This window comes from Nyctibius grandis, chromosome 6, assembly GCF_013368605.1.
Source record: "Nyctibius grandis isolate bNycGra1 chromosome 6, bNycGra1.pri, whole genome shotgun sequence".
Classification (NCBI taxonomy): Eukaryota; Metazoa; Chordata; class Aves; order Nyctibiiformes; family Nyctibiidae; genus Nyctibius; species Nyctibius grandis.
The window spans coordinates 50,195,517-50,483,874 of NC_090663.1; the positions used below are offsets into that span (position 1 = coordinate 50,195,517).

General features: G+C 38.9%; 1 protein-coding gene across 1 annotated transcript; it reads left to right on the top strand.

Moving 5' to 3' along the window:
• Positions 1-11,380: 11,380 nt before the first annotated feature.
• PDGFC (platelet derived growth factor C) lies at positions 11,381-163,050 on the top strand. The gene is made up of 6 exons (XM_068404159.1): positions 11,381-11,816; positions 96,738-96,933; positions 126,321-126,501; positions 154,760-154,967; positions 160,542-160,759; positions 161,447-163,050. Exons 1-6 carry the CDS (start codon positions 11,381-11,383, stop codon positions 161,561-161,563), a joined length of 1,356 nt encoding a protein of 451 aa, XP_068260260.1. The 3' UTR covers positions 161,564-163,050.
• Positions 163,051-288,358: the final 125,308 nt, after the last annotated feature.

Here is a 288,358-nt window from a genome sequence, read left to right on the forward strand (position 1 = left end):
ATGTTTGACTGCCCATGCTTTGCAGGAAGAAAGAGCATGATGACTGAACTATCTTCTTTCAGTGGCTAAAGTAGTCCTAATTTGATTGAATTGCCCTCACAAACAGCTCCCCCATAAATATGAGGCTCTAATAGCACTGGAAGAATAAATATGGTCCACGCCTATAAAACTAATAGAAGAAATTGAGAATGAGCTTAAAATAGTAATTAGTCTCTACTGCAAAACCAGCACTGGTTTCTCTTTCCATCAGCAGAATTCTGCTGCACTACAGCGTTTACACTGGGATAAAACCGATAGTCTACTGGAAGTCCTCTGCTGTCTTTATTAAAGTAAAATTCCTACTGCTTTCATAAGATATAAGACACTGATGGAAAATCTATTCATATAATCACTTGTTAAAACTTACCACACACAAAACTTTTCTTCTTGAAATATACAAAACATAACAAATAAGTGTCTATGACAAAATATTTTTCTGTAGATAGCAATAAGTACACAAAAATGCATTTAAGAAGAAGATGGATGAAAAAAAATAGAAATGTGTGAGGCCTGAACAGGAGATACAAACTGGACTACAAAAAAGGCAATAACTCAGCTTCTGTAGCTTTACCCATCTCTCAGAATGATCATTCTGCTTTAGTATGACTTTGTTGGTCATGACCAGGTATGGTGCTGGTCATATAAGCTTTCATTATTTTCTTCATGAAGAAGATCAAAATCCATTCATCAGGCTGTAAACAGGACAGTTAAACAGAATGCAGAGAACCCACTGTTGAACTATCTATCTGTCTCATTAATTTCCAATTACATGATGGACTGAGCACTCTTTCTTAGCTTTGTTTTTGATTTTTTAATTAATATAATGGAATTAACATTACTCAGTTCAGTGGTTCACAGGATTGAGCAGATGTGCTGAGCTACAGAGGATCAAGTCATATTTGCTTTATTTAAGCATGAACAGGCTTACTCATTCTATGTGTGTGATAGGGCTCCTTGTGCAGAAGAGTTTTTAGGCTCTCATCCAATAGTGTAGTGGGCAGGATTAGGAATCTGATCCTACAAATCCATTTAGATTAGCACCCTTTATGTAGATTAAAAACTATAATCTCAAAACTGGTTTACACTTTTGAAATATGTCCTTGTAATAACAGTCATATTTTGCATTCATTAAGGGCTTCTTCAGGTCCACTGTCCACCCCTATTCTCACAATTCATTCTGGGCCTTGCTGACATGCTTTCTGAATGGGAGCCTAATCCTGTGAGGTACTGAGTTCCACTCAAAAAGATGCTGACAACTCCAGCACCTTCAGCTCCTGGTTAAATCGCGGGCTATTGACAGTACCCAGCATGCTGAGGGAGCACTAGGGAATGACAATATCACTGTTTATATCACAAATCCACTCTAAATACTTGACATAGATTACTTTCTAAGGAGGAAACAGTATTTTTTATAAATTTGAACTGTAATGGAGTGGTATTCTTTTCAAAATAGGTTGTGACAGGGCACAACATATAACAGTATCAGAAACATAATATGAAATAAGTACTTCAAAAACCTACTGTCAACCTGAACACATTTTATGGGATGATCTGTGATCCAGATGGTAGTGAAGCTGAAGCCCTTATTTCTTGATGGTGCTGTGGGAATGAGATACTGTGATTCAATGCCAGTGTTTGATCAATAAAGAAAAATGTTGGCAATACTTTGAAATATTGTGCATTCTTAACTGGATGACGTGAACTCCAGTGATTAATAGTGGGATAGCTTTGAAGAATTACTGGAAAAAGCTTTATAATTATTTTCCTTTGTAGTGTATTTCCATTCAGTGGATTGGCAAGGAAATAACAATGACAGTTTACTGGTATGAATAATGTAACATTCGTACATTTTTTTATACTCTTGTCCAACTGGCATTCCTTGATTCCCTTAAGTTTTAAGTTTTCTGCAGCATTACCTGGATTTCCAGATATAAAAACTAATGTATGATTTAAAATATTAATAGTAAAGTAGGCTTTTGTCTATGTTTTTATGCAGTGTAGCTAGCGAATATCTAAGTAAAAATGTAACTGCTCTTCACTATCTCAGATTATTCCAATGCATTTATAATCTGCAGAAATTGTACCTATATTTACGTAGGAAGGGGTAGAAGGAATTTGAATAGAATTGAGCTCTGAAGCCCTTGGCAATAGCATTTTTTTGTCATTAAATAATCCCTGTAGAATCTATACCTGCTTTTGAAACGTATTAATGAATGAAGGGATTAAATGAGATCTGTTTAAGAATTATAAAAATATTAGAACTGTTGCCATCTCCTAAGCTGACTTGATATTTTAAAAGACTTTTCCTATTTCTGAGTTTGGAAAAACGCATGGGATGAAAGCCTCCATGTTCCATCTTGAACCTTATTTCTGCCAAAATAATTCAGATAGTTCTGTGAATGAGGCAACTGATGAGAAACTCAGTGTTTACGATTTTCTATGCCCCTCATGTTAAATCTTTTTTTCAAGTTTCTACTGAGTCTAGGTTTTAGAAAGTCATATTAACTATTTTGTTGAACATGTGTCTGCTTGGGTTTTTTACATAAATTTCTCAAATTTAAGAAACTTTGAAAAGTACGGTGTCTCTGTTTAGCCCACATCTGGGGCTAAACAACAGCCAGCTGTTCTATCACCCAGTGACCCCTCCCCAGCCGAGAAAGGGAATTGGGAAAAGGAAAGGAGACCCATGGGTTGAAATGGAAACAGATTTAATAAAATAAGAAAAACGATATCAATACTAATGCTAATATAAAATACACAGAGTTATACTCAGCCCATGTAGTGGTCAGGAGCTGTGCGCTCCCAGCAGTGAATGACAGATGTCAAACACTGCGAGCACCACAGCTCCAGCGACAGCACGACAGTCACAACGAACAGGATAGCCAGCCTCAGGAGCAGAATGGTGGGTGAGACACTCCAGCGATGGAGACCATTGAGAAGAAGAAGAGCCGTCCCCAGCAAACTTTCCAATTTATAGTGAGCGTGACGTTTATGGTACAGAATACTTCCATTGGCCAGCCTGGGTCAGCTGCCCTGGCTTTCGCTCCTCTTAGCTTAAGCACCTGGCTAACTCAAAACTGCTAATGGCCTTGATCGCCATGGAAACTCACATACCAAGGCTGGCCACAAACTAGAACAGTCTCTTATCAACTTTGTTCCCACCATATCAGATGCTGCAGTCTTCTCAAAAATGCAGATTTTCTGAACAGAAAATTGATTCTATGATTCCATGCCAGCAAAATCAGGACATACAGTTTGCATGTGATCTGTAAAGTCTTACATTTTACAGATCAGTACTTGGAAGCTCTTCATCTTTTCTCTGGGAAAGCTCCAGATGGCCTGAATAAAACTTTGATGTGCTTCTGTAGATGATGCCAAGCCTAGACTGGGCTGAATTGTTAGCATACGTTCTCTCCAGTTGACTCCATGAAATGTGGAAAAGGGAAGCTGCCTCATTCAGAGGTATACAGATGTTGTCAATAAGATGTACGTGCTGTAGATTAAAATAAGAAAGATCTGGGGAAAATGTCATAATTGATGGGGCAGGCAAGAAAGTGGGTATGTTTACATTACGGTTTTAGTTTGGATAAGAAAGATGCTTTTGAAGCACATATGTTACCATTGATTATCACCTCATAGTTGTCTTGGAGAATATGGACTTTCTTATGGAAGTATACTGAAAGATCTGTAACACATCCATAGTGTGGATGCTGGGTCTGTAGCATCAATTGTTTCACTCCACTGATTCACTCTAGTCTATGTCAAACTAATCAGTGCAATGAAAGCCTGAGTAAAGTTGTGGGAAGGTTTAATTCTGTGAGATGCTAATAGGAAAAAAAAGGTTTGCCGTGGTAAACAAATCTGGACTGGAGACTGGTGGGAAATAAAGCAGGGCAAAGTACAAAAAAGAGAAAAATCTGAGTGCTAGGGAGTATCAGAGGACCGGTTACAAAGGCAAGGAGGTGGATTAGGAAAGTTAGTACTTAAATCAAGTGTGGAGAGATAAGATTAGAAGGCCAAGATTTTAATTAAATAATTAGTGCAATAGAAGTGTTAACTAAATAATTGTGAAGCATGAAAGGGAAGAGGTAAAAGAGAGGAAGACTAGGGAAGAGACAGGACAAGCACAAATGAGAGGAAATGTAATGTGGTAAGTGACGTTTAGGGAGGGTAGATACTCCGTACACAGTAGAAGCACATTTGCTCCAGTGCATCATCATTCCTGGTGTTCCTCTAACCTTTGGACTTGCTTGCGATATCTTCTTAGATGGATTTCATTAACCAATTAAACTGTAATCTCAGTTTATCCTGAAGACAATGCTCTTTGGAGGCTGGAGCTGTCAATATGATTCCTGTTCTCTTTTGCTGAATTTGAACTTAAACAAAGGCTCATTGCTATGTAATTGTCTCAGCATTACTCCTGCTCTGTGTGGACTGGGATACCAGAAGGCTACAGCTGAAGTGCCACAGGTATATAAAGAAACCTAGTTCAATAAAACATACACATGAGCCAAAGTTCTTAGTATCAATAATACCCTTTTGTAAACGTAATATACCTATGACATCAAAGTGAAACAATAAATGTTATTTTTCTACTCCAAACTCAATAAATGTAAATATTCCACTTGAATAGCTAATGTCACTGATCTTAGTGTCACTATTTGATAGACAGTCCGCATTCAGACTGCTAACTGCTAGGTACACTGCACATATTGGTAGTAAAATTATCCTGCCATCCCACAAATACCTTCAGCTGAGCTTCATTTCTCTGAAGAGCTGTTTCAAATCTATTACAATATTCATATACAAATAGCTTAGAAATATTTCAGTTCAAAAACAAAAAAAAAACTTGTAATGCTGTAAGTGTTTTTTACTAGTGTATGAAATAATCTGTTTATATCTATATGTTTTGAATCATACAGTTTACCCTTAATTTTACTGAATCTGGATACAACTATCCAACTTTATCACTATGTGATACATAATGTTTTTTGGAATAGCAGTAGTTAGTAATGCTTGGAAATACTGACCAAAATTTGTATTGTAATTGCAAACTGTATCTTTCACTGCTCAGTGAAAGGGAGACAGGCAGGAAGACCAAATTCAATAGTTATTCCAAATTCAATAGTTACTCAGAGCCAACACAGAGACATCTTATGCTGTCTTCAGTTGTGATCATGACAGGATTTCATGCATACTGATAGAACCTAAGTCGTTATAGATCAATAATTGCTGTCATGTGATTAAAAAGCAGTCAGAAAGCTTATCTAGCTTCTGACATAAGCAAAGTCAGTGCACACATAGTTAAATAAGCAATCATTCATGTGTACCTGAGCAAGCCTGTCACCTGGGCACAGTCCTTCATGCACATACTCAAGTATGTTCTCAAGAGCATACAGCATTTGAATACAGAGGGGCATCTGAATCGGGGTGTAAGTCCTAGAGATCATAGGGGCATTCCACTCTGAAAGCATACAGAAGAAGAAAGTGAATGTCTTGAGAGAGTACCCTCATACCCAGGACACTCCTACGTACCCCACGGGAAAAGGCTGACTTCAAGACTGGTTACTGCCACCCTTTCAGGCCTCAGTGTAGTCCACACTTAAGTTCAGCGAACATGTTACAAGGCCTAAGTGACTTAACTACGTTCCACTTTTTGCGTGTTGACTTTGGAAGCCCATCAAGACCCAAATGAACTAGCAGGTGCCAGAAGTGGGTAGCATTCTTTTAGTTTGGGAGACCTCTAATAGGCCTCCTTCCTTGTCTCCTGTTGCAGCTCCCACATCCTACCTAAAGCAAAGTTACGTTTGCATGTAGCTTGGACTATGTACGTGTATGTAGTTGATAAAATAATTGGAATTATTAAATGCAACTGCTCTAAAGCAATGCGTATAAGTGGAAATCACGCAAAAGTACAAGAAGGACTTTAGTTGTGAAATGTTTGAGTCAGTTTAAAAAATTATTAAGCTATGCAATGCTGAGCAGAACAACATTGATATCCTTAGAAGTCTGTGTTCAAATGCCTATCTTTAAGTGTATTTATAAGTCCCAAGTCTCATTTTAGGATTTTCAAAATAGAAATGGCACTTCATTTAGAGTTGTGATCCAAGTGACCAAAGTATGTTTGGAGTTCCTTCTTGTCTGGCTGTGTCTGAGCAGTCCACACTGTATAAGCATCAACATAATTGAAGCCTCTTTGGAATTCACTCTTTTTCTTCATTATATTTTTGAATATAACATAGAAACGGGACCACAAATCTTCAACTTGTTTACAAATTCAGTAGGAATGGACAATAAGGCTGGAATACTAAAAGTTAGCACTACCTCGTTTACAGGAGTACTTTCTAACGCAAGAATGATTTTCTGTGCAATTCCATATGCAGCCTCTTCACCTCACATTAGTAAGATTGCAAGAGTCATGTTTATTTGTATAAATGTCTCTTTTTCTATTGCTTGGTGATCATGAGAGCAGAATACCGTATTGTTATTCTTCTAAAAGACAATTAGTGTTTCTACTGCAATTTCTGTTTTCATATTTATCACTCATACATAAAAGATTTTGTACAAACATAACATTCAGTAACTGTTTAAGACTTCTTTGCACAATTAAAAATAACTCCATGATATGAACATAAGCATTTAAACCTCAATCCTGTTATACCAGCAACCAATTCATACGTAAATACACTGAAATCAAGAGCACCTTGCACAAAAGCAGACATTTGCCTGTGCGTCTGGATGAGCAGATATTTATTAGTTTTAAATTACATGCTAAGCTTTGGAAAATATTTTTTTTTCTCTAGTATGATCTTACAGGGATTATACAGGTACATTCAGAATATACGGGAATATACAAGTATGTATGTATTAATTCTTTTTTTTTTCCCCATTCATAACAGGAAGTGAAACAAGCCGTGGGGAAACAAGGGAATGAATCTTCTTTTCCTAACAGTGGGTCCTAATCTCGCAAAGTTACGTAAGTGCCCAGCTCTGCCTTGTGTGAGACATGAATTTGACAGAAGTAACTGCGTTTGTGGAGCTACAAGTCTCCAGAAGCATTTCCCTTTGGTTGTACATCATGCCAAAAAGTGGGTTTATATCTCAGCCTTTTCCTATTTTCTCCCAAAATACTGTATTCCTCACCCTATTCCTCCTCAGGAGAGAAATGCTTATCTCGTAGCATATCTTATGGGGCAGGGGAGAAGTCTTTATGAGGACAGCATACAGGAAAAGGAAATAGTATGCTTCCTTGCAGAACTTGCTTGGGCTATCTACAGTTCCCTGAAGTCAGCCAAGATCTCTTGGTACCAGTTCAAATCATAACGGGCAGTCTATGAACACCTATGCATCTTGACAATTCCAGCCCATGTCCACAAGTAACTGTGGGGGATCTTTGTTGTTGTAAAGTGGTGAAGGGAAAAGGGGCGTGTAAACCGTCCACCTCTGTCGGTGCTGTGATGATGTTGTTTTGACTTTGGTGTGGAGAATTCTTTTTGTCGATGTAAGTGAAGTTTGTGACAATTGTGTGATGAATGTGCATTTTAATGATAACTCTTTAAGCTAATAATAATCACAGAGAAAGCCTCTTCATTTCAAGGATATTTATCGTTTAGGAGTACAAATGCTATATACCATCACAGTAAGTTTTTGGAGTCCTAACAGGCCAAATTTCCATTGCCTTCTCTGGTGGCTATGTCTCAATAACTTTATTTCTGGAACTGGGGCAAGATAAATTCCTGTGGGATAATCCAGATAATTCAAATTTTATTCAAGTATGAGAAAAACTTCTTCAAAAAGTTCTAAATGAGGATTATGAAAAAAACAGTCATAAAACAATCTGAAAATGTGTCAAATCAGCGTGACTATTCTACAGAGCAAAGTCTGCATCTCAAACTATTTGAAGATGGCAATTAATGGAAAAATGTCTGTTGCAATATTTAAATTAAAAATACTTGATACACAATTTTATAGACCATATTACAAAACCTTTAGGAAAAAAGTCTGATACACCATCAAAAAGACTAGATAGTGTAAATTAAGTAGTTGTGAAATGAGATATAGCACGGTGACTGATGCAAAAGACAAAGACTGAAGTGCAATTCTCAGCATGGAGAAAAGTTAGGAATACAAAGCTTTGTGTAGTTTAAAATAATTATTGTGGATGTAGAAAAGAATGTGAATAATGTGGTAGCAAAATACAAACGAATCTTAATGATATCCAGATAAATCTGTACTGGGCACTGGAATCACCAGAATCTTAGATGCATCAGCATTGTGCTCCCAAGTGAAATTCAGTATTGGCAATGCGATGTGCACTGGCAGGAATGATCTGAACTACACATATATTAGTTTGTCTTAATTATCTAACCATTCAAATATTTTTTTAATGTCAATACTTCTGAGGATTATTGCATGAATAGATCCAATAGAAAGATACAGTCATGCATAAGAAATACTATATACAATAAAATGTTCTATATCTTCACTATATATGTTAAGATTAGGCCTTCACTTGGAATGTCATGTTCTGGTTGTTCCACCCCAAATAAAACATAACAAAAATAGATGGGACTCTGAAAAGCTGAGAGGTACAGACATTCAGATGAAAAAAGTAGTAAAAATGCCTAGCTGGGAAAGGATATGATAGGGCTGTAGCACAGAAGATGAACAGGGTAGAGAAGTTAAATAATTTGTATTTATCTGTTTTCATAATTCAAACACATACATATATCTGATGAAACTGTATTAAAAATAAACATAGATAGCTGGTGACAAATGCTTAGCATGAATTTCAGAGAAGGTTGGACATTTATAAGGATAGGGATTACCACACACAATATTTTGGATGTGATTAACAAAAAAAGCATTTTTGAAAAGAAGTAGAGCCTTAATCATGGAAAGTGTACCCTGATTTTTTGTTACAGGAGGTTTAGAATGAAAACTTCCTCCCTGGGCAGTGTTATTCCATATTCAACCACTATGCGGGTTCTTGCATTTACCTTTGAAAAGTCAGAGCCAGGATGCCAGAAATGAAACACTGGTCTGATGCAGCCTAGATTTTCCAAGCTGTGGGACACGTTGGATGCTTTACTTTTCATGTACACAGCGTGAGACATTAGGTCCATGTTTTTCAGTATAAACTTGTCATCAGTTCCCCAAAATACAAAGAATCCCACAAAATCCTTAGGCAGGAAAGGTTAAGTGCAATATTTCATTTATTTTATTAAAAAACCCTCTGCTTGTAATCATCAAGGTAGAAGACCTGCAAAGCAGTACATGCTATTTTTATTTCCATTTTAAAATAACAACAGTGAAAACTGAAAGATAATAATTAATAATGGTAACAATAATAAAAGTAACTACGTAGTCTGCTTCGTGCAGTGCATTTCTTTCTTCACCTTCTGTAAGGGAAGGGTTGCTATTTATGGTATGCTCCTAGTCTGCCTTTCAGAAGACAGCCCAGCTTAGCTGGACAGCTTTCAGTTGCTACAAGAAATATGTCACTTATTAGGAACAGAGGGGATCTTTATCACTGTCTCAAGGGTTACTTTGGCTGAGGCGAAGAAACAGCTCAGTTATATAATGGAAAGAGCTGGGTCAAAGGATAAGAAATGTATATAGCGTGTGCTCAGGACTCCAGTCGTGCAGAATCAGTTTCTCTCCTGTGTATCTTGCACAGGCAGCAAGTGAGACCACATCTGTACAGGTCTTCCCGTCCATCCCCAAAACCACCTCAGAGCTATGGGGGCTGAAGTCACCATTAAAAAACTCTCCTAAAACTTCTCAGTCGAGAGAAAAAGATTTGTCTTTCCTACTGCTTCTCTTGCCCTCCCGGTATCTAGTTAGGGTTCAGTCTGGTTATCCAGACCCATCATGTACTCACAGTTCGAACCCTCTTCCAAGCAAACTAGAAATACCAGCTCTATCAGAGAAGCTTGAACGCAGCATCATCTTAATGGGTGCTGAGTATCATCAGTCCTTTTAGTCCTCACCAGTGTTAACAGGGGGGTACTCCTCGCCATAATCATAGAATGATTTGGGTTGGAAGGAACCTTAAAGATCATCTAGTTCCAACCCCCCTGCCATGGATAAATTTAGTTTTGATTTCTGGTGAAACAGCAAAAAGAAACCCAGCACTGTCTGCTTTACGGACACCACCTCACTGGGTACCGCACAGCATTTCAGCAAGAGAGGGACAAATGTAAAAAGTTGAACCTGTGTTTCCATCTGCTATGTATACACTAGAGACTTCAGGGTAGCCGAAACAGCAAGTTCGGTCAAAAGAAAAACAATCTGCATCCAGCGCCTTTTAAAAACCTCCTCTCCGTGTTTTACTTCCCAGTATCAAGGATGTGCTTCAGGTGAAACGTTTAACGAAGCATCAAATTTTCAAGCACGAACCCAATTACCATCATAACACAACCCAGTAAACAAATACTGGTAGAGTCAGCACAACCTCTCACCCTCATTACCAAACCCAGAAACTGGCTCCCGGACTACCGTGGGGGGAAACCCCCTTCGTGAGGTAGCCGGGGGCTGGGGCGGCGGTACGAGGGCTGCCTCGCCCCCCCCCACCCCGTACCGCCGCCCCAGCACCTGTTGCGCCGCCATTTGGCCATGAGAGAGGGGGGCAGCGGCGGAGGCCGTTCCGTTCACCTCCTTCTTCCCAACCCACAACTTCCCGGGGCGTAAACGGCCGCGCCAGGTGCCGCCCTCGCCCGTAAGGGGACGGTGGCGGCGGCGGTGGGGAAGAGGGAAGCTGAGGAGAAGCGGCCCGAGCTGGCAGGGCGGCCGCTTGAGTGGAGGGCGAGGAAGGTCTTTCCGTGGGAGCGCGGCCGGGCTGCCCGCCCGCCTCCTGCCCGCCCCGCCGGCCCGCCCCGCCGCTGGTTGCCGGCTGACAGGTGCGCGCTCCTCCGCAGCAGCAGCGGCGCCGCTCGCCCCCGCCTCTCCCGGCCCCTCTGCCTGCCCCGCGCCCTCACCAGCCCCGGCTCCTACGGCCCCCGCCCGGCACGGCCCCGGATTGTTTAGTCCTTGGGAAGCTGGTCTGGGTCCAGATTTTGCTTTGATCTTTTTTTTTTTTTTTTTTTTTTTAAAGAGAGGAGAGAGAGGAAAAAAAAAGCCAAAGAAAAACAAAACCTGGAGACACAGAAAAGGGCTCTAGGAAAAAGTTTTGGATGGGATTATGTGGAAACTACCCTGCAATTCTCTGCTGCCAGAGCAGGCTCAGTGCTGCCTTCTCCCCAGCGGCGCAGCGCGCGCCGGGCGCTGCTGAGAGACGCCCGGGCCTCGGTGCCGCGCCGCCAGTGCCTGCTGTGCCGGAACCCCTCGCCCCGCCGGCCCAATGCTCCTCCTCGGGCTGCTCCTGCTGACATCTGCCCTGTCCGGCCGGAGGCAGGGAGCCGCCGCCGAGTCCGACCTCAGCAGCAAGTTTGCCTTCTCCGGCGCCAAGGAGCAGAACGGTAAGGAGCAGCAGCTCCGCCGCCGCAGCCCGGGGCAGGGGCAGGGCGGGGGCGGGCGCCCGGCCGGCGCGCAGCGGAGCTCTCCTGCCTACAGGGCTGCCCGGCGCCGCGGAGGGAGCGCGGCCCCGCGCGGGGTGGTGGCCGGGGGTGTCTCGGGTGGCGGGGGGAAGCTCCGTGGCCGGGCCGGGCTGAGCGGGGCTCGGCAGCTGCGTGTTTGCGCGCTGCGTTCAGGGGAGCGCTGTGGCTACGAGGGCAGCGGTCAGGCGGCCGGGAGGGAGCCGGGCTCCGGCTCGGAGGCTGCCTGCTCTGCGGGCGGAGGTGCAAAATGTGTCGTGTGTGCCCCCAATCCCCTCCCCCCCCCCCCAAAAAAAAAAAAAAAGTAGCACCGACCCTCGCACCTTCGTACCCTCAGCTCTCGGGGGTGGGGGGTTGTGTCTGTGCGTGAATGAGTGGTATTTTGTACGGGCTGGAAACGAACTAATCCTGCATAGGAAATGAGAATTACTTTCAACTTTCAAGTGTACCTGAAATGTTTAGAAAACTCTCAAATGCAAGTTCCCTTGGGCTGGGGCTGTGCAGGGCTGGAGAAAGGCTCCTTTCATACAGCAAGGGCAGCTTCGGGGTGTGTAATTTGCTTAGCCTCTGAACTCCATATGATTTACATTATTCAGATTTTTAAGCGCCTTTCCTCTTGATCCGTTATTATGAAGTAATTTTAAAAGAATATTTTACAAACTGAAATGTTATATACTGCATGAAACCACACAGTGTAGAATATATACAATTAAGGCCGTTCGCATACATTCATGGAAACCCTGGTGCTTAATGTATGGGGGATGTGTGAAAAATTTAGTACTTTGCATGGCAGCTAGAACAAACTTTTTCTGGGCACAAACCAACACAAAAGGCTGAGCTGGGAGCTCTCAAAACTCTTTGAACTGTAATGAAATAAAGCAGAAATGCAGATTTGAGGCTAATTCAATTCTCTCAACTTTGAACTTGGGACTCCCCAGATAAAAGTATTCTACGTCATATCTTTTAATATAAAGCAAAGTTTCAGAGACCTCCACAAACGCTCCATGAGTGGGTAGAATATGCAGTGCACTAGTAAGTTTAGCAGGAGGACATTAATACTGTTGTGGCCTGCTAATGTGATGATATATGGCACCTGCAGACTGCCGGAGCTGCTGATCAAAGAGCAGCACAGGGATCAATCTCTAATCAGAGCAACTGTGAAGGGCCAGAGGAAAGTGATCAAAAGACTCAGAGACCTGGCTATTCTGACAGGAAACCAATCAGACTTCGTGCACAGGACAGGAAATTATCTTCTCTGTGTGAGAAAAGAAATCAATTACTTTCTACCCCTTCCCAGCTTACCTGGCATTTAGAAGCTTTAGGGCACCAGTTTGTGACAAAATGGACTGGACACTAATATACGAAAGTCTTGTGCTGTTATGCTGCCTTCTGTTAAGTTTGCATGGTTTGCTTATGAAGCGTATCAATACACAGAGAATTACCATTACTTTGCTTTAACCTTGTCAGGACTGGAAAGAAACCTGCTATGCTGTCGGTCTGCCCTAAGAGGTTTGTTACAGGATAAGGCAGCTGGGCCCTGAAAGGCCACCAGGGTCCAGCAATGGGAGCACAACGATAAAGTGTAAAAGGTAGATCATACGGCATAGAAGCAAAACTGATGTCAATAGGTATAAGTATATGTGACAACACAAACTAGATTCTGTTGATGTGTATCAGCAATGCAGCTGCCTTAGGTCAGGCTTCAACTGGTTTGCAACGCAATTTGGCGTGCTCTAAGATACAGTCACTACATCTTAGAACAAATGCAAAGCCAGGATAATTTCTTTTTTTAAAATGTGCCCTGAAACTGTATTCTGTGGTAGTTTATACTTAAAACAGTCCAGGTTCTTCTTGTAGCTTGACACTTGCTTTCCAGTTGTTCAATTGCAAAACTTACTTCAAAAATTAGCACAAGTTTAGGTGCAGCTAAGTGCCAACCTCTGACTTTTCTTAACTGATTTTAATTATTTGGGGGATCAGTAACACTGGTCAAACCAGTTCTTACTCAATTTAATTAGAGTGATTTTTACACTCTGCTGCAATCTAAAGATTGTATAGCTTTTAGCTAGAGGCAGGTTAAAACTCCCTGGAGTATGAGAATGAGATATTGCTGTTTGCATGCCAAATAATCTTTGGTCAAGAGAGAGAGATATTTTTCACTCACACAGCCTACAAATAAAAATTCTGTCCTCTACTTGTAAAACTGCTAAACGGCCAAACAGTTTTGTGGTAGAATGGATTACAGTGTTACTCAGCAGCACATGTGGGTGCTGTAGCTAGTGCTTCAAGGTGATACTGAAGATGTCTATGGCCAGTTATTAAATCGGTGGGACTACTTGTGTTACAAAGGGTAAGTATGTGCTTAAGGATTTATTTTTTCATAATTGGTTTTATTTATTGATTAGCTAAATGATGATGAACTTTAAAATTACAGTTTGACTTGATTTATTTACTAAATGCAGACATAAGGAGTTCTCTTGTTTCTGCTGAGTGTCATTTTAGGTGATGATTTCCTAGCGTAAATATTTCTTTGTAACTGTAAATTAGCTATTCTTAGAACACAGTATTTTGCTGCTACCTCCTAGGAATTCAGTGTGGTAGTTGTTGCATGGCCAGTGTAGCTCCATTTGAAACCACTTAAAACTACCTCCTTGTTTTCATTGGCCCTCTGTTATAGTCAAATTTTCTTTAAGAACAGGTTTTATTTGTAAACTCTGCTTGACAGTAAGGGGTTTTATGTGATTTCCTTGAAAAATTCATATTTAACTTTAATGTTTTTATTTGTAATTCAACTGAGTAAATATTCATCTAGAGGATCAAAGTAGTTTGTGCAACAATTTTCTAGAATTTACTGAAGTAGCAGTAAATAGTGCATCTGGTGATGGCTCCCATTTATCTGGATGGATTTAATTTCCACGATTCTTTGTCCTGTTGAAAAACAGATAATCATTTGAAGGGTTTTTCATACTTGGGTGGCTTTATCAGTTCTCTTGGGGCTGTCTGATGTATTTATTACCATTTTTCCATATTGAAGTAAAGAGTCAAGAAAACTTGATCACTCAGTTTCTTTTGAGGAACAAAACTCAATCTCTTGCACATTGAATTTGATTACTTGGATGTTTTACTTATTTCTTCTTTCTGTTATAGTTCTTGCTACTTTTCCGTCTACTTTTGAATGCTATTTTTATGCAGTATCTTCATCTTATTTCTGTAGTTTCAACAATGTCTGAGGGAGCTATTGATGGTTTGAGTAATGTGAGTTACTTAGACCACCAGAGTTGTCATTGGAATTGAGTGCACCTGCTTATGTGATATTATTAGTTTAGTCTAGATTTGATTACAAAATGAGATCACAGGAGAATCTAAGTTCTGTTTTCTTGGCTCTCTTAGGACAAGATGTGATAAATGTTTTAAGTAATTTTGCTAAGCTATCAGCTGTTATGATTTCTATGAGAAATATGAGGATGTCTTTATAGAAAATAATGTAAAAACTACTGTCGAGTGCCATAAGCAATGAAGTGTATAGCATATGTGGCATGTACATTTAAAAAGCAGTAATAAATGACTTCAGAAGACCAAGAAACTGAGGTCAGTTAGAAACTCATCAGGCCCAACTAGTTAGAAATATTAATTTTCCTGCAGTCAGTTTCAAGTGTGAATGAACAGCAGTAAATAGAGTTGCTGAAGTAAACCTTATAAAACCAAAGCACTTACTTGATTTCTGTCAATACTGCAGCACAGGTAGTATACCAGTGATGATCTATCTTTTGATAGATCTTAAATTCTTTTAAGTTTTTTTTTTTTTTCTTCCCTCACGTGAATAGAAACTCTTAATAATAAGTTTCACTAATTGATCACTTCATAACGTATTTCTTAAATTCTCTGAAATGGGCAAGATTTACATAGCTTAAAAGAAAAAAGACAAACAGGAGCCCTTGAGCTGGAGTTTGAGACTTGGGTATCTCAGGTGATCCTTGGGAAAAGTGGATGGATGCGACTGGAACTGAGAGAGCAGCTGAAGTGCCAGAAGGAACTTCTCTTGTCACCTCGGCATGTGCATGGCCTTACACACCTCCTCACAACCACCTAGAGGATTCTCCTGTTCATGTACCTTCAAAGGGAGCTTGCAGCTTATTGAGGGACGGAGACAGCATCACAACGTGGAGTTTCTGATTAAGTTCATTTAACTCAGGCTGAACACCTGAAAGAAGATGTGGATGTCCAAGTGACGCAGTGAGTCCAAGTGAGTGCAGTCATTTGACTGCAAAATTATCACTTATAAACCAACATACTTCAAAGCAGTGGGAGTCGTCACCATCTTTGCTGACTCTTGTTGAGTTGACGAGTTTCAGTATGGTCTGTTCACTACTGCTGGATAGCATAAGTTTTCTTCGTTTTGAGAAGATAAGGAAGTATAAAATATGAGCACGTGTCGTCTAAAGGGAAACTTGATAGTGATGCAATTTTTCGTAAGTTTAATCTATTTCTGTTTAGTCCAAGACTTATTTTGAAATGTTTTAAAACCCTTTTCCTGGAGAGTGAAGAATTGCACCACATCCTCTTTTGACTTTAAGCAAAAGATTGTGGCAAATTAGAGAAGTTCTTCAACACAGCAATAGGTTGCAGTGAAAGAAAGTTTAAAAACTGTTTTTTTGCCTTTGTAGTTGACTTCTGGCATATTGTCTGCTGTTCAGCAGAGTGCTGCTTGGGACTTCTACTTAGTCCTGCTGCTTCTCTCAGTTTCTTCTGTTAGGTAGAAGTAAAGGTTTTAAAAGCACAGACCATTTGCTATTTGTCCCAAATAGGTAGGCATTCCAGTCTTCTCATACCTTTGTTAAATATCTTGAATGGAATTTAAGGGAGAAACATGTAAAATCTTATTTTTTGCAGTAACTAGTTCTTATTAGGTTTGCAGATCAGACTTTAGAGCTTTATGTCGTGTTGTTTGGGGGTTTTTAGTTTGTTTTTCAGTTAGATACAGAGTTTTATAACGGAGAAGAAACACGGGGAATACCTTGAGACACTGACAGCTATACTACCAAAGGGCTTATGTTGAACTTTGTCTTCACATAAACTTAATGTCTTTTATATCTTATAACTTTATCCAAACCCTTTGAATCTAATTATTACATAGTCAACATGTAATAGCAAAGTACTGTTTTGCATCCTACAGCAGTGGTTATGCATTATAGCAGAGTGGTTTTGGGGGTTTTTGTTGCTGTTGGGTAGTTGCTGCTTCTGGTTTTTGCTGTGTCTGGCAGTTCCTGATTACTAGAAAGCGGACGCGCTGTGCAAGCCCACTTCCCTTAGCTGGAAATGAGCCTCTTCAGTTGCTTTATAGATAGCTCTTGGCTTTGCCAGAGTGCCATGCCTTTGCTTTTTAGTCACAAAGTGCGTGCCATGGAAAATACACTTCCCAGTGTGTAAGCATCTTAGGAACTGTCCTGTACCTAAGTAGTCTTTAGCAGAAACCTGTAGGACTTAGAAAAGGTTATGCAACGGAAAATGAGTAGAGCTAACATGTAGAAATGCAGTTATTTTAGTAGCACTTGGATATCTGTATGAGTGCTTATTTGTTTCAGAGTTTCTGAGAAATTAATTGTAAATTAAAACTTACTCAGCCCTGTCATTCCCTTTTGGGGAAAACTTTTGCAGCTTGTGTTTGAATGTGAAATGCTTTTATTCAAGTAAGTGAGCAAAAATTCATAATGTGCTACTGTGAGCTAAAATATAAATTTGTGTTTTCTAGAGACTTCATTAAATTGTAGGATGTTATTTTAAGGTGGCAATGCCAGGAAAATTTATACATGGCTCCATCCATAGACATCCTAGCCTTAGGGTTCATCTGTCTTCTGATATTCTCTTCTCAACATCCTTCTGCTGAGATTTTATAAACATATCCCCAGTGTTACATTGGATTATTTGTGCTTAATTTCATGATCTTACAGCATGCTATTACAAAGCATGTGTACAATAGCACCTCTATGTGTTTTCATAACCTAATCAGTTTCTACAGAAGTTGGTCAGCTGGGTGAGACAAGGCAGGGCTCTAGACCTTCATGGAGAAAGTCTTATACACAGAGAGTATAAACTATTAAAAAATGAATGTAAACAAAAGGAGAGCACCCAACTAATTCCTTGGTGTCCTGCAGGCCTTCTGCATTAGGGTTAGCAAAAACTCTCTTTCTTGAGTTCAATTAATTCTATTCCAAATACTCCGTCTTTGTTAAGCATGCTGACAGTTTTAGACTTTGACATTCACCTTGCACAGGCATGACTGTACATTTGCACTGGGCTTGTAGGCTGCTTGGCTTCTTGTCGCTGTGGGTCCCTCTGAAGTCCTGTGAGTGTGTGCCACCTCTCCACTCGTGTCAATGTGCTTTTACCTTCGCCGACTAGACCGTCAGGTGAGCTGGCTGCAACTCATGTTAATAAAACTCATCAACTGTTTAGTTAAGTCTCTTTGAGCTGCTGGATTATTATTTCCCTGTGTGGCAGTTCTCATTCAAGCTGGGCTAATTTGAGACTGTGCAGGTTCACTCCGCAGTGAGATGTTCACAGTGCCAGTTGCTCTTTCCCCCCCACTGCCATTTTCATATGCAGGTGTTGGGGGCTAGAGAAAGAGAATATGAATTAACCTTCCATGTACTGCAATTCAGCACGATACAGGCAGAAACAGCATTTGCACATGAAATAAGAAAATGTTCAAAGGTTATTTACCCTGTAGTGGCATCTTTTTATAGCAGTGAGAATGGGAGAGTTGCAAGGGAGTAACCAGTAACACCTTATCTGTGTTGTTTTTTTTTTTTTCAGGGGCAATGTGCCTTTTTGTGAATTAATTCTTATAAATTATTCATTAATCTTGTGGTTTATGGTAAATTCATTCAAGGTATCATCATAAACACAGATGTTTTAAGGAGATGCTTCTAGGGTGAAGAGCAACTCTATTCCACTACTCCCTGAAAGCCCAAAACACCGAAATTTCTTCAAGAGTTTGTTAAAACTGATTATTAACTGTATTGAAATAGTATGCAGGCATAGCTCAGTTTGAACACCGTTGTACTGATTGCTTCACATGAAGTGCAAGGTATGCAGTGGTTCTGAATAAAGCCAGGTGAAGGACCAGGTGGGGGCAGGGAGGCAGATGCTTTCCTGTGGTCACACACCTTGCCAGCACTGTGGCTGGAAGTAGAAATCTTTGCTTTGAAATTTTTAGTAGTCTGTTTTCTAGGTGAACAGTGGCATTAGTTGGATAGCTATCTTTTTACATTCCCTATGATACTACAGTTCTGAAGGAAAGCGAGGGAGGTCTTCCAAGCTTTCAGCAAATGTCTGGCATAGCTGGTGATAACTTTGAGTGCTGGGTTTAAACTCCCTTATTGCCCTTACATAGCTTTTCTTGAAATATTAAGTCTATCTCAGAAAAAGCAAAGAACGTCTTGGGAAAAGGAAACAATGCTGCTTGTGTTTCCTGTACATTTAATTCCTTTTTGCATTGCTTTTGCTGTAATATTCTTATTATGAATTGGCAATAAATCATGTAAGAAGGTGGGGAGGTGGGAGGTTAGATGCTGCAGTTAATTAGGGGATTGGTCCTGTAATCTGATAAATGGGCTTCAAACTAGGTTCAGGCAGTAAAAGGTAAAGGAGTGGTGGCCTTTTTGTAGTTTCAATATTCTACATCTTTAAACCATTGCTCAGTTTGGCACATATCAGCAAAGCTGTAATTTTCTGTGAAGGAAAAGTCCAGGTGTACAATGCCAGAGAGTATTGTATTTGAAGAGTATCTTACACTGGAAAAATGATCTTGGAGACACTTTTACCACACCTTCCATGTCAATCTATAGCTGTTAATCTCTCTATGCCACTTTTAAAGCATCATTTGTTTAAAACCACATGAAGTGGGGAAATTACTTTGCTGGAAGAAATTTGTGAAATAATGGATAATATTGCTTGTTTCAATTATCTTTAGCTGTAGTCTTTTCCAGAAAATTCAGTTGTCCAGTCTTTTATTCAACTTTTATTTGGGGAGCTTTGTTGGATGAGCCATTTCATTATAGCAACTAAAGTATCTGAAAAGTTGGGGGGGGGTTATTTTTAAACTACTGTTTTTTTCCCTTGTTGTACCTCACTGTGTAACCATCTGACTGCCTTCCCGCTTGTTCAAAATAATCAGAGTCACGAGTCCTAGGGATTCCAGGTTCCTCCTCTGATTGACAGGAAACCAGCACTCATTTTATACAATAGTTAAGCATTAAAAAAGACGTATAGCACAGGAAATTCTTTTGCTGTGTGTAAAGGTATGGCATTTCCAAACTGAAAGCGTTGTTCTGACTATTTCACCGGTAGTGGTGAGTTATGTGAGGCCACTTACATCTGCAGAGAGTCTGTTTCACTTGCTTGTGGTTCTGGGGCTCATTCAAATGCTCTAAAACAAAATAAAAGGAATGGATGTAATAACTTCTTGATGGAAAAGTCATAAAAAGCTACAGGGCCATGTAAACAAATTGGGTCATTTACAAGACTTTCAGTGTTCGATATTCAGTCCAAATTCAAAGGTGTGGATTAGGTTTTACAGTCATCTTGAGTGAATTTTGCCCTCAACAAGACTTTCTTTTTCTGCCAGGATGCCTTTGACACTGTAGATGACAAATTCTCAAAAACGGTGTTTTCAAACATTTCACTGCATTCAGAGTAAGGTGAGAAACAGGACAACAATTCAGTACTATAATTTGATCTTTTTCTAGGTGAATGAGGGGCCTTTCTTGATCCGCATGGTTACACTGTAAAGCTGTAGTAGAACTTTGTAGCATTCCTGGGGAAAATAAACTGAGAGTTTCCCTTCTGGATTCAAACATGCCTGAACTAATTGCGAAGCAACCGTTTTGGCTCTGCTCTGTTCGTATAAATAGGTTTGCACAGAACAGCAGCAACTGTGATCCAAGTTAAACGGCGCTAGTCACAGAAACTTCTGTCGGACCAAACTGAAGCATCGAACATTATATCCATGGTGTGTCAACTCACAAGACCCTTGTGACTCATTTCATCACTTGTTGGAGAGTACTGAAAAAGTGGAATTGAAAAGAGGATAACTAATACTTTTGAATGTTAAAATGCATTCTGCAGGGTTATTTATATGCTTCAATGTAAATGTAAGCTTATATATGGACAAATTTCTCAAGTTTGGGGAAGGGTCATTGGCGTTAGGTAGTATGGGGTGCTTTCCTTCTCATGAGATGCGGTTGCTCAGCTCTGCTATTACCAATGCAACTTCAACTACCTTTCATAACTCTTCATGCACTAAAATCTGCAGATCATTTCAGAATGAAAAGAACTTTATTTAGCTCAAGTTTGGAGTTAGTTGTCATTAACTGTACACAGGTGAAGCTACATATTTGTATATACAGTGCTAAATAATGAGCTGTTGATTCACCTTTTAGATGCTTGATACTGTGCATGTGAAAATAGTAGCTGTTACACTCGGGAAGTGTATATGTGTGATTACATAATATTTGAAGAAGTCCAGCAAGTGATTCAAATGAACATTGCATTGTACAGTGTCGATTGTAAAATATTTGTATTTACATTATAGGCAATTTGTGTTTTAAAAATACAGTTTTGGGAGGTGGACTATCTTAATATCTCAAGGCTTCGGTGTCTTACTACTTAGTGTGTCTGTTGTTACACAGGGAGACCCATACCTGCAAACATTTCTGTGCTTGAGTAACTATAGTGGACCTGAAAGTGAAGTAAAGCCTCGCAACTGAGAGCTAACAAGTAATGGCTCCAAAACAAACATGATTTCTAGACAAGGAGATGAAACTTGTACATGATCTTACCTAAATGATACTTTTAAAAATATGGCTAAAGGTTCTTATTGGGCCTGCTTTCTTTGTGCCATTCAAAAATACCCAGCCCCCAGGAGCACTGCATATCTATAGTCAGACGAGAGTCTCAAACTTGAAATACTCTAAAAATTTCTGCTAAGCACTCACTATATTTCTCATAGTACTTGCTGGCATAGGAATTCACAAAGTACTTACCTCTAGTGCTCATGCAGCCTTGTAGTTATTTCTTCTGAAGTGGAGATTGAATTTGTGATGAACAGTATCATTACCGCTAAGGGTCTTTGCCAGTAGAATCTTTCATCAGTCTTTACCTGTTCTCATAAGATCCTTTATAAAGATTGTCAGAAGATGTTGAGATCAGCCATCTTTTTGGTTTCTTCATTGGGGATCTTTATTTTATATCTGTTCTCAGTACCTGCAAGTAGTATGTGTGTGGGGAAACAGGTGTCCTAGGCTGAGTCCAAACAGGGCTGACAGAAAGTTTTTGAGCTCATTAACTTTCACCTTGAGAGACCTTTGAGATCATCTTCAATCTTACCTAACACCTCAAGAGTGTCACACCTTGGTAAAGTGAGTGTAGCAGCAAAGAGAGCTCTGTTACTTAAGTATCTACCTGATTTGTAAACTTATCTTTCTTCCTGTGAGGGAAAAGATGGTTTTGTATAGTTGTAATGTAGAAATATAGACATGTTTCTAAAGCAGGTGCTTGCCTTATCAGTGAGAATCTTGCAGAACTCTGGCCTCATTAGTCAAAATGCATGTGAAGGTACCATGTAGTAATAATACCTAATGTAATAGTTGTGATATGTTTCCGTATTGTTACTGCTTTTAATGTAATTACATTACCAAAATCTGGACCTGATTAATTCTTTGCATTAGGGAAAGAAACCAATGATGGGCCTATAGTGTATCTAACACTGTCCGTTAGTTTTACAGGATCTGCAGTTTCTCTTTGAGATTAAGGTTGAGAAACTACAACGTTATTGTTAAGAATACTGTTTCAGGGTTGGATCAATGCCCTTGCATAAAGCTGATTTCTCTTGCTCATTACTGACAAAAAGCCCCACATCTTGTTAATGGTTCTGATGTATCTGAAACAGTTTAAAATATTTCACCATAGAATGGAGGCTTAGTTTTCTTACGGACAATTTTAACAGCACAACATTTATTTCTAGCAGCAGTTGCTTAGTAGATGGTCTTTAATCACTCAAATTTATAGTTATGTGCACTAGTATGTGGTTTATTCTGGCATTTTTATGTATGTGGATGCTTAATGTGTGTTTGTTCTAATTCTATTTGTTGAGGTATATACTTGGACTAGATTGAGTTAGTTCTTTTCACTTTCAGGAAGTACTTGGTAAACTTTTTTGTTCAGTATTTGCATTTCAGATGAGAATATGTTCTCTGTAATTTTTAAAAAAGCAAGATCTCTTGTTTTGAGTTGTCTTGGGCAAGCAGTGGTGAATATTGGAGCTAATTATTTCAAATGTATTAGAAGTGGGTTAGCAGTATGTTAAACAGGTCCCCAAATATTCAATAAATGAAATAATGTATAGTTTAAATAATAATCTTGTACATATATATGAAGATCAACTAATGCTAGGTAACGTGGCAAATAATATTTACATTTCACTTTCATTTTCTCGGGTTTGGGAAGAAAGGAGTCTTGCCTTCTCTTCTACATGTCAGCTGTTCTTACATTCATTTAATTCCAGGCAATAGGGGCTGTTGAACATGTGGATCATAGCCCAACATGCTGCTTGGATGTGGCTGATACGCTCCGCAGAGGGATAATGTCTCATCTGTGTGGCTGCAGCTGGTTCACACCATCTGGTTTTGGAATGTGCATGTGCACCCAGATGTTGCTACTGAATACAAAATAGAGTAGCTATTGATTTCTGAGTCCTGTCACCTCAGCCCTTCTTCAGGAGTTGTCTTAGAAGACAACTCTGGAATATGTTTTTTGTTTTGTTTTTTTTTTTTTTAGGTGAATGGTTTTTATAAATGAGTTGCAACACTTTTTTTTTAATTTATTGTTATTGCCTGTTCTGCATTCCCTTGGCTGGCTTAAGACTTCAGGGACAGCTACAATATAATGATGTTAGTTTTTAGTCACAAGTAGCTGTTTTTTCAGTTCTGTTTGCTCCTTTCCATCATCATTTTGCAGGATATTCATTGCTTTGAAGCTTGAAGTCTACCCCAAAAGACATTTTGTAAAGTACTTATATTTGTGGTAATAGATATCATTTAATTAACTCCTGCCCCTGCTTTAGTCAAATGCTTAATATAAAGGCATATAAAGTTGCTGCTTACTCTAATGCATACTATTCTATGTACTAGGAATCTATTATATCTACTGTTCCTTTAAGTATGAATAGTTCCTTATAAATGGTGATACTAGCTGATCAGCTCTAATCCCTAAACTTCCCCACTGACAGTACTTTGGATAGGTGTAAAAGATGCAAAGATATATTGACGAGTTGTTCACTAAGGTACCCAAAGAGTTTTCACCATGTATGAGGAATTCCACTGAAGTTGAGAAGTAATTGGATGTAGTTACTAGGAAAAAAATGCACGACACACATTTGCAAGATCAAGCCATTGTCATTAATTCAAAGCTTGGAAAAAGGAAACAGTTGGCAAGATGACTTTTTCAGACTTTTGATTATGTCCATAAAATGTGAAATTAAGTTCAGCAATTGTATTCATGTTTGCTATGGTGGTTGTGCCTGTGTAGCTATAAAAATAATTTACTGCATGTGAATTGCTTTCTTATCTGAAAAAAAAATGAAATTAATAATGGTTGAAGTGTAACAAAGTTTATCTATGGAAAGTAGTATTTGAAAGTTAAAAGCTAATCATACTTTCATATTTTAAGCGTTATTTTCTTTCATAGTTCTCTTTCATTCAGTACCTTTCCTAAGCTAAGGAATCCAAGTGGTATGTAGAACAACAGGACTTCTACCCCATTTACAGTAAAATATTGATGGACAGATATGGAAATCTATGCTGTTGATAAGAACTTAAAAATAATTTGATAAGAACTGTAACCAAAAAAATGCTTCTGCCTTTATGCTAAGGGAGAAATGGTCTTTTCCATAGTTCGCAGAATAGTTGAACAACATTGGATGAATTATAACATAGAGAAGTGGTATATGTTGAGAGGTAAGGACAGAAATATGAAAAGGAAATCAATGCTGGAGGAAAAAAGTGGTTAGCAGTGAACCACACTGAACAGAAACTGTCTTTTTGTGTATGTTTTTTCTTTCTGTAGTAGAAGGCTGAATAAAAGGGCTCCAGCACAGTAACTCTTCTTTGATGATTACCAAATGCGGTTACATTTTTTTTTCATACTGTTGTACACGAATATCTTATAAGTCTGCTAGATAGATATCACCTGATTTTTACATCATGTAAAGGTATTGAAAAGGGGTTTGGAAGATTTTTTCATTGTAACAATCAAGACATGAAGCTGTAAACAGCCAAGACCACAATCTAATTTTCATAAACGCTGCAATACACTGCCTTGGTTAGTCCTTCTACAGCATGACTGACTGAGAGCTCTTTTTCAGGTGCTGTTCCTCAAAATATAGGATGTGCATGTTGGTGGTGGTTGTTGTTTGAACAGGTAGGTCTTTATTGTCATTCAGCTAAACTTCTGGTAGGTAAGCTTCTAATGCTTCATTAACTATGTCCTGAGGCTGGCTTGTTACAAAGCAATATTGGTAAGTCATTGGCTTCGTATTTTTTGTTATTAGCCCATAATGACCAATGTGAGTGGAGGTTTACTTTTTCAGAGAAAGACGTGAATACTGTACCATTTTCTCTCTCACTTCGTGTTAATCAGAGTTCATATCCAGGGAGCAAAGAGAGAAACCAATACTTTCAGCTGTGGTAGTTTCTCATGCTAAAACATTCTTCAGTGTCATGTAAGTATTTATATGTCTGATGAAGTACAGACAAAAGCAGCAGATTCTTAGGCTTTTTGTCAGTATTGGATTCTCAACATAAGTGATCTCTGTTTTTCTCTGTTTTCTCCTTGTGCACCAAAATCAAAATGTCAGACATGGCCTTTCAAATTACTTGTCTTTTGTGTGGCTAGTAAGTGTGGTTCTAAAAGACAGCTTTGTACCAATAATTTTCATTACTTTAAAACAGAGCAAATGATAATACTTTTAAAAATCAAGATCAAAATATTAAAAAAGTGAAACTTAATGACAATAGAAAAATCCTATGTCTCTCAAAATTCTCAATATATTTTCTTTTCTGGCACATGCTTATGTTGCCACTAAGAACTTGATCCTTAAAGCAAGAGGAGAGAACATAACAAACTGCGCAATAGCACCTTGGTGCCAAGTTAGATTCAGTGCAACCATATTTTGTTTTTGTTATTCCTGGCGCTGTTGGAAAGAATGATTTCATAATGCCTGAAATGTTTCTGACGAGAAACAAGATTGCCACCAAGACGTCTTTCTTTCTTTTCCTTAACTTTTCATTATTGGTATGAGTTGAGGATCTCTGCTTAGATCTTGTGTTGTACATCATATTGGTAAGCAGTAAATTTTTTTTCACTGTGTACTTAAAAAAAAAAAAACCAAAAACCCTCCAAATAGGAGGAACATAATGTTATGCCCTTTTTCAAGAGCTGTGTTCACAGTTAAGAGTGCCTATGTTATAAACCATGGGGAGGCACTCTTCATGGAACTAAATAATTGCTATTTGTAGGGCACAGAGAAGTTCATGAGAAGGTAAACCAACCTAATTACTTACTCAAAATTTTAACAGTAGTTGTTTTGTCAATGTGAGCATTGAGTGTTCATTGCATTGGTATCCTGATAGGCACAGTACACTAGAGTTTCTAGATACATAGGTAGCCACTTGGTCTAACTCCCTGTATTATATCTTAAAAATGACTTTTTTTGAAACTAACACGAATATCTAATAGAAAGTTCTCATTCTTTTTTCCTTTTTTTTTTTTAATTATGATCTCTCAAAAGAAGGGCCAATTTGAGCCTGACTTCATTTGTGATTGAAAGCTGTCTCCTGGTTGTGATGTACCAAATGATTATAAAAGTCAATGGGTGGTTTAGTTAAAGAGGGAGTAGGGGAAAACAAGTGCATTCCTGTGGTAACATGATGGGAGAAGGAAAATGAAGTAAAAGAAATGCAAGGGGAACCATTTTGAGGCTGTTGGAAAAACAGTGGCTTTTGCCTTAATGAATCTTACATTTTTGGTTTTATTTTTTTTTACATGTGGGGGTTTTGTGTTTTTTTCTAAATTGAGCCCTAAGGGAAAAGAGTGTGATCCAGACAGTGGTAACAGTACAGATTTTTGAGTAGAAAGGTCAGCAGCTTGCACCTGCCAAAAAGACTTTGGTCAGAAATAGTTGGATGTGTATTGGATGTGTATGTATGGGTGGGAAAAGCAGGAGGAAGAGGAGCTTTGGTAATTTCTCTGTAAGTGAACAGCCCTGGAGCCCCTGGAATCATCTTTTGCAGAAATAAGTGTTATAATGTTCAACATGAGGCTTTCAGTGCTTGGCTAGCATCTGCTTTCTGTCACGGTTAGAGAAGGGCTAGAGGGCATGATCTTGCATGTAGCTGGAGTGGTCTGTGATTCAGCTCCTCAAAAATGAACAAAAACCAAAAACCCCAACCAAAACCAAATCAGTCCTTCTCTTTGAGATCACTTCATTACAAAGAACACACCATAAACATAATGGGATCATTTGCGCAAAGGACCAAGGTGTTTATGTTACTGCTACCTTTTGTAGCAAACAGTAGAGAAACTCCATAGGAAAGCTTGTTAAAAAAGAATTACAATGATCAGATCAAAACTAGAACATGGTCTTAAAAAAAAAGATGTCCAATAAAATGTTTGGCATGTTTGGCAAATAATTTTTCTCTGGATCTTTTCCATGAAATATATTGATGATTTTTCACCTAGGCAATGTTAATAGGTACTTTCTCTGCAGTGTAGGAAGAGATGCTACTAAGATGCTGTCTTCTACAGTTCCATAAATACTGTCTTGAAATAGAAGTGACAGAAGCAAGGCAAAAGTAATAATATACAAAATTTAAGAATGTCTTTAAGTAAACACGGTCTGACTCAAAGAATCTGCTTTCGTTCTCTGACAATTATGTTTATGTTTTGCTTTTAAGATGGGTGCCCTTGTCTTAAAATTCTTGCTGCTCTGGAATTTCCTTCCCTTCCAGAACTGAAGTCTTCTGTATGTAATTCAGCTTTCGTGAATTTTCTTGCTTTATAAAAAGAGTACCCTGTTCATTGGTTCTGGGTACATTTTTTTTCCTTACTTTTTCAAAAGTCTGTTTACAAATACCGGTTCAAATAAATAGTATTACATTCAAAGAGACTGTGTCCAGAAAATAACTCTCTAAATAGCTTCAGATACCTCATCATATTTCTTACAGTGAAAAAATATTTCTATGTTGTTAATTTCTCAGGCTTGGTATGATTCTGTTTTATTTCCATAGCTTTCTCATAAACACATGAATTATTTAAAGATGTCACTTCAAAATTTTAACATCTTAATCTAACTGCAGAGGGTTACGTAATGATGATAATGCCATCTCCAATAACTGCTTTATAACTCTTCAAGCTGTAGCTTTATATTAGGCTTAACAGTTAACAGCGTTAACAACTTTCTTGAAGTGCTTGCAGAAATCTCCCAGGATCATGAAGACCTTTTTATTGCTTCCTTGATGGCAAGAATATTGCCAGGGACTTCACTTAATGACAGCCTATCAGTGTAACACTTCAGTTATATATCTTAACATCATGGCATCATTCAGGTAGTAATGAAGCATGAGCAATTGAAAGCACAAGGTCTAGCTATTTATCCTGTTCTGTTCTTATAATTTACTTGAAATTAGGTTTAGCCAATACTTGAGTAGGCTTCCAAAGAAATAAAGTGTTAGATGAAGAGAGTTTGGAGGCAGTATGGTAGTCTTCCATCTGTATGAGTACTGAATGTGACATGATGGTGCTCCTGTAATTGTTTGTGGGTGTTTTGCTATTTGTTTTGTTTGTTTGTTTGTTTTTTTTTTCTTTCTCTCCCCCTACTTATGCTGGAGGGTTGAGATGGTGACTGAGATCATCTATCACTTGCTGAAGGAATAACACACTGCTTTGACCAAATTCAAATCAGAGAATTGCTCTTGGCCCCCGTAAATTCCTTCCTAAACACTTGATTTTCTTGCTCTACAATAATGCCTTCAGTTTAGAGCAGCCACTAATTAACTACTTTTTAAATTGTTTGTCTCCCATTTGGATCTGTAAGAATGTAATTGCCATTCTATTGCCCAGTCTTACACAACTTTGGGTTCTTTACATGGAAGATGTGACTAAATGTCTGTTTATTATGTTTCGTTTTTAAGTCATGGAAACCGTAGGAAGAGAAGCTGTAGCAGTTGTGGCACTGGGGCTTGAAAGCATGGCTGAAATCTTCAAGAAAGAGAAGAAAAACAGAACAGAGTTATGGACAGAACAACTACAAAGCTCACTCAGGCATGACTGCAGTTTACCAAGAAAAAATCCATTAAGAACTACCAAATTACCTTCTAAATCTGGAAATTTTTAAAGATTTAAAACTTAGGGTTAATTAGTTTATTAAATATTAGGCTGATGAGAATTCAAGAAAAATATTCTTGATTGTACTCAAAAAAAAGTGCTTTGTATTTGAGATGAAACAATTTTACTAAAGGTAGGCAAGGAGAGGTGATTAAAGATATGGAATAATATGTGCATTTTTAATATCATTAATGGTAATGAGGCCAAAAGGAAGAGATAAAGTTGAGTATAATGCTGTGATCTACAATGCTGTAGATTAAAAGAAAGCACTAGTAACGTAGCCTGTGTGCCAAGGCAACTCCCTGAGAAATATCTAGAAGGTAATAGCGGCCATTCCAGGCCAGATGAAAGGTCTAGTTAGATAAGCGTGTTGTGTCTGACAGTACCCATTAAGGAAGGCAATGATGATTCCCTGAACTATTCTCTTGCCTTCTAGCATTTTAGCAGTCAGATTTTTTTTTTTTTTTAAGGTGCAGGGGTTCGGTAGCCCAATAGCTTTTTCAAAACTTGTAAACTTTTGCTATCTACAGTTTCTAGCGGTGAGAAAGTTTAACTGCGTTAACAGATAAATATCTTCTTTTGGTTGCTTCATATGCACTATTGGATTATTTTATTCAAAATCATCTAGTTCTTTGGTTTTGCCTATGATTTTTACATTTGACCTGCTATTGTGGAGCCTCAGCTGAGAGCTGCTCCAGGCTTTGGATCTGCCATGTTGTTCTCCTGTATAGTGTTTGTGTGTGTGTCTATAGTAAATATGCACATAAGTATGTGTGTGGGTATAGGAGATATGAATAAAATGCATATAAAGTATGTATCTTCTGGTGTTCCAAATATCAAAAAGTATTGGTAAGCAGTATTCAAGATATGAGTACACCATGGATTTATACAGCGATAGTGTTTTCTCCAGTTCTCTGTGCTTTTGCCACAGGTTCTTAATACTCAGTTTTTCCTATTAGCAGTGTAATCCTGTCTCAGTAGGACAGACAGCAGCTCTGCACCTGGGAAAGACACTGAGAAATTGCTTTGTGTTGTTCTCACATCTGGGAGTGATGGGAACCACAGTGAGATGAAGCCATAAATTTCACAGGAGCAAGCTGTTTTCATGTTCTACTTCAAGTATATCATTGTTAGTGTGAGTAAAAGATGTTGTCATTCAGGTGGTGACTGTAAAAATGGGAAGTAAACTTTCTTAAGTGTTCTTTCCTGAGCATTAGGTTGTGGTGTCAAGTGGCGTTCTGTTTGTTTTGGCCTTGGTTTTCTTCCCATAGGCTTTTATTTTGATTTGTAAACCTTCAGGACCAAAATCTACTTTTCCATTAGGCCTCTGCCTAAGAGAAGCGGAGACTTTTTCTTCTACCTACCAGCCTGCAAAAGGAACAGGTCTAGTTACTGAGTTTATATGAAGAGTGCTTTTCAGTACCATCATCGGCAAATTGCAGCTTTCTGAAGGTGGCATGGAGGCTGTGAAAACTGGGACCCATTCGCCATTCATGTGAAGGAAGGACATGTACGTGTGGGAAAGTTTGTTTTGCATTATATCTAGAGATGCTTGTCTGAGCATCATAAAGACAGTAAATTGTCCTTGCCAATTATTTCAGCTCCCCAGCTGAAGGGGAATCTACCCTAGAAGTAAGCAGGTTCTTCAGTGTAGCTGAAGATATTTAGATCTTGCAAAGGAGTTGCTAGTCTCCCATCCTTTTCCTTGACCTCTTTCTGACTTGAATTTTATTTGTAAGAAAGTTTACCAGTGAGTTTCACAGGCAACACTGTATTTTTGTCTCCCTTGTGTATGATAGTGATTGATTCCCCCTCCCTCTCCGTTTTAAACATAATATTTTCCAGAGTTTCTTGCTTATTTTTAAATGAAGAAAAATATATCCTTCCGGATGCTTCACCTGACTATATCTTTCTAGTTTCTCTTGAGTCAACATTTGGATGCCATTTTGCATTTAGGAACATGTTTTTAGACTGAAACCAAAATAAAAGAATGGTTCTTAAAAAAGTATATTAAAGAGAGAACTTCTGTACCTCTGATGTCTTCTGTGCTCTGAAGTTCTGGTTATTATGCACACAATAAATAACACCTACTTAGTTGATAATCCTCATTAACCTTATCAGGTAGAGGTGACAGATAAGCACTAGGTAGTGGCACGTACTTGTTTTCTGGTAGTATTTTTAAATTCTGCAGTTCTAGGGTTAATGTTGATGGCACAGAACTATTATGTTTAAATTGTAGAATTGAAAGCTCGGCTTTAAGTTTACCCCAGGAAGTTATTTGGTAAGCATTTTTGTGTTTGAGATAACTTACAAGAAATAATTTTCAAGATTGCCTTCTATGTTTAAAGGTAGCCTAGCAATTGAACTATTAGTTGTCTTGTTTTGTTTTTTTTTTTCTTTAATGGATTCCAAGAGGAGGAAAGAATTCTGCAGTCATGAACAGCCTAATACATGCTCTGCTGAAATTCAGTAGTATTGGATGACCCTGTTAAGTAAAGCCTGTAGTGATCCAAGCCTGGTTCTTCACGGGCAGCATTAACAGCAGTGACCAGTGTCCCTGAGGATGGTGTCAGTGGCACGCTGCTCGCCAGCGGTTCTTGTCTGTGGGAAACAGTTTCTGATGGAAAAGGTACTTGCTGTGAGATGTGTTTCTTGGTTGCTGCTGGATCCAGTACTGATCACCTTCTCCTTTTTCCCCAGTCTCCTGTCCCTGCCTTAGGAGGGGCTAAAAGTGTTTGGGGAGGAGGAAAAAAAGAGAAATGGATGTTTGATGCACACGCTGAAAAATGCTTATAAATATGATTCATATTTTTCTTTATTCGGAGAACATTATGTGGCTTTATTCACTAAAATAATTAGACTTTTATGAAAATACAGGCTGAAGTGATACCATGCTAGGTGAAATGTAATAAAATCTCAGATAAGTTGCTTGTACTTCCTTTTCTGGCTCGCTTTCAGCTGTGCCTGTGAGCGCAAAGGAATGGCATGTATTTATACATTTGTAAATAAGATCCCACACATTTTCCGCTTGAGAACATGCACTCAGACCTTTTATGGTCAGGAAGGGGTGTTTCCCTCTGTCTGTGAGCTACCCAGAGAACTACACATTTCCAAGTATGCAGTTCAGAAACTTACAGATAATACTTTGTAAACTTGAGGTTAAATAAAGAAGTTTGGGGGATTAAAGGCAAAAAAGTAATTTTTCTCCTTTTCCAGTAGAAATGTATTTTAGGATAAACAAACAGGTTTTGAAGTCTGTTCTTGCTAAGCTGAATTGCCTCATTCAGCTTTATTTCTAAAAATAACACTTAGATCAAGCTCTCATGACTATGTTTCTTCTTTTCAAAATGTCTGTTTATCAAGAGAGATTCAGCTGATAATGGCTTATTAGGATATCCAGAACTTTACCCAGAACTCTCTCTGGATATTCAGCATCAGTTGGTCATAATGGATCAACATACTCTAGCAATAATACTCTTAGAATAATTGATTTTTGTTGAACCCCACCTAGACGACATGTGAAAATATTGCAAAAATAATAGCTATTCTCAGGTCTATTATTTCATTTACCAAAGAAATTTCTGATTCAATTTGACTGCTCTCCAACTCCATAAGATGGATGCAGAACACTTAAATGTCACTGCTATTAAAAAATACTGTTGTATTGGGTGATATAGAAGGCACAAATGCAATTTTTTACTTATGAAGCAATTTAGCTGCAGAGAATGTAATAAATCTGTTATCTTTTATGTGAAATGATGAACTGTTTTAGGGAAACTGTAGCGTACAGTACAAAATACGTGTCCAGGTGGGGTTTAATTTTCCACTGACTATATCACTTCTGATCATCAGAGCTTTGAAGACTGCAAGTAACCTGAAGTTGGACAATTTGAATGCTTGAAATACACTATAAGAGCTATAGCTTTTTTTAGCTAGTAAAAATGTTTTCAGTACTTATGCCATGATGCATACACTACTCCACTCAGGCTTTTATACTAAAATGTTTTAAATAGCTTTTCTTTAAACTGGTTGCTTGCTGTCTTCAGATTAAGCAGAAAAAACTTTACTACTTGCTGATAAAGAAGAATGCCTACAGGAAGAAGAATAATAACTTGCTGATTACTAAAAAGGATAGGTTTCAAAATTTTCACTTAGTTTCCCAAAGAAGTATTCCACTGAAAGATGTGAGACTTGCCATTGAAGTGGTTTTCAATTTCTGGACTGTTTAATTAGGTCAAAATAAAATCACAGCAAGCTGAACATTATAATAACAGTATGTGTCATTATAAGTGACAAGAATATATTTTGATTTATAGTGCTTTTATGTGTTTTACATATTCAGTTACAATTCAAGATAAGCTTAAAGTGTTTGTGAAGCTTTCTTCTTTCTACTCAGAATGGATGAATTGTGGGTGAGAGCCAGTTCCCTTAGGCTGCCTTTAGTCATGTCATTCTCCAAAGGCAGAACTGGTGCATTCTTCATTTTAGATCACAGAAGTCTAAATTTGCAGTCAGTGGAGATGTCCATAAAGGATTTGGCTTAAAATTTTATGGGGGGATGTGTGTAAGTTCTCTGAATCAGTCCATACAAGTAGGAATTCAGACAAGAATTAAGATTACCTTGCAGATGCTTTCATAATATAGGAAGCTTTCTCTCCCAGGTGATGTTCTTGCATTAACCAGTTTTTATCTAATCTTTGAAAATATGTAGTAAAACAATTCTCAAGACTTAGGTAGTACTTAGTTCTTTCACAGGCTCTTAAGTTTTGTGGTACTGTAGAGTTTTTTTCTTAATAAGGAATAAAGAATTGGCTGTAAAATTAACTTTTTTGGATAACATGTCACTAAGGGTTTATTGAACAGGATAAAAAAGGTGAGAGGGGGCAGAGAAGTGATGATATGACAGACAAGAAGAACAAATTTGCCAAATCTGTACTATTGATGCTTTATTTTCAGGTGAACTTTCACCTGCCACTTGCCATATCTTGTTTATGAAGGAGCTGGTAACTCTTATTCTTGCCTAACTTACATGTGTAGAAGTCAGGAAAGTTTTATCAGTGAGAAAACAGTAATGTGATTATGTCTTGCCTTAAGACGAGCCGAGAAAGTAATTTCTGTTCCAAAGAAGTAAAAATCAGTGGCATAAAAGACTTTCTAGGGCACTTCCTCAACTTAGCTCTTCATTACTTCATGTAGGCCTAGAAATCCCAATGCCACTAGTTAATTAGTGGCGTAATCCTGAACTTTGCTTAGCCAGAGGCAAGCAAAGCTATTACTTAAGTGGAAATAAGTGAGCAGGATTAAAGCAGAGAAAACTGGGCCTCAAGGGTATCAAGTGTATTCCTAGAACTCAATTGTTGTCACTTAATGTGTGTAATTATCTCTTGATTCAAAGGGTATGCCATGTGTAATTCTCTGGAGTGACAAATAACTAATCTGCAAATTTTTGAGCTAAAGCTGCCTTTTTATTGATACTAGACTAACATATGTCTTCTGTGAAGTCTCGCTCTACAAACCGGGATACCATTTTGCTATTTTCCTTTTTTCTTTAGTTTTTGTTTCTCGTGCTTCCTCATATCAGATTAATTACCTTTTGTACTGTTTTTCCATTTCTAGCCTTTTACAATTGTTATTGATAGCCCATTATATGAGTTATTTTCTCTTCTGTGTGATTTTTGTACTTGATGTTGGTTAACGATACTATTGCTGAGGGCAGGAGGATGGCCTAGGTGACTTCTCAAAGGTCTTATTGATCTCTCTCTCCTGCGCTTGCATATTAAACTTGCTCCCCAGTTAGCTATACACAGTATCACGGAGCTAATTAATGTTTTAGGTGAGAATCACATCCATGACTTACTAGATACGGGGTGATTCTCTTGTGTTAGATATAGTGAGCACTTTGAACCTGACCAGGAAGCTCTTCAGAGGGACTCTGTGTTAAAAGTTCAGCTGCTGCTTAGGTGCTTTGCTAGATCAGGGTCAAAGTGTCGAGTATCTTGTAGGTTCAGATCTATGTCATCTGACCCAGTCAGTAGTGATGTTTGAAATATAAAGGTTTGTTACAATAAGGTGTTTTGAAATAGAAACATGCATTATACACACATAGTCAAATACACCACAAATTGAGGCTACAAAATAGTAATTTGAACCTGACTACATGTGCGAGGTATCGGATTGCTTATTAAACTGGAGAACCCTGTTGTTTTTGCATCTTATCTGTGCTTTTTTATGGTCTGTCTGCATGTAACATCAGTTGTTGCTCTGAACCACACAAAAGTATGTTTGGTTACTTAAAGGCCACCTCTTTCTTTGAATGATAATGAAACAGATGGCATCCTCTATTACCACTGAAGCTGAAAACGTGGTATATAAAGAATAAAGGAACACAATTCTGCAGTTGTGGAATCATCAATGAAAAGCTCCAAAGACAAAAACTCTGTGATTCAAAGCCTTGTTAAAAATTCCAGTGGCTCTTTCCAACCTAAGCTGATAGGAAGGCTATATTTGTAAGCCTGGGATATTTGTGGGAGCTGTGGTTGTGGTGACACCAAAGGGTTAAAGTTCAGTCTTTATTTTCAGATCTCTTCACCTTTAAAGCAGCAGGTCATTAGTTTTAATGTTCCATGATCGTTGTTTTTTACCTGAAATTAGGAGAGGAATAATTCTTAGCTGTCAGAGCCCTGAAATTGTTTGCACCATCAAAAAAGCTTTATGCAATTTTTGTGATGACCATGTGTGCAATTGTATTGTTCTTTCCAACAGCAAAGTGATCTGCTTTTCAGTACAGCTTCAGGATAGTCTTAACAGTCTTTTTATTGTCATTGTGGTTAGTTATCAGAAGTCTTGCATTTGAGTGAGGAGAAGGTAATCCAAAACCTTCCTTAATAACAGGAAATATTTGCCATTTCACCTCCAATACAAAAGAATCCATGTTTGCTGAAAAGCTCCGTCCTTCTAAAGGTCGGAACTGTGGAGCTGTTGCATCCATTGCTTTTACAACTCCTTTCAGTTTTGTCTGTTTAGAGTCAACCTCTCTTGGATTCCCAGCAGATAGTGGTTTTGGGTTTTGTGGTGTGGGTGAGCTTTTTTGGTGTGTTTAGTTTTTTTAACAGGATACAGAAAAATGGTATGAAAATAGGATTCTGAAGCTTTTGGACAGGAAAATTGTGTTTAAATTGATGAGGTGGGGAATGTGACATTGAGTTTGGGTATTAGGAAGTTAGACTCAACTAAAGTAGATTTTATTGCCAATTTTATATTTGTAATAGTATCCTCAGTTACTGCTCAAGTTCAGGGCTAAGGTTATTAATTTATTAAAACTGTAATGAAACAGAAGAATATTTTTGAACTGACATAATTCAAAGTTTAAGTAATTGATGGAGGCATTTTCTTTGTCTGTCTTTGTTAAAGTGCGCACAGTGCACAGAATGGGCATGAGGAAAGGTGAGGTTTTGTTGTATTTAAGGCATTTGACCTTAGTTTGGAAGTCTGCTTCAATCTCTAGGTTTCCCAGGGTTTTTCTCCTGTGATTTGGGCTGGGTACTTATGGTCATTTTTTAATATAACCTTCACCATCATAAAATGACTGTCCTACGTTTGCCTGCTGAGGTATAATCTAACCCTGGAAAGAGCTAACATCTCTTGATATTCTCCATGTTAGTAGTTGCTGACTACCTAAACAGCTTGACTCTTGTGTATATCCAGAAATACTCAGCTCCTGGCAAGCTGAGGTGATGCTTTGTCATCATGTGAGCTGTCTCCAAATGTCGATGATGTTTTCTGCCGAACATCCTAGCTGGGCTTTAATTGGGAATCAGATTGTACTTTATGCACATTTACATAAACATGCTCCCCACAAAACACAGTGGCAGTGCCTCTTGCTTGCAGTAAAGCAATCTGCCATTCTTTCCTCAAGCTTAGCTCATGCTAAGGGAGAGGCACAGGATTTTTTCTTTTTCTGAGGGATTTCAAACCTTGTATCTGACATTCCTGGAGAAAAGCTGTATCGTGGTATTTAAGGATCCCTCCAGGAATATGTCATCTGATGACTTTGAACACATCTCTGACTGAGTGGAATTGAACCAAGGCTTAAATAGTCCTGGCGTTAAGTTACAAGGCTGTTACTTAAGAAGCGGAGTAGCAGAATTGCCTGTATCTTTTCCTTTGTTTGTTTTTGAAATAAATGAGTGCCTTAGGACCTTCAGAAGAAGACACTGACTTACAGATCTGAGGACATCAGCTTTGAGTGTGGCACTGAGGCCTTTGAAAGAAGAGGGACTTCTTTCAAAAAAATAAAACCAAAAAAACACAACCCAAAAAATACCCCTAAAAAACCCCACCAAAAAAGCACATCTTCCTCTGCCATAGTGCTTTGTTTTCTTGAGTCTGCTTTAAGTCTTACCATGGTACACATACTGATTTGAACTGGTGGGGGTGTGGTTTTTGGTTGTTGTTTAAATCCTATTTTTCTTTCCAGGAGCCTAATACAGGTTTCCAGATTCACTTGCAAACCGTGCACCCAATATTTAGGAATGGCAGCACCATAGGATTTTTTTTTTGTAACTTTCCTTTTATATTTTCGTACCCTGAAATTCTGATTTTTGTATGGTTCTTCTAAAAATTGATAATCGTCTCCTTTTTTTTTTTTTAAAAAAAAAACACCAAAAAACAAAAGCCAAAAAAGCAAAACACATACATTTGTCTGGCATTATTTGGGGTAAAGTGAAAATCTATACATTTCATTTATATTGCTCTGTAAGTGAATGCTAATCCATTGAAAGAATAGTCTGTACTGAGGAAAGAAAAAGTGCAGATCTGTGGAAAATGGCTTTAAGACCTTGGTGAAAAAATACAGTAGGGTTTATTGTATTTAAAATTATAGACTTTGATAATCCACATTTCAGTATCAATAGATAGGTAGTAAGTATTGCTGTTGATGGGCTGCATTTTCGATCATCTTATTCCACTTGATAAATAGAAACTTAAAATGGCTGTACTCTCGTCAGAGGTGGTCAGTCAATTCAGCTTCTTGAATTCCTCATTTTGCCATTATTTCTCTTCCCCCCCAGCCCCTTTTTTTTCCCCTCTTGTTTGAATAAAGCCTACAGTGAACTGTAACCTGAGGCCTATTGACTGGGGGATTTCCAGAACTCAGTTTTACAGCTGATCCTTTATGCTCTGTTAAGAATAAAGCTAAAGTACAAAACTTAGAGAATTTTGCCTGTGCAACAGGTAGTAAATATAAACTTAATGCTTGAAGTTTTTTACTGTCTTCAGAGACTCAGTACTTGTCTCAAGAATTCATCAAATTTGCAAGAGAATTTGATACAGCTTTGATTTCTAGAAACATGTGAGCAAAATAAATCTATGAAGTACAGTAAGTGTATTTGTAACAGTTTGGATGCTACCATGAGAGTATGAAATAATAATTCTGTACTTAATATTAGGATGTATATGATACCTTTTTAAGAGGTATTATAAATTTGAATGTAAAATAATGAAGTCCTCCTCTTGTTTAGACATCTAGTGGAGATAAAGCAACAAATGTAGTCTTGTTTTTGTGTTGTATGAACGTATTGTAATATAATGTGTGAGTCTCATAAACTCACAAATGTAAATGTGGATAAACAGTGTTATACCTTATCAACTTCAATATGCATACCAGCTGGAGGACAGATCTATAAAAAGGATGTTCTGGAAGCTGTGACTTGATGGCTTTTCTGGTGATATATTTTCGTTCTGCAAAAAAGGTATTTTTGGCCTTACCTGAGTAGAAATAAAGTAAACTGAGACAGTTCTGACTGGGGCTTTTGAGATTTTGATTTTGTAGTCAATGTGAAGTTAGAAACACACTCATACCCAGTTCAGTTGAACTCAGGATTGGGGTTGACTGTCATAGTATTATCCCAATTTAAAGCTGAAATTAGTTGCCAGAAAGTTTGAAAGCTCAGTGTATATATAAATAAGAGTTACAACTTCTGGTAAGAGTGATGTGTAACTCCAGTTCCCAGTTGTTGCTTTCAAATTGTCCAGTTTGCCTTGATGTAAATATCACTGACTTCTAAGATACTTCTACATGTTTTTTTCTCCTTTTTTTTCCACATACAATTCTGTACCAATATTGTTGTCTTGTTTGGTCTGTTTTGTAAGTAGAAAAGTGTACTGTTAGTATGACGGTCCTATTAAGAACTGGAGTGTGGATAAACACATAGATCTTCAGTGACCACAAAACTCTAATTGCATGACAAGTATATGAAAAATCGGATTTTCATGTAAGCAACTTGTTGAAGGCCATTATAGCCAAGTTCTCGTGGAAGCCATCTATTACATAAACCCATTGTATCATACCATAAAAGGAGAGTTTTCTTGCTTTAAATTGAGATGTTAAACCAGAGAGATAAAAAGAGAGATGTAAAATTGAAAAGCTTTTTAGTTTATCATCAAAGACGTGCTGTCAGCACTAAAATATTGCGTTGACACGAGAGAAGGGTGAGTGTTGTCCCCTGCATGTGAAGCAGTGAAGCACTGTTCCATTCAATCTTTGTTCTCCTCTGTAATAAAACAAGAATGAGACCTGTTGGGCATGCACATTAAGGCAGAATCAGCCTCTGATCTTTTGCGTGCAGCTTTACACAAGTAGTGGGATTGTTCACAGCCTGTGGAGTTGATCCCAATGAAATGTCTGGCTAAGAGCTTATAGGATCAGTCTTAACATTTAATTGCTAAACTGGTGAATTGTGATCACGTTCTATATCCATCTATCTAGAAGATATCTCATGTGTTCTGTGCTCTGTAAGATCATGTCTACCCTACAAGTTTAGGCAGTAAGTGAAGAAACAGTTCAGAACGCCTGCAGATCTTAAAAGGTCTGATGTTATGTATGAGATGAGTTTCTTTTTCTCTGTGGGAAGGTGAATACACTGAACTGTTATGTTTAGTGCTTCTTGTTGACATTATTACCTTCTCTAAGTCAGTAGGCTTTACAGTATGACCGGAGTCCTGAAACTCTATCCTTTGCTGGTGAGAAACCATTGAATAATTAGAGCTGATTACAAATTGGACGATGTTTTTGCATCTGCAAAATTAATCGTAGGACTCTCATCTTCTCTCCTGTGTCCGCCCCGTCCCCCCTCCATATTTCCTATCTTTATTTCCCTGTATTTTTTTAATGCTAGTTTTATTACTAAAAGTTAAGCTCACACAGGTGGTCCTGTCAGGCTATAAAAGTGGTTGCTCCAGCAATATGAGGAGATTGCCTGAATAATGCTGGTTTTTACATTTAGGGCTGATCTTGCTTAGAAACCCTCAGATGGGATGTATGCAAGAGAGCAATAAATTATATGTAACTTGTAAAACATTCTGGGATATGCATGGGATGCAAGATCAGTCGGCGGCACAAATTTTCCCATGAGAGGTATGTTTCTAAGGTATCTGGCAAATTGCTTCATCAATCTTTGCTGTTTACCCTTTAATAATGCTGATAGTTTACTTTACATATAATTTCTTCGGGTAAAGCTTGATGAATGGTCCCCAGGATCACGTAACCAGTGGCTGATAGAGTTCCATTTCCAGCCCTAACAGCTTTCCTGGCTTAAAAGTAAAATTTGAAACTTGTGGAGTTATAAATTTCTGTCCCACACATTCACTTTAAACCATTGCTTTAATTAATAGCATGCTTAACTTGTAATGTATATATTCTGTGGCCCATGAGCTTGTGTTAAAAATCTGTTTTTTTGTTCCTACATTTTTACTATTTTTAAAAATTGACTCATTGTGGAAGAAGCTATTGGACATGTTCTGAAAACTGTTCTTTATAAATGCTGAAAATAATGGGAAACTAAGAAACTGTGCTGATGGAGTGGTCTTGCAATGTAGAATAGCTTGGATGAATGAAAAATCAAGGACAGTAGTCTGCAGATACTGAAAGTCCATGAAACTGGTAACATTAGCAGACCTCACTACTCTGCTTTTATGCAGTGTCTTGTCTTGGTTGTAGGTACATCAGGAGGCACTGTTGCAGTTGCCTGATAGTGGTGGAGCTTGAGAGATACAGATTAGTTTCGAAGCTAACATCCAACAGAAGATAAAGCAAGAGACATTCTGAAGCATAACTATCCTGAAAAAAAAAAAATTCATTTTTAGTTTGTTCTTAGGAAGCAGTTATTTTGGTTTTGGACAAAAAAGTAATAAAATAAGGCCTGGATTTTTTTACAGGAGAGAGGGGTATGTGTGTATATATGTATAAGTGTGCGTATATTAAGAAAAAAAGCACATAGATGTATGTGTATAAAATATTTTATGGAAAATGCTGTAACAGCAAAACATGGGGTTTAGCTGATGGTTTTGAAGGAAAACCTTTGAACGTGGCTAGAACCAAGCAAAGTTTTCAGAAATAACAAATGTGGTGAAGTGACAGGTGATGTGTAATGTACTACAAATTTTGGGACACATAAACTTAAATTTATGCATACGGTTGAATCGTTAGCCCTATAAATATGTAAATACACACAAAACTGGTAATGCTTTTGAAATGAAACATTGCAAACCATTCCATTCCAGATTGGTTACAAAATATTAATCTCTATCCCTGTAAAAGCAGGAATTTACTGAAAGAACATGGACAAATCTTTAGCACTAGAAATGTGAGCAGTGTCCGTGTAATATTGTACATGCTATTTAAATAATCCGTGAATTAGTCACACATTTATCAGCTTAACATAGCTCTATTCAAAACTTCACACTGGACTGCAAACATTGAGTCCCATAAACACTTTTCCCAAAAGCTAATACGAGAAGACTTACTGCCTCTTTTTTTTTTTAAAGGGAAAAAAGGAAAACAAAAAAAACACCTCTGCAAAATCCAGCAAAATAGTGAAAGGTTTGTTAAAGAGTATTTTGAACTGGTTTTATATTTTATATGTCTGCATTAATCTCAGTTTTCAGTAAAGTGCTGTTGTCGCATTATGTATTCCATTACTTGGGATTTAGATCCGATACTGATTTGATGTGGAAAGTGTAGAGATAACCCTTTCCCAGGAAGTAAAAGGGCAGGGTTTTTTTCCTTGTCTGCTGCTCTGCTTGTATAAGATTACTCTGGCCACAAAGCAGCAGTTTCACCATTTACCTACCCAAACCCTGTAGCTCCATGGCTGTGTCTGGTCCGACACAAGTAGTCTCATGAGCCATGGCAAGCAAAAAAGAGTTGCAGGTCTGTGTCAGGTATTCATAAAGCCAATTTTCTCGCCACTGGCTGCAAAGATCAGTTCTTTCACTCTGTTTAGTGGCTGCGGTTGCATTCCGTGTGTGTTCTGTGTGAGGATCTCTATAGCTTCAGAGTCATCCTAAAGATTTCAGAACACCTGCTCCATCATCAGATAATCATCATGATGGACTATGTTAAGTTTCAGGCTGAATGAGGTGCCCTGAAAAGTATAGAACTTGTAATTAATGTCTGTGATACAAAATCTGCAAAGCATGACAGATACAATAATGGGTATTTATCTTTTTTGAGCTGGTACTATTGTACCCTACTCTAGCTCCTAAGCAGCCCTTCCCTGAAGGGTTTAAAAGACAAAGGCCAGAAGCAGTGTCAAGGACATCTGGCTTAACCTCACTGTCTCAGCATCTCATAGTGAAAACAGCATCCTTGTTATCTTTGCAGAATAAAACATGTGATGAATGTCTTGGTTTGATGCTTTGTTGTTTTGTCATTTTAGAGTTAAACCTGGAGTTTCAATGTAATTTCAGGCTTGTTCCAAAGACAAAATTGCAGTGTTTTGGTTTTATTTCTGGTTTTTTGTTTGTTTGTTTTTAATTTAGTTATTTTACTTTCTTCTGGAAGTAACAGGCATTATAATCTCAGTGTCACCCACTGTAACAGTGCCTGTACTGTATCTCTTGCTAATGATAAAATGTTCCAAATTGTGTGTACTTGACTACCATATTAATGACAAACTTCTGACTATTGAAACATATCTCTCTCTTGATTTTAGGCTGTAGTTCACCTAGTAGGTCACACATGCATGTGAAATTGAAGTTGATTCTCTCTTTGGAAGATGTGGTAACACAAGATTGTGTTCTTAGTTGGCCTGGAAAACCATATTTCACTTCACTGGGCTGTGTGTCTTTGCTTCCTTAGCTGTATGTCTGAAAGACCACATTTTTTTAAAGCTATAAATAACCTCAAACAAGTAGTTTAAAAAACAAACAAAGAAATAAAAAAGAAAAGACTGTGATCAAGCTATCAGCTGTGTACAGTGATTTTAGATACAGAAAACCCATCTTGGTGCTTGCTGAAGTCATTGGGAATCTTTTCTTTGAGTGATTCTGCTTATGCTACATTGGATCTCTTCTCAGAACATGTCTCTAACCGAGGAGTCCCTGCTAGTGTATCTCTTGGGAAACAGAGTCACAGAAAATGTTTCTTGAAAACATTTTGCCCTTAAAGATCCCAAGGGGTCTTTTTTATTAAACAAAGCTGGAAGGATAGAAGTTTGCATTTAATCTGCACGTGTGTTGGCTAGCCTTAGATAGACAGTGGTGCTCAGCTCCTCTTGGTAGTGTGTTGGTGTTGACTTCTTTGACCTGGCTGTTGTAATCAGCTGTTTCCACAGCAGAGACCCACCAGGTACATCTTAATAACAGGCCTCCCATGGAGAAGCAGTGGTCGAGTGTTCTTAAGTAATGGATTTAATCTATACATAAATCTGAAGTTCTGTAGATAAACATTTCAGCTAAAGACTGTGTTAAGCTCCAAGTCTGTGCTCTCCTCGTGCAAACAGAGGATCCTCTCGCTCTGCTTCATGAGGTCTGTTTGTGGTGTTCCTCATTAGTGTGTTCACAGGTCCAATGTTAAGCTGCTAAATAATTTGTTTTGTTTATTCATAACACTGTATTCTCATCCATCCTTGTTCCTGCTGCTTATTACTCATTTCCAACAGCCAATAGCACAGGATTTGAAGGACATCTTTGTCTCTGTTACACTAGATGAAGGTTTAAAAAAAAAAAAAAAAAAAAAGTAATTTTCCCAAATAATATATTGGGAAGTTTTGGTGTGCAATAGGGTAGTTCCTTGAAGAATATTGTGAGGTTGCTTACTAGAGATTTGATTCTGAATCCCAAAGTGCTTAAGAAGAGCTAAGATGAATTCACAGCAGGAAAAATTTCTAGAGAAAAGTGTATTAGCAAGTGGTACTGTGGTGGTTGAGTGTGGTTCCTATGCCTTCATATATAGAAGGATATAGACAGATAGGGAATAAGTGAGAAACTGAAAAGGAAAAGGAGTGTAAGAACTGATCAGTGAGGATGTGGAAATAAGAGGAAAGAGAAGGTTTATCAATTCTTCCCTTGTGGAGGAATGGAAAAATAAAAAAAATGGCAGACACAGAAGATCAGATGCAGAAGATGGTAAATACATTTGCTTGGGAATGGCAAAATACTAAATAAACTGGGATGGCTAGGATAAGACTGCAACTGATTGAAATAAATTGGTGCCATTCAGCCTAAGCCTGTGGCTAGTGTAAGCCAAAGCATTCATTTAGTCTTAAAAAACAGGTATGCGGCTATACTGTGAAGCAGCCCATTGTCAGACCTATTGTGAGAAGTTTAAATAGACTGTGCAGTGCTAAAAAGGCATTTTACATATTGCTTAACACTTAAATGCAAATACCATTAAGCCTGCTTTTTCTCTTTTGTTTAGACCTTTTGCAGAAACAAAAGACCAGCCAAGAACTATGAGCGGTTTGACGTGTACTTCAGTTATTATATTATTATTATTGTGTTATTCAGTATTTTTAAACAATATGTAATTTTCTCTGTATTGTGGTACATACGTAGAAATTTTCTGAATAACACAGGTTTAAAAATGGAATACAGTTTATAATTTCCTTAGAATGTCAAATATAAACCAGTTATTTTCAGCAGTAAGAAAATGTATTTTTGGCACTGGAACATGCCTGTTAAACTTTGTCTAAGGCAGACCACCTGCTATTCCAATGTATCTGTATTTTTGCTAGATACACCTGGTATGTGGAGGAAATGTGCTTGTGCAGTGTTGTGTGACATTCTACACTTGAGCTTCCTTTCTTTCAAAACTGCTGTTTGAGATGCAGTTGTTTTCTGGCAACATTTGAATAAATCTCTTTTTTTTTTGACATCTTCAGGAACATGGGATACTGGGAAACACACCTAAAGTGGCAGTGATATTTCTTGTGTGGTTAGCTGTTCTTGTCCAGTGCTCGCATTATTTTAACAACAATTTCTTTTTTCTTTTGGAAACCCTATAAATATGACTACCCTGGGGGGCACTTGTGCAATTTAGTTCTTCTCTATCATGTTGAGAATTATTTTTCTCTCTGTGGATTAGGTCTACGGACAGAGATCACAAAAGTAACTACTGTAGAACAAGGATAATGAACACTACAGTAAAGTAAGAATGCGGAGACTTGAGCAGATTTCTGGAGTATTCAAGACTGTGTTCCAATTGCAAGTCCTAACCTTTGATTATGGCAAAATGTTACCTCAGAGTGGACTCAGACGTGTTTTTTAGTCTTGAAAGGCTCCAAAGTTCAACTAACGTAAACTGTTCATCTGTACTAGGGCCAAACTTTTGGCTGAAGCATTTATATGCAAGAGGAGGATTTGGAAGACATATGTATATTTTACATCTAAAATTTGCCTTAAAAAAAGTTGTTTCCATAGGTCGACTTTTCTTTCAAGCACTAGTTGCTATTGAGGATGTCGTGTTGTTGCAATATATGTTTACTGTTTACTGTTGTTTTTTTTCTATGGAGCCCACAGTATGTATGAGAAGAAGTTTGATAACCTGCAAATACAGGCAATTATGATGCATTCTGCCAGCTTTTCTGGTGAAACATTGTCAATCCCAACAGAATTTTAAATACACAATTTTAAAACTGTGAGCATTGAAGTATTGACAGCGGCGGCAGCATCGAGAGCGGCGGCAGCGACTTGAGGTTAGTGCGGGGGCGAGGGCGACATCGGGCTTAACCGGGCGGTTTTTCGTACTCTGGGCCCCCCCTGAGCCCCCCGCGAGCATCAGCCCCGAGCTGCTTCCCCCCGACCCCGGACCCGGACCCGGAGGTTCCCGGCAACGAATCAGGAGAGGAGGGGGCGTAGCCGGAGGCACCGCAGGCGATTTAAGCGATTTAAACGCACCACCCCCCTGTGATCGGGTGATAAAAAGTCTCCTGGAGGACAGGGACTAGTCCCTGGCCAGAGGGGAGAGGGAGACTTAGCTGTGACTGGGTGTGTCGCAGGGCGGGAGAGGCCGCAGCCGTTTGCAGCTCGCTGGGGAGGGCGCTGACTCCCTCCCAGTGCACAAGGCGAGGAAGGTGCCAAGGAGCTGTGAACCAGGGGTGTCACCAACAGGTATTTCCCAGCTCAGTGAAAGAACAATGGTATCTACCCGGTGGAAGAAGACCAAAATGGATGTGGGAACCCAGACAGAGCTCCCACGGAAGGAGGCGATGGTGCAGGTCGCAGGCTGCAGGGAATGCTACAGCGTCTCTGTGGTGTCAGGGGGCTGTGTGCGCTGTGAGCAAGTAGATGATCTGCTCGGCCGAGCGGCACAGCTGCAAAGCCAGGTTGAAAGGCTTCAAGCCGAAGTAGGAAGGCTTAGGAGCATTCGGGAGGCTGAAATGGAGATAGACTGGTGGAGCCAGGCTCTGCCCTCCCTGCAACAAAAATGGGAGCACCTGCCGGAGAGCTCCCAGGATCGAGGGACCCCTGTGCTCTGCCCCTCTCAGGTGGAAAATGATAACCTAGAGGAGAGGAGTGAGTGGAGGCAAGTCTATGGCCATGGCAAAAGGTGAGTGCCCTCCTTGCCTACCTTGCCTCCACAGGTACCTCTGAGCAAGAGATATGAAGCCCTAGTGGAATACAGCCAGTCCAATGGGGATGTGGTGGAGAGGCAACCTATATCAGAGGTCCCACCACAGTCAGAAAAACCTGACAGGCGTATAGCTACCTCCTCCACAAGGAAGAAGAGAAGAGTTTTAGTGGTTGGAGACTCCTTCCTAAAGGGATCTGAGGGCCCAATATGCAGAGCTGACCCCCATCACAGGGAGGTCTGCAGCCTGCCTGGAGCCCAAATCAGGGATATCACCAGGCAACTCCCCAACCTGGTGAAGGCCACAGACTACTACCCCCTGCTGATCTTCCAGACAGGTGGGGAAGAAGCTGCATCCCGTAGTCTGAGGGGGATGAAGAAAGACTACAAGGCCCTAGGACGGTTGGTGAAAGAGTCTGGGGCACAAGTTGTTTTCTCCTCCCTGCTTCCATTTTCAGGTGATGACGTGGGATGGAATAGTAGGATTCTCTCTATTAATGCCTGGCTACGAGACTGGTGCTACAGGCAGGGCTTTGGGTTCTTTGATAATGGCTGGTTTTATAAGACAACAGGCGTGACTGTAATACATGGGAAAGGTTTATGTCGTAGGGGCAAAAGGGTTCTGGGACAGGAATTAGCAGGGCTCATTCGGAGAGCTTTAAACTAGATTCGAAGGGGGATAGGGTAGTAGCTGGGCTTGCACCACTGGGGCAATGCTCTAGTGTTGAGGCAGACCAGGATGCCTCCCATCCCCCTAGGGTGAAATCGGTGTGCTCAGCTCGCTCCCTGAAATGCCTGTACACCAATGCACGCAGCATGGGGAATAAACAGGAGGAGCTGGAAATCCGTGTTCGGTCGGGGGGCTATGATCTAGTGGCAATTACAGAGACTTGGTGGGATGCCTCGCATGACTGGAATGTGGTCATGGATGGCTATGCCTCGCATGACTGGAATGTGGTCATGGATGGCTATGCCTCGCATGACTGGAATGTGGTCATGGATGGCTATGTCCTGTTCAGGAAAGACAGGCCGCTAAGGAGAGGTGGTGGAGTTGCTCTTTATGTGAGTGAGCAGCTAGAATGTATTGAGTTCTGTCCAGGGGCGGATCAGGAGCGTGTTGAGAGTTTGTGGGTGCGAATTAAGGGGCAGGCTGGCAGGGGTGATGGTGTTGTGGGTGTCTATTACAAGCAACCGGATCAGGATGAGGACGGTGATGAGGCCTTCTACAGGCAGCTGAGAGCAGTCTCTCAATTACAGGGCCTGGTTGTCGTGGGGGATTTCAACTACCCTGATATTTGCTGGGAGGCCTACTCAGCCAGCCATCCTCAGTCCAGGAGGTTCCTCCAGTGCATTGATGATAACGTTCTGATGCAAATGGTGGATGAGCCAACTAGGAGAGGAGCGCTGCTGGATCTTATCCTTACTAACAAGGAGGGTCTGGTTGAAGAGGTGAAGGTTGAGGACAGCCTTGGTTATAGTGACCATGAGATGGTAGAGTTCAGGATCTCATGTGGCAGGAACAGAATAGCTAGCAGAATCGCAACCCTGAACTTCAGGAGGGCCAACTTTGGCCTTTTCAAGCAATTGCTAGGGGAAATCCCATGGGACAGGGTACTAGAAGGTAAGGGGGCCCAAGATAGTTGGTTAGCATTCAAGGACTGCTTCTTCCGAGCTCAAGATCAGAGCATCCCAACAGGTAGGAAGTCAAGGAAGGGTACCAGGAGACCTGCATGGTTGAACAGGGAACTGCTGGGCAAACTCAAGTGGAAGAAGAGGGTGTACAGATCATGGAAGGAGGGGCTGGCCACTTGGGAGGAATATAAGTCTGTTGTCAGAGGATGTAGGGAGGCAACTAGGAAAGCTAAGGCCTCCTTGGAATTAAACCTTGCAAGAGAGGTCAAGGACAACAGAAAGGGCTTCTTCAAATACGTTGCAGGTAAAGCCAACACTAGAGGCAATGTAGGCCCACTGATGAATGAGGTGGGGGTCCTGGAGACAGAGGATAAAAAGAAGGTGGAGTTACTGAATGCCTTCTTTGCCTCTGTCTATACTGTTGGAGGCTGTCCTGAGGAGCCCCGGACCCCTGAGGCCTCAGAAGAAGTCAGGATAGAGGAGGAATCTGTCTTGGTTGATGAGGGCTGGGTCAGGGACCAATTAAGCAACCTGGACGTCCATAAATCCATGGGCCCTGATGGGATGCACCCGCGGGTGCTGAGGGAGCTGGCGGAAGTCATTGCTAGGCCACTCTCCATCATCTTTGCTAAGTCGTGGGCAACGGGAGAGGTGCCTGAGGACTGGAGGAAAGCGAATGTCACTTCAGTCTTCAAAAAGGGCAAAAAGGAGGACCCGGGTAACTATAGACCGGTCAGCCTCACCTCCATCCCCGGAAAGGTGATGTAACAACTTGTCCTTGGTGCTGTCTCTAGGCACATCAAGGATAGGGGGATCATTAGGGGCACTCAGCATGGCTTCACCAAGGGGAAGTCATGCTCAACCAACTTGATAGCCTTTTATGAGGACGTAACCCGGTGGATAGATGATGGTAAAGCTGTGGATGTGGTCTATCTCGATTTCAGTAAAGCGTTTGACACGGTCTCCCACAGCATCCTCGCAGCTAAACTGGGGAAGTGTGGTCTGGATGATCGGGTAGTGAGGTGGATTGTGAACTGGCTGAAGGAAAGCAGCCAGAGAGTGGTGGTCAATGGGACAGAGTCCAGTTGGAGGTCTGTGTCTAGCGGAGTCCTGCAAGGGTCGGTACTGGGACCAGTTCTATTCAATATATTCATTAATGACTTGGATGAGGGATTAGAGTGCGCTGTCAGCAAGTTCGCTGATGACACAAAACTGGGAGGAGTGGCTGATGCGCCGGAAGGCTGCGCAGCCATTCAGAGGGACCTGGACAGGCTGGAGAGTTGGGCGGGGAGAAATTTAATGAAATATAACAAGGGCAAGTGTAGAGTCCTGCATCTGGGCAAGAACAACCCCATGTACCAGTACAAGTTGGGGACAGAGCTGTTGGAGACCAGCGTAGGGGAAAGGGACCTGAGGGTCCTAGTGGACAGCAGGATGACCATGAGCCAGCAGTGTGCCCTTGTGGCCAAGAAGGCCAATGGCATCCTGGGGTGTATTAGAAGGGGTGTGGTCAGCAGGTCGAGAGAGGTTCTCCTCCCCCTCTACTCTGCCCTGGTGAGGCCGCATCTGGAATATTGTGTCCGGTTCTGGGCCCCTCAGTTCAAGAAGGACAGGGAAGTGCTAGAGAGAGTCCAGCGCAGAGCCACGAAGATGATTAAGGGAGTGGAACATCTCCCTTATGAGGAGAGGCTGAGGGAGCTGGGTTTCTTTAGCTTAGAGAAGAGGAGACTGAGGGGTGACCTCATTAATGTTTATAAATATGTAAAGGGCAAGTGTCAAGAGGATGGAGCCAGGCTCTTCTCAGTGACATCCCTTGACAGGACAAGGGGCAATGGATGCAAGCTGGAACACAGGAGGTTCCACTTAAATATGAGGAAAAACTTCTTTACGGTGAGGGTGACCGAACACTGGAACAGGCTGCCCAGAGAGGTTGTGGAGTCTCCTTCTCTGGAGACATTCAAAACCCGCCTGGATGCGTTCCTGTGTGATATGGTCTAGGCAATCCTGCCCCGGCAGGGGGATTGGACTAGATGATCTTTTGAGGTCCCTTCCAATCCCTAACATTCTGTGTGATTCTGTGTGATTGCTCGGTCCTAATGCCATGTAGTCCCATGTGAAGTCAACTGATTAATTTATATTTGCATAGTTATGGACATATGAATGAGATAATGATGTTTTATGATACTTTTTCCTTTTTAACCCATTTTTACCTATAGATAAGAAAAATGCACATGTATTGGGTTTTTTAGTTAATTCTTGTAAAAGCAAGTTAGTTGCTTTAAAAACAACTTCAAAACAGTAACTGAATTGACTGAGTGCAGGATTAGATCTTGGGATGGTGGCAAAAGAAGTTTGTGTAAAAGGCCTACATTGGTCTCATTAGATGCCGTATAGAACTGTAAGACTGATAAGGTTTCACAGTTAGTCATTTTCATGAATTAGTTCTTTTTTCTTTGAGCAAAACACTGATAGGTTATGCAGCTGCAAGGCTGGGAGTTTTTAACTGAAGTATAGAACTCTGTTAATGATCAGCTTATGCTTTTTGTTTTGGTAGGATAATCTTAAATTTTTTCATTTATCTTTTAATATTTGGGCCTGGTAGATAAGCCGTACTTTTAAATGGAAATATGTTTTTAAAATAGTTCAGGACTTTATTCCAACATGACTCATGTTCATATGACCCGAAGTATTTAATACTTCCTTGTGTAACCTCCTATTTGAGATATTTATACCCATTCCTCATCTAATTAGGAGGGTGGTGTATGCTTCCCATGGTCATATCAAAACGGTGGTCTTTGTAACAACTAATGCAACTTTCCACTACACAGTGACAATTTTCCCCTCTTATTGCTGAAGATAGCAGAAGCAGACTCAGGGACTGGAGGGTTAAGTGGAAGTGCATGCATGTGTATAAGTATGTACAAATAAACATGCACCTATGTGGCCAGAGGAGGAAAGAAAGAATAGCTGTTCACAGCATGAAATCTGATGTATCCTCTGGATATTTGACCCTTCCTAGGTCAAATTGTCAACTCTTTGTTAGAAACTGAGTATGTAGCATGGCTATGTGGAAAGATTTAAAAGATTCAAATATTCAAAAGCCAGGAATCAGAATAAGTATGTTTGGTTGTAGTTGTTTGGGGTTTGTTTCTGTGTTGATTTTTTTTGCCTTTTTTTTTTTTTTAAGTACTGTCTGGGGAATTCCTGTTATCCAATGTAGGATGTCAACTATGTACAACTTGTATCCAGAACAAAACTCTGTGCATGTTCACTTTGTTTTGCAGTGGGTCTCTAATGGATAACTCAAACAGCCCCACAAATCTCTACCCCTTAAAAGTTTTAATTAATTTTAGGTAAGTTGACTGGAATAGGAAGAAACCAGTAAGGCAAAAGGGAAAACATAAATTACTTTTCTTTATATTGTGGATTCTTGGGTTTTAAATGTGCAGTCTCCACATGTTTTCTTAGAGCCTGTACCTTAAATTATAGCTTGTTTGGGGCAGGGATTGTCCACAATGCCTTTCAGAATGGATCCTCATTCTCATTGTGGCATAGAGCAGTAGAAAAAGTATTTCTAGTCAGACAGCTCCTCACTGTTTCTGTGACTGGACATTTTGTATCTTAATATTCAGTGCTTTACAGTTGAAAATTTTAGTGGTTAAAAAGTAGCTCATTCATATAGAAGCAAGCAATTTGATGCCCCAGATTGTGCAGTTTAGAACGAACAATGTTTCATAAATTGATCAAGCTCCCTTTAAAAGCATCACGGTTTTTTGTTTGTTTTGGGGGTTTTGTCTCTGAAATTCCTATTAGAAGGCTAGAGGGAGATGGAAAGTACAGAGGAGATGAGTAGGGGCATAAGGAAGTATAGTAAAAGTTTGCTGCTGAGCTGAGTTTACTTCATCCAATATTTGAATTAGGAGGCAATTCAAATTCAGAAGTCCTGATTTCAGTTCACCTGAATCTGAGAAGGGCAAGGCTGAAGCACAGTGGTAACAGTGTATTATGGTTTCTTGATATTGTTATCTTTATCAGAAAAAGAGGTGGAAATATGTGTGCTGCAAATTATGAAGACCACAAAAATAAAACTTACACTAGAATCAAAAGTGAAGAATTTCTCCTGAATATTAGTTCATAGGCAGATTAAAAAAATGAATACCAAAAAGCCAAGAACTAAGAAGATAGACGATAACGTCATTAGTTTGATACCACTGGAACATGGAAATTCAATCCAAGGAAGAACTAGTGAAAATAGTGGTGTCAGAGAGGACTGTGTGAAGTGAAGTGAAAACCTGTGAGGCCATGTGGTAGCAAAGACAGACTCTTTCAACTTACTGTATGAAAACTAGAGGTGCTGGGCAGTTGTGACTTCCCTCCTCTAAAGTACAGGACGCCAATGAGCTTGTTTTTGGAAGTAGATACTGCTATGACTTGGATAAAGCTCAAAGGAAAGTTGCAGAGCTATTTATAGGGAATTATGAGCTGAATTTTAGCTAAGCAATACCTAAGGCAAATGTAATAAACCTTAAAACAATTGAAATTACTTAAGTTCTAAGGAAAAAAAAATCATTTAGGTGACTGTGAGAAGAAATGGTAGCTAGACAGACAGGCATTCAAAGAGGAAAAAAAAAAAGAGAAAAATCTGATTATGAGGAATAAAGTGCAATTTGAAAAAAATACGTGAAATTATATGGTAGTTTTCTGAGTGAAGTGGAAAAACTATTTATGGGAGAACTTTGAAGCTGCACATGCTTTTCATCTTCTACTTTTTTCTCCTTGCTTCCATTTTGCCTGAAAACAAACATGAGGGCACCTCTGTTGTTCTGCCCTCTGAACTTGCAGAGGGATGAGTTCAGTTGTCTTTATCTCAAAATGTAATGATATATTAATACTTGGCGCTTCACTTGCTAAGTCTGCAGAATAACATGTAGCTGTTTTAAAAGGCCCAGAGAACTTAAGAGATCTTAAACAAATGTAGTTCACGTTATCAGTGTTCAGCAGCTTGAAAAGGGACAGCTTATCCGGTTCATCCGCTGAATTCACCTGGGAAGTACTGAGATTGGTGAGCCGCAGACTGAAGATGCGTGTCACGTGTTGGGCTGTCTGGGTTCAGTGGCCTTGCCCGACCTTAAAACCAGATTGATTTCCTCTCCCACTCCCATTGATTTCTAAACAACTTTTATTCATTAAAATTCAAGCTAATTTACATGAGTGCACTTCAAAGTTCTCTCTGTTTAGAGTAAAATTGAACTGGTGACTACGAGCGGTTTTAACTTGTGCGGTAGCTCTGTGAAAGCTTTAAGCTTCCCTACTTGCATGTTTATTCCCACAACGCTGCTTTCTCCTGCTGTGTGTGCTGCTCAGAACTGGGCCTGAGTCAGCTAGTGGAACAACAGACAGTTCTTGGTTTAGTTTTCTAATGTAGGCTTTTTTTAACCCTTTTGATTACAATTGCAAGGTTTGTCTGTTGAAAGTTCCTGGGGAGCTGCAGTAGGAGAACGATGCTTAAGGGAGTCGCGAACAAGCAGAAAACTTTACACAAACGTATTTTTAAATGGGGAAAATGATAGTTTTTCTCAGGGTTGCTTCTTACTCTTTGGAGGTTAAGGAAGTTAAGCGTTTGACACGGTCTCCCACAGCATCCTCGCAGCTAAACTGGGGAAGTGTGGTCTGGATGATCGGGTAGTGAGGTGGATTGTGAACTGGCTGAAGGAAAGAAGCCAGAGAGTGGTGGTCAATGGGACAGAGTCCAGTTGGAGGTCTGTGTCTAGCGGAGTCCTGCAAGGGTCGGTACTGGGACCAGTTCTATTCAATATATTCATTAATGACTTGGATGAGGGATTAGAGTGCGCTGTCAGCAAGTTCGCTGATGACACAAAACTGGGAGGAGTGGCTGATGCGCCGGAAGGCTGCGCAGCCATTCAGAGGGACCTGGACAGGCTGGAGAGTTGGGCGGGGAGAAATTTAATGAAATATAACAAGGGCAAGTGTAGAGTCCTGCATCTGGGCAAGAACAACCCCATGTACCAGTACAAGTTGGGGGCAGAGCTGTTGGAGACCAGCGTAGGGGAAAGGGACCTGAGGGTCCTAGTGAACAGCAGGATGACCATGAGCCAGCAGTGTGCCCTTGTGGCCAAGAAGGCCAATGGCATCCTGGGGTGTATTAGAAGGGGTGTGGTCAGCAGGTCGAGAGAGGTTCTCCTCCCCCTCTACTCTGCCCTGGTGAGGCCGCATCTGGAGTATTGTGTCCAGTTCTGGGCCCCTCAGTTCAAGAAGGACAGGGAAGTGCTAGAGAGAGTCCAGCGCAGAGCCACGAAGATGATTAAGGGAGTGGAACATCTCCCTTATGAGGAGAGGCTGAGGGAGCTGGGTCTCTTTAGCTTAGAGAAGAGGAGACTGAGGGGTGACCTCATTAATGTTTATAAATATGTAAAGGGCAAGTGTCATGAGGATGGAGCCAGGCTCTTCTCAGTGACATCCCTTGACAGGACAAGGGGCAATGGGTGCAAGCTGGAACACAGGAGGTTCCACATAAATTTGAGGAAAAACTTCTTTACGGTGAGGATGACCGAACACTGGAACAGGCTGCCCAGAGAGGTTGTGGAGTCTCCTTCTCTGGAGACATTCAAAACCCGCCTGGATGCGTTCCTGTGTGATATGGTCTAGGCAATCCTGCCCCGGCAGGGGGATTGGACTAGATGATCTTTTGAGGTCCCTTCCAATCCCTAACATTCTGTGATTCTGTGATTCTGTGAAGTCCTGCACTATTAATTTCTTTTTAAATAATTTTAAAGAATATTAAGCAGATGGTGAAAGTTGTGAATGCCATTTTTTTTTTGAAGTGTGATTTAAAATGAAGGCTGTAATGTGACCTTGCAGAGAATTTATTCCCATTGTAAAGTAGTGGAATATACATCAGCTTTCTCTTTATCAACTGTTGCTTTCAGTGAAGCTGCTGATAATCATTTAAGGATCTCGTAGTAGGACAGGGGTATGTAGTCTGAGAGATCACTGGTTTATGTGCTTCTCTTGAGATTACTGTTAATAGTCAGAATTGCCTAGCTTTCTACTTTGGTATAAATTTTAGAAATGCAGAGTGTGAGACAGTCTTCATGAAAGCAAACCCATACACAATTATGCTGAGTTCTTTGAATACCATATTACAGCATCTATTCAAAGGCCAGTGTTTTAACCATTATCTTCCTAAATGAAGCAGAGTGAGGAAAATCTATAATATACCACATTTATTAAACACAGTTCAGAATGGTATTTGCATGTACCGTGTAGGCCATGCAGGCAGCTGAGCATCTGTTAACCCATCCCTTTTAGAGATTTGGTAAAAGATACTGTAGAATATAAGATGGCCAAATATTAAAAGAAGAAAATCAGTAGCAACGAGACACAGTATCTGAAGAACCAACAGCTTTCTTTGCAGTAAAAGTCACATCTGTTGAGGCCTTTTGTCCTTAGGGCACTATGAAGGAATTACAACTTTCTGTTTACTTTAAACTTATGTCACTCTTAATGTTTAGATACAGTTAATTAGAAAAATGCAAAATACTGTGCTGTTGCTCTTGGTATTCATTGCTTCACAATAAGACACAACAAATTTTCATAAAAATAACGTAAGATTGAGCCATTATAGTGGTTGCTGCGATTTCAGTAGTCGTCAGCTGATAGTGCTGGGCGTACGCATGATCTGAGCAAGCAGGAGGACATTGTCTTTTTTGTAGGAAAACAGCAGCAGAGAGAATTTAGTGATGTTCAACCTCTCTCAATGAGCACTGAACCAAGACTGAGGTGCATTTGAACCACTTGTTCAATGTAGTTATGCTAAAATTCACGTCATGAGAAATCTTGCTTTGGAGAAACTGACTACTGACAGTCCCATTTTCTAACGTGTAAGATGTTATCAGGAATGTTTGAAATCTCAATTCATATACTTATTTTGTGAAAGCTCAGCAGTAGCTGAACTGATGTGTACAAACACATTTTTCAAAAGTGATACGATAAATTGCTGCACATTTAAAATCTGGTTAAGAGTGGCTTAGCCTCTTTTCTTACTGCAAAAATATTTTAAAACTATAAATATATACATTATTATACAGAAAACATTATATACAGCTACTAAAAGCACAATCCTTCAAAAAAAGTGAATTAAGAAATATAATTTGAATTTAGAGTGCATTATCTATAGTGTAATATGATTCTCTTACTGTCTGCTAAGTAAGCTGAAGGTTTTGATAAAGAACTTTGTGCCAGTATCCTAGTGAAGATTCCCTGTGTAGGAAACTTCATTGCAAAGCCTATGACTATAATAGCAACTGTAGATATGTAGATATTTTAGATTGTCTCCCTCCACCCCCCTCCACCCTTCTTTTTTCTCTTTTCAAGAGTAGTTGAGTTCATTGTCATTTAGAATGAATTCTGATGCGGTTTTATTATTTCAGCACTCAAATATGCATAGGGGATATTTGTATTTTCCTCTTTTGAGCAATGCTGCCTTTAATTGCCTCTCCAAGAACGTTGAAATAAAGAGTTTCTTCTATACTATCAAGTAATATCGTTAAGTAGTAAAATGCATGTGTTTGGATTAATTTATTCTGCAATTATATAATGTATACTTTTCAGTCTTATGAGCTGTTAACTGGTGGAGAAAAGACATTTAATTTTGCCTTTAAAGCTGTGTATAGTTTAGATTATTGCTTATGCTACATGTGCAGGCACATATGTGGATTCAAATCTATCTACAAATTAATGGTTCTCTATTTTTGAATTGTGAAGTTTTCTAAACAAGGTGGTTAATAATTAATGCTAAGATAGTTTGTGACGAGAACTAGGAGAGTTTGGTGAAATATTTTGACGTTGTAGTCAGTAAAAGTATTCAGAAGGTTTTCAATTGGAAAGCTTTTTTAACACCTTTACCAAACGTTCAGATTCTGGTAATGCTAATTAATAATTGTAAAGGTGTTATCGCAAGAGAACATTTTGTGAAATAGGTATTTAAATCATGACACAAACTTCATGTGTATAAACCATACTGTTTCATTTTCAAGACTTAAGTTTTTGTGTGTTTTATACTAAGTTTAAGTGGAATTCTTCAGTACATTTTTTTTCTCATTTTTAAGTTGGATCTGGTTACTCTCTTGTTCTGAATGTCTTTGAGACTTAAGAAGCTTCTCAGGCTTATTTGAAGATAGTCTTTTCAACAGCCTTTTGGAAAATACGTCCACAATCTCAAAAAGGAAGGGATTAGACATCATTAAGGGTTCAGTGGGCCATTCAAATTTAATTTGAACAATTTCAGGTTATCCTACCTTTTATCAGTAGAATGCTTAGATATGCTAAGACTGACTTGTAAGACAAATATGACTGCTTATAGCAAAGCAGGAGTTATTGAAGTCAACATTGAAGTGACATCTGTGTTCCTCAAACTTCAAAGAAAAACCTTTGTCCTCCTCTCAAGATTTAATAACTATAAATCAGCCTGTCTTTCCTATATTTTTCTCACAACTGCTCACCATGTTTAATTGTCATGCAGCTGATTTTAAGAAATGTACCTTGCTTCTTACCTTTTCCATTTAGAAATGTGTGATGGTTGTGTGCAGTTTGGGTAAAAGCTGGATTGTTATGAATGGCTCCTTCCATTTTAGAATATATAGAATTTGAGAAAATATTTTGAAATATGAATGTAACACTTAAAAGTACAAATTTTTTAGTCTTTCTCTCTCCTCAATATATTTGTGATTCTAAGGAAAAATTTTGTAGTCTTGCAGACTTTTTTAATACAAATGTGTTGGAGGGATGAGCTGATACTTTTATGTGAAAACAGAAATGCCTGGTCTTCTTGATACTTAATTCTGCTGGTAATGCTGTAATCCTCATCACTGATAAGTCTGCAGAACAACTATATTTTTCTTTCTGTGCATGAGACTGGCAGTAATTTTTAAACTGTCTCAAGTTGTTTAGGGGTGGGGGGTAGGAGTGTTTTCAGCTTCCTGAAAGACTGTTTGGTTTTATAAAACATTGCCTGTAAATTTTGGTGCTCCATGATTTTCATGCAGGTTTTACAACTAATTCCTGAATATATTTGTAGATGCTAATCTAAGCATAGGAGGTAACAGACTTCAGATCCTGCTTAAGGTACCATGCTTCAGGTAACCCTGGAAGTTACATCAGTGTGACCAGTGAGTAGGCCCAAAAGATTGGTGACCTCGGGGAACTTGAGGCACATTGCCAGGATGAGGGTGTGTGAAACACACCTCTCCCTTGAGAAACCTCATCCTTTAAGGAGGAGCATTTCTTCAAATGTAGGTGAAATAAAATGAATAAAAAATGTGACTGATAACAAAATGAGTCTGGGCTATAAGCAGATCAGTCAAGAACTCAATGTGGAAACAAGAAGTTTAAAAGGCATTGTATTAAGGACTTTGTGATGTGTATAGTTCAAAATTTATAATCCAACTCTAAACCTTCTAGCGATACTGTATTTCTGCTCTTTGATTTGTCTGTAAACCATGTTTCAACTACTGTGCCTGACCCAAGCAGTCAGTGCAAAACTTTTTCCAGTATATTTTTTTTTCCTTTTAGACTTATATAGAGCATATCTGCAAAACATTTTTCTTATTTTGGAAAGTTTTGTGATATAAATTCAGTTTTTCACGTAATGCTTTCTTTGTCTGATATAGGGTAAGCAATACAGTGGCAGTGAGGCCGCAGCACTTAAATTAGAAGCTGTATGTAACAAATCATGCTGATGGGTTATATTAGGGGAATTAAGCACATGTTTTAACGTACACCCACAAACAACTCTTCCTGAGAAATTTGAAAACTGCCTTCCAGGTAGGTTACAAACCATTAAAATAAGATGCAGTGATTGCCACTAATTGCATTTTTTTGTGACAGAACTTTTTGCCTTTTTTTTTTTTCTTTCTCAAGTTCCACCAATTTTTTGCTGTAACTGAGGAGGAGGGAGGGAGGAGGGAAAATGCAATACTCAACACTCAATGTTTTCTGAATTACATGTACATATGTGGTGGCTAGAACAAGGCACACTTCTTGAGACTCCTTTCTGCAGGGATTCTTTTAGGAATTTACAGATTGTTTGGGGATGATGAGAAAAATTGCAAATACATGGTCTAGTGACTTGGCTTTCTATTTCATGTCTTTCGAAGAGCTAATGAGAAGAGTTTTTCTGCAGAGTGGTGCCTTGCAGACAGAGGAGGTAGAGCTTTCTGAAGTTGTGTTACCGACTTAACTGGAGGATGAGAGAGTTGTGGGCTCTGGCTGGAGGCGGTGGATGTGACTGGAATGCCCTTGAGGCCAGAGTTACGATCCCCAGCTCTGGCCTTCCCTGTTAAATTTAGACAGCAGCTTAGTTTTGACCTCTAATTAGAAGTATCTGAGATGGGCGAGTTTACTGTTTGAAGAGTGTGTGGTAATGTAGTCATTGCTAATGGTGGGAAGAAGGACTTCAGTAGTTAGGCTAAGAATGGATGTTTGTGGTCAGGGTGCACAGGGTTGATACGTTTGAAAAGGGCATGCTGATCCTTACTGTCTGTAAGGAAGATGTTTATATTAAATGGTATTGGATGTGTTTATACCAAATGTGAACTTGGTGCTTCTTATAACTGTTTAAATTAAAAAGTAAAATAATACATTAACATCCAAAATAACCTTTTGCTTTCTTCAGACTCTGGTTTCTGTGACTTCTTAGGGACACGTAGATAGTGTTCTTTAGGAGGAAAAATCTCCTTTTAAGGAGACAAGAAAAAATGAGAAGGCACTATTTCCCATGCATGCTGGCAGAATTAAGTCTCTTCAGTGTAGTTGGATGGCAGAAGGGTTTTTGGGGTGTTTGGGGGTTTTTGTTTTGTTTTAAAGCAATGTGAATCTATGGAACACTTCAGTAGGGTTACAAGGGCTTTATTTCCACCCTGTGCAGTGTTATCTGGGAGTCTCAGGACCAGGATTTTCTGCATGGGCTAGTTTGCCCTTCTGAGAAGTTAATACAGGGCTCTGTATGCTCAACTACTAGAGCAGACGTAGTCTGTCATGTATAAAAGGAGCCCCTGTATTCCTGAGAATACTTTGAACCCCAGCTCAAATATTAGGTTTGCACAGGAGACCACCACCCCTATTAGTCAAACACTTGTTGAAAGAGAAGAGTTAAGATTGTTTGTTGTCCCCCTTCCCCCATTCAGAGGAGGTTTGAAATATCCTTATCATCAAAGCTTGGAACAGATTTGAGGCAAACTCTCTGAAGGGCTGTATTTCCATCTGCACTCTTCTTCAACACCTGCATTCCTCACATTGCTACCAATTGCTTGGTGCTGCAGTAGTAAAACTGCAGAGGTTGCAAGCCTGTGGGATTTATTTTTAATAGGTTTTGAATTAAATAATTTATTTTAAACAACTGTTGCTTAAAAATACTATAAATGTTGATCCAGGGCAATCTGCCTGAAATTAATAGGCTATAAATAAAATGGTTTTTTAAACAGATCTTTCTTAGCCTGCAGTCTCTCTAGTTAGGTTTTAGGAGCTTTTGATATACTGGCAGATATACTGGCAGCTAAATGTCAGTGAAGGAAGCCAAAGTCACGTGTATCACATTTTGTTTGTAAATTGCATTTCAATTTCTTGTCAACACTGGATGTATTTTTGTGGTTAAGTAATGTGGGTTTTTTATCATAGGCAGCAGGAAATATGTAGTTAGTTATCTGCATCAAACTGAAAAAGAACAGGCACAGTGTCTGCCCTGCCTGGGTAAAAATAGGACCAATCAATTATTTCTTTACTGTTCCTGATCTCCTTTCTCAACAGAGGAAAAAACTTGGTGCCTTGACCTTCCAGGAATTATATCCTATATAAAACTTAGCAATGGTTGGATGCCTGCTTTGGCACGTGAGACAGTCTTACATACGAGTTACCTTATTTCTTCCTGAAAGGGAGAAGGCTGGAAGGAAGTGGTGGTCCTGCCTCTCATTTTTTTTGCCATGGTAGGGTACTATGCAGAGTATTCATCCAAGAATGAGGGAAGTAGTTCTGAGCCTTCCTCTCTTGCTTTTGCATCCCAGAAGATACCAGGCTATATACAAATGGCAATAGGAGCACTCCTCATCCCTTTTCCTGAGAATGTGATACGGGCAATACAGAATGCAAAATTACAGCAACTGGAGGGGGAGCAGAGAAGGAGCTCTGCTGTGGGCAAGTACGGAAGGTGGCCCTGAGGAAGGGTAAAGAAAACACTCTTTGAAGACAGTGTGTAGGGAGTTAGCATTAAAAATTAAGTAGGCTTCTGTGTTTAAGTAGGCTTTTTGTGTTTCAACATCCTGTGTTCATGTTAGCTTAGATTGCAAGATATTGCTTTCAAAATATTCTTTTGGAGTCTTGGAGAGTATCTGGTCATACAGGTTGGGTAGACTAAGCTGTAGCCTGTGTCAGAGTATCAAAATTCAAATTCTTGATTTATTACTGCTAGCAACATAGTATTTTGTTGTGTTTGAAATATTTAAATTACTTCACTGCATTTATTGTTTTTTAAAAAATTCATAGTGTACAGGTTGGGCAAATCAGGTATTTTTGATACTTCAAGATTAGAATGATTTGTGTGCCTTGGAGGAACTGCAACATGACTAGATAGTTATCACAGAATCACAGAATCAACCAGGTTGGAAGAGACCTCTGGGATCATCGAGTCCAACCGTTGCCCTGACACCACCATGTCAACTAGACCATGGCACTAAGTGCCATGTCCAGTCTTTTCTTAAACCCCTCCAGAGATGGTGACTCCACCACCTCCCTGGGCAGCCCATTCCAATGGCTAATAACCCTTTCTGAAAAGAAATTCTTCCTAATGTCCAACCTGAACCTCCCCTGGCGAAGCTTGAGGCTGTGTCCTCTTGTCCTATCGCTAGTTGCCCGGGAGAAGAGGCCGACTCCCACTTCACTACAACCTCCCTTCAGGTAGTTGTAGACTGCAATAAGGTCACCTCAGAGCCTCCTTTTCGCCAGGCTAAACAACCCCAGCTCCCTCAGCCGTTCCTCGTAGGTCAGACCCTCCAGACCCTTCACCAGCTTGGTCGGCCTCCTCTGGACTCACTCCAACACCTCAACATCTTTCTTGAAGTGCGGGGCCCAGAACTGAACACAGTACTCAAGGTGCGGCCTCACCAGTGCCAAGTACAGAGGGACAATCACTTCCCTAGACCGGCTGGCTACACTATTCCTAATAGAGGCCAGGATGCCATCGGCCTTCTTGGCCACCTGGGCACACTGCTGGCTCATGTTTAGCCGGCTGTCGATCAGCACCCCCAGGTCTCTTTCCACCGGGCTGCTTTCTAACCACTCTTCCCCCAGCCTGTAGAGCTGCATGGGGTTGTTGTGGCCCAAGTGCAAGACCCGGCACTTGTTCTTGTTGAACCTCATGCCGTTGGTCTTGGCCCATCTATCTAACCTGTCCAAATCCCTCTGTAGGGCCTTCCTACCCTCCAGCAGATCGACACTCCCACCCAGCTTGGTGTCATCTGCAAATTTGCTGAGGGTGCACTCAATCCCTACGTCTAGATCATCTATAAAGATATTGAACAGCACCGGCCCCAGAACTGAGCCCTGGGGAACACCGCTAGTGACCGGCCGCCAGCTGGACTTTGCCCCATTCACCACCACTCTCTGGGCTCGGCCATCCAGCCAGTTTTTAACCCATTTAAGAGTCCACCCATCCAAACCCCGGGCAGCCAGTTTGTCCAGGAGGATGCTGTGGGAGACAGTGTCGAATGCCTTACTGAAGTCTAGATAGACTACATCCACAGCCCTGCCCTCATCTACTAAGCGGGTCACTTGGTCATAGAAGGAGACCAGGTTGGTCGAGCAGGACGTGCCTTTCATGAATCCATGTTGGCTGGCCCCGATGCCCCGATTATCCTGCATGTGCCGTGTAATGGCACTCAGGATGATCTGTTCCATCACCTTGCCTGGCACCGAGGTCAGGCTGACAGGCCTATAGTTCCCTGGATCATCCTTCTGGCCCTTCTTGTAGATGGGAGTTACATTTGCAAATTTCCAGTCAGCTGGAACTTCTCCAGTTAACCAGGACTGCCGGTAGATAAAAGAGAGTGGTTTGGCAAGTTCATTTGCCAGTTCCTTCGTTACTCTGGGGTGAATCCCATCCGGGCCCATAGCCTTGTGGATGTCCAACTGGCACAGCAGGTCACTAACCATCTCCTCATGGATTACAGGGGCTTCACACAGCCCCCCGTCCCTAACTTCAGGCTCTGGGGGCCGAGTCTCCTGAGGACAACCTGTCTTGACATTAAAGACCGAGGCAAAGGCGGCATTGAGCACCTCTGCCTTTTCCTCATCCCCTGACACTACACTACCCTCCTCATTCAGCAAGTGGTGGAGGCTCTCTTTGATGCTCCTTTTGCTGTTAATGTATTTGTAGAAGCTTTTTTTGTTATCTTTGACTGTAGCAGCCAAATCAAGCTCTAATTGAGCTTTGGCCCTTCTAATCTTCTCCCTACACGACCTGGCAACGTCCCTATAGACCTCCCAAGTTACCCGGCCCTTCTTCCAGAGCAAGTAGGCTCTCTTTTTTTCCTTAAGTTCTAGCCTAAGTTCTCTGTTTAACCAGGCTGGTCTTTTTCCCCGACGACTTGTCTTCCTACACACCGGGACAGCCTGCTCCTGAATATTTAGCAATTCCCTTTTGAAGCATGTCTAGCCTTCCTGGACTCCTTTGCCCTTCAGGACCGATTCCCAAGGGACTCAGTCCACCAACCTCTTAAACAGGCTAAATTCTGCCCGCCGGAAATCTAAGGCAGAAGTTCTGCTCTTGCCCCTCCTTACTTCCCCCACTATCGAAAACTCTAACATTTCATGGTCGCTGTTCCCAAGACGGCCACTGACCCTCACATCTCCCACTAGTCCTTCTCTGTTCACAAACAACAGGTCAAGCAGGGCCCCTCCTCTAGTGGGCTCATTTACCACTTGCATGAGGAAGTTGTCCTCCACACATTCGAGGAATCTTCTAGATTGCTTCCTCTCTGCCATGTTGTATTTCCAGCAGACATCTGGCAAGTTGAAGTCGCCCACGAGTACAAGGGCCGGCGACCGGGCGGCTTCTGACAGCCGCTTGTAAAACGCCTCGTCCACCTGCTCATCCTGGTTGGGTGGTCTATAACAGACTCCCACCGTAATGTCCGCCCTGCCGACCTTCCCCCTGATCTTTAGCCATAGACATTCAACCTTGTCATCCTCACCATCTTCCTCAATTTCAACACAGTCCAAGCACTCCCTAACATACAATGCTACCCCACCTCCTCTCTTGCTTCGCCTGTCCCTCTTAAAGAGCCTATAGCCATCCATAGTTGCACTCCAGTCATGAGAGTCATCCCACCACGTTTCTGTGATGGCAACCACATCATAGCCTTCCTGCTGTACAGTGGCTTCTAGCTCTTCCTGTTTGTTGCCCATACTGTGTGCATTGGCGTAAATGCACTTCAGCTGGGCTAGCGGCCTTGCCCCTGATGCAGGCCTGTCATCCCTAGGTTCATTTGCAGTTGCTCTGGTCTTATCCCCCTCCCCCATCGAGCCTAGTTTAAAGACCTCTCAACCAGCCCTGCCAACTTCTGGGCCATAACCCTTTTCCCCTTCTGACTCAGCTGTTCCCCATCTGGCATAAGCAGGCCCGCTGCCATGAAAGCTGCCCCGTGGTCAATTATTATGTCTCTAAATGTGATGCAGTTTAGAAGACATTATTTACTAACGCAGTATTTATCCCTTTTCTGACTTTTCTCGTGTTATTGTGCCAATTTATACTGAATAAGTACAAGGTACTCTTTAAGTACAATTTGATCCAAAGCAATTACTAATGTAAAAAATCAATACCATTCTTATCCATTACATTAGTCTGTCATTTAGGATAACATTTTTGATGATGGAAGTGTGGAATATTGGAAGAAATTAAAAGAAAAACTTGCAAATATGTACATAACTTCCTTTTCTGTAAAGCGTAAGCTGAGGCATGTTCAGAGGTCTGTACAGGCCAATGTTCCCTGTGTGAGCAGTGGCCAAGGGTAAACAGATTGGTAAATATATAAGAGAATAAGCATATACTATCCATGAGTTCTCCCTCAGGCTGCAGTTGTCTGTTATTCAGAGACTCCATGAGTCAGAGGCAGTTTCTGTACACAGTGGACTTCTATTCTGGTAACATGTCCAGCTTCCCCTTCAGTCCTCCACGAACTTCTTCAACGTGGGTCCTTCCCATGGGCTGCAGTTCTTCATGAACTGCTTCAGCGTGGGTCCCTTCCATGGGGTCACAAGTCCTGCCAGCAAACCTGCTCCAGCGTGGGCTCCTCTCTCCACAGAGCCACAGGTTCTGCCAGGAGCCTGCTCCAGCGTGGGCTCTCCATGGGGTCACAGCCTCCTTTTTGGGCATCCACCTGCTCTGGTGTGGGGTCCTCCACGGGCTGCAGGTGGATATCTGCTCCACTGTGGACCTCCATGGGCTGCAGGGGCACAGCCTGCCTCACCATGGTCTTCACCATGGGCTACAGGGGAATCTCTGCTCCGGCACCTGGAGCACCTCCCCTCCGTCCTCCTTCACTGACCTTGGTGCCTGCAGAGTTGTTGCTCTCACTTACTCTCACTCCTCTCTTCTGACTGCTGCTAGTGTTGCACAGTTTCCCCCCGCCTTCTTCAATATGTTATCCTGGAGGCACTACCATGGTTGCTGATGGGCTCGGTCTTGGCCAGCTGTTGGTCTGTCTTGGAGCCAGCTGGTATTGTCTCTATCAGACATGGGGGAAGCTTCTAGCAGCTTCTCACAGAAGCCACCCCTGTAGTGCCCCCACTACCAAAAACTTGCCATGCAAACCCAATACAACTGGTAAGGACTGAGGCTGTAGAAATGGGAGTACTTTAAGGACACGAACCCTGCCATCCTCTTAGCTGCTGATGTGGTGTTCCTGTGTCTGGCCCTACTCTGCAGAATTGTGGTCCCTTCCAGCTTAACCTTAGAAGTGGCTGACCTAGCGTGGCTCTTGAGAAGGGAAAAAAAAAAAAAAAAAAAAAAAAAAAAAAAAAAAAAAAAAAAAAAAAAAAAAAAAAGGTGTTCCTAGCATCCTACAGACTTATTTCTTAATCTGGTGGGACATACAGATATAAGTGAACTTTTTTTTGTGGCTCATTGGGAAAGAATGTGAGGTTAGTGAAAGTATATGTTAATTTAAGAGGTTTGATTTGTGGAACAGAAAATGGACGTTCTGTGAAGAGTGAATGTAGGAGTAAAGGTCCTTGAAAGCTTCCTGCTTACCTTGGGTGAGAACGGCTGAAGCACTGTAGCGGTAATTTTGCAGATGGAAATTCTTTTGTTTGCAATACATGTGTATTAAAAAGTGGCGCTTGTGAACAGTTTGTGTGGACTGTTGTACGGGTGTGTTGACTGGTCCATTTCTTCAGTCAGTCATAGCAGAAAATTTGGTGGAAATGCTTTTCCTGCAGTGCTGGTCCCAGGAGCAATGATCACAGCATGGGTTTTGGGGAAACATGTTCAAAGCTAGAATCATTAACCTCATTTGGCCATCCCACTGAAGGACAGCTTGAAGAGCCCTATGCTTTGTGGTGCTGCGAAATTGGAGTTTCCATCACTTTTCTCAGCCCTTTCGCTAATACAGTATGAACGCATTGAATGTCTGTGGGACGACAGATGCCTTCCTGCTATAATCCTTTAAAGTTACCTCGCTTTTTTATGACCAATTTGATTTCAAGGAAGCAGAAATTTAACAAAAGCTTATTGAATAGAATTAAAGTCTTCACGTGTTTAATGAAGCGTAGTTTACTATAGCAGCCTCCCTAAGCCGATTTGTTTTGTCTGCCTTTTGGAGTGCTACCCTGTAAAGAAATCTAACACTTTGCAGTTTCCTGTTATTCATTTCATTTAACTTTGACTATAAACTACCTTTGGCTCTATTACAAAGCTTTCAGAAGATAATCAGAAGAAAACAAGAGTCAGGAAGAAATAATACCAATTTGTTTTTATTCTATAAATCTGCTTTACTGCCAGCTAGCTGGGCATAGCGTAAGAAAAAGAGAGGAGTCCAAAGAGTGATACTATTTCTGGTTGGCAGTGCACAGGAGTTAATTTAGTATGGTCAGTCTAGAGGACTTCCCCAGCCACCATTGCCACTGAGTCCTCTGAATTAGCAAAGGCAATCTTTGTTCCTTCATACTTTTATTGCTGTTTTAATTTTTCTTCAGCACTGTTTTCTGTATTTTCAGTGCCTTTGATAAATTGCATGATTACTGGTTTATTGGTTATTCCTAACATTGACTAGAGAGTCATAAAGTTTGTGGCACAGTACAATTACTTTACAATTTATCATTGTTATCTAAGGACGCATTCTTGTAGAAATTAACCTGTGAGAATAATGTCGTAACAAATGCTGGCAGTAAATGTTGGTGGTGGTAGGCGTTAAATTAGATACGATATAAGTGATTGGAGGAAATAAGATAACTGGAATGAGACAGGGAAGGTAAGTTCAAGAAACTGATTGAGCTGTTGAGTTTTGTAGATGTTTCACTTAGAATCTACTGGATTTGCACAGACACTTTGGTCACTGCTAGAGGCTATGTGAAATAAGTTAATATCTGCCAGTAATGTCACTTTCCAATTTCTCAACAAAAATTTGAGCACAGAAAGATGACAGCTTATGCGAGCTAAGATTTTTACCCCCCCCCTTCAGCTCAAGAAGCTGCACACCTAATGAGACAACAGAGAAAAATAGAGATATTTTGTCTCCTCTTATAAGCTTTCAGATGAAACCAAATGATCTCTTTTTGTATTTAGGCCCAGTTAAATGCAAAAGCCATGTAGAGAATGAGCAGAAAAATATGGTAACTTAAAAATAAGGAAAAAGCATAATTAGATCACATTACATTAAAAAAAATCACTAATATGTTTGTTCTTTTGGGTAGAGTTGGAGTGGCAGCAGGAAAGGCCAAGTTAGGTCTATTTGTTAATACAGGAAATACCATTCTACTGCCATTCACATATCATAAGCAACAACTGCTATTGTTATCAGAGGGACAGGTATATTTACTAATATATATATATTTAGCAAAAGCAACTTTCATATCCTTAGTTTATTTCCAAAAGCTGAATCAAATTTGTTGTTGAGTAGACTTACAAAGTAGAGAGGGAGAGAGAGTTTGGTTCCAATTTTTAAAAGAAGGTGACCCTAAATGTTTTGCTTTTTTTTTAATTACTTTTGGAAAAAAGCCTTTATTTTGGGAAAACTGGACTTGAGGTTTTTTGATAAGTACAGTTATGTTAAAGACTTTAGATTTCTTTCATGAACATGTAGCATTTTGACCAAATTGCCTTCAGTATGGGCAAAAGTTGTGAGATTTTGTAATTTTTTTTAATGTAAGTAATATTGTTGCATACATCAAGCCTTGCCAGGGGAGGTTCAGGTTGGACATTAGGAAGAATTTCTTCTCAGAAAGGGTTATTAGACATTGGAATGGACTGCCCAGGGAGGTGGTGGAGTCACCATCTCTGGATGTGTTTAAGAAAAGACTGGACATGGCACTTAGTGCCATGGTCTAGTTGACATGGTGGTGTCAGGGCAACGGTTGGACTCGATGATCCCAGAGGTCTCTTCCAACCTTGTTGATTCTGTGATTCTGTGATCAGAAAATGCTTTGCTTTCCATTCTGCTCAGTCTGCCTGTAGAGTGAGGAGCTGGAACACTCCACATTCCTGAAAAGAAACTGCATCTGATGGTTGCTAGTGCATATCATTAATACGTAGGCATACATTTTCTATGTATATGCAGCAATTACAACTTTTTATTGCTGATAAGGATAAAAGAATTAGTGCCCATGGAACATAGACTTTTTTGGTACCTTGACTTCTGGGATTCACTACTTGAATTCTCTGTGTGTGGGTTTTAGATTCGCCTATTAGAAAAAGTGTCTTGTTCTTTTTGTAGTGAAGTTAACCTAATGTTTTAGGATAACACATAGGTTATCAACAAGTTTTAATTTTCATTGTATTGTTTTGTGTGAAACAATTATATAATTTGAAGTTGAAACCATCTTAAACTTTACAGGATTAATGTCAAAAGTAATCTAGCTCTGTATTAATCTTAAACTTATTTTTCTCAGTAGTTCCGCACACACACTAAAGTAACATTTCTGAATGGTTCTTTGTATTGTGGATTACCCTCAGTGCTCCAGGCAGTTATTATAAAGGAGTACACACGAAAAGATCTGGTCTTACATACCATCACTTACTTAACCACCAAATGTTGCAGATCTTTGTCCCTGTGCGTGGAACACTGAGTTTGTTAGGAGCCATCCTGGATCTGCATGGAGGTAATGGTAAGATGTGCCGCAGAATGCAGATCAAGAACAGACTTCAAGTGCAACCACACTCAGTGTTCTTTGTTTGGAGTATCTGGAGTTTAAAGAAATCACTATGTTTTACCAATGAGTATGACAAGTCAATTTGTAGTCTTTGTAATTGCAATTCGACTGCTTTCTGCCTTTAGTGAATCATAATGAAGCCATCGCATGCCAGTTGTCCTGGAGTCATACAGTAATTTAGTTTGGAGGGGAACTCTGGAGGTCATCTCATCCAGCCTCCTCCTCACAGCAAGGGTAAGTTAGGTGAGGCTGCTCAGGGTCTTACCCAGATGAATTTTGAAAGTCTCTAAGGATGGAGATTCACAGCCTGCATGGGAGCCTGTCCCGGTGCTTGACTGCTCTGTGTGCAGACTCATTGTCCCTATGTTCAGTCAGACCTTGTCTTGCTGCAGCTTGCAACCGCTGGCTTTTGTCCTGTTATTTGTGCCCTGAGTTAGACTGTCTCCTCTATGACCCCCCATTTAGGTGCTGGAAGATTGCTATGAGATGCGTCCTTAACCTTCTTTTCTCCGGGCTGCACAAACCCAGGTCCTTCAGTCTTTCCTCCTGCATCATTTGCAGCAAACACTCGAGCACTTTGGGTGGCCCTCCACTGAACTGCCTCCAGTTTCTCCACGTCTCTCACACTGGGTACAGGTCTCTTGTTGCAGCCTCAGGAGTAATCAGTTCCATCATCTAGTGGCTTGTGCGGCCGGGTGTGTGTTTAGCCGTCATTGCTGCAAGGGTGCACTGCTGACTTGTTCATTTTGCTTCCCATCAGGACCCCCAGGACCTTCCCCACAGAGCTGCCAACCTTATGAGCGGCCGTCCTTGACTGCTCTGGTCCCTGCAGGCCGCTGCATTTTCCCGGGCTGACCCTCTGCATGCTCCTGAGGGGCCTCTGTAGCCTGCAGAGGTTCCTCTGTGTAGCAGCCTTGCCCTCCAGCCTGTCCACGGTGTCCCCCTTTTTCTTCTCTTTCAGACATACTGAGTTTGTGCTGCTTCCTTTTGCCTAGGTTACTGGTAAAAATATTAGACAGCATCAGCCCCAATATGAACTCCTTCAAACCATTGGCTACTGCCTTTTGAGCCTGATGGTCCAGCCAGTTTTTCACATACCTTGTAGCCCACCCATCCAGTCAGTACCTCCTTAGCTTGGCTATGAGGAGAAGTGATGGGGTATTTGATATTGGGGAGTGTTGAAAGCCTTGCTAAAGTCAAGGTAAATGAAACGGGCTGCTGTCCGCTCATCCACAGAGCCAGCCATCTTGTCATAGAAGATGGGTTACTCAAGAGCAAATAAGTGGTGGCTTCTGTAAGTCACCTCCTTGCTCTTCTTGTGCCTGGAGATAGTTTCTGTTAGGACTTGCTCTGTTTGCTGCCTGGACATTGAACTGAGACTGACTGCTGTTCCCTGGATCCTCCTCCTTGCCTGTGGTTTTTTTTTTGGCATAGTGATCTTAATGTTCTGTTTCTGAGCACAGCTGAAGTTTGACGTGATAGTTTCAAAGGGTCTCCATAGTGATACCAATGCTTTGTTCCTGAGTGTGCCTTGGTGCGTGTTGCAGATGCAGCTTTATCAGTTGCTATTCTGAACTTTTTGCTCAGCTTCTCATGTTTGTTTTTTTTTTTCCAGAGATGACCATTCTAATTAACTTTTTTGTTGCTTCACTTCTCTGCTACTTTCTAAAATCACTAATACACCAGCAACAGCAGTCCTGGCACTGTTTCTTGAGGGAATACATTGATTGTCTCTTAATTGAAAAAACAAAAAACAAAAAACAAAACAACAAAAAAACCCAAACAAAACAAAACACCTCCAAAATACATAGCCGCCCTTCATTGGTGAAACCACTTCTGACCTAAGGCACTCTTATAGATGTCATCTAAAAGTAATAAAAAATGAAAGATTCTATATAAATTCTATTAAAACAAAAATTTCCATTAAAAACAGTTTACTCATGTGCATGCTTTTTGTGTAGATATAAATTTACTTGTATGATTTCATTGACCTTTGTGGTACTAACTGCAGTCTTTAACATGAAGCACATGAATAAGTGTTTTCAAAATTGAGGTTGTAAATAATAAGCTATTTCACAGGGAGAAATGTGTCTCATTGATGTGGTTTTTTGTTTGTTTGTTTTTGAGGGATTTTGTAAATTTACAGTTCACATAAATAACTTAATAAAGTCGACATTAACATACCAAGGCATTGCAACACTGTTTTATTTCAAAATGATCAAAATTGAGTGCAGAATAATCTTCAAAGAACAAAAACTTGCACTGCCTTTTGCTCATGCTGACTTTAGAGAAATAAGACCTGCAAATGAGGATCCCCTACTAAATACCAGACATCCCCCAGCTGCCGCGTGCCTCAATATTAATTTATTTCAGTAGCTTTCAAAGACATTGTTGAGTGTTTTATATAAATAAGTAAAATATTTCCAGTAATATTTGATATTTTTGGTCTAATTGTTCTTTGTCTGTGTTTTGGTCTCCTCTTAATCTTTATCTTGTACTGAAGATGTTACATTACTGATTTGCCTCTAAAAAGCCTGATATTGGGCTGCCAGTGGAAGCACAATCTGCCTTGTGTACCGCTGGCCATTTTGGGAAATGGTGGTTGTGTTCACATGCAGCCTCCTGGAGACCATACGTCAGAATATATTTTCGTGTTGTTCAGCTAGCTTGCTAATTCTGATCTTGACTGTTAATCTGTGCTGTTTTATAAATGCCCACCAGAAATCTGAGCAAAGTAGAGTTCGGAATGTTGAAATAAGATAAGCAGATTTTGTAGCAGTGAGAGCATAACTGCTGGAAGGTCAAACTAAACTTCACTTGAGTTGAAGGGCAAAGAGGAGGAGGAATACGAGGGGAACTCTTTCACAGCCAGAGTATTGTCATTGACCATTCTTTTTGTTGCCTTCTCTTTGTATAACACTCATTAAAAATAATTGCTAGTTAATGACTTTTGTAAATCAGGTGCACTTGAATTCTTATTCTGTATATTTGTGTACTGATTCTCAAAGATAATATACAGTGTGATATCAGTCCTCAGGATGGGATAGCAGTAGCCAGCACCATTATTACCTGATAGTCTTAATTTTTTTTTTTAAGCAGTTGACCAAACCTCCCATGAAAACAACCTAAAATCAAGTGCTGCAGCTCTTACACGTGGCATTCATTCTGCCAGCCCAGTTCCAGTTCCAACAAAGTGGATTATTATATTTCCTTTGGTATTGAGAAGAGAGAAGAGCAAGTTTTGAAAGTGCCTCCTTTACATAGGTTATTAACATCCATTCAGTTATGTCCTGGATGTGTTGAAAACTGAGATCTGTGCTGATTTTAATGAAAATTCCTACAGTGCTTAAATTCTGGCATTAGACTCTGACATTCAGGTCCTCTCTAGACAGTATTTCTGATAACCTTCGGAGAATCTTTTGTAGAGAATTGGATGTTTTTCCTTAAAATTATGCTTACAAGTGAGACAAAAAAAGTAGGTGTAATAAAGTGTTCTTTTTATAAAGCTAAAAGCTCTGTTGGCATTAACTTGAATGATCAGAAAACTTGAATTTTTCAGAGTTGGAATTGGCAAGACAAGGTTGGGATGCATATAATCTGCAAGACCTAATTTTCAATTGTGAATTTGTTTAGAATTTTAATATAGATACAGTATTGATTTTAACATATTCTGCCACATAACTACATATTAATTTAATTTGAAGGCTGAAGACTTATTAGACAAAACCCAGTCTGCCTTTTGTCACCTCTAAGCACATAACCTTTTGTAGTGGAAATACTACTTTGGTCAAAAGTAGGATTTCATATGGAAAATAATAAATTTTTAATGCCATTGAGCCAGCCGGTAGGACCAGGACTACAAAAACTTCTAAATAATGCCATCTGGCACTCTGAAGTCTGTCTCAGAAGTATTTGGCAGTTGACTATGTCAGGTCATTATGTCATTCTCCGATCAGTAGAGTGGAAGAAAATTGGGCTTCTTCCAAAATTCTGTCTTTCAATTTGGAAACAGTATTTCTATCTGTTGCATTTTTTCCAGAACTAGTAAAGTAGGATAAAACGTTGTCAGATGTGCCTGCCACTCTGGTAGAAGCTTGGCAAGTATTTAAAGATGGATTTTTAACATTTTTTTTTTCCCCTTGAACATGGTGAACATATACAATAAATTATGGTCTTTGCAAGTGGAACATCATCTGAACATACTGTGAAAAAAAGATTGTAGTGTAAATCTCTTACTGGCTTTGGTAACTTTCACTCAGAAACAAGAGTACAAGAAGAGATGGTGGTAGTTCCCTTCCCTTGGCCTTAACAGACTTGCATGGGATTTAGGAAACTGATCAGTTCCTAACCCAAGGAGATTTTTCCAGGTTCCCCCAATGATTTTCAAACATCTCCATTTGCCCATGAGGAAGGTAGCCCTTTGATGCTGATAGAAGTGCGTAATACTTAGCTCTCATTCAAGCAGGAGCCCAAGTCTGGCTGTATAATGGTGCGCTCGGTGCCTCCCTTAGCGAGCTTTAGGCAGTGCCTTCCCATGTAGGGAAGGACCACTCTTCAAAGCAATCTGCTTTTCTCCACGGCCTCGTGCTTACTGTGGCTGTACTGGGGGCCTGGGGGCTTTGCAATGCTTAAACCTGCATGAGTCAAGTGGGTAATACAGGATTGCTCGTTGAAGGTTTGCATAACGGTGTTCGCTCTCGTTTTACCCCATTTCTGATGCGCCTGGAGTCCCTGCAGGCAGGGAGCTGGTCTGCACAGCTCAACATAGAGCTGTGACACGTGCAGGAATTGCAGAATGAGTTGGCTGAGGCTGGATCCAGAGTAGAACAACGTTACAGGGTTTAGAGCTAGAGCTTGTTTATTATCGATGGTCCAAGAAAGAAATATTTTTTTTTTTCCCCTCACATTTAGGGTACTTTTGAACTTGTGCTTTTTTTGTGACTTGAAAGCTCGAAACAGATGAATTACTCCAGTATGCTTACTCTTGGAAGCTTCAGCTGCTGCAGAGCAAATGCCAGCCTGCCTGATGGGCACATCTGTTATATTTTATCTGGTTTGTAATCCAAATCTTTTTGAGACCATTTCTGTCCATATACAATCATTCCAGTTGTGCTATTAGTCTTTGAGTACAGATGGCAAGTGTGCTCATAATAACGTTCTTGACTGTAACTTGGATTCTGTGAGACAAAAGTTGACTCTCACCATTTGCGAGCTATGCAAACACAGAATTATTTGATTTTGTTAGACTTACGCTGGGCTTCGGGCAGATGTAGTCTGAAAAAATAGTTTTACTCTGAAGACTTCTTTCTTTGAAGATACTGCTAATTGAGCCTCTCTGATATTCCTGAGGAGTGCATCCCACTAGACTTAATCATTATGAATAATGTGTTATTCTGAGAGTAGTCCCCAGGGAGACGGCAGAAGCTGTGTCTTCGTGCGTCATTTAGACCTTGGTGAGAGTTTTGAGTTGCAATAGTGATTACAGAAATCGGAGACCTCACAAATAGTAGTGAGAATAAATACTGGGGTAGTATTTAGACTGGAAAAGCTCTCAGATATTTTATACAGACTTTTAAAAAAAATGTATTTACATAATACAGCTATCAAATTATGAATATTTACGTATAGTCTGACAGAAAAAAGGAGGTAACAGCAGGACGTTAGAATCCTGATAGGTTACCCCTGCTAGAGCATAGGAACAGCACCAGTGCAGAACAGGACATAAGTATCCTATAATTAATCTTGAAAGTTTGGGAGTTGGGGGTTTTTTTCTACTGGGAACTATTTTTTCACAAAAAACACAAGCAACCTCTTTTTCCGATAGTAATGCAGCCAAAAGAGAAATGACATTTGCTGTATGAAGTATCTGCTGAGATTAATTTGTCACTAGCAGCAGGCATTAGTTAACACTGTAAGCGCCACTATGATTCTGACTAAATAGCACTTGTTAGATTTGGTTTAATTCCTATAGTAGTAATTATACTTACGTATATTACAAGCTTCAGCATAAAAGTGACTGATTATATGTCTTTTATAGAGCAGATGAAAGTGAAAACAAAATAGTTACTTATGACGTAGACTTTTCATAGCTTGCACAGCTGTACTAAGAGAATGAAGACAGCTGCAAGAATAAGCTTTAAGGATAGTTTGTTTAGCTTGCCTGTTCCCTAACTACACACACATGGTAGCTTCTCCTTCTGGAGGGAGGCACCTGGTACCAAAATGTTTCATCTTTGTATCTCTCCAAAAATCACTCATGACACCTTATTGGTGGCTGCAGAAGCACCCAGATAGTATTAAAATAAATTAGGAAATATTAAACACCTGTACACACACGTGTGTAGTAATCCTCCATTCTGATACTGTAAGACATCTATGCTAATATTTCTAATTAGCGATAGTTTTGTTTCTCTACATTTTTAGGCTTGTCAGTAATAGTGGTAGTTGCATAGAGGGAGGAAAGAAGGTGAACTTGTAGAAAAAACATCTAAAAACACCTTTCTGAAACAAAGACACAGCAAATAAACTTTTGAGTGTTATTGTTTTATGAGCCATAATTTGAAGTTGTTTATGATAGGCAAAGGCTTTTTGATCTATATTCTGCTGTTGACTAGATTTTTATCTTTCTAGAGAGATGAAAGTAGCTTAAATGAATCTGCTAAAAGAATAGAAAGCAACTTGAGGGGTTTTTATTTTGGAAAATGGGGTTAATCTGCAGAGGGTAGGATAGTAGAACTCTCCCTTTGTTTGCATAAGTTTGGTTAAAGAAAAAAAGCCTTTAACCTCTGCTCCTAAATGAGAATATCTGTGATTTTCCATGCTTTCTGCAGAAAACTTTTAATTTGTTCATGTAAGTGGAAAACAACAAATTTAATGAGATTTATACCTAAATTTTAAAGCAGTCATCTTACAGATCAGAAATGTTTCAACTTGTAAAAATGACTAATTACTTATTAAAAGATTTGTATTTATTTTCTTATTCATTCATTGGGGGAGGGAGGGAAGAAGGAAAAATGTTTGGTGAGAATGTTTTTTAAATTATTCTTTTTCTTCTTTTTTTTTTTTTCAAAAAGAAAGCAGAGATTTTTTTCCAGAACTGACTTTTTTCCCTCCTCGTTCATTTCAGCATTTTTCAAAATTGAAAGGAGGGGGAAATCATAAACATAATAAAATAAGAAGAAAGGGTAAAGCTTCATCTTTGATATGTAAGAACTTGGAACTCCTGCTTTTGGAAATGGAAGTGGAAAGTATGAGTAATGGGATGTGAACGAGTATAATTTAGGGAGAAAAAAGGCCTTTTATTTAGGATGCATGTACTGAAAAGTTTCACCACTTCTTAGCGCTACTGCAGTTGATACTGAATTATGTCGTGTAAAATGGCATTTTGATGTAAAAAATGAAGAATAAAAAAGCATAGAATAATATGGAATGAAAATGATGAGTTATTTTTCCCAGTTAAAACTGGTGAATAATCATGAATATAGAATTTTATGAATGTTGAGTTACGCTTTCACACTTCTGCTTTTTCTGGAATGCAATCACCACTAAACTATTACTCTACAAACTAAACCGGTGCCCATTTTGATAACTTCACTTTCATTTTACTGTAATGTATAAGGTATAATCCAGTCTGTAATCAATTACATTAAGTGGTCAGTTAGCACTTGTTAAGTAGTGTTCTGGAAGGGCACTGCCCAGTTTTGCTGCTGTGAGAAAATTGAGAACCCTCAATATCTGTGGAACAGTTTTCCCAGTACAAAATCTTTGCAATTGACTGTTGTTGCAAGCCCAAACGAATGCAGGAAAACTACGATCTGACAAAGGAAAAAAGACTCGATGATCCCTGAGGTCTCTTCCAACCTGGTTGATTCTGTGATGCTGTGAAATAATTTGAGACAAATTACATCTGTGTTCCTTGCACAGTCCTATTGCATGGAGACCTGTGGAAATGAGGAACTGTAGGTGGTTATTACCTGGCTGTTTCAGCACTGCACTGTCAGCCTCTTTTTGTTCTTTGTGACACACATGATTCTGCTTAATTCACTGGAAGCATTTCTGTTTTCTTACATCCCCAGTAACCAGGAGATATACACATATCAAAGTTTTCTTTAATTCTTTGTCTGATCTGAGTCACTCTTATAGTAGTAGGATATTGCAGTACTTCATTTGTGAAAATGCTGTCAGTATTTTCTCCTTGTAATCTTAGGCCGGTTCTCAGTATTTAGAACTCCTCTGCAGCCCCATGCTGAGCAGCTGGGGTACTGTTCCTTGCATTCATGCTCACACCCTTATTATTCAGCTGTGTCAGACTGCACTCAGCCACTTAGTTATGCTAAAATTCTGCAAGACCACCCCACAGTAAAAAATGGGAACTGGTGACACAGAGTTGGGCAGCCAGCTATCGTTGTGTTATGGAGAGACCCTGCATGATACTTTGCTCACAATTGCTTCTGGGTGCTAACTGTGCTGCAGGCAGGTAGGTAATCCTTCCTGAGCTAGAATTTAGACAGAACTGGGTGCTTTTCCCAGGACACAGTACATCCCCACAGGCACCCTGACAAACATGATTATTTAGGATTTATGTATAGGATGTTTCTATGTGTGTGTATATATATGTATATGCGCGTATGTATACGGATATATAGAAATAAAAAAGAGTATGTCTTAATTTGGCCGAAGTCGTTTACTGGGTTCTCCATCATAAATGGAAGAAAATGTTTACTGGTTGCTTCCCCTCCTTTCCTTGCAAAGACACCAGTCTTGGGAACCAGTTTGGTATGATGACTAATGATTAAAATGTGGCAGCCTAGTAGATAGTTAAAAAGAGGATTCCATAGTGCCTTTCAAGATGAAATTGCTTAATCGAAAATGGACATTGTGTCTTTTTCTTCCATCTTCTTTGATGGCAATAGGATTGTGACAGTATGATTTTGTGTGCAAGTGTGGAGAAAAAATTGGAAAAGTTTTTTACTATCTGGATATAGACTGTCTAATATACCAAGTTTAACAGGATCATTTCATAATTTGTCATCAGTTTACCTTCTAATTCAGTATTGGACAAATATAATTTTTCATTATGTAACATGTATACAAACACTGATATTTGATACTTCATATTCTTACTTCACAAATCTGGTATTTGCATGATACTAAATAAAACTCATCTATTTTTTTTTTTTCTTTTCTATAAACTGTCCTTAATATGGTGGTATTCTATGTACATATTAATGCTTGAGTTTCATTTCTTTTTGTTTAGTTTGGCTTTTCTACTGTGATCAGTCAACATTTCCACTTAGTTTACCTAAAAAGTGTGTCGTGACTAGAAATAATGTGATTCTGTGTTAAAGCAATGGAATGGGAGAAAAATTAGGGCTTTCATTTTCATTAATGAACTAGGACTGCAGATTTAGATAAGACTTTGATGAACCTTGGAAGAGAACAGATAATCAGCTCTTATATAGTGCTGTTAGGTATGTATGGATCAAAATGAAAAAGTAAAATGCAATGAATAATTAATTTATAGGAAAAAAAGCCACGAAGCTGATACACAAAACAGTACATTTTTTCATTGAATGAAAAACTTGATAACCAACTGATATCCAAATTTAAGTCAAGAACTGAGTTTGGCTGGGGCTTCTTTTTGACTTTTGTTAACGAGGCATAGCAGCTGACTTAATTTTTTTTCAGTGAACTGATCTCACTGACAGTTTAAGTGTTTTCTGTGTATGAGTAAAAACACTGGAGGCTTAGATAGAAGCACATATTTGCAGCTGTTTTACATAACATCTGGATTGCATCCACATTACCAGCTGTAATGTACATGGAATAAAAGAGGGAAAGAGCAGATGAGAAGGATTCCAGTGTATTGTGTCATCAAATGACTATGGCTAGTTTAAACATTCAGGTATTAATAGTGGTACAGTACTGTGAATTTAAAGGGGGAAAAAAAGCAAACAACTACCTGCTCTCACCTCCCATTCATAATAAATAATAATAATGGAAAAATCGGTGGATTTCTGGTGTTCTGATGTTAGGGTAATAGTAAAATCTAGACTTTAATGGTGAACTGTTTAGTGTGCTTAGAAAAAAAAAAAAGCTGTTTAATGGGTTTTCTTTAGCTTTGGAGGTCATTAAATGCTTTAGATTAATATTTTGCTTTGACTTAAGATAAATTCCATTGTACTAAAGGTGTAAGATTTTGTTATGTTAGCAATCTAAGACTGGTCTTCTAGCCCAGACTGGTTGGTAATATGAGCCTGGTGAAAAGATAATTACATGCTCTGTTGAAAAAGGAGATGGTTCTCATCATCTTTCAGGATTTATCTCCATGAGTAGATAGACACAAGTATTTATCATAAGTTGCTTTTTTCATTTATATTTACACAAAATGTCCCTAAACTTGTTATTTTAACTCCTGCCTTTTCACATTGAGACACAATTATTTTGGCTTGTAACCAGAATTTGAATAAATATTATATAAATGAAATTTATAGCAGAAATAAGGAAGTGGCTTTTTCTCTCCTCTTCTTACAGTAACTGTAAAAGCTAAAGCCTTAAAAGAAGAATTAAACAAGTCCCTGGGCTATTTGATTGGGAATTGCTGATAAGTATTGATGTTGCTTGATGTTTATGTGGCATTATTTCCCAGTAGCACTAACAGAAAAAGAAGTTGTTCTGTGAAGGGAATTATTAGAATAGGAAACCTGAACGGATAGAACTAAATGCCTTTGGTGAGTACAAGAATATTGTCTTAATCAATGACTTTGGGCTGAGCTGCGAGTAGGTGGCCGGTTTTGCCAACTTCTTACCGCTAGTGATCCTGTCCTGCACCGAGCATTAGAGGTTGAGAGGTATGTGCTGGGGGAATGGTGTGGGTGTCTGTGAGTAAGGGAGTGTTTTTGTTATCAGCTTGAATTTTAACAGCAGTCACAAGGAAAGCAAGTGATTTTGCAAATGGATAAAGCAGGTTTACTGTCGTCTGCAGGATGTACCAGAAAATGGAATGAAAACCAATTTTCCGACTGTTGGGGGTTGGAGGGAGTTGTATGTGAAAAATTGCCAAAATAAAGAAAGAAACTGTGCTTCCAGCCCCTTTATTAATCTATACTATTTTTACTTTACAAAAGGGTACTTTGTTTAAATTGGGCTTTTGCCTAACATTTTCCTAGACCAGTCTCCTGAAGTAGTAAGGATAATAAGCAACACTGGACAAAGTGCAAATGCAGACCCTTGTGGAAACTTCCAGTCCTTGTGGGAAGTCTCCCAAAGGAAATCCTATCAGTATAGCAAACGTCTGAAATGCCCTAATATACATTCATTCTTCTGTCTGTTATCTCACAGCTAGGTACCATTCTTTTAATACATTAGATGGTTATAGTGCGGCTGAGGCAGACTGCACCCAGAATAGCCGATCCACTCTGTGCTTGAGAGAATGAATACCTGTATAAATGGGGTGTTCTGCTTATGCCATTTTGACCAGCAAACTTTAAGAAATTACTTTTTACCAGCATATGAAAAGGAAGATATTGACCAGAATATTAGTGGTTTTCCAATGGTGTGCATATATGTTATCACAAATAGATGGGAGCTACTTTAAAGCCAAAAGTCCCGTAGTGCAACTGGTACCAGGCTTGACCCTAATAACAATGAAATGAGAAAGCAGCATTGGCAGCGCTGTGCCAGGGCGGACTTGCCGGCCTCACCGTTGGGATTGCCAGAACTGCACTAATCCCTGGTAGAACGATGGAGGAAATGGGAAATTTAACGTACGGGAGGCAAGGAGGACACTTTCTCTGCTCCTGATTAATGGAATTGCTTGGGCTGCTGGTGATGAGATCTTTCTCTGTTCTTTTTGTTGCTCTTAAAGTCCATTTAACATCTCTCAAAAGTCCTGCTGAACTGGAGCATGTTTTTTATGTTTCCACACCAAGACAGTGGAATGATTAGACTGCTTAATGCTGATCTGAGGATATCCATGGATTGTAACTTGAAAAATCCTGGGGAACGTGCCAGCCTGAATCTGGCCACATTTTTAATTTCTACCCTTGTTTTTCTGCTAGTAATTAATACTAATGCCATGGACTTATTTTAACATGGCTGTTAGCATTGTTGATTTCTTGTATGCCTCTGATATTTGATATATTTCACATCCATCTCTTCTGAAGTGGGCACAAAGACTTTCATCTTTATTAGTTTTAGGCCTGCAGCTGGTCTTCAAAGATATCAGAAACAGTTTCTGCTCTCCTCTTCCAATTTGGGAAAACAAGAATCTTCCAGAGGCAAATCTGCATTCACATGAGCTGAGTGTGTGTGATCACTTTAGCCTTCATCAGATTTGGCCAATTTCAGAATGAGATGATGACTTATTTTGTTGTTGTTCTTTTTAATTATTTTCTCACTTGCACTTGTGCTGTGAACTCCCTGGATCTTACAAGTAGATTTGATGTTACTTCCAGAAGAGCACTTAGCAGTAATTAGACATGCCATAAAAATTGAAAAGATTAGGATGAGATCCTATTCCAAGAAAACTTTTTTTTTGTAAACCACAGAGCGAAATCTGAAATGACGTTACAGACCACAGAGCTACTTCTGCTGAACTGTGAAGTAACAAATGTCCTTAATTGATGGAAGAGCTTGAAGACTTTTCGTCAGTTCTTCAATAAATGCCTGTGTATGAATGCATGTAGTTTGTCTTTGCAGCAATGCAACTTATCATGCCACTTCATCCAAGAATGTTTAAATACTTTAGGTGAATGTTCTGTACATATAAGAATTTTTTTTTCTACTTTGTAGATTCTAATAATAATAAAATAAATCAGTTCTTTTTGTATCAGCATGTGTATCCTACTGCAGCATAGTCCATAAAGAGTTAGTCTAATCACTTTTAATAGAGAGCTAACTCCAGTTCTCTCTGAAATAATGTTTTGGTGGAAATGGGATTTGAAACCAGAGTCTGAGTAAAGTTAGTACCATATGAAGACTGTTAGCAAGTCTGTATTTACTAGCTTTAACAGATAATTCCTATTTTGAAGTGAAACATGTTTTTTCATCCCCTGTGGTCCAGCTTTTCTTCTTTTAATAGTGACACTTCAACTTAAAGGCTATTTTGAAAACTTTTCTCACTGCAGAGGAACTATTACACTTGCAGTGAAATCAACCGTTTCAGTAACATTTAGTTCTATGTAAATGGGTAATACCATGAAATACCAATCCTCCTCCTCTTTCTACTCTTCACCCTCTCATGCCCTAAGGCTTGCTGAAGACCTACACCTAAGTGAGGTGAACTTAAGACATCTCTGGATTTAAAAATTGACTCTGAACCTCGCTTGATTTTTTTTTTTTTTTTTTTTTTGTGCATCCTCAGGAAAGCTGCGTGTAATGCCTATGTTTTAAAATAATCTTCTGAGAGAATAATGTTGTCAGAAGCTAACTTCATCATTCTGTTACTACACAAACAAATTGCGTTAATGTAAATTGCAGCCAGCAAAAGTCAAATCAATTACTTCCCTCAAATCTGGTCAGTGAGGAAGGAATCCTCAAATAGTAAAATCTCCAGTCATCAAGGCAGGTTTACTAAGGACATTATTTAACTTGTCTGCTTTTGCAGAAGACCAAGACTATTCACTGTACTTAGTTCCTGAAATATTTTTAAAATGTTAATATGCTGTATTAAAAAAAAAAATAAAAGCAACAACAAGAACTCCCCCTCCCCCCAAAAATCATGTCCTCAGTTGATTTTCACTCAGGAATTTTTGCTCTCTTATTCAGCTTTGGAGTCTACATTTGGCATCCAGCACTTTATATTCCTTTACAGCAGTGAGGCTTTGATGTGCAGATAGTGCTTTACCTGTGGCATATTAAAATCTTAACTTAAAGCCTTCAGTATCAAACAGCTTCTCTAGCACTTTGCATATTTTTTTTTTTTCTAAATTGTGCAAGATTTTAATGAAATAGACTTCAGTTAAGGTGCCTAGAAATAAGAAGATAAGATTAACTGGGCTAGAAATTGTAATAAAACTGAATTATCGAATTTCAGATTTGTCTTAAACATTCTGTATATGTAGAATTTTTTTCATGCGATGCTATGGTGGACTAAGTAAACAAAATTATGGACCATCAAAGTTTGTAGACACTGATGTTACTGAAATTCTGCAGAGGGGAACTGATTAGATAGGAAAAATACTTACTTTCTTCTTCAGCCATCATGTGCTTGAGATATGCATGTTTAGCTATTGTAGACCATTTATCACCAAGTGATTCAAACGCCCCATTAATTGTGGTGCTGGATTAGATTATGCATATATTAATTGTTTTGTTCATTCCAATTTACATGAGGGCATAAGCTTGAGGGCTTGATATTCCTATCTTGTTTTGCAATTGAATTACCAGCTTCACCTACTAGTATTGAAATTGTTGATAAATGCCTTGTGTTGGGAATACGTTGGAATTCTTAGGCATATAATTGTAAGTGAAATGTGCATCAAGATGTGGTTATTTACAAAAGCTGTTCTCTTCTGTATAGTAAGCTGCTGCTTTGCCTTGGAAAATGCAGTGCCTGAATACAAGGCACAATTTCAATTCATTGACATCGCTACAGTTTTCTTCTATTCTAAAGTATATGATTCTCTTCTACAATTACAGCATGGGGATTAACACTTAAGTCATTCTGTAGTGATTTCAAGCATAACTAAGGCAAAATCCTTTTTATTTTACCTGTTTTAGTAAATAGTGTCCTGGGATTTAATTTCTTCCTTACCCTGGGACTCATGCAATGTGATGTGAACTTTGAATTCAACTTGTCCAAACTACAGTGAACAAATGTAGTTCTGTGCCTGTGAAATTAATAGTTCTACCTTCTACCTCAAGGAGTTTGCATGAGGATATAGACTCAGCCATAACAGGCACCCAAAGCACCTTCCAAAAAGTGTGTGAAGAGACTGGAAAGTGGTTTTTGTCAAATATCCTGACCTAGCATACAGTTGACCTAGGATAAATTATGAGTGAAGCAGCTCTTATTATTGGTGGACAGATGGTCTTCCAATATCCATATTGGGCAAGAGAGCACTACTAAGGTGCGTCACTGTTTGTTCTACCATTGAATCTTTAACCAAAGCCATGTTGTCTAAACTGAAGCCAGTCCCCTCAGGGCAGTCATCAAGCTGCACTACTAAGACTAAGGGTCTGATTTCATTTTATCCTCTTTACTTGCTCTGCAGAAGTGCAGGGGAATTGTGCAAAATGCATTTTACCTATTTATTTCCCCCAGTCCTCCCATATGCCTATATATGTTTTCTAGAGAATTTGAAGAATGCTGAAGAATGTTATGGCTGGTTTGGCAAGCGTTAAATTTTAAAAAAAAGGTAAAGTGACAGATCTGGCCGAATACTGATCTGTTACTTAAACATGATCCTGAATAACACTGGGGATAAGACTGTTGTGGAAAGCAGCATACCTGACCTGCTGGATTTTACACGGAACAGTAGCTTTTGATGTGATGCTGTGATTGAGCAAATTATGTTAAAGGAATACCTCTCTGTATAGCATTGCCAAGACCCTTGGGAACACCACAGAGAGTTCCCTTGGGTAGTTTTAAAAAGGTTGACAAAGGGGAAACTTGTCTGAAAATGAGGATATTGGAGTGACTTCAGTGTTTCAAATCTTACTTTCCATTTTACAACTGTGGAACTTTTTCAGATGATCCCATGTAAGGCTTCTTGATCTTGGGTTAAACATAACTCTATAAGAAGATTTTGATATTAAAGGTAGGCAGAAAAAAATGTCAGAAGATCTAATGAGAAAAACTTGATCTTCATGTGTGAAACAAGTAATAAATTATATGTGAATAGATACATTTATTCATTTATTCACTGGGGAATGAAGCTTAAATCAGTATACCAGTAGGTTTCTGAAGACCACAACACTGCGTATAATCTTTTCAGTGACCTAAGTTGTGACTGTGATGGTCCTTGGGGCTGTGCTGTGAGTCCTCCTCAAGGGCACCTGCTACACTAGATTAGCAAAAGGGTCTTTTGGAAGCAGTTTTACTTACGATAGGCTACTGTATTGCACATGCCATGGGACATAGGTCTCTTAGGGCTGCTCTAGTATGCCTTTACAGTCTGCCTTTGGAAAAATAAAACGGTCAGAGTAAAGTAAAGGTAAATTGTGAACAAATGTGAGAAGATTGTTCATCTGACTTCCATGAAGTCCCTGGTGTGAACAAAAGCTGAAAGATCAGGTAGAATCATACCACTTGCAATTAACCGAAAATGGCATGTATTTTACTTATCTAAAGTTCGAGAGAATGGCAAGACTTCTCTCACTGAAGCTAAAAATTTTATCCTATCCTAAGAAAATTCTCATCAGTTATTCTAAATATTGATTGCTTTTCTTGTGGTTTGTCTATAAAAGATATCCTTGGTGTTCATGTACACGTGAGTTCAGCAGTCCTGCTGGTGCAGGATCAGAGATGCATGTTAACAGGAGCTGTAAAAAGTGTTATTCCTCCATATGGCGATTCTATACTGCACAAAACCTTTTCATTGTCTCCTTGCAGAAAGACAGACTCTTTTGTAGCTGGACTTGTGCTTCCTTTCTGAATTGCTTCTAGCCATGCAAATCCTCTTCTGGAAGAGTACTTTTCTAGAGTGTTGCATGATTTAATCTTCCATGCAAAGATACGAGAAATGAGTGTTTCAAGTTTGGTTTTGTTCTGAGTTCTGTCTGCTTGAAGTTCTTCCAGTTCAATAACAGTTGCATTGCATTCACCTCTGCAGATCAGTATTGATATTGCATAACCACTTTCTGCCAAATCATCTTCTAGGAATCAAATTTTAATGAGATTAAGGCATTATATTCTTCCAAAAGCTTTATTTTAGCAGGCTAACACCACGTAAAATCCTTTTTTGCTTTAGTGGATATTAAAGATGTAATTTTTTTTGTCTCTGAATTTGGAAGTGTAGTGTAGTCCAGTTCAGAAAATACATAAACAGATGCCAAACAATTTCTTTATAGTACTTTCTTTGTTTCTCTTGCCTTTTTAACATAAGGGTATGCTGGAGGTACATTTTCTGTATACATAATGCAAGCCTGGGGCAGCTTTAGGCTGGCTTTTGGAGTTTCCAGTAGCAATGTTATTTCTGCACCAAGAGTTTGGCACAAACTTTGTAGTTTGCCTAGGACCCTCTGCATTTTTGACAGTGAACAGAATGCCACGTTGGGTTCATTTTTATAGTTACTCTTGCTCTATAGCTAAAACTAGCCCTGTATGTGCTGCAGTCACACCTTCAGTTGTAGCGTACAAAATCCTTAAATCTTTGGTTTTCTTTTATATCTCCTCTTACACAACTTCATCACTATAATTTTCTGACTAAAAATGTTAGAGTTATATTTTCATATAGCTAAGCAGTAACGCTTTTTAAAACTGTCTTGAACAATACTTTCTTTTCAGAACTTGAAATATGACTGACGATCTTCATAAATTGCTATCATTATAGCACTCTACTGTATGTGGAATTAAAAAAATAAAATCCACACAAATAGAAAAACAAAGGAAAAAGCAAAACAAAGCATTTCAGGACTGGCATTTCTAAAGATTAGTGTTTTTATCTTTTTTTTTTCCCCCCCTCTTGAAACATGATAAGGACAGGATTATATTTTTCTTTCTGAATACCACCTAAAATGAGATGTAGCTGTTTAACATATACTGTATCCATAGAGTCTATTTATTCAAACTGAATTCCACATGCACCATGGATAATCTTTTTCCCAAATGTTTGCTAGTGTCTGCTCTTAACAAGTGCTGGGCGATATAAACTGAAGGAACCATAAAGAAAAGGGGCATAATAAAACTAAGCCTTGCTTTTCAACAAAGTCTGACTTAAGATCAAGAAATGAAATTTTCAAATGGGTCAGATTTTAAATATTTTTTCTGTAAAGAACATGAATCACATGCATTTAAAAGCTTATGGGGAGCCATAGCTAGTGTTAAAAAATGAGATACAAGCAGGTTTTAAGAGAGGAATTGAAACTAATGCTTTTAAGTGAGATGAAAAGAGATCCAGATTAATTTCATGGTTTTGTTAAAGTTATCTTCTTGCACTTGTAACCACTCTGTGACATGCACAGTCTGGAAAATCGGGGTAATACTGCTCTGTTGCCCAGTCCCTTCCTACCTCACTTGGTATGTACAGTCTTTCAGGACAGACTGACTGATACTGTGTGGGCATGTGTGTGGTCTCTAGTACTAACAAAGCTAATTTTGGATGTAGCTTGTAAGTGCTGTTGTATTGTATTTTGAGTAGCAGAAATGGAAAGATTACATATTTGAAAATATTTACTGACTTTTTTCTACCCAAACCTCTGAAACACATAAGATTTTTAAAATACATTTTAAAATACATTTACTTTCTTTATAAAGTAAATAAATAATTTGGTTATCTCTTAGTACGTATAAATATCTCCAGCTGGGCAACCCTTTTCCTGGTTTACTTTTTGTTCTTGTTTCCTGGTTTCTCTGAACATTAAATCTTACAGCATGTCTTTTCTATTGACAATATTTTTCACGTATAGTAAGTTGTACTTTTCCAAGGAGACTTGCAATTCCTCCTATCCCAGACAGTTTTAATCGTTTGTTAAAACCTGGGTAAGTAGCTTCCAAAAGCCCATCCCTTTCTGAGCTTCATAATCATTGAGGACTACTCATTTTACCTGTTCATTATTAATTAAGATTGAATCTCCTGCTGTTCTGGTCTTCCACAAGATACACCTGGAAAATAGATCAATTGCTGTATACTGTTAGGCTTTGTTTCAACTTTGACAGTTTCCAGTATCTACTCACATCATTTTGTACAGAGGGGCTCCTGAGTGCAGAGTATGTAAAACAGTTCCCCCTGTGCAGGGGAAGAGAAAAAAGGATACAGAAAACACCAAAAATATTATGTAGCAGATTGATGCTCTGGAATATAGCAGAAAAAAAAAAATGTTAATAGAGGTCCTGTTGTAGGAAGATGAGGAAGTGTAAGAACAGATTTTGTTGTAGGAAGATGAGGAAGTGATGATGACCTCATGCTGTTGATGGGTGGTGGTCAGGTTCAAGTATAGGCTGATTATATCTGTTGTCTGCCCTTGATACTGTTGATTATGGAGCTGTTTACTATCTGCCAATCCTTGAAAAGGCAGGGTGTGTGTGTGTGTGATTCATTCTGGTGGTCTTTTCCCCTTTTTCCCTTTTTCTCTCCTCTCTTTCTCTTTGCCCTATCCTTTCCACTCCTCCTTCCTCCATCCCTTCCACCTCGGGAGTTAAAAAAATAGTTCGAGTAGTTACACACTTTGTTATGGCTTTTTTTTGTCATCACAGTTCCAGATACTATTTTGGCATTTAGAGACCATACTGTAAATGTAAATAAATTGTAAATCATTTAAAGTGAGGAGAAATAGAGAGTATAAACAGCTGCTCTTTTGCTGTGCGTACAACAAGTATTTTTAGTTCTACCTTATTCGTCCGGGCTGGTGAATTTGAATGGTTCTTCTACTGTATCTAATACCATAATGGCATATAGATGAGAGTCAAATGCCCAGCTGTTATCCAAACCATATGTGATTAATGAAAAATAGAGAATAAGAATTATTCTTCTCTTGAAGAATATTTCTTCAGAAAATAGCATTAAAAATTAAAAGTTTGTGCATTGGTGATAGCCTGATGTGCTTTCTTCTTGCTTACAAAGTACAGATGTGGGATCAGGTTAGCTTCTCAGTGTTTTATTCTGCCTGTATTTGGCAAAGAGATTATTTTATATCCAGTCTTTAATCTTTTAAATATGTATGCTTTTACAGTTATCAATACTTTTGCATTTCTGTATAGCAGTGCACCTACAAATAATTCTGTTCCTACTGAAATTAACTATAATATAGTGCCTATATAACTTCCACAGCACTTTCTGCTGGAAATGTTGTATCATTGCCTCTTCATTTGCACCTCCAGCACAACTCATGATTCTGGATTAATTTATTAAATATCTAAATAGTTTTGGTCTGGGGGAAGAAGCCAGAATTTTCTTCCCTTAAGTGATGCCTTTTCTGTCTGAGATGACTCAGGTAACTCAAGCTAGCAGTTTTAATGGAAGAGGACAGAGATAGGGAACAGTCCTTGACTAGAGGCTGTATGTTATGTGATGGCTATTTACCATATACTATTGTTATTAGGAAAAAAAACTGAGGCAAGAACAAATGTGAAAAAATATTATCAAAAGAACCAGCTTGACATTTGTTTTATCCATAAGAGAAAAGAAGAATATTGCTATAATAATTTTAACTGCTAATTGTCATATTGCAGAACTCTCTCTTAATTTTTGAATGACTGCAATGTATATTTTATGAATATGCAACATACTAATAATCATTGGCCCATGACTGAAAAGAGATGATATTATTATCGGTCCATTATAAAATAATTATTCCAACAGCTTTATGTATTTAATATAGATGGAATTCCTTTCATATTGAAGTCAGCAGGAGCTTTAATATTGATTCCAGTGCAGCCAAGACTTTACCTGTGGACATTGGAATAAATGCTTATTGAAACACTCTAGAATAATTAGATCTTAGAGCATGTGATAACACCAAAAAGTTACCTCATCTAACATTTAGCAAAAGGAATTCTTTATCTTGGCTAAAATGTAGTATTTATCTAGTTTTAAAAGATACTGAGCAGTTCAGGACCAAGACTGCCTTCCAAAAGAGTTTGGTCTGAAAACAGATCCCAATAGAAGTTACTTCTATTGTAAGAAGATTTACCATGCACAAACCCCCCTGTTTAATTGCCATCCTCTTCTTTGAGCAGAAGCCAGAGTACTAGGCAAAGGGCTGGCAGAATACTTGAAGCTTATGAAGTATAAACTTGTAAAGTAAAAGTATAAACTCATTTTTGTTTCTTGATGCAATTTGGAATCAAAGAGGGTTTGTTAGTGTATGATTAGTCATGATTATCTTCTGCAAGACGTTAAGTCATGCAGCTGTTTGGAAACTTTATTAAATCTGTTACTACAATTCCATACTCTCTTCTCCAGTGATGTCTCTTCCCCACACCCCGCCACACTTCTTTTTCTTCCCTTTGTCCTTCCCTGTTGGGCCAACTGCCAAAACTGAGGGTTCCTGAACAAAGATTAGAAAGCTTTTGCTTGTCTGCTCCCTTCATCTGTGTGCAGTCCTTCACATAATGTTCTTTACACAGCTTCAGCAGAAAGACCTTTAGCCAGCAGTTAAATAGTGTATGATGTTCAATGCCTAAGGTAACAGTACAAGTTTGAACTCAAAATAGTAACTGAAGAAAAAAGGAATACATTAAATTGTAGGATTTAAAAAACAAATACAGTCCTCTGTACATTCATCTTGCATTGTGTGAACTGAAATTTTTTTACATGCCTTTTCAAGTGTGTGAGGTAACTATGTGTCAGAGGGAGGAGTAATCTAAACAAGATGTCATATTTCTCCTACATGTTTCTAATTTGTTACTTTACATCCATATAATACTTTATCTGTTTGTATTTGTTACATTTGCTAATTTAGGTAACAAGTACCTGTGTAAATTAGCAGATTTCTAGTTAGAAGTTGAATTTATCATCTTATGATAGTTGATAGGTCGTGTGTGTGTATTATGGGTATGTGCACTTCTCTCTATATTTATTTCTCTCCAATACCTGAAGAATCATGTCAAGATTTCAGATAGGTAGCTGTTTCAAAACATGGAAGCTACTCAAAATGGAAAACCCGCAGAAGTCTAGATGTGTCTCAGAGATTTAACCCAGAAAAGTCACAAACCATGCCACTTAGGAAAGCTATCTTAGGAGATACAGCAAGCCTGTATGAAGTTTTCTTTGCTCACTACTTGAAAAGTTGATGATGAAAACAAACCCTGTGTGCTTCAGAAGCATTTCTTGTGGTACTTGAGGCATAATGGTTGGGAAGAACAGACTGCTTGTTAGGTAGGTTGAAATTGGCTGGACTGCCAGGCTTGAAGGCTCAGCATCTAGTTGGTGGCAGGCGGTAAGTGGAGGGTGAGGAGGCTGGGCTTGTTTAGTCTGGAGAAGAGAAGGCTGTGAGGCAGTCTGATAGCAGGCCCCAATTGCCTGAAGAGCAGTTGCAAGGGTGACCAAGTTAAACTCTTCCTGGTAGCAGCACAGAGTGTAAAAACAAAACAAACCCTGAAAAACTCATGGCTAGAAATTACAGCTTGAGAGGTTCAGATTGGACATCAGGAAAAATATCTTACCTAGGGTGATAGTACAGCACTGGAACAGGTTATCCCAAGGCCCTGGGGAGTTTCCAGCTGCGAGGGGGTTTGAATGTTGGCTAGAAAATGCCAAGCCTCAAATGGGTGACCTGCTGTGGTGTGAGGAGGAATTATAACCCAAGTAGGAGCAGGGACTGGAGGTCTCCAGAGGTCCCTTCAAAGCAGCATTTGTATGATTTTGGGTGGCTTTGCCCTGATACCCATTTTACATACGAACAATATCAAACAGAGCTATTTGTCTTCAATTTTCTGCCAATGACAGACCATTTTCCAGCTTTTCCTTTGCACCCGACCAAAGAGTTAAATTTAATTTTGACTGTTACATTCAGATAATAACTAAGAAGTGCCTGGAGGCAACTGAATCAGAGACAGAGGACAGAAAAAGGTACCCCTGTATGCCCTGAGTTACTACTTTTGAAAGCAGCCTTACTTCTTTTTGGAAGTCTGGTGAAAGAGGAAGAAATGGCATGTTATGTTACATTTCAAAGAATTTCTTCTACAAAGTCTCTTTCTGTACATATGTGGAGTGTTGTAAAAATTATATGGGAGTGTTGTCAGGAATTCCTTTTGATTAATTAAAAAAATCTGCTTCCCTCTGAAGTTCTGTGGTAACGAACAAGTAGTTACTGTCATCTTTTATTTCTGAGTTTTAAAGCAGAGAACTCGCACATACTGCAACATTACTGTATATCTGAAATTAGTCCATAAATATTTAGAGTTGAAACTTTTTTTTTATGTTTCAATTTGGCTTTTTTTCTTTTAAAGCAGTGATAGCCACACGTGAGCTAATGCTGTTTCTGAAGGCATAAACATTGATTTCCATAATTAAGGGCTACTGAATGAAATAAACCAAATAATATATTAAGAGTGCATGATTAGCAGTACTCTCATCTTGTCCTGTTATGAAATTAGTGTAAGTTTGCAAAAAGTTTTAAAAATTGATTTTACCAGTACTGTGTGACCTCTTAAGTGAATCAGCCTTTTAAGTGAATCAGTGCCAAGGCCGTTACTCCACCCTCAGTGCTCTTTTCTTCTGCAGCTCCTTGTCTGTCTCCTGAACTGTATTTGATTAGTCTGAGTTTTACCCATGACCCTCACTAAAATGTAGTGATTATGATGTACTAAGAAAGAGGTATTTGCTATATTTAAAGAGTGTCAGTGCTGATCTTTATGAAATGTGTTGTGCCCATGGGGGGAAGAGACCTACTTTGAAGTAGGCAGGAATGAGCTTGTCTAGTCGGTGGGTTTAATTTCAGTTTACAGTGGCATCTGCTGATCTGTTTGGTGATACCGTGGTTTTTCATCTGTGTTACTACGCCAGTGGGAGGGTTAGGCACTGCCGTGCTTTCAGAATGCCTGGAATCTTGTAATTTTCAGGGGCAGACTTTCTACATTGATAGATATATAAATCGGGTGATAGCATCTTGTACCACATCAAAGACGACTGCGGCAACTCATTCTTCAACTTCAAGCTCTGTTAAGTGTGTGCTGTCCTTTCCTAATAAGCCTAACCGTGTCATATCCGTGGGTCATTTTAGGGATTGTTCCCATCTAGTGTGCCCCGCTTCCAGGACTTTCTCCTCCAAGTGATCTCAGTGGCCCATCTTCTGATGAAGCTTTTTACTGAAGATGCAAATACATTGTTTTGTCCTTGTCTGTCCCCATTTCCCTTGCACGGTATTGTTGCCCCCTGGCTGAGATGGTTCTTTGCCTGCCTCAGTCCTTGCCTAAACGGATTCTTCAGGGTTGTTCAATGCTGTCTGTACAGTAATAATCTTTTTTTCTTCTTTTTTTTTGAGAGGGGAAGGTGGAGAGGATGGTTGTTAATAGAAAGGCAGACAGATCACAGCAGCAATGTATACAGCTTTGGAGTTATACAGCTGGCTGGTGTAAATCTGACTGAAGTTGTTACTCCCTTTTAAATGTAACATGCACTGATTTAACCCTAAAATAAAGCCAGGAAGTGCAAACTCATTCCACAAAGACTAGAGAGTGTAGTCTCATCTCAGCGACGTTCAGGTAGCTGTGCTCTTCAGAGTTTCCTCAAAAGAAATGTTCAGAGCATGCATGAACTCAGTAGGAGAAGGTTAGCTTTTTGTGGTACAATGGTACGATTTATGTAGAATGGATAAAAAGGAATATTGTGGCTTATCTGAAGACAAATAATAAGCTTCATTCTCCAGTGACAACAATTACTTGCCTTTGTAGTCATACAAAATAATTCTTTTGTATGAGAAGAAATTCCACTGTGCGAGAGCAAATATTTGAAATGGAGCAAGCGTTGTGTGTGGGAATTTGATACGTTCATGGAACACTGTTGTGTGCTAAAGTAAATAGATATTTTTCCTTTACAAATGGAGGAGCTGAAGATACTGGAGATGCCTCAACTTCTGTTCACTAAATTGTCATATGCCTTTTCTTTCCTTTGCTCCTTTTTATTGACTTCTCATTTGATATGCATGGACTATTTCCAGTCCTTACTTTCTGTTGTTATTGTCCTCATGATACAAAAGAAAACACTTTCTTAATGTGTTGTGAAATATAACATGGTTTGTAATCCTCTGTGTGATTTTAAAGAGAAAATGAACCACTGACTGTGGTGTCCTCAGACACCACACGTTGATATGTTTGTCTGAAATAGGGGTGCTTTGCATACTTTGGAAATAGCACTCTGGTGTATTAATCTCTGGGAAAGTCATTATTATTGTTGGCTCCTGTGTTTAGCGTGCAGCTTTCAGCTGACATACTATATATTATAGAAAAATGCTGTGACTCGGCTAACAAAAGCCCAATGAAGTGTTTCTTTGCCTTTTTTTTTGTGCTTTTTTACTTATTACTTCATGCTGTCCTGTCTATTTGTACACAAGACACTGAGTCCTCTGCAAGGCAAGGCCACACTCCACCAGTTTTATATAAGCAGCAATTCCACTTCAAAGAAAATTTACCATTTTCATACCACAAGTAGAAGGCACCAGTCCATCAGAATAGAAGGCAAAAATCTGTCAGACTTTAAATTATGTTTAAGTATAGATTAATTCTTTTAAAATAGCAATGCTGTTTCTATGGCCTTCTTTCCTTGCAGTACATTCATTTAGCTGTCAGCCTTTACATGTAGCTATAACAAGGTACAATTGCAGTGTATGTTTTCATTGTAGACTGAATCATATGTCTTACGTAGCTTCAAACGAATGTTCATCATGTTAGTTAAAAAACAAGCAGAAAAATAAGATAAAGTATAATTGCAAGAGACAAAGAATAATGGAAAACAAAATAATATTAATAACTCTCCAGTACAAAACTGTAAGCTTAATTTGTTACTCAAGTTATTAATAGGTATCTCTGAGAATTCCTATGGTTTACTGGCTGAAATGTCAAACCTGCCTGTATACAGGTTTTTAGAAAAAGCCAAAGATAGTAAAAGTCATGTGCTATAGCATAAGGAGTGTTTTTCCATTTGATGGAATTAAATTTTGCAGTTGAGAGTTCTCATCATTGTGTGTCGCAATGTTAAAATGTACCCAGATCAGGTCAGTGCCTGTTTTTTGCAGCTAAATACCCTATATGAGCTGATTCCAGCTGCTGAATGTGAATTCCTGTGAATATTGGGCACTTGAGAACGAGGTTTCTTGAGTTACTGTGAAGAGTTGGTGGAGCTCTGAAAGGCACAGCTGCTGCACACCAAAGGAGTCCTTTCCTTTTTGGTAACTCCTTGCAGTTGTGAATTCATAACCTGAAGAGGTCTTTTCAGCAGTTTCAGTGTTACTGTGTGCTTTAAAAATCAAATGCAGTTGGCTTATTTCTGTTGAATTTATTTGCTGCCGCACTGTAAAACATCCATTTAATTTTACATGTGTTTAGTCTAACAATGCTGTGAAGAATTTTGAGGAATGCCCTCAATTGAGGCTTGTCAGTAAATGCCTGATTTCTTACACTTTGTGACTTGCCCGAGTTTCCCAAGCATGTCCCATTTTCATTCCTGTATCAGGATAACTTTGTTCTGATACAGCCCTCAGGAAGGAGGCAGCTAACAAAATCCTTATCACTGTACTCAATAAATGTAGGACAGTCTCCTTTAACAAGAAACAAATTTAAACCATCCCTTCTGTGGTAGGTGTGAGCAGACCTCTCCCTATACCCTCGTGCGATCTCTGTGCACTCTCCAGTAGCAAAGAACAGAAACCATCAGCAGGCTGCATGATGTAGCCCCTTGGGCTGCTGGGCTTCTGTGAGGAGTCCAGTCTTGCATTCAAGTGTTTGAAGTCACATTTCTCTTATTTCCACTTGAACTTCTGTTCTGCTTTCTGAACAGCAATTGAGGCTTCAGTTTGAATAACTTTTTGCCAGCAAAGTAATGCTTATCACTTTGGGTTTTTGTTACTATATAGATTTTCCAAGCAGAAATTCCTTGCAAGATGAAGAAAAGCAAACAAAACAAAAGTGTCTTTATCTGTGCATACTGTACAAACACTTTAGGAAAAGGAGAAGAAACGAGTATTGATACATCTGTTTTCTGTCTTTACTATAGGCGTGCAGGATCCTCAGCATGAGAAGGTAATTACTGTGACTACTAATGGAAGTATTCACAGCCCCAAGTTTCCACACACATACCCACGCAATACTGTACTAGTGTGGAGATTAGTCGCAGTAGACGAAAATGTATGGATACAGCTTACTTTTGATGAAAGATTTGGTCTTGAGGACCCAGAAGACGACATTTGCAAGTAAGTTGCTTTTCCTTTAACTTAGAAAAATATGAAGGGAGGTGTGGGGGATGAAACAAAAGTGTTGCTCGAGTTTTGCAAAAATATCATAGAATCATAGAATGGCTTGAGTTGAAAGGGAACCTTAAAGACCATCTAGTTCCAAGCCCCCTGCCATGGGCAGGGACACCTTTCCCCTAGACCAGGTTGCTCAAAGCCTCATCCAACCTGGCCTGAACACTTCCAGGGAGGGGGCATCCACAACTTCTCTGGGCAACCTGTGCCAGTGTCTCACCACCCTCACAGTCAAGAATTTCTTCCTAATATCTAATCTAAATCTACTCTCTTTCAGTTTAAAACCGTTACCCCTTGTCCTATCACTACACGCCCTTGTAAAAAGCCCCTCTCCCGCTTTCCTGTAGGACCCCTCAGGTACTGGAAGGCTGCTAGAAGATCTGCCTGGAGCCTTCTCTTCTCCAGGCTGAACAGCCCCAACTCTCTCAGACTCTCTTTACAGGAGAGGTGCTCCAGCCCTCTGATCATCTTCGTGGCCCTCCTCTGGACTTGCTCCAACAGCTCCATGTCCTTCTTCTGTTGGGGGCCCCAGAGCTGAACACAGTAATCCAGGTGGGGTCTCACAAGATCAGAGTAGAGGAGGAGAATCCCTTCCCTCTACTTGCTGGCCACGCTGCTTTTGATGCAGCCCAGGATACGGTTGGCCTTCTGGGCTGCCAGCGCACATTGCTGGCTCATGTTGAGCTTCTGGTCAACCATCACCCCCAAGTCCTTCTCCTCAGGGCTGATCTCAATCCGTTCTCCGCCCAGCCTGTATTTGTGCTTGGGATTGCCCCAACCCACATGCAGGACCTTCCACTTGGCCTTGTTGAGCTTCATGCGGTTTGCACAGGCCCAGCTCTCACGCCTGTCAACGTCCCTCTGGATGGCATCCCTTCCCTCCAGTGTGTCGACCACACCACACAGCTTGGTGTTGTTGGCAAACTTGCTGAAGGCACACTCAATCCCACTCTCCGTGTCACTGACAAAGATGTTAAACAGGACCAGTCCCAATACCGACCCTTGGGGAGTGCCACTCGTCACTGGTCTCCACTTGGGCATCAAGCCGTTAACTGCAACTCTTTGAGTGCGACCATCCAGACAATTCTTTATCCACCGAGTGGTCCATCCGTCAAGTCCATGACTCTCCAATTTAGAGACAAGGATGTCATGTGGGACAGTGTCAAATGCTTTGCACAAGTCCAGGTAGATGACATCAGTCACTCTTACCCTACCCACCAGCACTGTAGCCCCATTGTAGAAGGCCACAAAATTTGTCAGGCATGATTTGTCCTTAGTGAAACCATGTCATCTGACAGCAATAACCTCCTTATTTTCCATGTGCCTTAGCATAGTTTCCAGGAGGATCTGCTCCATGATCTTGCCAGGCACAGAGGTGAGAATGACTGGCCTGTAGTTCCCTGGGTATTCCTTTTTCCCCTTCTAGAAGATGGGGGTTATATTTCCCCTTTACCAGTCAGTGAGACCTTCACCGGACTGCCACAACTTCATCTGCCAGTTCCCTCAGGACCCGTGGATGCACCTCATCAGGTCCCATGGACTTTTGCACCTTCAGGTTCCTTAGATGGTCTTGAACCTGATCTTCTACAGTGGGTAGTTCTTCATTCTTCCAGTCCCTGCCTTTGCCTTCTGCGATTTGGGTGGTGTGGCTTGAGCACTTCCCAGTGAAGACTGAGGCAAAAAAGTCATTGAGTACCTCAGCCTTCTCCATATCCTGGGTAACGAGGTCTCCCAGAGACCTCTCCTTCCAGAGGGGGCCCACATTTTCTCTAGTCTTTTTATTACCGATGCACCTATAGCTTTTCTTGTTGCCCCTGAAATACATGGCCAGATTAAATTCTGTCAGGGCTTTAGCTTTCCTAACCTGATACCTGGCTGCTCGAACAATTTCTCTGTATTCCTATGTGACACATGCATGCCAATATATTTATAAAATGCATCTTTTAAAGTATTAGTTTGTGATTTTCTTTTGCAGTGCTAGAGAAGGATTTGATGTTTGAAAGCTTTGGGGTCCCCCCATTTTCCTTCAGCATTCAGTATCTGAGCCACAGATATATTATGATACAAAAAAATGTGAAATATTTAATCTCTCTCTCAAATAAAAGTTTTGAAACCTGGGAAAATATTCTTGCCAGAATGTCAGAGGAATTAATATCTAATTTTTACAGAGAAAATTTGGGTAAGCAAGTTACCTGAAATGGAGTTCAGATCATGACAAAGTAAAACATCCATGTTCAAAAAGAACCCCACCCTACTACACAATATTTTAATGGCCTTTAATGGTCACGTTCTCAGTTTTCTATGAAAAACAGCGCTTACAGTATTGCATTAATTGACATTCTTTAATGGTATTGTTTTTTTCCCAACTTCAATTAGTATTCTGGCTGCTCAATCACTGGCACAGATTTCTGTAGGACCTGTGGAATCTGTATTTCCTTCCTATGATTCACAGATGAAGGCTTCATAGCTTGGGAGAGGAACAATCGTGACATAACAGGCATCAGGATGGATGTAGTTCTGAACCAAGCCATCTGATTGATCATGTTTTGGATATCTTGTGAGGCAGTAGGGGCTGACATTATATATGCTTCCTGTGGGTGGGTGAAAGGGGAGAGGTCCTAAACTCTTTTATCCTGTATCTGTCTGCCATCATAGCAACACATTGTAAAAAAACCCAATGTGTGAGTAGTGTTACATTGTCTGAACTCTTTTCAGTAAATTAAGTAACAGATAAAATATGTCATTTGAATGGCATATCCTCCTTTGATGTGTTCCTGGAGGGGTACTTCACACAAGATTTTTCTTTCAAAGTAGTTTTTTGTTTTGTTTTGTTTTTCTCTTTGGGGTTTTATTTTTGAGTACCTTGTATACACATTTCGTTTGATTCTTGCTTTCAGTTTTTCTACTATTCAGTTGTTTTTATATCTTGAATCAACTTTTGATAACAAATTTGGATTTCTTAGAGATTACTTTTGCACTTATCCTTAATTTGGGAGCTGAGGTTCATAACAGATAGATATCTTTCTTTCATAATTCTGAAGGGAGTGATTGTCAAGGCCATGTCAAATATAATTAAAATACTAAGTACTAAAAACATATGTTTGCTCAGATGAGTGTGTTCCCTTTACACAATAATTGTTTTCTTTAAATGAAAACTTAGCTTGCTTTTTCTTTTCTTTGCATATGGCAGAGTGAAGTGGCAAGTGAAAGAAAATCCAGGTAGGGTGACTCATTTGTCCACTTGCAAAGAAAAAAGTAAGATAAGTTAAAATATTTTTAATATTGTAACTAGAATAGTATTTTAATGTGAGTACGTTTATTTTAACTAAACAATATGCTAAATACAAAAATACTGATCAAATTAAGAAACAGTAATAAGTCACTCATAATCTTCACTCGGTCGTAATCTTATTGTGCTCATATTTGTTTAGGGATACCAGGAAGTTGTATGAACGCAATTCCTGATCTGTGAACTTTTGAGAACACATTGGGCTTTTTGGCTTGGAAGATATGACCCTCTGAAAAAGAGAGTTCTATTGTTGTTTTAACCAAGAGAAAAAAAGATAGCTAGGGTTCTCTTAAATTTAAATTCGGTAACAAACTCAGTAAAGAAAGAGAAAGTGTACCTTATTTGATGTGAAGGGAGTATAAATAATTGTCAACTTGAGGACATAGCTAAAACACAGAGAGTTTAACTATGTAAAACAGTTCTACAGAGGCTGTCACAGTTTAAAGCTGGGCTGGCTATTAACCAGGTGGCAGATGCTCTCTGTTAACCCTCTCCCCCCCACCTAAGGGAAAGGGAAAAGGGAGAGAGACTTATGGGTTGGAAAGTTAAAACAGTTTTAATAAACTATAATAATGAAAAAGAGTATAATAACAATAGAAATAATCAAATATATACAAATATATACAAAACCAAGACTGAGAGCTTGGAAATCCTCCTCAGGCAGAGTTGCTCCCCCCAGCACAGGCAGAGGAGAAAATGCAGTAGCTCCACTGCCATCACACCTGCAGGCTTTTAACTGGAGATTTGGCAAAGCTGGTACCAATCAGTGGGAGACAGGAGGGCCCCTCCCTCCTGGGCCCCACCTCCAGGAGGCAGTGGGTTAGTGATAAACAGGAAAGTGAGAATGACATGTATGGGATGGAATACCTTGCTGGTCAATCCTGGGTCACCTGCCCCGTCCACTACTCCCTGCAGGTACAACCCCCTTCGGCTCTTTACTCGTAAGCAGTGACCTTGGGTTCTCTAAGACTATTTGGCCTGGTTTGAGCCAAACCAGGACATTCCACCCCTTATTCCATACCATTCATGTCATACTCAGATCACCACTACCTTTTCATTTTCAAATATATATATACATATCACTAGTCTATGATTCATCTTTATGCAAAAAGTCCATCAAGTTCATTTGGTTCAGGATTGTGGGTTTGCATCTGGTTAGCAGTCTCTCAGCAGTCTTTCTGGCTAGCAGTCTCTCTTTTGTCATGGTTCGTGCCCACGGGTTGCAGGTTAAAGATGTCAGACTCGAGGAGGTTACTGGACGCCACTTGATGAAGCTAGCTCCGGTCGCATCACCACTGTCTTAACCTAAAAGACACTTATGCAGCAACAACATACAGTTCAAAATTAAGTAGTCTCACCCAGAATCAGATCACCTTCAGGGACACATCGGACTTCACCATCTTGCAACATCACCCACCAAGTACATCCAGGTCCCTGAGCAAAAGCAATCCCACGAATGGGTTTACCTTTGCCCGTTGCAGGAAGAATCCAGACAGTTTTTCCCAATAGATTCCTTTCATGCACCACCGGGACTTTATCTCCTTCTACTGTATGTAGAAGGTCTGACTGAGCAGGGCCAGCTCGATTGATAGATCCCCTGGTGTTAACTAACCAGGTAGCTTGTGCCAGATGTTTATCCCAGTTTTTAAAGGTTCCACCCCCCATTGCTTTCAGGGTAGTTTTTAACAGCCCATTATACCGTTCAATTTTCCCAGAGGCTGGTGCATGATAGGGGATGTGATATACCCATTCAATGCCATGCTCTTTGGCCCAGTTGTCTGTGAGACTGTTTTTGAAATGAGTCCCATTGTCCGACTCAATTCTCTCTGGCGTGCCATGTCGCCACAAGATTTGCTTTTCGAGGCCCAGGATAGTGTTCCGGGCAGTGGCATGGGGCACAGCGTATGTTTCCAACCATCCGGTGGTCGCCTCCACCATGGTAAGCACATAACGTTTACCCTGGCGGGTTTGAGGGAGTGTGATATAGTCAATTTGCCAGGCCTCCCCATATTTATATTTCAACCACCGCCCCCCATACCACAAAGGTTTTAACCGTTTGGCTTGCTTAATTGCGGCGCATGTTTCACAATCATGGATAACCTGTGCAATAGAGTCCATGGTTAAGTCCACCCCTCGGTCACGAGCCCATCTGTATGTTGCATCTCTCCCTTGATGACCTGAAGTGTCATGAGCCCACCGAGCTAAAAATAGTTCACCTTTGTGTTCCCAGTCCAAATCTATTTGGAACACTTTAGCAGCTTGATCCGCTTGTTGGTTGTTTCGATGTTCCTCAGTTGCCCGACTTTTAGGTACGTGAGCATCTACATGACGTGCCTTCACGACTAGTTTCTCTAGCCGAGCAGCAATATCTTGCCACAATTTAGCAGCCCAAATAGGTTTCCCTTTGCGCTGCCAGTTGCTTTGCTTCCACTGCTTTAACCACCCCCACAAGGCATTTGCCACCATCCATGAGTCAGTATAAAGATACAGCCTTGGCCACTTTTCTCATTTAGCAATGTCTAGAGCCAGCTGGATGGCTTTTACTTCTGCAAATTGACTTGATTCACCTTGTCCTTCTGTGGCTTCTGTGACTCGTCGTATAGGACTCCATACAGCAGCTTTCCACTTCCGATGCTTTCCTACAAGACGGCAGGATCCATCGGTGAACAGGGCATACTGCTTCTCATCCTCTGGTAGTTCATTATATGGTGGGGCTTCTTCAGCACGTGTCACCTCCTTTTCTGGTGGCATTCCGAAGTCTTTGCCTTCTGGCCAGTCCATGATTACTTCTAAGATTCCTGGGCGATTAGGGTTTCCTATTCGAGCCCTCTGCGTAATTAATGCAATCCATTTACTCCACGTCGCATCAGTTGCATGATGGGTAGTGGGAACCTTACCCTTGAACATCCAGCCTAGTACTGGTAGTCGAGGTGCTAGGAGAAGTTGTGCTTCAGTACCAATTACCTCTGAAGCAGCTCTAACTCCTTCATATGCTGCCAGTATCTCTTTTTCAGTTGGGGTGTAATTGGCCTCGGAGCCCTTGTATCCTCGACTCCAAAATCCTAGGGGTCGACCTCGAGTCTCCCCGGGCACTTTCTGCCAGAGGCTCCAGGTAGGACCATTGTCCCCAGCTGAGGTGTAGAGCACATTTTTAACATCTTGTCCCGTACGGACTGGTCCAAGGGCTACTGCATGCACAATCTCTTGTTTAATCTGTTCAAAAGCCTGTCGTTGTTCAGGGCCCCACTGAAAATCATTCTTCTTTCTGGTCACTTGATAAAGAGGGCGTACAATCTGGCTGTAATCTGGAATATGCATTCTCCAGAAACCCACAACGCCTAAGAAGGCTTGTGTTTCCTTTTTGTTAGTTGGTGCGGACATTGCTGTTATTTTGTTGATCACCTCTATCGGGATCTGGCGACGCCCATCTTGCCATTTAATCCCTAAAAACTGGATCTCCCGGGCAGGTCCCTTGACCTTGCCCCTTTTTATGGCAAAACCAGCTTTCAGAAGAATTTGGATTATTTTCTCCCCTTTGTCAAAAACTTCTGCTGCTGTATCACCCCACACAATGATGTCATCAATGTATTGCAAATGTTCTGGAGCTCCACCCTTTTCTAGTGCAGTCTGGATCAGTCCATGGCAAATAGTAGGACTGTGTTTCCACCCCTGGGGCAGTCGATTCCAGGTATACTGGATACCTCTCCAGGTAAAAGCAAACTGTGGCCTGCACTTTGGTGCCAAAGGAATAGAGAAAAAGGCATTAGCAATGTCTATGGTGGCGTACCACTTGGCTGCCTTTGACTCCAGTTCGTATTGAAGTTCTAGCATGTCTGGCACAGCAGCACTCAGCGGTGGCGTAACTTCATTTAGGCCACGATAGTCCACAGTTAATCTCCATTCTCCATCAGACTTTCGCACTGGCCATATAGGACTATTAAAGGGTGAGCGAGTCTTGGTAATCACTCCTTGATTTTCTAATTGTCTAATCAGTTTATGAATGGGGATCAGGGAGTCTCGATTGGTGCGATATTGTCGTCGGTGCACCGTGGTAGTAGCAATTGGCACCTGTTGTTCTTCAACCTTCAGCAACCCCACAACAGAAGGATCTTCTGAGAGGCCAGGCAAGGTAGACAGCTGTTTAATGTCCTCAGTCTCTACAGCTGCTATACCAAAGGCCCATCTGTACCCTTTTGGGTCCTTAAAATACCCTCTCTTGAGGTAGTCTATGCCAAGGATGCACGGAGCATCTGGGCCAGTCACAATGGGGTGCTTTTTCCATTCATTTTTAGTTAGGCTCACTTCGGCCTCCAATACAGATAACACTTGAGATCCTCCTGTTACTCCTGAAATACTGATAGATTCTGCCCCTTTATGATCCGATGGCATTAGGGTGCACTGTGCACCAGTGTCTACCAGGGCTCGATACCTTTGTGGTTTTAATGTGCCAGGCCATCGAATCCACACAGTCCAATAAATCCGGTTGTCCCTCTCCTCCACCTGGCTGGAGGCAGGGCCCCCCTAATTAAGAAATGGATTCATGCTGCTCACAGGGACTGGACCTTCATTTCTCCTATTCACACTTGGGAAAAAGTGATTTGAGGCCCATCTCCCCTGACTGGGGTCCTGCTCACTGGTAACTGGAGCAACCATCCTCCTAGAAAAATTCTCTCTGGTATTTCTTTTAGCTTGCAACTCACGTACTCGTGCCTGTAGGGTACTGGTAGGTTGTCCATGCCATCTGCTCATGTCCTCCCCATAACCACGCAGGGCAAACCACAGGATACCTCGTGATGTGTTCCTTTTCCTTTGAGCTGGTCCTGTAGGAGAACGTTTTCTCTTAACAGCTGCAACGCGCGCCTGTGTAGGTAGAGAGTCAAGTTTATTCTCGATCATGGACAGTTTGTCTGACAGTTGTTTAAATGAGTCCTTGTTCTCCTTAGTCAGTTTTTCCACAGCCGAGATGCGTGCCTGCAGTGGGGAAGAAATACTATCTTCATACTCTCGCATACAGTTAGCCATTTCGCCCACAGTAGAATGTGCCATATCATCTTCTCCCCATACTAATATTGACAATGTATGGGTATATGTCGGTGGAGCATTCTTCACAACCTTCCGGAACATGGATCGGTTGCATTCCACTTCATCAGGATCTACAGGATCTACAATGTCCCGTGGGTGTCTATAAATGATCTCTTGCACAGCCAGTTCTCTAAGGTAGTTAATACCTTTTTCTATAGTGGTCCATTTGCTCAGGTGGCTCATAACATCATCTTTATAGGGATATCCGCTCTTTACAGCTGACAAGAGTCGCCTCCAGAGACTGATAGTGTTTGACTTTCTTGCGAGCGCCTTATCAATACCACCATCTCTGGACAGGGATCCCAACTGTCTGGCTTCTCTGCCATCCAATTGCATGCTGTCTGCCCCATTATCCCAGCATCGGAGCAACCAGGTAATAATAGGTTCACAGTCATAACGGCTGAAGTCTTTCCTTATATTTCTCAGGTCCTTCAGGGATAAGGAGTGGTAGGTTATCTCTACGTCCGAGTCCTCTACATCCTCTTGTGATAGTTCTGCTTTAGAAGGACCTTTCTTCTGTAATGGGTCTGCTTTAAAAGGACGATCGAGGAAACCCCCATCTGTGTCAGGCCCTAACTCTGCCTGAGAAGGGCCCTCACCTGGGTCATATGATGGCTCTGCCTTAGAAGGCTCTGAGTCATCATCCTTCTCTTCAAGAGCTGATTTCTTTTGGTATTTCTTCCTGGTTACAGGAGCAATTGGTACAGATTCGATAGATGCTGGGGTCTGAGTAGATGCAGTGGCTGTCGTGGGAGTGCTGAGAGTCTGAGTAGCTGCAGTGGTCATCTTGGGGGGTGTAGCAGCTGTGGTACAGGCTGCTGAGGTTTCAGTGGGTTTAGTGGCTGTAGCGGCAGTACACACTGTAGGATCTGAGGCTGTAGCAGCAGTACACACTGTAGGATCTGAGGTGGCTGCATAACACCTACAACTGTCCCTGCACCGATATTTAATCTTATCCCACATCAGAAACACATTCAGGACAACCAAAAATAAAAACATGCCACCTAGACAGCACCATCCTAATTTTGCAAAATCTAGTGGAATCAGCTTGGCAGAAAAGGAGAAGGTACTATTTCCCAAAGTAAAACTGGAAGTGTAATCATTAACAGAATCTGCTAAAGGACGCCTGGAACGAGCAGATGAAGTTGCTGCTACTGATTCGTGATTAAAGCTGCCCATCATTGTGTCATAGAGATAAGAGATCGGAATATTAACTGCCCAGTTTATCACAGCATAAATCAGTATCAAACCCCATACCAAAACAATACATTTCGACCAGCGCCCACTGCTAAACTGCATGTAAACATTCATAAGAAGCAAGCAATAACACAGTGCCCACGGCAGGTAAGGCATCATTGCAATACTCAATTGTGAAAGAAACTCCGTAAAAAGATGAGATAACACAGCATTCAAAAATGACATCACCATCTTCACTATCTGTTTTAACTTTCCAACCCCTCGTAAATCTCAAAGGAAGAAATCTGATATTCTCTCAGCTGAGCTCTCCGGGTCTCCTCCCACCAGAGCCAGGATTCAACTTATCAGAGCAACCTGTTGGAGCTTCTCTGGAGCCCCACGTTGGGCGCCAATGAAATCTGTCACAGTTTAAAGCTGGGCTGGCTATTAACCAGGTGGCAGATGCTCTCTGTTAACCCTCTCCCCCCCACCTAAGGGAAAGGGAAAAGGGAGAGAGACTTATGGGTTGGAAAGTTAAAACAGTTTTAATAAACTATAATAATGAAAAAGAGTATAATAACAATAGAAATAATCAAATATATACAAATATATACAAAACCAAGACTGAGAGCTTGGAAATCCTCCTCAGGCAGAGTTGCTCCCCCCAGCACAGGCAGAGGAGAAAATGCAGTAGCTCCACTGCCATCACACCTGCAGGCTTTTAACTGGAGATTTGGCAAAGCTGGTACCAATCAGTGGGAGACAGGAGGGCCCCTCCCTCCTGGGCCCCACCTCCAGGAGGCAGTGGGTTAGTGATAAACAGGAAAGTGAGAATGACATGTATGGGATGGAATACCTTGCTGGTCAATCCTGGGTCACCTGCCCCGTCCACTACTCCCTGCAGGTACAACCCCCTTCGGCTCTTTACTCGTAAGCAGTGACCTTGGGTTCTCTAAGACTATTTGGCCTGGTTTGAGCCAAACCAGGACAAGAGGCCAAGTAAGTTACCAGTTATCAGAGTAGTATCTCTTCATGAGTAATGTCTTACATTTCTTATCTCTTCTAGTTCCTAATAAAATTATTTAATCTTTTTTTCCGGTACCTTCTGCAGAAAAGCTAAGAGTTTTTATTGAGTGCATCCCACTGTGTTTCTCCCATCTTGAAACACACAAATCAGTATTGTTGCTGTAGAGTACTCAACGGTTTATATGACAAAGGATGGAATAAAATATGACATGAAATTTAATGTATTATAACTCTGCCTTACAGTGACCTGATCCTTTAGTTCTGACCTATGACTGAAACTAGGTAAAAACTGCAGCCTGGTAACGTTAGACTTTTTATGCAACAACGTACAATTTGTACAAGGATATCTTCCTCCCCCTTCTGTAGTGTATCACAGAATCACAGAATCACAGAATGTTAGGGATTGGAAGGGACCTCGAAAGATCATCTAGTCCAATCCCCCTGCCGGGGCAGGATTGCCTAGACCATATCACACAGGAACGCGTCCAGGCGGGTTTTTGAATGTCTCCAGAGAAGGAGACTCCACAACCTCTCTGGGCAGCCTGTTCCAGTGTTCAGTCACCCTCACCGTAAAGAAGTTTTTCCTCAAATTTAAGTGGAACCTCCTGTGTTCCAGCTTGCACCCATTGCCCCTTGTCCTGTCAAGGGATGTCACTGAGAAGAGCCTGGCTCCATCCTCTTGACACTTGCCCTTTACATATTTATAAACATTAATGAGGTCACCCCTCAGTCTCCTCTTCTCTAAGCTAAAGAGACCCAGCTCCCTCAGCCTCTCCTCATAAGGGAGATGTTCCACTCCCTTAATCATCTTCGTGGCTCTGCGCTGGACTCTCTCTAGCAGTTCCCTGTCCTTCTTGAACTGAGGGGCCCAGAACTGGACACAATACTCCAGATTCGGCCTCACCAGGGCAGAGTAGAGGACCTCATGAGTTACCTGCAGTGGTCATTGTCACAGTTTTCAGTTCCTCTACCTACTTCTTAAGCTGCACGTTCTGTGTAATACCAGAGCTTTCTCCATCATCACTGTAGGCTGAAATGCCCTGTAGTGTCAGCTCTCTGGGCCGATGAGAGAATATGTTAGAGTATATTAGTTTGAGATAATTAGCAGCTTTTAAATGTCATAGTAATTGAAATATTGCTCACACATAGGAAAACATAAAACAAAAACATATCCAGCTATATAAGACTTTTTTGCTTCACATAGCTCTATAACAGGAAAACAATGATAGTGGTCAATAAGAAATGTCCTAGATGTATCCTGAAGCTATGGTTTTTGCCTGTATCTGGCTGAACTGACCACCACACTTGGATTTCTGCAGTCAGTTCTGACACTTCAAGCTATTCTGTGAGGTCGTTTCATCTAGAACAAATAACACATTTTACAGATACATTGAAGGTACCAGTCTAGTCTCCACTTCAAGTACTTTCCTGAATCTGAATCAGAGTGATTCTGCATGGCTTTTTTTCCATTCCGGTTTTGCTTGCAGTTCAACTTACAGTATTTACTAAGGTAGAGCATTTGCATCACAGCAAATTCTACCAGCCATCCTGACCCAGCTCCACCTGAAACAGCATTAACATACAGAATCCTAATTGTTGTGCTAATTCTCACCAGTCTTAAGCATGATTGTTGTGTTCTGTATGTTTTGGAAACAAAGTTTAAATTATAGCTTTCTTTTACAATAAAATTCTGATATTTTGCCTGTATTTCTCCAGGTGATTTTTGTCCTGGTTTTACAATTGTGATATGCTTGAAATTTCTGCGGTTCGTCTCTGCATTACTTAAAATACAGCTAATGATTTTTTTTAACAGTAGTTCTACTTCATCTGCACTGTATCCTTTCTATGGGCACAATGTTAAGAATCCCACTGTGTCCTATCCAAAGTGAACACAAACTCCAATATACATGGAAGCTAGATCCATCCATGTGTCTCAGAAGAGATTTAGGTTATTTGGTTGATAATATGGATATATAATTCTCTGCAATATTGCAGGAATTTCAGCCTTGTACACTTTGATTTCAGCTGTGACTTGCAAAAAAAAAAAAAAATTTATAAACAAAAAAATACCCCAGCAAACCAAACAAAAAAGGAGAAGGATGCAATCTCCTGGCTGTTTTGTGCAGTACCGTTCAGATGATAGAACTTGCACCGAACTTTCCTTACATAAGGGAATTTCTAGCTAACAGAGGCATAGTGGATTTACATTCTGTATGTCCACCCTTTCTGATGAAGAAGCAGCTTTTCTTCTGCTGACGTGATAGCTGATATGACAGGTCATTATTTTCATTATGATGGCCTCTTAATGCTTTTTTAATCAGGACGCCATTAGACTTCTGTGCCTGACAGCTTCTGCCATCAGGGAGATGCCATAACTCTCCTTGAGCAGCAGGGACTGATTTTTGCTCAAATGTTGCTTGTTGTCCAAAATTGTTGCTTTCTGTCTCTGACAACATGCAGCAATAAAAGCTTTGTGATAAACACCTCTGTGGCAGGAAGACACAGATTTAGCTTTGTTCCAGGAAGAACACGGATGCTACAGTTGCCTTTAACAGGCAGTCTGATGTTGTGAGTAGGTTGTACACCGGAGCATTACAACACAAGGCCGCAATAGGGGCAAAAAAAAAAATCTTTCTTACTTTAATAATGTGTGCCAAACTCACTCTCTCCCTGTGCACATAATGGCTCTAGTTGTTCATCTTGGTGGTAGTTGCAGCTGTTCTTTCTAATTATCAGATGATTACACTCTGTTTGACTTTTATTATATATAATAAAACACAGAAATGTGTCACAAATCCAAAGTGCAATTACTGTAGATAAAATGATAGGGATAAAATACGTGAGTAAAAGAATGTGGAACCAACCGATAGTTGAATAATAGATGCCATTTGACAGTCATCTTCATTTTAGGATAGCTATACTCATTTCTGACTCTGTTCAGTCCTCTAATAATTTGACGTATGAACTATAGTCTGTTTTCTGTGTTTTTTTGGTTTTTTGGTTTTTTTGGGGGGGGGTGGAGGAGCTTTTAGCAGCTGCATATGTGAATCTGTTCATGTAGTTATATAAGTGAAGCATTTACCTATAATGTTTTGAAAGAATTCCCAAAGCTTCTCTAGTTAATATGTGCAATATGTAGAACTTTTGCCTGAAGAAAATAAGTTAAGCTGAGGGCAGCTGTCAGTGCTAACAAGGGGTAAAATCTATGTGAGTAGTACTGTGACTTTTTTTTCCTCTTTAGATCAGATTAAATACTTAACTCTTAATATGAATGTTCTTCCTCTGAGGGTTCTTAGGATGGTGCTTTAAGATACAGAGCCACGTGCATTAAATTCACTACCTCCGTTTTCCCTAATGTTTCCGTAATCTACTTGCTTTCACTTCAGATCTGTTGTGACTGAACTCTGCGCAAGCTATTCCCTTCCATTCAGGGAACATCAGGTTTCTGTGGTAGAAACCATAATCCAAGTGGCTTCAGCAGTCATATGTGTTCCTAATGAGTGTATCGTTAGGAAATTATTGACAAGGGTTAAAAAATTAGAAGATTTGGCCCATTCTGACAAGACTGAAGTATATTAAGAAGAAATACAGTCAGTGTCTCTAGTGGCTATAAAGAAGGAAAATATTTGCTTAGCTGTCTTTTTTCTTTTGACATAAATTGTGTCAAATGCATACTATGCAGTGGTAAGTTATGGTGAACGTAATAAAAAGGCTAAACTTTTTGTTATGTAATTTTCTAAAGAGGCCTTTCTGTGTAATATGAAACACAATGAGTAACTTACACCATGTGCAGCTTCCTTTCTTGTAATTACTAAAAATCTGTACATCTAGCATGTGGAGTAAAATATGGATCACAGAATCACAGAATGTTAGGGATTGGAAGGGACCTCGAAAGATCATCTAGTCCAATCCCCCTGCCGGAGCAGGATTGCCTAGACCATATCACACAGGAACGCATCCAGGCGGGTTTTGAATGTCTCCAGAGAAGGAGACTCCACAACCTCTCTGGGCAGCCTGTTCCAGTGTTCGGTCACCCTCACCGTAAAGAAGTTTTTCCTCATATTTATGTGGAACCTCCTGTGTTCCAGCTTGCACCCATTGCCCCTTGTCCTGTCAAGGGATGTCACTGAGAAGAGCCTGGCTCCATCCTCATGACACTTGCCCTTTCCATATTTATAAACATTAATGAGGTCACCCCTCAGTCTCCTCTTCTCTAAGCTGAAGAGACCCAGCTCCCTCAGCCTCTCCTCATAAGGGAGATGTTCCACTCCCTTAATCATCTTCGTGGCTCTGCGCTGGACTCTCTCTGGCACTTCCCTGTCCTTCTTGAACTGAGGGGCCCAGAACTGGACACAATATTCCAGATGCGGCCTCACCAGGGCAGAGTAGAGGGGGAGGAGAACCTCTCTCGACCTACTAACCACACCCCTTCTAATACACCCCAGGATGCCACTGGCCTTCTTGGCCACGAGGGCACACTGCTGGCTCATGTCATCCTCCTGTCCACTAGGACCCCCAGGTGCCTTTCCCCTACGCTGGTCTCCAACAGCTCTGTCCCCAACTTGTACTGGTACATGGGGTTGTTCTTGCCCAGATGCAGGACTCTACACTTGCCCTTGTTATATTTCATTAAATTTCTCCCCGCCCAACTCTCCAGCCTGTCCAGGTCCCTCTGAATGGCTGCACAGCCTTCCGGTGTGTCAGCCACTCCTCCCAGTTTTGTGTCATCAGCGAACTTGCTGACAGTGCACTCTATTCCCTCATCCAAGTCATTAATGAATATATTGAATAGAACTGGTCCCAGTACCGACCCTTGAGGGACTCCGCTAGACACAGGCCTCCAACTGGACTCTGTCCCGTTGACCACCACTCTCTGGCTTCTTTCCTTCAGCCAGTTCACAATCCACCTCGCTACCCGATCATCCAGACCACACTTCCCCAGTTTAGCTGCGAGGATGCTGTGGGAGACCGTGTCAAATGCTTTACTGAAATCGAGATAGACCACATCCACAGCTTTACCATCATCTATCCACCGGGTTACGTCCTCATAAAAGGCTATCAAGTTGGTTGAGCATGACTTCCCCTTGGTGAAGCCATGCTGAGTGCCCCTAATGATCCCCCTATCCTTGATGTGCCTAGAGACAGCACCAAGAACAAGTTGTTCCATCACCTTTCTGGGGATGGAGGTGAGGCTGACCGGTCTATAGTTACCCGGGTCCTCCTTCTTGCCCTTTTTGAAGACTGGAGTGACATTCGCTTTCCTCCAGTCCTCAGGCACCTCTCCCGTTGCCCACGACTTAGCAAAGATGATGGAGAGTGGCCTAGTAATGACTTCCGCCAGCTCCCTCAGCACCCGCGGGTGCATCCCATCAGGACCCATGGATTTATGGATGTCCAGATTGCTTAATTGGTCCCTGACCCAGCCCTCATCAACCAAGACAGATTCCTCCTCTATCCTGACTTCTTCTGGGGCCTCAGAGGTCCGGGGCTCCTCAGGACAGCCTCCAGCAGTATAGACAGAGGCAAAGAAGGCATTCAGTAACTCTGCCTTCTTTTTATCCTCTGTCTCCAGGGCGCCCACCTCATTCATCAGTGGGCCTACATTGCCTCTAGTGTTGGTTTTACCTGCAATGTACTTGAAGAAGCCCTTTCTGTTGTCCTTGACCTCTCTTGCAAGGTTTAATTCCAAGGAGGCCTTAGCTTTCCTAGTTGCCTCCCTACATCCTCTGACAACAGACTTATATTCCTCCCAAGTGGCCAGCCCCTCCTTCCACGATCTGTACACCCTCTTCTTCCACTTGAGTTTGCCCAGCAGTTCCCTGTTTAACCATGCAGGTCTCCTGGTACCCTTCCTTGACTTCCTACCTGCTGGGATGCTCTGATCTTGAGCTCGGAAGAAGCAGTCCTTGAATGCTAACCAACTATCTTGGGCCCCCTTACCTTCTAGTCCCCTGTCCCATGGGATTTCCCCTAGCAATTGCTTGAAAAGGCCAAAGTTGGCCCTCCTGAAGTCTAGGGTTGTGATTCTGCTAGCTATTCTGTTCCTGCCACATGAGATCCTGAACTCTACCATCTCATGGATGGATAACTGCAACTCCTAAGTGCTTCAGTAAAAAAGAGGACAGATATTTTACTTCTGTTTGGCCCCTTGTCACAGAAGCACCTTACACCATCAACAGAGAGCATGCATGAAAGAATAATTTCAGCACCTTTTTCTTCTAGAAAGATGAAATTCGCCTGCCTCCAGGAAAAAAAAATATTGTTCGTTTTGCCTTGAGTGCATAGTAGAGGCAATATTGATGTACGTGCAAAGAACGTACTAATACCAAGCATAGATTCAGAAAAAAATACAACTCTTCACATAAAGTAAGCATTAATTCTGGGGCTTTTGAGGGCAGTGAGTTCCTCATCGGGGTCTAGTTCCCAAGAAAATTGTGTTCTGGACAACTTGATGGGCTGTCCTTACTGTCAGACAGTCTTAAATGCTTCTGGTGGACTGTGATTACAGAGGGTGAAGTTATCTCCATGGGTAAGTGCAAAGTTCAAGTTGGCTTTGAAAAACTGGACAAAGACCTTTAAATGAACTCTGTATTTAAAGAGGAACTGGAGCAGACAATGTTCATGGCGACTCATGTCGCTAAGTAGCTGTGCTGCTGGGATTTGTGCTCCCTTTCCCCGCCCCCCATTCTGAAAATGCAGGGGTTACTGCTGCCACCTCTTTGAAAATTCAGAAAACAGTGAGGAGTACCCCAAAATTTCTAAGGCTTCAAATTGGAAAAAAAACAGTCAGCACCAAGACGCAGAGATGAACGTTACAGTGAAGAACAGTCGTTAAAGCTCTTTTCTTCCAGCTGTTGCCTTAGCATTTCAGTGTGTTCAATTTTAGCCACCCGTTTTTTTATGAGATGCTGCACATATAGGTGGACTGGGCCCTGTTTAGATGACTACATATCAGTGATACTTACATGTCTTTCATCATTGGCTGTAACTTATTCAGCAAAAGTGAACTCATATTAAAGTTAAAATTTATCATAGCTGTGTTCTGCGAGTCAGATCCATTTGGATAGGATTGATTCCATTAATATATGGAATTATAAAAAGCATATGAACTCTCATTCCTCAATACACAATTTCTTTTTTATATCTTATTTTTTTTCCCAACACATAAATTACTTGTTAATCATTTTTATTCCAAGTCTGAAAAGCAGTCATATAATTTAAATGGCTGGGATGAGTTCTAGCATTCAAGTGAGTGGTGGTGAATGGGGCAAAGTCCAGCTGGCGGCCGGTCACTAGAGGTGTTCCCCAGGGCTCAGTTCTGGGGCCGGTGCTGTTCAATATCTTTATAGATGATCTAGACGTAGGGATTGAGTGCACCCTCAGTAAATTTGCAGATGACACCAGGCTGGGTGGGAGTGTCGATCTGCTGGAGGGTAGGAAGGCCCTACAGAGGGATCTGGACAGGTTAGATAGATGGTCTGAGACCAACGGCATGAGGTTCAACAAGAACAAGTGCCGGGTCTTACACTTCGGCCACAACAACCCCATGCAGCTCTACAGGCTGGGGGAAGAGTGGTTAGAAAGCGGCCCGGTGGAAAGAGACGTGGGGGTGCTGATCGACAGCCGGCTAAACATGAGGCAGCAGTGTGCCCAGGTGGCCAAGAAGGCCGATGGCATCCTGGCCTCTATTAGGAATAGTGTAGCCAGCCGGTCTAGGGAAGTGATTGTCCCTCTGTACTTGGCACTGGTGAGGCCGCACCTTGAATACTGTGTCCAGTTCTGGGCCCCGCACTTCAAGAAAGATGTTGAGGTGTTGGAGCGAGTCCAGAGGCGGACGACCAAGCTGGTGAAGGATCTGGAGGGTCTGACCTACGAGGAACGGCTGAGGGAGCTGGGGTTGTTTAGCCTGGCGAAAAGGAGGCTCCGAGGTGACCTTATTGCAGTCTACAGCTACCTGAAGGGAGGTTGTAGTGAAGTGGGAGTCGGCCTCTTCTCCCGGGCAACTAGCGATAGGACAAGAGGACATAGCCTCAAGCTTCGCCAGGGGAGGTTCAGGTTGGACATTAGGAAGAATTTCTTTTCAGAAAGGGTCATTAGCCATTGGAATGGGCTACCCAGGGAGGTGGTGGAGTCACCGTCTCTGCATGTGTTTAAGAAAAGACTGGACATGGCCCTTAGTGCCATGGTCTAGTTGACATGGTGTTGTCAGGGCAATGGTTGGACTGGATGATCCCAGAGGTCTCTTCCAACCTGACTGAAAAAATAAAGTGCCTTAGATTAATTTAAATACTGATAGGAAAGAATGTTTATGAAGTAGCTAATATAAGCTGAAGTCCTTGATAGCAACATTGATGTTTTACCACTGGCAGGAAGGTGGCATTTTAGGAGCAGTGTGTAGAAAATGCCATAAAACTTGTGTTAAGGCAGCTAGTGGAGTAATTTGTTCTGGTTTTTGTGGGGTTGGTTTTTTTTGGTTTTGATTTTTAGTTGCTCAATCCATTTGCAAGACAACTGAATAGTGATACCAGTTCAAAAGAGGTTTAAATGCTGAATGGATTTAAATGGAGGATAAGAGTGGAGGATGGGGATCAAAGTTTTTAAGAAGTTATATTAATTTAGGACCAGAGTCCTTTGGTTATCTAAAAATTGTTCTTTTACATGAAAAGAAAAAAGATTAATACTACAAAAGCTATTTCTTTCATGTGAGTTCAGTTGTAACAATATTATTTCAATTTAATAAATGCAGAAGAGTCCAATAGACTCATGCATTCTGCTTTTTTATGTTTTTAAGAAAAAATGAGTGTTTTTTTGCATCAAAATAAGTAGCTGTTTCTTTTCTATTCTGATTTCATTGAACAAAAGTGTGGTTCCTTATATTTTTATTTATTTATTTATTTATTTTAAGAAAGCTCGCTCTTTTGGATTTTCCATGATTCCAGAAAAAATTGACTCTCTGATTACCAAATCATTCAAACACTAACTCATCTTTCATCTGGTCCCATCTGCTGGTTTAGCTACTGTCCATAGCTCACACTGTGGCAGAGGTGTGTACTGTATCCAGAAGTATACACATTCCTTTGGGTTCTCTGCTGCTTATTAGAAGTTGCTTAATACCATTCTCATGATAACAGCTTTGTAAATGTGACAAAGCGGTTATCGCAGGCAGTAAAAGAAGATAAAAAAAATTAGAAAACCAAAACACAGTACAGTTATAACTGAGACTACTTTGTAACACACATTTCTTAAGCTTCAAAAAGAGTAAACTCAGTTCTGTAGAAAGGGTTTATAGCTGCAGAATTGTACTCTAAGTAAATGAGAGTGCAACACAAGAACGGGAAAGAGAAGGAGATGCTTCTTTGAACACAATGGGAGGACAGCATAGCCTGCATGATGTGATCAGAAGCACGTGCTGCATTCTTGCCAATCTACTTTTCCCTCCTTTACAGTAAATCCAACATTCATTTTTAGTATCCACTGTTACTAGAGGACAATATAATGGATATTATTTCACAAGTAATCTAAAATCTATTTTCACAGCCCAGATGAGTGGGCAGTTGACATAATCCCTTACTCCTTTTTCACACCAGAGATTACACTCATTGACTTAAAAAGCATTTTAAGCTCCTTAAAATTCTTTCCTGGTCCTCTCAATCTCAAGCAAGCTGTTTGAATAAAGTAAGTTATGTAAACAGTATCAAAATATTTTTGTAAATGATCCTAATCCTAATTTATTGCTCTAAAGTTGTGTCATGTTACTGTAGTTGGCTGTATTTCTGATGGTGTAGACTGATGTTATTTTCTTTGAAAATGAGTGTGACACTGCTGGGTCTTGCTTCTGTCCAGTTTACTCTGGCAACAGTTGTTACTGATGGAGTTCCTCTGTTCCTGCCCCACCATTTGTTAAAAGATAGAAGTAAATATCTACTCTAAGGGGGCACAAAACACACTGTGAGCCATCACCACCTGAGCTCTGGGTTGTAGACGGACCCTGGAGCCACCTGCAGTTTCTAGTGTGGCTCTCTTAAGTCCTGATGTCAAGAGAAATGCAAGCTGCAAAGGCAGGCCCAGCAGCATAATCTAAAGTTACCCTGTGTAGTGTCTATATATTCCAGTTTATACATAGCATGCACTCCCTCCCTGATGTTTTCTGGTGACTGAAAGTCTAAGTACAGTTAAGCTCATGAGCTCACCGTCAGGCTTATAAGCAACTTTCTCCTGTTTAATCAGCAGGAATAGCAGACATACCAACTCTCCTATTCCTAGATGGACAGTTGTGTTTCTTCACCTGTTACTCAGCTTTTCTTCTTTCTCTTCCTCCCCTTGTCTTCTTCCCTCCCCCTCTCACTAGGTGCTGCAGTCTCTTTTTTATGTGTATCATCAATATTTTAACAAAGTATGTTGCTCACATGAAATTGTAGTTATATAGCATAACCAGAAAATATTGTCCGTCAAACCAGTAACAGTCCTGTCTTGCACTTGATACTGCTCCATTAGGATAAAGTAGAAATGAAATGTAGTGCAATTTACATTAATCTGTTCTCATCTGATCATCAGGATATCTGAGAAGATGCATGTGCATGAGAAGAAGAATAGTTATTATAAAAAAGGTTAGATGGCCATGTGGGAGTGTCTAGGGGTTTTATAAGGTAAAATAAATAGATCTTTTCCTTTTCTGACAGTAATATGAGAACAGGGAGACCAGTGAACTAGAACCAATTATTAAGAAGTTCTGTTTCAGGCTAACCTTTGATTCATATTCTGTGGCAGTATTAAAAATAGGTCTGCATAATTTTTTGACCATTAACTTATAACTAGGTAAACTGAAGTGAGAGGAAACTTCTTAATCTCATTAGGTGAAAGCAGATCTCCTGCTAAGGTTGGGAACACTTTTTTTTCTGTCTCATGCAGTTTTGTGCAACTGCTCAGTTACATTACAGGGATTTTTCACTTTCTGTAGCAATTACTAGCCTGTCCTGAAGCAGGATATTGGACTTCATGACAAATGGTCTGTCCTGGATTGATAAATCCTGTGTGCCAGTATAGCAGCCAAGAGACCATATGCTATTGTATTGCTGAACTAAAGAAATAAAAGTGTTTTCATTTAAATAAACACAGATAGAGCCCCAGTCTCCATTGAAGTAGGCAGGAGAGAGGGAAAAGTAAGAGGGAAAACTTGACCGGGTGTGTAATGCTGCTATATCAACAGAGAGTGCTTGAGGGGAAAGGGTGCTGCCTGCACTGCTCTGGGTGAATCTTCACATGCTAAAAATGCCCTTTAGGAAATTTTTTTTGTTGTTTTTTTCTAAAATATGCTTCTGATATTGTTAGGAAATTGCTCAACCAGTAGTTTTCACATTGCTGACTGGAGCCATAGCGACGTTCCAGGATAAAAGAATTGTGCATAAAGAAAAAATTGCCATTTGGGATACTAGAATAAATATTTAAAATGCTGCTTGAAAAATAATGGTAAAAACGTGATTATGGATTTGGAGAAGCTGAAACAGATACGTTGACCACTGTGAACAGTGTGAGTAGAGGCAGAAATTTTATAGTGGATTAGAAGGAATGCTTTACAACCTTGGCTGTTGGTGTGAACTCTGAGCTCCACTAATGTGTCTGGTTTTGTACAAAATATTGATCTGTACAGTAGGAAAATGTGATTTATTAAGATTGCTGTAATTCCCAAGATAAAATATACAAGAGTTTACAGAGAAGTACTGGGAAGAAGTTGGTAAGGCATTTCATTCTGCAAAATCTGGAGAGCGTAGTACTGTATGATGTAGGATACTTACCAAGCTGGTACGTTGCCTGGGAGCAATGGGCTGCCTCTTTAAGAAGGGGAATGTGCTTTGGAAAGTATAGAGTCCAGCAGGACCCTGAATTCTGATGGCCATTTCCACGTGGTGTTTTACTGTAAGTACATGATAATAATACATTGTACAGGCATTCCTTTGGGGCAGGGGGAACACAAAGAATAGTACTAGTGTGCAGCACAGTAAGAATACTCTGTCTTATGACCATTTTTGTTACTTGCATTATTATTTCAGTTCATAACTTGTGCATAACTTTTCGTGAAAAGTGTTCAAATGTTTGAAGAGTAGAATTTGGGAGTTTGAACTCTGTCTTGTTTTTCCCTTTCATTTGCAGTGTTGTAAATGTATATTTATGATCAAAGTGACATACAGTGAATGAAGGAGAAGAAAATTGAAACCTAAGGATTAAACTTTTTTTTTCATATATCCTAAATAACAAGGTAGAAATACAGAGAGTTATGTGGTTGTATTAGAAGCCTCAGGCTGTTACTAATCAGTATGAGGAGAGATTAAATAGAGAGAACCATGGCAACCATCTAACATTTGTGAATGAATCTGTTTCCATAAGGCAGTTCCTAATATACAGTACTGCATATTCTAAAATAAATGTATTCAAAGTAGGTTGGCGCAGAAACTACAATCCATATTTGGGGAATGGCAGTTAGAAATGTTCTCTGCTTATACCTTGAGTATCTTTATTTCATGGAAAATGTAGACATGGTAGAATACTTGGGGTTTTTATGCTCATTTGCTCTATTGGCTGGAAATGATGTCTATTGCTGGAAGTGATGTTTGTGTATAATTAAACATGATTTTCTGAGTACAAAAACCTGACCTCATCAGTTATTTATTTGGAGTATATCTGGGTATGCTGTTTCTTTCTAGTGACTGTTAAAACACAGTGTAGGATCAGCCAGTACAGGTACTACTATAGACATTTATTTCATGTCAAATCATTGCTGTTCCATCATCTTTTCTCTGTTTTTATGTTAAAACATCAAGCATGACAGAAAATGTAGAACATAACTCTTTTCTTAAGTCTTGGATAATCTGTAATGATGTCGAAAGGAGTTTCCTCTTATAGTGGAAGGTGCTGCCAAGTCCTCCTAAAGAGGGTAGATGCTGGGGGTGAATTGCCCATGCTGTGAGCCTCAGGAACTGGAGTCAAATCACTCTGGGTAACTTATTTTTCAGAACTTCCTATAGGAAAGACAAAATACCAAGGGAATATTTTAAATATTTAAAATTTTCTGTTGTGTGTTTTTTGAAAAACAGGTTTCTTCTGATATCCTAACTTTACTGTCACTCAAATTAGCACCAGTCGAATATTTCTGATAAAGTTGAGCAGAATAATTTTTATTGAACTTTTACCCTGCGTGGAGTATTTGCTCATGCTGCCACAGGATCACCATTTCAGCCAGGGTGCCTTCTCCCTTCTGTTCCTCCAGGAAATTTGCTTTCTGTATCATTTGAGGTTTTTTTCTCTGCCGCCTGTCTGGCCAGTGGGGTTATTAATAGGTAACTTCTACTGATGTGCACTGCTAGTGGTTTGTGATTTCAGGAACCTTGTATCTACTGGGCTGAATGGAGGACTGGACTGAATGGGCCAGTCTTTCCCAGTTTGAGGTTCATAGAGATATTGTTCTCTGGCAACAAATACAAAACAGTATGATGTAAATTAATGCATTCGAAAGGCTAAGGAATTAATTAACAGCTGTTCTGGAGCTTGCAAACTTCAGGAACAGGTGGTTATATTACCTGGTCTGGCCACACTGGAGGGAAAAAAAACAATACCAAAAGTAAGATTTCCTCTTACATAAACTGAAAAATAATGCTCAAGTACCTGCAGTTTCATTATTACCAATTATTTAATTTTTGTGTCACTTTGATTTTCATCTCGCGTTATGTGTCTTTTATCTCTGTGCCTTGGTCTTTGAGGAAAACTTACTTTAGTCTCAGTGAGAGAGGAGGTTTTGGTAAAGAAAAGAAGAAAGTTCTCAACCTATTGAATGAGTGATGCAGTACACTCTTCTTTTTACAACTGTATCACTACATCTGTAGGCTTGTAGTTTGCCTGAAATCCACTTATTTCTCTAATCCAGCATGCCACTCTCTCCTCTTCTGCCGTCTTCCTTCCTGGGATGTTTTCCCCCTGCCCTTTGTCATAAGCTTTGCATTCCCCTTCTCCCATCATGCATTTTTGCTGGAGACTGTATGGCGTGTTGGCCTGTGGGGGCTAACAAGGCTGGGTAAACAGATTGGATCTGCATTAGATACCATGGATTTGAGTGCCTCTGTTGTGCTCCAGTGTTCCCTTTTCCACTCAGACAAACATGAATCTGCCCATCAGAGCATTACTGGAGCGCTGGCTTGATTGGAGGAGGCCTCCAGATTTTATTGCAAGTGAGGCAGACAAGCTTTGAAAAAAAAATTTCTTCAAGCTAAATGTTTGGCCTTAGTTTCCTCTATATGTAAATATCAGTGTTTATTTCACAGAGAGCAATATGATTACTTACAGCTGTGATTTAAAAGTGATCTAAGAGGTGAAGAGTATGCAAGGTGTTGCCAATACCCTTACAGTTTTGTCTATACAGATACACAGTTAAGCCAAACGATGGAAACCAAAAATTTTGTTCCATAGGAAATTTACATATTTCAGTAGCAAAAATGAAAATTATCTCAAGTGGAGGTGGAAGACGTAGAGGAAATTTACCTTTAGAATGATGGTGTTAAAATTTTGTTTAGAAAAAGATCAACACGGTATTTTCATTATGCCAGTTTTTAGTAATTTCCCATGTCTCCAAAAGTGAAGCTGTCCAAATATAAACCACCTAAGTTCTATTCAATAACAGTTTGTCTGGTGAACTGTGGAGGGCCTTGAATGCTTTTGGTCTGCAGATGAGGTAGGTATTTTGGTGTGCTGTGCTGGCACCAGGAAGACCTTGGAAATCCGTGTGCTTTAAAACAAGCTGGAACAGAAATATTACAGCGTCCCACAGGACAGTGTCAAAAAAAAATGACAGGGATTGTTATCAACTTCCTATTTCTTTATTTAAAAAAAATAAATTGAAATGGATTCTTATCAAAGGGAGAAGGAAAAATATATTTCACTTTTTGCAAGCTGTTTTAATGAGTGTGCCAGATTTTTGGCTAGCACACATCTATATAGGCATGGAAAGGTCCAACATCACTGATATGACAAAGTGTTTTACCCCGTGGGTTTCTGCTTCTTACATTCATTGATATATTTGTGGAATTCTGAAGGCAGAGGGAAGCACAAAAAGGTCACAAAACTGCAAGCCAAGGTAAACAACCTGTCAGAATTTGTTTAGCAAATGACAGTGTAAACCACAGAAAAAATATATAAAGGAGAGGAAAACCTGCTCCCTTGGAAAATATATTTCCTGGTCGGAAAGGCATTGAAGTTTAGAGTCGCTTACTGTTTCCTTGCTCTTTTCCAATAAATTGTCTTTGTTCAGGTTGTTAATTCAATCCACGGATGCAGGCACCTAGGCCATAGGAAAGAGGAATACATGTTCTGCAGCAGATATAAGGGAAGGCATTGTGGGCATCATGACTAAAGGCAAAAGTATCTTTCGTCACAGGAACGGAGATTGGACTACCTCGTTGTCATAAATTTTACTTAGTAATATTTTAATAATATATTGAACATAGATACAGCACCAGAGCATTTCTTTAGCATTGTCAGAGGGTTGTGTTTTCTGCTTTGTATGCTGAAGAAAAAAGGATTCTTTGTTCGGTTCAATGTGCATTTTAACATTTTTTACTCCATTGCAGATGGAAAATAGCTTCTCAGTTCTTGATTATTTATCCTAGTTTTCTTGCATTTCAAGTACAAGTTTTTCTTGATGGGAAAATCATTCTGGATGACTGTGATATTGTCACTGCTGCTCTTTAGCCCTATGTCATGAAGCTGCAGAATTACGTAGCATAATTTTGTAAATGTTAAAGCATCTGAACAACTTTGTTTTGTTACATTTTGCAGCAAGTTCAGACTTCAGTCCAGATGTGCAATGCGAGGAATTTTAGTTGCACAGAAGATTCTTTCAGCAGGGTCTTGCAGCACATTCAGCCTAGATAACTGATAGGAATAAAGTTACTGGCTAAAAATGTTATTATGTCCAGGAAACATGTGAGGCACTTTTTTCTGTTGATGTAGACAGAATTTCTAAAGATTCCCCTTGCTGATGGTGAAATATCTGTGTTGTGCAGGGATCTCCACCTAGATTTGTGTTCAGCAGTAAGAAACCTATACTCGTATCTCATGTATTTGCTTTTGAAAACAGAAATTTTTGTGTACAGCACTGGACTTGTTTGTTGAACATAAAAGAACAGAAATCCTCTATAGGTCCTGAGGGAGACATTGCAGAAATGGAGTAATCATTGTAAACTGCTTAGTGCCGTACGTACTGTACCGTGTTGCCATGAGAAAATTATGTTCAACTGGCTTATAAAATAGGTTATAGTAAATCCCTTAAACAGTGATATTGGTAATTGTGCACACTTCAGCGTGTTACTAGTAAGTGTGATATAACGATTAGAGTGTTTCCAGATTGATCACTTGGAAACAAGTGGATTTCTGATGATCAGAATGGTGTTAGGGTGGGAGAAGGGTGATTGAGAAACCTGTCAATCAAGGTAACATTGGTAACACACAGAAAAATCAGAAATTATTGTGATTACAAATGACAGCTTATTTACAAATACCACGTACAAAGATCAAGGAGAAAAGAATTGAATACAGAAGAAACACCCTGACAAACAGAATTATCTGCGTCTGTTGTGTATATCAGAAAGCTGAATTTTATTTGGGATTTTTAGAATACTTTTTTCCTTCTATTTTACCTCTCAACTAATGGAATTAATTAGCTTTTATTTTAAGGGTCTAGGATTTAAACTGTGGAATTTGAGTTTCTTTTTTACTTCACAGGTGCCAGGAGACCAAAGGATGCAATAGAAAGTTACGTAGAAGCACCTATACTATGCCCAACCCCTCAAACATCTTAAGCTTAAGTCAATAAACACAATGACTAATTTATTCATTCTTTACAAATTAGAAAAGTAGATAATGATTTCATATTCTTAACTAAAAAAAAAAAAGTTATCTTTAGAAACTTGATAAGCTGATCTAAAAAAAAAATTCAATGCTCAAAATCAATTTGATAAATGCACTGAGCCCTGAAGTCTTAGTACAATTAATGTACACATTGCCTTTGTAATAAGTTGTATACCTGATCATAAAGTAAAAACACTGGTGGATCAGTTAAAGGAATTAGTTAGTGTTTGGGGGAAAAAAAAGATGGTGCTGAAGTAATTAGTATCATAAGTTCAACAAAGATTTAAAACTGTGGTACATGGCAGTAATGGATTTTGAACCCAGTTAATGAGCATATTCATTGCATTCATTTTTAATTAAGTGGAAAAAATACTGGTCCTTTAAATGGAGATAATAAATGTGCAAGACAGTCTTGCACAAACATGCAACACAAGAATTTATTGCCTGCTGTCTAACTAGGGAACTGGGAATCATTATAAAGATTAGCTTTACTGAAAAAAATCCAGAAAAGGCTTTAGTAGAAAATGTTTATGAGGTAATAATTTTCACATTAAATATTGCTTGGCATATTTGGTAGAGTGTGTGTGGATGTTTTTTAAAGCATGAGTATTTGCTATCATCAGAAGTAGGACTGTTTGTACCCTTGAAAAGAATTCAATGCTCTTTACCAACTTAGTTTTACGTGAGATGTATTTAGTATATGACTACACATGTAAGAGAACATAAAAATATCAGAAACCTTGAAACTTTCTCAGAGGTGTGTTATGCTTATGCTTAGAGTACAAGTTGTGGTTTAAAAGTAAAAACGATGACTTGGAAAGCTGCAGCCATGGACTTCCAAAGGCTTGCCTTGCTTTAACCGAGGCACTCCTGCCTTCCCGAGCCCCTGGGCCGTGCTGCCGCTGGGGCTTGGAAGGTTTCAAGCTGCAACAGGGAAAACCCAGCTGAAATGCTCAGTGTTTATTGTGTCAGTGGGCAGCTGGGGAACTGACATGAAACAGGTTAAAGCACTGAAACCAGACGTACCTTCTAGAGCAGTGGCTTTCAATGGTTTTATGACTTGGGAACCCCCTAAAGATTTTCCAGTGGAAGTGAGAACCTTTGTGTGGCGTATTGAAGCTCATTGATGGCAGTTGACTGGCATTTCTTAGTTACCTTTCATAGACCTATTTGAAGTTGTTCACAGATCCCCAGGGATACCCAGACCACATGTTAAAAACCAATGAAACCAAATAAAACTTAATATGTTTCATTCTCTCAAAGCTCCCAACCCATATCTCTTTTGTCAATATTACCAAAATATCAGTTTCCTTCTGACACGCAGTACACCTAGGTTTTTGCTCCACAAATGTTTCATTGGGATATGCATAAACTCAAAATCTCTTCCAAGTTTCCGCAAGCCACCTTAACCTCAGGAGCTTATTCACCACTAATATTACAAGAGGGCAAGTTTTCCATACCAAAAAGCCCCTGAACTTTCGCTGGTGACATGCAGTGTACTGCTGGTGCTATTGCAGTATGAATTACTGTGCCACACTTAGGCAATTTCAGTCTTTTTTCTCTGACTTTATTCTGCCCTATCCCACATGTAATTGCTTTCCGTAAAAGGAACAAACAAAACCATACTCATGGGTCTTTTCAAAATGCTAACTCTGCTTATATTTTTTTAACCTCACTGCATGATTTTATTATGTATTTAAGCCAGTAGCAACTTGGAAGCTAAGTTTAAAATAACTGGCTTTGGTAGCAAATATTTAGCATTAAAAAAAAAAAAAAAAATTGCAAGATGAAGAGTCAGTTCATTGATTAAAGCAGGAAGTTTAGAGAAATTTTACCAGTAAATAAACATTTAATTTTCTTTTCTGTGCAGGTATGACTTTGTAGAAGTTGAAGAGCCTAGTGATGGCACTGTTTTAGGGCGCTGGTGTGGTTCCAGTAGTGTGCCAAGCAGACAAATCTCCAAAGGAAACCAGATCAGAATAAGATTTGTGTCTGATGAATATTTTCCTTCTGAACCTGGATTCTGCATCCATTATACGCTTCTTATGCCAGTAAGTAACATGTTTCAGATTGGAACATTGCAGGAAAACAAAATCTTTGAAGTGGTAGCTCAAACGAATCTTTTAATAGCTTAGGATTAATTGCTGTTTATTTCTTAATAATAATAATAATAATAATGAGCAACCTGTCTTCCAGAATTGTGCATTTTGTTTCTGTTTTTTAACTAGCTGAGTGTTCTTGTGGTTCTTCTTGGATGGCTTTGGACTGGGAAGTTGTGGGCTCGGTTGTTTGTGTGGAAACTTCAATAAAATGTTTGCATTCCTAACACGGTACTGTGAAAAAAAAAAATTTCTAGCTTTGAGAAGGAAAATCAGCATACAAATCAGCTATGTGACATATAAAGAGCATTGGGAAGTTACAAAGAAGATTGAAGAAATTAATGTTTTTACTAGTCAGCTGCTAATAGACATACACAACCAAATGATTATACCTAGTTCAAAACCAGAAAAGTTCTTATGCTTCTGGATTGTTTTATTATAGTGACAAAGCAGACAATGCATAATACTCATTTTCCACTGCATTTTACCTGGAAACTGTACTTTAGACTTCTCTTGAATGTTGCTTAATGCTTGTAAATCGCAGGTGTTAAACAATAATCATTGTCTAAAATGTGACTTTTTTCTCTGTCAGCAGATTTCTGTTACCTTTTTTCACCAAATGAAACATCTGTGATAGCAAAACAACATTTACAGATATTTAAGGCTGAGATAATGTTCTGAAATATTAAAGTGGAGCAGAACAGGAGTTGACTCGTTTTAGAATAGGTATTCCATATTTAAAGGGATCAAGGAGTATTTTTGTTAAATTCCTCATAATTCACTTTGTGAATCTTGTAAGTAATCTTGTGGTCTGTGGTATTTGGTTCATGGAAAATATCTGCAAGCTCAATAAAAAATTGATCAAAAGAATTCATGTTGTAACCACACTGACATGCACTTCACTCAAAATACATTTGGCTTGCTTATTGCTTTTGCCATTTTTGACTCTTCTCCCCATTTGCAAAACTTCAGTTACTGAGAAGCAGCGAAGAACAATTCTGCATATCTTTTCAACAATACATGATCTTCTACATAATATATTTAGCATACTGATGATGATGTCAGTGAAGTGTAGCAGAGTGTGTGTGGTGTGCATATATAGATGTGTGTTATTTTCTGTTTTTTTTCTTATAAGTATTTTTAAATATTTAGGCCTAACTAAGAACTATTCCTAAAGTGATTAAAGGTTTGTTCTGCATATTTTACTCTTTTGTGAGTTAGACTCTTTTGTTAGTAGAATAGTATGACCAGATAATGATGAATTTGGAAATTAAATAAAATGTCAATCAGTCTCCAAAACAACTTGAAATATGGCCAGGTTTAAACTTTTGTACACCCGAGGGCAGAATGTAATAAATATGTTTACTTTTAGAAAATGGTAAAAGAAAGCCCCTAGAAAGATGTATTTGTGGGCTGATGCCAAATTTTGTTGTTGCAGCTCTAGTATTACATCCTACCTGCTACATATCTATCAGACTTATGTATGATCCAATTTCTGTGGAATGGACTAAATAAAGGCACCTAAAAATAACACAGTATATATATAATTATCTTTATGCCATGCTGTACAAATGGACTGAGTTTATTCCGTGACATCTGATGGGGAAAACTGGCTATAACAATTAAATTATCAACACTTGCAAAACAATTCTTTAATCTTCAAAATATTTACATCACTTATTCAACATCAAAAACAGAGCTGATGCATTTTTAGTTCCTCATTTTTCCCCATTAACAAAGCTCATATAGAATAAGAAGTATACATACAAACTGTTTTAGAAACGAAGCATGTTATCTCTCACATATGTAACAAGCAAGAGCAGCCCACTGCACGTCATAGGAATTCAGAACAAGCCCCAAAATGTGCAGTATAATAACTGCTTATCTATTTGTGAGGATTAATTTCCAAGTTTCTCTTTAAAAGAGCTGTGATCTTTTTCATCAAAAATTATGTCTTAATAAGCCATGCAAAATACAATTTCACATTTCAGAGTGCAGATTGTAAATGAAATATATATTGCTGAGTTGCAGGATTGGACCTGCTTCTTGTACCTAAAGCAGTTGAAAATTGAAGCCAAAAAAGGTGTTTTTCTTTAAAATGATAATGCTATCTCATCCAATATTTCAAGAGAAACTAAAATTTACAGCCCACCCTCCCCTCCCACCTCCCCGCAAAAAAAAGATGTCAGCTATAGGAACGAGTGTAAATTTTAAATAATTCTTGCAAAAACATAACTGATTCATTTAGTGATTCACTTCAATGAATTGGTCCTAAACCGTTAAATTATTTTTTTTCCTCATTTTTTGACAAGAGGGGGAGGGGGGGATGCCTGGTAGACTAGCAATGAGAGATTGTTTGGGGAGAAATGAAGCAAAACTGAAATAAAACAGTGCAAGCTTGTTTCTGTATTTGGAGGCCACACACAGAGAGGGGCACTGGACACATTTTCAGGTCTTTTAAAGAGCAAGAGAAATGGCTTTGTTTAAATCTGCTGTAATTTATTGTATATATATATTTCTACTTTGTATATTATATTTCAAACCAACTTTTCACATGATGAATAAGTAGGGGGAGAATGGCTATTGATCTGATTACGTTATTTCTAAGATTTAGTCACTCAAAAGGACTCGCAGCAGTTCCAACGTCAATAGATGCAACATCATTTTCTAGAAAGGTTTACCATGGGGTTGTAAGACACCACATCAAAGCAGTGCACATACTGTATCCAAGCAGAATGCTCCTTGAGGAAAACATGAAGCTTTTCTTCAGATTCTAGTTTAATTACAGTTTAATTATTTTAATTTCTTCCATTCCAAATTATGTACCCTAGGTACATCTAGAACTATGTGTAATTCTGGTCAAACTCCACTTTTCTTTCCTCTCTTCTATAGTTGCAAGTTAATTTTGTCTGGAATACTGTGAAGTGGAAGGAAGTGTTGAAAAAGTTTATTCTTACCAAGAAAATGTAGTTTGTGTTATTTCAAAACTATTATGCTCCTTTCAGCACAGCTGTTATTCTTAGTCACTCTTTTCATGCTCTGCCCTGTCACTTAGTCTGTGCTCACTGGTGAGCTGCTTTATTCACTAAGGGCTGCTTAGTGGTTGTTCTGCATTTTGACTGTTCAGCTATGCATTTATTAAGAGTCATGTTTTTGGCAGCACTATACCTAAACCCCCCTAGAACGTTGTTGCAAAAGCAATCCATATTTCATTTCTTTTCCCCTCCTTCTCACTTGCCCCCAGTAACAGCTCTAATCCAGATAGTAGCCACATGCAATTGAGGGAAACCTTATAAACTCTTATATGTTTGGGCTTCAGTCTTCCTAGTGACTTGTTTAGTTTAAATTATGTCAGTTACAAGTTTGGCAGAGAAAACTTGATGTAATAAAGTCCATTGTTACTTGGGGGAGCGGGTGAATGGGATACTTGATGCCTGAGGTGCCATTAAGGAATGCATGACTGATTGCCAAAGTAGTTATTAATTATTCAGAGCACTCAGAACAAAGCAGCTCCAGTTAAAGTTGAAGCTGGGGGTGACTGTATTCCCCTTCTTTTTTGGCATATGGTTGCATGTCATTTGTCATCAAAGATCATGCCAAAGACCTTTGCAAAGAACAGACTTAACCCTCTTCTATGCAAGTGAAGATGAAGAGGAAACTCCAAGAAGCTGCTTAAAGACTGACCTGGTTTAAAAGTGATTTGGCAGGTGTTTTGTGATTTTGGTGCAGTACCTGCATGGCTACTTGGATTTCAATCCAAGAGAGATTTTTTTTTTCTTTTGGTGCAGAGATGCTGTTAGTAGTGCTCTTACTATTAAGAGTAATGAAGATTAAATTTAATATTGTGCAGATAATCTGTTTAGGGCCATCTATTTGATCCAAATTGGCTAAGCTTTGTTCTTTTAGGGTTGAGCATGTTAATTTTGTGTAACCTTTTTAATTGAGCTTGTTTAATGAAAAAGGCAAATAAAATTTAAATACTAATAGAAAAAGTGCGTACTCATAGAACAGAGAAAGGAAAGCTCTTATCTAGCATTCTCTTCCTTTCAAAAGTCCATGGACTTCACAGATAGCAGGTGTGTGTATCACATGTCAGTACCAAAGCCCAAGAGGCTTAGCTTTGGCTGCAATAATGGAAAATCCATACAGAAACACCATAAAGGACATTGTTGATCTCCTAAACAAAGGTTTTTTTCTACACTCTCTTAAGAAGTAATCAAAAGATTTTGGAAATAACACTATTTCAGGGCTGTTTAAGCCAAGGTGGTATGAAGCAGCAGGAGAGTGTACAAGTGTTATTTAGTGCTTTGCAATGCTACATGACATGAAAAAGGATGTGAAAAACTTTCATATGATGGGAAGGACTCTTAAACAAAACCTCTGTGTTCAGAGTTTCCACTGATTAGGTATAGTGAAACCTAAGCCCAGATAAGTCAACAAACTCCTAAAGAGGCTCCAGCGTGCAAATTAAATCATTTAAATTTTTTTTGTGTGGCAAAAATTCATTGTAAATCAGAGAGGTTTTTGAACTAACTCTTTCCTTGGAGATTTATTTTTGCATTAAATGTGTGCTTGAGGTCTAAAGAGAAATTCCTTTCAAATTTCTTAAATGAGACATTAAAGATAGCCCCAAAATACATAGATAGGAGTGACATGCTTCAGGTTAATATAAAACCTACAAAAAGTACAAAACCAAGGATGGCTATTATCCATGGGACTACAATGAGAGGGGGAAAAAACCCCTCTGAAGCAGAAGGAACCTCTGAAGGACGTTCCCTAATCAAATCATAACATACTGTTTTCCCATGACCATATCGCATTGTCACATGGACATCATCAAAAATTTAAAAATCTGTGTATGTGAAGCAGACTCGCAGACAGACCGAGTTAGAAATCAATCTAGGAAAATTGTGGGCCTGCACAGAAGTCCATGGAAGTGTGTCCTTGACCTGCACAACCTAAGATGTCAGTATGGATTTTCTGAGACTAAAAGGAAGAGAGACATTTTGAACCAAACTGGCTGTCATTTAGTTCTTAAAAGGAATGAATATGTTTACATGGTAGCAAGTTTTGTACTCTGAAGGACTAGGTTCCTTTCTCTCTGGCCAAAATTTAAACGTAGTTTCTCGTGTAGTATATATAGGATATGCTATTTCTTTTGTATTTTTCTGTGATGTTAGTTTTACAGTGGTTCGGGCTGAAAAGAATCAGAAATAATTTCATTGTCTATTTGTAGGACAAAGTAGTTTTGTTGTCTTGGACAAACATTTTATATCACACTCAGTTTCACTGTGGCAAAAGAGATAAAAAATCAACCTATTTTCTTATTTCTAAATAAGTAACAATAATTTCAAAATTAAATGCAATTATGTTACCACACCTCAAATGTCATGTTTTGTTTTTTTTCTATTCAACAGCTTCAGTAGAATTTCTTCCTGAAAATTTCAGGAGTGTTCAACAAGTAACATAACTGATTCTGGTTATGGAGCACTCACATAAGTCTTAAAATTGTCTTTTTGAAAGACAATATTGAGGGGAAGCCAAAATAAGCGAGGTGGAGAAGTGCTTGTGAAAACTGCTCTTCTTTTAGTCGTCAGTAGCATGATGTACAAGTTAGATCACTCTGGCAACCTGTTTCAAGCAGAAATGATTGCCATAAGCAAGAGATGGGGTACTGCAACTGTCAAGAAAACGCAGGCAGCCTTTTTGCTCCTTTCCCTAAATTATGTCTTTGACCACATATTAACCCTCTCCTTCCACATGAAAGCAGATAGTAGGATAATTCAGCGCAAACAAAGTTTAACCTCTTTACATGCCTTAAAAAGTGAAAAAGTGTAGTAACCATATTAGAGAAGTATTGCGAATACATGAGACAATCTCTTTTCTTTAATTTCTGTAAGTTACTAAAGGCTTTTATTACATTTCAATTTAGTAACAAATATATTGTCAGGGAATATTTTTTATTAATTGGAAACTATTAGTGTGTCTCATAGCATTTTCATCAGAAGTTTATGTATGCATAATTATTTAATTTGAAAATTAGTATTACTTTTACATGGTATATCATTTGCTTTATTGTAGTGTTCTTGCATATGTAAGTTTTAATGTTGTGTGCTCTGTTGTTTTCAAAAAGTCTACAAGAGAAGTTAAAGATAGTAAGAAGGATGTTTTTGTCTTGTCTTGAACAATTTCAAAAATCTCCTGGAATGTCATGACTCTGGGCGTGGTCTGGCTGGTGTATGTGGGGTCTTAAGTAACATTATTTCTGTTTTGGAACCATCTGAAAGAACTATATTTTGCCAGCTGATGAGAAAATAGAAAAAAAAGTGTGTACAAGTCCAGGAAAGATAGTAATGTGGAAAATCCAATCTGCATTAGTGACGCAAGGAAGAGAATACATGGTACATAGGGAAGGTGTACTGGGGTGAATTACTAGCCTTGTGGATTACTACAGCAGTTACATTTGGTGTTACATTCAACTTGATTTAATAGACATTGAAGCTTACACCTGCTAATGAGCAGGGAACACATCACTAATGAAAATAACTTTCAACCATTACATTTTATTATCGTAGTCCTGAGTATATTCTGGGAGTTCTCATTATGAGAGTGTATCCTTATAGAAAACTCAGTTAAATATCGAAACTCAAGATTTAAAAAGAAATAAATGTCTTTTATTGCATTTTGACATCAGAGTTTGAAAGGTTTCAGATTGTGAATTTTTTACTTAATGAAATGGCTACCATTTTGCTAACTGATAAACGTTTTTTTAAGTAGCATTTGAGTCTTTTGGTTGTGTTTTTTTTTTCACTAAGTTTACTCAAGAAGGACTGAATTAGGTCTAATCAGAGCAATTACACAGAAGAAATTAACAAAAGAATAATACTGCCACTCTGTATCAACATAAATATTAGTCTATAATATGTTATTCTCTACTTGCACCAACTTTTCTTTAACTGATCTTCAAAGCAATTATCTCTTCCTTCTCAAAATCTCACTTCTAAAACAGTTCTTTTACAAATGAATGAGGATCAGATCAAGCTGGTTAGTCTTTATCAGTCAGTAGTAATACATTAGAGCAATTAGTATGTGTTAGGTATATTGGCATGTGAATTTGAAAATTATTATTTGACAGAGTTATCAGTAATGTCAAGTTTCTAAGTGTCAAGTTTCCAATTGCCTTCCCAGTTTCCCAAATGTCAGTCAACCCAAAAGTTGTCTAGCCCAGGAGCCTGCAACCAGTGGTGCTCATAAATGGATGGCAGGGAGCACTAGGAGGAGGTCAGGCACCTGTGATTCTTCACCCCTCCTGTACCCCCCACTTACCGGCTATTTTCTGCAGAAGAGGGGGATTCTCTGAGCCTGTGTGCTTTGTCTAGTTAGTAATCTGTAACTGACGTTCCTTGCAAATAATTGTCCATGTACCCCTTGAACCCAGGTAAACTTCATGCCTTCACAACATCCTTTGCTAAAATCAGATTGTGTAGGCACCTCATAGAAAAAAAACTTCAAACTCCTGTACTTAAGAGGGATATGTATGTATATAAAAATGTGTCACTTAAACTGTAAACTCACGGATCCCATGTAATTGGAGCTGTTGGATGCTACCTCAGCACAAATATTTCACAGTGATGCTCAAATGTTCCTTTAGCCTTTGAAAATTATTCTGTAGTCATGGTTCAAATTTATTTGTTCAGTCTTATTGATCATATGTATTCTAAATAGTGCAGTTTCTCAGTTATTTGTGTGTGATTTTTTTTTTATTTAATCCTTTACTAAATGTTATATAAGCTACTTTTAGTTTACTATGTTTGGTTTAAAAAAAAACCAAAACCACCCCCCCCCAACCCCAAAAAACAAACAAACAAAAGAAAACAGACAAAAACCCCCTGCTGTTTTTTTTTGGGGGGGGCTACATTTGTCTTTATTTTTCACGTTTTAAGTATTACATAATTGTCTAGTTGACTATCCCTTTTCCAATTTCCAGGATCAACATGTTATTCACAGCTTTTTGAGAAAGCATGCTGATGGCTTCTCTACAAATTCCAAAGCAAAGTGACTCTATCCCATTCTCAAAGTAATCCCCTGTGTAACTGGCACAGTCCTAGAATTTTTGTGCTTTCAAATACTGAGGTGTTGTGTCTGACATTCTTGCTAGTGGAAAAAAAGGTAAGCAAATGTACATTTGATGCTAGGTTTCAGGAAGCACCGTAATTTTCAGTTATGCTATTTTAGCTGCATTATGTCGTGTCCCTATCCATTATTAATATCTTAGTCATGCCACAGTCCTATCCATTGCCTCATCCCATCAAAACAGGCAGTAACTAGTTAGAGTGGTACTGTGCTAATTTTTTTACCATAATTCTGTTAGGAAAAGATGGAAAACAGAAATGAAAGGAAAGAATTTGGGACAGAACAGAGTTGCTCAGTGCAACTTCTCTGTTTTTTTTTAACATATGGTCCAGATCTGAAAGGCTCTTAGGAACAGCAGATTTGCGTGGAAAAAAACAGAATGATGAGTGCAGCTCTAGACACTTGAGATCAAATCAGCTGTGGAGCAGCTTCTGTAGATGACTGACTGCACAGTCTTAACTCCACAGACTGGTGGAAGCACCTCTTTAAATTCAGGAGAAAATTCTTGACAGAGTAATAACACTGTATAGTAGCTTCAGGGTAAGAGTTTGCTTGTGGAAAGATTAATGTGGGATATTGGTAGTGGTGTTAAGAGAAATCCTTTTGTTTCTAAAAAGGCATAGATAATAAGCACTATGGGAATACCAAAATTTGCACCTGTCTTGTCTTTGCAGTACCTGGCCTGTGGTGTTACAGATGGGGATTATGAGCTGTCATTTGTTAGCTTCTCATAAGTACTCAAAACCTTTTTATTGATGATGATGAAAGGTTTGGCCGAAGATGCCAGGATTTTTGTTGAAAAGGTTTCAGTTTTGTTTTCATGGGAAAGTCTAGATAATCGCGAAGCAGTTGCATCTGTTCTTTCAATTGTCCCTGGCTAGGGTGCTGGAGAAGGAATTCAGGAAGGTTGCTTCCATGTTAGCTCCTGGTAGCTGGTGTATGTCGTTGAAGAACTGTAATTGTTTAAAAACCAAAATGAAATAAACAAAACCTTGCATGTGAAAATGGAGGGTGATTTCTTTGGCAAAAGACATTTCCAGAGGCAGAATGCTCACGCTGCTTAAGCATTCGTTTCACTCTGCTTTTGAGCCAGGCAATAAATCATAGGAAGAAAAATAATAAGAATCATTTATGAGGAGAAATAAAATGCTGGGCTTCAAGTTGAAGGGAGTGATTTAGTGCATGAAAGACCAGGTTCAAAGGCACTTGAAAAGTGGAGGTGTGAAAGCAGATGGCACAGCCTTTGGAAGAAATCTTGCATGTAGTCCTACAAGCATTGTGAAGTTGGTGGTTCCTAATAGCCCTTCCCTTTCAGCTGCAAAAGGATTCCTTGGGGGAACTCCATAATAACTCTACCCTGACACCACATACAACAGTTCTCAGGTCTCATCTGAGTAAGTCTGTTAGGTGGTTAGGGGAATTTCAGTGTAGTGGTGTAGATAATTAAATCAATCTGGCACTTTATTGTCCAGTATGTAGCTCTGGTGTCTTTTGGTAGCACTTAGTTAACTTAAGAGTTTCTTGGTAAACATCTCTTGTTCTAAATATTCTTCTAGCAGTGTGACAAATACTCTTTAAACAGGATGACCGTCTTTAACAAGACAGATGCTGTGCTAAGGTAGTTTTGTTAGAAATCGGTATCCTCATGGTTTTGTGAATAGTTGGCATAGTAAATATATTTTCTTAAATTTGAATTTTCAAATATTTTATTTTCAGTATTTTTCTTCTACTTCTTTTGCCTGCATGTGAATGTAAAAAGGTCACTATTTTTGAAACTTCAAAACATCTAAAATCTATTGTTTTGTAGACCAATTTTGCTAACTCTGTGCAACTGACCCTGAACTTCCCTGCTGGCTAACACGACCAAAATGACGAGGTAGCCAAGGAGAGTAAGATAACGGAGTTGAGCCAAATTATCAAAGTCACTCAGTCATCATCTGTATGTCTTGGGGGAAAGGGCCAAACGCCAAATCATTTTTAACTTGCTAACTGGCAGGACAGTTAGCCACATATATGTAGGCTTTTAATATGTAAGCTGTTAATAGGGTCGCCCTAGCTTATCTTCTGAAAATCACTCTGATCTCTTCTGACTTGTGTGTGTATATTTGTCTTCAGGCTTTTCAATGTGAGGTGTTCTGAATAATCAAAAGTTAATAACAAAATACTTCCTGTTCTTGAGTCATCTGTGTAATGCCTTTTTGGCTTGGAATTCTTGACTTTTAGTCAAAGTAAATTCTGTCATTGATCTCATGTTGTTTGCTCTCTGTCAATATATATATAACTTTAAATACTGTATTTACTTTTTCAAATTGCCTTTCTGCTTAAGAAAGTCATAGGTACCTTTCATGTAGAAAAAACCCTTGTGATTAGGTGCCTAAAATAGCAGTATATCTTTTGATGCAACATAAATGTAGAATTAAGGTTCATAAGAGTGTTTTGAAATTGGTGGTATAAAACACTTCAGAGTACAGCCCAGCTTTTCACCAAAAATCAAAGATAGATGGTCAAGTCAACAGTACAAAGACAAATGAAAAATTGTCAGAGGGTTTTTCAATTATGTTCCCAACAGTCATTAAGAATAAAAAATTGAGTTACTTTTACAGGTAGGTATTTACATGGATGAAAGAGAATATAGAATTTGGAAGTAATTTATTACTTTGCTGACAAATCATATCTAAAAATTAGAACTTAACGAACAAACCTGCACATCTTTGATGTGATGGAGGTGATCTGATTGAATGCCCGATATTTTGCAAATGTGAGAGACAGATGAACCTTCAACCTTGTGCAAAACCCACTGTATGGAGGCAAAGGACAAGCGCAGGTCTTTGGGCAACTGTCAACCCGACAGCAGCATTCTGCTCTGCTGTAGTAAACCAAAATGTTCTGGTTATGTACTGCAGAGCAGTGCTGTACTCCTACTTAATTTAAAGCCTAAGAACACCTTTGAGGTGATGTCATGACAGAGGAAGAGCAAAGTAAAATCAGCTGTTACTTTCACGAGCTACTAGCACCTATCTCTGTGTAGTTGAGGATTTATTTATACATTTTCTTAGAATTAAGACTAAACAGAGGAAGAGAAATCAACACCTAATGTTTGTATATAAAAGTGCTAGTAAATAGTGAGGGGGTTTTGCAGATATTAATTTAGATCACTTCTGTGATTATTTTCTGAGACTGTGGTTGCTGTCCATTGTTTTAAGTAGACCACCCTTTATATTTTGTCATTTATTGCCTCCTTTTCTATGAACTGTGTATCTCTTACTAGTGCATCTAATATTTTTAAAAACTACATTGGGAAGGTGCTGCTTTAAACTGGAAGAGAGACTTGTCATGCTGTTAAAGAAAAAAAAATCATAACATTTCCATGATAAGGTTTGATATTTCATTGCCTGAAACTGCTCACAAGTTATAGGGAGAATTTGGAAAATCAATAAATTAAAAGCTGCCAAAGAGTGAACAGAACCAACTTTTCTCTGCAGGCTGTTTAAAAAATATTAATGATAATTTTTAAAACAATTATGTGAGCCTAAGGAGCATCATTAAGCAAGCCTTACAAAGCTAGTGCTATACAGAAATGACAGTGTATAATTTACAGATAGGGGCTGGCCTAAATTTTGTGGTTAATACTTGGGAGAGTGGCAAAATACTAAGGTGATGTCATCATAAGAATCTGAAACCAGAGGAAAATCATTTTAACAACACAATTTTAAGAAAAAACCACTCATTTCCATTCTTAATTTTTCTTTAAATCTAATTCCCTAATAAAGTATGAGAGTATACTTATGAAAGACTCCACAATGTTCTCTCTTTAATGAAATACTTACAAAATGTAATTTCCTAATCAAGCAATTAGAGAATCCCCAAAGAGAACCAGGGAGAAACACATCTTGCACAGGGCACAGCATGTGAACTTTTCCGTATGGATCTTTTACACCCTGCTCTGACTCTGTCGTGTACAGTGTTCTGTGTCCAGTAACAGTCTGTCATAGGCTATGGCTTCCTTGCAGTAAGGCACTTGTGCCTTCCACTGGTATTTTCTGCTGCAGGAAAAGGATGGCAGCTCTTTTCGATTTTCTGCTGTGTATTGAGGTTTAGAGGAGAAAGAGAAAATAATAGCCAGGTTACCTGAGGGGGGGTAGCTGGCAATAGTTATAGTGCCAAATTGTCATGGTTGGATCATTCTGTTTACAAATGGTATTCCTTGGATTTATTATTGCATCAATTTTAATGCTTATTATTTCTATTCATATAGTGATAAGCATACTATTGAAATTGCAATAGTAGATAATGTTATGCTTTCCAGTTTATAGCCCTTTGAAATCTTTGGATGTTTTAATTCTAGTTCTTTGTCATACAGACAGAGTGACTGGTGACAGACAGATTTTTAAACAAGCAGTTCCCATTGCCTTCAACGGGAAATATTAGGCATCGGAGTCTGAAAAACAATGACCACATCATCAAAATAATGGCCACATTATCCAAGTTTGAATACATTATTGTTTTTCCAAAACATATTGATAAATTAATTGGCAAATAATTGTTTCTCTGTATGCATTTATTACACTGAGAGTAATGTTCTGCCCAGTGATTGCTACCTATTCCTCTAATTTCCTAATTGAGTGAATTATACGCCATGGACAAGTTTCAGCAATGAAGTAAAGATTGCCTGATGGTAATTGGGTTAAAATGAGTATTGATGGTATCATTCTGAGATCACAATCAGTGTTTATCTCAAAAAATTGGTTCAATTTTTTGTGTGAAAAAAAAAAAAGAAAAAAAAGGTGCCGGTATTTTAGTTGCTTACTAAAACATCTTCATTTCTCAGAATTCTCTTTTACAACTCATAACAGTTGCTAAGGTAACCTATATCTAATATTAATATATTGTTTGAGGAAAGAATATAACCTGAATTGTTAAATAGCAAAATGTCCTCTGACATTTTAACTGGAATATAAACTTACAAAGGGAATTTTTACTCATCTATTATATTAATTATAATAGATGAGTCAATATTATATATGTATAATTATATTATATATATATTTATATTATACATATAAGTCAAATTATATTAAGTTTATGGTGATGTACTTGAAATGACAGTTTGTCTCCCCTCCCATTCCACAATTGGTTTGTGCTCACACATCGTGATTTGTTCATCCAAATCCTCATGTTCGTCCAGTGGGACTGCACAGATAATCTGAAAGATGCAAAACAGCTTCAAGTTAAATAGTGAATAGTGGAAGAAGGCTAAGAACCTGATAATATTATCTTCTGGGCAATTAGGTATCCTAAATGTATAATCATTTACAAAACCAGAAAATATTTTCTCCAAATACTAGACTGACTCTTCGGCAAGGTATTGCAGTCATCACAGTCAATTTACCTCACTTGTTTGACATTGCTTCGTAAGTGTAATTTATGCAGTGCATCTCAATTTTTGGTATTGAGAACCTTCAGAATGGGTTTCTATTCTTATTTAAACAAATGTCATCTCATGGGGCTTCACTGTGCAGGACAGGTGGAAGAAATCCCACCAAAAGTAGCCACACAGATCTCTTCAGTTAGTGTTCTTGACCAGTGTTTCCTTGGAAAGCTGCTTCCCCCACACCCCCCCTTGCTTTTTTGCCCTCTTCTGCAGCAGATTGTAATGTCTGTCCCTTATACCCGGGAAAAAACATACTAAGATATATACTCTGTGATCAATGCTTGTAAATAATGCCTTTTTAATATCATCTTAATTTATCTTCTTATTTTTCTTATTTGTATAACAGTGCTTTGTCAGGCATTCAAATGAGCATTTTCAATCACATGGTTTTGAAGCACACTTTCTGTCTCGATCAAAGGATAAACTTGTGGTTAGCCAGTATCTTTCAGTCTAGTAGGCTAATGCAGCAAATAACTTTGTTCAGTGTTGGGTTCAACAGAATGAAAACAATGTCTGCAGTTCACAGAAAATCATATTTTTTATGGGCCGGAAAATTCAGGTGGAACCAATGCCTCACACTTTGGCTCTTTATTTAAACTGATAATAAACCCCACATCTAACCACTTCCTAGATTGCAATGAATAGCAGCCTGTGAAACCACAAATAATTAAAGCTTAGAAAACCACAGTTTTTGATGTCTGTGTTCTGTAATTAGTTCCATATATTCTACATGAAATCATCAGAAACACCCAGTATTCCTGAATCAGTCAACGGAAGAATAAGAGACTGGGGGAGAAAATATTTTAAATATAAATACAAGCAGAAAAGTATGTTTCAGTGTGTAAATATTCATTTTCGATTGGCTGTTAAAAAGACTTTTATAAAAAAGGTACATGAGAAATAGAAGGAGCAATGCCTCTGTAGAAGGCTTTACAACTCTTAAAATTATGCTTTTGAAATTAAAAAAAACCCCTCACCTTCTTAAATGTAATGATAAGGTAGAATAGTAGTTTGTATATGGTTAAGATTAGTGCAGCATTGGTCTGTGGCACTTCCTTTTTTGTGCAGATGAGTATTTTTACTTTGTAGCTTTACAGCATGGTGAATGTGCAAGAACAGAGAGGTAATGTGAAAGGAGATGCAGCGACTGTGCACGCAGAGGGAGATCCCTTTAAGTCAGTGTGATCGTGCTAGCGGTTCTGGTGCAGGATTGGGGCCATAATCAGTGCCTGAATAGACTTGTTTAAAACATTACAAGAAAGATAAATGGCCTGGTTGAGAATATAAGTTGCCATGATTTTTCCATCATTTCTGTTACAGAGAGTGCCACCCTTATTCATATTATGTTAGCAAGGCCAAGTTAATGTAATTAATTAAATACATATATAGATCAAAAGACTTGATCTAGTTGACCAGATTAGTTAGAGATAATTTGGCCACATCTGTGGACAGTGAGTGTGTTATAACAGAAGCTCTTTCAGGCTTAATGGAAGTCAATTGATTTACTAGCACTCTTCAGTAGAATGAGATTTGCTCTACAACATACGAGATTTGTTAATAATATGGCTTTATTACTTGGCAAGTTTCATCTTTCCTTCTTTTCTTCTTTTTCTTCTTACACGTGTCAAGGAAGGGCTGAGAAGGAATTGCATGTACAAAGGAAAACATATATTTATTCATTATAATAAAAGTAATGAGACTATTTAAAAAAAAAAAATTAATAACACCAAGAATCAGGCTGAGGCAGTTACTTGTAGTGGTCCCTTAAAATGCAACCTATTCTATTTTAATAGATTTGTTCATGCTGTAAGCAGCACAAAATTTCATGGGAGCCTACCAGACATAGAAGAAAGTAGTCTGCTTTCAACCATCTTTGAAGGATACATTTTAAATAGCAGCCATAGAGATTGAAAAAGCATCTTCTAAAATGGATTATATTACATACTATTTTGAGGCTTCAAAGACATTGTAAATGATACTGGCAAAGGAACTTCTGCTGCTCCCAAGGAACCAACTTTTCATAAAAACCCATGACTCTCTATTTGTCTTCAAGAGAAAGTAGCTAAATTAAAGTCCAAAATTGGAGTAGCTTCATTAATTTTCATATTCTCATGTGAGTTAAGGGCTTGTGGGTTGACATGCAACAAAAAAGCCAAAACATATTTTTCTACCAAATATTCTGTATTTAGGTATACAGGCATGCAGTTAGTGATTTTTATTACAGCATTAATAGAACAAATCTAAAGGGTTAAAATGTACAAATGGGGAAATAATCACTGAGGAAAAAGGTATATTAGAGTTTCGTTATGTATACAGAACAGTTTGGGGCATAGCTAGTCTATAGCGCAGATTTTAAAATTATTTTGAATTAATTTGTTCCTAGAATTCAGCATTTCCCTCAGCATAATTTTACATGTTTTCTAGAAACAGTGAGGTTTCCAGGTAGATGCTGTGTAATGCAGTCACAGAAATGCAAGGTTGGGAGGGAGACAAGTGGGATCTTTTCTGAGCCATTGTCCTGCTCTAAGCAGGGAGTAGATAGACCAAGCTCATTCTTGCTAGATATTTGTATTGTTCCTGAAGTTCAGGGACAAAGATTTCAGAGATTTCCCCGATCATCTGTTGCACTGCTTTACATAGTACGAAATTTTTTTCTAATACATAACATAAATCTTTCCTGTCATTGATGGACTAGGGAACAGCTGATCATCTGATGCTCTCTTACATGTTTGTTATCACATCTCCTGTCAGCCTGGTCTTGTCGGGATTAAAGACTCAATCTTTTATCATAGTTCATGTTTTCTTTTTCTTCTTGCTCTTTCCTCTGAATATTCTCTTTCTCTCTGCCTAAATCGTACAAGTGCTGGACATAAACCTGAACACTGTATTTCAGCTGAGACCTCTCTGGCAGCTCAGTAGTTTGGCTTCATGCTGCTGTTCTGAATAATATGAATGAGATTTGCCTTTTTCATAACAGGATCACATCGTCTCCTATTCAGGTTTTGGTCCCCTGTAACACTGTTTATTCTACATCAGGTCTTCTGTACTTATGATTTTGCATTTATGCTTTTAATGTTTTACTCCTAAATGCAAGGGGATTTAATTGTTTTTCTTAAATTTCTCTGATTAAGTATACTTTCCCAATTAATTTTGCCTTTTAGTTGTTGTGTAATTACATGTACTGTACTTGTGTGCATAATATATATGAAAGTATAATGAAGTAACATGAGACGGAATTAAGAGATATAGATAGTGGAAAATATGTAGATAGAAGTGATACAGCTGAATGTTAAGAGTATGTCAGGACAACATTATGGTTAGCAGTATAGGGCTATAAAAGTTAGCTCACAAATTATAAATCTGTCTTGTTCAAACAGTGTGAGAGTCTTTATGTGGGCAATGTAGCCATAGTCTCTACCATGCTTTTTGGGTTGTGGCATGTAGGCTACATATAAAGCAAATTTAAATATGACAAGTAAACCATACAAAATAATTTTCAATAAAAAAAAAATAATTTTCATACAAGATAATTTTCATACAAAAAAAAATTTCTTCACAAATCTTAAAATATGGTAAACCTCTAACATGTTGGATGACACTAAGAATGGATACATGAGAACAGAGCTGAGTTTCCTTCCCTGTAAAGTAATGTTTTGTTCAAGGACTTTCTACCTTCAAGGCAGGACAAGCTCTGATTTGCAGTGTCTGCTGAGCAGGAATGTTGGGTGTGTTCCTTTTATTGTGATATGAAATGAACAGAAACCTGTTGTGGAATGCAATTTAACATGTATACTGAAGGACCAAATTAAAATTGCATGCACTGTAGAAGTAATTTTCATTGTCCTTGCCAAATACACTTTCCAGTTGTAATAAACAGTCATTCCTAGTGTTTAATGTTTGATGAACCTCCTGTGAACCAACTGGGATAAGTAAACATTTTCTTAACAACAGCTACCCATTTCTAATACCTAGAGGGGACTTAAAGAGCAGTTCATTCCCTGACTCCAAACACTTGCTGTTGTTCCATTTGGTTAAGCTTTTTATAAGTGTTCATGTATTTTGAGTAAAATGAGTAATTTAAAAAAAGGTCTGCAAACAAGATGTCCTTTAATTATGGCTGACCACATCCCCTGTTATAAACAAATATACAAAAACTTTTTTCTATTCAGAACAGCTGCACTTATGTTGAGTTTATTCCTTATAAACTACTGTCTGTTAAGTAAGAACTAGGGCTTTCTGAACAGAACAAAAAAAACATCCTTCTGTAAATCATAAATGTAACAGATGCAAGCGTGTTTCCTGTATGAATTTTGGGTATGTATATAAATGAAGTGATTAATAATCATGGTAACCCCATTTGCAATAAGATTTGAGCAAACATTAATTGTACTATATCTATATGCTCACTGCAGTCTGATTGTGGGAACCTCTTTTTTTATCGACTTATTTTTGCACTGAGACTCTTACATTACTACTTGTCCAATTACAATGATATTCCTCCTTTTAGGTGATAATTTCACATTTTAAGCATAATTCAGATTGTTCTGTTGCAAATCCTTCTCCTAACTGAAGTAAAAGCTATTCTACATTTCAGCCTACAACAGGTGTGCATACAGGACTTGCATAGTATCAAAGTTTCAGTGAAAGAAGTTAATCTGTGGTGGGATTCTTTTGATCCTCCCTTTCTGCTAAAGTTCAGCTAAATCTTGGGAACAGGGGTCTCTGTACACAAGGTGATAGTGGATATATTCAGAAAACCATGAAGCAGTGAAAGAATGAAGAAAAAGTTTTAAAAGAGTTCTACTTTAGCTCCTCAGTGAAAGCAGTATGAGGAGAAAAGAGCAAGTCATCAATACAGAGTTCTTTCCTGGAAATAGGTATGAGACTGCAGATGACCTGTAAGAGATGATAGATAAGCAGAGGATAAACTTTAAATGTCCTTAAATACCATGACGAGTAGTTTGTATAGTAAGGAAGAGTTGATAAGAAGGTGCTAAGATAGGCAGGACAGGTTACTATTTAGGAAAATACTTTGTATTTTCAAGACTTAGCATCCAGGAATCAGAAGCAGTCCCATGTGTGTGTTAACCTACTGTCCTGAACAGAGGTTTGGCAAGGCAGAAGGCTGATGATGATGTCCACTACAAATGATCTCAACCAAACTTTTAGCAAATGCTTATAAAGGACACGTGTTCCCTCACATGTTCAACACGTTGAAATGATTCATTGCAGCTGATAATTTATTTAGGACAGTTCTGTGAATATAAAAAAATGCTATCAGTCTTGGAGATGATGATTTCTTAAACATTAGGTTTTTGCTTGTTTTAGCACTACACTGCAAGCAAATGACACATTGCAGGACTTTCTCTAAACAAAGATTTTATGATATTAGGGTGAAAGAAACTGTACTTCAGTAAATTGTTTTGGGACTTCATTGTGCCTATACATAGTCTATTTTCAGTTGTTTTCAGCAGGTACTTTGTCTGTACACACACACACACTTTGACTCTTTAAAATGTGGGTATAGATATTAGTATTGCCCATGGTCTAAATTAGACTAAATATTTTTATTAAGCACTCAAATAATACAAGAAAAAAATTATTACTGTGTTTTAGCTTTTTAAAGGTGCAGTTACAGTTCTATGTGCACTTGCATGAGGTGAATAAACGTCTTAGTTTTAAATGTATTGCATATGTTTGGTTTGAAAATGTTATAATGCAAGTTTCTCTGAAGTTCAGAAAAAATATTTTGCAGTTGTTATTAAGATACAAAAGCTAGACTAACTTTTTCTTATGGCATATATATACACTTGTATGGAGTGGGGAGAGTTTACTGTAAATTTTGGTTAAAGTCTCAGAAGAGAAAGATGTATAAACAAGACAGTGATCACTAAAAATTAAGGTTTTGGAAGTAGTTATGGTTTAGATATTATTCTGCTACAACTATACTTTATAGGAACCAAAACCCAGGGATTATATACCTAAAATTAGTTTACATACCTGCAGTAATCTGAAAACAACAAAAAAGACAAGTTATTTGAGGAAGGGACTCTAGATGAAAACTGACATACTGCTTTCACTTTGAAACACTTTATGCCATAGAGCTAGTCTATGCCATACCTTGTTCTATACTATTAGACCTCATTTCATTACAGACCAAGTCTTTGTTTTTAAATGCTCCCTGTCAACTCAGTACATCAGGACATGCTTTCAGCATAAGGCTAAGTGTTTGGTCACTGAGTCATAATACGTCTGAGTCGTGAGAGGTCTTGCATTTCTTTGTGTCTTCTATCTAGAACCATATCATTCAGTTCTATGGCCACAAATTCCTAGTGTAAGCAAATATAGTAAAAACCTGTGGCAAAGGTAGAAAGGCATCGAAACCTGACTCCTCTTGCAGCTAGCAGATTGACTGTCCAAGCTTTATGGATTCCAGAGCTTGCAGGGGTTGTACGCTTCATTGTTTTAGACCTCTGCAGTTGCCAGAGATGCTGGTGACACAGGTTTCAAGCAGAATTGTTTATAACTCTTCTCTCCTTAATTAACCGAAAGAATAAATGAGTGATTGAAAGTTGTTGCCCAAAAGACTGCAGGAATCACGGGAACATTTTGTAGAATAACCAATACTTTCGGCAGAGGACAGGAGAGGGAAACAGTAATTTTGTAGTGCTTGTGAAATCCTGATGAAGTAATGTGCGCTGCTTCGGTGAGACTTACCAGATGCACTGAAAAAATCCATAATGCCATGCAACTGGATCCAATAAAGATAGTTCTCTATGTGCATAGATTTCCTAGGAATATGAAACGCTAAGACTACCATGATGAAGCGTATTGACAATAAGGTCTTTCAGACAATACAGTACTATGAACACTAGTTTTCTTCTTTTTGCCTTTAAAGTGAGTTAGTGTGGATTATTGCTGATACACGTTATCACGGGGAAAAAGCAAAATGCATTCTCATACATATATACACATCACATATACACATTTATATGTGTACACATTATAGATCACTAATTTATTGAGAGAATTAACCAAATCACTAAAGTTTTTTTAAAATGGCTTCCAGAGGTTATCGCTATTGATGCCATCCTCTGAGAGTTTATGAACTTGCTCTAGATACATGTCATCTTTGTCTTCACAACAGTGGCTCTCACACCTATGCTGTGTATTTCAAAGGGTGTCAGGGTGCCCAGGCTTCAGGAAAAAAGCTGCAATTTGCCAGGAGACAGCTGATGGTTAGTGACATCCTGCACTATTTTCATGCTGCTAATTGCCTTGAGAGCATCTCCCTATTGTTTCCTGCACAATTAGGATTCCAGGCCTTCTCTGTGAACTGCACAGAAGCTCTGTTTGGGGGAATATTTAAAACTTTAAAAAAAAATGGATTTTATCTCAAAACTTTAACGTGAGAAAATGTTAGGCTGTTCCTGACATGACACTACTTTTACACATCTTAATTCCTCTGTTCATACCTGTGACAGGCAAAGACAGAAAGACATGAATGCATTCACTTTCTCTTGTGACCTTTCTGCTGTTGGCAGTTATGGAAAGGAGGGTAGAAAAGATGCACAATTTTCAAAGCAATGCTCAAAGTGCCGTAACAAAAATGCCGATGTAGAGTTTGGAAAGCCATCTCTGTCTGGCTTTAAGATGTAAATTGGTGCAAGCGCATGGATACTCAGCAAATGAGGCCCTCAGTGAGATAAAAGGAAAGCCCTGCATACATATGAGGAGAGGCTGGACAGGCTTTTGATAAGTGGTTGTAGCACAATATAAGAAGAGATAATTTAGGGAGCCTGTGAAATGCAGAGAGCTGGAGGCCCAGTAAGGAAAGAAGGGGCTGTCATTCTGCATTCTGGATCTCATGTGCAGTAACTGATTAAATTGAGGAGGGTTGGTACCCCTACCAGTGTGTCATTTGGCTGGCAGAAGTTGCGTCCCTGAAGTGAGGATAGCTGAACGAGATACACGTTTACTTCAGTGCCACTGGAGCTTAATTTATCGGACTACCTATTCAGCCGCCCTGGAGCTGTGCTGTCTCTCATGCAACCATCCTTGCTGCTGCGACAGTAACTTCAGCTAAAGAAGTAAGAAGTGCTGCAATGCGTGGGAACTGCGCCGGTCTTCCTGGCTTCCATCTCTGTCACATGCAAGTAAACATCCTTGCCTTATTCCCTGCCTTTGGCAGTCTAAATTGATTATCTGCCTTTGCTCCTTCTTTTTTTTATTCCTTTGCTGGAGGCACAAGAGGAGGATCCTGGAACTTGATTTCTCTGCTTAGGTGGTTGCACACAGGGCCAGCTACAGATCATCTCCACTTCCTTCAACATTGCTACTTGAACAGGACTAACATTTTACATAGCAGTGGTGTAGGTTGATGTTGCACAGAGAAGATGTCTTTACAAGTGACAGACTTTCACAAATGGATTAGCTGTTTTGTACTGCATACACGCGAGCAAGTAAAATTTTGTGCTTTTTCGGGTAGGTCAGGTTTTCTAGAGGCTTTTCAGTTATTAGTGCATGTACTTATGGGAGAAAAGAAAGAGGTATTGTTACGCCAAGAAGCTTCTATGTCCTCAGGGCAAACTGGGAAAGAGTTGGATATCTGCTCTCCCTCATAGTTTCTAACGGTACTAATAGGAGAGCTGCCTGTGATTATAAAGGAAGAAAACAGCTTGCTTTATTGTGGCTGTTACAAGAATACACGTGTACTATTAGTTTCAAGAGCATATCTCTAAATCTAAGCAGGACTTGGAGTGTTCCTGTTTAATAAAAAAAAAAAAAATCTGTAAGGCTATTTCATTAGAAAAAAATATGTTATTTCTTTCAAAGTACTGATCCTACTTGGTTTTTGGAGGAGGTGAGGTTCCTCTGTGCTTTCCTTTGTTATAGAGTCCCCTCTAGTCTGATTAAACCATACCAATGTTTAATAGTTTCTCCAAACTCTGCCAACTGATGAATGGGGTTTCACTCAGAAACTGCTTGACAATGTTTTCTTCAAGACAAGAAATGAAAAAAATGGAGATTTCTTTTGTGGGGAGGGAATTATTTTAGACATTCACTACTTGTAGGTGTCCTGTCTTGCCAAGTATTTGACTCACATGTTTTTGTTGTTCCAGTCTTAACTCAGTGATTGCATTATTAAACATTAAATTCCTCACTCCTGGCTGTAGCAAACTAACAAAATTACTTTTACCCCTCCTTTAACTGGAAGAGGGTAGTGTCAGTACCTTGGCAGTCCTATCCTATGAAACAGGAGCAAAAGGAAGGCTTTGCTTAGATCGTAATGATGCTTAAGAGCTGATCTTGTGTAGATTGTAGATGAGTGCTCTTTTGTTCAGAATTGTTTATCCTTGGAGCAGGTTTGGTGCAAGGGAAGAACAGATGAATAGTGGCAGAATGGGAAAGGTTATAACATACAGTCTCATGTCCAAAGTTTTACCCTTTATCTATCTAAAATACTTCTGGATTCTTCAGATAAACCAATAATGAGCATCTAATAAATGTTTATTGTATTCATTCTCTTACAGAACTTGTGAGATCAAGGAATTGCCTTTTTGCTCATTTTACAGATTTAATAAGGCTGTGTTACAAACCTCCATGCTATGAAATTCCTGGTGCCAGAGTGAATCTAAAAATGTTTGTGTTAGCAGCCATTATGCTTTTGGTTGTGATGGCTTAGCTGTTGGAGGTCAGCACTGTGAATAAGATTGTGGTAAAAGAAAAAAGGAAATGAGAAATATTCTTTTTCAGAAAGATTACCTGTTGTTTATGATGCAGCCACAAACACAGTCCTGCTGGATGTGCTGTTGCCAAATACTTTACACCATGAAGCTGTGGCCTAAATGCTATACTTGGGATCAAACAGGAAATATGTGTCAGAACAAGAAATTAATCACAAGTCTTCAAGTTAGGCTACATACTAAATCATCCTTTAGTCTTGAGCTTCAACTAGGTAATTTCAAATGCATTTGTTGGAGTTTTTGTTCAGATTTGCTGCTTCACTGATGGTTGTCACCTTATTCTATGTATAAGAGTGTCCTACCCTTTCCCCTTTGAGAAAGAGACTAGATGGAGTAGCTTTGATTCCTTTAATAGGGCACAACTAACACTGTGAGCACCCTAAAATGCATTTTACTCCCTAAGTTTCTTCTGGGGTACTGTTGTTATATATAATCTTCAGGGCTGGATACTTGTGTGAAGTTAGTATTTATATTATTTCCTTCCTTTTCTCCAAGCCTGTATCTTAAACTATTGCTTAAATTTGGTCTATTTGCCTGTCTTTTATGCTTGTAAACACCTTAGGGGGGATTTCTCTAAGGTATTTGTTTTGACAGAGTGAAGTACACATACAGAGATACAATATAAACAGACCTAATGAAAATTCTGTTTGATCCAATGCTAATTGTCATTCTTGGCTGTTCTACAGGGCAGCAGAAGCTCTATGTTTTCTGCTCTGGTTTTCATCCTGAATCATTTTAACTAACAGTAAAGATGCAACTGTTTGGCTCTGTCTTGGTTTTAAACATGTTTATTCTTATTAAAGTAAATTGAAATTGTTTCCTGGGCACAGAAACAAAAACCATAAAGTGTTTTGTTTACTAGGAGAATCACATTAAAATACAGAACTTGTTGCTGTATTTTTCAAATCTATCTTGACAGAAATTATTCAGGAAAAAAGAAAAAGATGGCGTCATGCCTAAAATATGGTATTAATCGAGAATGTGCTGCTATGATAGAAAAGTGTTTACTGTTGATTAGTATTTATTGTAGAATAGCTTGGAGAACATCACTTACCAGTAAGTGGTCTCCATCAGGAAAGATATTTTGGATAGCTGCTATACCTAAGCAAGTGTCTGCTATCTTGGGTTATGCCTACCCTGTCAGATAAAGAGATGTCTGTTATATCAAAGGTTCATTATGTGCTAGCTGACCTGTTAGGGGAGATATGATATAGTTCTGTAGAGTAAGTTAGGTGACGCCTGCTATAGAATAGATGTAGATTTGACAGATAGCTACTTCAGTGAAAGATCATCTTCATTGTCTTCATCAACATTGCACAGCAAAACAGCTAGAGCTTATTGGTGGTCCTCCTTTGAGGCTTTCACATCACTGTTCTGCAGTGAAATTGCATCTCTGAGACCTACAGAGTACTGATGTCGGTAGCACTGTACAGAGAGTGACTTGACAACATCAGTTTGTGTCAGGCATTCAGAGGGAAGCAAGGGTCAGAGTAGGAATGTCAGGAGAGACGTAGATTAAATTCGAGGCGCATGGATTTTTATCTGACATTATTTAATTGGAAGGAATTATAATAGAAGTAACAGACTTGCTATAAGGTGGTGCAAAGCTCCATTTAAGAAGCATTTCAGCATTTTGAAGTTGCAACTATGATGCTACATTTCAGAGTTATGCTGAAGTTTTGTATTTGCTTGTTCTAAAAGGTATGTCATCAATGAAGTTGAGTGCCAATTTCTTGCATTAAGTCATTTCTCCTGTTATCTTCAAAAACTTACTGCAGGTGTAAACATTGCCTATAGAACACAAAAAAAACTTTGAGAGAACCAAGTGAAATTATAAAGTGTATAAAATTCCAAGATGCAATTTCAGTCAAAGGAAGGAGTACCATTTATGCTGCACTGGAGGTTCTGTACAAAAGGTTTGGATTATAAAATAAGTAGTACCTATTAGCAAGTAAAAGCAATATAGAGTATAATTTGAATTACCATTTATATTCAACAATTTATCAAATAGAGATTTCATAAAGGTATTATGTTATAAATATAAATTACAGCTTTTTTAGCTTTATGATATCAATTATCTTTAATCTTTGGAACATTTTAACTGTCATTTAAGTTGACTAAATTGAGAGATTTTTGGGAAAAACATTCTTAATGTTGAGATTTTAACTACTGTATTCTAAAACGTTCATCTTTGAAGTTGTGCAATTTTGCTGTTTCAGTTACTTTTTCTTTATGTTTTGGCTTGCTGTAAGAATGATTGGAAAGTGATGACAACTTTAATTGTGTTACCATTAAGCACAATGATTCACCATTTCCTCATAACACTTTAACTCAGGTAAATGCCTACTGAATCCAGAATAACATAAATCGATGGGTTAGTTCCTGTATATGTATTGCTAAGCGTGCATGTTCTAGGTTGTAAATGTGGAAATAGATCTGTTTCATTGGCAACAAAAAATCCCAGTAGAAGTGAGACACTGAAGTAAATTCTTCACCTGGAAACAAAATGGAAGAATTTTTTTTTTCTTCAGGCACTAGTTCTACCATTTGATCCTTATTTTGTTTTTCACCTTAGCAAAATCCTACACCTTCAAACCAGGAAATGTGACTGTTACAAATAATTGTGGAGAAAAACAGGAAGAAAAATTTTGGAATATTTTTTTTTTGACCATCTGAATTATAGTGTCACAGAACTATTTTGAAACTCGCTGAGTAGTGTGTTTTGCTAAGAGCAAATATTTAAATTATAGACCAGAATCTGTTGCTTTATTATCATAACCTAATAGATGGATCAACATGTTATTATTTTTAATGTGGCCAGTGGAGAGAAGAGGAAAAGAAATATTTTAACTTTTGAAATCCACATTCATCCAGAATGGGAAGAAACTACTTCACTCACTCTGTTGGAAATTCTGCTAGATTAGCAAGATGAAAATATGATAAAGTTAATAGTAGCAGCACACTAGATCTACGTTTTGTATTATTTTTGCAAGACTCCCAGTTAAAAAGCAGCACAAATCATTCTAGTGACTGCATCTTGAAGATGGAGAGAGAAAAACTCTTGAAGCAAAAAATAGGAAGGGCATGGTGGTTACTTCCATTTGCTAACCTTTCAACTACACATTTAGCTGAAACCAAAAATGCATATTTAGTAGAATTGAGAGCACAGAAAGGAAAATATAATTATTGGTATGAAATACAGCTATCACAGACATATGTACTTTAGAAAACTGCTCTTTAGTAGGTAATGTTGCAAGGATTATTTTATTAAATATTTTTTTCCTGCATAACTGTTACGTTTATCATCAATTTCTTTGACCATTTTAAAAAGGTAAACGAATACAGTTTATCTGACATTATAGATGGAAAAAATGTATACACTTCACATTAGAGTACTGAGAGTGCCATTTTGACACTAAGTGGTATGAGGATTTTTAAATATATATAAATGTATATATAAAATATATATTAAATATATATATATATGTAAATGTTGTGCAGTACTAACAGACACTGCACAGGGAAGGGACAAGAGGCATGTTAGTTCACTTATTGGAGGAACGTTCAGTCCTTCATTCTTAATATTATCTTGTAGGATTGTTGTAGGAAAATTCAGCAAGGGACCTCAGGAGGTCTGTAGTTCAACCTCCTGCTCAGGGTAGGGTCATTTCTGAGGTCAGACCATTGCTCAGGGCTTTATCCAGTCAGGTGTTGAAAGCCTCCAATGATAGATACTGTGCAGCCTTGCTGGGCAACCTTTTCCAAAACCTGACTGTACTTATAGTGAATAAATTTTTCCTAAATCTTATATGGACCACACCTGAGAGCAGTGATGCATGTAGCATGGCACATTTAAGTTTGAGATTTCTTGTCCTTGCCATCCCCTAAATCGGCAGTATGTTCAAATCTTTCTTCATCCTTCTTACATGGTCCAGATCAATTGCTCTAGTGTAGTACTGTGGACATAAAGTCTGTAGTGAGTCTGCCTCTGTAAAAGCCTAAAGAAACTTACGGTGGTGCAGCAGCAGCTTCCTGCTTAGGCTTCCCTTCCCAACTTTTTTAATTATTTTGAAAATACAAATCAATGCATGATTTTTAAACAGATTGTGGAGTGAGCAAAACCAGAAGTCTCACTTTGCTTGAATTGCCTGTCACTGAGTACACCTGATCTAGTGAGTTTGTCAGTGAGATTGGTGCTGTGGGAAAGTACATAGAATTTTCAGTACTCAATTTCAGCATTTAAGTACTTCTGATATCCTTGGGAACATTTTTTTTTTCTTCTTAAGGGAAAAATAGTTATAGTAATGCCAGATATTGTTATTACACTGTTAATTATTGTTTCACCAGAAGCATAATTCTTAGTACTGTATGAAACACAACTGGTGCTTTTTTTCATCTACAGATGAGAGTGGGAATACATGCTATCTTTGTACTAGGGTATGTTCATATTTTACATTGGAATACAAGAAGACAAAGATTGTGGCTAAGTTTCATAGGAAAGGCAGAATGTGAAATGTGTGTTTCCTCAGATTTCTAGAGGATTACAGTATTTGTCTGTAACGGGGCCATATTTTCAAATCATTCTTTGTTCACTTTCTAAAAATCTTGTCCGTCACTCAGTGAACTTCTTCAAAGAACAGGTATAGTGGCATGCTATCTTCAAGTCCAGAAATGTAAGGAGTCGGAAAACTGTCTAGTGGAAGTTTGTTTACACTTATCGCTGAAGAATAATTAGGTACTTTTGACTCTTGCCATGTGTCTTATTAGGTAAACTGTACATTGGAAACAAACTAGCCACTTATAAACTTTCCCAGCTATGTAACTTCATAAAGTACAGCACTTCATCAAAGCAGATCCATTAACCCTCTGATTGGTACTCTTCTTTTGGCTTTGATTGCAGCACCACACAGAAGCACCGAGCCCATCATTGCTACCCCCATCAGCTTTACCGTTAGATGTATTAAACAATGCTGTTGCTGGATTTAGTACTGTGGAAGAACTTATCCGGTACCTTGAACCAGATCGGTGGCAACTGGATTTGGAAGATTTGTACAGGCCTACGTGGCAACTTCTTGGAAAGGCATATATTCATGGGAGGAAATCAAGAGGTAAATTACTCTTCTGTCTGGCCTTGCAGCTTTCTATAGGTGTGTTTTCTTAACAATGAAACAGTAATTAAGAGCATTCTTCACCTTGAATTTTGGTTCCAAGAAAGGAATATGTTAGAAATACAGCAGAGAGCATTGTTGTTAGCTATTCTCACCATTATATTATCTGAAAAAGGACAATAACTAAACTCAAAACTTTAAGGAATTCAGCAGGATAAAGTAACAAAGGAAGAAAAAATAGAAGCAGACAGGGTAGTTTTCTGTAGGGAACCTGGGAGATTTTTATTTCCACAAGGTAGCAGGGCATCTTGGCTGGGTGACATAATCTAACTTTGTGCGTTTCTTCTTTTACAGAGGACAAAACCTCTATTTTTCGATTTGGAGTAGGTAATTTCTTAGTGTATCATGTGAATGATTGGTTTATTTCCTTAGAATTGTTCCAGTCTTTACCCCATATGAATTGAGAGCAATTAGCTAAATGTTTCTCTTCCATGATACCTCATGAAATCGCTGTGTCCATGTCCAGTTTGATCATGCAGTTGTCAGCTTAATCAGATGTAAAGTAGAATATGTATTTCAAGACTTGTGGAGCTATTTCTTGTTCAGCAAGTCATTTTCTTCCATCTACATTTGACATTCATGAATTTTCTACCACATATCATCCAGATGCTGCCCAATATTTCATGTTTATAGATTCCATGTGGATGGATAGCATGCAGGCAATACCTCCTTCCTTGCCCACTAACACCATGAAAATGAAAACATATGAGCATAACTGAATAAACTCCTCTGTTGACAAACGTAAGCTAGATTATCATGTGATCAGCAAGAAAAGGGAAGAAGTAAAATATTTCATAACTCAAATTTAAGTTTTTGACAGGTAGTTCTTGGATCAGAGCCTAAAAATCAGCCCTTCTACCCTACCTGTATTGCTACAGCTATGCACACATCAACTAAATCAATAGTCAAAGGGAGGAGATATCTTTAAAATCTTTCAACAATGGACCATGCCTTTCAGATAGTCATTTAACACTTTCCTAATTAAGGAGATTCAGTATTTGCCAAATGTATGCCATAAGCATACAGTAAATGGGAGAAAAACAAAATGTAATTTGTGAAACCTTACATAAACTAAAATGCAGGTGTTGGATAACATCTCTATAGACAAAAGCAACTCCCTGCAAGACATATCTTAGAAAGAAACTATCAGAGTAAATCTTTTAAAGACTTCTAATTAGGTGCTGAAATAGATTTTTCCACTGAATAAACATACCATGATATTGCCACATTCGTCTTTAAGAGACCACCCTCAGACTGCATTACTGAGCGTGTAACGTAATAGCCTGAAGCGGAAAATATGTCCAGTTGATATGACATAGTATTAACTGCTAGGTCTATTCAATAGATAAGGAAAGCAAACCTTTTTTTTTCTCCTCCCTCCTCCTCCCTTCCTTTTTTAGTGTCATTCCTTCTAGTAGTATGTTTGCTGTATTTAAAAACCGGTTTTAAGAAACATTTGGGAGAAGTGCATACCCTAAAATGTTTGGTTTTTTCAAACTCTTTGATTCTATAATTAGATCAGTTTTACTTTTGCAATATTTCAGTGTAAAAGCTAAATTACTGTCCTGCTTTCATAGACAAATATCAGCTTACATCTAGATTAAATGAAAATGTAATTAAAAGTGTATGTTCCTTTATGTAGAGAAGAGTATTGTCCTCTACTCCCACTTAATCATTCATATGAAAAAGACTATATTTAGACAACCTAAATTCCACAGAACTTCTGTGTCTGATGTTTTCTCTGGATAAAATGCTTCCAAAAACTTCTAGCCAGGAAAGAAGAAACACCAAGTTCAGAGGCTTTGATGTCTAAATATAGTCCTAAATTCTTTTATAATATTAAACATTCTTAAAAATAAAATATATTTTGCTGTGCAAAAAAATGGTCCCATCACTTCCCACAGAAATCTATGCATAATCATTAGACCATATTCTGAAGTCTGCTTAAGAAGAAGACAAAAGTCACAGTCCAACCATAGTCCTTAGTAGATACTTTTCTCACATAATTATGTGACTTTTTTTTTTTTTTTCACTACTGGTTTGGGGTTTTATACCTATTGTAGGAGCCAGTATGAAACTTACACTCCCAGGAACATCTCCTAGGTGCTTAGGAATGAAAACCATCCTGCTGCTATCTGTGCGCACACACAAGTGCCTCAACCAAAATTTAATTTGTTGACTTTGAGAGCAGCATCCAGCTGGAAAAATGTTTTGGGAAAGAGGTTCCCTATGGTACTTGATACACACCCCAGAAGATGCCAGACAGTTGCATTGCCAATTGCAGAACACAGTTATTTTCAGGCTGGTGTGAACATGATTACTTCAATTGTATGTGCCAGTGAAGGCACACTTTCAAAATAGACTTTACGGTAGACCTACGTGCGTATGCATTTTTTTTCTCCCTTTTTTTCCTTCTTCCCTTATTTTTATTTTAGTAGTTCTCATTCATGTGCTACTGCAGAGCCTTCCATTCCTGCTGAGCTAGTGCTAGACAAAAGAACTTTGACTGTTGTGTCAAACATGATACATGAGTGGAAGCCCAGTTGAAGGAGTGTTTAAATGTTCACATTATAACAGGTACTGTAACTCAGTGCACTTGGGAAATCCACGTAACCTTTTATTGTGGTTAAGTAAACACTTTTAAGGGAATATATACATTCTCTCATCTAGCTTCGTGCCCACAGTGTGTTAAAATAAATTTTGGACAGACAGATACTCTTTGAAAAAATAACAGCTTCATTCACACACTTCAAAGAAGTGATTATATAAGCACTAGATAAATTTGCCACAGACCTTTTAATGAAATTGAGTTACATAAGGTAGGGCAAGGGTTCATTGTGAGATATAATAGCAATATACCTTAGTACATTGTAAAGCATGGAAACCAAACATGACATTTTTCATCTCTCCTGAAACCTCTTGTAACAGTAAGGCACACTAAAATCTACCTGCCAAGAGCTGATTGCCTGTTCTTCCCAGAACCTTTTTAAAATTTGGGTCTGCAGGTCTGAGGGGTTCAGTTCAAATTCATTTCAATTTTGTGAAAAAATGTGTAATACACTTGCTGCTTGTTTTAGTGCATTGACCTTTCATTTCTGTTAATAACTACAACTAGTATCAGGAAATGGATGCATTCCTCAACTGCTGCCAGTAGGCAGGAGGTGACAGAGAAGCACAATGCCACACAGGCATCTCTCTCCTGCTGGTCAGTGAGCTTGCTTGAAGAGGCACCAGTGCTCAACTTCCCTTTCAGTTTCTCATGGTGAAGGGCTGAGCAGCAACTGTGTTAGGACTCATAAGATTAACTTCTTGAAATTCGCTGTACCAAGCATGTCAGTCTCTGTAGAAATCTACCAGTAGGAAGTATTAGCAGAACTAGCATTTCTCTCATTGTGCTTTAGGCATTTTATCTGTATTCAGACAGTTCGCTTATATGTTTGAAAATGTAACAGGAGAAAGAAGTCCATTCCTATCCACGGTGCTTGATTAATGGAGGTAGACCTGTCCACCCGCTAAATGACTCAACTTAGAGCTATTAGCTGATCAGAAGAGCTTAAATAATTTCTAATTTCTCACAGTGAATCTCTCCCCCAGAAGTTTTGTCTCTGTTTTCCTCTGCTCCCTTCTCAGCTTTCTCCAAGGAATGCTCTTGCAGTGTGGGAGGCAGGCTGGCGTCCTATCAGTAACTTTATTGGAGTTATTACACACTCCTTGCTTTTAAAAATCAGATTGTTTATTTAGGAGCCTATGTTAACCTGATAGTGATGGAATGAAGTGCCCCAGCTTGGCATTCACTGTCAGTGCAAGCAGAGAAGAGGCTTCAGGGTATTTAACTGACCTTTCACAACAATAAACCCTTACTTATAGATGTCATTATATGGATATGGTCTGCAAAAGAAATGTTTGAAGAAACACAGAATGAAATTGCTGCCCAAAGACGTGCTCCTGGGACAGTACTAGTGAGCATTTCTACTAGAGAAATGCAGCTTCTAAATTCTCTTTATTTCTTACGCGTTTAAATAGAATTGAGAGGTATTATCTTGCCTTGATAGGCTGAAGTTCTGCTTGGTGACCTCTAGAGTGTCTCTACATAATCATTAGAGGGAAAAAAAGGTATTTCTCTAGAGGGTAATTCAGATCAGGAATGTACTTTGGTTTTATTTTATATCTTTTTATTCACAAACTGCTAGCAATAACTACAAAGTATTTGTGAAGTAATGTCAATGCACGGGGATTTTTTTTTCCCTAGTTTCTTCTTGATTTAGCTCAAAAACAGTTGGTTTAAAGCTCTTTTCTGCTTTGTTCAAGACCTCTATTTCAGTCATCTCAGTAGCCATATTATCATAGAGTTTTCTTTTTTTACCAGATAGAATACCCCTGTGAATTAGACATTACTTCTATTCCTTAATGGTGGTAGGTTTGGAGAGAAACTTCAGACAAAAGATCCCAGATTGTGATCATTATAGTCTGGCTTTTCTGAAAAAAAATGAAATTACATTGCTTTTCACCAAAGTAAAAAATGTATTAATTTTTTCACTAAACCAATCCCTTTTTTTTTTCAGTCTTAACTGCCTTTTTCAAAGCCTGTTATTTCTTGGCTGTGCAGCTAAAGTGAACTTAAAGGAGCTTGCCCTGGTTCAGGTCTTTACATGAGCTTGCTGTTCAACCATTGGCATAGTGAAACTTTAGTATGATACAGTGGAACCAGTTTATAGGGAAACTGGTGCCAAATATTAATATCTTTAACTTGCACTTCAGGTGAGGTGCTTACAAGGAGAAGCTGTATTTTATTTAAGACACATCAAGTGAAAATGAAACCTAGGGAAGCAACAGAAATTCATATATATGCTGCTATGAAGGAGGAAGGGAAAAATGGAGTATACTAATAGTTATATAGATAAACATACTTGTGCACTTATTTGTTGTTTGTACAGTATTTACTGATGATTACACAACTTCTTGAAGTTCTTAGTCCATAAAAGTGAGTTCCTCTTAGATATAGATGATCTGATTCTTTCTTATACTTACATTGCCCTGCAAAGAAGCAATAATTGAAATTTTAGCAGGGAAGAAGTTTGAATACTTTATGCAAATGAATTAAAAATATGTTTGGAGGTTTGCAGGATTCTTAATTGCTGTGTGTGTTTCTCCAATCCAAAATTAATATAGAATAGCAACACCTAGAGCTCAGGGTATGAGCGTGAACAACAGGAACTCCATTAGGGTTGATTTGATAAAACATTTATTGGAACATAGTAGTCAAAGCTTACTTTGTTTGATTTGAACCAGCTCTGCCAAAGTTATAAAATAATTGGTGAATACTCCTATACAATGATCATTCCATTTAGGTTTCATCGTCTTCATATAACTGCAGTATTATACTTGTGTGCTGAACCTGTACCCCCTGCACAAAAATGAAATTTCCTCAAGAGTTCTGCACTGCTGAAGTTGTTTTACCACCAGTGAAGTTGGATTAGGAATCAGAAAAGCACCAGTTTGTTTCTCTTTTTGCAGTGGTCGATCTCAACCTCCTAAAGGAGGAGGTACGGCTGTACAGTTGTACTCCTCGCAACTTCTCAGTGTCACTGAGGGAGGAGCTGAAGCGAACTGACACCATCTTCTGGCCATTGTGTCTTCTGGTTAAACGTTGTGGTGGAAACTGTGCCTGTTGTCATCAGAGTTGCAATGAGTGCCAATGTGTACCAACGAAAGTCACCAAAAAATACCATGAGGTACGCACTTTTTTGTAGATTTGCATGTTTGGAAATACTGAAAGGCAATTAAGGAATTTATTTTTACTATAGGAATGCACCAATATTAATATTTTTAAATTGTATGTATTGCACTTATAGTAAATATTTTTTTACCATTTTAATGAGGTGTTACATAAAAAAAGTAATATCTTGCTTGTTAAAATATTTTTCTGTGGAACTATTAAGTCATTCCTGAGGTATTTGTTTACTGGTGCAGTTCAAACACATCACAACCACACCTCCCTGTTCAGCTTTCTCTAGTGGTAGATGTGAACTTTATGAAGGAACAGATATCTGTCCATTTTCCATTGTTATAAATCTATGGCTAAAATTATTTATTATAGAATTATCTAATAATTCCATTGGGTTAACTGTACTATTAGCCCTTAAATAAAATTAAGTAGAAATATGAAATTGCAAGACTTTCTTCTTTGATAAAAGCAAGTATCTGTTCAACATCTTTTAAGCAATTTTGTAAAGGGCTTGAGGTAAAAACAAAAATAATAATTAGTGAGTGAAACAAATGGAGAAATTCAGTTGAGGAAAGCCTATTTATTTTAATAGGCTTCCTGTCATCCAGTGTGTTTCCAATGCAATCTAGCTCATAGTCTAGGTGTGTGATGAAGCACTTGATGTTTTCTTGATGCTTGGCTTCCTCTCCTTCAGGTTCTTCAGCTGAAGCCAAGGATTGGCGTCCGGGGATTGCATAAATCATTGACAGATGTACCCTTGGAACACCACGAGGAGTGTGACTGTGTGTGCAAAGGGAATACTGAAGGATAAACATGATTTAATTGTGCTGTTTTCTTTCAAAGCACATTCAATCAATGGCTGATTCTATTATGGGGCTTGTGCATTATCTCCTTCTGTAATCTCAGTTGTTTGCTTTGGGGATCTTCCATCTTCAAGATTTACAGTGAGCTCTAAAAAGAGGAGAAGCCAAACTGGGATTATATGGTGTGTGACAGCTCTGTTTGGAGGCCCAGTGAAAGGATGGGAGAAAGGCATCAATGAGGGATTTAAAATATATGTATTGTTTTTGTCCCCACAATTTTCTTGGCAATACATGGATTTATAATTTAGGAGTAAAAATAAAGTTAGAAGGCTCACATCATGGAGACCTGATCCTGCTCGCTGTCTCATTTCTACAGCTCCAGTACATCTGGCCTCTGGTTGAAAACACCTGAAATCTTTCTTTCTGTGTTCAACTACTCCTGTGTACTCTAAATCGAAGCATTCTCTGTTGTATAAACTTGGGTTAAAACAGACTGCCATGTTCCGAATTAAACTTAATTTGTCTAATGCTGGTAGGAAGGACTGGATTTTTCCATGTGCTCTAATAAAGCTCCTGCCTTTTAGAAAGAAGACTGGACAATAACATGAGCTAATGAAGCAAACATTGAAAAGAACAGCGCCTTTATTCTTACTACTATGGCTGATGATTTTTTGTTTGTTATTTTTTATTGTGTACATTTTTATACTCTCCTTTGACATTATAACTATTTGCTTTTCTAAACTTGTTAAATATATCTATTTTTACCAAAGGTATTTAATATTCTTTTTTTATTATAACCTAGATCAACTATTTTTTAGTTTTGTGAGACTTTAAAGCCAGATTTATACAGTTGGAGAAACAGAGATGTGGTTACAATGGGAAAGGAGAATGATCTCTTTGCAGTTTGTTGCTGCACAGTGAAAAAATACAGTTTTTTACCTGGATGCACAGTAATAATAAACAGAGATGTGTGGATGAAGCTCTAAGCTTGCTAGCTCCGTGACACTGAAGACATGAGAGACAGATGTTAGTGGTTTCAGAAGTAGTTTCAGAAGCTGACTGAAAATTCCGTCCCCATTCTGGCCTTTGTTCTGGTAGAAAAGAAATGAGCATAGATAGATGCATTCTGGCTTGTTTAACTCTTTAATTTCTTTAAAGTAGGATGATCTACAACATAAGAAAAGAAGCCCAGTGCCTTGCAGCCTTCATAATGCATCATGGTCATGTGAAGGCAGCCTTGTTAATGTTGAAGTGTATGGTTTTCCATTGACAGTTATAACTGTTTAAGTACTGTTCACTCACAGGATCATAAGGCTTTTCAGTACAGTGTGATGAACTATGGTTTTGTACTTCTGTACGTTATATTCTTTAACCAAGACACTTATCCCACCCTATGCCAATTGAAAAGGAAACAGTAAAGTATTTTGCTTGTAAAATGCTTTAACATTATGCCTAGTTTATTTTTTTGACTATTGGATTTGCAGATTGTAATGAATCACCAAATAAAGTAATAATGCTAATTTTGGGAGAATAAATGTTTCTGTGCTGTTGCATATTTGTATCTGTTCAATATACAATAACAAGAAAAGTTAGGGGGTGAAAACAGAAGTCTTCTGTTACCAAGACTTCCACTTGCTTTATTGATTCTGCTTTACTGTAAATCCACAAGAAGAAAAAGGGGAAAGAAGGAATGTGATGCTATTTGTATAAACATTCAAAATGTTCAAAATTCTGTGGATGTGAAGCCATCAAATTGAAATAACATCTTCTGTTATTGTTTCCATCGTGAAAATGAGTTCTGATGAAAATGTGGAGGTTTTTGCAAGTTGGTATGACTTTCTGATATAAGATCTGGAAAATTCTGAAGTGGCTTCTGATTTTGTCTTAGCTGGTCTGTTTTGCCCCACCCTCAACCTCCTACTGAATAAGAAAAATATCTGGTGTAAATGTGGCATATAATTATCCAGTCTGAACATTAACCCTGTATCAGAATGCAGAATTATGGTCACACGAGAAACCTGGTTTACTTGAATTTTGAGTCTGTGACCAGAATAAATAGTGTTTTGCAGGGATGTTGGGGATTTTTTTTTGCATTAATATTGTCCTTTTTTTTTGTGATTTAAAGAGCTTTTGAAAAGCAATTTCAGATAAAAGCAGAAATCATAGCCTCTGGCATCATAATTCAGCAGAAGAATTGAAAAATGTAATTCCATTACAGAAATTTATGCTGTAGGAAATGCAGGAGGTCTCATCCTCTCTGTAGACTTGCTAGTGGAAGAAGGCACGACAGGCATTTTGGGGGTAGGTATTTGGTGGCAGCAGAAGAATAGGGAGTTTCTGGAACAATACAGGGTATGGAGGATAATGTTTTCCAAAAGTCACAAGTATTTCTTCTATTGCTTCCCTCTGGCTTTGGCTCACTTTCTTCCTTGCCAATTTCTTGCACCAGTTTCCTTCCCAATTGCTTGCTACAGACCTGCATTTGAAGTCCTTATCCCTTTGCTCTTTACATCCCCCTTTACAGTGCTGTCTCTCTCATCTGATCCAAAATCACCATCCCTCCTGTTTGCCATCCTCCTGCCAAGCATTGTTAAGCTCTTTCCCTCCTCCTTGGCTCCGTGCTGAAGCTGTGTCTTCTCATTACTACTGCCTGGACTTTATTTTTCCACCTCCCCTCAGATGTTCAGGGGATTTAGCATTCTACCTCTTCCCTAGCTTAAAGAGCATGGATGGGTTCAGTTGTTTTAAAGGAGGGGATTTGGGAAAGATACCAACCAAGTGAAGCAACGGAGGGTGCAGTTTTCCTACTTTGTGCTACGTCCTCTGTCCTGCTGGGTAGAGCAACTGCGCCCCAGCAGTGGGTAACTTCTGCTGGTGGTGTGATGGGACACACCCCTACTGTGTCCTGCCCGGGTGCAGTAGGCTTCGTCTAGAGATCCTGCTGAGTTTGCCATGGTCTTTGCATCCAGAACAGTCTTAAAATGTTTTGAAGATGTCTTTCTGACAGCACAGGGGAGCTGCTGTTACAATAAATCGTGTTGGTGACCTCCCATTGGTGGGAAAGGGTGAGGTAAAATATGTGGGATGAGGGGAGAACAGTTGAGGGCTTGTGGGTGGGCCGGGCCAGGCCAGGGCTGCTGTGGGGAAATACAGCAGAAAAGGGCAAGAGAGAAACAGTGCTGATGACCTCGGTCTCCTGATCTGCTGACAGCTCCTAACTTGCTGACAGCCCCCCGCTGTGAGGCCTGTAGCTCCCTGACACCTTCCTCCCTCGGGAGGTTTTTCCAGCCCCAGGTGCAGGGCTGTCCTCAGCAGGCGGTGTGGGGATAGAGCCAGCCCGTGGAAGGGATGAAAAAGGGACATGCACGGTTTAATTGGGGTGCCTTGAACATTGCTGGTATTTGGTCTTAAACTTTTGAAAATATACTTGCTATAAAACTTCAGAATTGCACCTAAGAAATGTACTAATTACAGTAGGTACAGTTTTGTCATAAAGGGATTATTTCACACTATACTTACAGAAACAATTGCCTAACTCTACCTCTCCTTATTTGCTTAAAATTCCCCTATTGAGAGGTTTTAATTTGTCCCTCTGAAGATTTTCTTACCGAAAGATGAAATTTTTCAGTCAGGTGTTTCTGAGGAGCATTAACTTCTTGTGGCCTCGAGGTGAGCCGAGGCCTGTTATACCCACGGTTACAGACAGCATTCAAGAAACGCTCCTCTGAGGGTTCTGTTTCATTATTATTATTTACGTTCTGTTGTTGCTAAGAAAAAGTGTGGCAAAAACTAACTGAAGATATTAATCATGAATCACTAATGACGCAACAGTGCCTTTCAGAGTTACAGGTCATTGCAGCTGAATGCCAAGGATGGCGTATATGTAGAAAAAGATTGACAAAAGTGGGTAGAAAGCCCATAGTTTTCAATGTGGACTAGAAGTTTCAAGCTTTGATCTTACATCTTTGTAGACTTTTTTTAAATTGTTGCTGTCTATTTTAAGCCGTTAGTTGCTGAACTGCATTAATGTAAGTGTTTGGGAATAAAGATGGAAATGACTGTTTCCAATGGGCCTAAGCAGTGGAAACAGCTGAGTGGAATAAAGTACCTCCTGTAAAGAGACAAAATCCAAATAGCGTAGGCTGCTTTCTGCAGGTTTTATCATATTTCCAATAAATGGCTTCAGCTAAAAGTAATTATTCCCCTCAGAGGAATAGGTGGGGAGCTGCCGACTGATGGTGAGCCTTGTTTTTATGGATTCTGTAGATATTCACATTCCTGGAACCCTCCTGTCAGCCATGGCCAGCATGGGAGTGATGTGAAGCAGCACCAAAACTTCAGTCACCAAGGGCGTTAGCTGCAGATTGGTTGGCTCTTAAACTCTTTTAAGTTTCCTTGCTCTTTGTCTGCCCGGTTGCACAGGCTCATGGCTACTTTTCAGCAGAAGAGGGAGAAAAAAAATTGTGGATCATACAGCAGAGTGTGTGGAGAGGAAAGAACAGAAGCACTGCAGTAGCTACTGCATCAGCTAATGTAAGCTTTACTTGATTTCCTTTCTAATGGGTGTTGGAACTCTCATAAATTTGCAATTCAGATACTAGCTGCTTAAATAGTCTCATTTTGATTGCACCAAACTCTGGAAATAAAAACTGGAAACATTTCCTTTCTGTTTGCCTTCTGAAGATACAGTATTAGTGCTACTGTTAAAAGGTCTCTCATAAAACGTCATGCAGAGATGCTAAAAGAAACATGATTGCTGATTCTCATTCAAACCAAGCTCAGAAGCTAAGTAGATGGACGTACTTTTCTGATGCTGCTTGTGACGATATGATATTTAAATTAGTGTGAGTAAGTTTGGTCTTCATATCAGTTTTTGCATGGGATGCTTCATCAGACAAATTGCCTTTCAAACTCATTTCATGCACCTTTTAAACTCAGGGACAGTGTTTTTGTTTATTTGCCTGCCAAAATCACAAAGTAAAAATATATCTACTTTTTTTCAACATAAATTGGGCAAAGCTTTTCAGAGAAGACAGTTTGCCTGTTGCCTCAGTGGAACTCCCCTAGACTGTTAAAAGAAAAATAAGTTTACAGCTCAGTCATGGGTGAAAGATGACAGCTTTTCTGAAAGTGTGATTCGGAGCACGTAAGCTAGATTCCTACTCTGAATCATGCTCTGTGTCAGTCTTCATTGAGCTCATCTATCTTCATCAAGTATCAAGTCAAAGTCTGGCCCTCCCAGCTGAGGCATCTCTGTTAGATGCATGAGGTTAATAAATGGGAATATCCCATTTACACGCCTGTTTTCTGAACAAAATGTCTCCTTCTCAAAGAAGATTCTCAAGAAGTTCTGCAGCCTGTAATGGTTTTCCATATAGTCAATTAGGCAAGCATTTATTTTTCCTAGTGAAGTTAATACTGAAGTGCCAGTTCGACTCAAGCCCATGCTGCCTTCCTCAGATTCTGCAGTGCTGAAGACAGATCCAAGCCAGCTTGGTTCTGGTGTCTCTCCTGTTCAGACTGAGTGACAAACCACATCTCTCAGTAAACTTGCTTTTCGTTCATGCATCCATTAAGTTAACAAGGTTGGCAAGAAAAATTGTTTATCTGACTCACTTTGTCCTTCTTCAGTCGTATCTGTGGGGTGTGCCTCAGCATCTCAGACAGCACGTATGTGAATCTCATTTAGGAGAAAAGGCCAGTGAAGGCCATGATGTTTTGGGTTCTTTTTTGAAGAACAGCATCACACAGTCATCAGTAAAATTAGCAACTTTGTGAATCAAGACAGTAAAATTAACTGCATCACTTTTTTTAAAAGGCTTCTTTTAGAGACTGATGAGAAGAAAAAAAATGTTTAAGCTTTGATTTCATTCTTTTAATGTTTTTCCACAATTTCAGGAGGGCTGCTTTTCACCCACACTAATTACTTTTTATTGTGTATCTTATTGTCATAAGTTGAGAAATTTCCCTCAAAAACAGTAAAATAAACACATAACTCTCTATGTCCTCAGGTGTTAAAAGACTGGATTCCCCGATTCTTTCTGCCTTTGGGGTGATATGTCTTTTATTGTGACTAATATACTCTTCAATGATGAAAAGGGGGTGATATGTCTTTTATTGTGACTAATATACTCTTCAATGATGAAAAGGAGGTGATCTGTCTACAATACAGCATCTTTATGCTTGCGTGGCTCCTTAAAGATGCTAAGCAGAATTTTGATGTAGCTACAGTGAGGAGGTGCTAGGCAGAAACTGGCTTTTTTGGGGGGCTCTGTGAAGTCATAGCAGACTTTATATTGCCAAAGGGCATACAGAATTCAAATGTACAAAATTTCACCACTGTTCTCCAGAAAGGATATGCCTCACATGAAAAGCCTCAAAAATAAGTCTGTTTACCTCTGACCCACTTAGTTACTTTTCATGTCTCATGTTGAAGATAAGTGTTGAAAGACAGTGTATATCTGAGCTATAACAAAGCTTTTTCATCCAGACGCTTAAGCAACTAGAGCTCTGATTCATTCAGTAAACCATAATAAGTCTCATTCCATGTTATGTCGTGTAGTTAAATCTCAGAGCTTAAGCACAAATTTCTGATACAGGCAGAAACAATCACCTCTTGGTTGTGGAGGCAGGGTGAGAGAGCATCCTTTCTTGACTATTTTATGGCATCTGGCTCTTTGGGGAGCAGTCTGTACGTGTTGCTGAGAGATATGATCTGCATGTGGTCCTTGGCCACAGGGTGTCTTCCACTTAGAAAACTGGTTATCGATGATGAAGAATTAGGAGGCTGTTCATGAATAAGAAAACAAGTGAAAGGTCTGTGTTGCTTTAGACCAGATGCTCATCTAGTTCAGTGTTCTGGTCTCTATTCATCGCCATGGTCAAAGTTTATGAAAGGGTACAAGTAGACTATGCTTTCCAAATTCCACAAATCAGTACTTTGGGACTCTTTTAGCCGGAGTTTGAATTACAGGCCTTAACATCCTCATCAGAGGCTCTGAAATACAGCCCATTTAAATAAATGAATGTGTCTTCTGTATGATGTGATGAGAGAGAGCTGAAATTCAGCACAGGCCCTGCCTAACAGAGAGATGGTTATCATAAGCGTCATCAAAAGGAGCAGATTAGCTGTTTCACTACCAAAAAGGCAGTGGGATAATGAAGTACAGATGATTTACACAGGAAAAGCAATACACTTCTTGCATGCACTATCAAGTGTTCAATAAAAGCAGTAGTGTCATACAGACTATTTACTTGCTGGAAGGATAAAAAATAAGTTACTAATTGTTCTTTTACAAAGCGTTGTTAATGTGCTATATATGCTTTCCTTCTATAAATTTCATTATCCCTAAGGCATTGGTCAGGTTGGACAATCTTTTCTCATACTCTCCTTTTCTTTAATCAGTTTCAGATAAATTAAAATTTTAGCAGTTTTTTGGAAGCTGATTCTGTTTTTATCATTGGTAACAATAACTCAAGAAGTATTAAAGGCAAACTTTAAAGTGTAGCCATCTCTAAACAGAGATGAGTTGTGAACACCTCAAATAAAAGAGACAAAATTGTGGCCTAAACCACAATGGAAATCTGTGGTTGTGAGGAATTCCTTCCTGTCATCTTGGCAATTTTACATTTCCAGTAGTTTAGCAGTGTGGCATGTTAACGCTAAAGTAATATAGCTCTTTTTCTACTTGTAAAAATAAGGATTTATTTCATAGAGTTTGTGAAACTAAGATAGACAGCTATATTAGAGAAGCTGATGAAGTGTGGGCTGGATGAGCAATCATGTGGATTGAAAACTGGGTGAACGGTTAGGCCCAGAGGGTGGTGGTCAGTGGAACAAAGTCTAGTTGGAAATCAGTAACTAGCAGTGTACCCCCAGGGTCAATAGTGGGTCCAATCCTGTTCAACATCTTCATTAATGATCTAGAAATTGGGGTAGAGTGAGTGCACCCTCAGAAAGTTTGCGATGACACAAAACTGGGAGGAGTGGCTGATAAACCAGAGGGTTGTGCTGCCACCCAGAGGAACCTTCACAGGCTGGAGAAATGGACTGACAGGAACCTCATGAAGCTCAACAACGGGAAGTGCAAAGTCCTGCATCTGGGAAGGAACAACCCTAGGAACCAGTACATGCTAGGGGCGACCCAGGTGGAAAGCAACTTTGAGGAAAAGGACCTAGGGGTCCTCGTGAACACCAAGTTCACCATGAGCCAGCAATGTGCACGTGGAGAAGAAGGCTAATGGCGTCCTGGGCTGCATTAAGAGGAGTGTTGCCAGCATGTTGAGGGAGGTGAGCTTTACTCTCTGCTCAGCATTGATAAGCCACACCTGGAGTATTGTGTCCAGTTCTGGACTCCCCAGTACAACAGAGACATGGACATACTGGAGAGAGCACAGCAAAATCCACTTAGTTGATTAAGAGACTGGAGAATCTCTTGTATGAGGAAAGGCTGAGAGATATGGGACTGTTCACCCTGGAGAAGAGGAGGCTCAGGGGATATCTCATCAAAGTGTACACATACCTGAAGGGAAAGTGCAAAGAGGATGAAGCCAGGCTCTTTCCAGTGGTGCCCAGTGACATGACCAGAGACAATGGGCACAAACTGAAAAGCAGGAGGTTCCCTCTGAACACAAAGAAACACTTTCTTACTGTGAGGGTGACTGAGCACTGGAATAGGTTATCCAGAGAGATTGTGGAGTCTCCCTCCTTGTACATATTCAAAAGCTGTCTGGACATGGCCCTGGGCAACTGGCTCTAGGTGGCCCAGCTTGAGCAGGGGGGTGAGACCAGATGATTTCCATAGGTCCCTTCAAACCTCATCTGTGATTAGCACACATACAATTTCCACCAACATGAAATCTAAATCTTAACACTGAGATATTCAGATCATCATAGAACTAAGAATTAATAAGCACAGAGTCAAGTATTTCCTTACGCCATAAAGGATATACCTAAGCATCAAATTGCCTTGTAATGTTTACAATCTGATAGACGACAAATACTTTTACTTCAGTTTCTCCCAGAATAGGCTTCTAAGGGTTCATATCTGCTTTGTTAATCATTACTTTCAAGTTAAAAACTGAAGATAAGGATGTGAAATAATCATATGTTATGTGATAGGAAAAGACCTATATCTAGGCCAATATCCTGTGTGAAATCACACCTTTATTTTTCAAGTAAGATCAAGTTTCTTGTATAAATGATAGCCTTTGAACTCTTACCAAATATCTTACCTAATAGTCCTCTTGCATTTCAGTTTTGCTTTACATACACAGCGCATAAGAACATAGCCATTTTCCTCTCGAACTTGTTAACGGTACTTTGCCCTGACAAAAGGTACCTCATAAGTGCAAATAGAGATCGGGAGCTGCTAGTCATTTAGGAAACGACATCAGAGCAATTTTAGGGCATGTTGTGCAGAGGCAGCAATGCCAGGAACGGTGCCACACAGGACGATGATAACCAGCAGCTCACAGATAGGTCAGTATGTAAATACCCACAGGATGCAGGGTTGGGGACCAGTACACTTGGGAGTTAACTGTGGAAAGGATCCACTTCTTTGGAGGCCGATTTGTCCTTGTTAGTCTGTTCGAGAAAATATGTAAAGGCAAATGACATCATCCTAGTGTCTTCCTGGAAAAAAAAAAAAGGAATGAAGAGCCAGTTAAACTATCCTGATACTTATAAATTCTTTTTGCCCCACAGGAATGTGAAACAACAAATAGAGTATTTATTTAAGCAATGCTGCAGTTCCCCTTATCCATGCTCCAGGATGGCATTTAAATCAGTAAGGGCAGCATTCTTTCCAGTGTGAAAGCAGTGAATAAGATCCTCTATATAAATAATCTACTCTGTGAAGTACCTGCATTAACATATGACTGCAATACTAACAACACTCGATCATGTCAAACAACTTCGTGTGTTGGGGCAAAATTGTTGCCTTAAATATGGTAGCTTATTTTTCAACTATTTTAATCAGTCTTAAAGGATTTTAGAATTTTGGCTGCCCTCGTAGTCTCCTTGAAGGTTGCTCTGAGTGATGGCTGCAGTGAAAAATTTCTTCTCTGTGACCTGTGGGACAGTTATAAGCAGTGAGGTCATGAACGCACTCTTATTTAAATGTGAGAGAAGAGGCCAGGCACAGATTTATTTTTAAGTTTCAGGAGAACGACTAGACAAATCATTCCCAATTGACACAAAGGATACTCCCATTCCTCAGCTAGGATTATTTTGTCTCTTAAAACTTAAATTTCCTCTCATAGGAAAATGTAAGAAGATTAAAATAACAATCCTATAATCTAATATTTAGCTCTATTCAATTTCATATATTCTTTTCGTACATGTCCTCCTGCAATAGAAGCAGTGAACCTAGACTGCCTGAGCCGACCCATTTTATCCCTGCCTTCAAGCGATGCCAATGGGCCCCAGAAAGTAGAAACACTCAGTCTTTTTGGATGTTTCAGATCCGTGTCAGTGTAGTTAAGCAACAGAATTAGTAAGCAGAGAAAAGCAGTTAGTTTGTGCAAATAAAATATCTCAGTCTCTACAGATGAAAAAAGAAATAGCCAGAGGAACTCTTTTTATGGACACAAATTTAAGGTAAGCACCTAGCACTTCTTGGGAGTCAGTGGGCTGTAGGGTCTGGCTTTATTACTATCTTTGAAAATCCTCCCTTTGAGCAAAAGGAAAATGAGGGCAGGAACATATCTTTGAAATGGGACTCGGGAGTGGAAAGACTGAAGAAACTAAACGAAAGGCAAAAGGTGGTGTTTACAAAGGAAGATAGGGTGTGATGGCATTCATTGTTTGAGGAGCTCTGAAGGGCTAGGGTGTGTCTCTCAATTGCAGGCAGATGAGCTGAGTTTTACACTGCTCTGAGTCTGCCTGGCAGTGTAAGGTGATAAAAAGAAGCAAGGCAGAGACCTGCCTGTTAATGGGCACCTTAACTCTGGCAGGCTGAAGGGAGCTCACCTCCACCTGTGTAAAAGTCTTCACAAAGGCCACTAAAGCAGGAGCCCTCCTGACCAGCTTTGCAAGAGTATGCCCTCAGGGACAGAGAGGATCTTGGCAGAGAATGTGCTGCACTGTGAGAGATCTGCCATGCCTTCCTGTCTGGGTACCAAATGTGCTCTCTTGTGCGATGGGTTTTTGGATGTGTGGTGAGGTATGGTTTCTCTCAGTCTGTAGAAGGAAACTCAGCTCCCCCAGTTCTCTCTGATTGTCATTACTTTCTCAAGCCATAAAAGAATTAGAAGGTTTTGTCAGAATATTTTCCTGTCCTTTTCTTGCTTTTGTTGTATGTTTTAGTGTCTTTGCCATCCTGCCATCAGAAAGAATACATCATTGGTCCGAGCTGCAGTTACTAGTGGTATGCCTCAGGTGTAATGGCTCGAGCTAGTGCATTTCATTTTCCATCGGTGCTAGCTACAAGTGCATCCAGGGTCTGTTATAACTCTGCTGATGGGTATTAATTTTTCTGTTGGTAATTTGTTCAGTTGCCAAAACCTGATGGTTTTCCAAGGCAGCGTAAAGAGAGTGCAGGAGGAAGAGTGGGCAATGTAGAGAGCTTCTGTCAACCACTACCCACTGTTGGCAATTGCAAGCTTGAATATGGAGGGACTGAACACCTGAGACAGTGAAATGAAGGGTAGCTGTGGTGGGACTAAGCTGTGGTGTGCTCCTTGCCAGGGGGGTGAAAATGTTCAGACACCTGTTAGGAAGACAACCGCTTTTGGAGTTGAATGGCAAAGTTTGTAGATCAGAGCTATTAGTAAGAGAGTTCGGACTGTGGAGAAAGAGTGTGTAGGGGAAGACTGCAGCCCAACTGTGCCACCCCATCCATGAAGAAGTGGATGGTTACTTCCACCTTAAAGAAATGCAGTAGTGGGAGTTAGTACCACCTGGATACTTGAAAATACTTAATTTTGTCGTGTTATGCAAGCTTCTGACTTTGGGCATGTATTAGGCTAGAGTGGGGTTATAGACAAAATTTATTGTTTGATTTTTTGATTGCTGCACATGGCTTTTGACCTAGTAAATTGAAAAGTGAACTTTTCTATAGTTATAGCAATGTTGTTTGATCCATGGGTTTTATCACTGATACTCTTGGGGAGGAGGAGGTAGAGAATGTGTAATTACAAGAGCTGGTTGTGGCTGAGGAAGACTTCAAGGGACTGAGCATTTTCTTAAAAGATACAATATGCATAAAAACTTGGGATCAGGCATGTGATATAAGTTTACTGTGACTTGAGCAGCTGGCTAATATTTAGATTTAAACCAAAAAATGTTTGAATATATTGGCTATTTCCTAATTCTTGTAACATGTCTTCTTTAGCTCCAGTCTCTTACTATTTAATTCAGCAAATCCTAAACCTTTGCAGCTGGAATGAGCTGCTGCAATTGCCATTTATATGACGTGAGTACTTTGAGACTCAAGTCTAGCAAGCGGGAAATTAATTTTTTTAAAAAATAGCTTGGGTACATCTCATAGCAATCTTCTCTTCCTGTGCAATCAAGAATATATTTACTTTGAAAGTTTAGTCCTCTGTTTGCTGTGGTAAGTTCCTCGGCGTTCCCTTATCTTATTGTGCTTGATTTCATTTTTACTGTGGGTGTAGTATTTTCAGTAATTGGAGGCATTATATTTAATTTTCTACTGTTTTAAACTTTTTCTTTTTATTGGAGCTCCAGCAAAGTTGTTTATCAGAGGTATATACTGTGAGGTACATTTTCCTGAGCTTTCCGTCGGTGAAATAAATTGCTTCATGTGGGAAGAACAGGAAAATAATGTGATGCATTCATTCTGCAAGACATCTTTAAAAATTTTTTTTTAATTTATTGTGGAATATTCAGCATTTTACTTAAAGTTGGAAGATTTTTTGACTTTTTTTTTTTTTTTTTACCTAGTACCTTTGTCCTTTTAGGAGTCACTAAAAGCGAACTTAAGACCATTTCCAAGTATGTTGGCAGTCAGTTTAGTTGTATCAGCCATAGGAATATGGATTCGTTCACCCAATAGCAAACACAAACAGATCCTCTTTACTGCTGGGCAGGCACAAAGGTACACTGGGGAACCACTGAGGGAAGGGCTGTGTGTTGTGCAACACTGTCTGACCCATGCACCTCTTCACCTCTGGTGCATGACATCACTGAAGCAAAGAGAAACTGTAGTGCTGTTACCATGCACTCCTTCAGCTTGGGAGATCTGGGCTGGAGACCTCTTATCTCCATTTTTAATGCTTTTCCCTTTATATTGAAATTTTCCCTACTGTGCAGGTCTCCAGATCATCTTATTTTCTTCTGGCTTTAGGAAGTGTATGGGGTCCCATCAAACAGTCTGTCAGCGCTCAGTTTTCCACATGGTCTTCTGTGGATGTGTCTGCACAGTGTTTAGAGCAGTAGTGCACTTTTGAAGCAGGAATGCATGTAAATACCTAAACATACAGATGTGTACAGCAGATCACACTGTTTACATCATGCTACACCTGTATAGCTCCTTCACAAATGTGTGTGCACAAAAGATGGAAGACTAGCGGTATGAATATTTGTTACAAAGAGCTCCTTTAAATGGTAATGTTTTCTTACTGTCATGAAAAAGGAAGAACTGTCCAAATTAATACTGATCTTTGCTCATTTTACTCTCTGTCAAGGTTGCAGTTAGATTATTATGAGCTCCAAGTGATTTTAAAATCAAATTTTCTTTGATGATAGAAGCATATTCTAAACTAAAACGTGTACATATTTTGTACCTTGTGGTATTCCAGAAACACCTTTAATGAACTGACAGATAAATAGATTATATAGTAATGAATTTCCTTTTCAGTTTGCATGGGAAAGCTTCTCCTTCTTTTTTCAGACCAGAACACTAAGGATTTCATGCATTACAAGAAAACAGAGAAATTAAGACTGTGATTCTGAACTGCAGATTCTGTGCTCTTATAAACAAAGACTATGCTTCCAGGTTTAACATAATAACATCATCTCCTCCTCCCCTTCCTTCAAGCTGGCAACCTATTGGACTAGAAATCAGCATTATACTCCTGGCACTGCCACTGATGCCCAACGTAATGCCGAACAAGTTAATCTCCCTTTCTTAATTTACTTTGTTGTATGTAAGTGATGGTATCTTCTGTTTACAAGGCACTTTGAATTCTGAGTATGGAACACAAAATGCAATTTTAAACACAACTTTATTTGTTATAAGTCGGTTTGAAATAATACCATGTAGATGAACCCAGGGGTATACAGAATGAAAAAGAAATGGAATTGCAGAAGTTTTTGGCATGTAATTGCATTGTCACATAAGGGGAGGACTGTGGTTCACCCAGGTAATTATTCCACAAAGTGCTGGGATGATGCATGCAGCATTCATAACGTTGAAGCTTCTGCTTTCTCACAGTAAGTCAGGCATGCATTAAAACAGAAATGTAATACTTTGTTGTTTTGGTTGTTTTTTTTAAATACATCTTCATTAGTGCAACTTCCCAAATCAGCAGGACTAGTGTTGTGCTGTTTAAAGATTACAATGGATTTCACAATTTGCGGTTTTGTCTGTGTCTCCACTGCTTCAGAGACAATATAGCCCAGCAAAGACTGGGTTTTATGGCATGAATTACCTGAAAAGTCAGGACTTCAGGAATAATTGTTCTTTCAGTGGTTGTGTCTTCCTTGCAGTTGTTTCTTGCCACCTATAGCTGGAAGGATAATAAGGAAATCATTTTACTGTCTATGGATTATTTGGACATGTGAGGGTTAATGGGAATGAAATGAGTTATTTTTCTCATCTGGTCATTACTCATAATCCTGAAAGAAGCCAGGTCACATGTCTTTCCTCCACTTTAGCATGTCTTTGATATATTAGACATCCATGTTTAATATTTCACTAGCAGCCATTTTAAATTTTGACTGAATTTGCTAATGGTATTTATTTCTGTTTTTAAGGACTGTTTCTGAAGTAACTAGGAGAATTTTATACTTCTTAGTCTTCTTTATACACATGACAAATGCTTCTTGCTAACCTAAAACATCTTATAGTATCCAAATGCGTTTCTGAATATCTTTTTCTTCTTCCTACTCCTCATATTGCAAGAAATCCCAATTCATACTCCTTTTGGCAGCTAAAAACTTATCACTAAGAATATAAAATTTGAGGCTGATTATCTAAATTAGTGTAATTCAAAAAAGGCCTAAAACTACACTGAGTTTAAATATAACATGAAATCAGTAATGTAACTCCAGATTGACACTGGCTTATTGAAAATGCCTGGGTTCTAGTATTGAAGTTTCAAAATGAAAATTGATACTTCTTTATATGTATACGTACATTTCCTTATTTGTGCATTCATAGGCTAAAATTTGTGCATTTAATGTAAAAACATCTCTAGTTGCATGTGTCTGTTTCAGCTGTTACCTTTTACGTGAAATTAGCTCTGTCTTCCTACCATGTATTCTTGTGTGTAACGTATATTGTGCATTCAATATTTTTATTGATTTGCCATGTTGTCATTCCTTTCATGAAAACAAAAAGCATATAAATATTAACAAAATAATGAGTGGTAAAAAGTGCAAATTACAAGGAAAGTAATGTCTTAAATATAGAAGCCTTCAGTGCTATATATTTTACACTTACACTCAGTGACAACAGGAAAACTGCTCCTTACCACCAGTCTAATTACCATGGGCTTTATAGGTCTTACAGCACCTGGTTTCTTCTCTCCTTTCAAAGTTAGGATTTCTGAAGTAAATCCATAAATCCAGCAAGTATTAACTCAAAAGCTTTGAACATTGCTTTGTTCCTGTGCAACATCAGATTTGTTGTTGTCACAGTGAATAGAAGGCACGTAAGGTAGAACAGAGAAAGGATGATACATCTGCTCTCATACCATTTATGCCATTTATCTGCTTCTGCAGATGTATGAGGACTGTTTTCTCCTTCATCCCCCACACTAATTGTAGAGTCTCATTTTTCAAATTGGGACCAAAACATAATTTTGTAAGAGATGTGGTTTTGGGGGGAGAAAAACCAAAACAACAAAAAACCAACCTAGTCTTCTTCCACAGAAAGAATCTGAGTGGTGGTTCATTAAGGAGACAAAATAAACAAAAAAAAAAACACAAACCAATGTTATATGTTTTAAAATTCAAATGCACTCTTGCAAAAATAAACAGTTTAGTGATAAAGCACTAAGGTTATTTTCCTTCTTTCATCTTTGTTAATCAAGACCTTTGTTCATTTAAAATCAGTAATATCACTGCAACAATGTTATGCTGTGAGACAATAATATTTTGACTTACTCAGAAATACAAGTGGGGCATGCAGTATTTATAGAGACAAGTTGTGAACTCTTAAACCCAAGATTTTTATAATGGAAGTGTTGACACAAGCTTAATTCTGCTGGCATAATAAATTTCGTTATAGTATTCATTATAGGAATTTCCAGTCCTTTTATAGACTATGGAGTCTCTGGAAAGCAAATGAAATAAAGAATAACTAGACTATCACAAAAACTCCTCACAGTAATTACTTCTTAAAAGTGACATATGTTTTGAGAGTGTTACTTTTGTTTCCAGGAATCTTCTTCTTTTCTCAGGAGACGTTCTTTTTTTCCCCCCTTCCTTGTTTTGCCTTGAATTCATTGCCAAACAGACATATATAGAGAAATTTTCTAGGTGATTTCACTACATTGCAAGAAAAGTAGAAATTTCAAGAACATTCACGTGAGTCTGCTAAGTTAATATGGTACCAGTCATATATTTTTGTTATCCCTTGTTTGACTGATGAGGCTCACGTTTGTGCTAGGAAGATGATGAAAGGTAAATTCCAAAGACTGAAGTGAACCAGACCACTTTCAGAAGTTCTGTAAGGCCACATCCAGAAAAGGATCCAGCATCAGGTCCCCAATGTTAGTTACCTGATGTTATCCATCTATTTTGTAATGGGGCATAGTGGAAAAAAGGCCTGTTAGGTCTGATGTAGCACCTAACTGGCCATATAATGTCAGTGCAGTCACTGGTTTGGGTCTTAAAATAGCGTAACTACATTAATGTGACACTACGTCTGAATTTATGGCCAGAGGTAGGGCTTATTAACTAGGAACAGGGCCATGCTGATATGGCTATATTATTTTTGACTAAAGGCAGGTCATTCAACAAAATCCAAAGAGCCTAGATCCCATGTCTTCCTAAACATGAGTGGTTTCAGCTTCCTTATTTACCTGTTTCTCTGGTGCTGCCCTCAATCCCCAGGCTAATGGCAAAAGCAGGGTGAAGTTGAAATCTGCTCTTTTGACTGAATCTATATACCCATTCAATTAAAGAAAAAACTCATGGGCTATAGGGTAAAACTAAACACAAGATCAATGCTGGTGACATTTAGCTGGGAAGATGGGAGTCCTGGATTTGGACCTTTGCCTTTAGCCTTTTGTGAAATCACTCTTGCCTCAAAGCAGGCTGTGCACCTCACCGCCCTGCTAGGCTGAGCCTCCTGAAGAGCAGAGGAACCAGAGCCCCTGTTTGTGACTCTGGTGTGACCTGTTTGAGAGAGGCACCTGAGGTGCTGCCACTGTGTATGTCCCGCAGACTGCTGTGTAGGTTGATCCTAGGGTCTTTGTACCCTGCAGGGATGCTGGAAAATTCAGGTTCTCCAGGCTCTCCCCTGCCCAAGTAGGAGGCAAGTTTCTTTTCTGTGGATTGTTCTCTTGTAATTAGGTACTGAAATTCTGCCTGGGCCATGCATTTAGGAACCCAAAAAATATCAGGCATCTCACAAATACTAGCAGGAAGATCAAGGTGGACAGGTTTTATTGTTCTTGTATGGGTATATAGTTCTATAAGAAATTTCTGTTAAGAGACTGTGCATTTAAGATGTTTACTTCACAAAAAATGTAGCTCACCTGGAATCAGGTGGATTAGGTGGACAAGATATTAGGGCAGAGGAACTGTTTGGATTTTCTTTAATGGATGTAAAAGTATGTTGTGGCTGTGGTGACAACCCTATCAGAAGAGAAGGGGAGGGTACTGATGCTAAATGCAACACCAGGTGACAGTGCAACAAGTTGTTGTCCTAAGGAAGTCCATGGCAAGCTTCTCTCTTCAGTGGGAATTCTGCTTTTTATGACTGTTAAATAAGTGGGAGGGTTAAGTTTGTAAAAAGAGGGGAGATGAGTGAAGTGTCCTTTCCTGCTGCTTTTAATTCCCAGAGTTCCCTTTTTAGCAGTTATTCCAAGAAATGACTCAGGGAGTACTGGGCTATAAATAACGTCCTTTTAAACTTAGGATATGAGAGGAGGGAAGAGGGACTAGATGGTTAGATGATTTGCCTGATACTGGAGCTCTTCGAGCCTTCGTTTCCAAGCTGTGAGAGTTGGCTGAATTTAATCAGGGACAGATAGCTGACAATTTGTGAGTTGTACATGCAGGCCATCTTTAGCTCACTGAATAGCATTAGTATTTGTTCAACTTGGCAAATACAGTATTCTTTTCACCATTCCATAATACACATCCCTTGCCCATTTACGTGTGCAGACACATTAACGGAACAATGAAAGTACACCATAAGTAATACGCATGATGTGGTTGCACTGTAAAGAAATAATAACCAGCAAAACACCCAGCCAGTATATTTCCATTGACATTTCTGTTTGTTCATTTTTTATCAACTGCTAATATTATGGTCCTGAAATTTCAGGGAACAGTACTTAAATATGTAGATTCTTGGTTTCACATAAGCTAAAGAACAGTCACACACTATTTTCAATCAATGTATTCAGTTTATTAATAAATACAGGTATATTATAATAGTACCTTTCAAGCTACTTAAGACCACGCCTTTTTGGAGACTGAGTCATTGATGTATTGTGTCACTGTCATGTCTGAGTGTTATACTGTCGGATTTTTTAAGACTGATTGCTCATCTGCCTATACTTTAGGAAATTTATAGGTAATCATACTAAAAATATGAAATCTAGAAATGCAAACTACTTCAGGTGAAGAAAGGTCTCAGTGGAAAGTTCAGGAAAGAAATAGTAGTTCTTAAGAAATGTATTTTATTTGACTAGGTGCTAGAACATTGATATGCACTGTGGTGCATATTTCAGTGTACCACTTAAAGGGAAAAATAACACAGGAAGCTGCCTGAATAATGCACATGTCAGATTCTCTTTCTGTTTACTTGTTTGCCTTTTTTGAAGAAAAAATCATGAGTTTAGGGGATAGGGGAGATATTGATTGTTACCTTAAGGCAGCTGAGAGAAAGCTTAAATGACAGTAAAATATATAGGACAAATTTTACGCATGTATATTATGTACTAGTAATTGATATGATCAGTGAACACTTAGGAAATCTTAAGAGACATTCGGTGAGTTAATAGCTGAATAGATTATTTAGGTAAGCATACATGTGAATGTGGTTTGCAGAAGTTTTTATCGCTCGTAATTTTATGTCCAAATAAGTGAAATTCCTTTTGTAAGGACTCAGAATTGGCCAGTACTGAAAATCATGCACATAATTTATGTTGCAATTGTGATAACGAAATAAAAGATTTGGGTTTTGTATTTCATTTATTTACATTTATTTACCTATTAATATATCTAATGTTTTTCTCTATTTAAAATGGATGTTACTCTGAAATAAGATATGAGACAAGTCTTAACAGAAATGGAGGAAACTTTTTTTTTCTAAAATGAGTCAGTACTCAATTATGTCGTGAAGAGATTGGACTTATTATAGACTTTGATCTGAAAACTCTATTTGCAAACAAAAATTTGATAAGAATTTATGATGGATTTTTTTCCTTTCTTCTCACACTTATTTTTATCACTCCTTAGGAGAAATTACATTTAGAGAAGAGCAAAAGATAATTATAAGAGCTTCTAGCTTCAAGAGTGAAAAATGCTGTAACCATTCTGAGTTATGATTAGATACTGCTGCGCCTACATGATACATCAGTGCCATGCCAATACCTTTTTCCTGTCAAAGTGATTATACCAGAGACAACTGATTTCTCCTAACTGCGGTATTTCAATATGCAACCCAGACATTGAAAGTCCCACCCACATCAAAGTCTTAATAGAATATCTGACTCATTCATAACCACGAACAGCAGGCATTAGATGTGAATACTTCCTCCACAGTTCTGTTTACAGATTTACATGGGTTTGAGGAAATTGGATGTAAAGCACAGGATCTGTACTACATTTTCTTGAATTTCTGTTCCTGAGAACATCAATATGTGATGGAAGTAATTAGTGCCACATAACAATTATCATGTTTGTGCTTGTGTGCAACTTCATGGCCAACAATAGCATCAAATTAAGACTGGATGTTTGATTGTTGAAGTAACAGTTATTCACATCCCTTTAAGATGGGATATGTCATCACATAAGTCATAAAATCCTTGTGTTTTTACATCTGTTTTCTACATTGAAAATTACTAGAATGATTTGTGTCAGGGTGGTGTTATTGTTATTTTGTAAGTCACTGAAATGAAGTTTATCTGCAACTGTTTGTTGAGTTTTTTTTTTATTGTAGCTCATACCTGTAACACCTGAACATCTTGCACACAAAACTAATAGGAAAATCTTACATGGACCCTAAAGCAATTCAAATACTCTTAACAGTTCCAGAGCCCTACTTGTTATTTTTTTGCTTTGTTTTCATAGGGCAGGGGGACAGGGTCATCAGATAGTGGTAATAAATGTAGTACTTGAATTATGAGTGTCACTGATGTTGGCAAGGCTTTTTCAAAGAAGGCTGTACAATGTTTTCTAGAGGTGGTCAGGTCTAGATTTGCCTGCTGTCCTCTGACAGAGGCTTTGCTTTGTTCCCTGCACACAAGAGTATTGATAATGGTGCTAACAACAATGAAACCACCTTGATTTGTTGTATAGTCTCCCTAAGGATCACAGTTCTAGTGCTTTACTAAAATATTTATTGTTTTTCTTCAAAGATTCTGTAGCTGCTTATCCTGAGGTGGAGAAGGTTCAAGGTAGCCACTGACACCAAACTTCCCATGTCGGTTTTAAGTTGCTTGTAAGGATTTTGTATGGGTTTTGGTGAACCTCTTTATATTGCAGAATTCTTGCAGCTCTGTCAGCTCTATAAAGCCATTATTAATGGAAGAATATATTTTCAAGGTTGTCTACTCTTTGTCCTTCTCTTCTGATATTTCAGTCTGCATGCCAAGTTATCGATGCTACATCAGTAGCTGCCAAATACTTGTCTTTCATATCAACTGTTGGCTTTTTCTGTGTTTGTTAGTTACCAGAAAATTGTGAAGGAATGAAAAAAACCTCTCATGTGAGGTCATTGCTGTTTATGCAAAAGTTCATAGCCACTTTCCCTGCCACTTTGCTTCCATGTTTTTGCTACCTGTGTTCTCTTTTCTGCCCCCAGTTCTCCCTGTAGCATTGTAAAAGCTGCTCAGTGTGTGAGGACTGCTACCCATCTGTTGGTAGCAGCTGGGTAGTTCGGCATTTGATCACCAGTCCTTTACACAGTGAGTATATCTCCTAATGCTCAGTTCTAATCTGAGTTTCTTAAAGAACTTCAGTGTCAGCAGCTCATTGTCACTGACACATTTCACCTATGTGCCAAGAGCTTTCTTCTGCAAAGGCTTACAGATGGGCTCAATTTAACATATATGAGTAGTCATACTACAGTCAATGAGACCTCTTATGTACATGAAGTGCCTGTATAAGCTTTTGAAGAAGGTTACTTAAATTATCTGAATATACATGTTTTTATACACAGCATTTGTCTGTGTAAGGACTGCTGCTGTGAGGGAGCTTATCTGGCTCACTTTACTTACTGGAAGATACCCAGACCCCTGCGTTATCTGTCTGCTCTTTCACACAGATCTTTGTCTTGTCCACCCATGCAGATAAGTGAGGTGTAGCTCCTTGCTGTTCAGATATTTCAGTGGGCTCTGCAAGGTGGATGAGCATTGTTAAGAACTATTCTCAGGTCACACATACTGTGGATCTCCATGTCCACAGGTTTGGGGGATTTCTAGGCAATTCCACCTATCCACCCCATGTTAAAAATCTAGCATTCTGCTAACACACATGATCAGTAGCACTGTTCTACCTCATGCCTGGTGTCACGAGACAGTTTGCAAAAGGAGAAACATGAGCAGCTTCTGCTCCCTTATTTCTTGGGAACCAGTGGGGTTTTGTTCAGATTTAAATGTTTTCCAATTCTTCCCCCTGCAAAAGTTTTGTAATCCTTAATTTATGAAAGATAGTTTGGCCCTTCTTCCAGTCAAATCCTCAATTATTCCTTTTGCTTTGGAAAGAAATGTTAATGTCACCTAATGGCCAAATACAATTATTGTCTGCTCAAATGGTAAGCAGAATGGATCAGATAAACTTGTCCAATTTACCATTTCTGGAGCAGAGTATTCTTTCCAGACCAGACATAACAGCAAACAAATCACTTTGTGATGAAAATATGTCCAAGGATTGGTGACCCCTATTTCTGTCTTTGGGTCAGTAAGGTCCCTGTGGTTTGCTTGGTCCTATTATTGCAGATTGTGCTGTTAATGCATCTATAAAAATACCTATTAATAGTAATGATGAAGAGTGAGAGTTTAACTGTCCTCCAGTGCTTTCAAATATTTATCTTACTTTTACACATCTGCTGAAACACATTCCCAGAAGCCTTCAATTTTAACACATTATTGGCAGAAATCCATTTGTTACCTCCTTTTGCTGCCTCTAACATCATTCCTTTAGTGCTTTTATGCATTTGGTCATTATGTATATCTAATAAGTGTCCACAAATATTTTCAGGCCTAACCTAAGATGGCTTACTGCTAAAAAAAATAAAAGCTACAGGTTACAAATTAGGGTAAGTAAGAAAGAGGAAACCAAAACTAAGCCAATGTTACAGGCAGAGAAACTGAAGCTGCTGTCCCATGTGGTGTAACTAAGTCTCACTTAGGGCTGTTACTATTCATGTTTGTCTTTGCTGGCAAACCAGCAATCCTTTCTTCACCCTAGCTCTAATGTTTGTTCAGCCTTGCTTTGGGCTGTTTCAGTGCCTTAAAGCTACAGAAAACTAACCTGAAAAGCAAGGAGGGGAGAACAAAACCCTTTCATATGGCTTTTCATACTGAAATGGCTCAGCCAGGGTCAGAGCTGAGACAGGGAGGATGGCAGGACTGAGGCAGCCAGCAAACAGATCAGCTTTAGGAACTACTGCCTCAGGCAGAAAGGAGATTAGATAGCTTGTCCCTTATCAAGTCTGTGACAGAGCCACAAATGAATCAAAATCTGAGTCCAAGCTCAGTGCCTAACACATAGAAATAACACACCTCTTGATTTTTCCATTTAGTGGTCTTTTACACTAACTGGTTTGACATTTGGATATATAACTGCGCCCAAGAAAAGTATCTTATTTCTCTCTCTTTTGTTTTTATTTGTAAACAGCTTTGCATGCTTTTGTTTTTATTTGTGTATGTGCATCTTGCAAACTTAGATTACAAAATAAGACAGGTATATAGGCATTCAGATGAAAAACGCAGTGTGTTGTTTTCAAGCACACAATAGACAGCTTGGGTTTAAAGATATTTTTATAATGTTAGAAAAATGTTATAAAAATATGTAATTAAAATGGTATAAAACCTGGATGTGTTTCAGTTTCAAAGGGCTATTTTTTGGATAGAGAAATCTTATGTTCAAATACACATACAGGTTTCTGTGGCCAAAAGTGTAGAGGCACCACAAAAATGGTTATATATCAAAGGAAACATACTATATAATATACTTGTGAAAAAGAAAATAATATCACTAGAAAGCTGATAATAAATGGCTGTCTGGAGTGTTTAAAAAATGGCTAAGTCTAGACTTCAAAAATATGTTAATTGAAACAGGTCTCTTTTTTTAAATACAGCAAACGTGTTAAAAATAGAGTTGACATTTACTTGCAAAACAATGGTAAAAAGTATTCCAAGTTAAGTGATTTAGAAGAAATGGCTCTGGATTATGTGGCTATGAGAGTAATAAATGGACAATACTAATTAGCATGCCAAATCTTTAGTACCGTACCAATCCAATTCTCTACTTTGGTAATTCTTTATTGTAGCCATGGTAACAAAAGAAGAAAACTTAAGTCACCCAGGCATTTGCAGTTCCTTTTATTTTTCTTAAATAAGGCTTAATTTCTCTATCTAAGAAGCTGTTTGCTACTTGTAGCACTAGTAATTATACTTTCCTACATTTAAATATGACAGAATATCCTTAGGCATTAATTCATTCCTACATAGCTCATCTAGATTTCATTTTAAAAGGCTTGCTTTTGCTTTCATCATTTTATGAAGAGCCCTTCAAAATAAGCCGCAGTATTCAGAATTTAAGTGTATATATATATATATAAAAAATGAAAGTACTTACCTAGAATAGAATAGTTATTTTGAGGGCTGTACATTTAGAAATAGTTGAAAAGATTTTTGTGCTAAAGCAAAAGAAAGTTAGAGAAGGTAGTGATTAGAAAGCTCTGGGAAAGGTCTTAAAATGTATAATGAATCATAGATTAATTCAGGTTGGAAACGGCCCCAGGAGGTCTCTAGTCCAACCTGCTGCTCAAAGTAGAGTCAGTCCTGAGGTCAGCCCAGGCTGCTCAGGGCTTGATCCAGTCGGATCTTGAAAGCCTCCAAGGCTGGAGACTGCACAGCCTCTTTGAGCAGCCTATTCCACTTCTTGATTGCCATCATAGTAAAAAGAGTATTTTCCTTTTTCCAGTGGGACCTTCCCTATTTCAGTCTATGTCTGTTGTCTCTCACCCTCCTGCCATGGACTGTTGTGGCCGTGTCGTCTTGCTAAACTTACCATAGACACTGGGTGGCTGTTGTTGGGCCCCCTGAAGCCATCCCTTCTCCCATCTGTACAAGCCTCATCCTTTCCTCACAGGACACCTGCACACCTGCACACCTTCTCCAGTCCCCAACCTTCCTGGCAGCCCTCCACTGAACATGTTCCTGTTTATCAATGTCTTCCCTTCATGTTCAAGAGGCTCAAAACTGGACACAGTATCCTAGATATGGTCTAACAAGTGCTAAGAAAAGGGAATAGACAGCCCCCTTGCGATCATGTATGTTCCTGATGATACAGCCCCAGACACTGCTACCCTTCATTACTGTCGGACCGTGTTCATCTTTAGCTTATGGTCCACTAGGGTCTTCTCTACAGAGCTGCTCCACAGCCAGTCAGTCCCGAGCCTGTATCAGTGCAAGGGTTTCATCCATTCAAGGTGCACAACTTTGCATATGTCCTTGCTTTGTTTCTTATGGTTCCCGTCAGCCCATCCCTCCAGCCTGCCTAGGTGCTTCTGGATGGAGGCCACGTCTTCAAGCAAATTGGCTGCATGCACCAACTAGGTGTCATCTGAAAGCTCAAGGAAGGTGAACTCTGACCTCTCCTCCAGGTCACTGAAAAAGGTATTAGACAAGGGAAGTCCTAGGATAAACCCCTGAAAAAATCATAAATGGCCTCCAGGTAAATCATGCACCATTAACCACCCACCCTTTGGGCCTCAGGGCCCAGACAGGTTTTCACCCATCTAGTAGACCACCCATCCAGACCCACCACCTATAATGTTCCAACTCAGATATCTGGATGCTGTGGGAAAGGAAAGAGAATTTCTAGTTATTTTTTTTGTCCATAATCCGTATTTCTGAACTAGAGCAAAAACTCTACTAAACGATACTGCAATATTTTAAAGTCACAGATCTATGAATATTTGCTCTGACAAAAGTAATTTCAGTTTTTTGCACATTGTATATAATGCAGTTCGTTGATTTCTATACAGTAAACAGCATAGTGTTTCTTCTCTTTCTATCTAGTATAGCAACAAGAGTGAGAAATAGCAGAACCGTACTCAAAGAACAAGTCATTACCATAGTTTAAAACTACCATAACAAATGCATCATCCTGCCATTGATCATGTTGTTTTGAGAATGATTTTTATTAAAATCTATTTATTTTGCTCCTATCATAGTCTGTGAAACTGTATAGGTGTGTAGAACAGAAGAGGTTAGGGAATGGGAGTTTTGGGTTGGGAGATAACCTGAGCAGTTTTTGAGGTGGGAGCTCTAGAGTATTTGTTATGAGAGGCAGGATGGGTTTTCCAAGTTATAAAGAGACATCTTTCCTCCTTGTCTTCTTGATGGGTGGCATCCCTAACTGATTTGGTGTCAAGGATGCACAGAAATGTGTTCCTATTAGATTTCAGGAAGCATCTCCATCCTTATACAATTTTATTCATCGCCACAGTTAAAGGCACTTGCAGTTGTGACCTGGAGCCAGGCTGCAGTGAGTGGCCCAAGAGCCAGCTTTCTCAGTGCAGGCAAATAAATTTGGGCACTGGAGGCTGTCATACATTCATACTGAGCCCCTTGTGCAACGTGCTTGTTTTAGAGCAGGTGACTGGAAACTTGGAAAATACCCTTTCTTCCCCACCCCCCCTACCAAAAAAAAAGAGCTGGTACCTGCATAGCTGAGTCATGTAGGTTCAGCAGCACCCCACAAACAACTGAGAAGCACAAGAAGTGCTGCTGCTCACCAGTCTCAGATTTCAATCACCCTAAATATTTGGCTGCAGCAAGCCACAGTGAAATCCCCAGGAGAGGGATTTCTGAACACTGGCCACGCTTTCCTTAATATGTCTCTTATTCTCCTTTTTTCAGAAGTATTTTCTATATTTGCCCCACTGTTTCCCTCTTAAATCTTTTCTTTCTTTACACATGGTATATGTTGCTACCTGAAATGGCTTTTCTTTTCTAACCAAACGCTTCAATTAGTGGAGCATAGCCTATCGAACCTGGCATAGATTATGTCAAAATGAAGGAACGCAAAATTACATGAGAAATATAGATATATCAATTCAAAAAATCCTCAGTTTGAGGTAAAAGATTTCTTTATGTGAAAAGCCCTAAACAAAATCTCTCACTGTCAGCCTAAGAATTGTATAAAAAGAAAAATCTCAGTTTACCATTTATATACCACACAAATATTTATGTGTGTTTGTTTCTTTTTAAATGTAGAGAATTACTTCATTAGTCTTCCTTAACACCACTACCAATCTTATATTTTACTTTTTTAAAAAGCTTTCCAAATATTGGGACTGACCATTTTCACAGTGAAGTCCACATAAATACTTTCAACTGAGCCTTCTGTAGTGTTTCAGAGCTTCTCCTGTAAATTCTTTGATGAAGTCTGTTTAGATTTTAGACTGACTTTTCATTGCAGAAGCATGTATTTCTCCTTCTTTTCCATTCTTTGTTCACTTCTGACAGGTTGTTCTCTTCTGCACCACCACCTTTTGCAGTGTGATTGTGTAATTCTTTACTCCGAGTCATTTGAAGTCATGAAATTTTCCTCCCTAAAATTTTGAATTTCTTTTACCAGGATTTACCAGCATATAAATAATCTGAAGAAAGTCAAGAGAGGATAAATCTGAAAGAACAAAGGTACCTAATACTTGCTTTAAGGCTCTGTGTCCCAGACTGCAGCCCTTATAATTCCCCTCAGTGGCAATGTAACTTCGGAGCCACCTGAATTCTTTAGTTGTTGTGCATTTTCCTGTGCCTTCAGCGTGTTGCCACGCTGGCATGGCTGTCCAGCTTCTCAAATGAAGCAGGTTTAGGTGGAGCTGGGTTGGAGGGAGTGCAGACTAAACCTGCAGCTGTCTTTAGCCACCCATCTGTGTAAAAACCCCCAGTATTTCCTGAAGGCTTTAAATTCTTTTTCCTAGGCATCCCAGAACTAGCTTAGTGCGGAGTGGCCCAGCTATAATTTACATTTAAGCTTAATTTGGATTCATAAGCAAGGCATTCCTCAGTCTGTTTCACCTGAGGGGCTCTATCCAGCTGGCATGCTCTTAGCATGACTAATGGTGCAGGCTGTGCAGTACAGCAGCAGAAGGAGGTGATGGGAGTCCTCATTCATTCCTCCAACAGGAGTACGAGTAGGCGATATGGGCAGCCTGGGTTCAATCTCTGTCTGGCAGAAGGGGTTTATGCCCACCTTTCACCCCAGTCTTCCACTTAAAAGCTATTCTAATATGGCTTCCCTCTGTGAAACAGCTCTGCATTTTAAAGAAATATGTACTTATTCCCATAAGAAATGGGAGGAGGTGGGGAGGAGTGTGCACAGAATTTGTGCCAGAATAGTCATGTTGTTTTGGTGTCCCAGAGCAGTTAGAGCTCTTGCTTGGGAAAAGAAGAGGGCTGACTTCTAGTCCTTGCTAGTGGTTATTTAAAAGCTTTACCTGATGACTGATTAACAAAAAATTCATGAACGTTAGCCTCCTGGCTGTTGTAAATCTCAACTGGATGCCTAATGCTACTCACAGGTTGAAGAGGAAAGGGATATACCTGCCTTGGTAGGAAGTGTAGTCACCTGCCTGCCTCTCTCTCTCCCACTAACACATCTTTTATGTCTTTTTCTGGATTTAGACCCTGAATTTAGGCTTCAGTCCTTGCATTCCCAAACTATACTGATACTAAACAGTATAAGATGAGATTTGCCCTAAGGCACAGAACCCACCATATGCATTTAAAAAGCTTTGTGTGAACACAACTGGCTATTACAGTGGTATTTGAAAATGAGCAAAAATGAATGTCATTATGCATGTTTGACAGCAGTGTGTACAGAGCATGCAAAGAAGAACAGGTCTTGTGGCTTGTATGTCTCATTCAGAATGCAAAGCAGTGAATAGGAGAGGCTAAATCAAGATAATTTGGACACTTCACAGTGTTTGCATGCCATTTGGTAGAATCACTTTTCTTAAGACTTTTTGTTGTAAGTGTTCTTGAAAGGCAAAAGGCACTTAAATTACTGGTATGTGTATAAATGTAAATTTTTGCTTAACAACTTGTGTGCTGTTTGTTTTTTTAAAATGTTGTTTAGCAACTACATCAGAATAAAATTATAGAGGTTAGAGTAGCATTAATCTAGCTGTCTGAATAAGGGCTAGCTCAAGTTATTCTTTACACTGCTCAAGCATTATCTAATCTTTGTACCATTGACTTCAGGTATAGCTGGGATGGGGGTGTGGTGGTTGATAAGCTATGTAGCATGGTGGCAAGCTAAGGGCAGATTTTTTGTACTGTTTATGCATGGCAAAGTCAGTATATGATCTAGAATTTTAGTGTTGTGATGAGACAACCATCAGGGACAGAAGTAATATTTTAAAAAGAGGGGTTTTTTAATTAAAGCAGGACTACACATGTGAAAAACTCAAACCTACAGGATATCTGTAGGTTGTAACAGAGTAATTTAGGCAACATGTTGTTTCTAATCAGGTTACAGCAGAAAAGCTGTGAATTGTGAGGCAACTGAGGGGAGGATCAAGATGTTGAAAGATTAAGATTTATCACCAATGTATATTTTCCCAGATTTGAAAGAAACAGAGAGGTCCTTTTTTTCACTTGTAACACCACTGTAAAAGTATCTAAGACAGTCCATTTACTAGATTATCTTGAAACTTCTGAAACTTGACAGCGTGTTATATGGGAAGCATAGTACTGCATAAGCCCTCAGACTTCAGTCAGCAAAATAAAAGGGAAATTTAATACCCCAATAGTATTAACATTGTATTTACAGCTGCTGCTGCTGCCCACGTGAAAAAATGTTTCCCAGGGGCTGAGATCAAAGGTACTGCCACAGTGTGACATACTGTGGGACTACACTATAATAATTTTACAGATTTAACAGATTGTTTCCAATGAAAATGTGTGTGATATAAACTGCAGGTGTTCATAAACAGAGAATGATTTTTTTTTTTAAATACAGGTTAAACTTAAAATTAGCTACTTGCTTCAGCTGTGCCACAGCCTTATGTTTGATCCTAGAAAAGTACCTCCTTTATTTATAATTTTCAAGGAGCACATATAATCTGAATATCCTAGAATTTTGGTGGGACCATGAATCCTGTGTGACTGCTAGCCTACTCTTTCATATTAAACCAATAGGTTGCTAGCAGTTCGTTGTCTATGTTTGCTATTTTTTTTTAATTAGTTTTTGTAATGCTGTTAGATACCTTATACACAAGAAAGTTTATATGCAAGTGGAAGGTTCTTTATTAAAATAGAGGCAAAACCTCCACAGTTATTGTACTTTGCAGAATGTCTTAGCTGAAGGAAACTAAGCTGTTCCTCTTTGTTTTATTTTGCCACCCTGATACAGATGAGGAAAGCATCATATCCAAAAGGACTACGAAATGGCAGCAGGCTACTTGCCAGACGCTGTAGGTACGTCATCAGAATGGTGCGCAGGCAGTTAGCCTCCTGACTCTATTAATGTTAATGGGAGTCAGGCAGTTCGACCTCCATATACCATGCTCCAAACATATCCATTGAAGTCTGGCAAACAAGCCCTGAGGCTTCCTTGTAAAAGTCTTTGAAGCTGCTGCTCTTCTCCTGTAAGATTTGTGATGAAAAACAAGCCAGAAAGCTGCCACTATACAGAGATTTCCAAGCAAAAGCTGTGCCTGAATATAGATAGGTCTGATGTCTTGGCATACGGCTAAAATCAAAGCACTGTGAGGGGACGAAGGGTGATATGAGAGGCGCCTGCTTCCCATGGGCAACGAACTGGCTGGCTTTGTAGATGCATCTTCAGGCAGGCATTTTCTTTACACATTATATTGAAAGCTTCTGAGAAACACCTGAACCAGGCACCACAGTTCACATCCCCAGCCCTGACAAAGCATTGTTGATTTATTGTGTTGTTCTGGTCTCGTGCAAAGTGGCTGTACAGACAGTTTATCTCTCTTTTGGGAGTGTGGAAGGATATTCATGTAATACAGAAGGCTGACCATAAAAATCTCCCTTTCAGCTACTCTCTTAGTAGAGAGGACAACTGCATCCCTGCTGCCCCCAGTGATGTGGGCAGCAGGAATTGGGGGAGCTGCCCTTACAGCAGCTGATCAGCTGGTTACCAATGAGAGGAGGAGACTCAGCCACATCTGGGAATAGGGCCCCATGGAGCTCGTTCTGTGTGCCTTCTGCCATGTATGGTCTTACTATGATAGTGTGAGGGTAATATTTATTCCCACTTAGATATTGCAACAGGATCACAGATGGTGCAAAAATGGTTTCTGGAATGCAAATAAAAAGGGGCAGGAAGCCAGCCTCCATTGCTTTCTTACTTCAGCCACCGTAAGTTTGAAATAATATTACTCGCATCAGAGCTACTCACTATGAAGCTCCTGGGAGAAAAGAGTCAAGTTCTTTCTTACTTCCAAAGACACCTTAAATTCCTTGACTCTTCAAATGGGTAAGTGAAGATAGATGGTTCCAGGTTAGACCAGTTTACTCTCATGCATGCTCAGAATCACCAAGTTTTTAACAGTGGCCTATTTTTTTCACTTCCTGTATTCCTGCAGCTCTGTGGTCCCCTGCAGACTGGGCTGCCTTCCACAAGTCATAAAGTAACTTGAGGACTCCCTGATTTAGGCTTTGTTTAAAATTTGCCTTGACTGCAGTCATTGGCCAGAAGTGCAGCAGTGCAGGGTGGAAGAAATCAGCCATATCACAACTAAGAATCTGCCCCCAAATTGCTTGATTTTCATCAGGTGCAGTGCAAGATATGTCAGGTAACAGATTTCCTGTTAGGAGAACCTGTTCAAATTTTTCATGGTAGCACGGAAGAATATTTCACTGTTTACTTCTTTGTCCTCATTAATACGGACTATCTTGCAGAGAAAATATGTGGCTGGATAAGGGAAACTGAACTTCATGCTTTAGGCTATAATGTGATCCCTGCAGAGAAAGAGGTCTCTCCTAGCATGCTTCCTGTACCATTGCACAAGCAGTGCTGTGTGTGTGCTGAAAAAGGAGCCAGCAAGAGTGAGTTTATTAGTCCTTTCACAACACTCACTGACTGCAACAGGGAGCTGGAGGATAGATGAGAGCATATGGGTAAATGTCCCCGTGGCACACTATGTCCCTTGCCATCACAGCAGGCCATGTTTCTACCTCTGCTACCCTAACCTGCAGGATTTGTTTGTCTGTCTGTCGCTCGAAAGAATCTTTATTTGCTTCACCAGCAATTTTACTCTTTGGAGAAGTACCATCTGCTGTACTCACTGTCTCCAGGAGTAAGATATTGCCACTCTTTTACATGTAAACAGTCATTCTGTTTTTAACCTTTTTATTTTTTCTTAAATCAACACGTAAATTGTAGTTTATATTTTTCTGCTGTTTGATGGTTTTTTTCTGGCTCCTACAAGAAATATGGTGAACTAATATTTCAATGAATAATATTTTTAATTCTTCAGGAAACCAGTTAAGCATTTTCAGAGGCCTCTAAGCTTTACATGTGGCTTTCAAGGATGGTGCATAGCTTTCTGTGCATGTTTTAGAAGTGTAAGCTTTCTCTTCCAGGATACATAAAGTGCAATTCAAAAAAACCCAGACAAACACTTGATCAGCAAGAACAACCACAATGAAACTTTTCACCTGACTTCCTAATGTTTGGATGATTTAAATTAAAATGGAACACCACACAAACTTAAAAATGAAAAATTACAAAGCTAAGAATAGGCTTGATTTGTTTATGCTGTTTTTCAGCAAACTGTGATTATTCACCTGAGAGGTAGTAGTATGGTTTTAAGATTGCTTTTAAAATAAATTTACATCCTTTTTGCTAAGGATACTGTTTGGCAAGGTGTACAGTCTCAAAATAATACTAATATCTTGTTCTTGCAGCAGAGAATGCAATAAAAAGCCATCTGCGGTCATATGTTGCATCTTGATCCACTTCCTATTCACAGATGGCACATATTACAGTCCGACCCCAACTAATAAGATTCATTTTTAATTCAATGGCTCACAGAGAGGTATGATGACAACAGAGATTTTTAAAATAATGTTTTCCTCAATATATAACACTCCCTAAGCTGGGGATCACGTGTTGACCTCAGCATTTTTTCTTGAAAAAGCTTGTCGCTCCCATTGCCATGCCTTACAGGCTACTCAGATCTTCCATTTGCTTCTGAAAGATTTTGTATTGTTTTCAGGCTTTCAGATATCTTTTCTGATTTGGTTACTGGCATATTGAAAAGGTGAAGGAATTTCCACTGGCTCAGCGACCCCCGATCTTTTTCCCATCATCTTTGAAAACAGATACTCTGCTGGATGGGTTTATTCCACTTGATTACAGGAGAAGGGTTTCAGAAATGCATAACTGTGTTCTGCACATAGTTTTCTGTATGTCCAGTTTGGCTTATTGACTGAGTTGAGAAAACATCAAGACTGTGAGATCAAAATGAAATCCTGCTGCTTATTTGTGCTAAGCAGAAATGCATTGTTAGAATAAGATTAAACAAATCATTGAAAATCTGAAGTAAAAGTTAAAAGATTCCCATGTTCTTAAAGTCATAGCAATGTTTGTAAGAAAAAACCCCAAACTGTCTGCTTGTTCTTTCTGGCAACATACAGTAACAATGTGAAATACAGTTACAGTACACAATAACAGTTCTGGTTTTTAATTTTGTTTCTTGCATCAGTTGTTTTTTAAGTCATTGCAACTCACGTTTATACAAACTAAACTTTTTTTCTTGAAAATAATCTTTATTGTTTTGTTTTGCTGTTTTATCTTGATGAAACAGAAATTTTCCTGTATCAGATATTTGACTTTGCAGAATTGTATGACCTTACATCTTTCATAAGAATAACAAAGCAGGTTAAATTTACCAAAGTCAGAAGATGAAGAATAATGTCATTTTAACTATATATCAGCAACTATATTTTTTCAAACAGAAGATTGAACCATCAATCAATGCGAAAAATTTGTCACAAAAATATGCATCTTCAGCCCCCTGTTTAAACAAGCGAGTTGCTGAACTGTGACCTTAATTGTCACACAGGGTAAGAGTATACTTTAAAGTAAGAAAATCTGCAGTGTGTAGAAGGCTAGGAAAAAACACAGTAGACTACAAATGGTTTAAAGTAATTATGTAACCTCTGAGAAAATCAATAGATGATTTAATGTTTTTGTAGTTTTTATGTCTAATGGGAGCTGAGGGACAAGGAATATTATTGCTAGACCTATGGACAGTCCACTTGTGACCTATATCAAAAATCAGCAACTGCTTCTGTGCAGCTATGTATGTCTCTGGCTTTTGTTTTGTCTCTGTGTGTCCTATATCTGAGTAATCTGTGTCTATGGCAATTTTGAAAAGAATGTTCTGTGGCCAAGATCCAGAAAGTTTTGAAATGGCAATTTTGAAACTGTAGCAGCCTCCGGTTGCCCTCGAGGAAGAAGCACTGTAAGACACAGACAGGTACTGTTTTCTGGCAGTCCTTTTCCGCCTTCCTTTATTTGGTTTCATCAAATTTAATAAATCCAATGTCAGTGAATGTGATAATCTGGCAAATACAGCTAGTCAGATACTTAATGGGATACTGAGCTGTGTTTAAGTTCAGTTCTGTTCCCAAGACGCAAACCACAGACGCTCGTCTTAAAAGAAGAAACTAACAGTTCCCACAAAATGTGGGTGCAGTATATCCATCCCACAGTAGCTTGTACCCCTCATAAGCTTCACAGAAAGAAAATACTGTTGGAACAAAACCTCTTAAAAGGAAAATAAAAATCTAGTTAAAGGTTAGAATATTTGCTCAGGTTTTGGAAAACTAAAGCTGAAGTCCCTTCTCTAACAGAAAGGTTTGAACCCTACTTAAATGTCTCCAGTGGAAATGCTTTAAGCCATGGAGTGGAAAAGTATTCTATGATGGAGTGCTCTCAGTTTCTCTTGTCGAATTGTTTGATTAGCCATTTAAATCATGGCATGTTTAATGTAAAATACAAAGCATCGTTGGCCAGTTGTTCCTGTCCTGAATAAATGCTCTAAGTCTTGGGTCCAGAGAGTGCAAATGTAACTCCATAATCTAATTTTCTAACATTGACTGTAAGATGGCTCATGATCTCTTTCTTTCTTGCTCTCACTGACCTGGGAAGTAATTTTTCCACACAAGAGGAGTTACTTCTGTGGAAAAAGATGCTATAGAGCCCTGTAAACCTGTAGAGTTTACTTTTCATGTCCTATTACCTTCAGCAGAGATGGGAATTTAAAGCCCCATTTTGTTCCTTGGTCAGGTGCTCCAGTAATGGTGCTGTTGGGGTAGAGGGGACTCCTCTCTTCTCTCCCAGATAGGTGGGATTTAGAGTGGGGATTGGTGGGGATTTTTTGAAGAACATAAATAAGAATGATAAGAAAAAAAGAACATTTCATAGGCTGAGAAAGCCTGGCAAGGAAGGGGTGTCACCTCCTTCACAGATCCTGGCAGGGCTTGGGTCTATGCTCTTTGTTTAGCTCTGCCAAGGTTTGGGCAGTTATGGGCAAGCCCAAAAGCAAGTCTTTCCCTTTGTGCAGAATGACTATCAGTCACCTGCTTAACCCCTTCAAGAAATATAGGTACCTCAGAGGGTAGGTGGGAGTCAAATGAGATTTCTGAGGATGAAACTTTCAGACTGATGTGTTCAAGTTGCCTGAATACCTTTATGCTAACTCTAAACTGTCATCACTAAGTGAGGTTTTGTAAAATGAGGCAAATATATGAGCGCAGGTGAGTAAAACACTGTTTCTGCAAATATTTACTCCTTTACTATTGCCAGGAGACTTTTACAGCTCAATATGGATTTTTCATGTTAGTTACTGGTTAAGCATACGAACAAGTGTAGGGCTTTGGAGTCTATAAATGTATGGCTATTTCTAAGCTGTTCCTATTCTACAAGCAGAGTACTTTTGTCTCCATGGATTTGATGTGCCATATTGTGTACAGCATTGAGTACTCAGGATGATTTGTCTGACAATATTTCAGAAGAAATTAATCAATCAGTGGTTGAAACTGCAAGTGGGTGCTTGTTCAAGTTTAGTCATTTCAATCCCTGTCTTCAGATTTATCTACAGATTCATATGTTGTATTAGGCATAATAAAACCCCATCTTTTAAATGTGCAAAATGTCATTATGTTTTAGACACCATAGCAATATTACAAGGATGCCAAGAAAATGAGACAAAATAACTTGCAAAAATTGTTTTTTAAAGAAGAAAATGTTTTGATTCTGTAATATCAAGATCTTGAAAAATATTTCATTTTAAATATTGGAAGGTAGCACTTCAAATCTAGGAATAAAATTACTAAAAGTAAATTCATAAGACATGATTATTTTAATGGTACGTAATTAAGATAACACTTATTTTCAAGTAAATGGAAACAAAAATGAGTTTTGCTGAATTAGTACTTCTCGCAATCATTTCAACCCACCTGTACATTAGTATGATTGTAATTGCCTGGGATGTTATTTCCTTTTAATATGGTCAAATTAGGTGCAAAACTATAGAATTTTTTTTCTGTTTTTAACATCATCTGCAAAGTAGATGCATACATCTGTATTTTACTAAAAAGAATGTAAGGACTGTGCTTGTTCCATCTGCTTCCTAAGCAGGCATCTCTCCTCTGTTACATAGATGCTTTTATATTTGCCTTCTATTGCTTTTCCAACCAAAGGGGTTTGAAAAAAACTGTTTAACTCATTGAAACATCAGGGTGATGAAGTGGGGGTGTGACTTGCCGTCCACCTCCGTGCTCTAGTAAACCATAATGATATGGCTATATGTTGTTTGGAGCCAACATCAACATTAGAATAATATGTATGAAAAGTTGTCTGTGATCTTGTGTGACACACTTACAAATCTTATTAGGATGGAAAAGAGAAATTTACTGCCACCTTTTGCAAAATCTTGTGTGGGTACAGTGTATTCATTCAGTGATGTACATTATTTATAATCTAACTTCAGATACTTTTGCACACTAGAATAACATACAGTTTGAAAACCACCAGAAGTTGTTTCAATCCCTTTTTGCTTATTTTTACCTAGAAAGTGTCAAAATGCATGAGAAGAGAGAAGGCACTATTAATCTTCTAACTTTTAAAATAGCGTTGGGCTCAACTGATATGTCTAATGCTGTCCGCTCCTGAATGCAAGCATTTGGCAGTGCCAACGGCCTGGGCAACTCAAAAGAACGGATAAACAGTGGATGAACTTGGTAAAAGTACAAACAAGATTTTTTTTTTTTTTGTGACCAAGTCACAACAAGACCTAAGGTCACCCATAAAGCTCTAGGCCAACCAGGACATTAGGTGGGAAAAGAACCTGGGCCTTGGAAGGACAGAGGCTAAAAGTCCCAAAATAGTCAACAGCCAAGAGAAAGTGCTTGCAGGACTGGGGTCACCTTGACATTTCTATCACCTTGGTCTCGGGCTTCTCCTGTGTCAGCAACCAATGAATCTCTTGCTGTTTGACCCCAAATTTATGCTGGCAGTGGAGACTGCAACACAACTTCTCATGACTGTTTAGAAACAACTGGGAGCTTTGCCCTCCCTCTTTCCTCCTTTTCTCACACCACTCCTGCTGCCACGTATGTTACATCCACATTTTGTAAGAACTAAGATGCACCTTTTTTGAATGAAACTCCCTGAAGTCTGTGCATGGTAACAATATAAAGGTGCAAAAGTGATGTTGAAATATATTTGCAGCAAATGTGATTAGATTTTTAGTGAGTTGACTTATTTCGTCCTGGCTTATTTCACTTTCTTATTGTTTAGTATTTCTTCCCTGCCTATAATATTTCATTTGTTAATTGGATGCTTGCTTTTTAATAATAAATTGCATGATACTGTCCTTGATAGTTGACTAGTTACCATGACCGTGTTTTCCTTGGACTTTTAAATACAGAATTCCTGTTTTTTACCTATGTGAATGAGAGGAGAAAAAAATCCCTTGTGTTTCAGTACAAAGCTCCCAGTGTGGGGAAGTAGGCAGGGAGTGCAGTGCTGCTGCTTCTGTGGTCCCCTGTTCCAGGATTGTGTGCCATGTATAGTATCATCTCCAGTACGTGGCTTCAAGTAGCTAAAGCTCCATGCAAATATACTGATCAAAACCAGGTGTGAGTGGAAATGGAGGACCACTCTGGCTTTTGCAGCAAGTATAATTTTGTGGTCTATTGTGAACTTTTATGCTAGCTATATTTGGTAACTCTGGTATTTATAATGAAGGGCTAGGATGGTGTTTTCCGTGCTCTGGACTGTGAGGCTGTGGTATGTGGCCTTCACAACTATGCTAAATAAAATAACAGTTATGGATTTACAAGGACTGGGCTTAGTGTGACCATGTGGTTTCTCTGACTTGCTCACATGCCTGCTGGTCTACAGGAGATGCTGAATGATTAGACTAAACAAGGACAATGAAGTTAGTCTGTTGGTAGCTTCAAGAACATGACACATGAGAATAACAATCCTGATGAATTTCAGTCCCATCGAAGTGAAAAGGGAACTTGCTGCACCTTGTTGTTTTTATAGAGCTTAAACATCACTTATTTTCTTTCCTTGTCTTCTGTTCCTTCCTGCCAAGATATGTGACCCCCATATTAGCAGTCAGGACAGGGAATATAGGTGATGATTTCCACAAAAACACAATGAGATGTCCTTAGTTTGGCACAAAATATGCTTCTCTTTTTCCCTCAGGCTGCTGCAAAGCTAAACATGTATGAAGACTTATCTTTGCCTGTGTAAATATTCATTTTGGGAATTTCATTAACATAAGCATATATTTTAACCTCTTTCCTTCCAGAAAAGACTTTGTATGTTGAAACGGAATCTGTTTTGCAACACACAATCCTCAAAACTGCCAGATAACTTTTGTGACAGAATAATTGGAGGTTACTACTGATCTGTTAACAGGGCAGAAAAAAAAGAGGAGGCAGTCCTGTTTTTCTGGGAAGTTTTTATTCTGTTGCAATGTACTCTGAACGCACTTCTCATGCTCTACTTGTGAAGCTCCCCCCCTCCTCCCTTCTGGGGAGAAAAACAGGATATGAAGTATTTGTATTGGCACTAAAATGGCTTGTATATATATTTAAAAAAAAAATCCTGAAATGATAATGGTGTGATTCTCACACCTAAGTGCTAACCCCAGAGGCTTTGCCAGGAAGTGGGCATGGGACTTGCCTAATGTAGATGCCCGCCCCTTAGCTGCTCATCAAGTTCCTTTTAAAATCTTCGGAGAGAAAGAAAAAACTTTAGAGTGTGATTCTTCTGACCTGTTTCAGATGCCTTCCTCATGGTGAAATTAATTACTCCCTAGAAATATTTCTTCCTATTGTCTGCAAAGGAAGATTAGTTCAAATCTAGACAGGTACATTTAATGACACAATTGTAGCCACCCAGGGTCCTTTACTGCCACTTTAACACTTCATTTTAAAAAAAAAAAAAGTAATTAAATCCCTGTTGCTGACTAACTCCATGTTAATACATTACAGTGGTAGTCAAAGCAAAGGTATCATTTTGGTCTCTTAGCTGCAAATGGAGATCTAAGATACAGAAAGATTAAGACCAAAACTTTTGCTTATTTTTAAGGTATTTCAGTGTCTGAATTAATGAAAATGTCATAAAATACAGCTACAAATATTGGGAGACTCCTGAAAGAAATGGGGCTTCTGTTTTCAAGTAATTTCTAAACATTCTACTCATGCATATGATTGGTAATGGGGATCATTGGTTATGTGAATCTAGTAAATAACTTCCTTACATAACTAATCAGGTTTTAAAAAAACTTTGTCTTGATATGTTAATTGCTACCACTGGAAGTAGGGTGCTTACATAAATAGTTTAATTGGAAGTTTCAGTCTTCTAGTCAACTGGACTGTTTTTGTTGTTGTTTTCTCACCCTGTTCTCTGTAAAAATTTTAGAAATGGTTAGAATCATCTGGTCAATTAAGTAGTCTGTAAATCATTCTAGGTATTGGGTTTAGTTTGGTTTCCCGCCCCCCGCTTCTTTATCTTATGCATATGCAAATACTGTTACAAACTGGATTTTAACTTCCCTTTTTTATTATAATAAAAGATTTTGTATAATAAAAGGGAATAACAAGAGATTTAACCCAAAGTTGTCCTCATCTACAAAGCTCTGAGGAAATCATTAGTCAACAAAACAGTTCAACACATTCTTGAAACCCTTAAAAATTAATAGGATATTGTCTTTTCTTTTTGAAGTTTATTCAAGAACGTCCTTGAGGTCCTAACATTTTTGCAGAGGGCATCTTTGTTGCAACATCTTCAGTGTGCTGTTACAGCCGTTCTGTACCAAAATAGATGTCAGTCAGTGTCTGTCTTCCTAGAAGAGCTCCTCTCATTGCTAATTCACTAACCTAGTGGGTGATAGAGATTAAAGCCTCACTGTAGTTTATAGTTTCCTGATCACCTCTGGGAAGTTTCACTAGGAGCTGTTCCAGAGGCTTTTAAGTTTTGTGCCATATATCTGGATTCCTCTGCGAAGAGGTAGCATATATTTCAGGCTTTGCAGAAGTACGTGATTAATTCCAGTACCACAAGTCGGATGTGGGCAAACACTGTCACAGCTTGTATGGATCTGCAGTATTTGGCAATAAATTTTGCTTTGTAAAACAAATGCCCATTCCAAGCGTGTCCACATAAAGAGTATCTGAAGATCAGCCTTTCTGACTAGTTTCTATTTTGTGCATAATGCAGGTGCACAAGGAGCATATACCATTTGTCTATAAAGACTCAGTTAACTGGAGCTGTAAGTTTCTTCATTGTATGGCTCACATCATTTTTCTTCCAACTGATGGAGTCTTTGAAGTCAGGTGTTGCACATAAGACTGGCATCACCCTGATGGGTTGCATTAATTATTTGCACTGTATTGTCGGTATGCTGGAGTTTAGAAGACTTTACGGACATCACAGTGGTTTGTCCACTATAGGAATGAGAACTGTACAGTTATCATTACCAGTGAGGCTTTTAATTTATACCTGTTATACCTGTGTTGTTAAGGTAACAGCACGGAGACCAAAGCAAAAAGAGGTAAGGCCAGAGCATTCCCTGTGTGCTTCTGTTACTAGATCTGTCTGGGTCCTGCAGTTGAATAAATTCTATTTTATTCCAAGACTGCTCAAGAGGAAGCAGTTCCTTTGCAAAAATACTATATTTTCTCATGCTTCAAGAGCTCTAATAATATTGCAGGTATAATTCTTTTTATGCTGCTGTTGAATTAGCATAAGTTGTGCAACATGATGATTATCCATGTCAGAGAAGCACCGATCATGTAGAAAGGACAAAAGAGTTGGGGGGGTTCAGCCTGGAGAAGACGCGGCTCCGGGGACACCTTATAGCAACCTTTCAGTACTTAAAGGGGGCTTATAAGAAAGATGGGGACAAATTTTTTAGCAGGGCCTGTTGCAATAGGACAAGGGGTAATAGTTTTAAACTAAAAGATGGTATATTTAGATTAGATCTAAGGAGGAAATTTTTTACCAAGAGGGTGGTGAAACACTGGAATAGGCTGCCCAGAGAGGTGGTAGATGCCCCATCCCCGGAAACGTTCAAGGTCAGGTTGGACGGGGCTCCGAGCAACCTGATCTAGTTGAAGATGTCCCTGCTCATTGCAGGGGGCTTGGACTAGATGACATTTAAAGGTCCCTGCCAACCCAAACTATTCTATGATCATCAGTTAGGGAAAACAAGGAAAACTGGTATGTGATTTTTTTCTTACAGCTGGTATTGTAAAACAGATTAAGAAAGGGGATGTGCTGTAAATATATACTGTACCATTTTCCTATAACTTAATGATGGAAACTTGTATGCAAGCTTTTATAGCTATTTACTGCTCCTCTCTTTTCTGTTACACAGAAATGCTTGTCATTTCACCTGATGCTTCTGAGAGTAGTGGCATTAATGCTCTCTTGTGATGTCGGCTTAAGTGTCTATGCTGACATGACTGATTTAAACCTGACTCTGATGTATTTCCAAAAGCCTGAGTTGGGGTGCTTTCACAGCCTGTCACCTTGGTGGTGTTATGCCAGGTCTGTGGTGAGACAGCTCTCTTCTCCCTGAATACTTGGCTCTTCTGTATTCATAAACTCTCCTGAGAGTGGAATTGGGACTTTTATAAACTCAGAGATAGTGGTTTTGATGCAAGTAAGTGCATAGAGTTTAAAAGAAAAAAAAAGAATTATTTTAGGTAGTTGCAATATGCCTTGCACTCAAAACTTCAGTTTCTCCCCATATTAAAAAGAAAAGCAGAATCGCTCTCATACAGAACTGAAAATAATTACAAACAAATTGTTGTAACTTTATTGACAAATGATACGCAGTATGAAAAACAGAATTTCATGCAACTTGGTAGGAAACCTAACTTGCCATTCTAATACTTCATTATTTACTTATATCATTATTATGCTTACATACTCATTGGATTATAATGTTCTTATTTGTTTGGCCGTTGGATAACTTCATGTGACTTCATGTTAAGTACCAAAATGTGAAAAAACGTTAAACCATATCCTTCACACTGAAGAGTAATGGAAGAAGGCTGGTGTATTTCTGAGTTCTTTACCTCTGGATTAAATCAATTATTTCAGCGCTATAAAGAAAAGGCTCGTGTCTTGGACAATAATTACCAAGTAGACACTCTTTAACATCCAGAACAAACATCTGGATCATGTTGACTTTTTTTTCACCATGGCAAAAAGGGTGAATGAAATATAATTCCTGCTTTCTGATGTCATAAGGATTCCTTCATTCTCACAGCAGCTGGAGCTCCCAATCCCTGAGCATTTTTATATACATTTTTGTAAGTGTTGCAGATGTTATGTGTTCTTAAAAAGAATTGACACAGCTTACTATGAAGCAACTTCTGTGTTAAATGGAGTAGATAAATGAATTAGTCTTTATGTGCAGTCTTCTTTGTTAGTCATTATTTTGAGCAAAATATAGAACATTGATGCCCCTGTAGGAAATATTAGCAGTGTCAGAATAAAGAAATAATTGCTAATTGCTTATGAATAGATTAAGCTGTTCCATCTTCATCTTCTGCGTGTGTTTGTGGGGGATTTTTTTGTATTAATAACATTTTCTTGGATCTGTATGCATGTTTAATTTTCCTAAGTATTTCTAATGCTCTATTATTTCTAGAATAATATTCTTAATACAATATTATCTCCCGTGATAAACTCTAGCTGACTGGCTCTGCGACAGAAAAAAAGTTTTGCTAAATTTTGGTCTTAATTTTAGGCCCCTTGTTAGGTTTTAAAAGAAAGAACTTGCATTAAAAATAGTTTGACTCTTTTATGTGGTGGATTAGCCTGGGTTTAGCTGCTTTGAAATCTGGTAATCAGATAAAGTTCTGCCAAAGCAACTGCAGCTCTTTGCACTAGTGCTTAAGGTATGGACCAGCTTGAGGTCAGTGATCAAGATGAAGGTACATTTCAAAAAATTTCCCTTGGGAATGTGTGCTGAGCACTGCTGATGGATCAAAAGCACTGGTCTGTGGCAATGAAAAGGAGCAGAGAAGCACTTGCTGTCACAGAAGTACAAACTGTGTTTGCAATAGCACTTGGCATCTTTCGTAAAGTGCACGGCTATCCGGACAACGGAAAGCCTGACAGCCACTCTTGCTTTTCCCTTCAAAAGCCTGTGTTACATACTTAATCTTCTGGGCAGAATTATTTAACCAGCTGTGGCACTTCTCTTTCATGTCTGGACAAGGAGGCCTAAGCACTGGTGTAGGTTTTCTGAGAGCGAAACAGGTCCATTTTCCCTGACAGTGGAACAGATACAGTTTTGTTGAAATGAATGTCTTCATCAACGGGGCTGTCCCTGGCCACCCTGCTGTCAGGTGCAGGTAGCATTGTGACAGACATGGGCAGGGGGAGAGAACAGAGTCCTCTAAAAGAGTGAAAACAGAGCTTCTGCTGCCACTCTGGAGCAAAAGGGGAGATGTTCCTACTTGCTTCCTATGTTTTCCCAAAACTGCAGCCATTCCTGTTGGCTGGACTCTCTATCTCAGCAGAGGTGAATATAAATAATACCATCACACTTTCTTTGTGATAAAATCATACATATTCCTGCCTAGGATCTTGATTGAAACTTGCAGACAGGTACACACAAGCAAAAGTTGAGTTCTTCCTTCTTTACATCAATTTAAGGGAGAGGAGCATTAGCTTACCATTTCTTGTAGTTCAAAACAAGTGTATGAGCTTGCTGGCATATATATATATATATATATGCCTAGAGAATGCAGCAAGTCTTGTTCAGTGGGATTGATGCAGACCCATAAAATGAAAGTCTCTGGTAGCTTCTGTTATTGCAGCTGCTACTTTTAGAAGGAGAGAGTCTAAATGCTCTCTCCCCACTGCCTCTATGAAATTTTGAGTGAGCATAACATGCCAGCAGAGTTCTTACCCAGAAATCCTGGAATTGTTACAAAGTATGTGAAGCAGTAACTGCTGGCTTTGGGGCATTTTATTGCATAGGGGAGTCAGGAATTATACAAGATAGGATTGTGTTCTGTCTTCCCCTTTATTCTGAGTAGTTCCTGGGTGCTGTATAAAAGGGTTGTTGGGGTTTTTCCCCTCTAAAAACTAAAGTGATCACACTTTCATGTTGCCGATGAACTTCTAGCATTCCTAGAAATTCTTTTTTTTGATGGGCACTCTGAATTTCTGACCTTCATAGCATGTTCAGTTGACCTTGAGCTTGTTCTGCCATGACAACTGTGTGTAGTGACTGCAGACTTGAGTAATCTAGAAATGGTCTGGTAATTGGTCTGTGGTTATGATGTTTTAAGATAGATAGGTACCAATACAGGATGAGCAGTAGCTGTGCTTAACAATAAGTGTAATAAAATAGAGAATGCATTAAATTTAACGTCACTAGAGTGATTTTAGGAGAAAATTGCTTTAATTAATATGTCTTATACATACAGTAGGCACAGGATGACAGTCAAAAAACTAAGAACTGCCTGTAATGCCTTATATCAGTGAGCAGGAAGGTGATTACAAGTAGCAATTTATATCTTGGGACTGTTAAAACCTATGGTTATCCTGCAGTTTCTGTGACTGTATTGGAAAGGAGAATTTCTGCTGTATGGGATATTTGTGTTCCCTTTGCTCCTGCATTTATTTCAATGTTCTTCTTTCCTTATGACTAATGCTCTGTACTAGGATTTACCTCAGTGAATGTACAGGCTGACTTCTCAGAGACGGCTTGGAAAGTTACACCAAGATGGGAGTGAATTCATCTGTAAAATTGCAAAGATCCCTTTTTCCGTCTGAAGCACTGATGAGAGCACTACAAATTAACAATGAGAACATTAGTGTAGTTATGATGTCTCAGTTAGATCCGTTACAGCTGAAATGCTTTCAGCTAATGTACACAGCTGCAGCTGCTGCTGCTGTTGTCATGTTGATCTCCAGAGCCAAATGGAGAAAGAGGAGACAGGAGCAGCATGAAGGGCAAGAAGACGTTATGGGAGTTAATTTTTTAAGTTAGGCTGATATTCGCACTCTCCTTAGGTAGGAAAAAGTGATGGCAAAAAAGGAGGTGGGAGAGATGGGATGCCAAAAAAGACAAATGTGGTCTGATGGCTGCTGCTTCCCAGGCAGGTGTGGTGCTAGTGCAACAAAATACTTGTGTTGTTTGCAAGCATTTCTTACGGCTTCTCTTTCGTCTTTTCATTAGAGACTGGAAATTCATTCATCTGGAAAGTAGCCAGTAGCTTTGTTTTAGCTCATACTCAGGTATGAAAGTGCCAGAGGTACTTGGCAAAGGGGCACAGAACAGAAATGATTTAGGTTTTAAGTGCTGAAATGTTAATAGGGCCCAGGGAAAGTCTTCTCTTTTGAACATGCTATTCTGTAAGCATTCAGTTTGTACCTTCCCTAGAAATATCTAATTTTAGTTATCAGTAGATATAATACACTGGCTACTAGCCTGATCCATGAAGGTAATATTTGTTAAACCTTGTCTGAAGTTATACTGCCAGATACTTTCAGAATATGGTTAAGCAGGTATTGAGATTGAAATACTACTCGGTACTACTCTAAAGTGCAGGAAAAAATTCTTGTCCAATTTCCTTTAAAACATTAACTTTAATGCAAAATGTTAAATAAAGCATTAACTAAAGCATTCTTTTTTTTTTTTTTTTTTTCCTTGTCTTTGCCCTTTGTGTCATTGGGACAAGTGAGTGAGCAAGTGCCAGCAACCTCCTCCCACCCCATCGCTGCCAGAGATAACCCATAATGCTTATATGCCTAACACATACCACAGAATATGCCCACTCCTGGTTTTGCTTCATGGCTTTTCATACATGAAATGTAAGAAGTAGGTAACAGAACAGCAGTGGCTGAGGTTCTTTGGGTATTTAGCCGGTTCACTGTTATTTAAAGAGTATGATTTTGCACCTTCTAACTCCTTTCCTAAGTTTCTCATGGTTGTATCTTATAATGGCCCTGGTGCTGATGGGGCCTATTGAACTGCCTTTGCATTAGCACTTCAGCTCGAGTCAGGGATGTGCTTTTGAAGCAAATCTCTGGATTGTCCCCATTTGTTTTGGACTGTATTATGAAGGGGTCTGCAAGCACACAAAATAGGTTCCCATCAGATTAAAATAAAATGGGAAAGGCCATCTAGAAGGGCATGTTAATTTGTGTCCAAATGTTAATGGTAAGTCAGTTGCTGGGACCAGACTTGCACTAAAGTAGATGTGAGGTAAAATGTTGCCACATATATTGTATGGCTTTTGGAGTTTCAGTACTAGCTGTTTTGCCCATATCCTATTAGTTTGCACTATTTTCTTACTTAGCCTCGATTAATTGAACTGGCTCACAAAATGCAACAAATTATAATCTGGGTTATATTTACTGGAAATGGCATTTTTTTCTACAAGGTTAGTGAGTTAAACCGATGTCTGGAGTTGACTTCAGTGCGTACTACAGCCAGCACAGGGACATTGTAGAAGCACATATCTGGTAGTGGGAAAAGAAAGGGGAACTGTTATGGTGACTTCACCTATATGTTACCTTTTTTTGGGGAAAACTGAAAGTGACTTCTGTTGTGTAATGTACTATAGGGTGTCTTGGCTTCTCCTTTGCTGCATTGCATGGAGATCTGTTAAATGCTTCTTGACCAGTGGCAGCATTTTTATTTTTTTAAATCTTTGTATTGACCTTTTTCTACTTGCCACAGATGGTGACTAACATACTGAACAAAAGAGAGTTTGTTCTCTTATTTTATGTGATCTTAATGTAAAACTTGCAATCCTTTTGTAACCCAGGGCACCACATAGAGGTTCAAGGTCTGGAACTCCATCCAAGAGAGGGAGTCCCAGCAAAGGATTGTGTTTATTCAGGTATAGTGGTGAACACAGTGTCATTTACAGGAAAATGTTACTGATTTTGAGACAGCTGCTTACAAGGAATTATATTCCTGATCAATTTTTAAGTGGAAGGGAATATATATTCTGTGGCATAGGTGATTTTATGCTTCAGTAGACACCATCAGTCCGTGATAAAGCTTCAGGGAATCTCCTGTGAGTTAAGGTTTCCTGGGATGCAATTTGCCAAGATGTGTGTCATCCTAAATTTTATAACTGTTTTAGTAATTTGGATGGTGCAGTGGTTAACTGAGATGCACAAACCAACAGAAAAGAAGAAAAATTGTTGGGATACTTCTGTCTAATTGGAGAAGGGAAAGAGTGGCAGTTGCTCATTATCCAACTGTCAGTAGCATGAGCCATCTTTTTTGACAGTTAAGAACAAACGGTAAGAAAAACTGAGGAAAAAGGAAACATTAATAATAAATGGTTGTTAAGATGATGCAAGTAATTAATGTTCCTTAAGAGCTTTGCTTTAGTCAGTAGCTTTCAGGTTGTTGATTTTCAGATTCACAGATGTCCTCCAGTGAAAGTGCACCTTTCCATGCATAGGTCTGCTGACAGTGAGTTTACAGAAAAGTGACATTTCCAGAGTGAATCAGAGCTGTGCTAAGCTTCTTATTCTCTCTCTAATAACTAAATTAAAATTCAAAGAAAAAACCGCAAACCAAAAAAAAACAAAGCATCCAAAAAGAACCCCCAAAAAATCAACCAAAAAAAACCCTCCAAAAATCCCAAACAAAACCAAGCAAAAAACCAAAGACAACAAACACACATGTGAGTATGTGAGTAGTTACAGAGTTTGGTGGCATCAAGCTTAACTCCAGAACGCTGTGTGAAGAACCCCATTTTGGTTTGTTCTTACCAGTCTGCCCCTGGTAGCCTCATCTGATTAACTACTGTTTTAAAAAAGGCAGTGAATGGTCTTTCCACCGACTTTTTGACAGTACAGCAGATTTTGTGAACCTCTGAAAAGAAAAATATAAAGTAGCTTTCTTGTGCAGAAGAGGCCTAACTGAAGGCACCTGAACTGCTTTTGTAAAAAGGATATAAGCTGTTGAATGGCATTAGAGATTTTTTTTCCCCTGTAGATGACCTTATAGACTGAGAATAACTAATACATTAAGAACTAGCATATCACATATACTCTGCATAGACATGGACGTGTCTTGCAGTTTCTGTAAGTAAGTGCTTTGAATCCAACAAATATGAACAAACTGACTGACATTAAGAACAGAGCCCTAAGAGGCTGATAAGAAGGAGCAAATGCTGAAAGGGATAAATATGTTGGCTAGAGAACAAGATAAGATGAGCAAGTTATGCATGAGCTTTTCTTAAAAAGAAACTGATAGTCTGGGACGGCACTGATGGATGGTAGTTTCTGAGAAAATCTAAGTGGTTTTTACATTTGAAGTATCTATGTTGGAAAATTCCTGACTATTCCAAATGGGAATACGTAGTTCTGAGATTTGTAGGTGATGTATTATGTGTTAAAGAGCTTGCTAATTCCTGGTAACTTATTACGAATAATTAGTATTGGCCTAAAAGTTGATGTAGATTTGTTTGATATTTCTCTGCTTCACTGCAAATAATGTTTGCTCACCAAAAGCTGTCACTGCTGTTAACTAACCCTACATAAAGCCTTTTAGCAGTGTCAATTTATTGTGTCCTCTGTGTATTTATAGTGTCAGTAGCTTTCTGTTAGAAATTTTGTTCATTGAACCAATTTGGTAGAGGGAACATAAAACAACCTCTTATGAGGAGTTTAATAATCTAATGGAAGTTCATTGTGTTTAAATAAACTTCAGTCTGCAATTCTTTCTGCTATAGGGCTGATTGTGGGGATTTAGTACCTGCCTGTAACCTCAGTAATTTTTGCAAAGTTTTGTGAAGAAATTGAAGATGGGAGGAATAGTAGATGATAAAACTGAGAGGAAAAGGTTTGGATTCCAGGTGGCCACCTGGATAGGCTCACCCCTTAGCTCTTTTTTAAGAGCAAAATATGTCATTATACTGAGCCTAAACGTTGAAGAGGCAAGTCAGTAAGCATTACACTTCCATACTAATTTGATACCCGAAATAAGTCTTTATATTAAGTTTGCTTTGAGGTTAGTGGAAAGCATTTTAACACTCAGCACACTTGATTTCTTCTTTTTTAAACTGAGGATAGCCTGGGAATCATTAAGTGCCAAATGCTTTTATCAAACCTATAAACAAAAGGCGATTCTATAGTAAATCCATTTACTCTCAGGAGGTTTCAACAAAACACATTTTCACTTATTCAAAGCGGAAGAATAAATCTGTAGCTCTTTTTAAAGAGACTTACTTCATGGCCCTAGGAGGCAGACACAGTACTGGATTTAAAACAAAAGCTGTAACAAAAGCATCCTCAACATGCTCAGTAAATTGTGGTTACATTTTATAGGTCTGTAAAACATCTGCATGTGAGAGCTATTCAGTTACTGCTCAACCTAGCAACATAGCCTACGGGGGAGAAAAAGATGTGTCGTAAGGATGCTGATTTTTGATAAATGAAGTAACGTTGAGTGAATCAGCTTTTCAACTAAAAGAAAAATCTATGCTCTGATAGCTGTACTTGTGAGATAGAAAATTACTTCTACAGCAATGGAAAGTTTAAACAACCTGGTGTTTTACCTGTATTTAATCACACTGTACTTCTCCTGAGTTGTCTTTCTCATTGCAGATCATCTTTATACATAAATAACCTGGTAATTAACCTTGCCTGACTCATTAACAATGACACAGTTGCTGCCACAGTAGAGGTTCCTAGCTCAAACACAGGGCTGGCATTACTGAATAAATACAGTAAAGGGAGGCTGGCTAGCTCTGGAGGTTGGCTCCTGCACCACATAACAACCCTGGATGGCATCCAGCAGGGAATGTATCTATAAGCATCCGTTTGTTGTCTTATGTCTTGGATATATGGACTTTTATACGGCTTTTGGTGGCAGAGACTACTTCTGCGTGTATTTCTACCAAGCATCAGGGTGTCAGAAGCTAATCAACTGCTAGTTTATTTAGCGCAGAATATGGAAATATCTGCTTATGTGTATTTTCTGAAAAGACCAGGCTACAGCATCTATCAGAACTCAGTTTTAGGGTTTTTAGTCAGTCAAGTAACTTATGGACCAGCACAGCACTTTTTAGGCCATTCACAAGCATCCCTCTCACCACAGTGAGAGGGAATGATCAAAATACTCCACAGAAATATACTTAATCAAATCTGTACTGCTACAGTCATTTGACCAGTGATGATGTGTGGATCTGTGGTGCAGAATGCTACAGCAGTACAAGCAGTTCTTTCATGGGGTGATCACTCCTCCTCAGTGATAGCGTTCTCTAGTGGAAATTAAAATGTCCTTGCCATTCTGATCCTACAGTCTAGGAATATAACATACTCTGAAACAGTACCAAAAAAAAATATGGGAACTGTATGGATTTCTTTCCTCTCTGTTGTTTATAAGTTAGATGAAAATAAAGACCTTCCAGTGTTTTAAATTTCAGCTATTTTTATGAAAAGTTGTTTTGTAAAGAATCACTAGAAACCAAAATTATTATCATTTAAAGTCTGTATTACTTGCAGAAAACACACTCTTCTTCTGACAGAAAATTGTGGTTTTTTTTCAGGTTGTTTAAAAGAGAGTTTGAATCAGTATTATGCATAGTATATAAAAAATAGGAATGAACTGCAAAGTTAGCAGTGTAATCTTTATATATAAAATTACTTTTAAACATATAGTATGTATGACCAAATAAAATTAGCAATGAGAATTTCTGGTTGTTTTTGGTTCATGTGTTGTTGTGGGTTTTTTTGTTTTTTTCCCTGAACCTATGGTTTCCAGATGTGTGGGATCAACAACAGTCTTGCCAGGTTTGATGATGTGTCGTGGCTGAAGGCTTGAGGCTTTAAAGATGCACGTAATGTGCAGCAAACAGAACAGCAAGAAACTTGCTAAGAATGGCTGAAAACACTAATGCTTAGAGCTCAAAATCAAACTTACAAAGGTTTCTGAGAATGGCATAGGAATAGTTATATTTATTGTAAGAAATACTTGAAGCTGGCAACGTTATAAGACAAGACAGTATATAAAACTTCCATTGCTTCAACATGTGTTGCACTCCTGAGTTCATTTACAGTACGTAGGCCAAACTAAGAGGACAGGGATAGGATAATTTTTAAATGATATTGCTTCATTGAATTTCATGGTTTCTATTATTTGCTGTTATTCTGCACTTTATATGTAAATGACTTTACAGTTTCACCTGCAAATAAAAATCGTATTGTTGCAGAAAACAAAACAAAAAAATCCCCAACATGATACTATTCGGAAGATTTAGCAAGTTGTGTAGACATGTCATACTAGGATTGTAATTCAACTAGCTCCACAGAAAATGTTGTAGACATTTTTTGTATAATTATATAATTCACTTGAAGGTGTATTTAGACTTTGTTGTTAGACAGATTCTGATAATGCAGCCCAGTGCAGCAACTTTAAGAATGAGAATAGGCACTGTATTTAGGGTCAGTTCTTGCCCAGAAACTATTAATGTGGCTTCCTCACAGAAGTCACAGGCACAGCACAAAGAACAGTCTTTCAATAAGAAATTACTCTGAGTCAACAGCCAGGAACTAGGGAGGTTTGATGAGAATGGAAATAAGAAAGAACAGAAATGGATTAATTGCTTGTGTCAGCAATAGACTGGGGAAAAAAAAGGTTCCACACTTGGCTTCCAGTTAAAATTAAATGTCTTCAAAATAGTAGTCATGAATTATTAAGTGAGTAAATGGTTTAATTCTTTCTTAAGCAACAAAAACATTTTGGTGTTGACAGTGTCTTTGTGGTTTGAAAAGAAAAAGCATGACTTAATTCCAGCAGTGATAAATAACAAGTCAGAATATAAGTTTCCTAATCACATCTACAGAGCATTTTCATATACATATTCGATTAAGAACTATTTCTAAGGGAGGTAGGTTTCATTTTCCCATCCTGTGTAATGATGCTATTTCTTCTCATACAGAAACAGTAGATAAGGAGTGCTCAGAACATTCTTGGTATTGCTTTGATTATTGTGGGTAAGCTTCTAAATGTGCTTAGGTTTTTGTGCTCATCCACCTGTACAGAACAAAACTAATGCTTTTCTCCTCGAAGGAATAAGTATAGGGCTAATATAGCAGGTAATTTCCAATCCCTGAGACTCTGCCTACCTCTTTCTAAGGAAGTTCTGCAGTCATCGCCAGTGAAAATCAGTTCAAGTTGTCTATGTAACTTCATCATGCTGTCTTGAAAAGCCTCATAGACTGTGGTGAATTCAATCTTCTGTTTCTTCCTCATGGTAACTGAACGATAATTGCACTTCTCGCTTTTGGGCTATTCAGTGGATGTCATTAAAGCATTGAAGTCATGAACCTTGGCTTGGTTGTGTATAAAGAACAGTTGGAGCTTGAGCTATGAAACTTTATATATGTATATATATATATATATATATATGCAACAAGGAAAGTAGGCTGTCATTACTATGTGGGAAAGGGGTAGCTGGAGTCTCTTCAGTTTCACAAGCCAAATTCATGGTCAAGTCATGTGAAATACAGCTAATGAGCACAGTGACAACTTCCTAAATGTTTATCCCCTATTTTTTCTCCTCTCCCCCTCAAATGATGGAGGTTCTGATGGAGTGATTTGTAAATCTTGTGGAGAGAAGAGGACTTGGAAGACCAGATAGCTCAGAGCATTGAGAGTAGACCAAATGGTGTCCTACTTTTAGATTAAAATCTGCTGTTACATTTTTAAGCCTATATGCCAGCCATGTAAGAAGGAGGACACATGTAACAAACATTCATCTATTTTTGCTTATACATTTGTTCCTATATTAAATTTTGGATACCTTGCTGACTTGGCCTAGTCAAGGTACTTAGACCATCTTAAAAATTGATATATACTACTGCTTTCTCTAATACTTTTCCTGCCATAGGAAATATCTTAGGCTTTCTATGTTGTTGTCTATACCAATTGATTTTATTTAGCCTAATTAAAAGTTTATGGTTGTTGCTTTGAAGAAAATAAAATCACAGGTGAATTGGTTGTAAGATATCTGAGGTGAAAGTATATGGCAATAACTGCAGAAATGTAGGTCTCTTCAAATTCAGTGAGACTATGCAGATATAAAAAAAAGGAAGTATCTGTACATAATTGGGGCTCTACTGGAGTAGGTGCTCAAGACTATTGGGAAGACTGCTCAAAATGAGACTACTGGGAAGCTAACTTGACTCCACCAGCAAATAGTCTGTCCTGAATGATGTTAGTAAAAATAAGCCTGAACTGAGTTCACCACAACAGACACGAAATGTTCCAGCAGATTGGAAGAGATCATCGTTGTCCTGCAGCATAATGTGCAGCAGAGAGGTAACGAAGATCCAGATTCTGCTGATGTGAATAAAATTCCAGGCACTGTGGCGAGATATTCAGTTCAGGCTTTTAAGTACTGCTGTAAAGTGTTCATCTGTGGTCAGCCAGGATATAGCTTTAGTAAAATGTGATGTGACTAAGGCACTTGAATTTGCAGTCCTCCCTTGTCTACCTTGAAATGTAGATATAATAGCAAATAGATATTTTCCCTTTTTTTAAGATTTGCCTGACTCCATTTGCCAAGGAAGTCCCATTTGTTATAGAATGGTGAACATACTTTTTATTTTGTTCCTCCAGAAGATAATTATTGGTATGGCTTTACCGACTTTCACGTGTAGACTTTTGTTTTTATAGGGAGTCCCTCTGAACTCGGTGATAAACAATGGAGAATATATATCAGATACCAAACATAAGTTAGTCTTTGATAGATCTTGCCACGTGCTAGCAACTTTAATTGTCTCAAACTACCTCATGTTTTTTTTCCTGCAACGTTTTAAAATATAACTTGATTTTAAACACACTTTATTCTCTTAGAGACTGTTTCATTCTTAATACAGAGGATGATCAATTAAAAGTCTTTGTGAGCTTTTTGCCATAGAAAAATAAAGAAGAAATCTATAACAAAATGTAAGCTTAGTGTTGTGACTGACAGTTTTATTAATAAGATGATATGAGAGCAATCTTGGAATTCATAGCAATAGACTGCTAGGGCTCCTGCTCCCTGTGGACAAGAAAGACATATAAATCTTAAAAATTAAATTCTTAACATTCTTGGAACTAAATTGAAAATGGCAGTTTGTATTCAGGCCTGTTCTGGCTTTTACCGATTACACAAGTGTTGCATACAGTATCATGTGAATACATAAACCAGTAAGCTTGTCTCAGTCTTACATACGCTACTGCTACCAGTCTCCCATAATAACTTTATGACTTACTAACAACAATCAGATCAGCTGTGTGCAGCAATAAAAAAATACTTCATAACCACCCACAGAAATAGATACTGTAAACTCTTTGAATATGATGAATGTGGGCATTCTGTACCTTTGTAAACAGTTGTGTTCTCTTGTAAGTGCCACATAAAATATACCTATAAATGCTAGTGGTAATACAAATTATAATCAGTTCAAATACAAACTACAATCACTTCTAATATTCAGACTTTCAGAATAATTTCAGGTGTGCTCTGTGCTCAGTTATGAGTTCAGCTGATGTAAAATGTCATACTGCTGTCAATTGCTGTCATTTTGCATTTGCAACAGCAGAAGATCTGAATCAGGTTCTTAGCTAGTTGGAATATTTCAACCATATTTTATATGGAGAAATATCCATATAATGACATTGCAGCTCAGTTCCTGGAAAACTCTACAATGGACTATGCATAGTTTCCAAGGAGAAACTATTGACACTTGATCAGATGTAATATGATTGAATACATAATATGCCCAAGAACTAAAATTGTGATGTTCTTGATCACAAAACACTTAATTCAAAACACTTCTATTTCCAAAGGGCATTTTTTTTAACAGATATTTCAGCAAAGCTTTGGCTAATAATTATCAAGGTTGTGTAGCAGTGGTTTTCAAAGACTATGGTCAATAGAGGCAAAAAAAATAAAACCCCAACAAATCATAGGCAAGATACTTCATTTCTATGGGTTTCGTATCGAGTTTGGTATCATGCCTGTCACATTAAACCTATACAATAAGATATGTAGTCACGCCTATATTAGAGTTTTTATATAAAATTTAGCATTATAGTTATTATGGAGCTGTTGGAGCGAGTCCAGAGGAGGGCCACAAAGATGATCAGAGGGCTGGAACACCTCTCCTATGAAGACAGGCTGAGAGAGTTGGGGCTCTTCAGCCTGGAGAAGAGAAGGCTCCGGGGAGACCTTATAGCAGCCTTCCAGTATCTGAAGGAGGCCTACAGGAAAGCTGGAGAGGGGCTTTTTACAAGGACAAGTAGTGACAGGACGAGGGGGAATGGTTTTAAACTGAAAGAGGGTAGATTTAGATTAGATTTTAGGAAGAAATTCTTTACTGTGAGGGTGGTGAGACACTGGCCCAGGCTGCCCAGAGAAGTTGTGGCTGCCCCCTCCCTGGCAGTGTTTAAGGCCAGGTTGGATGAGGCTTTGAGCAAAAGGTATTCCTGCCTGTGGTAGGGGGGTTGGAACTAGATGATCTTTAAGGTCCCTTCCAACCCAAACCATTCTATGATTCTATGATAGTTACTTCTTAGTTAAGCTAAGGAATCAGAATTTTTTTATAAAAAGGGCTTCTTTCTGGGAAGACTTTTTTTTTTCTTTTAGTGCTGTGTTTGCTTTAGAGAGAGGATCAACTTCTGCTGTGCATAACTATGAGATCTGTTAAATACAGCTTTGTAACGCTTTTGCAATGAAGCTGAAAATTATGGAACTTGGGGACTGCTATTGTGATCAGTGCTTGCACAGCCAGGAAGAAGAGATTTCTTGTTTTAATCTGCACACATTCATTATAAACAGTCTGAACGGATAACCAAGAGAAGTCTATGCTTTGGTTCAAGAACAGGGAAGTTTAAAAATACTGGGAGGAATATAATGAATTCTTTCTCCTACATCTTTGATGGCTTCCTTTCAGCTATCAAGGGGGCTATGAGCTATCCTTTCCTTTCACAAGGTAAGTGGGCAATTAAACTCCATCTGAATAATTCAGATGCACAACATGGATTCCAGTATAGACTTTTCTGAACAATTTCAAATCAGAATGAAAACCACTAATTTCTCTTTTTTCACTGTAACTTTTCAACAGTAGATTGTGAAGATCACACTAGAAATCAGCTGTGCATTGCACACCCTAAGCAATTTCTTGGGGTTAACAGGGTTGTGATACCTATCATCTTACTTTGCTCAACGTTTCTTCACTATTGAACTGTGTTATTGTAAACTGAACTGCTTCATCAATAACTTTGTACTATTTTACAAAAGGAGTACAACCAGAAACAAACGGTATTATCTGAAAGTTGATTTTTATTGTTTCGCAATAAAGGAGAGTGCCCAGCGCCTAAAAACAGAACTGAGGAAGAGCTACATATCATGGTCATCACAGAATCACTAGAAGATGGCTAGTACTGGTTTTGAACATCTCAACAGTAGCATTACTACTGGATTTCTTTGGTGCAGAAGAGAAAGTCTTGTTCAACCAGAACTCTGCAGCGGGACTCCACTCTGTGTATGACCACGCTGCCTGGTGGTAGGGTAGCTAATGCCTTCACAGTCCATTGGTAGGTAGAATAAACGCTGTGTGTAATCAGCAGAAATAGCCCATGGAAGAAACTGTCTTTCCCAACCAAGAGGACAGAAGTTTATGATGCAGTAATTTAAGTAAAAATCTAAGTAAATAGATTTACTTACTAAACATGATCTTTGACATTTGAAACCCTTTTCCTGCTTCACTACTTCCTGCCTTCACATTTACCCTTCAGGTTCCTCATCTTTTGAGTTGCTTTCTTTTGAGTGGACACCACCTTGGGATAATAGGATCATTCTTGATTTAAAAAAACAGCCAAACAACCAAACCTGTATTTGTTGCCTCAAGTTAAGTAAATTTCCTACTCAAAATGTATGCAGCTGCTGCTATCACTGTTACTATTTCTTTCCTTGCTGTCATGGTTTAAGGTGAGACATTGTCTTCCACCCACTTAATTATTGTAATTATTGCTTAGAATAGTCCATTACTTAAGCAAATAAATTTGAATTGGGAGACCCTGTAGACTTCTGGCCTTGTACATTGCCTCATTGCCCAAATAATGTCCATGCATTGATCTTTTGAAAACTAAAGATGGCTATGTGGTATGTTTCTTTGTGGGCTGTTTGAGCACAGTTCATCAGCCCCAAGTTTATATTTGTTAAAACTTTGGAACATGTTTACAACATTAGGTGCCTATAGTTCCGTATAAGCTTGCACGCTTTGAATACTTAGTTGGAACTGGGCAAGACTCAAGTCTTGCTTAAAAAGCTTGTTTGACTAGTTGTTGCAAATAATCTTGAGTGTGTATTTGTTCTTAAAGCCTGCTCTTCAGACAGAGTCCTTATAGCTTAGTTATTCATGATGGAAAGAAAAGATCAAAGGACTACAGAGGAGAAAGTGCTTGACTTTGTGGTCAAAGCGTTGGACTGGGTCTCAGGAGACCTGGAGTCTTGTCTGGGCCACAGACTTCCTGTATGGACATTGTATCTTGGTTCCTTCTTCTGTAAAATAGAGGTAAGAATATTGCCCTGTCACAAGATCTAGGGGGAAATATTTTTGATGGTATGGAGAGAGTGGATTTAATGGTAAGGAAAAAGGGCTTTATGGTAAATAACTGAACATGGAAGTGAGCACCACTAACGTTTGAAATTAGTAGTTTAATAAAGCATTTGTCCAAATCTGTCATGTATTTTTACTTGGCCTGTTGCTGTGGCATGTAAAAATACAGGCAACTACCCTAATCTGAGTTTTGCATTAACTGTAGTGTTTAAAAGGAGGAAAAAAGACAACTGTTTTGCATCCCTAGTTAATACTATTAATGAGTTTGCAACAGAACTACAACTCTTTGTACTTTAATCACAGCTGGGTACTTGCTTATGAAAATTTGCTACCTGGCAGCTCTGTTCTGTTCTTTTTGTTCCTGGCTGATATTCCTGAATCAGAGCTAAAAATAAATCTACTCGATTTTTTCCTTTTCTTTTTTCATTTTTCCTTCTGTTCTAACAGGCATCCTTTTACTTTCAAAGCTCAGCACCTTGGACTAGCCCTCATTGCACTTCATACTTCATCTTCATACTTGTATAAATATAAATTGTCTTAAGCAATGTGAAATCACTGACACAGTATTTAGAACATGACACTAATTTGGAGAGGAGAATTTCAGAGTACCAGGGAAATAGAGACACAAGTACCTCACAAACAAGAAATGGGTCTATTCTGGTTCAGATCCGTTTTGGGGGCATTTCATTCAAGCAGGAGAATGTGATAGTGTAATAATGGTAGTATGATGAGTATAACTGTTGGTGGTAGTAGCTCATTTTCTTCTTAGAGGTCAAATAAAGTCAGAACTGAATGGTATTTTTATGTGATGGTCTAGAATTATTTTAAAATTAGAGGAAAAGCAGTGGACTGCTATACCAGTGTAGAACCAGAGATTCCAGATGTAAATTGGCATAACAAGGTGTCTTTGAGAGACAGTCACTAAAAGCACAGGGAAGCTGAAGTTTAGAGAGGAACAGCGAGCTTTCTGGGATGGCTCAGGCCCTTGTTGAGAGTCCAAGGGTGCAGACACACTGCAATCAGGAAACTAACATTAGCTCAGACAGGATGCATGAGTCAAGGATATTGAAAGGAGATGAAAAACGTGGTATCCAGGCATCTGCCACTCGCCAATTGCTGGGCACTATTTGTGGTTCCTGCTGCCGATCAAAAAGTACTGGAAAAGAAACAAAAATAGTTTAAATTGGGCTAACAGCTAACATCTGTCATGTGACTTACTGAAAGAAATAACTGTTTAGCTGCAAGGACATGACCAGAAGGGACACTAAGGGAAAAGCTCATACTAGTGTTTTTCCCTTTTGTTCCACCACCCCCATATCCCCTGAATCTGTTTGTCTCAGCTCTTAGGTTTACCAGCCTGAAATACTGAGCATAACCTGACAAGCAAATCATGTGTGGTCCAAAAGCTGCACCCTACGTTTTGCTATTTTCTTGAGTTGTCTTCTGAATTAACACCCAGAATCTGTAGGTATTCAAAACGGACTTCATCACACAGCCCACTTACATGGTTTCATTTAGGCTGGATTCAAAATCAAAGATCCTAGTGACCTTGCTCAGATCTAATAACAGTAATTCCTCTTTCAGACCTTCTTTTGCTTTAGTTAACAACTTACAGGTATTTGTGTGGATGATGCAGTCAAACAGTTCAACGGTACAGAGCAGAAACCTTTTCATTTAACATATGCCAACTACTGTGCATTTGGTGAGAGCTTTAGACTGAAGTTATATTAGCAGCTGGAGACAACTACTTAGACATGAATCCATTCCGAGCAGTCAATTCAGATAAACACACAATACAACTTGCTCTCACTACTTTCCTGACCGTCAAATCTTTGTCTGAAATCTAGTACCGACTCTGACATATATTTAACTGGTTTTTTAAAATAATTTGATGGTCTGTATTCAAACACCTTTTTTCCCCCCTGTATTTCTGAGACCTGTCAGACAAGAAATCTGACTCTTCCTTTGTTATATTGTTTCTGTATTGAGGATAAATTCATTGAATTTTTGCTTCTGACCTGTGTAAGCTGGTTTGGTATCTCTGGCATTTTCCAGGAGCAAGGAGTTTTCAAGCTTTGAGCAATTGTTTATTTCCGTGACATTTTTAACCCACTTAAATTCTCTTGGCTATGTTTGATAATTTTAGACAATGATAAGCTGATCCTCTGAATACGCTGCAGCTTGTCTCTTGTTATTGAAGAGACCTGGCAGTGGTGGAATAAGTTTTTTCTTGTGACTGAAATTTGTTCTCTACAGAGAAGACAGCATTCAAAAGTTTCTGAAATAACTTCGGAAAACAGTGAAGTAAAACTACAAAGTAAAACTGTCAGTTATTTTAAGACCTACTGCATGCATCTGTCTAAAACCAGTCCTTGCGTTTGCTATCCATAAATGCTAAGTTCCCTGGTTTATATTTTCTAAAACCTAAAGCTACTTGTAGTTTGGACTCTAAATTGTAGCATTTGCTTCTGCTTTACCTTTTGCTCGCTTAAAATAGAGTAAATAAAAGCACTGTTTGCATTTATTTGGCCAACAAAGCTTGAGTCTGGAGGGTAGGATTGATTGACTGGATGTACACGGAGATAATTTGAATCCATTTATATATATTGTCTCAAATTTATAGGCTCTCAGCCTCTTAGAGTGCTTTTGGCCTATTGTTTATATAAAAAAAGGCTTATCTGACCTTTGTGTTTACATAGCATAATGGATTTGCCTTTCAAACACTGATCAGCGATGGAGGTTATCTTTGATCTCCTGAACTGTATCATTATTTTTAGCTTGTGAATTCACCAGTTTTATCAATAAATTCCCTGACTGAGAACATGCCATTAACACAGCTCAGGGATTGTTTTAACTGTCCATGTCATTAAGCCAAGCAAAACCTCACAAATAAAAACCCAAAAACCAAACTGTGGAACTTTTAGCAGAATTACATTTATTGTGTTTATCTCAAAAGCAAAACCTAATAGTATATATTTGGTGCCTATTGCATGTCTCAAATTGAAGTATTTCTTTGCCTTAGAAAGCAGATTTTACTTAATAACTGCCGGACACTTACTTTATTTAACTAGGTTGGTGCAGCCAAAGGGTATTGCCAAATTACAATTAGGACATCTACTGTCCAGAATATTTATTGTAGTGCAGCTCAGTTATGTGAAAAACAACTTTTAAATGATGTGACTGTGACTGTTTTATAGTGCTGTTTTACGATTCGTAGTAGCAGTGTTTCTTTGAAGACTTCTAAGATTTCTTTTTCATTACTTTTAAAGCATTTTTTCAAAGCACCCGAACATCCAACCCTTTAAATGAATAAACACAGAAAATGTGTAAAACATTATCCCCTACGGTTCTTTCAACAATGTAGTAATTTGGGAGACACTTCAAGCTTCTGAAAGGCTTTCCGTCTGATTTCTAGGTATAGACATTTGTTACTACATGCTGTAATTAATTTGCTAAATCTAAATATGTTTCAGAAGGACCCAATCTTTGGCTATGCCAGGGTGGTGTCTGGTGAACGTGAGGCATGAAGGTAAAAGCAATATATTCAGCTCAGCTGCTCATCCTTCCAGTCACTGAGAGGAGTTTGTTATGCTCTCTCCAACAGTGCAGTGGGCTGTGTACACCAGCTGATAATCTGTAGGCAGCAGCATTGGCTCAGTGTGCTTTTTTCATTCTGAACATTTTTCTACTCCCTATTTTAAGGAATCCTATCTAGCGACTGAATGGAAATCCTATATTCTCTTAAATCCACAGCTGACAGTTGGGTCATACTGACCTTTGTTTGAGAAGGTGAAAACATCAGTAGGAGAGGAGATGATCTGAAAGGAGGGTGAAATTCAGAACTCCCTGCTCTTGCAGAAGAGTAAACTGATATAATGCAATTCAGTAAGTGGTTACAGATGTTAGCCACACTTGTCTTCAGTTAGTTCACCACTAAAAATAGGAACTATGGCTGCTCCACAGTATTTCTGTGTAGATGATGGCTCCCTTGGCTGGCAAGCCTATATATCTACAGGATCTGACCCTTGTTTGATATCAGTGGACTCCTATGGTTTTCTGACTGACTACTGAAAAGAACTCTTCCTGGAAATAGCCTGATATATATCTGGTAAGATGGTGGTGAGCACAGATTAAAGCTTGGAGGCAAATGTCAATGGTATCCTTGAGAAAAAGCCACCTGCAGATGAAATAGACTGTCCTTGGTTTGGCCTGAGATCACTTCTCTCAAATCTACAGCCCAAGTAGTGGTCCATAGGGCTGTGCTAGAATTGGGGACCAAGACTTTTAGTTATGCGTTTTCTTTTGTATTATTGGTTTCTTTTTGCTCACCGTTTGCACAGGGCACTTGTAAAAATTGTTTTGTGTTATATCTGTGAGTGGCTGTACTTCAAAATTTACTTTTGGACCGATACTGCTCTAGAAGTCCTTGGGATATCAAGTGGGTTGGGATATTGTTGTTTGTTTCTTTTGGTTAGTTGATTCAGTTTGTTTTCCTCCACAGCTAAGAAAAAAGTACATTGCTGATGCTAGTGCTGTTATTACCACTATTTAGTATGCTATTCAATGCAAAATGTTTAATAAACATTTTATTAAAATGTTATATATTTAATATATATTATTAATATATATTTAATAAACATAATTTAAAAAGGAAAATAAATTTGAGACATGTTTCGGTGGGTCTGTTTAGGTGTTTGAAGAGACCATCCTGTATCAGCTATTTCAGCTGATCATGAATATTTGTTTTATTTATTGTTATGGAGCCTTTCTGAGTTGTCCCCCAGCCTCTGATTTAGAAATGCAATATCCGTGTTTGCCTATTTTTGCTGTGAAAAGTCTGAAGCTAATGGTTCTGTCAGACAGACTAGGCAAAATACGAGAGTGAGCACTTACAAAGGGAAAAAATAAGAACTGGATATTTGGTTTCCAAAGTGCTACCGCAGTGCTTAAAAAATAAAACACAAAACTCGAGCCTTTCATTTGAACTGAAACATGAATACAAGTTCATTTTGAGTTTACAAAGCTGAGAACACTGGCATCCTTCAAACCTCTTTGGAAAAGCAGCCAATTCAAACTTCCTGAGAGTGAAGTTTGTGGGAAGTGGCTTAACATATTAGAAAAGTGTTTTGAACTCCAAACAGAATAAGGTATTATGCTCAAAGATGATCCTTATGCTTAGTGAAGGAAACTACAAATTGTGAAACATTTGGTGTTTGGTTTGACTTATGCCAGTGTTACAGCAATGTATGCAACTCTTCAAAATAATCTCATCATGGGGAATGTCTCATTAAAAGAATTTTTTTTTCCCCTGCGCAAATAAGGAAATGGGTAAGAGCTTTCAAATATTGTAATCAAACATTCATCCTTACACACTCTTTGGAACAAAGTAAACTTTCAAGATTAACCTGACCAAACTAAATTTAAAAAGAAAAGAATAGAACATACAAACATGTCCTTGGAACCTTACACAAAACTACATAAAGGCCCACTGTAGAAAATATGTTCTACAGGACATGTAAGTTATGCAAAACCAAAGAGTAGGGTAGGCCTGAAAAGTGATTTTTACTTCAGACAAGCATCAAGTTAGCAGTTGAGGTGCCATCAATCAGGTGAAATTCCATGTCAGAAGTGGAGCTTTGGATTCTGTCTGTATTTCTGGTACAGTGTAGCCCCAAATGGTGGTCAGGCTCAGAAAAGTCAAATGGTGCTGTATAGTCTTTGCCATCTTACAAACATTATTGTGTCACTTGTGAATGTTGCAATCAAGTCACCCCAAACAGCAAGAAAAGCTGGATTAAGCTCCCTTCCCTTTTTTTAATCTTGCACTTCTTATTTTTTTTTTTAAAGCTTGTCTTAGATTTCCAATGGTATAAATTAGATGAGTGGTAGGTTGTAAACAGATAGTCTGATCATGGGGGTGCTGCTGTTGAGCTGTAGGTGTGATATTTTACTATATATTTCTATATAAAGACAGACTGCCTGCACACGATAAATCATTAAATATTTCCCCAACCTACACTGAGAGAACGTATAGTTAAATCTCAGAAAAGTTTCAGTTTTCTTCTGAAGAGAGTTAAGTGGTTTCTATTTTATAACGTTTTACATGTTTTACAAAATAAATTACGGAAACAGACTTCTTGGTGTTTTTTCCAAAACTTAAAATTTCTAAAAGTACTAGACTTTGTTTTGTCTTGTGCACCTCAGGTGCACAAATGTATCAAGTATAGATAATGTCTCTAACATTAGAAAGATATTTATTTCTAAATATAAATGAACCTTGATCTATAGGGTTCATTAGCAAAAGCTGACGTGTGTTGCTGTGCATTAATTTCTTTCTGAATGAAAGTTTTCAGTCTGTCTCAAGTGTAGGGATGGTATAGCAGCAAGCCCCCAGGTCTGGGAGCCTGGCTGTCCAGAAAAGAAAGCAGTGAAAGATGTAAAGAAAATAATAATTTCTGTTTATGACTTCTTGAAGATCTTTCTGCTATCAGTTCTGTGTTATATCTGTTTCTTTTGCTTGCTGGTTCAGAAGGTGAAGCTATCTCCCTAGTAGTGTGTTTGATATTTAAAGCCATGAAAGACATTTTCTGAATTGCTTTTTGTATCATGCGTCTATCTATAAAAGTCCTCTAAAAGTGATGGTTAGAAAAAAACATCTAATAAATGATAGGAATATTAATATTCAGAACCTATTATATGTACAATTGAAGTAGCTTTGTGCATTGGCTTTATCAAAAGATACACTAGTAAAATTATGTAAGGAAATTCAAATGCTTCTAAGTTCATGAAGTTTTTTGGTTGGTTGTTTTTCAAATGTTATTTTCAGTAGTTAGGGGAGTTGTCTCTATTTTTACAAGTTTTCTAGATCCTACAAGATGTAGAAGTTTTTTCAGTAAATATAAAAGATGGCGGAAAACAAAGTTGTCATACACTTCCTGTTATCCACAGCTAACAAGACTTCCAGGTATTATCAGAGAGATACCAATTTCTCAGATAACTAAATGAAAAAAAAAGGACTCTAGTACAGTGAATGAGAACTAAATTCTCTGCTAGAGTGGGGAACGAGATGTGAGCAGAATGTTAAACACAACCAATTCTTACCTTTCATAGTGTATTTTGTTCAGAATCAAATCTCTGCAACAGTTTTGATTTCTCATTTCACTAAATCTAGGAGAAGAAACCTCAATTCTTGCTTGTTTCTGCATTCAGAGCTGTTCACGAGAGTGATTTTTAATTTTTTTTCCCTCTACCACTTTGTTGCTTTCACCGTCTTTGCTGGAAATGCTATGCCATTGCATGGACAGAAATCAGATAAGTGTTTTGTACTCTGATATTTAATGGATGCAAAGGGAAGATTTAACATTGTTTTTATAACTCCCTCTACAAAAGTTCTTGAAACAAGAAAGCCCTTTCCAGCACCTCCTCTACTGAAAGCAATGTGAGTATGTTCTGTTGCTTTTCAAGTAACAGAATTTATGAGGCTTTATTGGAATGCTATCAAAGGGTTCTGTGACTTTGTTTTCCCTTCATGGTGTAAAGGCCCTTCATGGCCATGGAGCAAGGGACTGTAGCACTCCCATCCTGTATCAGTATATCGGTAATGCGCTTCATTGAGTTCCCAGAGTTACTTAATTGTGATCTGAAATTACAGTATAAGAGGGTTCAAAAAATCTATTGTGACAGTCTGATCAACATACAGTAGATGGGCTTAGTTATCTGCTTGACTGATTTCTTAATAGGGAAGAAATTATACCAAAATCAGTGCTTTTGCAAAATTAGATATTTGTTTTGACTGGAGCCACAAGTGAGTGGAGAAGCCTGACAGCTGACAAAGACTTTCAGAAGCACCAGAATAAAATCCAAATGGATTTTCTAACTTGCCATTCTAGGTGTATTGAACAGGATGCTTGTTCTTCCTCCTCTGCTTATACCAAGGGACACAATGTTTAAGACCTTCTGTAAGATGTGGTAGATGCAGCTTCACATACTCTTCTCCCCAAGATCTTTCAGATCAGAGAAACAGCTTAACGTTTGTGCTGTTAGAGACTGAAGCTTTTTTAGTATCTCTTTTTCAGGTTTTTTTTTCAGTATTTTGGGGATTTGTATGTGCATGTGGTAATTATTAACCTAGTGCATTCTTAGTGCTTCAGGAGCAGTGAACTGGTCTGTTCTAGCCTATGCCTATACCTCCCGGAAAAGTATGACTTCCCATGGAACTAATTCAGCCTTTCAGAAAATTAACTGTGAATTCAAAGACTGAGTAAGAATTCAGTAATTCAAATCGTAAGGATCAGAGCAAAAGATGGTTGTGTGGGTGAGGTATGAGTCTTCGTTTGATGTGTTTCCATCTATCATCTTCTCTGCCTGGCTGTGTCTGGCACCAAATACAGTTCTGTGCCACACTTCAATCTCTCTTTCCAGCCCTGAAAGTCACTGTTACTTGCCTGCTCACGTCTGCCTGGCCAGTAGTTGCTGTATAAGAGGAAGCCCCTAAGGTTGCTGGTAGCAAATTTTGCCGCCTTTTCTGCCAGCAAGGAGGACTGGGAAAGAAGATGCTAAAGTAACGTCCTTCCTTGGGCATTGTAGCTTTAGTCATCTCTACAACAAAGACTTAATAGTTGCATACTGGTCACCAAATGCAGTTTGTAATTTCAGTTTGGGCACTCAGGCTTCTATCACCAAAATCTGTCCTACTATATGTTGTGAAGTGAAAGTTCATGGTTTGCATTTGTAGCCAAAACCAGCAAATGAGATGGGAAATGGCCAAGGAAATAAGAACAGGAAAAAAGCATTGTTTTTGTTAAAAGCTATGTATTTGAATGCAATCTTTCACTATGAGAATGGCAATGAGACATTTATAATACTGACACATGTTCACATAGTGGGAAGGTACTTTTCTGTCTAAAAAGGTGAGAGGAGAAGCAGAAATGAGTAACACGCATATATAGTTACAAGTATAGGAGTAAGTAGGTGCATTTTGTTTAATCTGCTACCATGTGAAACAGTTCTGTGTATGTGCATTCTAATGAGAGAAACATTATCCATATATGTACCTCAATATTAGAAAACAAATGCCTATGGTGAAATTCTGTTCTCTTATACATCACATCTTAACGTTATTTTGCGGTGGGTTGATAAAAGGTAAATTAAAAACAACTGTAAATGTAGCATATGCCTAATTCATTGTGTTATTGATTTCTGAGAGATTATAGACATTTTTACTATATTTGCATAATCCCTCAGGGAGGACATTCTTTTCCCACAGTCTAATTTTTTTTCCTATGTGGGTGATCTCTTGCTCTTCGCTTGTCATGGGGCATGCTAAGGCAGTAGGAGGCTCTTAGCTTGACAAGAAGCCCTTTCTCATTGTGTGGCTTTCTGACTGAACTTAGAAGGAACAGTGTCTCTTTTCAGCCATTTATAATAAAGTTTGAGGCGGAGGGAAGCTACAGATGATAAGAGCGCCTTGCAAGTTAGCTATCCTGAGATGTACATCTTAAGTGATATGCTGTCGTATAGCAGATGTTCAATAACACTACTGCTTCATTTTGTCTTCCATATCAATGGTGTTTTTAACAATACAATACTTCAAAAATGAAATCATCACCATTTACTCTGTAGCACTACATTGAAAGAAGCCACAGGTCACCAGAGCAACAGTTATTTGAATGGCTAGAGGCTTTAGAGGAAGGTCTGAGGTTTCTAGCTGAGGGAAACATTCCCCATCAGTTTCCAGAAGAAAACTTTGTGTTTTACATGTAGATTAAAGCTTCGGTACAAACTTTCATTTCAGGCTTTTTCTGACGTTTTTACTGTGTCAGTTGCAATACCAATAATGACATTTAATTTTTTATATTGTACAGCAGAAGACAGCTAAGCAGGTGCAGTACTACATAGTACAAGAAGGTCTTCTCATGAATTTGTTCTCCATGCTTGCAAAGAACATAAAGAAAATAATTCTGTTGAGAATGACAGAGTAGTGATGTCACTGGCAATGTTTTGATGGAGAAACCTTCCCATATTAATTTTTTTATTTATTCTTTCATTTTTTTTCTGAATGCAAAGGAAAAAAGATTTGATTTGAAAAAAGATCTAGTGCTGAAAGCAGTAAGTAGCATACATTTCCCCTCAAAGGAAACATTTAGCAGTTTCCATAGGGTCGAGTTTTTGTTTAGTCTAATATTCTCCTGCCTGTGTAATGTGTGTAGTCAAAATGATCTTTTTTAACTCTTGTTTATACTTGCTCTTTGACTGCAGAGTGCCTTGTGTTGAGAAAGGTGCACCAGAACAGATTTCTACATTTTTTCATAGTCCCATAACAGAGATGTGTTCCACTTAACCTGCTCAAAGCCACAAAACCTCTCAAAGGGAAAAGTGTCCTGCTTACCACAGACAGTGTGTACACAAGTACTGGCTGTGACTTCCCCTACCCTGCTTTCTTTTCTAACTATATTAGTTTTCTTGGCTTGGCCTTCCCTTACGTTATGAGCTTCATTACAGAGGGAGGTATTTTAAGAAATAAACCCTCCCAAATAACATCACTTCCCAACAACCCTAGTGAGGCTGAGTGGGAAAGGACAATGAAGTGCCAACACAAATACCATTTGAAAGGATGGGACTCACAAAGGACTGAAATATCAGTCTGTAGCAACACTTATAAACCAAATCTTTATACAATCACTTTTTTTGGTACTTCATTCTAAGTACCATCCCTAAAGGGTCAGCTTCTTCTACCTTTACTCTCTTTTGAATAACCTGGGCTCTGTATTTCAATAGCAGTGTGGATATTTAAAAAAAAAAAAAGCACCTATTATTATTTATAATAATTACCCACTTGCAACTGCTCCCGTTTTATCCTTTCAATTAATAAAGTAAGGCAGCAGCTTTTTCATTTCTCCCATTTCAGAGAGTGGATGAGCAAAGCTCATTTTAGTGGCAAGCCAAAGAAAGGAGTAGACCCCAGGTTGATATAGTGCATAGGGCCAGAGCATTCAACAGTAAACACACACAAATGTATAGCCCTGGGAAAGATGCAAGTGAGAGCTAAGATATTATGGATACTAGTCTGGGGTCCTCCTGTTAAATTGATATTGGAGAAAATATTCTCCCAAACGAGTGGCTATGTCACTCACAAAGTTGTTTGTTCTTTTTCCTTGTTTGACCCACGCTTTTTGAAGAGAGGTATACAAAAGCCAAAGTCCATAATTTGCCTGCATTTCAATGCATGAAATACTATTTATCAGTTCTGCTGACTAAGTTGGCTTGGTTTAATTTTTTTTTTTAAAGAAAACTTAACATGAGGATGTAGCATTACCCAGAGTTGTGTGTATATGTAACCAATTACCATAATTAAACAATGAAGGAAATGCTGCATGCAGTGTTAGTTGATGCATGGTAGTTATTACGCAAAGTCTACAGTACATATTTCTGCAGGTTCTTTTCTTAGAGGCTCATAACACTGGGTCAGTTAGATTTTTCTTTTTTAAAGTAATTTTATACTTAATTTTGCAGTTCCACTGCTTTTTTTTTTAGTACTAAAAATGTTTTAAGCTTCTCAGCTGCATACACGAGCTTTCCATTAACAAAATGTATTATAATAACCGATGTAAATGCCTTTATCCTGATTTCTCTTTTTTTCTACTGCTAATGATTTTAAGCCATAATACTCAGATGCTTAATAAAATGAACTAGAGCATGTGAATGAATGCAGTTTCCTAAAATATTGCTTGAGCAAGAAATGCATTTAATAGTTTTCTCTGACTAGGAAAAAGATGAGAAGATTTATAATGTTCAATCTGGAAAATGAGACTTGATTTTCATATTGTACTAGTAGAATGCTGATGCTTCAATCACAGTGAAACAAAGAAATCTGAGAAATCATTTGAATGGATGTTGTGCAACTTACTGTGGCTGCAGACTGCAGAATAGTGTTATATACACAAAGGGATTTAGATGTATTGGTACATACATTTAGAGCCTGAAATTATACTTAGCTACTTTCTAGTGTCAGAGGGGCCAAGTTCCTGCCTGCATCCACAACCAACCTGCTCCGCTGCCCTCCACCACCCACCAGCAGAGGTGTGTATTTCTGAGGCCAAATCCACGTGGCAGCAGTGGCCTGAGACTCGTACCTGGGTCCTTTTCCGTTTCTAGTGGATACCTTATCTCTGTGTGACTTAAACCCTTCAGTAATTACTTTTGTGCAGCTGTTTTATGTAAGGCTGTGAACAAAGCTGACAAGAGGGAGGTAGCTCAAGCATCCTTGGAGGGAAGGAGACACTATTCCCAAGTTAGGGGACCTGATAGCTATATTCAATTCAAATCTTTTCAATCCAAAAATTCTGGTCTTCTGAAAGCTTAGACAGTAGCAGACAGATCATAAAATCGGTGCCAAACTGAGTTTGTGTTGTAGATAAGGCTTTAACAGCATCTCTAGTCTGTCTTTGTTTACTGTTGTTCAAATCCTATGTAAAATAGCTCCAGCTGTTGAAGTGTACTTCTGCAGGAGACCTACCTTCATCTTGCCTTTTACTACAGTTACCACACTGTTCAGTATGATATTGAGAATGGAGTTAATATGAAATAATATGTATATTCACAGTATATTTATGTATCTATCACTAATACTAAGAATTGACTAGCTATATTTACAAAAAGGACTTCAGAATTAAATGTTGGTATTCTGTTCCTTTGTACTCTCTTGGGGACAGCAAATGAGAATAGAAAGTGTACGTACACAGTTAAACCTTACCATGCCCCACGGGACTGCAGTGAAGCCTGGGATGCAATAGTCTCTTACTAAATTCAGTGCTCAGGCTTCTTAGGTGCATTCTGCCTTGTCACTTCCATATTTGCCAGACATAAATTTGTAAGCCAACTAGCATTTGGAATATTAATGTTTAACTACCACTTATTTTACTAAGAATTAAATACACAGTAATATATACTATGCTGAAGAATAACTGTTCTGTGCTTACCTAGCTTTTTGACACCAAAACTGCATTCCTGAGCCATATACTTTTTCCTAAGCAAAGTAGAAATTGATTTTAAAACTTGTAGCAGCACTTTCACCGTAGCTGCATATCTCCAAAAAGCACAGAGGATGTTGACTTTAGGATTCAGAAGTAACTGACATATCAGGTACAGTTATCTGGAGGAATGCACAGTATCATATGAGGTGCTTAGCCAACAGAACACTGCCTTTACAGACTTATTCAAGCCACTGCCCTTCTCTTTGTAGGTTGGTGAAGAAACAGGCAGAAGAAATCTGCACCTGACCTACATTATACTGATTTCTGGACACAAAGAAGGACTAATTTACGTCATCTTTGAAAACACCAGTTCCTGCCAATGGCTCAAAGCAATGGTGACCTGATCCACTACAAAAGTCTTCTGTCAGCTAAGTAATTTTTTTTTCATGTTAACTTGGTCCTATTTATCTTTTCCTAGTTTTGCAGACTACACTAAGTGGAAACAGAACTTCAGAACTGGGATAAACTTACCTACTTTTAAGTACAATATTATCAGGCATGGTTACTTATCTTCTAAGAATGACAGAAGCCATATAAAACAAAATAGACTTCCCAGATATTTTTGCATTCTGTGATGAGTCTTCTAGGAAATTGGGTCAGTAGTAATCCCAGCAGCGTGGTTAGATTTAACTTTCCTGTTTTCTTTTTTTTTTATTATGTATTATTGAAATAGAAAAGAGGAAGAGGAATAATTTTGTTTGAAAAACCAACTACAGGCTCTCTCTAATGTGTCCTAATTATTTTAGTTTAAAACATTTATAGTAAGTTGTGGGTCATTTCCAATGTGATTCAAAAGAGAAGTAATTGTTAATAAATGAGTTGGTAGCAGAAGGATCAGAAATGGCATAAGCTTATTTGTTATACCTACAGTCATAAAAACACATGACAAAAAGTGACCCTGGGAAGAACATTTAGGTTCTTCTCTGGGCAAGTTCTGCTCCATTCGCAACTGTTATCTGTAAATCTATGCTACATCTGTTGTGTTCCCATATATCACTCAAAATAGTCATGTCACTGATGCTAATACGATCTTCTTGAGGATCAATGAACAATAGTATAATACTGCTCTATGGACAAGCCCTAGATAACAATCCCACCAACAGTAACTTGTCAAATGTATTTAAGCCTTAGGGTTAGTTACATGATGGCAGTACTCACTCTAAGAACAGCTAACAACTGAACAGAGGATCTCACTGCTCCGCTCTTCCTTTTCAGATGGTACAAGTCCTCCTCGTTACCTTTCAAAAAACGAGAGGGTTTACTCAGCATATACCTTGTTCAGTAAAAAATGCTGGCACACCACTGAATATTTAGTGCCACAAGTAAGTATTCATAGTATCACACTTCTCAGCCAAAAGAAAGTATGTAAAAGCAGCAACAATGGCAAGACAGAACGAGGTTAACAAATCGTGAGGGGAGGAAAAACCCACCACTGAAGAAGAACAAGAGTTGGCAGCAGCCTGTATACCAAGTCATAATAAAGTTGTTAAATTTTAGAAGGCTGGTGTTTAAGTACTGTATGTAGACCCTTCTCCCCTGCCCCCCCACCCAAACTCCTGTAAAATTTAGAAATATCTGTTTATTACTGTTTGAATGGTCAACAGATTTCTGTAGGCTACATGCCACCCTTCATATCCAGATAATTTCTGCAGATAATAGGTTATCCCTTGTTCTTCTGGTCAGAGGTTTTTGTTTTGGTTTTATATTTTTTTTTAAAAAAAAGCTGAAATAGTATAAAGCTGACATAGTATATAGCTGACTTAACCTACTACTGCCTAAACACAAGCAAATCTGAGCAATGATTGACCCAAAAATAATGCTTCATTTTTTTCAATGGGCTAGTCTACTTTCTACTGCACAACAATCACAGAGATTACCTTTCTTGTGTGGCCCATTACTGAGGCTGGATTTGATAAGGAAGTCTCACAAGTACAAGAGAGAATTTATATAGGGTTTTCTCCATCGGTTTCTCCATCTCTTATAACACTGGAACACCCTGAACCATAAGCTGCAGCACACTTGCGTCCTGACATAATAATGCATAGAGTAGGACTCCTCTCTCTAAATCACATCCTCTAGGAATGGAAAAAAATGGAGAAATCCAGCAATGTTACTTTACAGAAAGCACTCACATGTGAGCAGGCTAGCCAAACAGGGAAAAGGTTCTTTTCCGGCTCCTGCTGTTGATTCCAATTTGCTATCATTACTTTGCCTTGCCTGGGAAAGGGTCATTTATTTTTGCCTTTTTAATAAAACTATTTTCTTCATTCTGCTTTTCTAAATACAAAAAGGAACAAACAGACCCTTTATCCTGCTACCCTGTGACACAGCATTTGAACCTAGCAGTCCAGAGTTCAGAAGTGCAATTTGTAGAGAATGTGAGGAAGGAAAAGAGAACAGTACAGGCTGCCTACCCCCAGGGAGGGATTGCAGGGCTGCACAATGTAGGCTGACTGAAACCATGGTCAGGCAGCAAGGTATTGCAGGAAAAAGCCACTAGTGCTTTTGTACAAAGCACTAATATTTGCAAGTTTTAAAGTAAACCACCCATTAATACTCTAGTACTACTATAATGAATTTGCAGTTATTTTTTTCTAATCAGCATAAGAGTATTCTGTTCTTCCCCATATAAAGATGCATTACTGTTCCTAATGGAACTCCATGATGGTTTTCATCCCTTTGTCATGAGCCAGGTTTCACTAGATTGACTAGTTTACATTTCACCATTAGATTTAAATTGCCTCTTTTTTTAAAAAAAATTGTTTGCAGCTTGTCAATTCAACAAACTGATAGGAATAAATTTTTGATTCAGATCCACACTATCTATATTTAGATTCCTTTGGGATTCCCAGTTAAAAAAAAAACAAACAACAAAATAACCCCCCAAAACTATTCTCTGTGAAGAGCTGCTGCAAAGAACACTTCTCATTTGTTTGTGCATAGAAACAAACTTGTTTACTGCAGACTCATTGCCTGCAAATAATTTATTTCACTTGCAGAAACAAAAGAAATAGAATTTACAGCCTTCCATGCTGCTGATTAAAAAGTTATTTACCATCATGAAATCAAGACTGATCTTTAGTGCCCTGCTTCACCTAGCCAGACTTGTTCATGTTTTCCTACTTCTTGGTCAAATTCATACTTCCAAGAAGCATTTCTTAATGGTCCAGGCACAGCATGTCCATTTCTTTTTTTAGTATGCCTTATCTAAATGCAGCTAGGAGCTTCAGCTCCTATTCGTCGGTTGATCACATAGTGCCCCATTGTTTATTAAACTTTTTCAATGTAAAAAATATTAGTTTTGTGCCTTTTAAACACACCCCTTTTAATCTTTCCTTACATATGCTGCTTTCTATTCCTGAAGTGGGATACAAGCAGGTAGTTCTAGCACTGACACACTGGTTTGAACAGTCTTCCCTTTCTAACTCTTTTGCATCGTATTAGTGCCAGTATACAGCAGAACTGCTTACTTTGATACCTGAATTATTTGCCTCTCTTGTTCCAATACCACTTGTTCTGATTCACCAGGAACTTCCAGTGCACTGCAGAAGTGTTCTCGTCCAGCACAGGATGCGGGGCTGTACTCACAGTTTTTCTCAGAGCTCCACTTTGATCTCTCAGTCTCCTCTCTTCTGGTGGGTTTTGGCCAACGACTTCCATTGCTGTCTTGTGATTTCTCACACCTCTGCTTCTTGCCACAGCTCTTTTTTCAGAAAAGCTCTTAAATTAGCTAATACTTTCCCAGCCACATTACCCCATTTCATACAGGAATAAGTGCTAGTCTGTAGCAGCCAAGCTACAGACTCAGTTCTGGATTTAGGTCTCTACATTTTCTTATGGGAGAGAAATGTCTCACACAGCAGTTAGGCTACATGAACATCATTTTAGTGCAAATCAGTATGAACAGTATACATATTTTTATTAGAAAGCTACAGCTTTCTGAAAGTGTAAGTGAATCAGCAGTTCAGATTTCCATTTCTTTTTTTGCTTTGTTTTCTGTTTATTACAGAAGGACAACATATCCGGTTATGTGGGGAATGCATTTCAGCCTCATCTCAACTGGGGAAGGTAACTATTCCTAAAAGATTCTCAAGTACATACAAAGTCATTAGCATTACAGTGTGTAGACTTAATAGGTCCAGTATTAACATACCAATAAGAAAACCTGTTTTCCTATCATGTTTTAAAATTTAATACCAATTTAAAATTTTAAAAACACTTCTTGCTCCGTGAAAGAAAAGCAACTTTTTCTTTCTTTTCAATAAAACCTAGAAACCTATATGTAATACATCACATATTTCCAAAGTTCCAGATTAGATACTCCTAGTTCCCTGTAACCCTCAATTTTTAGGGACTAAACACTGGATGTTAAACAGAGAAAAGGATTTGGACAGCCATGCTTCACACAGCAGCACATGTATTTTCTATGTTCTACTACCTAATAAATTCTTCGTCCCAGACTAAGATCATGCTCATCCAAGCCAGCAAGCTGGTTAAAATGGGAACTTCAAAAATCATCAGGTTAAGGAGCTAAAACACTCAACATAGTGCCAACAGTTAAATTCTCACTCTCAGAAGATAATGCACTTAACTCTTCTTACTGGGGAAAGAGGGTTGTTTTTTTTTTCTGTTTTGTTCCCCCTCCAGCCCCAATGAAGAAAAGAATCAAGGTCAGCTCAGTCTTTTATAAGAAAAATCTGAGGGAGGAAAATTGGCACTGCTATAACTAACCCCACCACTGAAGCCACTAGTCTGAAGTCCTGGACACTGAAATTAATGGGGAAGATCCATTTTCTCCTTCTGCAAGATCACCTTCACTGTGGGACCTTAAAAGTCTACAAAGACAGACAGCAGCTGAGACAGAGCTTTGACGATATGATTTCTTTGTGCACCAGAAATTATACATAATAAGATTTTTTGGGGATCTAGCCTTGGTTACAGCATTCTGATGCTTTGTCTAAAAAGGGATTTTTCATTTCTTAAACATTTCTTTACACTTATTAAATGTGTTCAATTTTACAGATGATAATTGCAATAGTAGGAACTTGGGTATATATAAAAATACTTGTTAAAAAACCCTTGTGTTTGTTTAAAAGAAAAGGAAAAAGCAATACTTAGGTGCCTAACGTGTGTGTGAAAAGGAATTTAGGTGTTCAAATCCAAAACTGAAGTTTTTTTAAAACCCTGTATTACTCTGCTTTATTCTGGAACCCAAAATGCCTTAGTCCTTAGCCCTCCCCTTCAAAGTTTTTGTCTGAATCTTGGCTTTTGAATGGTTCTAGATGTATCTCATTTTCCTAAGGGCTGAGTTTCCCAAGGATAGTGGAAAGGCAGAAGAAAAAGAGCAAATTAGATGACAGCATATAGACATAGAAGTCTTAAGACAGTAAAAACAGTAGAGAAGTAAAAATAGTAACTAATGTGTTTTAAGCAACCAGGAGTCAACGCACACCCTTATTTTTTACTAACAAAGCTAAAAGGATGACTAAAAATATTCTGTAATTGAGCCAAAAGCATTGATATACTGACTGAGCCCTCTTGATTATTCCACGTAGGAGGTGGCTTGGTATTCACAAAGTTTCCTTGAATCTAAGACCCTGCAAAAATGTCTTTGCAACAATGAATGCTAGCTGCATAATCCTGAGAAACAGTAAGCACTGGAAACAGTGATGAATTGTCATCCAGGAATGGTAGTGGTGAGAGCTTCTAGTTTTCAGTACCTGCTCCCAACACTAAATATATTCTTTTAGCTATTATTTAATATGAAATGCTGACATAGTTTGGGATGTTCTCCATCTCAGACAGATAACAACCAATAAGCTAGTAAACTGTCACATACGTTCTGACACTCACCCTCAGGTTTACCGAAAATGCATTTTTTTTTCCACCCTTCAGGCAGGCGCAACTTCCAAAAAAAAAAAAAAAAGGGGCAGAGTGCCCACTTTCTGAGATAACCTGCATCCTTCTGGGTCAGTCACTCTTCAGGCTTAGGAGGAAATTCCCCCACCTGCTGGACAGGCAGCCTAGTCAAGAAGGCTTTTAAATAAAAAACAGATTTCCATTCTTCCTTCAAAAACAAGTTTGAGGATAATCTACAAAGAGAGGGTTCTAGGCTGTGGATTCCAAGTGAAATAAAGAGATGCCTAAGCCCAAGAGAAGGGAAGGATTAGATGCAAAGAAATAACAACAAAAGGTTATTAACTAACTGTATTTAGGTGCCTGTTTTGAAATCTAAATGTTTGGACTCCATTTTAGTCAGCAAACCCTCCCAGTTCTCCCCACGGTGTACATGGGTTTGAAGGTGGGCTTTGAAGCCTACAGTTAGTTGTCAAAATTTCTGTCTAAATCAACAGAGAAGTTCTTATGGGTTAATAGTTATTGCTTATTTTCTTGGAAGGCACATAACATGTAGTCCTAGATATCTTGAAGAATCCTAATCCTTTTCCTGTGTTTATGACTATTTTAATTCCCCCGTTCATGTGCTATAAAATGAAGTTTAAGAATGAAATTTTAGGTACAGGGATGCTGGCTATAGGGGGTCTTTAAGCCTCGCAAAAAAAAAAAAAAATCTAGAATTCAGAAACTTAAAATTTCTCATACATTTCCAGTACGCTAAAATTAGTCCAAACAAATTACTATGGTAAAGAGAGGGAAAAATGCAGAAATCTTTAATATAATATGAATTTAGCATATCTTTTTCTCTAGTTCCACATTACAACAGCTTTTTGCAATCTGAACTTTTGGTTTGCACACTTAATTATGCTATCATTCTAGAAAAGAAAAGCTATTTTAACTGATAACATAATTTCTAAAATAGCAATTTAAAGAAAAATAAATGATCTTACTAGTTATAACAGAAGGGAGAAGAGGGTACATTTTAACATCATTATTACTGAAAAACCTGGCACAGAGAGTGCATAAAGAAGTACATCTTGGCAAAAGTACAAATAAAAAATTTGCTAGCACACAGGTCTTTTTTGTTTGTTTACTGTTAGTATAGGTCTAGTGAGCACAAATGAGATGCCAGGACTGCATCTACTTGTCTGCCAATATAGAGTGGAAGTCCTTGCACATTGCAAGTTCTTCCATGGGCACATATTACTATTGCCTCATTCTCAAAAAAAAAAAAAAAAGGAAAAAAGGGACAAAGGCACACACAGTTAAATGCAGAGACCTTCTTTGAAATAAAAAAAAAGTAGTACTCAAATAGCATCACTCTTTCTGGCTCAAGTGGCCAATAGTTGAGTTCTTCACCTTTAGAAGCAGTTAATAAGCAATTATTCTAATTAGAGAGAATATATCCCTTTTCATTTCCCATTTTGTCAGGAACAGATGCAACAGCAGTCAGTTTCTTTAATCACAAATCAAAGTCTCTTTATAGCTAATACTCTGGACTTAAAAATTCCCTCTCTTGGCTTTTTCCTAATGGGGAACTAAACACTTCTCTGACTCTTCCCAGCCTTTTCTGCATGCTCAGCTGCAGGATCCCAGCCCCTCCTTCTCCACTGTCAGTATGCAATTGCTGCTTCACTTTGGAAGAAAGACAACCAGCAAGTACATATATCAGCTTGATAATGTATTATCATTACCTATATAACTTCACAGACATAAGAGAACTGTTGGAACATTAGACATTTACCTAATGAACAGGTAAATGGTTATAAGCACCTAGTTTATAAACCATAATTAGAATATGTTCTATTATAAATTATTGCTAGTAATATAACTGGGTATGTTTTTTCAACCATATCACCATTCTGTTATTGTGTTCAGACAGGACACATACAGTACAGGTTTCACTTTGTAATCAACAACCACCTGCAACTGCATCCCATCAGATGAGATCAAGACTTACTTGCAGGAATGGTGCTTCATCATTTCCACTGGTAATTTATAATCAAAGCTGGTTGGCTGGAGGCATTGGTCCCAGCTGAAAGGCAGCAAGTGGCAGCAACCAAAACCTGTCAGTTGTCGCTGTTGACAGTTAAGCACATTGCACTGTAATGAAGCTTGGAAAAAAAAGACAGACAACTTGCCTAAGATTTTTGTGCCTATTGAGCAGTGATAGTTGGCGGTCCTGCTATCTTCTAATGGAAATTGGTATTATTTGTTTAGTGGTGGACTTGGCAGTGCACGGTTAATGGTTGGACTCAATGATCTTAAAGGTCCTTTCCAACCAAAACAATTCTATGATTCTATCATCTCCTCCATTATGTTGCACTTCACCAGCAGTTTCCAGCATGTATGAAGACCCAGGCTCTAGTGTAGTGCAGTATTGCACTGGAGAGCTACTATTGTGTATAGTAGGAGATGTAGGCCAGAGAATAGGTTTCACATAAGGAACAAGAACAAAAAAAAACCTTAGACATAATCTTTAACTCTTCCTCCATATAATTTGCTCTAGAATGGAGAACAGAGATTAAGGTGCAAGGGTAGAAGTAGAAGCAAGTGCTTTTGAGACCCAAAGGTTACTCTAAGTTTGGATGGAGTCATCTGTTGGCAAGCCACTCTACATACCTTAGCAGGATGGGGATCACAATTAACTTTCTGGAGTTTCTTGAAAGCCACAGACTCTTCAATAGGGCCACAATACATTGGCCTGTAAGTGGAAGAAGGATTGAGCTCAGCAAGTTGGAAAGCATACCACTTTTTTTTCTCTCTCCCATAGATATGCCTGCAAGGCAGAATTAATTCTAAACTAGCACAGCCTTTTTCCCCCTCTGTAAAGCACCACGTCAGTTGTCTAAGTTCCAAAATCCTAATTTCAGGGAAAATAGAAGTTGTTTCCATTTGCCTAAGTATATTTATCACTAAAAGTTTTGTTGTACTTTTTCATGGGTTTAAATAATAGGAGTCAGCATCCTTGCCAAGACAGAAAAGGACGGGGTGTGGTTAAGTGGCACAAGCAGGCACACACAAGCATCCCCTCACAGTTCTACAATATGCATCTGATTCTGCCATATGCGCCTCTGCTGTTCTATCACAGAGATTATCTTCAGTAACCAAAATGTACAACTGTTTGCACAGCAACAATATACACAGATTATTTTTAGTTCAGACATGTGGCACTACTCATTGCGCAGCTGCTTTCGTGCATTAATGCATTGTGATACAAAACCCTAACTGCAAGAACCCAAATTAATTGCAAGCAATGAGACATTTTGGACTGAAAACTCCTTTTGGCTATATTGGAATAGAGTTGTTGACTTTTGAAGCTAAAAGAGATATGAATCACGGAAAATATTTCATTCTTAACCCCTCAAAGTACCCAATATTCCTGAACTAATGCAAAATGCAGTTATGTGTTGGCTTAGAAATTAGAGCTTCTCTGCCAAAGGTTAATTTAGACTATTCATCCAAGATTAGCTGCAAGTTTTTAAAACTGTAAATAAATTCTTGTTCCTAAACAGCACAGGTTTTCAAAGCAGGGAGTATAACCCACAGCCTATAAAAGGAAAAGATTTAAAGCAGAAATGGGACATTTGACTGCTGCATATTTGGAACATTTAATCACTCTCTTGGTTATATGGAATAAGTTAGACTGGCAGCTTTTTCTTCAGTGCCTTAGTGAAAGTACATTTCTTTAATAGAGTTTTAGTGCTTTGTAGGATGATTTAGAATCTATTCCTGCATCTTTTACAGACAACTGTAGAACTCCTCTTTGTTTCAGGAGGGAAGAGGCCCAAAGATTGTAAATGCCTAAGGTACAGACCATAACTTTTTCTCCTGTTTGAACAATGGTGTGTATCTTTTCACGTTCATATTACAAGATATTAACGTATGCATAAACCCATTAATATTAGAATTACTAGGAGGATTTTAATCTTATTCTATTAGAGCGAGCTATGCAAAACTTAAGCTGTTTTTACCTGTAAGCACAGGGAAAAGAAGTCTAAGGTACAAAAGGACTTTCTCAGTACTTATACTGCTATAAAGAAATGTAACTGGGAAGCAAAGTAATTTTTATGAGACCTAGATCTCAGACAGACAAGCTTTGGCAGATTTGGCTGTGACACTTCAAAACACTGAAGCTATTGAATCACCTCATATCACCCTTTTGCTGCAGACAATTGCCCACATAAAATGAACATCCTAGGTCTGCCTTACATAGTGTAATCTTACTACACATTTACATTCACTGTCAGTTTAACTCAATTATTCATGCTGCCAATCACCATATTAAAATAAGTATGTGTGTTGTTCTGTTGTCCTAATGTGCAGAAAAAAAAGGATAATGCAGGTCACTAAACTCTCAAAACAGCCACACCCCCATCCACCAGGGAATCTTGTGTAATTTCATCTCATTTTCACATTTCTTTTTCCACCTCTGAAACTTCTGTTGGTGCATATGGGAGCACGAAATTTTAATCCTGTTTAGATTGTAAGCAAATGTGGTTTTGATAAGTTCACCTCTGACTCAAGTAGTCAGAAGCTTATTGCTTACAGTAAGATCTAACTTTAGAATTAGAGACAATATAATATTTAACATCATTCTTGAGGTCACTAGAGCAAATTCCTCAAAGTTGAGGATGGCAGCATCATGAGGCATAGCTGAATCAAGTGTAGGTGAGCACACAGACCCCCACAGGTAGTAAATAATCTACACTGCCATTCAGTATGTGCCCCAATGCACTGTTACTGCCAGGTGCATCCTTTGACTTCAATGCTTTTCCAGTCAAAGAGTTTGGCTAGACCTGTGTCTTCCCTCAAAATGGTGGCCCACTTGCAGTGTTACACGTGCCTGAGATCTTGGAAGAGTCAGGTGCTATGTTGCAAGCAGTCAGGAGCCTGTTTACAGCCTCAGAAGCCCCTCAGACAGGAACTGTGCTTCCTGCAATCCCATTCGACCTCACCACACAGGAACTGGGTGCTCATATTTAGTTCAAATGGACAATGCCTCTGGTCTGTCACAGCTGGACTTTAGTCAGTAATGCCTTGGCAAACATACAGTCAGAACATTGCCACCAATCAACTCATCACACAGTCTCCTCCAGAGCAGGGAAAGCCTGTGTCTCCACAGCAGAACTCCAGTCCACAGACCTATCTCCTGTCCAGCTCCCAAAGACTTACCCTACATGACAAAAGCAGCACAAAACCTTAACATACCTGGTGGAGAGCCTGATGCCAGACTACTATTGTCTTGAAAGTGCCCATCAGTGATGACTTTTTTTTCTGAGTCTGTTTCTCAGTTGGCATTCACTATCACTCAGAGACATCCTAAAAATAAAAAGCTCTCAAACAAAGAGTTCAGTTCAGAGGGTCAACAGATACTTTTTCTGTTGTTCCCTCAAGCAGCCCTAATTTTTTTTCTGACAGCCAAATCAAAAGCTGTCTGTAGAATAAATTTCTGTCCCAGAATCTGTAAATCAGAAATTGGACTGGATAAGCCATGTGTAGCTATAATCAAGAGTTCTTATCTGGTCCATTTAGCTTTTTTAGGCCCACTAGACTATCTGGATAGAATGACACTCCTGAATTTCAAAAATCCAAATGCTCATTTGAAGGTCGCAGTGATCATATGCATCACTTTACTGAACAGCATGAACAAGACTAGTTATAAGATGTACTCTTTTAGTTGTCCTATGGGAAGTACCATTCTATTGAACTTCATTTTTTACTCATGTGAAGCAGTTCTAAGGTCTACTGTAATCTTCTTAAACAGATAAGGACTTTTCTATGAGGCTTTCAAAGAACACAGCAGCTTACCATATCCAATGCTTTTGTCAGATCAATGAAAGCTTGCAAAATATCAGCTTCTGCATATTTGCCTTGATAAAGGTCTTGACCAGATTGTTCTCTGGGAATTTTTCAATAGTTTGCATCCAACTGGCACTAAGATTCTGGAATTTTGCTTCCTGCATCGTGCAGAAACAACAGTCTGTTGGTGTGAAAGCTAGCTGGCCTAGGTTACTTAGTGGGGATCCTTTGATCTTCTTGCTGTCTGGGCCAGGTGCCCTTCCATTCTTCCTGATTGTCACTGCCAGATGTGACAATGTGATTTACAGCATTGCGTAGCCACAGTGTTTTCCTTATCCAGTTCAGAACAGAATAGACTAGACTATTTCTGTTGGAACATACCTACAACGATCATCTAGTCTGACTGCCTCATCAATTCAAGGCTGACCAAGTTAAAGCATGTTGTTAAGGGCATTGTCCAAATGCCTCAAACACTAACAGTCTGGTGGCATCGACCACCTCTCTAGGAAGCCTGTTTCAGTGCTTGACCACCCTCTCAGTAAAGAAGTATTTTTTAATGTCCAGTCTGAACCTCCTCTCATGCAGCTTTGAACCATTCCCACGTGTCCTATCACTGGATACCAGGGAGAAGAGATTAGCACCTCCCTCTCCACCTCCCCAGGAAGCTGTAGAGAGCAGTGAGATTGCTCCTCAGCTTTACTGCAGCACTTTTGCACCTCTAGCACATCCTGCGATAGAAATACTGTAATTATACGGCACACAGAAGCAGCCCTACTTTCTCTTTCTGAATTCAGTAATTTCATGATGTGAAAAGACCACCTGTGGGGCTGGCAGTAGTGGTAATGGAAGAGAAGCTCTAATGGTGAACTCACTTGAGCTTTGGTAGGATCAATATCACCTATTGGCCTCAGCTGCTCTGGCTTATGTATCAGTACAATATTGCACTAATACACCAGTTAGTGCTGGCCCTACGGGGGATCCTCTAATACTTTCACTGCAAGTCATTTATAGTCAGGCTTTACAGAAAGGGTGGGGGTTTTGGTTTTGTTTTTTTTTTTCTTTTACACATTTTAGCCATTTTCACTGGCTGCAATGGTTTAGCTTGTAAGCTACCAGGCAGAATAATCAAAGGAATATGAGCTTGATAGAGACCCTAAGGTCAACTACTACTCTAGTTGCCTGCAAAACTCGGAAGATAAACTTTTTGCTGGGCTAGTAAAGAGTTCCCTGTGACTTTGTGTTACTACCCTAATTGTTTTGGCAAAACCCTCCAGCCAAACAAGGGGCAAAGGGGAGAAGAGGAAAGTGCTGCGTTTCTAGCACTGACTCATTACAAACCTTCTTATCCTAGGAAAATGTCCCTTTTTCTAGTGTTGTTTCTGTTACTATATTCTGTAAGCTCTTATTAATACTAGTGAAAATGAGTTTTGAGATGCCCTCAAGCACACTTATTCACATTTAATAGCACACACTGAAATTAAGTTCTGATAGTTATCTGGCTAGCTGTGTTTCCTGCTAAATGCTTATACAGTCAGTACAAGAGACCTAGTAGTCTAATCTGTAACACTGCTTTAAAATGGGAAACTATAAAAATCCCCTTTTCTTTCTTTCTTTTACACATATGGTGGGACTATTTTACTTGGATGGTATCCTCCTTTCTCCTCTTACCTGGAAAAAAAAAAAGACAAAAAAAGAAAAAGCTATTGAACATTTTCAAACATTTCTTTACCTTAAAATCTTCAACGAATTTAACAACAGTAAAGCAGCTGTCATCACAGTGTTGTCTCCATTAACCCATGCCCATCTTCTGCTCTTTATACAGAAACAATTAGCAGTAGTGGTTGTGTGCTTTAGATCCTGCTTATTCCATGCTTATTTTCCTTACCTCTGGGCTATATAATTTAAGACAGCAATATTTCTCTGATCTTATTCCCCTCTAAACAAATGTGAGAGCTTAAACTAGAAGTATTGTGATAATATAAGCCGTAATGGAGAAGGAGGGATCACAAGGAGAACTTAACAGTTGAATAATCTGATTTGTCAGCACTATTTTAGTACATCCAGGATGTCCTAAAGCATGAGGGATATTAAAATACAGACACAACTACCTCAAGTGACATAAAACTCATTAGCAAAAGGAATTTTCAGGACCAATTACTGTGTAAGTGTTGCTCAGATGTGCACTAAATAATCAATTCCATGGTTAAATTTGTGTTTTAGGAGAGTCAGCTAAAGTGGCTCAGGACAGGCCTCATACACAGCATGCTTAGTCACATTTTTTGTAGTAATTACTTTTGCCAACTTTTAGCTTACTTGGGTGATGTATCACAGCAACAGATTATTCTGTTATTTGTTTTCATATTTAAATAGATAAAACTAGTACAATCTCTAAAATTTCTGATTAAAAAGCCTTTTATCTGATGATCACCCACATATTAAGCACAGAATAAAACTCTTTTCTAGACCTGTGTTATCTACATATTTCTTTTTGCTAAACAACTGTTCCTCTACAGATCTGCAATGTGCTTTGTGACTTCGAAATACTAAGTATTTGGTCACCATGTCTAAACCATATTAAGCAGACTTCAGATGTGACTGAATTGCTACGCGTAAGTACAGAAGGCTAGTACAGTTTTTGTACGCTACACAAATATATTCTTGTTTCTGTGAGTGGCTAAAGGTATACAGCTTCTCAAATGAACTCAGCTCATAAGGCTTTTCCCTCAGTGCTACTGTTTATGTTACATCCCTTGTTATTTCCCACACATTAACAAGCTCCAACAATCGCTTACCTTCCTGGATTCTTCATTATCCATTTGTTTTCTTTGACTAACAGATTTCAGGCAGTATTACTAGCAAATTCCTTTTCTTTTGGCTACACATCCGGCAGCCAAGTACTACAGCTTTTCTGATCCACTCCAGATGCAAAGTGAACTCTACAGAAACTCCACTCCCTGCTATGTCCAGTCTCAGTGGAAGTGGCTAAAAGTTGCAGCTCCAACAGAAGAACCTGTCCCAAGCAAGACTGAACAGGTAGCTAGGCTCCAGGGAGGGAAGGAGGGACATGAGCAAACTGACTTCAGAAATCACAGACCTTAGATTTAACAAGTTGAGCAAGAACTGGCTACTACTAATAAAGATCTTTGATATCTATATCTTATGCAATTGTAAATTTAAACACAGATTTAGACATTTTCTTCTACTACTTTCTTTCTAGAAAAACGTAATTGTGCAAATTGTAGGAAATGGTCTGGCATATGCAATAAGATGCAGAAAAAAGCCTACCTCATCTCCCTCTACCTTGCAGATCCTCATCCTCAACTACACATATTGATGCTGGCACATTATATTACTGAACGGACAAAACCAGACACTGGGATAGTATATGATGTAACCATGCTTTACTCAGAATATGAATAAGTCAGACTTGGAAAACCTGACTTTGCCAGCTCCTCTTCTGATACAAGGCCTCAAGGCATAAGATTAAAAACTCTGGGTTTGTGTATTGGCCTGAAGAAGTTGTAGCTTATGCTCAGAGCTAACTATGCAACAGTACTGCATCCCACCACTTTTAATCTTACTTTAAATCTTTTAACATTAGGGATACCCAAACACAGAGCATTTCTTTGGTTTTCTAAGGATCCATGAGAACTTATGCTGTAGCATTCTGCAGCAATATGTATCATTGCCATCATTTTCTCCTGTTTTCAAAATGACTGGTAAATCAATTTGCTTTGTTCGTGCTCAGAATCTTGAGCACTACTAGGATTATCTGTGCTGATAAAAGATCAGAAACTTAAGTACACTACGAAGATATGTAAAAAATACTAGTTCTTCTATAGCGACCATATTCCCTTTAGAACTTGTCATACAGCAAATCCAAAGACCTGACACAGCACACTCAAATCCATTCAAAACAACCTCTTCAGAGGGTAACAATGCAGAAATGGCTACACAGCCATCACTCAGACCACTGTCGTACATGACTGCAACAATTAGCAGCTGCTGCACACATAGAGCCTACATTTCTCACCCTTACGTAACCTTAATTATTCTTTCATTTCTAGAACCGCATCTGTTACTTTATAGTGTGGGTCTTGGCAAGATGGGGTGATTTTGCTAGCCCTATGCACATGTATATTCAATAACACACAATGTGGTCTGTGATCCAGAGCAAGGATTTTGCCAGCTCTCATTATCACTAACATTTTGTGCTTTACTTTTGTCTTCGTTTAGCCCACACCCGGGGCTAAACAATAGCAGTTTTTCTCTCACCCAATGTCCCTTCCCCAAATGAGGAAGGGAATTGGCAAAAAGAGAGGGAGACTCATAGGATAAAGTTAACCAGATTTAATGAAATGAAGAAATCAATATAAATGACAATACAAAACAGACAACAGTATACTCATCCACAGATCACTGGCAAGTTGCTCCAGGAATCACAGCAAGGAAGAGGGAAAAGTAAGGAAAGGCAAAGACAGCAGGAAAAAACCCACCTCTTCCTAGCAAACCCTCTCTTTTATAGTGAGCTTGATGTCAATGATATAGAATACACCTGTGGGCCAGCCTGGGTCAGCTGCCCCGGATTTAACTGCTGAGGGCCTTGATCACCATGGCTGGCCACAAACTGAAACCAAATCCCAGTGAAAGCAGGACAACTTTACAATGTTATATGGGACCTGAAATATTGCTTAGGTCCTTTCCATTCCCTCATCCCTCAGTGAACTGTCCCTGCACTAGGCACGTGATTTTTTTTTTGCAAAGCAAGCATGAGAGAGGGTATTTTCACAGTGAGAAATAATAATCTAAATTCACTGAAAATTGCCTTAGAAGCGCATAAACAAAAAGTGATCCCTCCCTTTCCCACCCCTTTCAGTTGCTACTTTAGCAGGTGGATACACAGCATTTTGGAATAAACTTCCCAGGGCTAGAAGAAGAGGAGAGACAATGAGCTGATCTTGCCAATCATTCTTCAGGGATTAGCCTTTAGTGAGATGCCAGGTGAGAGGTAACACATTTTTACCATAATCCTGGAAGTTTTTACACAATACACTCCAAGCTTATTGGCTTTTCCAAAGTGTGATGACGATGTCAATTGTTCTCCCTTCACTGCTGATCTGCCTGCCCTCTTCTTCCCTGTCTCATACTCCTCTCCAAAAACAGACTTCCTATTGCAATGACTCCAAGGACCATGAAATATGGCCCATCCATTGGAGAGGTGAAAAACAGGAAACTTCCACTTTCAAACTTGCCCTTTTAATTTCTCAGTTCCAGGGTCTATCTAGCTGTTTACAGTTTTAAGAAGTACTTGTAGCAGAGACCATTTAAAAGGGTCTTTTTTTCCTTATGCTCATTTTTGAAACAATATCTAACTGGTTTTCCAGTTTGAAAACCATTTTAACAACTTCAGAATTGTTGTGAAATTTCCAATACAATTTAATTTGCTGGGAAATTAAATGAAAAATCACCCAAACCTGCAACTTGATAAAGTTGAATGGAGCAGATTCATCATGTGAAGAACACAAATAAGTCCAGAATTGCATGGCAAACTGACAACAAATTCCCCTTATTACTTGCAGCCCATACTTTATTTTTTTAAAATACTTTTTGTACTAACTCTTTTTGATTCAGGGGACTTCCAACCTTTCCTATCAGCTTCTTTCACTATTCCTTTTCCAGTCACCCTTCTCATTACATTATCTTTGGGGATTTCCTCCAACTTCACTACCAAGTTTGCTGATTGTAAAAGATGTCTTCAGCTTTCTTCTTCTGTGCAGAGCTTACAACATCCTTTCACTTCTTGATGTTTCTATCTAAAAACTGACTTTAGTGCATATTCTCCAGTGACTGATTCAGTTCCAACATAGTCAAGGTGAGGACTTCATTTATTAAAAAACATACCAGGAAAGAAGTAAAGAGGAATACATGGAGATAAAAAGGGAAGGACTGAACTGTTTGAGACTACAGAGTTTGAAGTCCTGACTTTAAACAGTACCGACAGACTTAGCATAGCCTGTAGTTCCTACAGCACTAACAGACTTAACATGTTATCAGCACATCAACACCAGTTTTGAAAGAAAAATGTATGCCAGAAGAGCACTAGGAATAGATAAGGGGCTGAGAGGATAGCTCTACAATGTCAGTCATTGACAAAGTATTAGAAAAGCTAGATGGCACGGCAGCAAGCAGCACTATTGTACTGACCACCATCAAAAAGCAATTCAGTTTCAAAACTGGTCAGAAATGCAAAGCCTGCTCTTGGCAGCATCTCTCACCCGAGGAAGTCTGTCAAAGGTCTTGTGCCAGGAACCCCTACCAAGATGTATGGATTTCTCTGTACAGTCTTTCTGGTGAAAAACAGACCAGATCAAAATCCAGCATACCAAATCCCATACCATAAATACTAATTGAACTCTAGTGTCCTGACATATAGTGATATCTTAACTAAAGATCCTTGAAAACCTTATTTTCACTCGTGCTGGTGATTCTTCTCAAATTTAGCAATGGAGAACATGGGAGCAGTCTCCCATCAGCTTCAACAGAAAGACTCAGTGGAAATCCAGATTGCAGTAACATGAATGATTCAAAACTTCAAAAGAGGGAGGGAACCAAATAGATGCACGTCTTGACAAGATACATTAACATTTTCCAACAGAATTGAAGCACACGATGAATACACCCCAGCATGTCTGTCAGGAACCTTCAATAAATTTTATCACTTAATCTGTATCAGACTGCACATACAGTTTTCTCTGCCACAAACATTATTCTTAAATAGATGTCAAGGCTCAGGTCCTCAGCAGGTGCTAGGCACCTACTTCTGCCTCATGGGATTTGATTCTACCATGTAGGCATCATAGACCTTCAGGAAGACCACGGCACTTCCAAGATGCCATCTAACCACAAAGGAGCTGATCAGGTACTGCTAGTACCCACAGTTTAGGCTACCTTGAACCCCCTTCAGGCTGCATCTGTGAACGTTTGGATGAGATTTACAAGTGAGGTGTTCCTCTACCTGTCTTTCTGGGGATATTCCTCATACCCAGACATATCAAAGCTGGCTGGAGTCTCCTCAAAGAGACAGATACAAAGAACATATACAGCCTGGTTCTTAAGACACTATCTTGATAAGGTGTAGGTAGATTAGGGTACGGCGACCAGAAAATCTCGGGCTGTAACGGAAGGTAGGCGTGGCGAAAGGAGCAGGATGTGCAAGTATCATGTGAGTTCGTACGGGACAAGACGACTATATAAGGCTGTTGCGCAGTTAAATAAACGCCATTTGTTGCATCCTCACATTGGTGTCAGTGCTCTATGGCCCTGGGGTGCGGATAGCCTCAGGCCAGCCAGCAACCAAACGGAGCTTGCCGCAGACAAGCGGCAACAAGTGGTGACCCCGACGTGATTGCTGGACTGGCGGACCGCAGGCGGTCGGAGTGGGTTCGCGAGCCATGGAAACCTTGATAAAGGTGATTTCGTTACTGGGCGGGGAATTTAAGATTTCTGTGAAATCGAAAGACGTAGCCCAGTGTGTGGACCGTCTCGTTAAAGGGGGGGGCGGTGGCAGGACCGGCTGATTGTTTACAGCTGAATACCTGGGAGCGGTGCTCGATGCAGCTCGCTGAGCGAGCTGTGGCAGCGGGTTCTGCCAAAGAATTAAAAACATGGGGAGTTATCTTGTGGCTGCTACGGGCTGCGCCGGAGGACTGGGCGACATGGGATGCGGCTCGGACGTGTTTACATGGGGTCTACCCTGACCAAGACAGAAGTGGCAGTGGTGAAACTCCTCCAACATATACTCTCTGAGAGAGGAATTAAATATGACGAAGCTGTGTTAAAGCAGTTACTGTTTTGGGCAAAAGATAAAGGACATTTTACAACTTTTAATGATGTCTTTGAAGTGCCTTTATGGGAGAAGATTGGTGACTCTCTCTGGAATGCGGTGTCAAGTGGTGATAAGGAAGCCTTTAAATTGTCTGCTACATGGAGGCTGGTTAACGAAGCATTAAAAGGAATAAAAGCAGAGAGAGAAGTCACACATACAGCTTTTATAGCTTTAGGACCGCAGACGTCTACTACCCCCTCACGGTTTGCGGGATCAAAACCTCCCACGGCCCCGGTGGCTGTACCGTTGGCAGCTCCTTTATCACCATGGGTACAGACGGCTCCGAAAAAAGCTGAGGAGCGGGAAGTGAGTAAAATAGATACAGATCCATCAGAACCGATAGTGCACCCTAAAACACGAACTCGATTTGAACTAATTGATTCAGACGCTGAACAGGAGACTTGGCAGAAACCCCCTCCGAAACCCCCTCCCTCTCATTGATCTCTCTACGGATGAGGCTGAGCAGGAGGACAAGAAGGAGGGTAAACATGCTTTGTATCCACCTTTACCAGATTCGCCATTTACGGAGTCAGCAGTACCAGAGTCACAAGGACTTAAAGGACTGTTACCATCACGAAATGGACACGAACTTGACATGACAGAGCTTGGTAGACGACTGGAAGAATTAAAGACGGAATTGCAGCAGCATCGTTCAGCCAACGCCTCGGGACACGTGACTATGTCTCCCCCAAAACCCCCCTCTGTGTTCGGGACAAGTATTAGGGCCACCTCAGCCTCCTTTACAATTCCCTACTCCACCTTTAGATCAGGGCGGGGGGGGAGGTTTGCGTCCATCTGGTAATGTGGGAGGTGAGGGAGAGGGTCAGTGTCCGCCCGCGTATACAGGGGAAGGGGGGGGAGGTGAGGGAGGAGTGAAATGGAAAGGGGTCATTCGAGATGCGTTATTAGAAGGAGCTGTGATTCCACGGGCATATCTGGTGATTGTGGGTGCGGGTCCTGAGGGAGGAAATATTTGGCAACTGTTGGATTGGAGGGTTGTGGGAGAAGCATTGCCACTATAGTTGGCGAGGGACAACACAGGTGAGGACTGCAGAGGGGTTGTTGCGGGAATGGCAAATCGTAACCCCACCTTAACTGAACTAATGGATGCTTGTGAGAAAGTAGGAACCACCACATTTCAGATGGAGTATTTAGCAAAAACTTTTGCGGTGGCAATTAAGGTAGTTCATCATTGTTATACATACGAACAGGAAGGTCACTTTAAGAAAAACTGCCTTAAGAAGTTGAAGCTGAGTGGGAGAGATAACTCTGTTTTGATGTGTCATTGCTGTGGGAAGCTAGGGCATTTTGTGAAGCTGTGCAGGTCTCAGTATAATGCTCAAGGTCAGCTGATAACAACAAGCTGCAGAATGCAGGGAAACTGGAGAAAGAACGCGGGGGGGGGGGAACCTTATGCTGACACAAATGAATCTTCCCAACCAGTTCCAGGCCTATGCAGTTAACTCGCAGCCCAAACCGCAGGGAGCGCAGGACTGGTGTTTCCACACGGGGTTAACCTGTGCGGCTGCCAAGCCTTGGACCTGTGGCAAACAGGGATAATGCTAATGCTGATTGTCAAAAGATCATTGAAGCTTTACCTGGAAAAACAGATTTGAATGCTATGATAAAGGCATGTGCAAAAGTGGGTACTGTGGAACATAAGGCTCAAGTTATGGCTGCGGCCGTACTTGGGGCTTACGTCGTCACAATTGCAGCCTATATTCCAATTGTTAGCAGGGGACACAACTTTAACAGCACCACGACACACTACTTCAGAGGTACAGCAACTGATTACAGAAATAGAAAGCAGGCTATATTCCAAATTTGTACATCGTATTGATTTGAATCAGGAAATACAAATTATCACTTTGTTTGATAGGCAAATTCCGTATGCAATAATTGGTCAATGGAATTCAGAATGATCAAATTCGTTACATGTATTGGAATGGTTGTTTCTACCTTTAAGAACAAAGAAAACTGTTCCCCTGATTGCAGAGCTATTGGCACAGATTATCATCAAAGGTCGGATGCGATGTTGGGAGCTTGTGGCCAGAGATCCCTGCATCACTAACCGTTCCTATTGCAGCTCAGTATTTTGAGTAGTGTATGGCTAATAGCTTTGCTTTGCAAATAGCCATGGAGAATTTCTCGGGACAGGTTGTTTACCACTTGCCCTCCCATCCTGTTATAAAATTGAGTGTGGAACTTCCAATTGCCACAGGAGTGTTGTGCGCAGACACTCCTGTGGATGGAACTACCATTTTTACGGATGGATCTGGGAACAGAGGCAAGACGGGCCTTGTCTGGTATTCTGATGGCAAGTGGGAATCTATGGTAGTACAACAAAAGGGTTCACCTCAGGTGGTAGAATTACGAGCTGTATTAAAAATATTTCAGAATTTTCCCATTCCCTTTAATTTGGTTACTGATTCAGCATATGTAGCTGGCATTATAAAGCAATTTGATAGATCTGTTATAGAGCATATATGTAATCAGTGTGTTTTTGAATTGCTGCGAGCTCTGTGGCAAGAAATTCAAATCCGAACTGCATTGTTTTATGTTTTACATGTAAGAAATCATACTAATTTGCCTGGGTTTATTGCAGAAGGCAATGCTCGAGTGGACTCTTTGGTTTTTCATCCTAAAACAACAATTTGTACCAGAGTGGAAGCAATAGCACAATTGCTTATCAAAGTACATAAAAGGATTACAGACATTACCGGACTAGACTCAGATGCTATCTATTTACCTATCAGAAAGGAATATCTACAGTGGTTAACAAATCAGTCAACTATTTTTCAAATGGCCTTACAGGACTTTACTGGACAATTGTTAACACATTTGCCAAGAGATAAAAAGCTACAGTTTATTTGAAAACAGGATTGGGAAGAAAAACCTATCAGATCAGAGATACCTGTGACTGGACTAACTGTTTTTACTGATGCAGGAAAGCAATCACATTCAGGAGTTATTACGTGGCAAGAGGATGGACAATGGAAACATTGTAAATTCTCAGGACAAACTGAGGACTCATTGCAGACACTTGAATTTTTTGCGATATATCAGGTTTTTGTAAAATGGAAGGATTTACCTGTCAATATTGTAACAGACTCTCTTTATGCAGCAGGCATTGTAAATCGAATTGAAAGAGCTTTTATATGACCAATAAGAAATATGCGACTTTACACCATTTTGCTACAGTTGCATCAAGCAATAAACCTCAGAGAGGTACCTTATTTTGTCACCCACATTCGTAATCATCAATTTGATCAAGGTTTGAGCATTGGAAATAATAAAGCAGACACACTTGTGTTCTATACGCAAATATCACCAAATTTATTTGAACAAGTACACCTATCCCATCAATTCTTTCATCAATCAGCGAAAATGTTAGCGAAACAATTTCACCTCACCATGGCACAACCACGTGAATTAGTTAGTGTTTGTCCTAGTTGTCAGAAAATTGGCATGGGAATTGGAATAGGGGTAAATCCTCGAGGGTTGAGTGTGTTGCAACTGTGGCAAATGGATGTTACTCACATTGCAGAATTTGGAAGGCTCAAATATGTTCATGTATCTGTTGATATGTTTTCACATGTAATATGGGCAACAGCACAAACTGGGGAAACAGGTCGTCATGTCAAATGACATTTACTTGCTTGCTTTGCAAGTCTTGGGGTTCCACAACAACTTAAGACTGATAATGGACCAGCATACTGTTCACAGATTTTTCGTCAATTTTGTCAACTATGGGATTACACATGTCACTGGGATTCCTCATTCGCCTACGGGTCAGGCGATTGTGGAACGTGCTCATAGTACATTGAAAGAGCTTCTGCAAAAACAAAAAGGGGGAGAGGAGACTGAACCTTCTGAGAGACTTGCAAAAGCTGTTTATATACTTAACCATTTAACTTTAGCAGGAGATAAGGAGCGACCCCCAATTGTAATACATTGGGAGGCAGTTTGACAGGGAGCAAGCTATGTGAAAAACAAAGGCGAAGTGTGGTATAGGGAACCAGGTACTAACAAGTGGTTAGGACCAGGGGAACTATTACTAATGGGTCGAGGTTATGTTTCTGTCTCTACAGGCGCAGGAGTACGGTGGATTGTCTCTAAAAGGATGGTTAGCGACATTATTAGAGGGAATAGTTTATATAGTTGTGATTATAATTATCATAGGGATCTGCGTGGGTTGTGTTGAGGCAATCATTGAGAATAGTATATGGAAGTAGTGAGATAATAAATCTAACTACTTCCAAAGGGGGAAATTGATACCGGATGGTTTAGCAACGGTTTAGCAAGAGTAGGCCTCAGAGTAGGCTCTAAAAGGCCTGATCTGTGTTACCTTTAAACAGAATCAGCTGTAGAATAATAGAGAATAACAGTATGTTCTGAAGTAAACTGCATGTTTTGTAGATAGAGTCTGCTTATGGGAATGTTTATAATAGGCATTATCCTACTTGTGTTACCCTGTTTGTTTGCATGTTTGCAGAAAACTGTGAAACAAATGGTCAATACAACCTTTGTGGCTCAACAACAGAGAGCAGGATTTATGGGTAACCAAGGCTGGGATTCTCTGACTGGGCTCTGCGAGACACAGGGAACCAGGTTTGAGTAAGAAACAAAAACACAGAATTAAGATTCTTGGGGAGGGGGAAGGATTCCCAGACATAATTCCTGTCAACTACCAATCTCACATTTTACATCGCGCTCTTTATTCTTTAAATCATTTTGCCCAGGGAGACCAAGATCGTGCCCCAATTGAGCGACATTGGGGTCCAGGGGTGCCAGAAGTGGGCCCCCCAGTCAAGGTTCGGTTCCCTGGGACAGCGGAGTGGGAAAGAAGTTGGGAGCTGCTACATCACGGGAGGGGGTATGCCGCCATCAAACGGGATGACGTTATACAGTGGGTCCCTACACGCTGTTTACGCCCTGATTTAAAACAAAATCCTAACCCGAAGTAATATGTACGCTGTCCGAGCTTTATGTTTTGCAGGAGTACCTGTGGGGGAAGCCGAAACAGCACCAGCCTCGACCTTCAGACGTGAGGAGTCATGACAGTACAGAGAGTCTGGTAAAGCGGCGGGGCGCCAGGAAAGATGAGGAACGGCGACCGTTGCTGAGTGAAACAAAAGCTTTGAACAATGCGCTCATGATTTTCTTGCTTTTGCTTTGCATCTCAGGAGTTGCAGGGGAATCTTACTGGAGAACCTGGGCTCGGGATGTTGTATCCGCCAGCTACGCTTACGCTTTGACGCAAGGCTCCAGAATCAGCGATACGCTTTACTTCGCATGACTTGAAGCATGGGGAGGGGGAAATGTAGGTAGATTAGGGTACGGCGACCGGAAAATCTTGGGCTGTAACGGAAGGTAGGCGTGGCGAAAGGAGCAGGATGTGCAAGTATCGTGTGAGTTCGTACGGGACAAGACGACTATATAAGGCTGTTGCGCAGTTAAATAAACGCCATTTGTTGCATCCTCACATTGGTGTCAGTGCTCTATGGCCCTGGGGTGCGGATAGCCTCAGGCCAGCCAGCAACCGAACGGAGCTTGCCGCAGACAAGCGGCAACAATAAGGCTAGGCTCAATTCCCTATTCCACATAGATCTAGATTCTCACTGCAGAGAGCAGTACTTCAGGATGAAGGATGAGCTATCAAGTTATTATTTCAAGTATTGTTCCTATGGCATGTGATCCCTATTTAATGCCACAGCAGTATGGCTCTATGGATTTCAGTGCAGTACTTATACTACCAGCAGAGCTGTCTCACTTCTATCAGTGCAGAGTTATCAGACTAAAGTAAGCATAGATCAATAGCTAGACCGTATACTTGGATGTATCCAACTATTTGCTAAATCCTGTTGACAGAATTCTGCACATGAGATTGAACTGTGGAGTCTCACATTGTCATTAGATACAAACCCATTTATATAGAGAACATAACTGTAACATTTATATATGAACATAAAATCTGAGCTACTTCCATGTTTCTACAAAATCAGATTCCAAAACTTTCAAGCTTAAAAATTTTTCACCATTGAAATATTTTCCTTCTCTCCAAGAAGTGAGGGGAGCATTTTAGTTGGGTTGCTTGGAACAGCTTGTCTCTAAGCCTTCTCCAGGTTTCATAGAAACTTAACCACGCCATTGGTCAGATCTCCTCCAAGCAAAAGGTTTAACTTTTCTAATAACGAGTGAAGATGAACAATTCTGGTGCAGTATCTTCCCCGGATAACCCTAGTTTTAAGCCAATTTAAAAAGCAGAAAACATTTATTATGGCTACCACCTCTGTGCTCCCTGGTTCTTTGCCAGCAACAGGTCAGCACATTTACGTCATCTTCTACCAGAAACCCAGTTTCTTTCTACTGATTCTCTTCCCTCTAAGAAATAAAAAGAACAGATTTTTTTTTTCCCTGTTTGTTCTGATACTGTGAGGTCTACTTTCTATGGTGGTGTAATAACAAGGGAAGATGCAAAACTTAGCTGTTTGTGTATTTAGCTTTGTTTCAAAACAAATGAATGCAAACATTTATTTCCAGTGACCTCATGCATTTAAACTAAGTTTTTACTGAAACTTATAGTTATATACTGTGCTTGAAGAGCTGTGTTGTTAAGAAAACTATTTAGAAATTGTTCTAAAGTTATCTTCCTAATCTGATGAATAGTTCAGGGTCACCGAACAGAGATGGACATGCAGTGTTTTTAACACTCATCTGTTTACCTCAAATTGTTTACCATGAGTCTTGTCTTTTTTTCCCTTTTTTAATAGCTTCACTGCAGAGCACAATTATGAAAGCAATGCTTACAATAAAAGAATATTCTTACTCTGAAATGTAACTGATGCCCAAAGCATGCCTTGAGGAAAAAAATTGCAAGATAGGAAGGAATACAAGTGAAAATCTAGTATAAATGCTAATGTGCTTAAGTACTAAAAATCTAGCATAAACTGAAATAAAAGACGCAGCTTAGTTTCTAGACCACAAGTCCAGATAGTTGCATGTTGCTTTTACACATGAAATGTTTTTAGAAAAGAAAAAAGGATTTTTCTCCACACGCCCCATTTCTCGTCATTTGTAAAATTTATTTTTTTTTTTGTACAATTAACTCACAAATTAGACTGGGGTGATACATGCAGAATTTTCAAAGTCTAATATTTGCCTAAATATTAGTTGTGTGTAATTTAACTGTCAAAAAACAGAATCAGGATGTGTAATGTGCATGCTCTTGGGAGCTTAGACATCTAAGAGTTAAAAAAAGAAAAAAAAGCTGGTAAGTAACTGAGGGAGAAAGGAATCAATGATGACTGTTTTTTCAAGGCAAGAATTTCTAAATCAGCTCTGCTTTTTTAAATAGTCCTATGAATATGCAATATCGAATCTGGAACAAGGAAAAAATTTCTCAAACAGGAACACAAGTAGACAACTGTTTATGAACAGTCAGGAAATCTATTTTAGCTGATCCAAAGCAAGCTTTATAGTCTGCTTTCTCCATTAAATCCCATCAGACCACCATTTTCTTTTATTTTTTTTAATTTAAATTATTTTGGGTTTACTTTCCTTCAGTTAAAATACAAGATTGCCAAAGAAAATTTATGATTTTATGGAGGTTTTATAGGCTGTGGAGAAATGCTAAGGTATTCTCCTGGGAAGGAATCTTTTCAAAGCTAAACAGTAGACAGCATTCAATACTTTCCAGATCCATATTTTGCTAATCCTTGATAAAACCAGATAAAACCAGATAAAACCAGATAAAATTAATAATGGAGAGAAGAAAGAATGATAGAATTATATATTTTTAAATACGTCATATATAAAATCATCTCTTACACAACTTGGCACAGTGAGAACTCCTTTGATGCAGTTGAATATATAAAGTTCAATAGCTCTGCATTCATATCTATCAGGGCAGAATGAACTGGCAGCTGCAGCAACCACTAGCCTGGATAATTTCTTGACTGTAAAAACTAAACAAAACTAAACAACCCACCATGAATCTGTAAAAATAAGAACCAATAATAGATACTGTAGTATATAGGCCTACAAAAGATTCACTAGGGAGTACTAACATTATTATGCAAGTATTTTTCAAAGTATGTGCACTGCTCTGGGGTTCAGCGTTTATCTTAAAAGCAGAAAGTGTACAGTAAGTCATGGCAAATCTACAAGTTGGCTACACAGAGGCCCAAATACTGACTTTTCCTACTTGGACACACCTGAAAGAACCAACAGTGGCTGCTACCTTAGAGCATGTGTGCTCAAGGTAATCATAATGCAGCTGCTTGAACTTCCTGACTACATAGGAAAACCAAATTGTGCTGCTGGCAGAAATTCCTGTGTCAGGTGCATGTCTTCTGCATCCAGAGCCAGGGCTTAGCTTTTTATTGGCTTGCCTCTTGCAGCTAGCACTGGGAGAAGCACATCACTTACCTTTTTTTAACTATTATAGCAGCTCCTGCTGCTCTGCCCTCTCATGGAAATATACCTTCTTCTGTCTTATACTGATATAAACCTTGGAGTCCCAAACTCCTAGTGGATGCACAGACTCATATCCTCCCCTTTGTACTGTAGGAGTGGTGTAATAATTGTTCTGAAGGGAGAAATCAATGCATTGCTCATAGTGGCAGAGATGAAAGGGAAAATTGGAATGTAATGCACACACAGAGAAGGCAGAGGGTGGGCGGCACATTCTTGGTTTGCAATTGCAGAATTATTTTCACATATTTTCCTGAGAAAATATACAGTGTGCACATACCATGTCTTGCTGGGAGGGGAAGTATATATAATGATAGTTACATGGGAGCAGCAAACTGAGAAAGGTGAGATATAGGTGTGTAAAATTCCAATATGTAGGTCCACTATGTTCTTTTATAATACATATTTTGAATATTCAGTGTGGCAGTTTACCAGTGATTCAGACTGCACAGAGATATTAATAAGATGTCCTGGCAGTACAAATACTTGATATTCACAGAGAATTCAAATAAAAAATATTTTGTGTGATTACAGAAACATACAATCAGTTTAACGTAAGGCACATAGAACCAAAAAAAATCCCAAACTAATAAACTCCTCTAATTACAACTCTTTCATCAACTTTCCCAGAGCACTTGTTTGCATTTCTAGTGTCACCAGTAACGATGACAATTAAATAATCTTCAAAACAGGGTTTATTTAATACAATAGACTGGACTGCAAATGTGGCTGTTCACAGTTGTTTTTCACCTTCCTCTTTGACCTGGAACAGAACATGCTATGCATAAGCAGGACAACTGGAAGTGCTAACATTAAAACTAGGATATTTATCATCTGACTTTGAAAGCATCTAATTGTGATGGTGGACTATAAAGACTGAGTTGAAATTCAGGTTGTGAGTGTGGTCTAAAGGAGGTACATGTCATAGAGGTAACTTGCAGTTGAGTGCCTTACTCCCTTTTGGACCTTAATAAATGCAGCCTAGAAGTGGTATAAGCCTTATAGAAGTGCTCAGATGCAGTCTCTAGGAGGCTTGCATGACAGTCCAACACCTGGGCCAAGAAGAAATAAATCATAATTGTCCCTTCTGAACTCACGTTTATGGATTAGCTGTAGGGGAAAAGTCTAGAAAAAGAACAGTCTAGTTAAAGGACTATTTCTCATTTTAGTATAAAACTGAAGTTGAAAACAAAACATCCTCCCCCTCAAAAAAAAAGAAGAAAGCCAAACCAAAAGCCAAAAAACCCAAACAACCACCCCAACAGAAATCTTTCCTAGCTTTTGCAAATGGGAAATGAAAAACATTTTGTTGTTGTCTCTACTGGCTTGTTTAATGCCAAGTGTATTTCTGGTCACCACACGTCTCATACATGGATGTATTTATGAACATCCATATGTGTACATTCAGCTTCACAAAGGAGTCTCTTCTGGATAACAACAAGAATTTTCTCAGATCTCTATAAAAGTTATCCAACTAGCCTGTTTTTATTGTCTTATCCAGTAGAACAGAATTGTGTGTGCCACACTTGCTCTGAAGAGACCTTACATAAAAGGGTTGGGTAAAGACTAAACTATTCATTAGCAATCCCAAGCATACACAATGTATTACAAAGTCAGGTAAACTAAGGGCATTAAAAAAAAAAAATCATGTTAAGATTTTTGGATTATATCTCAGGGAATTCTCTCACATTGTGGTACTGAGCTGTAAAGCTGCTATGATGGTTTTCAGTCGTGTAACTCAATCCTCTGTATTGTAAGATCTTTGTCTTAAAGTTTGCTATCAGCAAGTAGAATCCCAGTTTGGGCACAAATACTTCACCCTCCCAACATCCCCACTTCTTTTGTTTTCTCCTTTTCAAAAGCCCAAGTTCTCCCACGGGGCTCCATTAGGAAAGAGGGATAGAAGAGTACCTAAAAATGGTACCAGATATTTATTCACAAAACCGTTTGAATTCTTCTTTGGAATATAAACTGCTTCCACCTCCTTAGAAATGCTAATGGCTGTATGAGCCGTGGTCATCTGCTGTCCTCAAACAGATGTTTCACTAAGCTCTAAATAAATCATTAGCCCACAGTGAGATAAAATGCTCTTTCCTGCATCACACAGCAGTGTTCAAATTTCAGGGTGAAGACTTCCCACACCATTAATCATGTATTTCATGGGAGCATACATACTGAATCATATTTTATACAAGCTTATGAACAGGATTAATGCACACAGCTTACTACAGGATCTTGACTGACTTCTGTTTTATTTCAGTCACTGAGGGGCAGATTGGTCTTTCAACAAAAATTTACCAGTGACACTTTGGAGTAATGGCCTAAGTATGAATTCCCACATTAGGGGCACTTTCCTGCCCAATGAAACAATCAGCAAACAGCTATGCAAAATGAGGCTTATGCACATTTCTAAGTGAGGGGGAAACTTTGAAATTAGCGGGAAATACTGGGAGTTGGTAGCCAGAGTACTTCCCTTCTTATCACACTGCTAAGTTATGCTCATAGAATTTTATCTTTTTCATTGAGAGAGCAGTAAAGTATGAAATAGGTGTGGTCCTTACTAAATATTCATAACCTGGGGGCATTGCACAGTGCAGGCAGAATCCTGTGCTGCTCATCCTTTCAGGTCCAGGGTTACAACTACTTCAGGATACAGAAGGAGCATGGAGAGCTTTTTAATTCCTCTGTAATACTAAAATTTGCTTTTGTGACAATATAAAGAGTTACAAGAGTCACAAATTATCACTTCTATTATGTCAAAAACTGTAAAAACTGCTTTCAAGCAGCAGAGTTCACAGGTTTTGGTCCTGTTTGGCAGTGCTGAATAAGACAACTGCTTGCCCTCTTCTGGAACAATGTCATGATAGGTCTGCAATAACTATACAATGTTTCTTACATCATTAATAATTCTTCAGGCTCATTCACTGGTTTTTGTTCTTCTACTCTGCCAGACAACAGAGAGCTTATGCCATTTCTGACCTGATCAGAAGGAAGTAGAATGAAAGAAATCTGCTTTTCAATTTTCTTATTCTCTCACCTCTCACAGGGTTAAATGTTTACATTCTAATAACAAAAGAAAAAAACATCAATGATTTGTTCCATCTTGGTGAACATTCAAGCATTTCCGATTCTGTTTTTAGCTGTACTGTACCATAGAACTCTTTCCTACCACCAGAAAAGATATAATAGCTTCTGGTTTAAATGAACTGAAAAAATACTATTAAAGAAAAGAAGCCATGAATAAGATTATACTGAGATATGATTTTAAGGCAAGTTAGAAAAAGGACAAGAGTTTCAACATGTTTCTGCAAATATTTTGGCCCATGGAAGTAATAAATATATCCTAATTGGAAAGTAAATTGCTTAACGCGCTTCTTCCTGACAGCGTGTTTGTGTCAAATTACATCAGGATTTTCCTTTGAAGGACCTTTCATAAATGGAGACATACCAGGTTGAGCTAATCCTTATATACCATCCTGTTTACTGCACTCTTGAGGAGAAAATTAAAATATCTATCTTCACATTGATATGGGACCACCTCCTGTTAATCTTGTCCTTGTAAAAGGACTCACTCCATTGATTTATGCAAACAAAGAATATAAAAGAAAAAGACAGGTTAATTGGTATTCCACTATATTGCATCACTAACCTGTATATCCCTCTCCTCTCAAAGAGCTTTTAAATGCTGGTTAGGAAGGTGACTGGAAGTCTAACATCTTTCACAGCTGTATGTTTATTGCATCCTCCAAACCTAGTCCTGTGCCCCATTCTGATTTCCCAAACATTTTAAAGAAAATTAGTTCTATTTTTGTTCCTAATGGGATCAGGTGGTAAAAGAGAAGAGGAAGCAAAGCCATTAAAAAAAAAAAAAAAAAGAAATACTTTTGGCAGGTATATCAGATGAATAATTAAGTGCACTCTTTGCTCAACAGTGCAAAGAGAAGTTAATTCCTGAAAGTTTTTGCTAGGAGGCATTGTGTAGTGTCTCCAAAGTATGTGGGGTAAGGGTGGGGGCTGGGGAGGGGAGTGATCCAAAGAGAGTTAGGGATTAGATTCCTGAGAGACTGCAGAGTCATCTAGGGTTAATAAAACGAACAAAGTAAGGAGAAAACATTGCCTGTAATAAAGTCTATTGATTATGAAACTGCCTCCAAAGGGAGTAGTGTTTGCCTTTTAAGAATGCAACCAATCAAAAGCACTAAAGACTGGTTTGTAAAAGGACACAGCTGTACTAACAGAGAGCAGGACTTGACCTGGGGAGAGTTTTAGCTTTTTAAATTTTTTATGCGTAGTGTGGTATTTGTGTACGAGTGCAAAATGAAATACGTGGTTTTACCTGTCTCTACACAAGTGTCAATGTCATTCTCTGCAGGTGCCAGCTGGTATCACGGTTTGCATGAACAAGCTACCCATCCCATCAATCAAATGTCTGCAATACTATAGACAAACTCAGTGTTTCACATGCATTTTACTACATTGAAATGATACTACTGTAGAAAGCTGCATTTTACTCCGAGAGCCATAAGTCACTGAACTCCAGATTCCCCATATCGGAAACTGTCATAGGTTTCTTTAACCAGTCCTAGAAATTACAGTACTTATAGAAAAAAGTCAAGCCCACACTGACTAGGGGGTATTCATGTTTTTACATTATCTAAACAAAACCAGTTTTTATTCCAATATACTCATAGAAGTTTCATCCACAGAATTATCTATTTAGTTCCTTCCAGCGAAACAAAAATAAGTTCTCGGCCTCATTGGGAAGTCCCAAAGATTAATTCTGCATTGTAAAAGACAACTGTGTGAGTTTCTCTTCTGTTTTACTAGAACCCATACACAGGAAGTCAAAGCATGCATCATGTTTGAGAAATGAATAGCTTTCTAGAGAGAAAGGGTAATAATTCTGTTCTCTCCCTGCATCTATCCTCTCCCCCAACAAAATACTTTAAGTCTACCCCCTCCTTGACCCTTATTCTCCCAAAACATTGATTTGGGGGTTTCCTCAGCAAAGACTTAGAGTTTTAGCAGCCATACAACCTATTCCTCGACCAGAAAAAGCATGTTATACACAGATACAAATTAGATGGAAGAAAGCAATACCTAGCTTATTGTTGTTTTAATAAAAATTTGTTAAAGAACAAGTTTTGTCTCAGTCACAAGTGATCACGGGGGGGGGATCAGAAATGCATATGGTTGCACCTCAAGTCTCAGAGAGCTTCCCAAAATGGCAGTGCATACAAAAACCTACAGGCCTACATTCTTTCCTAATATACCAGTGGTGACTTCAATAAAGAAACAGGTTCAGTGAAGAAATCTTGATCAATCCTATTTAATTGTGTATTTGGTTCGCTATTTCAATGTCATCAATTCCAGCTAACTTTCTACATAATGTTTTGAGAGACTTCTCCTTCTCTACCCTCATTCTCATATATATTATATTACTGGTTTGCATCTGAAGTTTAAAAATCAGTGGTCTGCTAAAAAAAATGTGGAAAAAACATCTGGTTCTGGAATCAGATTTAGGCTCTCCACACCTCGGCCACACAAACTGTGCTGATTTGCAAGCAGAGGCTTGGAAATCAAGTCTTATCTAATTGAAACCTTTGGTATGAGGACATGATGTTTCTTTGTAGGCTGCTAGAGCACAATTTAAAGAAATGTTCCTGGCCTTGTTTCCAAAGAATTATAGCTGACCTTGTGGGTGTGCCATGATTGTTGCACAAACTGTCAAAGCTGAGATAACTAGTAGGATTTTTGCAGATTTTTGAGAAAATTCAGTCAGTGAAACAGTTCATCTGAAACTCTATGCTTACAAGAATAATGAAATAGAGTAGCTACTTCAATAAAGTGACAGAAAGAGGTGGTGTTGCAAAATAATTAAGAAGCTGTAATCTTCTCAAAGAAGAAATAAAACGAGTATCACTCATAATTTCTATGCTGCTAGACTTAAGTGAAAGTAGATTTGTACCTACCCTTATTAAAGCTTCACTTAACATCTCCAGAGAACTAAATCAATTCCAAAATGGGAGTTACATGTAACTGAACTTGTTGTCTTCCAGTCACTCAGTAACTCTCTACAAATATTGCACAGCACTTAGTGGGATTAGGGCAAAATAAATCATAAAAGACATGAATTGCGCAACTGTGAAGCATGCTGATCTCTCATTATTGCTATAATCATATCAGGTTACCATTAAGTTTGTGTTGGAAGTGCAGATCTGATGATATTACAGTGAATATTGATTCTGGCTGTTTGCTGGAGATAGAAGAGAAAGCCTTGGAGAGAGCTGGAGTGAACTAAGACCATACGAAGTAACGTTTAAAGTAGAGCGATTTTCATATCTTGGTTAATTGTTTGGGATATTTACACAGTATTAATTATTACTAAATACAGCTATTTTATATGCTATCTGAATAGAACTTTGTTGCATAGGTTCGTTAGCTAACTTTTAGTTAATTTATACCTGAAGGCAGACAAAGACTTACAACAAATACTATTTTCCCAAAAAGTACAAAGCTCCATGCTTTAGTGGTCAGTTACATGACCTGAGTATTGTCTTCTGAGCTAATGGAAGGAGGAATAATTCAGCTTTAACTTCTCTGAAGTTCCAGCTTTTACTTTAAGTGCTACCAGAGTTTCTCATTTGTGGCTAACACCTCAAAAAACGGCAGAAGTACAGAGCAAACCTCCTGGTATTTATTATTCTCATTTTCCAAATAAGCACAGGTGGTCACTGCTGGATTCAAGCATTTTCATGCTTCAAGTCACACACTCTCTTTTTCAGACATATTTGAGCAGTATTAAAGATGGCTAATACTCAAAACATTGCACCACACTGCATTACCAAGAACATCCCATCCCATGCAACAGTAAACAACACCAAATAGGGTTTTCTCCAATTGAGGAAACCACACAAACTTCTGTATTTTAAGAAGAGATCAGGCCATGCATGCACAGCTGAAGGGTCTCAACTTAGAATCATATTACCAGAATGAAAACAAAAATGTTTTTTGGAGCTAGAAGGTAAGACTCAATTTCCAGTGCTCCTGAGAAAAAAAAAAGGTGTCTAAACCCGGCAATTCAGCCATAACAGGGCTTGCCTAGACTCCCTGCCTTATTCTGTAGTCTTTGTAGTGCCTAAGTGTCCAAGAAGAGGATGATATCACTGTGGAAGCATCAGATGTTTCTCTCTCTGTGCCTCTATATAGGCAGACGTTTGTGGAGAGTATTCTCTTCTGGCAAAACTATGATTTTTCTTTTTTCCTCTCTTCTTAACATGTTCCACATTGAAAGGGTAGGATAGAGGGGTGGTGAAACTCAGCTTGGTAGTACCCAGCTCAAGACAATACATTAGACAACCGCTGTAGTTCTTAGATATTCAACAATATTATTCCTTTAAAAAGAACACAAGATCTAAACTAAAAAACAAAAAGTCATTGTATTTTTTCCCCCATTTTGATTGCTCAACATCATAAACAAGACAACTACTAGTTAAGTCAGACTTGGTAACTAGATGTACTGTGTATGAATATATACCCAACCTAACATTAAAAGTAAACTCTGCAGCAGCTGCAATATTTTAAGCAGTTACCACTAGATGTTTTTCAAATATATCTTCTGAGTCTCCCAGTAATTACTAGCTGTATGCAACATACCATTTTTCTGTCTTGTTAAGAACCCAATAGTATAATTAGATCTCATGCAAACCCCAAAGCTGTTTATCATAACTTGTTATAAAAGATATAAAAATAAAAACAAAACCTTTGTCTCCAATACAGGATTAAGAAGACACATTGGGAACACACTTGCACAAATCAAGACCTGATCTCACAGATACATCTAAGCCAAACAGTATGTGGTTAGATCAGTTATCTGTGTCAATAGAATCACGTGCACTCACAAGACAAATTTGGCGATTGTTCAGAAATCACACACTTCATAGAATATGCATGTGGTCACATTTAATATAAATGAAACTACTAAGCCTAAAAAGTCAAAGTGAACAGCTGCTGTGCAACCCATCCAGCTGGCTAAAACATGAGTGGCTCTTAAGGTACCAAACTATCCGGTCAAAATAAGTGCTTCACCTAACTCCCAATAAACTAAGTATCTGATGAGGTAGCAGAAATCACTCTAAAGTACCCAGCTTTTCTATTTCTAGCTGTCATTTTTCTTCACGGCAATTCACCTCTTTCCTAAAATTTACCACCAAGGAAGAAGAGGTACTGGAAGAAAATTCAGAAGTGACTGCAGCGCTTGGGAAATAAGGTGTCATGGCACACTGAATTCCTAGCACTGGTGCTGGGGTAGAAAGTAGGTTAAGCAGGCTGGGCAGCTACAGATCTGAGCTATAAAACACAATCCTAGCTTAAAGCTTTTCACATATATCTTTGTTTTCAATCCTTTACCTAAAATCCTGATTGTAAACACTTACTACATAGATCCTTTTGTTTCACTGTTAAGCCTGTGCAGAGCTAGGGTGGGAAGGGGGAGGAAGATGGGAGATGAATCAGAGGAAACCTGGGATTATTAACAGCATCCAGGGGCTTAGGAGTGTTTCCTGTCAAGGATCAGCCTAAAAGAGCCTGGGTGGAACTTGTACCACCAGTGACAGCTTCTGGGAAGAAGCTCCCTCAGGCAGGTATAAATCAATAAATACTCTGCTGCAAAGGAAAGGTGGTTGAGAGACATACCAACAGTTCTGGGTGAACTGTGTATTATTATAACCTCAGGCAAAACGAAGCTGACAAGCGATATCACTTTCACTCCCAAATGCGTGGCACGCATCCAGGAGAACACACTAAAATGTTGAGGACCCTAAAAGGAATGGGAACACCACCATTTATTTTAAAGTCTGAAATCCATTTCCAATATCTATGCCTAGCCACTGAATGCACATGGCTTATATTTTCTTCATGGTTATCCTAGTAAGCAAGTTTATTGGCAATAGAAGTGACAATCTTTAAAGCAGTGATTAGAAATGACACAAAGTGATTTTTAATAGAGCACTAGAACTTGAAAAATAGCAACAGTAAGATCATTCACAATGTCTGATCATATTAGTTTTGCCAAAGCAATACTTGAATGACTTCAACTCTTAATTAAAATCAGCTAGATCCTTGAAACAGAGCAATATGCTATCATGCACAGGAAAGGATTTGGAGGAGTTGGTAGCACAGTGTGGTGCCACTGAGTTTTAAACTGCTCAGCCACATTTGGCCGATTCAACATACCATCTCTCAGGTTTCACTGACATTACGCTCCTGCTTAACTTGTACTTTTAACAGTTTTCCTGTCTTCAGTTGTTGAGAGATACCCTATCATCCAGCTACCTTAGTGTCCCCTGACTTTTTCTTCGAAGTTGTCAAAAGCCTGACACAGAAGATGGCCAAAGCCCTCAGAAAGCAGATTCTAGCATGAAGAAAACTGAGCATTTCCTCATGTCAGCAACTACTGCAAGGAACATCTCTTCTGAATTGAACTTGCACACTGCTTCGGCTCTGCCACCTCTAGCGTGTATGTATGTAAGCCCTTTCAACCATACATACGGAACATAATATTCACCATTCTCTTCCTGGAGAGAAATTTGGGGAGCAAGAGGGAAGAGAAAGGAAAACGTCATGTGAGAGAGTAGTCACCTTGATTAACCTAATACTAGCAGATGCTCAGATACCATAGTAGAGACAATAATGGTGCAAAGCACACAGAACAACAGGGGCACAACTGTCTGTCCGAAATGTGGGTTTAAAAAAGAACTCATTTTCTAATGTAAAAACAGTTCAGATGAAACCCAGTTCTTTCAGAGTCTTGACTCTATATTCTTCATGGAAGGATCTTCACAAGAAAACTTACTGGCAGTAGATGTGATAGCCTTTAAAACAGCTCTTGGTTTGAAAAGAGCCAAGTTTTCAAGTTCTGACACTACTAGAAATGCAACCATAGTGGAATAACAAAAAATTAAGTGTTCCTGTGTCTCATCCAATCAAAATAAAGTTTCCATTTCACTTATCTGATAATCACAAGTTGTCCAACGGCTTCAGAAAATCTTTAAATCAATCCAGTTGTAAGCACGACATTCATAACAGAATTCCCACACAGTCAAGAAAAACAGATTTCCAAGTTATGAGTAAGCCAGGCTGAGACTGATCAGAAGCATAGAAAACAAGAACCGTAAAGGATTTCTTCATTATTTGTGCTGCCAGTTTTTGCAACCTGTCCTGTTAATGAACATTTTTCATTTGGGAATTCTAAATATGAAAAATATACCAGGTCTAAGATGGCAGGAGGAGCATCAGCCTTCACGGAAAGGACAACTGGGTCTGCCCTCCTCCACCCAACCCCCAAAACCCCTGCATCATATAAACACACCATAAAACTTGCTCTCAACTTAGCAGGAAGTCCAAATATATTTGCTCTCTGATGGGCTCTGGGTGTTCTGTAGGTCAAGGTGGAGCTGACTGGTCTGTGTGCCATCTAAGAAAAACACCATATAAATATATATTTATATAAATATATACAAATATATTTAAAATTTAAACACCAAGTATCTTTGTTGAGAGTTGGATGGCAAACAGAATAAATGGTAACTAACATTACATAAGGTGTGTGTAATTATTATTTTTTAAACATCACATGTAACATGGAACAAGAATTCCAGGACTAACTTAGATTCTGGTTATATTATTTGCAAAGTTTCACTAACAGCCTGTTCCCAGTTTTCTTGAATAATTTCTCATCAATTTAGTAGCATTCTACACAGGTCTCCAGATTGATTTATCTGAACGGACACCAATGCTTTCAGCTTAGTGGTATTTTATCACTTAAAGAAGCAAAGATGCTAAGCATACACATAACTGGACAAAAATCCCCTTTTTCTCTCTCACTTCAGCATGTTGAAAGTGCTCTCTCATATCCTATTACTCCTGCTTGCATCTCAGTTTTCTTGCAGTGCCCTTCTGCTATTAAGTTCAGGCTTCACATCTTCACTTTTAAGGCTCCGTAAATCTCTGCCCTACCAACATCTGTCAATGCTTCATGTACCACAGACCTTGCTCCACTTCATTAAATCTTTCAGCTCCTTTTTTTCACATGCTTTTTTTCATGCTTCTGTTCCTATTCTTGAAGATATCCAGTGCACCTATTTGCTCATTCTCCCACATAAACTCCTCCTAAAAATTATTTAAAACAAGACCCGCAAGATGTGTTAAACACTGAATTCAGCAAGATTTCTTCAGTGTCACACCAACCTAAGCCCATATTGGTGCCTTACATGGTGCTGTGTAACTTTTTCTAGGACTTCCCTCTTTGTTGGACATGAGTTTGAAAAACACGGGAAGAGGTTACTTGATTCTATCTAAAAGTCATTCTGCTTCCCCGCTCTTCCTGCACTTCATGAAATGTCAGTTACGTACAAATTCAAAACAACTGCTAATAAAGTAATTATTAAAAATAGTTATTAACATCTTCAGAAATGCCGTATTTAAGCTTATACAAATTTGGTGTGTAGATGCAGAAGTTTCCCTAGCTGCATATGCAGCGTTTACAGAACATCTTAACACAAATGCCTTTAACTCCCTCAGTATTTTATGGTACATCCCAGTCTATCACATTCTGAATGCAGAAATGGAAAGCAACAACACTGCTTAACCTTTAGAATAATGTGGGTTTTTTTAAAGAATAGATACAAAAGGTAAATAATCATTGCTTTAGAGGCTGATTTGGTGCTAAGCAACTTACTGCCTGAAGCCTCCAGTGCTGCTGCCACAGTAGTGCTCCCAGGCTGGCCAAAGCCTGCTCCTAGAATGACACCCGGTGGCCACAAAAACGAACAGCAAGGCGTTCTCCCTGCCCTCCAGCCTCGCTCCCTCTTCTCAGGGGTGGGAGCCATCACTGTGTTACAGCCAGGCATCAGCTGGAAATTCTCCATAGGAATCTGCAAAACACAGGAAAACCCTGCGTGAAATTCAAATGAATATATATACACAGTTTGAGTAAGTAATACATAGCAGTTTGGACAATTACATATAATTTGATTTTTCTTTTTTTGATACAGTTGTATGAAAGTAATAGCTAATAGTTTCAGAATTCTCAAAATGAAATTTCTTAGTTTATTCTACAGTGTTTCCTTCTGGAAACAGCTAGCAGTAGGAGAGCGGCTTTTCCAAAGTATGACTGTGCACGTTCAGGATTAAGCCATAAACTGCTATTCCAAGGCAGGGAAGATTAGTTTATCTATTCTTAAAAGTTACAGGACTAAAATGCATTTGTTCAGTTTTAAGTTATAGGATGAAGAAGATCAGATTAGAGACATACATTGTCGTGCTTAAAATAGCTTTGAACTAAATAAAACAGTAACAGAGCTTTAATAAATCATCAAATAGCAACCAAGGCATCATGGTCTAGAAAATTAATTGGCAACTGAACATCAGTGAGAGTTAAGAGCTTTTAGACACATATTTTAGTCTGCTTAAGTACCATATGAGTCAGAGTAGAGCTTTTCTTAAGTAACAGCCTAGCCAAAAATTATTTGATAATATTTTCTAAAGAGTAATAAGAAATGCACTGTTTTAAGGGAAACAAGCAAGAGCACTTCAGCACAGCTTTTTGGTGTTGCATTCTTAGGACTTTTGGCAAGTGAAATGGAAAGGGAGTATTTCTTGCCTGTCAGTTTTCATTTGTCTCTTTTGATTTCTCAGATCTGAGTCAAAATGCCTGGTGATGCCATAAGCCTCTTTATAGTAGCTAGGGATATCACAGAAGAAAATTGTCCTTTTTTCCTGTTGAGAAGTATCTGTTTTCTTCCAGGAAGTACAAAGTCAAGTAAATAGAGCTTCCCAGACATCCTGGCACAATAGAAATTCTTAATGCAATAGCAACTCTGTGCTTCATTTGGCGACTCTAGCACCATGACCCTCACTGGGCACCAGTGCAATGGAGGTAGCTGGTATGTACCTAGACATTACAACTCAGCCCTGAAAGCTGGATTACTGCTTGCTCGTCTCAACTGTGCCTTAACATCTCTGCTTAGAAAGATGAGGGTTAAAACAGCAAAGATATTTGTTTATATAAGCATAATAAAATTATTCAGGTACTTTGTCTGAAGTAATAGTTTATTAAGGTACGTTATCATACAACATCTGAAAGAGATTACCACTGCACACAAAACAGCAGACACAAGGCAAGCGTAACAAAAACTACACCAGTCTGGAAACAATGACAAAAATGTGTCACTTATCAGTAAGTTATACACGTGCACTCACTGGCCAACCAAGTACGCAAGAATTTAAAGCTTGTGGCAGATCCAATGACTGAATGAAATCTAAACAAATAAGCAGCATAGAAATGGGACGAATGACCTCCCACTGTATTAAGTTTAAAGTTGGGTATTGCCAAGAGACATGCAAAGCTGCTGGAGTATGAACGCAGCTAATCCTCAAGATATCATGGAGCCAGACCAAAGATAGCACTGGGAAGGCAGATGGAGGGTTAAAACACAGCCATATAAACTGCTGCCAGAGCAGAGCTGGGATTCAAAGCTCTGTGTTGGAACAAGTGAGGCTGGGACTGAGCAGCCTTCAGAGAGAGACTAGTCCAAAACCTCCTTTGATCTTGTTCCTCAGTGGATGCAGTCATGTTACAACAGTGGAAAAGTTTTAAATGCTTTTCATTTGTTTGTAAGTTCACTTGCTTTTTGTTCACTGAAGAATAAAAACTCATTATTAGCTGGGAAGTATAAATACTAATTGCCAATCTACTACTACATTTTTGTACTCCCTCTTCCACCTGCTCCCTCATGCTAGATTTCTGTGTTAAGCCAAATTATGGTTTAAATGTACAAGGCTCAGGTGTGGGGAAACAACAGTTTACAATATCAGTGTAAACCAGATACAAGGTATCAACAGGCTAATCGCACAGCATGGTATTTCAGACTATCGTATTTACACCCACGTATACTACCATTACACGTGTACTACCATCTTTATATGACTCCATATGGATGTATAGATACTGTATAAGGGTTAAATAAGGTCTGATTGTGAACTGACAACCTGACTTGAGAAGGTTGAGCAATCCCATAAGGTATCAAGAACAATCTCAATAATAGTATTTCTGAATGGTGGTTTCCTTCCCGCATTAACACTAAGCTTTCTGTGGACTAAAATTTGTTCCATGCAACAAAAATGCTACCTGCATGTTAAGTCCTACCTTTCCCTCTCCCGCACCCACCTCCACTGTAAATTTCAAAAGACAGGACTGGTTTTAGATGAGAAAATTAAACACACACATGCACAACCCTCCTGCCCAAATCCTAAGACAGACTTCCAGGTCTGAAAAGTGAAGGTGTGAAAGCAGAGAAGCAGAGGTAAGCACCATCCCCAAACCCACCAGGGGTAGGCAAATGCAAACCTCAAACCAGTCACATCCCTGCTGCGTTCTGAACTCATTCTTAACTCCCAGATAAGCAGAAAATGAACCACAACAAGTCTCTCTGTAGCAAACACCCCAGGTAAAATCTCTACTGATGTTCAGTTGCTTGCTCATCAGATTGCCTTTAATAAGTCTTCTTTTCGGGTGATCATTTATTTTCTTCAAATAGTTTGAATCATCACAACTCTCACATTTTATAAATTCTCACAGTGATTTATCCTGGTGTGACTTCACAAAGTATCTAAATGAACTTCTGTGTAGTTCTGACACCGTGAAATTTCTTACTCCTTTGTGAAAGTTTCTTCCATTTTTAGCATGATATTTACATTCCCAAACTTGACAGACACAGTAATAGTTGGTCTTGGCATTCACAGTTGTGTGACTCTGGCTCATATGTTCACTCATGTACTTTGTTTTAAAGAATTCCCTCTGTCCATTACTGCTTTTCAGCACGATTTTGCTTTTAAGTATTGTTTCATGCCAAAATCCGAAGTATTTTGTTACAGAGGTGTGAGATCAATGTATTTTGATACCTCACAGGATAACTGAGTATGAGTTCTTTAGATTTATAAATTTAAAAAAATATTCTCTTCCCTTCATTCTCCTGTCCTCTCTCACATTTACTTCCATGTCTTTTCTTATGTGATCACCTTTGGCAGGAATCCCTTTTCTAATTTGTACACTCACGATCTCTTGCCCTTTAAAATATTTTTACTAACAGGTCCATAAACTCATTTGTAATTCCAGGAGGCATACAACCCTCCCATCACTGATAGCATGTGATGGAGATCTGCCTCTATTTTGCCCACCAGGATATGCTTTTCTTTTTATTCCATGCTGAGCTGATGACATTGCACTTATGATACTTGATTAAAACAAACAAACAAAACAAGTTCTTTTAATGGGGAGGAAAAAAAAAGACAAATGAGTGAAGGAGGGATAACAAAGGAGAAGTTCTCAAGGTCCGAGAAACAGTTGCAGTAAATCTGCAGCAGAAAGCCCTCCCTTACTCCACATGAATGCGGCTGCCATAGATAGCTACCGTAAACATTGCAGGTAGCTATTTACACGTATTTCTGTGAAGAGTCCAAGGACAAGAGAGATCTAAGTTGCGCAAGGCTGACACTCAGGTAAACAGATATCAGGAATTAAAATCCCTCTACCATGGTACATTATACAATTTGAAAACTCCTCATTCATTTGTGGGGATGACAAGAATATTAATTCTTCATTCTGCATTCCTGTTCTAGATCAGTTTCCACTATTGCCCATTCCTACAAGTAAATTAGAAATGAACACCACAGCTTTTGTTTGTTGAACAGAACTCAAGGCATTACTTTTTTTTAACTCCTAATTATTTTAATCGTAAGCTTTATCAAAATTTTACTACCAGGTAAGCACATGGTTGTTACTGCACTGTAAGCAAGTCCTTTAAAGTTATACTAATTTACAAATCCAATTATAAAAGAAAAGGTGAAATGGATTTTGTGCCTTCTGTGGCAGAAATGGAACAGAAACTCTTCATACAGCCATTTGAACTGCTAGTGCTCTGGAAATAAGGATGCAAAATGTTGAAGAAGCTGGCTTTTAACAAATTAGCAGAATAAGTCAAACGGAAAATTACAAGAGCCAAGAAGCGTTAGTTATATAGGAAATAACGTTTTATTGAACATGTGGATTGTGCAAATAAGGTTTTATTTAGTGAATGTTCTTGTTTCCCCTCTACTAGCAGCTCAAATGACTGCATAAATAGCCACTATTGGTAAATGCAACTATCACTTTTAAAAAGGCCAGTGTTACCAGGGTGACCCTACAGGGAAAACCACGTGAAGTCGTGATTAAGGTAAGGAAAGCCAGCCTTACATTATGCTCTTTTTTCCACAGTAGAAGAGAGGGGGTAACTGTGCCATTTGCAGATCAGCTAGAAACACAACTGGGGAGGGGGAAACTGTAATAATGGGATTCTCAGCTGGCACATACAATGAATGTATGCCAACGTTGTTGTTAGTTTGTGGAGACTTTCTTCTGAAAAAGGATCGGTCTGACATAACAAAATATCATCCATGTAATGATAGATGATAGTCTGTGGCCATAGCTGGCGCAATGGTTTCAGTGCCCATGCCACATAAAGCTGACATAACATAGGTGAATTTTTCATGCCCTGCAGCAGAACTACCCATTCATACCTTTGAGCTGGTTCCGCTTTGTTGATAACAGGAACAGAAAAGGCAAACCTCATGGTGTCCTGAGGATGTAAAGGTATGGTGAAAAAACAGTCCTTCAAGTCTACAATCAATATATGCCATCCTGCTGGTAACATGTTACGTGACGGAATACCTGGTTGCAATGCTCCCATTGCTTGCATTTGCTCATTAATTTTCCGTAAATCATGTAATAATCTCCACTTTCCACTTTTCTTAGGGATGACAAAAATGGGTGTATTCCAAGGACTAACTGAGGGTTTGATATGTCCTGCTTTTAACTGTTCCTCCACCAGTCCCTTAGTAATCTGCAGTCGCTCTTCAGTCATAGGCCACCTCAAAGCAGTTGTAACATTAGGTTGGTCAATTTAAATACTGTGTCTCCCTGTTGGATATACACACTCTTTACACCCAAACATTAATGCATACAAAGCAACAAGGCATTGTTGCATAAATCAGCAACAAGTTAATTACTGCAACTTAGGCCCTATAACCAATTACACATGACTAAAATTACTTCCCACATTCACATCCACAGTACTCCTCCACAATTTAACATCTCAACCAAAACCTTACACATGTAAAACATTCACTAACAGGCAAAAAAAGTACTAAACCTGTATATTTGGTACAGCGTCTGATTTTACTCCATACTGTGTAGCTGCAGCTTTTGTTTGTTAAAGAATTTTCCAATCACGTGATTCCCATGCCGGGAATCGAACCCGGGCCGCCGGGGTGAAAACCGAAAAAGCTAGCGGCTAAACAACCACTTTCGCAACGGCGCTCGGTGATCTTGATTGACAGGGTGAAGGCGGGAGGGGCGGGTACTCCGGCGGAGCGGAGGGGAGGGACCGGCCCCCCTCTCCAGACGCCGGCTGAGCAGGGTGAGGGGCTGACCACCCCTCCCCCTCCTGTTTCCGCTCCCTTTGCCACGCGGTCCTAGGAGCGCCACGTGGTTCTTTGTTCGCAACCTCCTCCTCTAAATTCTTACTGCGCCATTTCTCCCGGGAGTTCGCCGCTTCTACCGCCGTACGAACCTCCGCCACGGATGGCTTTATGTTTGCCGACATGCCCTTAACCGCCGGTAACCCGAAGAAACGAGCCAGAACCCCAGGTTTTTCTGTTTTAGAGGGGGGGTTGGGCTCCGGCGGCGCCGGCCGCATCTCAGCAGCCGCGCGGGCGACCTCTCCTTCTGCCCTCATATTTTTTAAAGTCTCTATCACGTTTTGCCAGAGTTCACGCACCTCCTTAATTTCTTCTTCCTCGGGGTCCCTCTCAACAGTCTTTTCCCACATAATGTCTCCCACTTCTTTCCATTCCTCCACAGAAAATACAAGTGCTGTGTCTTTAAAATGTCCCCAGCACTGGCCCAACTTTATCAGCTTAATTAGCTGTTTCTCCGCTGTCTTGCTCCTTCTCTTAGAGAAGATATATGCAATCAGCACGACTGCAGCCTCTATTTCCATGGCTGCCCTTTTTCCAGTGTCTGCTCTGCCCTTTTGACCTGAACAGCACCTGAACCCTGGGAGCTGGGTGGCCAACCCTTCCAGTGTCTGTTCTGCCCTATTTGACCCGAACATCACCGCTCCCAGCCGTCTTTTTCCCAACACCTCCTTTTCGCTGCTTACCGCAGTCTCGGAGAGAGCACGCCGAAGGGAACCATCCTCTGCTACCAGTTGTAGTACGGGGAAAACCGGGGGAGGCGCGCTCGCGGGTGCTGGGGAACGGTCTGGAGTAAACTTCACGATCTCAATGTGAGTATGGAAGCTTCTCGTTTATTAACAAAGAAAGCAGTGGTTATATAGACTATGCATATGTTAATCGCGCGCCCCGATCGCACTTGTGATTGGTCCATAGGTTTACATATTCAGAGCCGTGACCGCCCCCTCCCCTCCCGGATATAGTTTTGCTTCCCGCGAAGCAGGCACCACGGGGTTCTTTGTTCTGCTCCGTGCAAGGGGAGTGCAAGGTCGCTAGCTCTGGGCTTAACCCTTGCTCAAAGCCTGGGTTGCTCAGACTGCTCGGTGACTGACACAGGATCGTGCCCCTTCTCACTCAACCAAACCTCTACAAATGAATAATCCAAACCAGCTAGCAGAGGCAAAATCTTTTGTCTGTCATTGCTGGCATAAATCTTGAGGACCAACGAGAAATGCAAAACTTAGTGTAAATTAAGCATGAGATTTTAGGTTAGGGGCTGTTCAAACAGCCAGCTGTGATCTGGGTTGGACAGGGAGTGAATTTTGCTTTCAAACTCCAGCTATGCCAATGCATAACATCTCCCAAATTCCTTTGCGAGGCCTGCGAAGTCTCTTTTCGGGATAGATACAATGCACCAGTTTAGCTCCTGGTTGGCATCTGGGGCCTGACTACGTCAGCAGGTCTGCAACAGAGTCCTACTGAGCAGAAAAATTTTCAGTAGCTTCAAAAAAAAAAAAAAAAGTGTCTTGCCTTGTTCTAGGCACTTCAAAAACATGAATAACAAACCTCCAACTCAGCTTTCCTGAAAGGCCTATTGAGATCAAAAGGTTGTTTTCCTGAGGTGGGCATTTGGTGCCTTTTGAAGTCTATAGCCCTAAGTAACACAATACTCCAAATTGCAACATCCAGTTCATTGGTGTCTTAGGTATGTAACAAACTTTTCAGCCATTACAGAAGTACTACAGCTGCCCTTAAAATTAATGGAGGAGACTGCCTACATATATATATATATATATATATTTAAAAAAAAAAAAAATCCCTGAAACAGGTGCACCGGGAACCCCAGAGGCTTATCACCAGCTTGGCACACAGTAAGGTGGTAGCATCGATACGCATAAACTAAGTCATAACTACATTTATGCTTTTCTACAGTCTGCCCCAAGAGTAGCCAATACTCTTATTTTTAGAATAGCTTCAAAGGTAGGACATTTATATCCCAGAATGCTGGCAATCATTATAGCCAGGCCCTCTGCAGCAGGACAAACTCCCCCTTTTCCTCTTCATCTATCAAAAGGATTGGTTGTTCTGTCCACTAGCACCTCCGTCTCCCCTGAAGTATGAGGCACAAGCACATTGTGGAAGCTTCCCTTTCAAGGTAGGAGACAAGGGAATTACTTAAACAGTTTGTCACCTGGTTGTTAGCAGGCCACAATGAAGGCACCAAGATTCATGCATAGCAGCACTAAATGGATGCCTCTGCAACTATTCTGAGGCAGTTGGTGATATCTAAATGGTGGCTAAAGGCATTCAAGTTCCTTTGATGACCTCTTGAATGATCAAATTGACCCTTGATTTAAGTCGTTCATATATAACTTCGAATACACAACAGGTCTGAGTAAATGTGATCCATGATTGCACTGCTTGTACTAGACAGAAATCACTGAGATTTGTTCCCAGTGACTGATGCTGGACTTTAATGTATTTTTAAGAAGGCACAACACTCCCATTACCAAAAGGCAATAACGTGTTGAATACAGAGAGATAGAGAAGGAACTCATGGTTGTTGACAAGGTTAGATATAGAAAAGCTGGTTCTTACTGAATAAAACAAGCTGCGTCCACAAATACTTTCCCTGATGATATAAGGCCATGTTCTTACCTTACGTAAGCTTGCGCATACCAATCTTAATCAGGTTGAATTAATATGAAAAGGCATACTTGGGCCTACTCAAAGCTAGATTTGTGAAACCATAAATCTACCTTTTCTCCGTAGAAAATTACTAATCCAGAATTCAGATACATTTTCTCCAAGATGTGCCAACTGTACCTCAAGGTTCACTTACTTTAAAAAAATGCTTACTTCAGTCTCATTACAAATTCTCACTAGAAGTTTCCAAGTACATTTAGAACATGTTTAGAAATGTTTTGGCAAACCCTGACAAGGAGTGATAGTCAATAATGAGTTTCCATGCAAACAGAGCTCTTTTCACTGTCAGGATATGAAATTGAAGCAAGATTCTCACCTATTCATTCATTTTTCCATGAGGACCAGTGTCACCCTTTAAAAGTCAGAAACAGCCTACGCATCATGAATTTCTACTTAAGCTTTGTGATATTTTAGTCATTAAAGTATCAGCATTTTGAAAAAAAAACCACAACACAGCAACATGATGCCATAACATTTCTAAATAAAACAAAATTTCACATTCCTTAGGATATTATTAGCTTTAGCATGGTGCTTTGAGCTTTTATTAAAGCCAAGATTAAGGAAAGAAAATACAAAAAATTGGCAGATCTTTGCAGACCTCAGGAAGTTCTGTGTTACTGTGGATAGACAGGGCTTTATTCCCCATGGATATTCTATGGAAGAGGAGATAAGAATACTTGCAGGAATTTCTCCCTTCACTTCTTAAGTGGAAAGAAATATTTCCTCCTGGTAAGAAAGTCTTATGACTTGGGAATAAAGTGCACTTATCTGACAAGAATTCTGCCACTTTAAAAACTCTTTTTAATGACAATTTTTTTTTATGAGTTTCTCAAAATAAGGCTTTAAAAGTCATACTTTTTATTGAAATTTGGTTTTCAGGAATCATTTAAAATAATCAGGCATTACACTAAACATCAACTTGAGGTACTGCCATAGTGCCTCTAGAAGGCTGTAATATGCTGAGGATGACTAATGCGTGATGGAAGATTTAGTGCAACCAACAACGCTGAAGTATCCTGAATTGAAAATCCTATGCAAAAATGCAATACTATTTATATATCTAAAATACCCATTTGCAAAACTACTGAATGTTACATTTTAACATGGAAACCACTAATATGTGGCTTAGTATTGCTCTAGCTAAAATTTGCACATTAAGTTTTAATAACATCAGTCATCACGTAGGAACCATGCTGATTATTATGACTCCTATCCTAGATGCATCAGTACAGCAAAGGCTTCTCAAAAAAACAAACAAATCTACCATGCCCCATAAAAACAAAAAAAAACCCACAACAGCCAAAAGCCACTCTTGCGGAATAAGTAAGTACCCCGTGCTGAGCTATCATAATTCTCAGGAAAAATCCTCTCTCCTTCAACAAGGACTACACTGTTATAGGTATGACACTGGTCATTTCAGTCTTCATTTATCTTAACATATTAGAGAGAAGAATTAGGCATGGTGTCCAGAAGATACCACTTTGAGGAGCAGAGGAAACAAAAAGGAATGAAAAACACACTGCATTTTTTTTTCCCCAGGTAGTTTTGATGACAATGGTCTAAGGCAAGTGTGACAAATCTACAATCTCAGATACAGCAATGTCATTATATGTCATGGCATTATACATTTGACATTTATTGAAGTTGTCTTTCTGGAAATGAAGCAAAAGATTGCAATGGCTCACAAGAAATCGCACCCCTCAAAGGAAAATAAAATTAAATTTATTTTTGCTTCTAAAATTAGGTCTTGTGGTCTCCCAAATAAAAAAAATAATTACACTGTTCAGTAAATAGTAATGTACATAACTCAGTAATTAAAAGAGACTATGGGTTTAAAAAGCCTATAGCTTTAATGAATTTTTAATGTAAACTACAAAAAAAAATCAGGAATGATTTGAGAACACGTTATATTAAGCAGGTATGTAGGTATATGCAAGGAGAATGAATTTCATACATTCTCAGCACATGACTGATTTGAGAGGTTAACAGTATTTCTCTTTAAATAAATTACCACCTGGTCACAGTTTCACTTGTAGGAAATGAATCACGAAGCAATGATATCACGGTAATGGCTGACTATCATTCAGGTTAAGATGCAAAATGCTACAAAACATACAGAAACATTACGCCTAAATACTTTGTGATAAAATAAAATTTGCAAACATTCTACAGGAAAGTATTTCATATTCCTCCAATCCTTTAATTGAAATACAGACAATGAACATAGAACTAAAGATTAAAAATATGGTGATGATGATCAGGTAAATTAATTTATACACAAGGAAACACACAAGGAAAGGTAACATCTGAGACATTTGTTAAGAATACTGCACCCCCTCACTAAAATCAGTTTCTGACAGTCCTGTTCTATTTTCCAAATTATAAATAATCAAAAGAAGTGTTTTGTTATTGATTAAAAATTTGACATTCAATCAAAACCTTTAGAGGAGGAAAAAAGAGAATCCATTTGTGAATTCATCTTTGAATTTGCCAGTTCTGGTCAGGGTTAAACATTCTGCTATAATAGGACAATGCATTATACAAAGCTACTTATATATATATGCTAAATATCTCTCTATATATTTAGTATTAAAAATACCACACTATAAACTTGTGATCAAGGCAAAAATTACCATTTCTTTGCCATGGCCATGGCCACACTAGAGCAACTTACAGCAACATTTTAGCCAAATTCTGTTTAAAATGAATTTGTTCAGCCTTATAATTATGTTTTTCAAGGTATCGATCCATTTGGGTTTCCTGGACTTCATTAGTTTTCCATATCCATTTTTATACCACTTCCACTGTCTTCAGTTCAATTATTCTAAGTTCATCGTTATACATCAAGCCTCAAGTAACTGTAAGTCAGATCAATGACTCAACCATGTAAATCAATCAAAGGTACACTGCAGATCATGTAAGAGGTCATTTATGGTTCACTTGAGCTATGTAAACTATTTGAATGAGAGAAGGACAGTTACATTAGGACACCTATGACTTCTGCCAAAACCAATGCATAATACTGACTCTACTATGAGATGACACACCTTATGTATGCAAACTGTGGTGTTCTGATACTTTAGTTAGGGTAAATTCATACAATTTCACTGGCTTCCAGCTAAGGGGTTGGTAAGTTCAAACTCACACAAAAGAAACTGTAGGAAAGGTAGTTTGGGTTGATACAAAAGGGTTTGATTACCACATAAGCTCTTTTAACTAAGGAGGTTATCTAGCATTTCTTTTTCTACCCTGACATTACATTCAGCCAGGTATGAAGCTTCTATACATATAGACTTACTACAGTCACGGACCTCTTGGTATGTAACCAGCCAGTATTAATTTCTGTACAATGAAACATCAAAAGAGAAAAATAGATTAGAGATATCTTTCAATATCCAATGATGTGCATATATACACACACACACAAACGTGGACATACACATCCTCCCCTTCCCTTCCCACTGTTTAGCACTCATCCTAGGAAATTCTCCTACAGGAATTGATTCAATGGAGATTACAAAAATATTATGTTCCTGCTTCCCTTTATCCCTTCTCCTGGAAAACAAATCTTTAAACTCAGTCTTCTTGCCTACCGAGCTCTTGACCTCTTTTTTTCAAGCTGACAAAAGATACTGCAGTAACTGGGCAGACATGCAAGAGCAGAAAAGCATCCTACACGAAGAAGCATTCCTGAGTCTTTGGAACAAAAATACACTTGTGAGTGACAAATGTGCTCAGATTCTTTACCTACCCCAGTCAACTTCGGTCATGTAAATAGCCATATACAGGCACAGCCTCGACAACTATCACAGGGGGATCTATACAGTTACAAGGTCCTCCCATACAAATAAATGCAGGATCACATCTAGAATTTCTGAATGATGTTGTAGAAGATCAAGGGTTATAATGAAATAAAACAACATTGGACCATGGAATACAGAACATTGTTAGGTAGCAGCAGCCTTCCGCATTGCGACTGGAGAAAATGGTTCACATTATGTTCACGTTTATTGCATATCTGACAACAAAAAGAATTAAGTTTCAGTGAATGTATATTGTCGTTGATATTACCAAGGCTGGTACCTGCATATGAAGCATAGTAATTGATGAATATGACATGATAAAAGCAAGAGAGACACTAATATCAATCCAATAACTATTACCATGTTATGCAACTGTGCCATTTTCACTCAGTAACTTCAGAGTTTAGGAGTAGATCTAAGTACGTTGTTACAGAAAGTGAATTTTACTTTAGGAAAGAGATATTAACAACTGGGACACCTCCCCTCCCCCCCTTCCCTACCCCTGACTTCCCACAGTTGTTACAGTTTGTGTCTGTACTACGGAGCATTTCAGTTAGCAGCGTTCTGCTAGGAGCTAGAAGTGGACATCAGCATTATCTGCCAGTCACTGCTTGAAAGGTTATGATCAATCCTGTAATATCAACTTAGTGAGTACTTTGCAAACACTCTTAACAAAGCAAACTTTATGCAAGTACATCTTTAGATGAGATGCATGAGTGCCTTAAGACACAAGAGATATCAAATTCATTATTTGTTTGGATCTTGACCAGTACAATACAAAAGGACAGTTCCAAAAGAATTTAGTGTCTAAAAAATAAAATTCCACTATGTGAGCAAACAGATTAGGGGGGGGGAAAAAAACAAACCAACAAACCAGGAATAGAGCATACTAGTCAGCATAAGTATCAGAGGCCCAGCCACCTCCATGACCCAGTCATAGTTAAAAGCACAGACACGTGAACTTAACCAACTTTATTTGAAACGCATGGACTTATTACGTCCTTTAGATAAATCCTCAGGAACCAAGGATGTTCTTCAACATGATTCATAGAGTCTCCCAAATGTGTCTGTTAACGAACCAAACAATATCACTCATTTGTGTATCAATTTTTGGTAGAACTAATGAGCTGAACACTGCCACAGAAGAAAAGACATCCCTGAAATATTGCTGGTTTCATGCTTTTTACTCATTCTATGAGCAGAGATAAAGGCTCAAATAGTATATAGGATAGGACACAGGGCAGAACTAGGGACCACGAAGTACTACTACAGACTAACACAGACTACACCAATTAACAGGAAAAGGATACGCTGTGCATAAGGAGAACACTTTTTACTGAAAAAGAATGGAGAAGTTATCAAGGCTGTAATACAGGACCTCTAACTAGGGCTCTTGAATGTTTAACCTGGTATGTTGTTAGAACAATCTGTTCGTAGCTGTTCCATTCGTTTTACAGTTGGGGAAATGGTTATTGGTGTAATTACTATTAATGCATAAATACTCATATATTACCTGGTCCTGAGATATCAAAAATATCCTTCAGTTTCTTAAAGGAAGTGATTTCAGAAAGGCATCTGCAGTAAGTCTGCCAGACATGCTGGAAATAAACCATTTGCCACAGAGAGCATGGAAAATTCTATCACCTTCCTCTAAATATTGATAATATTACTTAATAGGAAGCACCGAGTCACTGAAATTTATTTCACATCCAGGGAATGAGACTGTGGTAAACAGGTAGGTCATCTGTTTACGTAGCCAGACACTTTGGGGGAAAAAAATCTTTTAGGACTTGTATGGCAAGGGTGAGGAGGGTGTCCCAGTACCCAACCTGCTTTTTCCAAAATCCATTAACAAAGAGAAAAATAGAGTACTCCACTTCTGAGTGGCCTCAAAAAAAAAAAGCCCTCCCTAAAAAAAGCCTAAGTTCAGGCTATTTTTTTTCCTGAAAGAACTGTATTCACAGCTTTACAATGGCCCTTACAGTTACTAAGAATGAATGGGATAAAACTGAGGCAGCCTGTCCCCTAAACTGAAAATGAACTAGAGGATGAGATACATGAGTACCTCTGTCTTAAGTATAACCTCTTTTCATAGCAAAGTAAATTAAATGACAACATTAAAAACCAAGAACGCTAACAGATCTATTCAGGATAGATGTCAAGTCCTGAAAACCAGTTATAATTTAAAAGATAAATATGATCATAGAATGGTTTGGGTTGGAAGGGACCTTAAAGATCATCTAGTTCCAACCCCCCTGCCATGGGCAGGGACACCTTCCACTAGACCAGGTTGCTCAAAGCCCCATCATAAAGAATTGATTCTGGCAAACAGATAAATAAGACGCAGCACGTATATCCTAACTGCATAATCAACCATATATGTGCGTGTCCATGTGAATCCAATAGGTAGAATCAAGACCAATAGAGCAGTATGCTTCAGTCACAAAAAAAGTAACTTTGTAGCTTTGCTATACAGTTAGCTTCAGGTAAGTATAACTTCTACAAAACATTCTGAATACCATTTATTGGTGGTTAATGATTTTGCTGTGCAACATATCATGCTGGTGTATCTCATGTGGCCCCTCTATTCCATGTGGCAATTTGCAGGAAGGGGGATGCTTTGTACCTATTGAGAAAAGGAACAGAGAGATGGATATGCAATGTGAATAGTTATTTTGCATAAATGGAGCCCATAAATCTAACACATTTTCTTAGTACATTTTGCTGTAATTTAGGTGGGAAGGGACAAACTAGCCCCTTCCTGTCTCCTTCCATTCACTTCTTTCTAGACAACAAATCTGTCATATTTAGAAGTGACACGGAAAACGCCTTGGCGACAGCCTAAAGAGTTTCAATGACTCTGGATAGGCCTCCATTTCCACACAGAAATTGTAAATTGTCAGAGTCATAGGCACAGCAGTAATGAGAAGTTTAGTATGGGGAAAGGTACAATCAAATCATTCCCCATGCAAAGATGTGAGTTTGTCAGAAAACATTACCACGGATAAGTCAAGGTTTCTCAAAGGACAGAGACAATGCTACAATACAAAGTGCATAACAAAAAGGAGATGCTGTCAGTGTATGTAACTGTGCATTTGGATTGGACCACAGGGTGGGGAAAAAAGAAGAGTAGACCTACAGCTGTTAAAGAAGGCACATCTGTGCTACGTCTCTAGAAAATCCCAGAAAATAGAAATCTTGGCTTTAGAGAAATGAGCATTTACACTTTAATCAAGGCTTAGTCGGAAAGCAATCATTTGTTACAATCAAATTTGTTTTGCAGGAACACTAAACTCCATTGTGCACCTGCGAGAGAGACTGCAGCCTCGAAGCTCAGCCCCTGAGGGGAGAACAACTTGCAATGTTCACAACACGATATGCTCTAGAAGGGAGTGCTGATTAATATTTGAAAAATCTAGGAGAAATAAAAGACTTTGGGACAGTTTAGCAAGGTAAGACCCAAATATATTCTCTTCACTTGTTGGCAATGGCAGGAGGCTAACTAATTCTTTGAAGAAGAAAAACAAGGCAAACCCTTTCATCCTTGTTTGGGAGAAAGCTTGTGCTGAGCTTAGCACCAGTGAGAGAGCTTCCAAATTCAACTCAACTCTGTCAGTGACACCTGCAGCACGTGCAACAATAACTTCTAGAAAAGCATTTGTAGGTCCACTTTATACTACAATATTACAGTCACAGTTTGCCAACCACTC

Excerpts from the sequence above, each read along its gene's own strand:
- PDGFC (XM_068404159.1), top strand. The coding sequence starts at position 11,381 with ATGCTCCTCCTCGGGCTGCTCCTGCTGACATCTGCCCTGTCCGGCCGG. Across the intron at positions 126,502-154,759 it reads ATTATACGCTTCTTATGCCA|CACCACACAGAAGCACCGAG; the intron begins GTAAGTAACATG and ends CTTTGATTGCAG. Across the intron at positions 154,968-160,541 it reads TCATGGGAGGAAATCAAGAG|TGGTCGATCTCAACCTCCTA; the intron begins GTAAATTACTCT and ends CTCTTTTTGCAG.